The following is a 276,088-nucleotide window of genomic DNA, read 5'->3' as shown; positions in this document are numbered from 1 at the left end:
GCCTAGAATAACAAAATATGATGGAGTCGGGGTCAACCAAAATGATTATGCAATGAAAATCTAAGTAACAAAGCAGGCAGGTAACTATACCTGAATCACAGAATGAGGTCAGCTGCTGAGATGTGAGTCATTGCTGTTTAATAACTTCAATAGGTTCCTCAGGTTCATTTTGTAGCCTGTTAAAAATGAGACATCATTGTGTCATCTCTCTTGTCCCTTAGAAATGAACTGCACAGAGGCAACCTCACACAGCTCATTTAAGAAATTATTAGCTGAATCTGTTAGAAGTTGGCTTTGTTTATTTCAATGGAGGTATGCTGGTTTGTATCAGCTAAGGATATGATGGATATTCCCTTGGATTTTCCACAAATCACTGCAGATGCAATATTTGGGGAATACATACCTGTGAATGTAAATAAAAAATTCTGTGTGATTTTTGAGATGTGTAGAAGGACCCTATGCCCTACCTATTAAGTGTATGTGGGTGCAATCTGCCCAAAACACCTTGGAAATGATGCTGTTCATACCTTTGATTTCAAAGTGGCACATTCACTGAAGTTAGAATGATGCATGTAAAACTGAACGGATCTTCTGCTTCTGATTTTGGGTCTGTTAGGAAAGTTATTTTCCAGTGGGGAAGAAAACCCAGCTTTGCCATTTTATTCAGGCTACAGGAGCTATTAATCCTCTAAAATGGCTGTTTACAAACAGTAAAGTCTGCTGAGTTCTTCCTTACAGCTTTTTTCAGCTGGCCTGCACAGAAATGGTTATAGATGTGCTCATCCCTTACTCTTACAGATGCTGCTCTGGCAAGTGTCACTGCAGCAATGTCCATCAAAAATGTCACTCAAGAGAAACATTTGCCAGATCTGCCTGCCAGCATGAGCTAAATCATCTTACTGTGGATCGAATGGATTTTGCCCTTGCCCCCCCCTCTCTAGAAAGTCATTAGGGAGCCATAGAAAAGCTGTTAACTAGCCATGAGTGACTTATAGCAGATGCTAAATATTGTAACACTGATAACAGTTAGTTTTTTTCTGTGAGGTCTGAAACTCTGGAAACTTCATCCTTTACTGAGGAACGATTGCTCTAATTTTGAGGGACTGAATAGAGGAATTCGTGGGAACCGAACAAGCTAGTAAGTGAATATATGAGCTGATTAATAAACATTGAATACTAGCCCTTGGCCTGGAGTATCCTGAGTTTAAAGCTAGCTCACGATCTCACTTGTTTATGCAATGATGGACCTTGCTGAAACTCTGCATTAGTAGGAGGCTTCCCATGGGCTCACTGAACACTAATTTGGTTCATGTTTCTTGAGAAGAGGTACAAGGCAGCATTAAGTCAGGTACCATAAGTGGGATATGTAGGAGGTGGAGAGCAAAGCAAAACAGAGATAAAAGGAACAAGGACTTTTAAGCTTGTTCTAATTTGCCTAATCCTGTTGAGACAGATGTTTCATGTACTTTATTTCTGATAAGTAGTCTTAACATTCTTCTCCTGCAGATCACTATCTATAACTTGTCAATCTATGCTGAGTTTCAATCTCAAAGGATAGACAGTTGTGTGCTGCAGGACTGACAAGAAAAATTAAAATTAGTTAATTCAGGAAGTCAAAATTGGTTCTTACATTTTCCTGCATAGTACAACTGAAGGGGATGTGCTGTGCAGACCTAAGACCGCACTCCTGCTGCTGCCAATTACTTAGCAGATCACCGCATCCATGTCAGAACTTCCTTGAAGGTAAAAAGTGCCCACTACCAACTGCTGGGTCCAGACCTTGCCATGGGAAAGACCTGACCCCAGAGCAGATGCACAGGAACTCCCTAGGTGACCTTCCAGCCATCAGAGAGGCACTCCCGCGGAGGTGCCTTTGATCCCAAGGAGAGGAAGCATGAACCGATGCATTGCTGTTAAGATAACTAATTTTAGCAGCTGCATCTGTTTAATTTGGACTCTCAGCAGAACATGACTGCAGAGGGAACCTGGAGGAAAGTACAAGATCACTCAGGTACAAATGCCAAATGTTTCAAAGCTTCACCCTCCGCTGGATAAATCCTCCCAGGAGCCGCATTATTTCTGCTGCTGTCATTCCTGGCCAATCTCCTGCACTTGGATGGGAAGTTTCTTCCAGTGCAGGAGAATATTTAATAGAAGTATACAAGAGATCTACCTAATATGTTCCATTTCTCTGTCATACAGCACAACACTAAATATTTTCCAGAGCTACTGGAGATATTTGCACATTTCAAAGGCTATTTTAGACCATTTTTATAATTTTCTGCATAAGTTGAGTGCTAAAAACTCAGACTTTTTGTTGATACCTACCAAAGATCCCTTAATACTAAAAATCTCTTTAAAATGTCCAGAACCTAAGCCACCTTTGAAAATCTGAAGTATTATATAGGAGGCATATCAGTTGCTCTCTGTTTGTGTCTCATGTTACCAGGAACTGTATCTATCATTGTTATCTTTTACCTGTTTATCAGAGCCCGGAATACCACTGATGCTTCCAATAGAGAACTTATCGAGAGGTGCTGCTGAAAATTTAGTACTTAAATATTAAAGGCAAACCTGATGCAGAATTGTATTAGGAGGTTGGCTCTAAATTCACCGTCTTTCTCATATAAAAACTTAACATTATGTAAATATAATGCTAAATTAAAATTAATCTATTTCATTCTTCTGTTGAAGAATGTGACATTGCTGCCTAGTCAAGAACTGGATATAACCTTTTCCATCAATATGTCAAGAGTACTTCAACAACAATGTAGAAACATTGACAACAATATCAATTGTTTCTACATTTAGAAACAGAGTGCCAGAAAGTAAGACTTGAACATGTATCTATCTGCTTTGGGTTAGATTTACAGGCCATCACAGAAACACAAGAAAAGAATAACAAGACATTGCTTACAACCCAGAATAATTTGATTTCAGGTTTTGCATCCAAAACTCTGATTGTTATTCTTTTTTGAAAATAATTAAAGGTTGGCAGCACTCACAGTTATGTGAAAGTGACAGTCACTTGTAGTACAGGATTTCTGGTAGAACATGACATGTAAAACTGATCTTGTTGTTCACTTAGATGATGGATCCCACAGCTGTTAAGTCAGTGATGAGAACCTGAAATATGCTGTGCTGCGCATTCAGGTTAAACTAAATGTTAACTCTGCCAACAGTTTGCATTAAAATACACACAAATACTTTCCAAAGCATTTTATTTATCAGGGGTTTGCTGAATACCTCTTAAACTTCGCAGCGATCTGATGTGTTGCCTTTTCCAGTTGGGTCAAACTGACCACCAGTGCCTGATTTATAGAAAAAGTCATTATTATTAGTGTAAACTGTCAAGAAAATGAACATTGGTGTTTCCTGTACCCTAATGTTTTGCAACACACAGTTGTTGGAAGCTGCATTCCTCTGGGAGAGATGATGGGAAAGTATTGCTGTTGAGAAAAGCTTTGTCTTACCGAGACAGCAAGGGGAAGCCAGCTTTTGAGAACCTGCAAGCTGTGAATTCTTTCCTGAAAAAGAAACAAAGCATTTTGTCCTACTTTTCTAGAGATTAGCTTTTGTTTAATCTTCCAATCTTCTATCATACTGAATCACTGACTACTCTAATAACAACATACTAGTTAATCCATATGAAACATGTAGTGATAATTCAGCCTAAGAAACAATTGTTTTCCTGCTGCCAGCTAAAGCTTATGGTAAAATTACTGCTGTTACAGAAAAAAAAAGAAATGTGGGGTTTTTTTCTCCTCTTTCAGTGAACTCTCTAATCACAGTATTCTCAGTTATTTCAGGCATTCTCATCATAGATAGTCAGTTTTTACTGGTTTTCACTGTATATTCTCTTAGAGCAGACCACAGATCTACCCTTCTGCTTCATCAGCAAATAAGAAAGGAAAACCTGTGAATTAGAGGTGGTGTCTGTGTCTAAAGAACTGACCCAGCTTCACATAAATCGATAATTTTAATTGTCTTAGAAAGAAAACCAGCTGTTTGATAATGAGGAAAACAAATCTGTAAATAGAAAACAATTGCAAAATTACATTCATTTTTTTGTTGATGTGAGAAAAAAATGTTTTTTTAAAAAAGACAGTTTGAGACAAAAATGTCATATCAACAGTTTCTATTACAGACATTTTAGCGGTATTATGCTAGTTCAAAAGATGTGTATTTGTATATATGTTTATTTTATAGATATATATTTTGTATATATATATTTATATATAGTTCAAAATCTGCCACTTTCTGCTAATTTTCTGCATAAAAATCAACCCAAGAATCCAGGTTCCACAGCAGCAATCATACAAGCTCGCAAAAAGATAACTTTAAATAAATTTTAAATCTACCAGGCCAACAGCAAGATGTCTGATCAGACTGAGATGTATACTTTAAGCTACTTGTCATAGACCTACTGTGCTGCTTCATGCTTAGTCTGTGATTCTTAAATAGCTGAGGGACTTTAATATATACGTTAATATATAAGGGACAGAGAAGTAGAGAGTTGGGTCTGGGCTGAGCTTTGTAACTTTGTCAGGTGTCAGCTTTGGTTTTCAGATGGAAAATTTGTGAAAATCTTGTGTGGTGCTCTCCCAGGATTTGAATCGTCACATCAATAACGTAATTAATGATTTTGCACTGTTCTTGAAGTAAGGAAAATGGTTAAATAGTAGTAATGTTAACCTTACTGCGTATTTACTGCTGTCGTGTGGGACGGGAAAATACTGAGTTGGGTGCACGCCACACAACATGCAGGCTTAACTACTTCACAGACAAGTCAGTAGCACAGTGAAAATCAGTGAGACCTGGCGATGACAAGCTTCAGGCCTACAATTAAAGCCACATTTCAAAATGTTCTTTTATGGCAGTGAGACAACTCTCCTAGTTTGCACATGTTCAGGCCCAGTTCCCTGTGCATGGATTTGCCTTCTTGTCCGCTGTGCTTCATTTTTCTCTTTTTAATTTGCCTCCTTCAGATCTTCCCCCTGACTTACCGACTAGCACAGCCTTCTGAGACATTTTAAAAATAGATGGCTGAAGATAAGAACATTACATAAAAATGTGGAACCAGTAAGACACGTGGAAAATGTTCATAATAAATCACTTTCCCTCCTTTACCTTTTGCATTGACTGTGAACTGTTTGAGCATGAGCAGACATCTTAATTCTCTCTACAGGTGATACACTTGGTATGATACTAGGTTGCTAGACCTACAGACAATTTGCCATGAGTAATGCTATGTCAGACTTCAATTCAGTCATTTCAGTGGCTTAATGTGGAGGAAAAGTCTATAGGTCAAGACTGGATGATCAAAATCGTGATTTGGGCTTCCAGCTCAAGGGAACCACATTTGTAGGTGCTTGTCAATTTAACATGGTACAGTAATAGCCACTGTAATTATTAAAACATAATTGTTTTAAGAATTTTATGCTGTACTTCAAATAGCACTGGATATCACACTAAGTGTAAAAACAAACCATTGTCAAAAATATGACAATTATAGACTAAATACATTTAATGTAATATAAAATCATGGAAGGAATTGAATTTTTTTAAACATGGAACTTATTCTTTTGCCAATATAAAGATGTGAGTTCATTTTCAATTATTCCCTGTTTTCCTATTGCTCTTAATTACTAACTTGAATTCTCTTTTGGTTTTGTGGTTAGATTTTTTATTCTGGTTTGCTTGTGTTTAATTTTGACAGAGATTTATCTGCAGAAAGTCCAAAGGTCAATTAATTTTGTTAGGTTTCCTTCCCAACCACCTTTTCAAGTTCCAGAGGGATAGGGCGTAGTTTGTTTGCTTTTCTGTATGCTTAAGCACATTGTATTTGCATTTGTAAATGAGGAAATACTAGTCTGATTTTTAATACTTCTGTAATTTGGTCCACTTGCTCTGATACATTAAAAAAAGAAGTAATTTGTTTCACCAGGAGCTCCCAGGTAGCTTTTGAGCCATTAGTTGGAGCTCCCATTCTGGAAAGGTATACACCAGTAATCAAGTCTTTTACTTCTTTCAGTGTGAATTTATTGTGAAGGAGGGCCGGCCCTGAGACCTCTCTGTGATTGATGGCTCTGAACTGCGAAAGGAGCTAGTACAAAGGCTATGAAAAAGCCTACTGCCTTTTTTAATAGGGGCAAAAAAAGCTGAAAGTGAATATCTCAGAGTGCTCTAACATGGCATTCTTTTGCTGTACTATGTCCTCAGAAACTTATTGTGTCGGTTTTCCTTCCTAAGGATATTAACTTCCACATAAAGATATACATTTGGATGGGGGCCAGGTAAAGCTTTTTTCTTTCTCTTCTTCCTTTTTGGTTGCCTTGCAGAACTTTACAAAGAGACATGAGCCACAGCAAAGGGAGAAACATCTCTGTGTAATTAATCAGGCTGGGGGATGAGGGCCAGTTGGGGACCATTATAAATTGCTGGGAAAAGCAACAGTTTGGGCTTTGTGGAAAGTTCAGGTGCCTGGGTCTGAGTGGTCAGCATGCTGGCAGGCAGAAGGAAGAGTATCTTCTATTCTGTGGGGAATTCAGGTTGGAGAAAATAAGGGGCAGGGGGGAGGAATGACGTTCTCTGTCAATCTTTAAAAGTTAGGACTCATTTATCTTATGTTATTTATTGGTTGTAGGGTTTTATGTATCCCTTCTGAGTGCTGGAGAGAAGCATGGCATACAAGTTCTCTACAAGGCACCTCTGCTGAGATAAGCTGAGGGGTTTAATTAAGTTAGGGCTTGAAGTTAGTGTTAAAGGTAGAGGAAAAGCGAGAGGAAAATCTGCCAAGATTCTTATCTTTGTAGTTGACCAGAACTTGTGTTCCTTCGAATCCTATCCACAACATTTCTTTCTAGTAGGAATCCTGGGCTGAGTAATCTGCCAGGCACCAGTTAGGTGGTAGTTTGTCTAGCTACTGTATTCTGGGGCCAAATCAAGCTTTCAGCAATGAGGTGTTCCCCTACTGTACAGCTAAAGGCAAACACTGCAGGTGGGTGGTTTCCTTTGGGGTTGCCTGTAGTATATGGAATAATCATACCTGAGTGAATGCTTCTGCTGACTCTTTTAATCTTTCTTCCCCCCACCCCCCCACCCCCCGCCCCATTTTTTTCTTCCTTTAATATTAGAATACATTCCTGCCTTCTGGGTAAACCTGAATAAAACTTAACATTAATTTGCAATCTTCTTGCCTTCATGCTAAGCTGCCTAAGATATTTTACTGTTAATTTCACAGTTCTCAGAACCTCAAGGCAATGCAGCACCTGTGAAGTCTCAAGCCTAGTGAATGATGTCTATAGTTAGGAATGTGTACAATGGTCTACTGAGCTTAGAAATGTGCTCAGCCTTACTTTAGTTTCTGTTACTCTGTCACGCAAAGTATTTCATACATTTGTTCTAGTTTTCATTGCTTCTGCTGGGAACAGTGCAGAACGAGGCTCAGGTAGAAGGGGATATGTGAAGACAAAAGCATGACAAAGATCATTAGGTGATTCTGGGCATATGGTGTAAATCCGAGCATTTAGAATACAAAAGATGTAGTTAGTAACTGAGGAAGAAACTAGAAAAGCTCAGGTTGTAAGTGTTACAGTGGGCAGGTTTAAGTCAACTGGAAATTACTGTAGCAAGGAGCTTAGTCTGCAGAAGGAATCTGACAGCTTTTAGTTGAGTTGCACCAGATGCATGCTTGAAAGCAGGGGAGGGATAAGAGGGGCACCAAGGAGTGTGCAGCAGCTAAAGGCGGCAGTAAGAATCACTGCAGTATGTGTTTCATAATGAAAGCCTTTCAGCAAGACTTTTGGACTCTTCAGTGTCTGTGCCCATGGTTGAACCACTTGTATACCTTGTATATGCCCTGGAGCAATCATCCATGGGGCAGCAGTGCAGGAAGAAAGCAGGAACACCCTGTGCTTAATTTCCCCCTAGAGAGGAAGAGAAGCCTGGTGGCAGGAGGGGGGTGGTCTTGCACCACCATTTCTTTGAAGGAAGAAGCAGTGCTAGCCCTGTTACCTGTTATCTCATCTCAGAGGCAAGATGCATCAGAGAGTGCAGCTGGCATCGTTGATCTATTTAATGTACAGAAATACATAGTAATTTTTAATAGGATAATGGCAAATAAATAAAGTGATGTAAATATATAGTATAAATTCCATCCTCCCAGAGCTCCTTCTAGCTCTAAAAGAAGACACATCTGACTGAGCCCTGAGTTAGTGGCTCCTTTACCTTGTGAAGCAGTGCAGGTACCACTAGATGGCTGTCAGACAGAAGGTGTGAGGACCTCTGGGAGAGCAGAGCAGAGCAGGATTCAATGCAGGGCCTTTACAAAGTGTTTTTGAGGTGGGGTCTTAACTGTCAGAAAGTTTCGTGGTGGGGAGGTAGATTCAGTCATGATGAGTTGTCTTTGTATGATGCGAATCATCACTGTTAATTAAAAATGGACTGATGTTTTGACTTGGAAAGCAACGTGCAGCAACGAGGGGGGGTGGCTTTAAACTGAAAGAGGGTAGATTTAGGTTAGATATAAGGAAGAAATTCCTCACTATAAGGGTGGTGAGTCACTGAAACAGGTTTCCCAGAGCAGCTGTGGCAGCCCCATCCCTGGCAATGTCCCAGGCCAGGCTGGATGGGGCTTGGAGCAACATGGGCGAGTAGCAGGTGTCCCTGCCCGTGGCAGGGGGGTGGAACTAGATGGTCTTTAAGGTCCCTTCCAACCCAAACCGTTCTGTGATTCAGAGACAGGGTTTTGTAGGCTGGAGGCATCTCTCTGAGCCATTGGTGTCAGGTTAAGTGAACTTTGGTTTGGTAATTCTTATGTTGAAGAGACAGAGGTCCCAGAGAGAGAAAGAGCTAAATCACTGGATCATTTTCCGTTTCTACAACTTAGTGTTATAATTTGTATAACAGCATTAGAAGTGTAGCTTAAAGCTGCCTTGTGATAATACAAAGTGTTTGTCTCACAAGGCAGTAACAAAATAGAGAAGATGTTAAATAAGAAGGGGACCAGCAGAGTCACTTGACTGTGGGGGTCCTGTTTGACCACTAGTAGGCTCAGATCTGCTGGAACAGAGCTGGACTGCAGCCCCTGAAAGAGCATGTCATCCGTCCATGTGTGCATCACTTCCCTGATGGGCTGGAAGAGTGGGAGAAAATCCTGAACACTGATGTCTTAATATTGGCTCAGCACCAAAGCATTTTTCCTGCAGAATCTGTTACATTCATGTGGACATTTGGTGCATATGCTGATAAGATGCTGCTTCAATAATTTTCTTCAGTCAGTAAAAGTACACAGAGTGACTGTATTGGGAGGGAGGCCAATGCAGTGGTACAAAGATACACTTTGCTCCTCAGATGTGCAACTGAAGGCCACCGCTGGGGAGATGTTAGCTTAAAAACTGTCTGCCATGGCACAGGGTGTTTAGTGATCCTCCTAAAGCCTATGAATTAAAAATGGATTACCCCATCCAGCACAAAAGGCATGAATGGAAAGAAAGAAAGAGGAAACTGTATCTGTGGTAACCAGTGAGGTATGGAAATTGGAGTAATTTCTTATGGACAGTCACAGGTTTCCTGAGGAAAAACCTGCATTAGTACTTGTTCCTCTAGGTCTGCTTCCCTGCTACCTCATGGGACCCAGTCGTGCAAATACAGTTCCTTGGGACAAGGCATAAATTTTGGCAGGGTTAAGCTCTGTGTGGAGTCTTCAGCTTAGAAGCCACTTGACTTACCCACCACATTTTGGAAGAGGAAAACTTCCAAAACTAATATAAGCTTTATTATTCAGCAGCTAAGAGAAATGAGTGCTATTGCTGTCTTGGTACATTCAGGGTGCTCCAAGACTTTTTGGCTGGTTTTTCTTGCTCCCTGAATAAAATGAGAGAGTCGCATAAATATTGGCAGTCCTCAGTGCTGCTTTTTAGCCAGAGTTGAGCAAGCAAATAGCTATGACTATGCCAGCTTTTATCTCAAACGAGCATGCCCTTAAGGAGCAGGTTCAGCACATCCTTCTAGTTATAGCTGGAATGTATTATCTCCCCTACACAGGAACACAGCCATTGTCTGGTAGTGGTTTGCAGGTTGGGATATTCCTTGCTATTAGAGACCTTTTGGTGGCCCCTCTTCTCTCTGCTAGAAACAGGATGAATCAAGAATTGCATCCCTGTTCTTCCAGTTTCCCACCCAGATTCAGCCACACTGGAAATCTTTGAAGGTCTGATGAAGCACCTTCCCTTTTGGAAATGCAGGTGTTTGGGAGTGTTTGGTGTAGCTTTCTCAGGGAGTGCATGGTCAGTGATTTAGGAAGATCAACTTTTATATAAAACTACAGCACGCAGTGGTAGGAGTGCTAGATAAGAATGGAAATAAAAAGATGTGTGTGCGTGTGTGTCTGGGTTTGCAGTTCCTGTCAACAGGTTGCAAGGATCACAGTCCAATAAAACTTGTGAAGCCTGAAGTGTCAATCACAGTTGGTGGTAAAAGGAAGGTTGATCTTTCTCTTCAGCTTTCTGATTGACTTTTTCACATTTCAGAATCACTTGAAGGAAGAGAATGACAGTGAACATATTGCAGCAATGTGGACATGCTTACAGCCTTATTCTTAACCAAGACTGTGGTAAGTTGGATTAAGTTTGTGAATTCTAAAAGTGATGCTGGTTTACACCACATCTAAGCTGCTTTTCTTATCTTTTTGCATCTCAAGCTGAGATGTAGAAGCAGGCAGTGTGAAACAGAGGGCTTTTCTAAAACCAGTTTGAACTTGTGTTACTTCAATGAAGTACAGTCAATTTTAAAATGTAACTACTTTATTGTAATATTTAGTTGCAATTCTTAAGAGTTTTCAGTATACTGGGAAATTCAAGCTCTCTAAACTTTCACAAAGCCAGAGGCACTTAGCAGCTCACAGGAATTATGTGACAACCTGCAAAAATGGGCCTTTAATTTGCTTTTATTTCAACACACAGTGATTAAAGACCAGTGAACCCATACTGCTGACATATTTTGGTCTTTTGGGAGATAATTTGAAACACATTTATCTTTTGTTCTGTGTAGTGTTCCCTCTGATATTCTTGCTCTTCAAATGCATTTCTGTGGTTTTTGGTTTGTTTCGTGGGTTTTTTATGCCACTTGTATAGTAACTCTGAGGAATGGACCCTTGGTTACAGTTTTATTGAGAAAGGCAAAATTCTGTAGAAAAAAATGCAGTTTTAAATTCTGTTAGAACATTTCACAGTCTCTGAATCAGTTATGGCATAAATCTTTGACCTTCAATTTCCCTTTGGTATCTTTTTATCAGTATGAAATTAGTTTAATTTAAGCATGCATACTTACACCTTAATGAGTTGATAGGATTATTTTTATCAACTCTGTAAGTGACTACTAAATCTAGCAAGCACCGTTCAAAGTATAAACCTATGTATCACACTTGGAATTACAGATAGAGCTGGCTTCAACCTATATGGTTTCACCTTCCCTTTCCTAAAAATACCCTGCAAAAAACATAGTAATTGTGGTGTATGAGTCTATTCATGTATCTTTGCTGAACTGTGTAATATTTTTTTTTTCCTGTAATCATGAGTAGCTCATAGTTCTTTCATCTCTCTAAAGCTTTAAAATTTCCTGGAGTTTGTTGTCTTTGAGCTGCGATGATTTTTGTGAAATTCTCATATAAAAGTGTCTCAGAGGTAGAACAGCTCGAACTAATTTGGTGTGGAACTAGGCAGTTAGGAAAGCTTCAGGACAGCTAGTTAAAACTAAAACATCAGACTAATGAAAATTTACATAATTTGGAGAAGTAGACCCTCAAGGCGTAAAGTTTTATGATTGTTACCTGCTTTGTTGTTCTGGTGAACATGTTGCAAGAGCAGTGATTTGCAAGTGAAATTTTAATTAGAAATTTTAACGGGTATTTTCTTAAAAGAAAGTGTAAGACACTTAAAGGACAGTGCAAGACCTGTTAATTGAAGGACATAAAAGCACCTCCTTTGTTTTGTTAGTTTTTTCTATTCATAAGTGCAATCCAATTATCTTTAGTGTTTGCCACACAGTACCTTTAAGGTTCTAAATTTTAATAAGAAAATTCTTTAACCAGATGGCTTTTTGTATAGCAAAGGAACAATTCCTGATGTGGGGTTCCAGACTGGGCAGGTGAAAACAAAAGAAGCCACGGAACTAGGAAGGTCTGCGTCCTGTCTGTGTGGAAAGTGATATAGAGCTGGATGCGGAGTTAAAGGCAAACAGGGGAACATCACCTAATGATCGTGCTTGTTGTCTGAAATAAAGTGAAACATTATTGGATTCTCACAGAGGCATTCTGCGGCCTTCATTGCCCTGCAAGTTCATGTACCACATCTGCTTTAACTTTGGGGAGACAAAAATTCTGTATCACTCCATATGTTCTTGCCGTGAATAATGACAGTTTCTTGAAAGCTGCTGAAAAGAAATTATTTTGAAGAAGCAAAGATAAAGTCTGTTGACTTGTACTTACTGTCTAACTGACTAATATTTGGCTGCGTGCTCAAACTGGCAAGCAAAAAAATTTGAAATATATTATGACTTTATTGTATGCATGTGTGGAGATCTATGCTGATACATTAAGTTCTGAAAGATTTTGTTAAAAAAAATTGCTCAGTATGAAGCAGTAGACCTTTTCATCTAAGATTTAAAATTTAAAATGTTGTTTCAGGATGATTATGTTTTATTACTTAGTTATGGTACTTATTACTGATGATATCACAGACTATAACTTTCAGAAGAGAAACACCCAAAGGGTCTTCTACAACCCTTCCCTTTTAGACATATGCTTGATTTTTACAACTCGTGTAGTTATGGCAAGAATCAAGTATAGAAATAATGAAATCTGAGTTGACTTTTTATCCCTCTTACTGAATCCACTTTAACATTCTGCTAAGCTGCTCCTCAAGCATGTCTGCTTGGTGCTGATGATCCAGGCCTGTTTTTTTACCTGAGTTTCCTTGGTAGTATTCTGAATGCAGAGCTCTCTTATAGTGAGATCGTTTTGAGTTAGGTTTTTTCCCCTCTGTGTGAGCTTTTCATGGAGATCTGATACTGGCATACAGGAACATACATACTAAACTTTGGGGAAGATAAGTTCTTGTGAACTAGCTTCTATTGGAAGTAAAATGGCAAAGACAGGAGCACAGGGGGAAGTGAAACACCTTAGTTTTTTCTCTTCATCATCTTTTTCTTGTACCATTTTAGTCATCCAGAAAAATGAAAATTAGAGTAACCTAGTGTATTAGGTTTCATTCTCCTATTGCGAATTAAGAACCGAAGCTTCCTAACAAGATCTGCAGCCCATATGCAACCATCAGTTTGTCCAGAGTAGTCAGGGAGTTCTGCAGACCTCGGCTGAGCTGGATGCTGGTGTCCCCTAAGGAGAGAGGAGTGTTCCCTCAGTCTCTGTGCTTTGCCTGCTGGGAAAATCCGGTTTAATGCCCCATGTCAGAGGCCAGCAGAGAACCCAGTGTTGAGCTATTGAGTACCTGATATATTCACAACCTCATCCCGTTTCTTAGGGCTTTGCCAGGTATTGTGTCATGTCTAGGACTCAGGGAAGTGGTGAAAGCCCCATTTAGCTCAGATAAGCCATTGCTACAGAAGCAAAATAGTTCACGGGAAGGAATTTAATACTTTAAGTAAAATGTGCTGTAATATCTAGCTTTTTACCATGCAGAAACCAGACTCCATTTAGGAAACATGAGTATTATATCAGCCTTTTATCTTTGTAAAGTTTTAGCTTTAACATGTGGCTAATAATTTATTACTTGTAGAAGTAAAGCTTTCTAATGCTCCTTCAGGGAATGTGCTGTACTTTTCATTCCCTTGACCTTCTAGGTTTTCTTCATTATTTATAGATTACTGCAATGTATTAAAATAATTTTCTGAACAAAAAAAAGGGGGGAAAAGTCTTTCATTAGGAATACAATCAGAGGGGGCATGCTGAGTGTAATTTCTATTAGCAGATGTGCTTAATTGTTCAAAATAACTGCAGAATACTGTTTCAGTATGCTTGAAATAAAACTGTTGACCAGTACAAGTTTTAGATAGTTCTGCTATACTTTATGCATAGAATATGCAGTACGCTTAGTGAATTCTTTTGCAATTTACCCATAACATAATGTACTATTCCATCCAATGAATTTTTGTGACTTAAATAATAAATCTGGTGATTTTGATTATATTATGAATATTAGTGACTGGATGCAAACTTCAGATTGCCAAAGACAGATGAAAAGCAAATTTCAGGGCATCTTAACAGTAGGTTGGAATAATAAAATAATGACCCTATGAAACTAACAGGAGTTCATTGCTGAAATAGTAATATGTCCACCTTATGTAATGCTTCTTTACCAGAGGACAGTCAAAGAGGAGAAACAGCTGGAGAATAGCCAGGAGGTACAAGGGCTGCAGTGAGAATTTGAAACAATCTGCAGAATCCCTGAAGCAATGAGAGTAAGGTCAAAGCAAAGGTCTTAACCCCTTGGTGCAACTGCAACATCATCAGAAATTTGCATTTAGTCTGTAATCAAAACCCATCCACTGTGTTTTGGTTCCAAGTCAGACCAGTTATTGGAAGGATCCTGTACTTCATTTTCATGTGAGACTGTCGCACTCTGTCTGCTGTCCATAGACCAGAAATCTATCAACTTCCCTAAATAAAGCAGCATGGTGGGGAGTTTTGTGGGTCCCTTCATTATACAGTAGGAGTTGTTGCCTTATCAGAGTGGAAATTAGAAGCTTGAAAAGAGGTGTAATGCATTGGTGAGGGCTGAACAATGTGGTTTCCCCTGGATGATGGGTGCTATGCCTCTGCTTCTTCTGGGATTTAGATTCAGGGAATAGGCTTTGAAATGAGAGAAGCTGCATGCCAGGCACCTAAACTGCTCTTTTAATTAAGTCTGGTTATGAAATTATATGATCTTGGCAACAACAATATCTGTTAATTGTAACTGCTTGTTCTGAATTTGTTACTCAGTTGAGTTACACAGGCACTAAATGTTCCTCTCAACATATTTTTTTTCCCGACTAGTAACACAATGAGTCATGAAGGACATTTTCTGTCAAAGCTGGTGCAGCCCAGACCCAGCTATAGGAGGGGATAAAGTCAGAAACAGAAATACATGTTATGATCCCGATTCTGCTGAAAGTACAAGTACTTACTTCACTGTTAAACACCGGTGAATTTTTGTGTGTGTGTGTTTTTTTTACCTCCGTGTTTCAGCACATTATTGCACTGTGTTTTGGAAGAACTTACACAAGCTTAAATGCTTGACTGAGTCAAGGTTTGGAATTCTTTGTGAATTTGGATGCATGTTATGTCCACAACCCCACCTACTTGACAGAACCTGTTGGAGTTTCAAGTACTTGGGCAGTAAAAGTCCCAATATTTTTCCAGCTATCTAAGTGTTTAGAACAATGTGGCTGAGCTAATTTTCTGTGGGACCATGTTGAAATAACTCCTGAACTAGCAAGAAAACTGTTAATTAGAAAAAGCAAATCAGTTGCACTACCAATTGTTTGTATTTCCAAAGTGTGTGTCAGGGAGGAGATATGTCTTTTAAAAGATGTGGCTATTCTGCATCAGGATACATGTTCTAGTAGGTATCAGTCAGCAGGGAGCAAGCGCTGTCTTTGGCTCTGCAGGACCAGAGGGGCAGGAGTAGACTGTGCTGGGTATTGTGGCAGTATGAAATTGGTTTCCTAAGTAATCCTTACTGGAATAACTGTAAAGAAATACAGACTCTCCCAGAGAAGTGCAGGTGGTATCACCATGCATAGAACCCTGGGGAGATGTGGGTCATAGTCCAGATCAGGGTTGGATTTTGTCTGGTTTGCCATCTAGATAGTCCTACTGTAGAGAACAGTAGAAAAATCAGGTGGACCTGTGCATAAACCAGCAGGAATTCCACCCTTTATATGGCAAATATAAATGCTTGTTGTCTGGTGTCGATTCCTTCCAGTTGTATCGTAACATCCCATCTATAATCTGCCACAGTTTCTCTGGGTTAAATCATATGGTCAATACAAGATAACTCAAAGAGATTTAATCGGAGTCATGTGATCCAAATCGTGCCAACAACTGTGCTTTTCTGTACTTAAGCTATGCAGTGCAGTGAGGATAGCATCTAAAAGCTGAAACTCCCAAATGCCTGCATGAAGTTGCGTAATTCTGCAAGTGCCTGTGTTTGGACATCCACGTGGGAGATGGGTCACAATGCCTGGAAGTGCACCTGGGGCTCCAGCCTGCACCACGCTGTGCAAGAATGGTGCCTGCTGGAAACTGGAACCAAGTGGTCACTTCACTGAGCTTTGCTCCATCACAAGGTCATGGGGACCTTGGTAAGGCTTAAGAAATGGAACAATGAAAGCTGAAATACTGATTTTAAAATAGTTTAGGCCTTGATTCATCTCAGTACTTAAATACCAACACTCAGCATGTCAAAGTTCTGTGGGTATCAGCAGGACTGCTTACAAACTGAGGACCTGTGAGCTGATGCAGACCCTAAACCACACAGGTGTTTGCACAGACCTGGCCTTTATGTCTTGGTGTCGCTCTCACTAACTGCATTCACAGCATCTGAATGGCTGAATTGTGAAAGATCATCTAGACTCTCCCATGAAGTACCATTGTTGACTTCTGTGTAGTCCTATTGCTCTCTTCTGGCTATGCTTGGATAGCCCAAAAGGGATGTCTCCCGTGTGCATTAGGAATGGCTCCCTTTCTGGCAGTCATTCACCTCATTCCTTCCTATTTATAGCCTTGGATACTTCTGAGCTATCATCTCATTTTCAGTACGTCTATTTTTCATCTTTCTTCCAGACAAGCCATCACCATTCAGTGAAAAAGATAACACCAACTCTTTTTAGTATGGTCAATAAGCTTTTTTAATTCCTCATTATTTTTATTCTTCATTATTATTTTAAACAAGTATATGAAAAGGATGTTTGAAAACTTTTTCTGTCTAGTATGAAATGTTTACAGTTTGCAGACCCCAACTGCATTTCAAGCAAATTCTCTTGCAAATATTAGGTGTTTTATACAGTAGCAGTGCAAGTTGTTGTTTATAGGTTGATCATCTGGCTACAGGCAAATTTTGAAAGCTTTCATATACAGTGCTTTTATTTCAAGCTTATTAGTGGCTTTAGATACAGAATTCAGATTTGTACTGAGGCTTCTTCTGTATGCCTGGTGATGAGCATTGTATAAAGAACACTGGTGCATAGCCCTGAAAGAACGCATTCTAATGCTTGGCTTGAGATGTGTTAATTTTAAGAACATCGGAGACTGAAAGGCAAATAAAATAACAAGTGTATTTGTGCCAACAGAAGCTGTTTTGTTTTGTTACTTGTTCAGTATTAGGTGTTCAGCAAGATACATCACTGGCAGTGACAACGTTTATTCTTATTAGTCATAGAGAAGAATGAATATTTATTATTGAATAAACTCTGCCTTTTGATATTCTCAGAACCTCCAGCTCCATAATGATGTGTTGGAGCTAGCTGCATTGGCTTGACTGCTTATTATACCTATGCTGGCAGAGAAGAATAGCGTTGTAACCTATGCTGTTGCTTTGCTTTGTATATTGTGTTGATGTACATTTGTGTATACTTCTATTCAAGTTCTTGGGAGTGCTTCACAACCAGGCTTAGTTCCCTCTGTAAATGTATTTAATTGGTGATGCTTGGTCCTCCAGGATCAAGCTGTCTGTCTCATTGAAGGTGTCACTTTCACCAGAGTGATTGGCATTTTTTACTCTGTTTAGCCGAGACTGCAGTCGTTCATGTTCCTTTCTCAACTCCGAGTAGGAATGGGAGAAAGTGTGGAATATTGATGTTGCAGGGAAAGACATGATGAGAATCCCACTGAGGATGCTGCTGAGAGCCACCATCTGGCCTGGGACACTCCGTGGTACCATATCTCCATACCCCACAGTGGTCATTGAAATGATAGCCCACCAGTAAGAAGCAGGTATGCTTGTAAATTCAAGCACCTTCCCAGATTCATTCTCAGCGAGATAGACCAAGGGAGAGAACAGAGTGACAGCCACGCATAAGAAGAGTATAAGCAGACCAAATTCCCGTGTGCATCTCCGAACTGTGAGGCCCAAAGTTTGCAAACCCAAGGAGTGTCGGGCAAGGCGCATTACATACAAGATCCTCAAGGCACGTAAAACCCGTAGCACCAAACCAACCTTCTCAAAATATGTGTTGCTGCTTGGCCTGTCGTCCTCCTCATTTGAGTCATCCTCTGAGAAGATGAGGGAAGCGTAATAGGGTGAAATAGCCAAGAAGTCAATTATATTTAGGGGTCCCTTGAAGAACTGACACTTGCTCCTTGCCTGAATGAAGCGGAGGCAGAACTCCAGCGAAAACCAAGCCACACAAACGGTCTCTATGACGAAGATGTAATAGCACTTCTGCGAACACTCGCCCTGACACAAAACAAAAAGAGAATTAAGTAAAAAAACAGCCTCTGAACCAGCATCTAAAACCATGAAAGAAGCAGCAATGTGGATCTGCTTGAGTCACTGGTATCAGAAATAAACAAATACCAACTAGCAGGTAATTGTATGGCAGCCATCTTTCAAATGTGTATAGACAATAATGAGCATGTGAAATATCTGAATGAACAGATATATCTGCGTGCCTATTCTTATTATGTTTCTTCTTCCAGTCTAAAGGAATGAAACTCGTCTCTGTATGAAGTCTTGGCATGCGGCCTGTAAGACCCAAAGAAATCCCACTTTCTGCTCTCAAACAGAGATTAATTTAAACACGACTGGTTTATAAACCTGTACAAAAATCAGCTTCTCTTCAACAGAAAGATTGATGTTTGAATGTCTCTGTAAACTTCTGGTGCTATTCAATGCATGACGCTTTCAGAAATGCTGTGTTCTCTGGTGCAATTAAAAGTGGTTCAGAGATATTCATTAAGGCATCTGGATCTTTGGCTCAGTTATGCCATATATAAATCTTGTTTCTTTCTGTGCATGCAAATGTTTTAATCTAAAGGAAAATAAATATCCACCCAGTAGGTGAAACTAGCCTTGAAGAATCCTCTCCCAGTACTGAGGCCACATGCTACAAGCAATATTTTCTTGGCTTTATCAAAGGAATTCTTTAGTTGAACTACTTTGGATTCACTTTTTATTTTCCTGAGCTGAGCTTAAAAAATGAAACTTCTTTTGGCCTATTCCAGTGAAACAAAGAGGCAAATATAAATTGACTTGCAATTATTTGAGTAAGTAAGGGACTACATTGAGCTTTGTCCTTCAGTGATGGGCAGCCACTAGGTTACATCCATCCAAAGAGCGAGCTAACAGGTGCATCAGTTACAGGGGCAGGTGTACGTGCTGCCTCCTTCATATGCACAAGTATCTGCTTACTGTATTCCAACTGGCAGAAAACAAACCAGGTCCTGCCACCATTTTTTGCCTTATAGAAGATAAGAAATAATGATGAAAGTAGCATGTACTGCTTAGCAGCGGGACACCTCCCTCTGAAAATTTAAAAACAATATTTTTTTTTAAATACTGGTGTCACTGCTTTCTTATACCCCCTATCTATCCTATTGATAAATACATTTCTGTACCTAGACAGAGAATTAATATGTTCTTAAGAAACCTGGTCTTGTGATTGGACTGATGCTGCTTTCTTGCTTTTAAGCATTGTGAATTAGTTTATTGAAGACTTCCACCAATGGCATGTTGCTATTTACATTAAGTTCTTGCATCGGTGCAAACATTTGGATTACAGTTCTAACCCCAAACCAGTTCAAGTATTTCATGGACTTTGGCTAATTTTGAAGCAGTCTTGTGCGCTCTTCTTTGCTGAGCACATTATCAAAACACTGGCATATGAAATGTATGGGGTTTGAATTTTTGGTGATGAGAAATCTCAGCTGTAACTGGGAACCAGAGGAAGGGATCAACCAGTGTCTCAACCCTTTGAAATTTCAGGCTGGACTCAGAATATGGGTTATCACTGCATGTTCCAGAAAACCCAAATGTTCATTTTAGATTTCTAAGCTGATTGAAAAATCAATGTTTAGCGAATAGCTCTTTCCAGCTCCAACTTCGGTGTGTGAAGGCTTAACAAAGTTAAAGTTGTCTTGTATTCGTGCTGAACAGGGAGTTGCACCTCTGTGATGTTCACAGAAGATCAAGCAGAATGAGGGAGAAGGAAGGAGGATCCATGAAGAACAAGTGGCTCCTTTTGGGAGAGCAGAGTGGCCATGTGGTGTTTGGGAATAACTGCAAACCCTTGGTTTGTGAGAGGTGTTTTTGTAACCTCTGTAGAATGAAGTCGGGGCTGCTGTATGCATCTTTCCTGATAGCTTTTCTCTGAAATTAAGTAATTTAGAGGAACAGTTCCTCATATAGTCTTATCCATTCTCAGCCAAATTTCATGACCAATATTGAGTAAAAACACCGTGGGAAACACATACCCCTACTACTAATTAAACTTTTAACCAATGTTCAGTTACCCTCTGCATTGCAATGTGGTGTTGGTTTTTTAGTGTCCCTTGTGATAGAATTACTGCTGCTCTTGGGAGTAACAAGTCCTTTTGTTCAGGCAGTTTTTATATCATTTTCTATCTGAGGTACCACAGGTAACATACCCCTTATGTATATGTTTTACCCTGTCTAACCCTCAACAATTTAGCTCTGTAGCACCATTTGGGAATTTTTCTTCTTTCTGTACAATAGACTGTCGAGATTATAATTTATCTCTGAAGTTAAATTTCACAAAGGTAATGAAGGCTTGGCCCTGCTAGAGTTACGCGTACAGGATCAGGTTATAGCTCCATTTGAAGGCATTGCCATGGCAGTGCCTGGAGTGCATCGATGTTTGTAGAGCTGCTGACTTGGCTTGATGAGATTGCTTGCAATCAGCAGTTGTGTTATGCAGTGTTCTCTTTTTCTGAGTTGTAAATTATTTGTACGGTGCAGCCTTGGACTTGCACAGACCTGCCTGTGGTCACTCTATAGTGATGTGGCCTATGAATTATTCATTGTTCCCATCAAGATTTATTTTTTGTTAACTGGGCTGAATTTCCAGTACATCTGTTACTTATTTACCCTGTACATTTACAGGTGACATTGCTCTCAGATAGCCATGTAGCTTTCACTATTCCTTCCTTGGAAAATACGAGAAAATAAATTTTGTTTGCTGGAAATTTTAACCATTAAGATCTAGGGTGTCTTTTGAACTAAGTGTGACGTTTCAAGGTGAAGCACTGTAAGGACTGGTTGGGAGATTTTCTTCTTCTTGCCATCCTCTGTTGCCACAGGATTCCCCATGGAAACTTATATATATTTAGAAAAAAGCAATTTGTGCAGCCAGCTTTCTAAATGTGTATTTCATTTTTCAAAAGTGTCCTTCTCAGGAATGTTACTGTGTGTTTTATTTTTCCTTTGTGCATAGGTGTGGATGTAAACGATGATGAGTTCTTCCTAGTTAGCACACTTTTTCTTTATGTAGTTTGCAAAACACATTTCAGAAATGTTTGCATACAATTCAAACCAAAGTCCCTTTTTCTGCTGTAGCAAACAAAAGAATGACAATGTCACAGTCTCTGACACTGTGACTAATGCAGAGAATTCTGTGCTTCGTTTTTTTCAAAAGAGACAGTAAAAGAAGGATGTGGTTGCTTCAGACATACCTACGTTACGTGAAGGCAGGCAGCAAACCCGACCCTATTTCTTCCGGAGGGAACTGTTTTATCCATGCAGTACGGTAGTTCTGTATGGAGGGGACTAACTCAAGCCCTAGCAGTAATGCAGCTGGGCGACCATCTCACAGCAGGGCCGTTTCACTCCATTACATAGTGCAGATGTACCATGATTTACTCAGTCTGTATACAACATCTGCCAGGAACTTCCATGCCTTTTTCTCTACCTATTTCTCTGTCACCAGTGCCTGGAAAGAGAGTGTAAGACCCTGCCTCTATGGTATTTAATGTAGAATGTGCTCATTGATTTCACACTGGGAGATAGATTTCATCCAGTGAAATTGTCTGTGAATGTTTTATATATTAGGTATATTTGTATTTATTATGTAATACACGTCATATGGTTTATATAGAATAACCCTCTCTAATGTCAGTCTCTTTGAAGATTCTTGATCCTTTCAAACATCCTGTTCAGAAGCAACAAACATTGGACTAAAAGGGAAAAAGAGGAAATACTATGTACCAAAGGCAATTTCTGTTTCTCCCAGTATTTGTGATGATTTTTAGACTTCAGGGGGATTTATGTTCTACTTACAACTGTTGTCCAAAGAGCAGGCAGAATAACATACTGACTTCAGTACTATGTTCTTAATAAAATACGGATGCCTCTGTCAGTGGTAGATTTCAAATTTGCTGTTGTCACTAAATTCCCATTAGGTGTTAGTTACTTTCAGTGAACTGCCAAATTATGGCCCAGATACTCTGATCTGTGAAAAGATTTTTTTTGCATAAATGGCCAGTTACAGAATTTCTGTGCCACAATGACTTCTATGTGGTTCTTCTTTCTGAAAAAAGCAAACATGTTTGGGAAATTCTAGTGATTAGTGCCTGCCAACACAGAACACAACAAACAACTCCCTCACTTGACCTTGCCATTAACTAGAGCAGAATTCTGAGCTTTTATTTTCGTATCTTTGAGTCAAATTTGTCCTGACTTCTTTCTCCTTCTCTCTGTATTTTTGCACCTGAAGTACCATGGTGTAGTGGAACCTATAAAACCTACAAGCTGGTATGGTGTTGACTGTGAACATGAGAGGAAGGTGAGGTTTTATTTATAACAGACTACAACACATTTTGGGTGGGATTTTTCAACAAAACCCTCTGACATGTTTTAGATTACCATAATGTCTATCAGTATGCAAGCTATCATTGACTGAGAGAAGTTACCACAAAGCCAGTAGTGAGTAAATATCTATTTATACTTTATTCATCCTGCAGATTTACTTTTGAACAATGCAAGAATTTACCAAGAGTTATGTCTCTACTTGAAATTCTACAATGTATGATATATATGTAATAAAATGAGTGCCTGGTATTGATCTTGCATATGAATAGAACATTTGGCTCAGCAATGAAGGAAACAATACTTTGTATGTAAAAAGATATATGCTAAGCCTGAAATACTGAGTGATTTCTTGGATTTATAAACCACCTCAAAGAAGCAAAGTGGTTGTTTCAAACTACTGTAACACTAGAAATGATAAGCAATTCGTACTTCCTTTTCATTATTACCTTCCTCTGTATAAGGCAATGGCTCATTTTCTGGGTTCTCTTACACATTGGAAAGTTTATAGTGTTACAGTAAAATTACTCATTTTAGGATATTTCTAGTAACTTATCTTTAGATAGGAAAAAATAGACTCATAATAAAATATAAGAACAGCAGTACTGAGGCCAGTTAGCACAGTGTCCCATTCTAACAGCCTGAGAAAACAAATGCCCAAGGCAAATTTTCCAGCTTCTGTTTTCCACTGCAGAGCTTCCTGAGCTGAAGCTGGCGTTCATGTAAGCAAACTGAATTGTTCTTCTATAAAGTTTGGCCATTCTTTTGTCTGCTGCCTATTGCATGGAGACTCACCTCTTTGCTTTGAACTAGGTTCCCTTTAGTTTCATCTGAGGCCTATAAGCACTGTCACTGGAAGGAAGGCTGGCTGCTCAGTTGACATTTACTCATTTCCTGCCTTTTGTGATTTTGTACACCTCTGTTGCAGCTGCTGTTGTTGCTTGTTCCCATCTTGAGGGATTCTGTCCGCCTTAGTCCTTGTGAGAAGTTGTTTCATCCTTGTTGCCTTTCTCTGGCCCTTTTCCTTTTCAAGGTGGAAAGGACCAAGTCTACATTTTTAAAGTGTAGGTGAGCTGTAGGTTATATAGTCAAATTTATATACAGTTTATGATCAAGAACTTGATAAACTTTGCTTTTTTTGCGTGCAGTCTTTAAAAAAGTTTAAACAGGTTGGATCTATGCAGGATTAATGCTTGGAATTTAATATTTCTAATAGTGAGAAATTGTGTGACTCTGGTAAGCATTACTGCAGCTTTCCTGGAGTACCATTTTTGGAAGGGGTTTGAGGTTCAGGAATTCAGCACCTCCAAGGCCAGGACTGCCCAGGGTAATGTGTGGCAGCTAAATCTCAGACCTCAATTGCACAGGTGGGTTTACAGAAAATAGATTTATTCACTAACAGTGAATTCAAGCTAAATTAACTTGAGATATGTACCGCTCACAAAATAAATAAGATAACTTTCCTAGCCAAGTGCCGTCTTAGTTTACCAGGAAACATTAGTCAAAGTTTAATGACATCTAGGATAATAAACAAAATCAGATCTCAGAGTTATGCTGCACTAACCTATCTTACAAGAGATATAAATCTCATCTAGTGAAAATAATATCTTTACGTGCATCAATAATTGTAGCAATGCCCAGAGAGACTGAATCAGAATTTCCCCTGCGTAATGTATATCTTTGCCCATCCACCTTGGTTTTCAGATGCAACTTACTTTGTTACAATTTCTAGACAAGAAAAAAATTATTGTCTATAGATAACTGGATGAGAACACCAAGGAACTATTCTTCAGCCTTCAGGGTCTGCTCTGTGCTGACCATTTGTGTCCCCCTTGGTTGCACTCTAAGATACTTTATGATTAAAATGTCCTCTGGAAAACCTGTTCTGAATCGTTACCCGATTTGCCAATTACTTTCCTACTGCCAAAGATCTACCCCAATACCTTTTGTAGTGGATATTTACCCTTTAGTCCATTGTAAGGCATTTTTCCAAAAATGCTGAAGCAAATGTAAAACAGTGATAATCTATATTTTGAAAATCACACACTTCAGTATGCTTCTCTTATAAAACTGAGGATTCTGAGCATTTGAACCCGAGCCTGTCTGGCCTGTTGGCAGCTGAAGGCTGTGTTGCACGTTGATAGAAAGGGTGTCAGGTTTTACCTCTGGTCCCATCACCAGTATCTACTGGAACACATCTGTTCTTTCTCATCCTCTGCAGAGCACCCTGAGAATCAGTGGCACAGTTTTGATGGCAAGGAAGTGGCTGGCTACTTAGCAGCAGGCTAGCAAAGTTTGGCCCTTTTCTGAAAAGGGGTGTTACGTCCCCACCTACTCCGTATTGTGGCCATGGGCTCTTCATGTGGTGTTATTGATTCATAACAAAACCCAAAACTCCAAATGAATCCTTTCAAAGTGATTTCTCGAGTCTAAAAAAGGGAACTGAAACTATCTGAACATATCAGAGGAGGCATGTGAAGTTCCTCTTAACCTGAGGAAAAATGGGGAAAGAAATCCTGTTATTCCCATTACGTTGGAAATGCAGTGGTGCAGCTGTATTGGAATAGGAATTGGATAAGTACGAACTTTCTGCCCCTGGTGTGCCTGACTCTAAGTGGAAGTTCATTGGCAGCAATCCGAACCCATTCCCGTGGTGTGTAATTTGGGTTTTCCCACAATCTGTAGATAGGGTGGAGTCTGAGATGTAAGACAGGCAAACCTGCAGTATTTCTCGTGACCTTTCTGTGCCTCCTGGTTAATACCGTTTGTGATGACGTTGGTTATTTTAAGTGTTTGTGTCAAATAGATTATGTGTTTCCTGGTTAAATGGCAAAAGTTGCACCAAGGCTTGTAGAACACTTTGGTAATAAGTACTGATCGATCAGTATTTGGATTACTTCAGAATCATGTCACCTCTACAGAGATTAATATTTTCAAAGCTTTAGAGTGGAAATCAACATGTACGTCTGCAAGCGTATGTGTTGCTTATACAGCGTACCTATGAGAAAGGCAACTGATGGTATTTATGAAGCCAAGTTGACAGCTCTTGAACCCAGCTGGAAGTCATGATTGAACCACTGTATGCAAAGACTGTTGTTCCCAGGGTACATTTATGGAAACCAGCTGGCTCATTGCCATAAAGGAGTGATGCACAGGAAGGGTCTGAAACCTCTTCCCAGCTAGATCCACCTTTGATGCAGTAGTGATTGCTTCCAAGTAAAGGCCGTTTTGGTGTTCAGTCACATATTACTGAACAGTCTCAAAACAAAGCGGGGAAGGAACTCCTAAAGGACTATGTTTGACTGCTCTTGATTCAGACTCCTGTTGGAGCCCAAGGAGTTTCCTTAAATGCAGGACCTGGACCTGCTTAACACTGCAGTCAAAAGATAGGCTGCCAGAACATCGTCTTTCACACCAGAAACGTGCCTGGCTCCGTGGCTGATGCAAGGTCACAATTTGCATCTGCTAAACCTACCCTGGCAGGTCCAGGTTTTGTTTGGCACATGGTAGTATGGCCAGTAACTGCTCAGATCCTTCCCTCTGATCCACACGCTGTTTTGTGGACAGAGGCTGGTGTCTACCGAAGTGGTAGCAGATGGGATCAGTCTGTACGGTGGCCGACTACCTGCCTTCTGCCTGCTTGTGCTATCCAACACTTAGTAGAGAGGCTTATCTCAGCAAGACTGCTCTTCTTGCAGTCTGGCCTTTTGGCCCACTCACAGGAAAAACATTTAGCCCTCTATGTGGAGGATTTAGAAGCAAAACTCACAGGAATTTTCCTCTCTAAGCCCAAGGTTGACATTTCCTGGGCAGGGAGCTGTTTTCCAGCCTTTTGCACTTCTCAAGGTTACTACACGGGCAGTGCATCCTGGTCTACAGCTTCTCCCTCCCCTCTGTGGGGGAAAAAAAAATAATCTGCTCATGTAATAGTGCAAAAACAAGCTTTGGTTCTTGCTCTTGCCTGCCACAAACCCAAGGCGGTAGGTCTGCAGGGTGAGGCTAGAAGCCTAGAGAGTGGTTAGGTAGGAGCAGGGGCAGACCAAGACCTCGGGGTAGGGAACAGAGATCCCTAACCAGCTCCAGGCTGTTCTTATCCCAGTCTGCAGCAGGAGGTGAACAGGTATGGGGGAGAAATCCTTTTTGGCTGTAAAATGATGACTGTTAGGAAGTGCTGTGCCAGTCTGTGTTCCCTGCATACCTGGAGCTGTGGGATCCAGCTGCAGTGCTGCAGGTACTGCTGAATCACTGTGACTGCATTGCCGCTATTATTTGAATAATTAAACCATGCTCCGGTGAATCAAATGATGGTTGGGGAGAACTTGAAAACCCTGTGTTATGGATCACTTCAGAACCTGGATTTATGGTCACAGACTGATGCAATAAAGTCAAAAGGTTTACAGCCTGCTGAGAAAGAGACTGGAACCTGATTTACAGAATGATGAGCTTGTTACAGGAGTGCTGCCTATTCTGATCACAGAACGATTTCCCACTCACTTTGCTTTATGGGAAAGTCTGGACTTATGAAAACAATTACTACAACTAGTACATTTGAGGAAACTAAGCTAATACTGGGATTATATTAACGTGGACATTAGAAAGAACACAGAAAGAAATTATGATCTCTGTATAAAACACATAATTATATCCTCTGGGGCAGAAGTGTAACTAAAATATTTCAATTAATTTTTAAGCTTGGGTCCTTATTCTGCAAACACCATGAGAATCAGTCTGAAGAATCTGAATTTGATTTAAACCAATTGGTGACCCTGGAGTGTTTGTGTTAGGAGAAAGATATGGAAGTTTTATCTTTTTCTTTTCTTGTTTTTCTAGTAAGAAATTAAACAGACTTCATTTTGTAACTGTGAAGAAAAATATAGTCAAAATGACAAGGTATTTATCCAGGATTTAGGAGGATGACCTTAAATTTCCAGTTTTGTTGCTGGTCAAATCATTTGCCCAGTTACTGTTTCTTTGCTGCTGCTTTCCTCACTGCATTGTAAGTTCCTTACAGAACAGAGAAGTCACAACTTGCTATTGTACCTGTGTAGTACAGGTTGAATCTGTTATAAGGGAAAATACTAGCGCTAATAGGAGGTGCTGACACTGGGAATAAACACAACATATGTAGTTCATACCCTTGATGCTGCAATGAAATTAGCAATTAGATTTGCTTAGAATTAGAATACCAGATTGTGAATTTGTCTGCAGCAGTAGACTGAAGAGTCCCCAAAGATTTCAGTTCAGAGAGGAATTTCTAAAGCATATATGAATTTGGGTGGTTATATATTTTTAATACTTGTTGCATTATTGCTGTGAAGTTGGAGGATGCATAGATTTCAAATAGCATTTTCCAAAGACAGAGTGCCTCTCTCAGAGGAAATACCCACCTTGCCAAAGAAGGCATTTATTAAGCAATCCTCTGTGCTGAACCCCTTGAGATGGTTCAAATGAGGAAAGAGAACAGGATTTTTTCCCTATTGTAAGTATTACAAACTTGTAAGAAGCAAAAAGGAAAAGAAAGCATGATTCCCAGTGAGGAACACATGTGCTGGCACACTGAGTAGCAGCTGCTTGACTGCCCATTGCAGAGCAACCAGAACAGCTGGGTGTCCCCCCAGGGTGGCGTGCAAAGCCAGGAGACTTAGTGCGGTTGGAATGCAGCCCAAACTGGATGAACATAAGGCAAACTAATAATGTCTAATTGTGCTTTCTGAACATTGGACCTTGTACTGGCGGAGCCAGCTTTTAAAAACCATGCAGAATCCATTTACTTGCTGGAGTGTCCTGACTTGCTGAAGAAAATTGTTTTCTGTGGCAGTGAGGGTAAGCTGAGGCACAGATGGTCAGCAGCATCTACCCCAGCTGGTGCCCTTCGACGGTTATGTAGAGCAGGGCTTAAGTAATGTGAACTTCATCAGTATTGTGCATGTTGCATTTAATGCTGAAATATGTAATTCTGTTTGCGGATACTTGGAAGACAGTTACTTATAATGTGGAACTATGAAATCAGAGTCTCAACATAATGGTACAATTTCAAGGTCAAAGCTTTTGATGTTATTGAAAGTATATGCAAACCTCAAAAAAAGGCAGATCCCATAAAACAATTATTTTATATATATATATATACATATATATATATATATATATATATCTCAAAGTCCCAGGCTTGCATATTCTGATTTCTGTGTAAGCACATTTACCACAGACGTTTTGCCAAGCTTTAACTCAGAAATGGATAAACCTCAGGATAGGGCATCTTTGAATTCAGATGTGGAATTACAGGTTGTTCAGAAACTTTATTGAAGGAATTTGACTATTTTCTGACACTGAGCAAAGAGATATTACATGATCTTTATGTTCAGCCCATGAAGTAAAAATTTCAGATTCTGCATGCCTGTGCCAGGATGCTGGTAAATGTGACCCCATCTTGGGGTTGATCTGTAAGTCAAAATTGTCCACTGGCTAACCTCTGAAATTGATTCCAGTCTGGCTTCTTATTTCATATGTTTCTTCAATTGTTATCAATTTAACTAACTCAATCCATGGAACAAATAAATTAGCTGGGTTCTACTGTGCCAGGTATACCCTAGTAGAAGGGAGTTTTTTGATGCTTCAGTGAAGCACAGTTTCCTACTTTAAAATGCTGCAATACTTCTATTGCTAATTGAAATGGTTAGAAGAAATCAGAATTTTTCTAGATGACTAAATAGTTTAGGAGAGTGAGTATCCACAGTAAATGTCCTGATAAGAACCCAGAAAAATGTACTGAGCAGATGCAATAAAACCAAAGCACATCCAGCTTTATTTTGTTCCAAGTAATTTCAAGTCATATGTATATACCAATGTATTTATAGATATGCATGTACACATACGCCTTTATAGTCTTGCACTTTTAAACGAGCATTAGAACTGTTTCTGAAAGTCAGGATTTCATTAATATCTTTGCAATAGAGCAAGTCATTCTGGGCCATGCTTTGTGTGACGTATGCTTGTGTTAGAAGGTAAGTTTGAACACTGAGTTACTGTAAAACACCACTGCTTTTCAGGTCTATTCTGCATAGTGCCCCAGTTTGTTAGTAGTACTCTGTAACAGTCATTGATAAAAGATATTTTTCAGCAGGAATCATTTTGCCCTGAGTAATCAGCTAGAAAATTATTTTTTGATCATTATTTAGACCCCCTTATTTAAAAGCTATACAAATGGTAGCCAGCAGTATCTGTCAAAATCTGGCTGTCATATTCAATTTACTGAAGGTGATTGCTTCTAACAGTTGGCTGAATTACACTTTGATGAGGAGTCTTATCTTTGCAGACTACATGAGCAACAGAACTAGGGTTACAGTCCTCTCACTGACACTCTCTGTATGGGTTATTATCTCCTCCAGCGACTCCCAAGTTCTTTGGATTTTCCTCTGATAAGTGTATTAGAGATATTTAATGTTATCTGCAGGTTATGGGCAGGCTTGGGGCTTTAAGTTCTAAAGCTTTTGTAATGCATTTAATAGCTTGAATACTGAGGATATACCTCTTGCAAGCATATCTTCACGTACTGAACTGGCTAGATACAAGTCAATGTGAATTTGTATAAGCAATGCATTTAGCTGCAGCAATGGTAACCCAATGAAACAAATACCTTGTCTGATTTTCTTTCTCTTCACAGTAAGACCAATAAATTGGGGTTTTTCCCCTTTAATGTAAAATTACTCCACTTTTAAAGAAACTATGTTTCTCGGCAATTTCCTCTAGTGTACAAGCCAAATATGCTGGATTTAGTATCACACGGACAACATCAGTGACATCAAACATTGAAAATGTAAGTCAAGCCTCCAGAATAATGGTGTAGAATGAAAAAATAATTTTAAAATGGTTATATTAGGTATTGGGTGCTTTCCCTCTGTTTTCTGGATTCTCAGTGTAACCACAGAGTAAAAACTTACTCTTTTATAAGAAATCAGATTTTCACATAATCAAATGGCTCCAGGAATGAAAGCTTTAAAAAAATGAATATTCTAAGTTTAAAGATAAAATCATTAGATCTGACAAAACTGGTTGCAGCTTATGTCGGTTATGTTTCATTAGGTTATATGCAGTACATAAAGCAATTACAAGCTTCTCAAGGTCAGTTAAGAGCAAATACAAAAATTAGTAGTAATGAGATCTGACCTGTCACTGATCACCAGGGAGAAGAAAGAACAGACATTTCCTTCTCTCTTAAACCACACTTTCATACAACATCACGTAATGTGATTTTTTGGGAGCCATCTACACTGGAAGAAAATGATTTGGTTGTTACCAGTGCTAAGGGACAGGGAATCAAAATGTCTGAGGTTTCTTTTTCTCCTTTCCCCCCTGACCTTAATGTGCTTTCCTTCCTGAAGAAAAGACCTTGCTATATCCTTTCTGCTGAGTCATTTCTTTCGAGGATGCCAGTTTTAGGGACCCATTAAAAGAAAAATCTCTTCCTAAGGAAAGTCGCAAGAGTGCTTCAAAGCAGTCCCCTGCCCAGGCTTTTCTGCAGTGGTTTTATTCTGTAGTTCTCTGATGTAATGATGTTTTTTGCCTTTGGGTTAAATGTGCTGAGCAGTAACTATTTCAGCTACACCTCTTGGATCCTGGTTATAACTTTTAAGTGGGACTGGGACTTTGATGGAACTTTTGCCTTGTCTCTAGTGGGATGATTTTAATTCCTTTGTTTGAAAGAAATACTGGTAAATGTTGTCACTTCAGCTTTCCTATCCTACCTGTGTGGTCTGTGCTTCAGATTTGTGGTTCTTTCAGGCTACCCATTCAGATCCATAATAAACAGAGTTCCTCACTTCCAAATGTACCTTTTTTTCTATCTCTGCATACACCTGTGCCTTGATTACTACATTTTGGTGATACTAATTTGCTTCCTTACTGAAGACAGCTTGGTGTCCATAAAGAACAGCTCCAAATATCCCAGATAAGCATGTATTGTCATTAAAGAATGTGACATTTCAGTTGTTTTATGCCCAAATAACATAATTTGTTACTAATAAGTCCTGTTTCCTTAGCATCATGTATGATAAATCCTTTTGTATATCTCTTTCGTGGTCAGACTTGAACTTGAGATCACTAGAGCTATATATTTACTGCTCTAGAGTTTTCCCTAACTTTTCACCTCCTTCTCCTGGAGCTGTTTGCTCTGGGTTGGAATTCATGGTGGTTGCTTATGAGAGATATAGTTACAGAATTGTTTACCCATCTCTCTGCTTTTTCATATCTCTAACGAGGAGGCTCCTAAATGTCATTTGACATATTCTGAAGCGTGTGCATGCTATCAATTATAATAACTTGTTCTTGCTTTTACTTTTGGCTGTATTCCTATCTTTAAGCTAACCCTCCCCTCCCTTTTCTGCTGCCCATGGAGATGGCTCCTTCCCTCCCCTCTGGTTGCCAGGGTGACTGGGCTTCCCTGATGTGGTTGCTCTTGCCTTGGCTCCTTGCCATCCCTCTCCTGGAGACCCGAGACCGGAGTTTTCACTTTCCCTCAGATGGTGAGGACTCCTGTTTGCTCTTCTGCCTGCCCAGGCAGCTGTTCTCCCTCCTAAGCAGACCTGCTTTAGCAGCTAATAAAAGGACAAGTGATTTCATGTGCCTGCAGGGTGGGATCAGCCAAGACTCTGAGTGAAGTGGAAGTCACCTTGTATTATTTTTCCTTTTCTTTTTTTTTTTTTTTTTTTTTGTTTGATCCTTCTTGAGCTGGAATCCAGCCAGTTCTCACTCTTTTAATGTGGCTGTGATGATGAGAAAAAGGACCCTAGAGTGGTACATATACAGCAGAGGTAAAGTCTTTTTTATTTGTATTTCAGAATAGGTAAGTTTGATTTCCAGTGTTAGTGACACTGGAAAATGGATCCTTGCAGTACTTGTAAGCACATTTACCTCAGAGGTTTTGCCAAGCTTTAACTCAGAAATGGATAAACCTCAGGATAGGGCATCTTTGAATTCAGATGTGGAATTACAGGTTGTTCAGAAACTTTATTGAAGGAATTTGACTATTTTCTGACACTGAGCAAAGAGATATTACATGATCTTTATGTTCAGCCCATGAAGTAAAAATTTCAGATTCTGCATGCCTGTGCCAGGATGCTGGTAAATGTGACCCCATCTTGGAATCACTTTCAGAGGTCAGCCAGTGGACAATTTTGACTTACAGATCAACATAGAGTTGCACTTTGTGTGGGTATGACTTAGCCACAACCAAGTAATAGTATTTTTAGTCAGTTAATTTCTCTGAGTTATTTGTCCAGTTCTAGCTAAAATACTCCTTTGAGATGCCAGTAAGAAAATCCCTAGGGATGGAAAAACTACTGTTCAGTAGCTCATATTCTCTACTTTTCCACAAGAGTATGAGTATTTTGTCTCGTATTTTCCCCTATATTGTCTTTGGCATAATTTTAAACAATTAAAATAATAGCACTTTTAATACTCTGTTCTGTGCTTCTTGGACACAATGACAAAGTGCTTTAGACTGGTGCTGTAAATGTAAATTATGTAATGTTTCCAAATGTTTGGATGAATGTGGTCCTTTGCTGAAGTTCATCCTTCATCCTCTCCTCTGCGCTTTAAACATTCCATCTTTTGAGCTTGTTTCAGTCTAGTTTGCTTGCTTTTAAAGTAGTGATATCTATGCAAATCTAAATCTCTAAGTAGTAATGTCATCTGTGTTTTATAGGAAATCCAGGAACAGCAGCTACACTGCAGCTACCAAATATAACCCTCAACATGCTTCCCTTTCTAACATATGGTTAATTATTTTTAAAACACACAACATATTACACCTAACTGAGCTCTGAAACATTGTGCTTGTTCTTTTGCATGAAAAGTATTTATAAAAGCTTTTTCTGCAGTGATTGGGAAATTAAGTTAAAATGCATCAGGCTACTTGCATTAACAAAGTTAGTAGGAAGCACTTGCTGGAGCAGAGTTTGTAATGTTTTTACATCTAGCTGTAAGAAGGATGTTCTATATTTAAAGCACTGCCTTGAAAGAAGCATTGGAACAGTTACAGTTTTTCCTGCCAAGGAAAGGCTGCAAGAGCACCAGACTTATTACTGAAAGGTAATAGTCTTCCTATGCAAATGTAAGTTAATATTCAAGGGGTTAAATGAAACAGGGAATGATCTTAAATTTCAGCCTTCTGTCAAGTTTTTAGTTTTATTCAAAGACATCAAGTATCATGATATACCTTTACCATGACTGTGCTGCTTTGACTTACTGTTTGAGCAATAAAATACATACAGATTTTTGTATCGTGCACACCATGCTGTGCTATAAAGGTAAAAATGCCTTTATTCATCAATACACAATACTCTGAGGAGCGCCTTATCTTATAGCAGTGGTTGGGGCAGGGAGTTTACCTGACCTGGATTTCCTCAACACTTTTGGAAGGGCAGTTTGCAAATTAAGTGCAGGATTCATTAAAGAGGTTAGTCAAAGTTAATTGATGAATTTGGATATTTCTACATCTGAAATAACTTTGGATTGTTACTTTCCTCTTTTATTGTTAGAATAACAAATCTTTAAAGTGCTGAAATACAACAATGTAATAGAGAAGATCCCTCATATATGATGCAGGCTTGGTTTATTTGCCTTGAATTAATGTGGATGACTTACATGAAAAAGGTTGAAATGCAGTTAGTAGTTCAGCTAGTATTTGGCATTACTCCTACAATATGTACATATATATGTGGGCAAATACAGAATTCTGTTAGCTTGGAATTATGATTTTTGGAGGCACAGCTTTTAAGTATCAGTATCTGTGAAAATATTTCATCTGTCTCATCCTTTAATCTTTATGCAACATCATAACATTATAAACATTAATGAATATTTCTTCCTCTTTATTAAGATTTGACTGTATTATCACAAGGGAAGATACCCAGTTATTTTAAAAGTAAAGATGTCAGAGGGAAATATTTCTTTAGCTGATGTGTCCAAACAAGAGATTGCTGGTAACTAGAGAGTAAAGCATGTTGAAGAGAAAACTCCACAATGTCAGTTTGAGAGTCTCGGTGCTAACAAGTTAATGTAACTAACACTAGCAACTGCTTCTTGAGAAGGAAAAATAATGCTATGTTAGAGAGCTGCAGTATCTCTTCTGTCCAGAAGCTCCTTTCTGTATTTTAGCTAACAATTAGTAAAATACTTTTTTAACATTATTCTTAATTGAATATCACTTTGAAAATAACAGAACTAATTTAAGCCATTGTTGGATTTTCTGTTATAGACTGTTAAATTACCATCGACAATTTTGAACCTCATTGCTGTGGATTTTCTGTATCTTTTTAATCTTTTTAATGAGTTATGCCTAGTAAGACAGACAAATTTATTCTAGTTCTATAGTTAGACCAGTTAAAAAGGACTGACTTACCCTGTCTTCTTCAGCTCTTAAGTCCGGCATTGTGCTAACACAAAGGCTTACAGCTGTGGTGGCCACAAAGAGAATGGAGAGACAAGCAAAGACTTTGCCTGGGAGTCCTGACTGGGGATTTTCTACCATATCTCTGAGTCTGTTCATAAACTGTCCAAATTTGGTTTTCTCATCCAAGACACATGTAGCTTCTTTGCTCCTCCGAAGCTCCTCTTCCTTGCGTATCTCAGCCAAGTCCTGCAGTTTTTGAAATAGTTTTCGAAAGCAGCAGTTCTCCAAGTTGGATTCCTCAATCCCCCAGTATCTCAGCTCCTCCTGAAAAGACAAGGCACACATGTCGCTTAAGAGCATCAGCTTCCCTGCTGCTAGAAAGCTGACAATCATCCCAAAAGCATTGGGGTTCCTGTCAAAGAAGAACTCATGGGTGTCTTCATCGTAATCATCGCACAGCTGAATTATTTCTTCATAGCTGCTGCAAAACTTAAGTTTGCTCAGTCTGGTCAGGGGAAATTCATCTAAAGTACTCCAAGGTAGCAGGTACTTGATGCCTCCAACATTAATCATGATCTCTGTCTTTAGATCAACTGCAGAGACTTGATCAGGATGGTAAATCCTCCTGGCCCTTTGGTAATGGACCCCTTTGACAGAAGGGGTTTCAACGGAGACAGGAAGGAAGTGGCTCAAGGAATTACAAGAAGTGTAGCTAATGTTACTGTAGTCTTGGTCACTGCCTCTGGAGAGAATAGGCATCTCTAAGAGTTCTCACTGGGACATCCAAAATGGCATCGGAGCAGGGTTATCTGTCAGCCAAAAGATACAGGAAGGAGGAGAAAACATAGTATAGGTTATTTCAAGAGAAAAGGTGCCTCAGGCTACTTTCCTAAATCACAAAATTAATAAGTGCCTGTTTTGGAAGTAAAAGTCACCTCTCTGCTTCTTCCTGAAATCTGCAGCCTGTGAATGCGATTTGCTTTGCAGCCTCATTGGTTGTCTGGCAACACACAGACAGAGGAGAGCTAAAGCCTCATTCATAATTATCGCGAAGGGTTGGGTGCTTGCAAATCCAAATGTGAACAGATTGGTCTCTTCTCTGAGCAGATCTTGGTCATCGTTAGAGCGCTGTGTTTTCCACAGGTTATCATTTTGCTTTCTTATTTCTATAAACCCTTAAATACACACCAACTCAACTAAGCTGCTTAATTAGAGTGGTCAATTACCTGCCATCAGCTGGATGCAAAGTTCCTAATTGCTGTAACTTGAATGCTCAGATTGCAGTTCCTCTTCCTTTCACTTGCATGCTTGTTTTGCCTGTCTCTCAGGGGCATGGCACGGATTAGCTAGTAGATGTTTCTAAAATGCCTTGAGAGGTTAAGTGCTGTATAAATGATGACTCTTCTTATCAACTCGGTCTCATGTCACTGCAAATTACTGAGAAGACGTAGGAAACATTTGCCCACCCTGCAGAAAACTTTGTTACACAGACAGAAAGCAAAGTATTTTATCAGCTGGGGGGTGGGGGGGAAAGCAACTGAAAGATGCCCCCCTTTTACTTCCCCCTTTCAGGAACAAACCCCTGTTTTCATTCAAAATCTCTAACGATTCAAAGGCATTTATTACCCCAAGTCAGTGAACTGCAAAAATTGCAAGGGAAGTTCCCTGAAGTTACTTACCACCGTGCCACGGGCTTCTGCCTGGCGCCTGGCTTCCCCGCAGGTAAAGTACACATGCCGCAAACTGATCAGCTGTCCTCTGAGTTACAATCCAGCAGAAAGAACTGGGGATATTTTACAGTATTGATTACATGAAAAATCGCTATAGTACTCTGGAGATCTCTCTCTCTTTCCTTTTTCTCTTTCTCTCCTTTCCTGGAAGGGGACAACATTCATATGTGTTCATGTAATATATGTTGTGCTAATAGATCCTTTGCAAAGGAGACAGTGTCCTAAGTGGCAGCTCCTCTTCTGGACTCCTGGGGCTTGCTGGTGAAATATGCTGAGCGAGAGCTGGTGGATCCTGCCCTCTCCTTGTCTCTCCTCTGTTTCCCTTGGGACTGTCAATATGGTCCTGGAAGAGGAGGGGAGAGGGAAGGGGGAAGGGCTTAGAAATAATCTCTCCAGCATCCCTCGTCTATTCAGCAGGCAGCAGGCAGCAACTGGGTAAGAACATGGAGTACAAGGACAGTCTCCGACTAATGAGGTTTAATAAGTAAATTCTGGCAAACCTATTTAATAAAACAATTTCAGTTTCTGTTAACTCCTTCCATTGTAGTCATATCACAGTCGCTTGTTCTGGAGACACCAGTCAAATTCCTCAGGAGCAATTTCCTTGTCCTGCCTCCCTCTTGGAACTGGGTTTTGCTCTTAAATATCCCTAGATGAAGAGGGACGTTTGTTGGGTCCATAGATGCTGGGCCTCAGCATTCCTTTGGTTATTAGGGAAGTGGTTTCCTCCTGTAAAAGAAAGGGTCTCTGGCTTGCAAAGAATGGGTGCTCAGCACACGCTTTTCCAGATATGCAGTGCTTTTCCAACAGCCAAGAACATTTTCCATTCTTTACAGATGGAGGGAAATCAAACATAATCTTTTTCTTGCTTTTCTTATATGTGGCTATGGGGAGGTGAGCTTGCTGTAATGCTTTTGGGTTCTGTACTGCCAGTAGGTCTTGGGCTGCCTCAGTCTGTAATTGGGATGACATGGATTTGACCCATATTCTGCTTGCTTGACCTCAGTCAGAGGGTTTGAGAAAGCTACAGTCAGATCCTATTGACAAGTGCCCTCTGTGGTACTCCCAAATGCAGTAAAAAGTGCCTTAGCTTATGTCTATACCATGTGGCTGAAAGCACAGAAGCTGAATCTTATTACTAGAGAGGTGTGTGAATCTGTAGGATTTATATGCCCCACTGTGAGTATGAAGGTCTCACGGAGAAGTGTTATGAGCTTGGAGCGCAGAGCTGCTTTTCTGAAATTTGCACAGTGGGTGCGAGGTGCAGGTGGTGCCCTTTGCTTGCACTGTGCTACTTCCCCTTGTAATGTATGTGGGACCTGTGCACTGCTGAACTGATGCACCTCGGAAGCAGACGCGGTGGCTGTTCATCAGTGCCACGCAATGCTATGACACAGCCTAGCATGAGAAGCCTTTGCTAATTGAACTTTCTGGTACATCTCTCTTGCCCCACGTGGTGCCCAGAAGATTAACTTCTTATCAGGCTTCACCACTGGGGTTTTCACTCAAGTCCTAATTATGCCATCCACAGAGAAAGACCAGACAGATGCCTGAAGGCAACTGAGTTCTGGGAGCATAGCTCAAAATCACTTAAATCCTACCACCTTTGTGCAAGATGCAGTTTGCTCTGCCTATCAGTCTTTCTTTTGGATTATTTTTGCAAAGAAAAAGCAAACCTATTCTAATTAACTTTGGATGGATTGTTTCACAAAAGGATAAAACCAATTAGCATTTCCTCCTTACCTTGTGAAGTTCTTGTATGGTGGTTTTAAAGGTTAGATTTCTGAAATCAGCTGACAAGAAGGTGAATAAATCCTCTTTCTAGGGAAGGGGACACAAGCAATTGGAAAAGGGGCACAAGTCCTCAACCTCTGGAGGTGACTCCTGTCAGGTGTGAGCGAAAGGTATCCCTTCACGGAAGATGTTATATGTCACCCAGGCAAGTGGACCACCATGGAGAAAGGTATCCCATACCTGAGGGACTTAGTTGTGCTGGAGGTGATTTATGCTGACCTGGACAGCAAGCAGTTATCCAAAGATCCAAATGAAGTCACGTGCATGCAACCCGTGTGGTGCAAGTTTGTACAGAGTGCACCATCGTCATATGCCAACTCATTGGCACGAATGACCTGGAAAGATGGACGGGGACAATTAATGGATGAATTGACTGGCGAACTCCAGCAATACAAAGAAAGTCTCTGTTCTTCCCTCGTCTCGGCTGGGGAGAAACTGTTCTAGCAACTCAAAGAGGACAGGTCCTACTCCCCACCTGTATGGACAATTATCTCTGCCATTAGGAGTAAGTGTTCCTCTGCTCAAGAGAGAAGATATGGTGGTACACACCATGGGCCACCCTGTAGTTTTACCTGCAGGACTATGGAGAAGACATGAGGAAGTGGGAAAAACAATCACAAAAGCTGGTTCATCCAGGAAAACTGCTGCTCCAGTCTTCAGTGGGCAGTTCCCCAGATGGAGCAGAAGGGCTGATCTTACTTCTGGTCTTGATGAAGAGACTTCTGATTCATATTTACAAGTGAGTAGCAAACACTGTGACCAGGGCTAGAGGGGCCCTGCCTCCAGCCAGGTGGAGGAAAGGGACAACTGTCTTTCTTGACTGTGTGGATTTGATGGTGTGGCACATCAGACCGACAGGAGTGTAAGGCTCTAGCAGATACTGATGCACAGCGTATCCTAATGCCATCAAGCTATAACGGCACAGAACCCATCTGTTTTTCTGGAGCGACAGGGGGATCCCAACAGCTAACTGTTGGAGGCTGGAGTGAGCCTGACCGGGAATGAGTGGCAAAAGGTCCAGAGGCACCCTTGGTATAGGATATCTCAGGAGAGAGTATTTCAAGGACCCAAAAGGGTACCGGTGGGCTTTGGGTATAGCTGCCCTGGAGACAGAGGAAATCAAGCAGCTGTCTGACTTGCCCAGTCTCTCAGAGGTCCCTTCTGTTGTGAGGTTGCTGAAGGTCAAAGAAACTTTGCTGGTCACTACCAGAATGGTGCACTGGTGGCAATATTGCACCGAGAATCCCTGATTCCTATCCGTAAGCTGATTCATAAACTGGAGAGCTAAGGAGTGATCAGCGGGACTCACTCACCCTTTAATGGTCCCATATGGCCAGTGCAAAAGTCTAATGGAGAATGGAGGGTAACAGTAGACTGTCATGTCCTGAGTGAAGTCGTGCTGCCATGCCAGACATGCTAGAGCTTCAGTATGAACTGGAGTCAAAGGCAGGCAAGCGGTATGCCACAACAGATACGCTAATCTGTTTTTCTCAGTCCCTTTGGCAGCAGAGGGCAGGCCACAATTTGCTTTCCCTCGGAGGGGCATCCAGTACATCTGGAATTGACTGCCCCAGGGGTGGAGGCACAGCCCTACCGTTTGCCATGGGCTGTGCCAGACTGCACTGGAAAAAGACGGAGCTCCAGGAGACCTGCAATATATTGATGATATCATCATTTTGGGTAATACAGCAGAAGCTTTTGAGAAGGGAAAGAAAATAGTCTGAATCCTTCAGAAAGTCAGTTTTGTCATAAAACAAAGGTCAAGTGACCCACACAGGAGATCTAGTTTTTAGGAATAAACTTGCAAGATGAATGTTGTCAGATGTCAATGGATGTGATCAACGAAATAACAGCAACATCTCCACCAACTACCAAAAAGGAAACACAAGCTTTCTGAGGTGGTGTGGGTTTTTGGAGAGTGCATATTCCAAATTACAGTCTGATTGTAAGCCCTCTCTTAAGTGAATGCATGAAGAAGAATGATTTCAAATGGGGCCCTGAACGATGACAAGTCTTTGAACAAATTATACAGAAGATAGTTCCAGCAGTAGCCCTTGGGCCTGTCCAGGCAGGACAAGATGTTAAAAATGTGCTTTACACCACAGCCAGGGAGAATGTCCCTACCTGGAGCCTCTGGTGGAAAGCATTAGGGGAGACTTGAGGTCAACCCTTAGGGTGTTGGGGATACACAGGATCCAAGGCCAGCTATACTCCAACTGAAAAAGGTATTGGCAGCATGTGAAAGGGTTCGAGCTGCCTTGGAAGATATTTGTGCTGAAGCACAGCTCCTCCTGGCACCCCGGCTGCCGGCACTGGACTGTATGTTCAAAGGGAGGGTCTCCTCTACACATCATGCAGCTGATGCTGTGGAGTAAGTGGGTTGCACTGATCACACAATAAGCTCGACTAGGACACCCCAGTCGCCCAGGAATTTTGATAGTGATCACAGACTGGTCAGAAGGCAAAGATTTCAGAATATCACCAGAGGCGGAGGTGATGCACGCTGAAGGGGCCCCACTGTACAATGAACTACCAGAAAATGCAAAGCAACGTGCCCTGTTCACTGATGGGTCCTGTCACGCTGCAGGAAAACATTGCAGGTGGGAAGCTGCTGTGTGGAGTCCCATGCAATGAGTCGCAGCAACTGCTGAGGGACAAGGTGGATCAGGTCAGTTTGCAGAGGTGAAAGCTATTCAGCTGGCTTTAGATATTGTTGAACAAGAAAAATGGCCAATTCTTTATCTCTGTACTGACTCATGGATGGTGGCAAATGCTCTGTGTGGGTGGCTACAGCAATGGAAGCAGACCAGCCGGCAGCGCAGAGGTAAACCCATCTGGGCTGCTGAATTATGGCAAGATATTGCTGCTCAGGTAGAGTACCTGGTTGTAAGTGTGCGTCACATAGATGCTCGTGTACTGAATAGTCAGGCCTGTGAAGAGTATCAGGCTGCTAAAATTAAAGTGGCTGAAGTGGATCTGGGTTGGCAATGTAAGGGTGAATTATTTATAGCCTGATGGGCCCATGACATCCCAGGCCATCAAGGAAGAGATGCAACATATAGAGGGGCTCATGATGAATGTGTGGATTTAACCATGGGCACTATTGCACAGATTATCCATGAATGTGAAACATGCGCTGCAGTCAAGCAGTTAAAGCCTTTCTGGTGTGGAGGATGATGGCTGAAATATAAATATGGGGAGGCCTGGCAGGTTGATTATATCACAGACCCCTCAAGGCAAGTGCTGTGTGCTTACAGTGGTGGAAGCAAGCACCGGATGGCTGGAAATATATCCCGCAGCCCCTGCCACCTCTCGGAACACTATCCTGGGCCTTGAAAAGATTTTTCTCGCATAGTTCAATAATGAAATCATTTGCAGACCAGTAGTTAGGCACTGATAATAGTTAAATGCTGTAGAAGATGGGAAAGCCAGTGATGTTCACTGTCCCTGGCTTACCTGTGATTTCATCTCCTATATTTTGTTCTCCGCAGTTATGCCAGAATCCTGTATCAAGCAGCAGATACATACAGAATATAGACATACAGAAGCAAGCACTTCTTTCACAAAGCACATAATAAAACTGTAGAATTTATTGGCACATGATGTTGTGGTAGCCAAAAGTTTAAAGTATTCAGAAAAGGACTGAGCATTTATGCAAGGAAGGTCCACCAGCTAGATCCAGTGCCTGGCACGGAAAGTCAGTGACCCAGGTATTGCTGGGCAGCAGGGAGGTATTTTACCACAATATATATGCTTGCCCTGTTCTGTGTTTTCCTAGATTTTTGATAGATGATGTACCTGGGGGCTGCACAGAGCCTGGTGCAACCCTGTGGAGATGTTCTTATGCTGAGAAACCTTAGGAGGGTGGCCTGGGCTCTGCGAGTTTGGTCATGCATTTCCAGGTTGATCATGCACTACTTAGCTGACAGCATTCCTCTGTCAGAACAGAAAAAAAACCCACCTGAAGACAAAACTCTGATTATATATGTATGTGCACACACATATATATATATTCAAGACTAACAATGTCTTTATATAATGGGCAATCTCACAAGATAGACTGTACACTCTGCAATTGTTTGTGCTTGCAGGTCTTGCAATCATTCTGCAGGGAGCAGGCATGTAATTTAATAAAAGCACTGTTGTCAATCTTCCTTCCTTCCCAACTGGGCTTTTTGTAACAAATATAGTACAAAGATAATTGCTTTGCCTGGCATCTATAACAGAAGATACATTTCGGACTTTTAAAGTCAGAAAGAAAATAGAAGTGTAAATCAAAATAATTATTTAAGGAAATACGAATGCACTGAAAAAGAGGAGAAAAAATAAGAAAGAAAGAATTTTTTTTTAAAAAAAAACTGTGCTGTCTTCATTCATTGGCTTAGAAATTAGCCCGGTTCTGAATCTTCAGTTGGTGCAATTTCATCACAGAATTATTGGATGTTATTTCTTTTATCAATTGAGTATACAGCCTTTTGTCTGTGAGGGCTAATTCTTCTCTAAGCCTCACCCAGTGTAAGACCTGGCCTTTCCCAGATTCTTTATGCTTGTGCCATGTGAAATCTTATGATAAATAAAATAATTTTTCATTTATTTGCAAAATAATTGACATGGGATTGAAAAGAGCATTTTAACACTCAAAAATTAGTTTAAATGCTTCCATTGTGTTCACAGGAGGTTAATAATTCTGGAAGTAATTAGATATAGATAGCCGTGTGACATGGAAATTCAACATCTTTTCAGATCCTTGTATTACTCATTGGCCGTAAAGAATGGCTTAGCCTTCTTTTCTGAGTTTAATTATGACATTACACATTGCAAGGTAAACTTTCAGGATTTTTGCCAACATTTTATTCAGTCCAGCAATGTTAGCTTCATATTCCTGTTTAGTTCCCCATAATTTGTCTTTATGGAGCAATAGAAATACCCTTTCTTGCCAAATGCCTAGTTTGTGTGGGTAATTAAATTGACAGTGAAGGTCTGGATCCACCTCTTCGTTATTCAAGCCTTTACCGAGTTGCAGCACTATTGATTCCAGTAGAATAATGCTGCAATTGCCCCGGAATATGTGGTAAATCAGGCAATTTGTTGATTTGTTAAGCACTCTTATAATATATTGCTAGTTCATCCCAGCCCTTAGAAGCCCCAGTTGTGACCCATGCTCCTGTCGTGCCACAAACTGTCTTGGAAGACTGAGTCACTTATTGTTGGCAGTGGTTTATTCCTTATTTCCAGCCTTCTCTTTGTAAAAGTTGGGGTTTTTTTTCTCTGTCGAGTGTGATGAAAGCCAAAAGGGCCACTTCTCATTAAGCAAAATACCAGTAAAGCAAATGAACTATTTTGAGCATTTCTTTGCTATGTAAATGTAAAATAAAATTTGTGATCCGTAACACACAAATTACTGTATCCTTTCACTCTTCTCTATGCAAAAGACTGAACCGAGGAATTAATTCAGCTGTTTCCCAAAGTTTTCTGTACTCGTCTCCTCTGGGCTGTCTAGAAAATTATACCTGTTAATGGACAGCACCCAAGGAAACTGATTTCAAATGGATAATCATTCCTGTGTCAACCCCAATGAATCTTGTATAAGTGCTGAATCACTCACTTAGGTTTAAAAGGTTTTAGGGAATTAAAATGTTGTGTGGCACGGGCAGAGGAAACAGAGCTAAATGCTGTGGCTTAAAGCTGAGTGCTATTATCTCTCCACATAGCAAGACACTGATGAAGTGAGATGTGCCCAGGTAATGTGAGAGTCATGCTTTAGAAGGGAATCTCGAGTCTTTCATAACCTGATCTGGAGCATAATTCCCTCCCGATCGCAGTCCCAGTGATCAGTCTCACCCTGAGCACCACACGCAAGGTGAACAGTTGAGGAAGAAACTTTCCCACCATCTCTGAGCCCTGGTCTGTTAGGAGGTGCCAAAACTTTTTATGGGAAATGCATGCAACCTTCCATTCGTGGAGTCCAAACAAAAGAGCACATCTGTCTGTATGCACATCAGGAAAAAAAAAAAAAAAATGGTCTGTATTTTTGACCTCACTGAGAACCTAGCAACTGAGGGAATTAAAAGGGAGTCCGTGGTGATAATCAGCATGAGGCTGTTGCTGATAAATAGAAGTTTTCTTCAAGAGTACAGACTTCCATTTTCTCTCTTGCTCGGCAGGCTGATTTGGACGGTGCATTTTGATGTATCTAGCAAAGTTGAAAACATCTTGACAATGTAAGACATTGAGTGAGATAAAAATTGGAAGCAATATAAATATTTTTCTTACCAAGTGCTTTTCCTTTCAAAATTCCAAAGCATTTATGAATCCCACTATTTTCATGGCAGATATTAAAGAATCAGTGATCCACCCCAGGATCATTGAAATACCACAAATACTGAATGTATACTACAGAATACAGCTGTATGGATGTAATTTCTACTATTTCCAGAGACGCTTTAAAACCTCGTACTCAAGTGCCACTTGAGTATTGAGGTCGTGTTTTTTTTACCATTTTCATGCATTTCTACAGTTGGTAACAAGAGACATGATTAAGGAAGAGAAAGCTTTGCTTCAAAGAGAAGTTATGTGAGAGATATCTTCACAGGAGTTAGGTAACAGAGAAACTGTATCTGTGCCACCGTGCGTTAGGGAAAAATAACACCCATTTCGAATTTGAAGAGGGAAATGTGCAGGAGAAGGTGTTGCAAATTCGCTAGTAAGAAAAACTGAAGAAACACTTAACCAGATGTTTCAAGTGTTGTTGAATAGTGTTGTTATGTGCTGAGGAGAATGTGCACTTGGAGGATACGTATGTTTATAAGTACCATTGATTTTGGAGCTCACAGGATCGCGCCTATCTATCTGTGAACATAGGCACACACCTGACTTACCGTGCAGCGATGTCTCCGTTGGGCGATGCAGTATTGAAAGAGAAAAGGCAATATTATGGTTACAATCCAGAAGTTCACTGTTTATCTCTTGCCGCTGTAAAATTCTTTCTTTGTCATCCCAGGTTTATCCATATCTCTGTGCCTTGGTTTCCCAGCCACAGATCAAATAACTATAACTACCGTGGTCTTGTAAGGAGGACTCTGTTGATAATACTAAGATAGGAGAGCAAATGCTTATTCAGGGACAAGGACAGGAGGTAATAAAAAAATTATCTTCAACTAACTATGCTGGAGAAGACCTTTTTAATAGGTGGATAAGTTACTAGTGAGCCTGATTATCTAAAGCTAAAGCTCAATAATAAAATATGGCAATGCTTTTAGTTTTCAAATAGAAAGCAGAAGCAGTGTTAAAATTACATTAGCTACTGTGACGAACTGCCAGATTAAAATGTGAATTACTAAGCAGGTGAGGTGGGTTTGAATACTAAATGTTGTTAGGGTTTTTTTCTCCTCTTCTGTTGTGATTTACTTTTTGAATCATTTAAAACTAGGGAAGGAAGATCTTAGAATTTTTTTTTATGGTTGTTACTGGTGAGATTGATTACTTCATCTTGTTTGTCTAATACCATACTGCTCAAACAAATTGCCATACAAATCCAGTTCTCCATTTATGATGCGTTAAGTGTAAAAAAAAAAATAAAATAAATAATTCCAATTATATTTCTTCCCAAGTCTTGAGACCTTGTATTAAAAAGTATGTACATAAAGGATGTTATGCATATAGTACCACCCAGTTGTCAAAAAGTACCCTTAAGTTTTTCGTAAGAGCTTAGCTTGTTCCTCATGGAGATCTTTATCTATTTTAATCAATGAAATGTTAGCCTTATTCAGGCTAAAATACAAAGATATGAGGATTTGGTCATGCTAATATAAAACTAGTAGAAAGACTATGTGTTTGCATTGCAGTCTCTGTAAAACCATGGGAAGTTCTGCGTCCAGTGAGCTCTGAGTAACTGTTTCACTTTTCCCTTTGAGAAGAAACGACAGAATTTTTCCTCGTTGTGCTGGTTCTGGGAGTTCTACCATCTGCACTGGGGGCAACTTTATTAGGCTGACACTGAATGTTTTTTAAAAGCCCTTCAAGTGAGAAACCGAGCTCTTCTCTCACCCCCCTTGTCAGACCCATCTTTCAATCCAGCTGACTACACCTACTTTTTGTAGGTTTGTATTTCAAAATTGAATTAAGAGCTGCAGAGACATCTTCAAAGTAAGCCTTTGGTTTGCACTCTCCTCCCTACAAACTCTTTCCCCATTTGTTTGGAAATTTGCATTAGCAACCCAGGGACAGACCCTTTATTGCTCAATTCCTGCCCTGCTGTCAGTAGTGAGCATTTTCTACTTTTCCCTGATCTCTGGCTGCTTCATCAGCCCTTCATGTAGAGAAACTTATGGATTGATTTAAAGTACACTAGAGAGCTGGCACGGTATGCAATGGCACAAGGATCAGGAAGGCATGAGTGCCCCTTGTGAGCTTCCCTGCCCAAAGCTGACATTCTGGGCCATTACCCCTTGCAAACTGCTCACTCTGTTTTCAGTCCATTTTCCCTATCTCCTCCTACCCTACAAAGTCAGGAGAAATTATCAGCTGCAAGTGCTGCAGGGGAAAAAATAATCAGAAAGTGTTTCATTCATTATAATCTTAAAATTATCAGCATACTGATTCAGAAAAGGTGTGGCTCTGAGTGGCTGGGCAATCAATAGATATGTGGTTCACATTTATAACCCAGCTTTTGTTGTGAACACTAAAAAGATGCATTAATTAATGATAAAATTAAGGGAAATGTCTGGCAGGATAGGGAGACAGAGATGGAGCTAGAAAGATTAGAGAAAATGGTAGACATTAATAACATCAGGCTGAACCTGAGGAAAACCAGACTAATATGTCCACTATGGGAGACTAATCTAAAGCAAAACAGCCATGAAGTAGGAAGAGAGATGAATGCAATGAAAAGCAAGTGTCTGGAAAGCAGAAATGCTGTTTGGTTTTGTAATATGATGGGGTAGCATAAAACAAAACATAAAATTACTCCGTTGATGTAGTACATCCACCAAAGTAATCAAAAGATGCTCGTAGAGATATTTAAAAAGATGATGCTATGGATCATGGATTAAATGGAAGTAGTGGTAAGTCTTCAGTTCCTTTGGCTATGGATTTCATTGTTGGAAAAAGATTTGCAGAATTTGAAAGGAATGGGGTTGGCAAAGTCATTTAAAGACATAGAAGTTTTGTCTTATATAAAAAAGGAAAAAGAAAAAAAGTCATTTGAAAAGTTATCGGTGACATGAAAACCATCCAGAGTTGTTGAATGGGTGTTAACATGAAGTGAAAGGAATTACTGCTTTGATTCAGGTAAAGACACAAAATTTCAGTCTGAATACTCGGGCTAGACAATAGAAAATGTCTTAAATGGAAAGGTCGCTTAGGCTCCTGAAGGAAAGGGAGCTTTTCCAGTGAAGCTGCTCCTTCTGCCCAGAAGTTTTGTCCTGCCAAGTGTTAGCAGCCAGCAGCTGGTCTGGATGACTGCAAACCCTTGGTATAAGCAGGAGAGGATGTTGTTTGAGAGAATGGTTTTTATCCTTGGGTCAAGTAAGGGCAAGATGCACTGCTGTAAACTGTAAAAGTAATGGTCATGAAGGGCTGGTTGGAGAGGGAGGAGGAGCTGGAAAATGCCAGTATCCCCCAGTCCTTCCCTGAGGGGCCTTCTGAAGCTGTGACGCAGGAGGTAGCCATGTAGAAGCTGACTGCACATGTCGGGTAGCTGGGTGTTCCCCCAGCATTGGACCTCCCCATGCTGCAGAGAGGTGAGCTGTGTGGGAGCTCGAACCCCCCCTACTCTCTCTTAAGCAGGACAAACAGCACTCAGGGCATTTTCACATTCGATTCTCTCATTTGTGCTTTAAAACCTCTTCCGTGGAGCTTAAATGACAGATACTCCTGTTTCTGCAGTGCTTTCTTCCTAGTCCCTTTCAATAATTCATATTCATCTACACCTCATTCCTGTGCTCCTTTTCATTGCTCCTTTGATAATTAAACAACAGGACGTGAAAGGTATGTGAGATGCTGAGATATCACTGTGGCTCAAAATAGACCTGACGTTTGACTGAGGTAACTTAATTACCACTTGGTCTTTTATTTCTTTCTTGGGAAATAACAAGGCAGTTGTGTTACCTATAAATGTATGGCAGCAAGCAAGAGAGAAAAGAGAATTTGAAGGCTAGTTGTGGCTGTAATATTTCTTCATGTATTGATGTCAGAATTTGTGTAGTTTGTTTTAAACATTTCACATAGAAAAACACAATAAACATGTCACCATGCACCCCTTTTCTTGAGATAAGCAAAAATTATCATTATATTTAGTTGAAGTGTTTTTACCCTCAGTAAAAATTCCTTGGTGTAGACATGGGCTGCAGAAACTTTAAGTCCCTGGTAATTTTAAATTAGTTCACACATTTTGTTCACAGACTGTGTCCAGGATGAATTCTGTCTCTAGGATGCTGCTGTTTGGAACTTCCCTTTTTAACAGTGTTGTAGAAGGACTTAAGTAAACAGCAGCACTTGGCATGGATCCATCTCACTTAACAAAGTCATTTGAAATGTATTCATTCCAGACTATTTGGATACCAGAAAACAAGAAACTGCTTAGAGGGTGACAGAGATCTTAGGCTGACTCTCCTGTTGCTTGTTCTTCTCTACTGGGTATAAAGGTGGCTAAAAGGGACTCTTTTTCAACCTTAATGACCTCAAATAGATAACTAAACTCAATGGATGAGTCCAGGCTTTGTGCGTGGGAGTCAGTTTTCCTTTTAGCAATATTGAATCTGCTGAAGGGATTAGAAATAGGAAAAAAAATTATTAGAATGAAATAACCAAAATTCTCATGAGTTCTTAAAGTAATGCAGACAGTAGAACTATCAGTAAACTTTCCCTGATACCATTCTTGATGGGCTCTTTCAACTCTCTGGTTCCTACTCATTTACCTAATGACTCTTCATAACCCTCCACACTCTGACTGCTGCTGTGGTTTGTTGGTGCTGCTGTTTTGTACTGCTCCTGCAGTAACTGTCCTTTTCAGAGGAACTTTCACCAGCCTGTTTTCCTCTCAGGAGTTATCTCAATGCATCAGTCCATGTTGATGGAACCAGGAAATACAGTGCATCTTTTTATTCATTAGGTGACAGCGTAGTGTACTCTTGCTTGTGTTCTCCTTTGAGCCCCACTGATCACATGCTGCTGCAAAAGCTTGTAAAATCAATGCTGATGCTTACTTCGTTCATCTGTAAGTGTATCAGCAAATAAAACCCAGCAGAATGCTTGAGGTGATGTGATCTAAACACAAGATCAGTGGAGGGCATCAGCTGAAAGCTCAGTCAGCTCTGAACAACAACTAAGGGAAAAATCGTACTGCTTTACTCAGCACCTCTGATTCCGTTGAACTCAGAGGCAGAACTGCTGCTGGTACTGATGATGCTGCTCTCCCAGCTTTGAGGAAGTAATCCTGCTATCAGAAAAGCAGCTAAATTGTCTTCCTTTTTGTGCAATGTCAACATTGGTCACTAAGTTCAGGCAGAGTTCAGTGATAATCGAGAGCTAAAAGGGAGCCAAGGGCACAGAAAGCATAGCTTGGACTGTAAGTTCTTCACTACAGATGATGGAGAAGGAAAGAACTAAAGCTGGTTGGAAAAAACAGAAGTGCTGTAATGTTTTCCTGGGTTTAGAATGAGATCTTTATTTTAAGGCACAGCTTTGTGAAGCTTCATATTCTACTGTATTTTGGCTGGCTTCAGGGCTTTGGAAGGGCTAGTAGAGTCCAGATTCGCATTCTGGTAGTCCTCATAATTATTTTACTGTTACAGAAGCATTATTATTCTTATATATATGTATATATATGTATATATGTATATGTATGTATATATATATAAATATAATAAACCAATATTATATCATAATTTATATTGCAACTCAAAGGAAGAACTGTTTCAGAGTATTGGAATACAACCACTTCTGTAGTGCATCTACATTGCCATGTACTTTCTGTGATGTGTTTGCTATATTATGGCTCAATGATTTCCAGCAAAAACCAATGCTTTGTTACACAAATATTGCCTAGAAATCAATGCTGGCTCCGGTATCTGAGACGAGATTGGTTTTGCTGTTACTTGGCCATTAGTGGTGTTGCAGCAGAGCTTAAGAATCCACGGAATAGACTTGAACACGCTCTTGTTTGGTAAAAACACAGGACAAACAGATGGTTTTTGTCTCAGAAAGCTTCATCTTGAAATAGATGCATCTAAGGCAGGCACTGTGTGTTTGTTTGGATCTCTGTATCTTATGAAAACATTTACCAGTTTCAAGGCAGAATTGGGTCTCCGGTTTCACTGAGAGACTCTGGAGTGAATTCCCATAATTGTCATTAACTGGCCAGTTGCCTGATCCATATAATTTAAGGGCCAACTCCTGTTCTCCTCTGTCCCAGGATTATTCTGTTCATTTCAGTCATGCTGGCTGCTGTCCTGTTAACTGTGAGTAGAAAACGTTCATATGGACATGACAAGCAATATCTGTCAGCACTTGTTTGAGAAAAAGAAGGACCATATGTTTTCAGGCCAAGGCCAAAGCGGAGTGGTTTAGACTCCAGTAAAGTAATGCTGAGCAGTAGATTGTAGGCAGAAAAGTCTGTAGAGAAGTGTTGGTAACATTCCTTTCTTCAGCCTTACATTCACTTCAGGCAGTGAAAGAGTCTTTGGCTGCTATTAGCACATCTTAAGCTAATGAGTCCTTTGAATTGTAGTCCCTTCCAGAATCTATGTGCAATGGACTTAACTGGCTAATGGTGATATGTTTGACCTTCATCCTTTAATAATAAATTCCACTGATAATTCTTTGCTTTTCTGAAGCTTTGTCCTGTTAGATTCACACCACGCTTCTCTCCCAGAGTATCTTTATAGCAAGAACAGATTGCAGTTATGTAGTCAGGAGCTACACACCTTAATAAAAGATTCAGTAGTCTTCAAAACACCTTGTTTTAAAAAAGATTATAATTTCATTGCATTTATAACTCTAATAAAAAGTTATGTGCAACACTTCATGTTTGTTAGATAAGGTGTTTTGATTTTATGTGCCAGTATATGGAAGCTGGAGGGAATTTGTTATAAAGGGCAAACTCTGGTTGGAGATGCAATGTGGAGATACAAGCATTCCCATATACTTGTATTTCCATTAAATTCAAGTTTTAAAAAATCAGTTTTTAATTACTGACCCCAAGCATGCCCAGAATACAGAATGCTGATTTACTAGTGGCCCTTTTAGTGTTGGTGGCGTAGCAAAGTGCTTGTGACCATCTCGCCCAGCCCCACTGCCCTGCATGGTCCTGAGCTCGAGATTGTCCTTTGTCACGCCCTTCATAGGATGAGGCTGTGGGGAGCGTGTTTGGTATCAGCAAACATTTTCCTTGTTTTCTCCAGGTACATACACTTGGCTACAATTAAGTTTGTTTAGGCTGACTTAAGACAAAAATAGAACCTATCTGTCCTTTTGATTTTATTAAGTTATATCATCTTTTAGTATGAATGTGGACTCTTCAAAAATACAGCCTTATGACTAATTCATTCAAGGTGCTATATTCATAAGAAAGGCCCAAAAAGTGCCAGCTGGCTTATTATTAACATTTTCAGGATATTATTCAGAAAAATATTCCAAAGCAGTTCTTTTATTATTGTGTTTCATCATTTTTATGCAGAAATCATAACCCCCTCAGTTGCCTCACAGTCCAACACGTAATTGACAGGAAAGTGATTTTATTGGTATTCCTTGTAGCATTTGCTTCAAATAAAGACAAAAGGAAAAAAAAAAAAAAAAAAAAGCCAGATTCATTTGTAGATAGATTAGCTTTGAGGATACATGAGACCATTCCATAGTTTTATCTTTTCAAGGCAGTTACATGCCATGCTGTTTATTTGTCCTGTTGGGAGGGTTCAAGGAAACCTAATTTTAATCCTTGAGTGCTTGATCTATGCCATAGCTTTCCTCTGTAACCTGAGGATATCAAATAATGTGTTTGGACTTAACTTCATTTTTGCTTCCTGAGGCTCCTGCTCCCCAGACATGCACAAATGAAGATCCGACCCTTTGTGCTTTGGTTTCCCATCTGGAGACTGATGATGTTTCTTCTCTCTTTAGATTTAAATCCTTTGGGCTATGACCTATCTCTCCGTATGTGTCTGCACAAGACCTAGTACATAAGGGGGTAGTTCTACTAGGAAGCTTTAGGAGCTGCTCAACAAAGAAACGGAGGAAACTAACATTTATGAAATGAGGGGGACTTCTGAACTTGTCCAAGACAGCAGTACCAATTAAAGCAATATACAGTGTCTCTGATCCAAACGACCCGAACCAATCAGGTATTAGGGAGGTTTGCTTTTGATATATCTAGAAAAATGCATGATAAAATTTGGTGCAGAAGCACTCACCCTGCAGTCCAACATTGTTTGATTGTGTAAATTGTACTTTACTTCTCCCACATCAAACTCTGTCCATAGTGGAGCAGGAAATACTGGGTTTACACCAGTGAAACCAGTATTTTTTTTTTTACACTCGTGTTCGCTGCTGAATCTTTCCTTCTCTGTGCTGGTAGGTAGTGTGCTCATTTTAAGGAATTCATTCATACTGCATGAATAGACCAACTGCAGTCTGATCAGAGACTGAATTCCCATGCAAACTAACTGCAGAATTACAATTAACATTCTTCATCTAAGAAAGCCAGTTTCATGAGTCTTGTAAAAAGGTGATTTTTCTACAGTCCTGGTATTTCTTCCTTGAACTGTATATTTCATATTGTTCTTCCAGATCAGTGTTTGTGTTGTAATAATGCTGGATCTGGAAACAAGAGGGATTAAAAATATTCTCTTTTTTCTCAGCCTGCTTCAGTGAATAAACTTTCAGTGCCTTTGATATCCTCACATTTAGAATTTAGTTTTTTAAAGGACATCAATGCTTTAATACCTATATGAGTAAGGAATAAGTCCACTCATGTATTTGAAGTTGCAGAGTCTGGAATGTCTGGCCCACACTGGAGGTAAAATGAAGGCACTTATTGAAAGGTATTTCTGGATTTTAGATATTAATTTATTGGCCACTTCTGTCTTGGAGTATTTCAGATGGTGTTGTCTAATGCTGATTAACATGATGTTTATTTTTTGCCTATTCATGTGTCTTCTTACCTAGACAAAAATACAGACACATGATTTCTGCCAGTTTCTGACTTTGTCTGACACCTTGCACAGGGGAGCAAGTTATGTTCTGACTTTTTGGAATAATTTCCAGTTGTAACTTCATTTCTGCATCTGATTTTATCCCCTCAAAACCCAAGAACAAAGCTATCATATTCCATGGGTTTATACCAGCTAAGAGAGATTTAATTGAGTAGAAAATCAGGCCGGGGATGTTGAAATGCATTTGTCGCATTGGCACATTTTGATTAAACTGTATGTTTAATTTCTTTTTAAAACTGTTCACTTATGCAAAATAATGTTATTGCAAAACAAATGGAATCATCACATTTGTGAGTGAACCTCTATCACCCCTGTTTCTTCTTTTAATGCGGTCATTGGTAGCATCTAAAGAGGATGCTACTGTCAATATTAATATTTTTCATTGCTTCATCCTTTTGCAGTTTGTTCCACTGTTATTAATCTTAATGTCTTTGAGGAAAAATCAGTTCTTACTTACCTGTTATTGAAGTTGATTCTGGGTCATTTTGACCCATGAGAGACACCCCACTCTTTCAGAGGGCAAAGCTGGACTCCTAAAATTACCTTATCCCGTGAATTATCCAGCAGGATCCAAGTGGGGATGTTTCCAAAGCATTTGGGAAGCAATCAGCTACTGAGCCACATCAGCCATCCACCCTTGGGTTATGCCAGCGGTGGATAGATACCGGCTGTGGTAAGAGACAGCCTTCATCTCCTTGGCAAAAAGTTAGAGGAGAGGTCAGAAATGTGAGGTCACCTCAAACACCTGTTAAAAAGTCCTATTCTGTGAATTTATCATTTTTCTTTGGAATCAGTAGTGCTACCATGGCAGGAATAGCTCTGTGCATTGGCAAGTCTTGGCTCTGCTCAGTTTTTGGAACTGTTCTCTGACATTTAATGAAGGAAAGTACCACTCTTCCCAAAGGCTGTTTATCCTCCTTTTAATATACAGTCCTGTTGTTGTCAAATATCTTATTATTGGTTTCTTCAAACAGCAATGGCTTGATTAAGGTCTTCTTTTGGGTCATGAGCAAGGAGAGATCATCGCTAAAACTAGTGACTCAGTCATGCAATGAATCATTCCAGGAGGGGAGGTTTAGAAGTCTGTCATCAAAGAGCCCATCCCTTCAGTGGTATTGTGTTTGTTTTGGCATCAGCCGGCTTGGTGTTGTTTGCTGAGCAGATGATCTTGCTCCTCTGCCTTGGCCTTGCATCACTCCTGCCTGCCTTTGTGCCCCCTAACAATGCTGAAACCTGAGGCTGGGGCTCCCTTCGCACCCTGCCAGCGCAACAGCACCGGGAGGTGTCAGATCGCAGCCACTTGGTTTGCAGGAGAGGAGCACTGGGGTTTGGTAACAGTCACAATATATATACAAAGAAAACATGTAAAGAAGCATTTTTTTAAAGAATGAGAGTATTTTTCCTGTGTTGTCAAGGATCAGCTATTTACTGAGAAAGGAATATGACAAATACTTATATTTATGTCATTTCAAAAGCATTTTATTTTCATGCAGTGTATATGCAGAAGATGATGTATAAAGAGCATTCCTCGCAGCCATTTTTGTATGGATCACTTTCATGCATGTTTTATAAGAATTTTTGTTTACCTCTACTGTATAATGCTGCATAACTTTATTTTCTTAATTCCTATTACCTGTGTTGAGCGTATTTGTGTTTGTAAAGAAATACACTTATGCATACCCACCGTAGGCTCTAGCTATGTCACAAATGATGAATGATATATCATACCTGGTTTTGAGAAATGCAGAGGGCAAAATCACTGCTGTGGCTCCTTTAAGAAATCTTTGGGCTCTCACTAGGCAGGAATGGGGTGTTTTCTCATTGACATTTCTGCTTGACTGATTTGCAAAATGCAGAAATCATTTTCTGCATAACATTTCAGTGTTGTAATTTCCTGTAAAGAGATTTAACATACTCCACAACATTTTCTATTTCAATACAATTATTTTGAGAGCTTTAATGCTCTTTTATTAGCTAGAGAAATCAGGGGGAAGTTATTTAAATGGCTGATGGATTATTCAAACCAGCTTGTCTGGTGCTAACAATCAAAAGGGTTGTACTGACTGTGGACTCGCAGCTCACAAGCAGCAGATTTTAGGCTCAGCCCTAATTTTGTACTTTCAACTTCCATGTTCAATGAAGAGTTCAAAGTTTCCTGCAAAATTATGTCTGACCTTGACTAGTTTAGATGTGCAAGCAAAACACCAGCCACCACAACCGGTAAGGCTATGGCTTATGGCTAATATTAATGTCTCATTCAGTAATTATCTTATGAAACAGGCAGATTAAGCAATCATATGGCCACACAGATGCAGCGCGCTGTCGTGTGGGTGACATTGGCAGATTGTGCTCATATTAAGCATTTCATCTGAGGAAAGGTGAGGAAAGAGAGTTGTGTAATGTGGGTCCTCACCCCTTTTCCTTTCCTATGTTAAGTATCTCGGGGGCAGAGTGTGGAAAGGTTTGGAAAATTGCATAGAAACACTAGTGAATGAATTGAGTGCATAAAAGCTAAAGCTTGTCTTTAGTAGAAAAGGAAGTAAAGAGGAATTGCTGTCTAGAAATGACATTCTTCCAGTCTAAGTTGCTTGTATCCATTATCACAGGATCTGAGTATCTTGCCTACTTTAATGCAAGTACTTTTGCAATCTCGGGAAGAGTGAGGAACTCACGTCCTCATATTTTTTCTATAGCGGCCAGAGGAGCAGTGATGACACCTTTCCTTGCCTACTGGAGTGACCTATGGTGCACTCCAGGATCCTCATCCACTCACTATCCAGACCATGAACTCTTCATGGAACGCGTTGTACCTCCTGCACATGCAAGTTTCCTTCCCCAGGAGCCATGGTGTGAGGAGGAGCCCCCTGTGTTGCCAGATCTTGTTGCAGGGTAGGATTACGGCACAGCCAGAGGGAATACCTGGTCAAGGAAGGTGGAAATGCTCCTGCAGTCTGTACAATAGGCAAAGGCAGAGTAAGAAATTATGAAAACGGTACTGAAAATGAGACTGAGGTGGGGAGGATGGATTACAATCCTAAAAACCCACAGTCGCTTTCCATCCCCGTTTGGAGGTAGCTGTCCCCTGTAGCTACTTGAATTCTTAAGTCTCCTGAGGAGCCCGGTGCTTTGTTTCTGCTTCTTCCCCTGTGACCAAGTCCAACAAGGACCCAGAAATGAGATGTACCTTCCACATGCCTCTCTGCAGAGCATTTCTGGGTTCAAAACATGCAGATGACTCATCCCGTTCAAACCACTCCCCAAGTGTGAGAGTGGGAATCACTTCCCTCTGCCTCCACCCCCCCAGGTTTTTTTGGTGCTGTTTATGCTACCTAGCTGTGTTGAGACCCAAAGCCATGGCCAGTGGTTCAGGTTCCTGCCATCATGTTTCGGTAGGGTCAGAGCTGAATGTGTGGTTGCTTTTCAGGATACTACCTATCCCATAAGCTTTCTCAAAGATCAGTCTGTTGTTCGGCAAAAGCTGATTTTCTGCCTACATCCTACTGGTCAGAGCAAAACCAGTTCCAGCAGACCAAATTAAGCAAAAGAAGAAAAAGCTTCATGGAGGCATAAAGAGTGTTCGCTCTGGTGCAGAGGTCAGTCCTCCCTCCCAGTCACAGCTCTTTGGTCACACCAGGTGCATGGGTGCTCTGATACAATATGGGTGCAAATGTGAAGCACATGGCATCACAGGACTGTGCAGAGAAAAAAAAAAAACAAACCACTGTATTCAAAGTAACTGCATCTGTATTTTATACATTTCATAATGTATTAATTTTGCACTCTAAAGATTTCAAAATATACCTAGGTTTTAACATTGCTGAATATTTAGATGTAAAAGCTTGTAATGAAAATTCCAAGAACCACATATTGGGTTCATATAAAAACCTAAAAATGAAATGATCTTTGAAATTTCATAACTTGAGGCCATTTTCTCTCAGTGAGTTCAAATTCTAGGAACTGCATTTCTAAACCGTTCTGGAAAATGGTTTACTCTTGATTACTTGTTCCCTACAAGCTCTGAATTCTTGTTGCCATTCACAGCATAATGAGTAATAGTACAAATTTTTGATATTGCAATAAAGTGACCTGGTACTGCAGTGGCAGCGTTTCAAGGTGAATGAAACCTTGACAATCTAAAGGATTAAAGTACCTCATATACCCCAGGATTGTAGAAAAGAGAATGGGAGAAAGAAGTAAGAAACAAAAAATAGCATTCAAAGGCCTAATGTTGGAGGAAAGCCTTTCAAATACGACCTACGCTCCATTTGTTTTGAATGTTTTGTGTTTGCATTTGAAAGTAAAACTGCCAAGGTTAAACTAGCCTTTTATTTGCTTGGCTTTTTTGTGTCCGTGTTTTCAGAGTCAGCTAGACTTTATTACTTTAGTTTTAATAACATATCTGGAAGACATTTGCTCATGTGTTTTCTATATTCAGCATACCAACATCAACATTTCTTCATGGATTTGTGATTTTTTCTGGCTCACATGTTTCTGGAAAGCATCAAGGCTGACCAGTAAAAAGCAAGTGTGAGAGGAGATCTGGATGTCGTAGTTAATAAGCACCTAAGGAGAAGAGGTGATTTTGGGCTCAATGTAGTGGTTCTTAAAATGTATTTCATAGTGTTCCCTGTTAGCCCATCAAAACTTGAGAATAACCTTCTTTGTTGAGAGAGGGGCAGCTCCCTTGATAAGCGAGTACTCCCACATCTGAAACCTTGCAAGTTATCTGAAGTCTGGTTTGAAGCCTGCTCCTGGGACTTATTAATCACCAGTGCCTGGCTCGGAAATTCCCATCAAGGAGGGCTTTCTATAACTGAGTTCTCCAGTAGTATCTGGTTTTAATGCCTTGTCTCACACCTCTCTCTTCCCTCTTCACTTTCTGTTAATAAGTTGTTAAAAAGGAGGAGAAACTCTCTCACCTGAGGATCTGTAGCTTTTTATTTGCAATAGGTCTGCCCTGTAGTCAAACCCAAATGTGACTGGCCCATTGCCTGTCTGTGAGTTTAACTAATGCCTTCCATTCCCACGTTCGGACATTCCAAGAAAGAAAAGTATGTGTTGTTAATAAAATACAGCAGGCCTTTGTCATAAGACTATGACCCTGAAGTTTGAAGAGCTCTAGAATCAAATCTGGGTCTAAATTTAAAATCTAAACCTTAAGATCTGTAAAATGAGCTGACCCTGACCCTTAGTTTTCTGTGTGCCACCGTCCAGTGAGAAAGATACTTTCTTATTGTCATGCCTTTGTAATATATTAATCTCTATTTTGTTAGGGAATGCTTTATCACCATGCAACTGAAGCTGTTATTTCCCAAATACCTGTGTTTGCTGAACACACATTTTTTTTCTGTTTAGCTTTTTATGTTTTTTGCATACGTTAGAACTCTCTTTTTTTCCTCTTTTTTGGTGAATGTAGAAGTATCCAGGCCAGCAAGGCAGAAGAATTTAAATATTTAGTATCATGAATATTTTAATATCTTCAGGATTATATTTGTGTCTGAAAAGAATGAAACGGAACATGTACTTCTGCCCATCTCTCAGCCTGTCATGAGCCTGGTTCCAGCAGCTACAGACTTGCTTAGCAAAATAATCACAATATTTCAGAAATTATACTATTAGGTGATGTTTGTTTAACTGTAAGGTGTTTTAGTCATGCAAGCCTTAGTGTTGTGTGTCTGATGTATGTCATAGGTATGACACACATGGGTACGTCACATATGTGAATGTGTTATGTCTATGTGTATTTTTTTAAAGTGTAAGACCAGTAAATCCAATGGAAAACTTTTATTGACTTCAGGACCACTGAGATACTGGAGGTGACTTTTTGGTGCTGTTTGGATGGGGTTTCTTGACCAGGACACAGTCTTGCTTTGTATTTGTGTTCTTGCCGTTTTTCACCCTGTTGCCCAAAATGTGTAGAAGAAGATATTTCACTTTCCGGACCTCACCACCAGCACAGTTAGCAGTAACCTAGGGTTTCACTAGGTGAAGATATGCTTTTTGGTGTGCTCTTCTTGCTCTTTCCCCAACAGGGACCTCTGTGGAGATGCTCTGAGCACATTGTGGTCACCGCAGGTGTGAGCCAGCACCTCCAGGACCCTGTGCTGCACCCACATTATCCAGCACTGGTCAAAACAAAAAATATTTTGAGGAATTTTAAAACATTCCCAGTGGTTTTCTTTATTATGAAGCTTTTGTAGCTGTCTCTCTTTGACACTCAGGACAAATTGGCCACAGGTTGTAAAGTTTAAAACAAATTCAATAACATATGATTAAAAAAAGTGTCATCTGGTATATTATCATTTTGAGGGCTAGAAGCAAGTTCATTGCTCTGTCATCCACTACAAAATCTCAGTTCATCTAAAGCTGTTGTTCAACCCAAGAAGGACTGCAATAGTGAGGCACGCAGGGACAGGTTGGTGTTCCAAGTGTGGATATCAGTCAAGATGCCACCCTCCTCTTCAGTGGGGTTTTCTAAGTGTTCAGAGGAGCAGCAAACTTTAGTGGTGCATTCATTCCGATTTATAGTGCTCAGAGATTTCCAGTGATGCTAGCAGTCTCAGGAACAGCAGAATGAGTGAGCAAGGTGGAAGTTAATTAAATTACTCTGTCTGACAGGTTCAGCAAACTGGTACAACTGTCATCTCTCTCTTACACTAAGGGACATAATGAAACCCAGTTTCTGGTCTGAATTCAGAGTTCTGAGCAGCATTGCAGTCCATTTCTGTGGTAGCTATAATTCTCAGCCTTTGCAATAACTTAAGAATATGATTTATTTCTCAGTGATATTTTTTGTTTGAAATCAAGGGAAGTGGTTATATTTTTAGCCATTGTTGTCTGCTTAAGAAAAGATCTGTAAAGGGAAAAGGAAAAGCAGATGTACAAGCTAACTCTAGCTATTTAAGCAGGGAACAAAGACAGCCAGTGATTGCACTGTGAAATACTAAAACTACTCGGTTACAGCCTGTCTTTACAGGGCAGTGAGCTGTCTTCAGGTTACTTCCAAACTTCTGGTGCCCTGGATTGTATGTGGAGCTGATCTCTAGATTGGCTTTCTGTATAATTCACACAGTCCACAGAGTGCTCATTAAGCAAAAAGAAACTAATTCTTACCTTTCTCTAACATGTTCTTCTGACAATTCTTTGCCATAATTAAATACAAAAGCATTTGTTTCAATGACAAGGAATAATAAGGGTGGCCAGGCATTCATTTGCAGATCAGTATATCCACAGGCAGCACTTACTGTAGTTTCTGAATGAAGGAGTTGTGTGACTACAGCTTACTCTAATTATAATTACACCTGATACCTGACTATGCCACTGTTACCTGTCATCAGGCTTCTGCAGAGCATGATCCAGCCAACACTTTCCCTCCCAAACACACGGTATTGCAGCACACTGGAATTTAATTACTCACAATACGGAGTGCATGGCTGTCTCCCAGCATTGGTACTATTTCAAGCATCCATCCTGCTCTGTCCTTAATAACTCTCTATTCTGAAACACCAGCTGAGAAACTTCATCTTGCTCCATTAACAGAACTGTGAAATACCTGTCCCTATACTTCTGCATGTATGTGAATACTGGAGAGAGTTTTATAACCGAAGTGATCTATAGCATCTATTCTGATCTGTGTAACAGGGTCACGAAACTGATTCCATTGGTCTTGTGTCCTTCCCACTAGCTTGTGACCATCCAAAGCACTCACTCCTTTCACTGCAAGTTTGCTCAGTGCTTAGTTTTCTCACTGCTGTAAATCTCCCATTGGATTTTGTTGTGTCTATTCATGTCTTTTATCAAAAGTAAAGAATGAAGTTTGTAAAACAGAAGGAAAGAAGCAGGTTGATCAAGAAGACATTGTCTGCTCCAGTGGTGTGCTCCAAAAAAAAAAAAAGGTATTATCCCTCCCACCCACCCCACCCCCCCTTCACATCTCCAGGCATTCTTTGGATGTCTGTTTAACATAAGTGACATGATGGAGCAAAAGGAAATACTTAGGTTACCATTTCAGCCGTACGTAAGTACCTCAGAGAGACAGAACAAGGGGAATGTGATAAATTTTGAAACGCTAGGAGTCCAGCAAGAACCCAGATCATAAGCTACACACCGGCAAAAGATACACATGCTGGAGAAAAATACACATGACTAGTTGTTTTCATTAGAGTGGAGCACAGTGTGACTGTGGAGGTTTATAAACCTCAGGTGGGACTGAAAATTATTTGTGATTGGAATAAGTAGGAGATAAGTCTAATTATAAAGCATTTTAGTTTTAGACTGTCCCACAGACCTCTGAGTACCTAGCAGTTTGCTTTTACCACAACCATTTTTTTTTAAGAAACCAAGAGAAGAGGTACTTAATGCTGCACTTCACATGAATTATTTCCTCTAGGAACACAAGAACAGTTAACACAACCCATCTATCCTCTGTTGCTGGGTGAGATTCTCCTTGGGAGAAATACTGTTGCCTTTGAGCAGTCGCAGAATCATCTGTGCCTAGAGGGACTGCAGAAATCTTCCAGCTATACTTAACAGAGTAATAAAAAATAGCAAGGGAAAGAATTTCTAAAGGCCACATAAGCCTGAACTCAAAGCAGGCTTAAACTATTTCTATCCCATTTCTAACAGATACTTGCCTAGGTTGATGCCCTTGCTGTCTTTTCCATCTTTTTTGCCATAATGGCAAATCAAGAGTGTTGCATGTTGATCCATGGCTGTGCTGCCAGTGCTGAACATTAACAGCAGCAGAAAGACAGTTGGATTTTTTTTCTGGTTTTCAAACTCCCTTCTGCAATTCAAGGCCACTCTTTCTTGCCCATTGCCAGTGGATATGGAGAACTGCAAAGAGAAAAGCAGCCAACAAAATCGTCTCTTGTAGCTTAAGGCTGTTATAACTTCTTTTAGTGTCTGGACCAAACATTCCCCATTTCACTCTTTCCTTGTAAGTGAAGTTTTCCAGCTTCCCATCAGCTTTACTGTTTTCCTCTTACTTCAAGAGACATGCTATAATATTCTTTACACCCCTGGGCTACAGATACCAAAATAGTTGAGGCTGTAAAGATGGGAACTTGTGTTGTGCAGCACCTTGCATAGCAGTCTGATTGGGAGCCTACAACCACAAATCTGGAGCTTTATTGTACATTTTAGAAATAATGGAACTTTTCTAACAACTTAGGAAAGAATCAAACCCTTGAGGATGTGTGCATAATGTTTGCAACAGTTCAGGCAACCCAGTAATATGCTGAGTCTGCAAAGCAGAGATTGGTTTGCATTATGTATTATTGCAGTTAGAAACAGAGGTAATAATTTTGTAACGCAAAATAGTGGCAGGAAAACACCTGGACTGTAAATGATCTTTATAAAATTAACTGACCCCAGTCCTATTGAGAATGTGTGTTATAACTATGTGGAAGCACTCTCGGGGGTACTACTTCTTACTTTCCCAGCACTGAAGACACTAACCTGTATATTGTTGCCAAGTATCGTATATGGAAGACAACAAGCATCATTCATTCAGTTCATACGTTAACACAACTTTAATGTGAGCACTGGAGGAAGATTTAGAGTCATCCTATCTGGAAATATAGCAGAGGAACTTCTAAAGCTTTTCGTTTAAAGTGTACAATTTTTAGAGAGAATATGAATTAAAACTAGCAGAAGACTTCAGAAATTAGAACCCGGAGTTTCATGCATATAACTTGTGTAGCTCTCACTCTGCATCAAGGTAATTTAACACACGTTTTAGTCCCATTAGATTATTAAAGGAAATTGGACTAACATGACAGGTAGGAATGTTACTATGGAGTTACTGTTACTTTGTCACCCTGCTGTACTACTTTGGATTATCAATGCAACATATTTTTGAGGAATAAGATAAATATCATAATACCTTTGTATCGTTTGCAGAAAAAAAATATTATTCTTTCCACATACAAACATTATACTGCCTCCAGCAGTGCATGGTGAGACCAGTTCACATGTAGAATAAGACGTGGTTTCCCAGGGAAAGCAAATACTTTGGTGAGCTGAAGATGTAAGTTAAATGCAAGGTGAAAGGAAGCAATAAGGAGTATCAACAACAAAAACAGTCCTGCCTTGCAAAGCTGAGCCACCTCATGAGACGGCTGCTTTTACTCCTGTAGCTCAGCATCTTTGCAAAGATCCCAATTGACCCCTATGTGGACAGAAGGACAGAAATACCATAGCAGCAATATTTTACCTAATTCTTGTTTGGGGTTTGAAAGTTACCCAAATGTGTGTGTGTGCAGTAATAGATCAGAGAATAGATTATTCTTGTAGTATAACTGTTGGAAATAGAGACATTTTTACTTAATCGTAAGCAGTGCAATCACAATTTTAGGTTTTCTTTCTACAGGCATGTTGAAAGGTTTTGTGGAAAACCTGTTGCTGGGCAGCGCTAATAAATCATAAATCTAAGGCAGGGCTGAATTTATTTTTCTGTCATTTTTATTTCAATAATAGGAGAGTTAGAAGAAAATTTGGCTCTAGGCCTGCATTTAATGAGAGGTACCAAGGCACTAAAATTTTGACAGCTGATTGACTGTCTAGATATTATTTCTTTATATGTATACCTATCTACCAGCTTTTCATCTACACATGTAGATGCAAGAAGCCCGTAATATCTCTTTATACCTTTACTAACAACCTTTGCTACATTTATACCACTTTGTATAGAACCAATTGGTTATTTTGTCATGGATCAGGATGTGTCCACTCATTGCCAATGCTGATAGAAATGTCTCTCAATATTAAATTAAAAATATGTGATTCTATCATAATCTGTCTAGAACAGTGACTTTCATCCTTCTGTTGTCTGCTGCATCATGACAGTTTTCACTTCTTTCCACAATTTCATCTCCAATTTAGGTATAAGCAGCAGCACACATGGCAACCAGAAATAGCTGGACTGTCTTCCAGCAAAATGTCAGTCACCCGATACAGCTAATAAAATGCCCAGTACCTTGCTTGTCCTGCGCTGCAGTTTCCATCTCACACGTCAGAGCATACGTCCAAGGCTGTAGTACTGGCCATCTGTTCTGCTTACACAGTGCTAGTACTTGGGAGTACTGCATTCCTCAGATGCTCCAAGTTTTATAGACATCTGGAACTGGTGGTCATCTATTAAAAAAACAAATGCAACAGCTTAGGGAAAAAAAAAAAGAAATTGTGCTGAGTGCCCTCCCTATGGGATCAGGAGAAACTGCAGGGCCAGCATTTCCTGGTGTCATCCATCTGCCTGATGATGTAATAAACATGTGGCGTAGTCACGGTGGCAGTTTTTTATAACAAAACTTTTGTCCCATAGTTTGCCTCAAGGCATCTTCTCAACATTTCAAAGAAATGAGACATTGTATTTAATTCTAGGGAAATTAAATGTAAAGCCAGAGGGGATGACATTAAAGTTAGCAGATCTTACTAGTTTGTTTTCTTAATGGCACCACAAAGCACATCAAGAGACTGATGAGTGCAGAAAGTTAAAAGGTCAAACTGGGTGACCTAAGTTATATACAAACAGGTCAGGTTGTCAAATCCTTTATAATTATATGTATTTTATCATTATAGTATTAATTGGCACTGAGGAATCCCAAAGATGTCCTGATGCATAAGGCAGTTCTGTATTTCATGTGGCTTTATTGGCGAGCCAAGGGGACTTTGTCCCATCCCAGCAGCCAAAGGAAGATTTCATGGGTTGCATGACATGAGAATTCAGCTGCCAGCCCTCCTGTGCACGTCTGCTGGGATCAGTCAGCCCTCAGCTGGAGCAGAAACAGACGTTTGCAAACAGGGAGATCTCTGCTTGCAGTGAAGAGCTCTTCCCTTGTGAGGAGTGAAGGAGCAGGCACCTGGGGCAGAGGCTGTGGAACATCCCTCGGCAGTCATCAGGGCAGCGCTGCAGCGGGGCATGGCAGAGAGGGGGCCTCGGGTCAGGGGCTTTGTAATGAGAGTGCCAAGTCAGGACGGCAGAAGTAGGTACAGCAGCAAGGTGACTAATAACTCTTCACTAATTGCAGCTACAGCAGACACAGAACACGGAGCACACACAGACGCTCACGCAATGAGCAGTCAGTGCAGTCCCTTGTCCCATCTCACATGATGTCACGGTTTCTGGGGGAATCGAGCGTCTGCCACGGGCACCTACTGGACAAGATTGTTATCCTCTTACACGTCTGTGCCATGTCACATTTGCATTCTCACAGGGCATTTACACTAGGCAACACTTGATTTTAGAAGTAGAATGTTCACACTAACAATATAAAGAACAATTTTTCACTATTGAAACTACTGGAATTGTTTGCAATTCCCTCTTCAGTGCTTGAAATGATCACAACCATCTGCAAATGCTTTTCTTTCTAATAAGAAATTGTTTCAGTTTGACTGTGTAAGCCAGTGGAGCAGGGAATTTTGTTGGAGGAGTCTGGAGATCAGTTACCTTAAAATTCAGTCTTGTGGGGAAATTCCCTGCCAGCAGCTCTTGTTTAGGAACATAGTTGTTCATGTACTTAAATTTAAGTGAGCAAGTCAAATGAACCAACAGGATTTCATACAGATGGAGCAGGTGTGTAACAATAGTGTTGCCAATACCTGCTATTAACTCACAAATTAAGCTTCCTAAATTATTAGTGGTTTATAAAAAAGTGAAGATATTCTCTTACTTGTACATCCTGTTTGATTCTGAAAGGGATGTTTAGACTACATTTTTTATATTTTCATAGCTATCATGAAGTCTTAATGTTTAATTTCTTTTTTTTTTTATTTTATTTTTTATTTAATATGGGCTAAAACTTTCAGAACCACCAACTTGCTGGACCTGAAGCTTAAAGGAAGAGGGGAAAGCACCAAAGAGTGGAAAATAAAGTTGGAAGTATTGGCTACATAGCTTAATCTTGTGTATTGCTGCTGTGAAACCCAAAAGCATATATTCTATAGAATGATGCTGCAATGAAAATGCTACCTGCAGGCTGGGTGGGCAGTTTACACCTGTGGAGCTAGCGATTTCTGCCTTTTCCCTTTATTTGGCAGCAATGGCTTTAGCTGAGACATTTTCACAGCAAGTTACCTCCAGTGGAGAGAACTTGAACAGCTGGGTCATAACCTGTGAGACCTCAGGAAGTGGAATTTTGTGTTTCAGAACCGACGTTTCTTCAACCACAGAGAAAATGTTTACACAGGAGCTTGCGAACCTCAGAAGCATGAGATCACCCTTTACAAAAAACATTGCTTGTGGGGTCTGCTAAAATAATCGTATTACAAATTCATATCCAATCTTTTCTTGAATTACCACAATTTTATTGCTTCAGGTTTAAATATTAACTGTTGTAAAGTAATACAGGCTATCTGTATCTACTGCAGGATATTATTACTAATAGCGCAAATTTGAAGTGACTCATCACTTGCGTTACTTAAGGAGGTACTTGTTCGCATATATATTAAATGTTCATATACATATTAAAGCTCAGTTGAATTTTCTGCCTTTATTGTAGCAAGATAGTTAAATACAGGCTTAACGTTCATTCTGTGAGTTGTTTCTTGGGCTTCACTGATATACACGTGTTCAGAACTAACCACTCGCTCACATGCTTTGCTGGATCTGGGCTAAGGCGCTCAGTGCCTTCAGAGATTGAACCCTCAGTGAACAAGACACAGATGGTGATTTGTGCCAGAATACATGGGTTTATTATTTAACATCTCAGATGGCTATTTAATTTGTTACCACTTTTGGCTGGAAATCTAGCTGTTAATGTAATCAAACGCCTGCTTTCTGTCAGGCCTGAGGCATTTATTTTCATTACTGTGGTTGCCTCAAACAAACTAGAGGACGGGTGTTGGAATTAACATCATTGGAGATCTGTATGTCCATCTGGCGTGTCAGGAATAAATAATTTCTTCATCGGGGAAACAGGGCCTGATGCATCCTTCAGGAGGTGAGCAAGCAGGATACTTAAAAATAGTCAGTGGGAAGGTTGCCTGTCTAAGGACCACAAGATTTAACTCAATTTGAAAGGATCTTAAGGAATTGAGGAGTCCAGAAAGCATTGAAATTAAATGGAAATTTTCACCCTCAGCCCCTCAGTTTCTCTGGTTATAATTTTTAGCTATGTTTTTGAATTACATTCACAGTATGTTCATTTCTCAAGGCTGTTGTCCCTCATGGTCCTCAGTCGGGTTGCCCAGCTCTGGCACCTGGCTTCCCTCTTGCTTCCCAGCACGTGACTGCAGGACTCTCATTCCTCCTGCTTTCTTCCTAGTTGCGGCTGCAGGAATTTGAAAAGCAAAAGCTGCTGGAAGGACTGGGGGTACTGCAGGGCACCTGTAGGTCGAGACAAAGGAGAAAGCTAAAAAAGACAGAAAATCAAAGGAAGCAGAATAAAATGAGAGAAGGAGGGGAAAAAAATCACATGGTACAGGGGAAAATACGGGGGGGAATAACACTGAAATTGTCTGAGGGATGCAGTAACCTTCCTGCAACTTCTTTTCCTTAAGGCACTGAGCAAGGTACTGCTGATCAGGGAATGAAAATCAAGACAAGGGAGACAATATCTCTTAATAAATGTGTTATTTCTTAGCCAAAAAGGTAGTTGTGTGACATTATGTTTAATAACCCAATTAAAAAGTATTAAATTAGTTTGGATAGAAACAAGGGAGAGATCTGCTAATGTTTGTCTAAGGCTGCAAAAGCCTACAGCCATCCAGGTTCAACAAGGCAACGTCAAAAAATAAAGAGCAGGTAGGACATGGGGAGGAAGGTAGATGTTAACACAAAGTCAGTGGTGGCCAGAAGAAAAAAAACTGTAATTAATTTCTTTAGAGAACAGTGTCTATCAGGTGCCAAGTATCTGCTGCACAGGCACTGACCTCCCTCTCATTCCCTGGAGGACAGCTGGAGCCCATGATTTGTCACAAGATATTAAGGATCACACCTGTATCAGCATGTCCTGAGCCCTTGCACTGAAGACTGGCTTGGTAGCCTTTTTTTTTTTTAATTTTGTCCTTCCTTCCATCCCAATGTGCTGGAGGCTTTGGGCAGATTAATGTGCTTTTCTACACGTAGAGCAGTGACTGTAAGGCAGGGGCGGACAGCATGAAGAATGCCAGTCTGTTTGTAAATGTGAACAGCAGAAGTATCTGCTCATCTATTATTTTACACTCTTATCTAGAAGAGAGGGAAAGTTACCTAGGCATGTCCAGTCTTAGCTCTAATGGCTAAATGTTTTATCTCTGGGAAACTGTCTCATTTACAGCTATCACAGACAACTGTAACAGCCCTGGACTTGGACAACAGTGAACTGAGATGAGATTTGGCTTCATTAAGCTCTTGAGAGCTTTGGTACCTATTTCAGCAAAGTGAAGACTTCAGAGTTCTGGGCTGAAACGCTCAGGATGGATCAGTCTGCTAAGATCAGCTTCAATTCGTTTCTTGTATGCGTGGTGGGGAGGAGAGGCAGCTTCTCTAGGGGTGGCCCATGACTTCTGGGGAGGAGGCTGAATTGCACAACGTATTTAATCATCTACAGGAGACAGATGTCTTCCACAGGGTTTGGGAAGCCTGTGCTAACACAGAGAGGCTTTCTGTAAGGTGACATTTGAAACATAGAAACGTTGTGGTCTGGGTTTCACTGTAATTAAAAGAAAGTATATAGCAGGGAGCAGAGTCCCGTCTCTGTGACTGCCTCTGTGGGAAGGGAGAGCAAGTTTGGTATCAGGGCACTGCAGCAGCCTTTCCCAGCATGGAGCTGCTGGCCCTGCTTGTGCTATGGATGTGCTAACTTGTGTGCGGTCAAGGAGCTGGAACATACATAAACAGACCTTATTTTTAAAAGAATCAGCCTTATTTTTAAAAGAATCAGAATAGAAAACTAGAAGGAAAAATGTCTTCCTTCCACAACTGATCCCACTTAACTACCAAAGAGATATACAATGAGAGGTGAAACAGAGATGAAACACTTCTCTGTTGCCCCCAACATCTTTCTGCAAGGCTCACGCCAACTTTTCGCTTCCTTTTTCTCTGACCACAAAGATGAAAGATTAGACCCGAGCTGAACAGGCCGAGCACTGTGTGAGCACAGGGATCAAGCCATTGCGTACCATCGTTCACTACAGCATTGCTGTTTGTCGACATGTTCTGTGTCATTGAAGAAATCTGCGTTTCTCTGGCAGTACAGTCGTATGGGGGGCTGGGAATTTCTGCCATGTACTTGATTATTTCTTCCATCTACAGGGTAAGAGCCCAATCTGTCATGGGTTATGTAAATTTACTTAGCAGAGAGATTTTAAGACTGAAACAACTGTGTGAGAACTGTCTGCTGACATCCCAAGGCCCTTAGGTCCATAAAAGTGAAATGTATATAATATACTCTGAATATTATATTCAATATATCTTGCATAATATACTCTGTACTACACAGCCAATACACAAAAAGCCAAACAGCAAAGGCAAGTTACTTGTTCCTTTCTCTACCATGTATGTGTTTTATTTTTAATTCAATGTATAGATAACAGAGTTTTTTCAGAAGACAGTTTGCCAAGGAGTTTCTCTGGGTCATTCTCCTTTTTCACAATGTAATGCCCTGATGCCTTTTTGAGGTCTGTCATTGGCAAAAGTCACTGGAAAATGGAAACACTGGGATCCAGAATAAATGACTGAGGCTGAACTAAAATGCTGGGTAAAATCTTTGACCAGTCAGGGCAAATTGTCTTCCATAACCCCAAAAGTGGTCTATGTTGCTACTCACTGCTCTCACCTCTGAGTTGCACTGGGGTTGGAGCCTGACTGGGAAGTTCAGGAAATATTATGCATTCTCCAAGTCCCTGCTGTTTACAACAACATAACTGGAAGCAGTGAGAAAAAGCTAGTGATGTATCTTTAATAGTTTGTTTTCTTTCACAGTACAAAAATAAACAAGAAGATGAAATGAACATGCTGATATATACAGCAGCTGGGGTTGCTTTTATTCCTATTTCATAGTATGGATTCACAGTCTTCTGTCATTCCTCTCTTAGCTCAGGAAAGTCAGTTAGCTTCCTCCAAATATGACCCATATCACCATGATCCTTTGGAGGAGGAAGTGTAGCAAATACCACAGATGTTTGTGCAATGACTACACAGCCAGAGCTTCTCCAAGTACACTCATGTATTTACGTGGGAGTGTGTGGGTAGCTGTGAGTGACTGCATGGATGTTTTGACCCACCATGCAAAGCGACATCTTCCACTGAGCTCTGGTCTTGTTCTGCTCTACCTCTGAGTCCTTCTACGTCTTTTGTTGCTCGTGGAGGTTATTAGTAGAGGCACAGAAGATGGAAAGGGTAAGACCTTGGCAACAGATGGTGGCTTCTTCATTGCAATACACCCAGGAGTTTAGTAAAGCCAAACTGGACAGTGATGCAGCAGATGTTTATGGCTATTTCTCATTTTAAATCAGATTACAGTGATGTAGTGATTCAGTCCATTAGGGATTGTCCTAAAGTAACAAAGGATATTGTATGTGATAGCTCATTCAGACAGCACCGTAACAACAAGCTTGGTGGTGTCTGCTTCCAGCTCTTCCCAAGCCAGACTTGCTAAGCAGGCACTGATTGCACACACATAATCTCTTGCTGCATCTCATAATTGTTTGTTCCAGCCTTTGGTCAAATGACATTAAATGCAAAGCACAGGGAAACATTTTACATGACCTTTCAAAATGAACTAAATTTTTAACAAAAAGCATGAGTTACAAAAATCTCCAACTCTGTAATGTAGAGACGATCAAACACAAAGCACACAGAGCAATCTCATTGCATTTGGCTGTGTGACTAATTTGTGGTAGCTGGTATGTGCATGCCATAGATTTGAAATCCCTTGCAGTCATTAAAACATGATAACGATAAAGCCTGAACCTTCAAACAGGACCACAGATTTTATTTTTAAAAAATATCTTAAATTAATCATCTAAAGAAAGCTTGAAGTGCCGGTCTAGATGGTCAAGAGAACAAATGTCAGTCTTCAGTCCTGCCAGCAACCTTTGTCGTATCTTTGCCCAAGTCCTATGAACTATCTCTGATGTAGTTTAAAAAACGTGGATAAAAGTAAAATGAGGGTTTTTTTCTACTTAAAGAATCAGTTTTTTTTTAAAAAAAAAATCATCATTGAGACCAAATTAAATCTGGAGGAAGTAGTTAAATCACTGAATGAACTCTTTTCATCAAGCAATATTGCATTTTCAGTATTTTCTTGTTTCCTAGGAAACCCGTTTTTGCAGTGGCCCAGCCTGTCGACGTCCCTCGGCTGGCTGAGTGAACCCATGGGTGACCCACAGAGCTTCCACAGCACCTCGGGGTGGCCAGGGCACGGGTCGCACTTCTGCAGGCTTTTTTCCATGGCTGGCATCAGCGATGTGCAGGTCACTGCAGAAATAATGGGTAGGACAGAATGGGAAGGAATGTGTGAAGGAAAGATGTAGTATAGGTGTAGTCAAGAAATCACAGAAATGGTTTCTGTTTTCAATTACGAAAGTCAAACCCAGACACATATATTTCATTAATGCTTTTGTTTGTGAAATCCCTTGATTCTTACACTTCTGACTGTCTATTGAGTGGGTGTTTTAAAAAATAATATTTTCTTTTAGAAAGATTGTAAAGAAAAGATCCCACTTTTTTTTTATGTTGACATTTTAGAGAGTAACAGGAAAAGCCAAAAAAAATTACAATCACAACGGGGACACCTTTTGTGTCTGTAAACTTCCAATTTCCACAAAATAAAATAATGTAGCAGCATTTTCCTTAATTAAACCATGAGGAATATTTAATACTTGTAAGATTCCTGGGTAGAAACATATGTCTACTTCACTAAACAGATAACCCAGCCAGCTGCCCTCCACTGTTCCCTGTCTTTCCCTGGATATTGCATGGCAATACAATGCCAAGGAATGGTAATTTTCTCTGGCTCTTATTCAAGTTGACTATTTTAATTCAGATGCTATAAACCATGTAACTGAGTCCACAGACCCTGAGGAATTCTCACTTGAAATTAATAGAATTTTTCCTTTGGTAAGTGACAAATTTTTGAAGGAATTTCTTGGCTTATTTTTAAATGATTATGAAAATAATTTTCAAAATAAGAAAATTGGTGGTTTTCTAGAAGGCATTATTTTTTTAATTTTGATATTTTAGGTATCATCTCCAGCTCAAAAGATGTAAATTCTTCAAATCAGAACAAAATGTTTTCACGTTACAGCAACGAAACTTCTTGTCTGCACAGAACTGGTGACAAGGAATCTGATTTCTGTTCCTTGAAGATTTTCAGGGTGTTGATAGATTGTCCTGATGCGCAACATGAAACATTTCCAAAAAAGCTTACAGTTTTTCAGGGAACAGGAAAAATCTTCCCACTCAGTTCTTGTTGCGACGGAGGTGTTTCGTATTGAACTTTAAAAACATTGACAGATTTCTTCCTCTAGTCAAAGGAAGGCAGTGTGAGTTTATGTGTTTCAAAGAAAATTGATATTCTGGCAGACAACATTCTTGTCTATGTGTGTATCTTTCAAAATCCAGTTGTCATCCGATGCAATTGTACTGTGAATCATATCCTGAAGAGTTATATAAGGTTTGGGCTATGATTAAAATTTGGGTTTTTTTCCAGGGAAAATTCAAATCTACTGAAAAGTTAAATATATTCTTTTTTGAGAGTTAATTGTAACAATTACTGAAAAGATGGAAGCCCTAAGATTAGGAGCCTAGTTAGCTGGGTATCAGTATGTTTTATTTATAAATGGATAAAAATCAGTGTATAGTGGGTGAGTTTAGAGAAGAGCACTTCTGGCCTGAATTTAGGAAACACTCAGTTCTAATGATAAGTAAGAAAGGTCCCCTTGGTTATGTAAAAAGAAGAGGGAAGCATCTCACTGAGTAATCCTGATGGATTATACAGCCCCAGTGAAAGCCCAGTATTAGCCACCAGCCAATAGCTTCACATCTGGAATCGGGAGCCGAAAGTCAGATAGTGGGTGGCACTCATTAAAAATAGATCTGCTGAACAGTTGAGACGATTATTGGTCCTGATTTGCAGGATTAGACACAGGGAGCAGTCTGTCAGGCTATTTCTTCACACAAAAAGCTTCTCCAGGACTCAGACAAAAATCAATTATATGGCCAGGGAGGGGAGAGGGCAGGGGGCAGCCTTTGGGAGGAGAGGAAGGACACCTTCCCTCTGCTCATCTGACTTTATGCTCCCTTGCACAGCACTGTTTGAAGCCAGAGCTGAGCACATAATCCGTCCTGCAGAGATTTATATGGCTTAAACACTGTAGATGTAAATTATTAACATGATCTCCCTGCCTGATGCTGTGAAAACTTTGCAGCTGGATTTATATTGAGTTTATTGAAATTGCGGGGTAACAGGGAATCTGCAGGTTTGTTTCTTTGACAGTGAGGAGGACTGAAGGGAAGAACAATCTGGATGCATGAAATAGACAGGGAGTAGTGGATGCAAGTTATACTTTGAAATTAAACATGCCAGCAGGACTACCCACTGTAGCGGCTAGCTGAACAGCAGTGAAAGTGTGCAATAATCTGACTGGGAAACCCTTGTTTTGCATGTTACTGTTTCTTCTTTACGCTTATTTGCAAAGTGTTCTGTTTTGCAAGAAAGCACTTGGCAAATATTGCAGAGAAACTACAGGGTTCTATTCAGGAACACATCATCATGCACTTTTTGTGACTAAACATACAGATTGAATAACCACAGGTATTTATTTCCTAACCATCCATTTCCCTTCATTTGCTGAGACAATGATAGAACAAACAATTTAAAATAATAAGCACATTCAGAAAAATTACAGTGTGTGCTCTCTGCCAAGGAGGAAAACTTTCATTCATCAAAGAAATTATTATAGGTAGTTTGCCCAGGTCTTGTTAATTTCAATAGGTGCAAGGAATTTCTCATCCAGCTCATCTTGTATGTGCTTACTGATGGCAAATGAATGTTCTGTTGAACCATCTCAGCACTGAGCTTTCAACTCGCCGTTAATTTAACTGCCAATCAGACCTGTACCTCAGAAGTGCAGATTCAGGTGGTTTGTTTGGTAATTGTTTCCTCAACAGTTCCTGCTGAATTGCTACATGAATTTTGTTTTACCTGGGGTTGTTTCGTCCATACTTATAGTTCAGACTAACCTACCTTTCAGCTCAAGTGAGAATAAAACATGTACTTTTCTAACTGGGTTTTTAATGCTTCTGTCTGTGGCTTGGACAAAATAGTTAAAGATGCTAAGATGCTTTTCCACCTTCATTCAGACACTTTCTCCTGACAGGTGAGTGTTGCTCAAAAAAAACCTCCCTAGCCATCAACAGCAGTCAAATCCCACGTCACAGAACCAGGTGGATGTGAGTGGGATCCCCATCTCAGCAGCACTGATAATAAAAGCGAGCCCTGCAGACCCCGTTATTGAAGCTATTACAGGCAACAGCGCTTCCTAAGCCTAATGGCTGCACACAGCGTCTGATCTGGAGACAATCTCACTCGGTGCTTTCCCTGTAAATAATAACAAGGTACAATGGATCTGTAGGAATTAAGTTCTTAGGAGGTGGTGATGTCATCTCCGCAGATTCAGGGCACTATTCACTTGCTTTTGGGGAACATTTTATAGTTATATAATATTTCTCAATCCATGTTCTGGATCAGCTTTGTTCCATCAGGCTTTTCCCATTACTCTAATAACTTCTGTCCCTGGCTTCACAAGTTTATTTGAAATATGCAAATGGATTTAAAAAAAAACCAAACCAAAACAAACAACAAACACCAAAAAACCACAAGCCAGGGAAGCCAACATCTTCTAAATCATAATCATTGCTCACATGGATATAAATAATAGGGGCTGTTTAACTGAGGGCAGCTTATTCTTATCTGCAGAAATATTAATGCCCTCCCTGTTATCTAATTCAGCATAATGTAAGGGGATTTGGTGGAGATTAAGAGAGAAAGTGAGAGAAGGATTTATATTCTTTTGGGCCATCCTTGTGCTCCCAGGAGTTTTGGCATCACTTCCATTAGAAAGGTGATTGCTCTTGGAGGAGTTAAAAAGAATTGGAAAGAGAGGCATGCTTTTACACAGAAATGAAAAAGTCCTGCAGAAAAAAAGAAGGAATTGTTCAAATTTCAAACTCCCTACCCTGCTGCTGGAGGGAAATATCTTTGTTCTCAGCCCTGGATCCTGAGAAGAGACTGGTACACCACCAGCACTTAATTTTTAACAGCTCTGTTCCTCTGCTGGGAACAGAAGTAGGCTCTGCAGAGATTCTTTCCCTCTGGATCATACAGCCTGGCCAGACAGTGACAGAGTACAATTCTATAGTATAATATTATTGATTCAATAAAATTATATATACAGCTCCTTGGGGTGCTCCAGGTTCTGGGAAAGAGAAAGGCTGTAATACATGCAGGCTATATATTCAACATTCCCCGACTGAATGGATTCAGGTTTATGAATATGTATCAGTTTTCGACAGGCAGAAACTTTATATGTATATCTATATCTATATGGGGGAGCTTTCTCAGAAGTATGTTTCTATTTGTCCTGAACAGTTTGATGTGATTTGTGGTGTATCTAAGGATCAAGTCCCCAAATTTACCATTGCAGTCAAGAATTCAAGGAATTCTGCATGCCAGAGTGCCTCTTTCTAGTAACAACATGAAATATTAGAATAACATTTGCTTAGCTGCTCATCAGTCTCAGAGCATAAAGGATCACCTTGTTTCCTGAAGGTTGTATATTTCTGGAAGCATTTTAGAGAAGTGAGATGAGTCTTTTTGTTGCAAACTTACTCTTGATAAATACGTCCTAAGCAGAAAACAGCTTGTGCAAGGTCAACCCCTATTCTGTGGTTTTAGTGAGGTTTCAGCTGATGCCAGTAACAGACTCATGTAAATTGTATGGGAGCCTGCTTGTGTTAAATAGCCTGCACAGCGACAGAAGTTTTCTTTAGCATCCCTGACAACATCTCAGATTCTGTGTAAAATGCAAAGTTGTTGTGGATGTGACATTGGTAGATATGCACAATTATGCCTTGAGGAGAATGAAAATACGATACGTTCAGGGAAGAATTAAGGCACTGGGCTATTTATGACATTTGATCTTACAATTATGCTGAATGTCATTGCTCATTTTGGTTTTAACTGAGCAAAAGCAGGTTGGAAACTCAATATTTCTTGTTCTCAGCTGTGTAGTGAAACAAATACCACCTTTCCACACCCCCACAGATATAGCAAAGGATGTTTGAAGGGCAGGAACGGTTTTAAAATATGAATTTTCACTGAGGAATACTACCTATACAGTCATCCTTCTGCGTCCTGCGAGTGTGGAAGTCTGAACATCTGTCCTTCCTGGGACTGCAGACGACTTCTGGCCATGGTCTGTTGTCACTGTCATTCATGACCAGGAATCATGAACATTAGCTATTTTGAAGCAGGTTGGGGGTAAATCCATCCAGATCACTGGGGTTTACAGCCTACTCATTTTTATTGCTTATTATTCTAAGCAAAAGTAGTAATCCTCTGGGAAGTAAAAGAGAAAAAGTCCTAGATAAAATAATATAGCTGTAACTGCGCTGTTCACTCTTTTGCATTCACAAATGGAAACTATTGTATTTTGAGAAAGTGAAGGTTGTAGCCATTCTCTGGTCAGCTTAATCCAGACAGTGATCCCATAATCCATGTTACATTTACTGGCTTCCCCCTCTAATCGGTTTGGAGTCGGCATGATTTCTTCCAAATGTTAATGAAAACCAGGGAGCATTTACTCAGGAAATCAAATGGAAATAAACCCCACATTTCCAGCCATTATTACAGCTAGTGTCTGACTTTGTTATTATGTCGAGTTCGGCTTCCAGTCTTTGTTCTTTTCTGACCTAGAATATTAGAGGAATTTAACATGACCAAGAAAATTCTTTCTTACGAAATCAAAGAAACAGCTTCCTATGGAATCCTTAAAAACAAACAAACACATTTTGTTTGTATTTTCTTTCTAAGAAATATGAAAATTATGTGCTAGATTTCTGAACTTCCTCTGTTTATCACCCTATTTTCCCTCTTCAAATGCATGCAATCTTCTTGTTTGGCTTATCTCACGATCATCTTTTGCACCAGCCATGCCACCCCACCCTACATTATTTATCCCTTCCCCAGTGCATGGACATCCCTGCACAAGCCTGTGAAGCCACCAGGTGGATTGGCCACGAACATGATCCGAGGGCTGGCGCACCTTTCCTGTGAAGACATGCTGGGAGAGCTGGGCTGTTCAGCCCGGGGAAGAGGAGGCTCCGGGGAGACCTTAGAGCAGCTTCCAGCACCTACAGGGGCCGCCAGGAAACCTGGGGAGGGGCTTTGTACGAGGGCCTGTGGTGACAGGACAAGGGGGGTGGCTTTGAGCTGGAAGAGGGTGGATTTAGATTAGAGATGAGGAAGAAATTCTTCCCCGTGAGGGCAGCGAGGCGCTGGCCCAGGCTGCCCGGAGCAGCTGTGGGTGCCCCATCCCTGGCAGTGTCCCAGGCCAGGCTGGACGGGGCTGGGGGCAACCTGGGCTATGGCAGGTGTCCCTGCCCCTGGCGGGGGGGGTGGAACTGGGGGGGCTTTAAGGTTCCTTCCAACCCAAACCATTCTACGATTCTATGGTTCTCACCAGAATCCCTTCCCTGCTGTAACTCCAATGCAACATCTACTGCTGGGTGTGGATTCATACATTTTTATTGCAGCTTAGTGTCAGAAAATGTCAGATGCTGTCCTCTGTTCAGTTTCTAATACCTAGAGGTCCTCAGAGGAGGCGTCTGGCAGACTCAGTAAATCAGATGGGAATTCAGTGTTGTGATAAATGAATATAAGGCTCAACTAGCCTTGCTACTAGGACTAAGCCAGTCCATGACTTGGACTGAGCAGACAGTGGTATGGCGTGGCATTGCAGAGTGTGTGTCACCACCTTGGCTTCTGTGGGTCCTATCTTAAGACCAGAGATGCATTTCTGGTGTAGAAATTTTCTGAGGGGTGCTCTTTTCCCAGGAGCATGGCCTCATTTGATTCAGCTGAGGACACTGTCGGCAAGAAAAATTATCTGTGTTCATTAACCTGATGGAAGAGAAGATGTGTTTACTTTTTGACTAATTTCCTCTTTATTTATTTTCCATCTGAAGGCATGTTCTTGCATGACTTGTGGTTACTTTGTAATCTTCTGTAAAGTACCATATGTGAAGTAATCTGACATAATCCTCAAACCTGACACAGGAACCCTAAATCAGGCCTCCATTTCAGTGGGCTGCAGCAGGTTTCTTCAATACCACCTTACTTTAGTCATTCCTGACTGAATTATGTGTGGAGACGCTGAGTTTAATTGTGTTATTCCTGGCAAAGAAGGGGAAAAAAGCAGAAGAAAACTACTTCTAACAATCCAATTTGTGAATTATAACTGTACACTCTAATCTAATCATGTTTCTCTTTCCCCAGATGTGGAGAATTTAAGAGTGCCTCATTACCGACCACTAATTAAATCTAATGTGAAAGAAACGTTGGATGAAATCCTGCCAATGTTGAAATTTCTGGCAAAGCTCCCATTGTCTTCAGCGGAACTCATAATTTGCTTTTTTGGGTTTTAGACTCTTCTGAAGGTGATCATTATAATTATTTACTGTCTGGTAGCATCTGGGGTCTCCATTTAAAGCTCAGGCCTCATGGCACTGGGCAAGTGAAGAGACTATTTATTTTTTGGATCGTTACACTCAACGTGACAAGCAGAAGAAACAAGTGAATGAAACAGCTAGGCAAGGTGGAAAGAGGTGGGGAGAGGGAGCTGACCTTGAGACTAACAAAGTTTGTCATAGCAGTGAATGGTTTATTAGAAAACATAACATAGTGCTTTCCTTTCACCATGGGTAAAATGTTCAGAAGTGCCTGCCTCTAACCAAAGGATTTATTCCTGGGGCCAGACAGACCTCTCTTTGAAGACAGAATCTTTTAGGAATGAGTGTTTGGGTCTCGAATAATTATCAGTCCCAAATGAGGTCTCAGTGGTTCACATGAAAGCCAGACATCCTGGGCAATCCTGGCTGGAGTTGCATGTGTAGGTGTTATGCACACATACAGATGTTGTGACAGGAGCAGGGACTCATGCAAGAGGGATCTGTAATAACATCCATAACACACAGGCAAAAGAAGTAAAGAATGTGGGGTCTGGCTTGAGAGGGGTAACCTGCACAAGGATCTGTGAGAGCTGCTGCAAGCCCTATGCGTGAAAATCCACTACGCTGTTGTGCTCAGGTCTGTGATATTTACAAGTGTCCTAGCTTGATTGCGACTTTCCTAATTCCTTCCTAAGACTCGTTTAAATTCCTCCCATTTGTTTTTCTCTTCCCTGTGGCACTCCTTGATCTATGTAGTTCAATTAAAAGGCAGCATGAGGGCAGTATCTACAAGAAGTTGTTTATTTCTGCACTTTGTTGCGAACAGTTCTCTAAATGCTCAGCTTCTAAAGCAACATATTTCCAATGTTTTCTATTTCTCTCTCCCCTAAGCTGCTAAAACTTTGCTTTAGAACGGCAGTGTGGATTAACAAATGTGTACCCAAATGCGTGCCTGTTGGGTATAAACTGAATTTTCCATTAGTGACAACTCACATGATGTGTCAAGCTAATAGGGCAGATACAGAGCATATCAAATTTAGTTTCTTGATTTTCCACTTTGCTCACGGTAGCACTGCAATGAAGAAGATTTTTCTAGCTGTGCCTTACCTTTCTCTTTCATCAGTGCTTTTGGAGTAGATACCTTCTTGTTTCATCTGTAAGGTTAATTGCAGGTATAAAAGGACATAAGTAGGTCTCTTGCATGGCATCACAGTGTGTTTGCTGCCTTTGTTGGGTTTTTATATGAAGGTTTCAATGTGTCCCTGCCTGCTGCTCCCATGTTGTACTTGGAGGTGAAGGTCTCAGCCAGAGTCTCCTTGCTGGCTGCGTAGGGCAGTGAGGGAACTTGGCAGAAGCCGAGGAGCATTAGTTTGAAGAGCAGATGAGTTGGGCTTTAAGAATATTCTTGGGAATGCCCCACCAGTTCCAAACTGCTTGTAAGAGGGTATTTCTTTGGTGATGCTGGAAGTCAGGCATCTCCCACCAGTAGGTTTCTCTGAGGCTTAGTAAATATTTTGGTTTCTATGAGCTCTTTCTGAAGTGCTTTTCCTGTGTTTAGTGTACATCATGAGGTTTTCCCAATTATGCTTTAAATATAATTTAATGCTTGTTTACCATCAGTTGAAGGGGTATGCGTGCCCTTAACCTGTGGTGCTAAGTCTGGCTAGTTACAAACCTGTTCAGTAATTCCCTTTCATTTGTACCGCCTCTATATCTCTGAAGAAAAAATGCTTAGCATGATGGTGCTTGTAACACTGAACTGTGGAACATCACCGTGTGGTCATCAGAAGAACAGTCCTTTCATTGCAGCTGTAGTGTGGCTGCTTCGTGAGGGAGGGTAATGGCTGTTGTAGAAATTTATACTAAGTAGTTTTTAATGATACTGTGTTAATGCAGTGGCTGTAACTGCTATAGGCATACTGCTTTGGGTTATCATTGAAATATGAATCGTTGTTTCTTTTAATGTAGGGGAGGCCATACAGGCTTCTAGGAGAAAGTCCTTTGTCTTAAGCAGTTCATATCCAGCTAATGATAAGAGGTCTCCTAATGCCTGTGTAGTGTCTTCTTTTCTTAGGTGGATATTCAGCGGTAAAAATGGTGGTGCACCAGTATCAGGTCATACATTTAGAAAAACCAGTATGCAATAGGAAAAATAAAACTCCCATTAGTTTTTATCTGTCCTATTTTCTTCTGTAGAACATGCAGTTTGTGTCTGTGGAGACAAATCTGAATCAGAGATTGTCATCGGGATGTGAAAGTCAGTGCAAAGCTCTTAGCCGACATTAATCGATGCTGTAAAAGGCAAAAAAATAGATGGTGTCCCAGGTACCTCACAGTGTCTACACTAGCAAGTAGTGCAGCAAAACAGGAACGATCTGTAGAGCTGAGTAGTGGCAAAGGACCCAGATGTTGCTGAGGACACAGTCTCCACACCATGGGACTTTATGTATCAATTGCCACCTGGAAGCAAGGGTTCTCAGATAGCTCCTTAATCTCAACTTGCATATCCAGATGTTTTCACAAGTCATTACACGGACAGCTATATTCAGTCAGCAAAGACTGTACATCATCTTCCTTGTATTAAGAAAGCATCATATGCATGAACATTGCAATATCTTTGTTTAAAAAAACTCTTTACTTTGGTTGGGACAGTTGTGTTCTTAAAAAAATGACTAAGACACTCAAACATCTCTGCAAAGACATGTACCAGTCTAATTCTAAAGTGGGTCTGAGCCAGTTCCAGTTTGCAGTGCTGTGCCATGTTTTCAGAAAGCACAGGATCCCTGTATTCTAGAGCAAGGCTGTTTCTTTTGTGACATTTTCTGCACAATAAAAACACTTATCCTTTCAAGTTAAATCAACAGTTGTAGCAGAATGGCTAACAAAATTGCAGTCAGATCCTCAATGGCCTTTCAAAGAAGAGAAAATGCTATCACATCTGAGGATGACAGCATCACTAAAATAAATTAAATGAACGTTATCTCTTTTTCCGAGCAGCTTTTAGAGTTTTTAGAATGCTTTTGGGATTGTTACTGCTGAGTAGTATTAACAAAGTACCAAACACCTATTTCCATGTAATTCATCTTTTGCAATATTTGATAGTCCTGAAGTAATGGAAGAGTCAATTGTAACTGGAAAAGGAAGAAAAGCAACATCAGAGGAGAGGGGATGCATCAAATAAGAAAGCAAACAAGTTTCTGAAATTAGAAAACATGAGTTTGCAGCTTCCAGTAGCTTACGCAAACAGGTGTGATAATGCTTTGTGGGGTTACAAGAGGTTTAACCGTAGCTGTTAAGCTGCAAAGAGCTTGTGTAAATAGATTTAATTTGCAAACAAAATCAGCAAACAAAATCAGACCTCACTCAAAGTGAAGCTTCTCTGTATGTTCATCCTCAAATGGCAAACTTTGTAAGGAAGTTTGAGCCCTGACTTCTCGGCCCCCGTTACAGAAGCTTACAGTTTCCACTTGCACAAAGCAAGCCTGGGTTTGAGTTTAAAGCTAGAATCTCAGAGCAGGTGGATTTCAGGGAATTTAAGGATTTATAGTGAATATTGTCTAACAATCCATGGTACTCCAAAAATAAAAGAGAAAAATATGTATTTTGATTTATGAAAAGGATTAAAAGCTAAAGATGACATAAATCATGGATAATTGTTTTGAGGAAGAGTTCAGTTCTCCAGATGTGCTGTTCTCAATCTGCCACGGCAGAGAGTTAAAGAATTTCGGTGATCACCTTTGACGAAAAAGGATACACAAGCCCTTGCCCTCATTCGTTTGTCACACCACGACACCGTGGAGGCACTGCGGCATCCCTGGGAAGGCGTAGGCCACGTTTGTGTCTGCCTGGATGTGTGCCCTTCGTGTGTTCACCAGCAGTATGATGACGAGCTCAAGCAAACAGAACCTGATGCTAAGATCCTGTCTCAGCTCACTAATCCAAACTGCGGGGGTCATTCTTGCCCTGTTTTATATATGACAGTATAATGCAATACTTTGCTGCTTTTGATGAGGTCTCAGAAGTCGCTGAATAAAGTCCCAGTGAAGGACCCGTTCTAGCCCTTATGATCAAGGCACAAGAGTCCCCCAAATGAACCTGTTTGTGGGATTCCTGCATTACAATTTGCTCAGCACAATCCTTCCATGAGGAAGCACGAGACCTTATTTGCAGCATTTGTTGAAATAATTGCACCTCTCTGATTTTTATCCCTCTATTCCTTGTTTTATGTATACTCATTAATTAAATGGCTCAGCTTATTTCAACGTGGCCCTGAACTGAAATGGGCAATACATTATACTCATTATCCTCTAAGCATATTGCTTTGAACTCACACAAATTAAAAGGCTTTCTGTCTGCTCATCCTCTTTTTTTTTTTTTTTTTTTTTTTTTCTACCTTTTCCATTTCTTTGCTTGTTTTTGTTACGGAGACGATCTAGCCAGTTGAAAGGCTGACTGTTGCCTGTTGAGCTGTAGGTGACAGGAAAGCACCAGCACACCAGAGGTCAGAATTGCAGGGGTGTGGGCACACTGTGCCCAGAGGATTGGGTTTTGGAAATCGGTGCAGTTTTCCTTCTGGAGACAGAGGAATGGGACAGAAGGGCAAGTTAGGGAGCGTAGGTGTGCTGGTTTTGACAGTGATAGAGTAAATTTTCTTCTTAGTAGCTAGTATGGGCTCATGTTTTGGATTTGTGCTGGAAATAGCGTTAGTGTTGGTAATTCGGGGGTGTGTTAGTTGTTGCTAAGTGGTGTTTACACTAAGTCAAGGGCTTTTCAGCTTCTCCTACCACCCCAGCAGCGAGGAGGCTGGAGGGGCACAAGGAGGCTGGGGGGGGCACAGCCAGGACAGCTGACCCCAACTGACCCAAGGGACATCCCAGTACCATGTGGTGTCGTGCCCAGCATATAAAGCTGGGGACAGAAGAAGGAAGGGGGGGGACATTTGGAGTCATGGTGTTTGTCTTCCTAAGGAAGTGTTACACATGATGGAGCCCGGCTTTCCTGGAGGTGGCTGAACACCCGCCTGCTGATGGGAAGTGGTGCATGAATTCCTGGGTTTGCTTTGCTTACGTGTCCGGTTATCGCTTTGCTTGTTAAACTGTTTTTATCTCAACCCACAAATTTTCTCACTTTTACTCTTCTGTTTCTCTCCCCCATCCCACCAGGAGGGAGGGAGGGAGCGGCTGTGTGGGGCTCAGCTGCCGGCTGGGGTTAAACCATGACAGTAGCACTGGGGAGCTGAGGTACTACATGGAAGTTTTAGGCAAGGAGGGATGGAGGGAGCATGGAGTGACAGTCCTGGTTGGAAGGGGTGGTATGAGGAGGGCCAGGATGGGAAGGGTGCAGGGCTGTTGGCCCAGGAGATGTGGGCACACGTGGCTGGACTGTAGGACCTGCAAACGGCACTTCTCTGGTGCAGAAGTTCATCCTGTGCTGCTGCTCCTCAAGCACCTCTCCTGAAAACACTCAACAGGAAAAGGCAGATGAACAAAATTGAAATAGTCTGCAAAGAAGCAGTAATTGAGGGATATTTCAATGCAGTAGTTTTAATGGCCTCCCATTTCCTGCTAGGGAAATGTGTAACTAATTATGCCTATGACAACCGTTTAACTCAAACAATAAAAAGTGCTTCATGTCATCAGAGGTATTTACTAAACTTAAATTTTCTTGGTGGGGGCAGGGTGGGAGTTTGTGAATGAAACATGAAAATATCTTGTTTATCAGCTGCGTGAATTCCAGATAAAGCTGTTGTTGACACCGATTAGGACTAGTGACATTAGTTAGTATTACCGTCTGCAGTAGGACTTCTCTGAGACTAGGAAATAATGCTTTTTTAGAGGTGAGGACTCATGTTTAAAGCTAGTCAGAGGAATAAGCCTTGTATGTCCAATACCAGACATTGGATAAGTGTGCGCTTACTTGCTCTGTTGCTCACTTGTGCCATGAGAAGAGACCTCAACGTCCTGCAGGACTGAGTAGGAGGATACTTGGGATTGCCCAATGCTGTTAAGGCAAGTAATCTGTTATTTATTCCTACCGTGACATTTTATGTGAGGGCTGAATACAAACCACAGAAAAAAAAACCAACCAAAAACCAACCTGTAGTATGAACTCCTGGAAGTCTCAGAATGAACAGCCTCAGCTGGTAATCTGAAAATTACAGCAGAGTCTAGGATTAAGTGGGAGTTGTCCCAATTAAACACTCAGAACAGAAAGGTCCTGCACAGTTCTGCAGACCAGCCTCAGTTACAGATGCTTCACCCCTCCCTGCGCACAGCAAGCCCTGCTTTGAAGCCCCTTAGCAGCCAGAATAACTCACAGCATCATTTCTGTGCAGAGGAGCTGCTGACCTTCAGATCTTGCTTTGCTTTGAACAAGATGTTTCTGTGCCACTTGGTTCCACCTAGCACTGATAATGCCAGCATCTCACCCAGGCAAGGAAATCGTTGTGACTTTGCAGGAGGAGGCAGCTCTTTTCCATGGAGCCAGCGGACAGCCGGGCACTGCTGGTGTTTGCCCTTAAGACAGTCACTGCCTTTGTACAAAGCTGAGGAATTTGCTTGGTGTCTCCTCTCATTGCAAGGCAAGTGTGCCAAGAATTTGACACCTACACTTCACTGCTGGCCCACATCACATACCTCCCAGGAAATCTCATCATGTCTAGTCATGCAGAGTGGCAGGGGACCCTTGAGCATGTGTTTTGCTTAGTCTGCCCTTTTAGCTTCGGTGCTTGGCACTACTTGATTTATGTCTGGTTTCCCAGCAGAATCTGTTGTGTCTAATTGGAGATTATTCCAAGTGTCACAACAGAGACCAAATCTGACAGTTCAGCTGAGCACTGAAGTAATGAGTTAAATAATGCACCTTGGAAAAGTTAATCCTTAAAAATCCGTTAGACATATCTTGTTTTCCAGGTCAAAGCAGAACTATATTTAACCTTTTAGAGGAATTCAAGAATTTGGGGATGGGGGACAAACAGAGGGCAGAATAGTTATTCTGTGGTGTGTACAATCTCATGGTGCAAAACAGATTTGCTCCTACTGTGGAAGACGCAATAAAAGTTGGATCTTTTTTCACTTCTCCCAGATCTTGTTCCAGCAGATGACAGCCAGACTGAGAAATAAAAAAAAGTACCATACTGAAGAGATATTAAATCCTGCTGCCAACAATTGGCTTCATTTTTCTAGTTATTGATTGTTCTCAAGATCCTGTCTGGGGAGGGATACAGCATCCTGCTTTATGACAGCTCACAGAAACACCGAATCTTCACATTCTTGCTCTGAGCACATTTCTATTTTGTCACTTAAATTCTCCCACAAACGTGGTTACTTTTTTCCCTAGATCAGGGGGTCCAGGCAGGCACAAAGTTATACCCTGTCTCCCTCTCCTGGGGCAAGAGGAGAGGCCGATGGAAGCACCCTGCTGGGCAGCTACTGAGAGCATGTGGCTGTGACTCCCTTCTGTGAGGAGCAACGCAGCGTGTCACAGGCCTGCAGCAGAGACACTCCAAACAGGTCAGAAGCCTCAAAGCCAGCTTTTTTCTGTACTCTCTGGTTTCAACAGCAACCTCAGAGAACCACACAACGTGTCACCTAATTCCCTAAGCCCTTTGGATTGCCCTATGCCATGTAAGCCGTATAGATGTGAATACAAAAGCCATGCCGTCCTCTCCCATCTGGAATCACTTCTGTCTAACCCTTTCTCCCAGGAGGCTAAAAGAACCCATTTTGTCCAGGGAGGTGAAAGAAGCTGGCAGCAAACCATTCAGGCCAATAGTTGCAGCAGTTTTGCGGGGTTGTCTGAAGCAGTCGCAAGACAGAAACAAAATTCCTGCATTTCCCAGTCCTAGCTATTAGCCAACAGGCAGAGTCTCTTTACCAAATGTAGAGAATCTTTCATAGATTGAAATCCCATTCATGTTTTCTAACATTTGATCCATTTTCCTCCATCTATTTCAAACATGGAGACACATTCTATCCAAGTGTACAACTCTTTCTTTGATCTGTGCACCAGAAAATCTGTATCAAGTCAGCCGCACGTTTCTAAGGAGATTAAATTTGCCCTTGTGGTTCATCTGAGGTCTGGCAGATCTCTTTTGTGTGCTTTGTGTCATCCAAGATCTCAAACCAGCAAAACCCTAGAGCCCATCTGTAAATTTAAGCATATGAGCCCTCCTTCTATGGGACATACTCATTTAAGGTTAGGCATATGCTTAAAGCCTTCGGCAAACAAAATGCTCTGCTTTTATACACTTATGAGTGACCTTCGCCTGATAATTACTGAAATGCTCTGGGCTTGCAATTTGGCTTTTTGGGGGAGACTGCTTTAGAAAAGTGAAAAAAGCCTACAGTCTTCACATGAAGAGCTGGAGGTCCTTTGGCAATTAGTGTGTGATGGAGACATAAGGAGCTAAGGTAAGACATTAGTTCAGAAAGCGAGGCAAGGACATAGCTGAGAGTTTTTGAGGAAGTTGTAAGAAATTGTGTGTGACAGGGTATCTCCTCTTGGGCAGATTCATTTTATCTTTCCATGGCTCAACCTAAGTTCACAGGAAGATATGTAGCCGAGAGAGGGGCCTAAGGTACAGGAAAGTGCGAAAACTTGAGAGAGGATATTGCCAAGGGTTGAAGTGATGTGAGACTTGTGGCTGCAAGCAAAACAGATTGCTTTTCCCAACAGTAATTGGGGGAGGTCCATTTTGGGGATCTAACATCTACCCACAGGTTCCAGGAAGCAATTCTACCACAAAAACAACTTTTGGCAGAGGTTCTGAACCAACTCTAGGTCTACTATGTTCATCTCCCTCCCATAATTAGCAATAGAAATGCAGTGTTCTCTTCCAGATCTCAGCTATTTGCCCACATGAGAGATCATGTAACATTACCATCCGGTGGTCAACTTCATGTGTTGGTCAACTAATTTGTCCAAAGTTTTTCTTGATTGCAAAATGAAGCTGAAAGGCTGTCATGCCTGGTGAAATTGATGTCTTGGTACATTTTTATACAATGCCTTTTTTGCTTTGGGTTGCTATAATTAGCCAGGCATATCCTCCAAGCTATATTTGAGTGTCATTCACAGTGGAAAATAGTCTTCTGAGGTCAGCAGCCAAAGACGGAAAGGAACCACTCTCGAAAGTATTCTTCTGGACTGTGCACATCCTCTCTCATCAATGATGAGATCAAAAATATTCCAATTTTGGTGAAAATCATTTATCTAGTAAATGACAAGTGCCAAGGTCAAATACTATGAAAGGAGCAGGAGCGAGAGGAAACTGTACCTAGTTTCCTTCTGCTTTTACACCATTTTGTTAGAAATCTGAAAGTTTTTCCAAAATGTGTTTCTACTGAATAAACTGCGTGTTTATTTATGGTTTCTGATGAGAATCTAAGCCATTGATAGCTTTGATTTGCATATTTATTTGTTTTTTTGCAAGAAAAATAGAGAGCAGTTGTTTGTGTGCATCTGAAATCTATTGCAAGCGTCTCAGTCCTTGACTAGGGGGTGTTCAGTGGAACACTTTGAAAAATGAATTGCTCCTTTTAATCTTTTCAACCTGTCAGGAAAGAAACGAAGGAAAAAAATTGTAATGAAATGAAAAGCAACAAAGCAGTTTTTGATTCAAATGGGACTGAGGAAAATCTAAAGTTATGGGGGGAAAATCCTGGCTGGTGTTATTTGTGGGATCTGCAACCTGGGAAAGCTGGGGGAGATAACGGGACATCTTTGATGTAGGTTCTAGGGCTGAGGGGATAAAGGGCTCTCTCTGCTAACATAAAGCTAGGAATGAGCTGGGATTCTGTATCATTCTGATGATACCGATAAAGCCATTTTGACTTCTTGTGCCAGTGACTTTAATTGCTGGGGTAAGACAGCCCAGAGTGCTGTGCTAATGCAATGCCTTCAGCATCGATTGATTCAACCCTGATGCTTCAAAACTCAAGCCTAACCTCCTCGTCATCTCCTGTGTCTGCGTTGCCGTATTTATTCACTGCACAGAAGTAAATGGCACCGTAGCTCTGAGGAATCAGGAAATTTGTGCTTGCTGCCATTGAGACGACACTTGGTATTTAATCTTCAGCCCATAAAAGTTGCAACCCGTACTTCTAAAATACACTCACAGAAGCTGAACCGATTGAGCGATCGCTGCTGCACGTAGCTAGAAAGGAAGAGAGGCAAGTGGCCATGTTTCTTCAACCCGTCCTCATAAATAGCCTTTGCTTTGATGTTTCAGATGGCCTTAACATCGATCAACAGTTACAGCCCTCAATAGCTTATTCGGTAAGCTGGTGTTTGTAAATAAAGCAGAGATTTTAATCCACCGTAGCAAAAGGTCAGTCTGAAAGGAGGAATGATTTACACGTGGATCCTGTCTCTGCTCTCACAGAACTGGGCAGGCCCTCAGGCTGTAAAAGTCACAGATTTTTTTGCACAACATCAGAAAAAATTGTGTTTAATTAGATTGTGACATATTGCCATGATATCAAGGAAGCAGCGGTGAGGAAGAATTTCTGGCAATTTGTGTTCTCTGTTTTAGTGAAGCATCTTTTGTAAACCACTCCCATGGTCTTTATTCACAAACCTTTGAAACTCTGGGAGCCCTCCTCACCCCCAAACACCTCTGCCATTGCTCTCGCTGACCTCCACGTGGGAGCTGGCTCGTGCCCTGAAATACCGTTCTTCCTCAATGATTCCTGCCAGAGGTGGAGGTCACAGCAGGGGCCCTGCAGGGAGAGGTGCTCCCAGCAGCTGCCTTTTCTTTCCCAGAGCCACAAGCTCTTTGCTGACAGTTTTCTAGCTTTTGTGATCTCTGGAATTCATCACTTCTAGCAAAAACCCAGCATCTGTGCAGGAAGCATGTCCTTGGTAGCTCAGCCTCGAAGGGCTGCATACACATAAACCACAGATAACCGCAATAAGCAACCCAGAGCTTTCTTCCAGGTCTAGCACCGATGACGGAAAAGGGAAATACCCCATAAATTACAGTTGTGCTTTTAAAAGTTTGTAAGCAAACAGCCATGAATCTCCTTTGTTCTTCTTGCGCAGTGTGCCGGATAGCTGCCGTGTGGGGAGGGCAGCCCTTGCAGAGGATGCCCGTGTTCAAGGTCTTCCCTGAGTGCCACAGCTGTGGGACAAACAGGCGTCTCCTCAAAAATAAATATTGTGAGGAAAAGGGAAATGGCAAGCTTTCTTAAACCAGATCATTTAAGAAGGAAGCCTGGAGTTTGCAAGAAGCTGGTTTGTGAGGATGAGCAGTGAGCCTGGTGTTTTGCTGGCAAGTTCAGAAAGGTTTGCGTTGGTTTGTAACGCAGCACGGGCCAGCTGAAGGAGCACCAGGCTCCCTGCATGCCAGCGGCGTCTGCCGGTACATCTGGCCTCACTACCGAAAGTTTTATGCCAGTTATGTCCCCTCCACCTCCGAACGGCCCAAATGTCCCCAGAGCCCACGCAGCTGCTGATGCAACAGGTATCCAGCACTGCCCCATTGTTTCTTTCCTCTTGTACATCTGTCAGCAACCGTTTCACTGCTGGCTGTGAGCGGCGAGGAGCAGCACGGAGCTGCCTTGCTCTCACAGACTCCTGCAACACGGTTTAGCCAGCTCTGAAGCATGGGAACTGAAGGGACATGCCCACGCTGCCTGCGTGGATGTTACAACAATCCCTGTAGCTCTGTTTGCTGTCCAAGGGGAAAATCCTCTAGCGCTGGCTGTAAAGCCCATTCTTTTAAAAAAAAGATCATTATTTTAAGCAGTGGTTATTTCATTACTCTCATAAAAGAGATTGTGGTCATTTACAGGATCATGATAAAGTCTGTAATATAATTAGATGATCCTGAAAAAGCAATCCTGGAATTCAATCACTCTGAGCCATCCACATGTGCTTCCTGAAGGTAATCAATCCCTGTGTCAAAGGAAGCCTATTGTTCTCCGTCCCCGAGGGTCTCCTTCTCCTACAATGTACAAAGGGCTTTTTTGTCAAGACCAACAGATACACTTCCCCAGCTTAGCTAAAGATAAGAAAATGATGTCTGAACCATCCAAACAATTTGTCTTTCTTTAGGCACTTTGCTTTTCTCTTTCTAGGTTTCTCTCTTTCCATTTTGGCGATTACTGACGCACAATTGATAATATTTTCCCCAGAGTAAGACTCTGCTGATCTTTACAGCAGTGTAAAAATGAAATTTACTGAAAATCATGCGGCGTTTGGAACAGGGTACTGAAGGGCAGTATTCACATCCCTAACTCCGTGGCTCATAATAGAATTGGTAAGAAGTTATTAAAAATACAAGCCAGCGTCTAAGCTTCTCCTTTGGTGGCCCTAATTTAGAATTAGACTTTTTATTGTCCCTTCCCACCTGTGTACTGTGAGATTTGATTTGTAAACACTGGTCCAGGACTCAGCATTCATTCATTAATTCTACCAAGAATGTTCTGTTTTGTAACCAGAAAATTGAATTACCTCCTCTACTTAAGGTTAGTACTTTCCACCTTTTGGCTAGGAAATTGAATTATCCTCGTTCATTTTCTTTTTCCACTGTGTAATAATACACAACTCTTCTCTGTTCAAAGATATACACCATGTCCTTCCAGCAGGTAAAATTCCATCTAATTCATACCTGTCTGACCTTGTGGAGGGTAATAGACGTTACATAGTGAAGCTGAAGCCAGAATTGAGTCACTATCTGTCTTCTGCGGAAGGCCTCCAGGGCTCAGACAACCTGAAAGAAGTAAAATGAAGTGTCTGACTCAATGAAGCTACCATTAGCTAATGGTTCTCGATTGCAGTTGATGCAGTTTTTCTAAAGGGAAAACTTTTCCTAAGAATCACATCTCCCTGGCAGCAGTGAGAGCCCCAGTAGGCACCCTCCATAAATATGCACTGCCGCAGCAGTCAGGAGAGATTAACGGCATTTCCCCAAGGCTTCCCAGTGGAATCAATGCTTGCTAATCTTTAGAAAATTACACTAACAAGCTCCAGGCATGAACTGCAGGAGTTTGGCACACCAGTCTCTGAAATCACGCACAGACCATTAATGTATCAAGGCTTTAATGAACCAGAAAATCTCTACTAAGCAGAGACCAGAAGGATGCTTTGAGGCTCCCACCTCTCCTAAGCTGGCCTCATGACAGACAGTCAACTCTGGCAAAAATGCTGCTTTTGTGACTGATCCAGTCTGGGGAGCAGCCACAGGTCCTCACAGGTGCTTAGGCTTTGAAGTCCATGCAAGTGATGATCAGCAACTCTTGAAAAATTCTGAGCTCAGAAATCCTTGAACGGCAAGTTCAGGAAAAGACTGCTGGGCTTTGTGCTATAAATGCTGCAGGTAGTTTCAGGAAAAAAACTTCCTTCTCTTTCAAACCATCAGGCAGAACTAGAAGGTGTAGCTCGCCAAAATAGGCTTGCTAGAGAGGCTGACAACTTGAAAATGAAAGAAATCTTGCTATAGCCTGCATTAAAAAAAAAACAAACAAAAAAACTTTATTTTTCTATCAGTCATAAATTCTACTTATTTCCTGAGCACTGTTCTAATTTGCTTGATGCTTACGAGATATATTGCCTGTTTTCTACTCTGTTTCCTATTGGGCAGTCTGCAAGGTTGTCTAATCTCTAAAAGAAATAAGCATCTGTTTCCTTCATGGTCAATGTCTAATTTAAGGTAATTATACTTCTATTATACTCCTACGCAATATATCCTAGAGAAAATAAGAACAACCAGTGTGTGGGGTTTTTTCTCGAAAGATATTTTAACTTGCAATCCAAGAAGAATGCACATTGGGTCATTCTTTAAAAGAAACAGCCTGCAAACTTTTGTCCCCTGTCTGGGTGAGAGTTTATTGTGCCAAACAATGTTATTTCCACAGAATGTGATATTGCCATGAAACAGGGACTGGTGTCTTTGCGGAATCGGTACCCAAGGGGCTCCTGCCTTTAGAGTTCTCATGACTCATCCTGGTCTCTCCTGATGCACCAGCAAATCAAGCAGCCCAGGGCTGTGAAGGTAGAAATAAGAAAGCCTTTTTATTTATTTTCTTTTAAGGGAGAGGAGAAAGAGTGACGAAAAAACAGAAGAAAAAAGGAAAACGCTGGGAAAAGGACAGAGTGCAGGAGGCAAAGTCTTTGAGCTAGTCACATCACCCTGTGGAGGCAGGCAAGGTATTTTCTCTCACTCCTCTGTAGTATTTTGTAACACCTTGACTACAGTTCCCTGCGTGTGTTGGCACTGACAGTGAATGGCCCATCAGAGGTTTTTGCAGAGCATTAATAATCAGACTGCTGTGTTTCCTCATCAAGAAAGCCACGTGAATCTTCATCTTGATGTGTGGTCCTTATATTTGCAGTAATTAGAAAAAAATAACACAACATCTTTATGTTTTTTCTTTGGGGTCAAGTATTTGACTTTTGAAGCCCTAGGGGTCAGCTTCTCCAAAATAAAAGGCACCCGATATCTCCGGTGCCCTGAGGTGGGGTCTCAGTTCCAATTTTGTTCTCAGATGTGGGGCTTTTCTTCTCCTCTATCAGCAGCCAGTTTCCATTCTGCAAACCCTGTCACTTAAAAGGCTCAAACAAAACAACTTTCCCATTCAGACAAAAACAACCAGACATGTGTCTTAAGGATTTCTGTTTTCCAGAGCTCCTTAACCCTGTGACCTCACTTCTCAGGTTTTAATAGGAAAACTTTTGTCATTTGTCTTCCATATTGCTGATTCTGACATGGGGAAAGGGTAAGTATTAACTTAAATTTGGCTCCGAATTAAAAATATTGCAGAACCAGCATTTCTTTAATGTAGCCTCTGAACAATTGGAATGTTTCCTTGCATAAAATCCTCAATGAAAACTGCATCTGAAGCCAATATTTTCCCCCCCTGCAGAGTGTGAAACCCACATATTTCAGCACAGATGCTGCAATCCCTGTGTTATGAGAATCAATAGCAATTTCACTTGCAATGGGAAAAGCATTTCATCCTAAAATACGGTGGTCCCAGAGCAGCTTACCCCAGCTGAAGATCTGCTACTGAGTGGGAAATTTAAAGCAGGAGGGGCATAACTTGAAACCTTGCCACTGGAAAAAAAACAAATTAGAAATAGTTTCAGGTTCTTCTCTCCCTGTTGTCAGTTTTCTGACTTTACACTCCCCACATTGCTACTTTATAGGGTCGGGAGTTTACTTTTCTCTGTTGTTTTCTGTGACATACACCCAAGCAGCAGGGGCAGTCAGTCATAAATGAGAATCAATCCCAAAATATTCCCCACGTACAAAGGAAGCCAAGCACAGACAGATGAACGTAGAGCCCTCTGATGAAGTTTGGTTTCTATAAACTAGATTTTCACTCAAACTCTGCTGTAAACTCTTACTCCCTATCCTGGGTGGGATGGGGTGGGATTGTATTACATCTCTCAGACTGCCCTGACCCAGAGCAGCCCTCAGAGCCTGTAATCACAACCCCTGCTCATCCCTGCCTCTTGGAAACACTCATCTGCTGTCAACACTGGTCTGCTGTCAACCATCACTCCTCTTCTAGCCTTTCACTGCTCCTTTTCTACCAGCCCATGACCCCACAAGGGGTCAAAACTTGCAGACAGGGGACCCAGTATAATTGCAATTTGAAATGTTCACTGCGCTTTGGGGTGGGGACCATCATTGTGTTCGTTTTGTACAGTAGCTGGAACAACAAAGTCTTGCTTTGCAATGAGACCTCCCTAGTATTACAGTCATATTTGCAACGTCAGCAGATAAAGCATTTTCACAGGGACACATTTTGGGGTGTATCTTGGCAGTGCCATCCATTAACTTCTCAAAGTGCAGGCTGACTGAAACATAAAAACCGTTTGCTTTGATTTTAATTGTTCGCATTAATGTTTTTCCTTGCCTCATTCTGGTCCTAGTTGTAAAACTGTCACTCGGTTTTTCTTCTTTCCTTAAATAGGAGGTCATCCCCTCTGAGGAACAGCCATGGCTTCTAGGATGTGCCCTCATCTCCCGACCTTGGGCTCCCAGTGCCTCCTGGCACGGTGGGAGGGAGGCAGTGTGCACCGTACAAGGACAAAAAGCAGCAGCAATGGGGCCGATCCATCCCCCGTTCGCTCAGTGGAAAGGCTCCAGCTGGCTCCAGTGGGAGCTGGATCAGTCCCATACTGGGAAGGGTAATGATCTAGCCATTTAGCCTGGCATTTGTTAGACCAGAGCAGCAGCAGAAGTGCAGACATTACTCATGTCCCGAGATATGCATGGCTAAGGCCAAGATTCCTTGTGGATCTGCAGGCTCAGTGGGGCTTCTGGGGGCCCTTGTCTCAGTGGTTTTGCCAGTAACCCCTCGTTTTCTGGGCGGTGCATCAGGGCACTTGCTCATTTTGATCAGCAAGCCCCTTTTTCCATGGTGGCCCCAAACCTCCAATTTGGAAAGAACTAATTTACAAAGCCCTCAATCAAAAATATGCTGCTTGCATTTCAGAGAAACCAGAACTATTCCCTACATCTGTTCTCCACTGAGTATGGAAAATAAACCACTTTGAGCTAGTATATGATGAGGGGAAGGTGAAACCAACTGAAATGTCTCTCGTTGAAACTGGTTGGCACACTCTCAGCCTTTCTACTTGAAATTCCCATTCCAGGCAAACTGAGTTGGAGTCCATAGGATTATTTTTTTTCTGAATATTAGGAAACTGATGAAATTTATTGGCATTTCAGTTTGTGATATACCTGGCAAAAAGATTTTTATGAGTGAGCATTACTGCCTAAAGGGTACATGTTTAGGTGGACACTTTATAAGTAGTGACAACTCACAGTAATTACTCCCCTTTTAGGGGGAAAAGCCATTAGTTATTCCTGTGTTGAACATGTTATTTCCATGTTTCCAGAAGCTGCTTTGTTTAATGAATCACTGCTCCAGTAGATGTATTGTGTCTAATGCGTTTGCTTATGCATTCCTGAGACTTCACATTTGTCCCAGCAGCCGCTCAGAAATTGCTGACTGTAGCTGTCACTAACGGGCCAATCTTGCAATCAGCCACTTGCTTATATTCTCAGTTATTATCTGCTCTAATATCTTAGCAGACAATTACTTGCACAGCAATCAGGATGATACCGTGTTATATGTAATTACAAGCCTAAGCTGGTGTAGAGGAGGGAGAGCAGCACATTTTCTTCCTGAAAGAGAGAGGAATACTGCAGGAACGTGGCTGCTGTGCCAGGTCATGTGTGACCTGTGTGTAAGTCATGGAATTTCTGACCTAAATTCCAGTGTTTTCTCATGGATATAATGGTGTCTTCCTGTAGCATAGACTGCTGGTTTATTAGTCTGCATTCTCCCTGATTTTGAGTAACTTCCTTCTATTGATTGAAACAATGTTTGAATCTGTTTTCCTTGATAGTTCTTTGAGAATGAGGAGTTGCTTTGTAATAATTCACAATTCTTGTATATAAGCTGATTATTGAGATATTTAAATATGCCAGTTTAAGTTGATAACAGCAGTGTGAAAAACTGCCTGTATGGGAATTCAAGACCACAGCTCCAAACCAAACCTCTCCTTCAGGCAGCTCAGTGATGAATTCTAAGGTGTTAGTTGGGAAAAGCCTGCTTCAGCCAAGTTTTGCAGCTTGCTTTGTTAGCATTGACACAGGGCTGGCTACGGAGAATGAAGGGTTGTCTGCTCATGCAATTGTTAGGAAGATGTTTGAAGGAGGTAGAGAGTTTCTACAAGCAGAACTATCCAGTGATCCAGCTGGTAATTGTCCAATAAATAGCTACGCAGAGGGTGCTAATTGTTAGTCACTCTTTGGAACCTGATGTTCAAATTAAATGATACTTTGATTTGCAAAGGCTACACCAAACTTATGACTGGCAGCAAGTTCCCAAAGGAAAGAGCTAGAGGAACGGGAACCTAGCTTGAGCTAGTTAGGTTTTCTACAAAGCTAATTTGGGAGGTGTGATTCCACCCTCGAGGCAGACAGAAAGCCTGACATCTGAGGGACATGCATCCAGAGATGAAGAGACACAACCAACATTTCTGCTATGACATTTCAGTTAAGATTCTGGAAAAGCTCAACTGTAAATGCCATAACTTTTCAGTCACAGTCTGAAACAGCTGTTTAAGTCTGCAGCTGTTTAAGTCTGCACAGAAAAGTAAATCTGCCCTGCTGCAAACAGCATGTCCTGGGTTTCTTTGGCAGAAGTGTTGAGTTAATTGAGACAGAAAGTTAGTAATAACTGCAGTTTCTGCTGAAATGAAGCCCCAGATGAAAGAGGTTGTACAGCATTTGTCTCCGTTACTTTGTCATGTGAAGGATTTTCCCTTTGCATATGCATACATGCTCAGCAAAATATGGATGTGGGGCTTGCAAGCCTTAGTGCCCAAAAAACTTCAGGCAGACTCATTGCTCCAACACTGACTTTCAGCATTGCAATACATCCTCCTCACAAGGACCCTTCTGTGCCTACAGCTGCTCCAAGGAGCCGTGAGAGGTGTCCTTCAGCCGTCACTGAATTAGCCTTGCCATTTTGTCTCTGAAGGACTCAATGGTATATAACATGCTTTGAATCCTCTATTCCACCTACTGAATCTCCACTTACTCCCAACACATGGACTTTAGTCTGCATCACTCTTTTGGCGTAAAGTCTGAAGGGAAAAAATGGACAGAGGAACAGGCATTCACTCTGGGTAGAAGCAATGAAGTTCAGAGCACCCAAATATATGTGGACAATAAAGGAGTTGGTGTTTAACCACACAAGAAGCTATGATTAAATTAATCCACCATTCTTTTTGTAGCTCTTTGGGGGAATTAGATCAAGAAAGTAACAAAGGAATGCCACAGTCTGCCAATAATGTAATTAAGAAGTCAAGCCTCATCTGAGCTTTCTCTTGCCAAAGAGCTTGCTGATGTAAGTTGGAAAAAAAAATCAAATTAAAGACTTTAAAGAGAAGATGGAGAGATATTGTGAAGAAGTATTTGAATATTCAGCTATTTACTCCCTCCGGTTCCCTTAACATTCTCAGAATGCAGAAAACATGAATGGTGAAATAATGCAGCTACTTTGGGAAGTCTAGGCAGAAAAAAGTGGTTTTTTAGGGCTGGTTACATTCAAGAAGAGGTTAATGGCTTTGAAAGACAGGTAGACTTGGAAAGGGATCTGAAACTCATGCCAAAGCAACTGCAAATCTTTATCCCATGCTATGAAAACTTGCTGAAAGAATGGTCCAAACAAACCAGGTGTTCTTGTTTGGCCTGGAGTGTCCTGATAATAATTTGGAGGGTCTTGGGATTTCCCTCTCTTTTGCCTAGGATACAGCATTTTCCCTTGCTCCCCATTTTGAGGCACAACAGTGGGAACTTCAGTAAACAGGGAGCAAGGAGAGACCTTGTCCTGTTTGGCACCTGAATGGAGATGCGTCCCCATGTGTAGACATGTCTCATAGCCTAAGGCAAGGGGCAGCCTCCTCACCTTGATGCCTGTGTCAGACCATTCAATGTAGACTGGCAAAACATTTATGATTCCACTGACAAAACCAACACAAAGTTCACCAAAACCTAATTAGCCCACGAGACTAGTGTGTTCAGAGGTCTCTACGACACTTTAAGAGTGTTCTCTTCCTACTACTCATCAGATACCTAGTCACAGAGGACAGGTTGCCATGTTTCAGGCCGGGCAAAATATCCAGCTACTTGCTCTGTAGAAATGATTTGCATTGGAACATGTCCAGAATTGCTGGGCACTGGAAATCTCAGGGAAATTAACCCTAAAGAAGCAAAAAACCTACAATGTTGGGCAAAACTTGCATGTAAATCTGAACTCAAACCCTGCAAGCCCTGCGCCCACCCAGGGGGTACAAAGTCAGAGCTGTAACGTGCCAAGCAGAGAGATCTGATGACGTTGCTCCGTTACTTTTGGAGGGGGCAGGCTAGAGGGGCATGGACAAACAAGAAATGGGCTGGAGATTAACGTTTATGTATAAGTAAACATATATAATTCTGTCGAAATGTATAAAAAATTATCTGTATATATAACATAAATAGTTATATAATATATAATATTTAACTAGTACATTGAACCAAAGAGGAAATAAACATTTTCCAGCATATAAAATTCACATGGTGAATGGCAAAAGCAGCTGTGTCATGCAGAGCTGGGAGTGTACTCTCATGAGAGTTAGAGATGTGACCATCTTCTGCAGCCACATTCAGTGCTAAGTAATGACAGAACCCGGGTCTGTAATACAGCCTGGGTTTTAGCGCTGCTTTTAATCTCTGCCTGGTGCTAATTGGGTGTTTAGAGAGTTTCTGCTTGGTGCTTAGCTAACAGCGTCCAGATTGTTTCGCTGCAGAAGGAGGGACACCCATTGCCGAAGTCTCCGTGCAATATTCCAGACATTGACTTTGTAACAGAGATGTCACCATTTCTCATGCTGCTGTTCTCCCATAATATAAAGATCCTTCTCTGTTCTCCTCTCTCTGCCTTACCCAAATGGTTTGCTGCAGCTGCACGACAGCGGAGCGCAGAAGCAAACTGAACATGGCAGCGAATGCAAAACATCGATGGACCGTGGCTGAGGCACAGCGCACCCGAAGTACCTTCATGTTCCCCTTTATGTCAGGAATGGAAAACGTTGTAATAGGCAACATCTGTGGCAAAATGCAAGTTACTGTCATCCTAAAAATGAGTGGCTCGCTGGAGGACAATAACTTTCTCATTAAAGAGACTCTCTTCAGTTGGAAATTTTTGTGCTGAGATAAAAGGTGGAAACTCTCCATGTGTCCCTCCCAGCCTGCTGAATGATTCAGAAGGAATTGAGCCGGAATACTAAACCTTGCTGTTCAGGACCTCACACAGAGACACAAGGGGAGGAAACCCCTTCTATTATACTTCTTCCAGCACCTTAAAAAGATTAAGCAATGTCTGACTGCTGAAAGAAATTCCTTGCTGAGCTGAGGAATGAAATTGGCCAAGACATAAACTATGAGACGCATCCTTTTTATTGGGGGTACGTACATCAAAAAAAGACACTACCTGAGGTCTCTTGTGTTCTCATGCCACATCAAAGCTTGCAAAAGCCCAGGGACCTTTTGGAGAGGACTTGTCCTCAGGTGTTCAAGGGCATGTGTGAATGTAAGCAAGCAGGTTTTGGAACGTTCTTACAGGAAGTTTTTGCTTTGCAACGCAAGTGATGATTCTCCTGCTTTCTGATTTTGAAATAACATGTAGTTGTATTTAATGCACAAGCCAAGAGGGGATTCAAAACAGTGCCTAGGGAGAGTGCAGGGATGGAAGCCAGAGTCTGAGTTCCATCTGGGCACCAGGAGTCAGTGGTGAATGAGATCCAGCCCACTTGGCAGGGTGGTTGGATAGGGGCTTACATGTCCCCTTTAGACCAAGTAGATGATGGAAATATATGTACTGACTTCCAGACACTGCTGAAGGACATAAAAGGGAACACTCCCAGATAAACCCAGTCTGCAACAGCTCAAAATACTGCTGCCTATCTTCAACCAGCTTTAGATAAGACTTTTATCAAGAGGTCAAAGGCAAGTGGGATTTTTTATAGCTTGTTTAACCCTGCTCCTCAGATAAGAGAAGACAAGAAAAACTATCTGTCTTCTCATAGCAAACTCCTTAAGAGCAAGGAGATGATACAGCAGATGTGACTCTCAGGCTCCAAAATCCTTGAATCTCTTCTAAGAAATTCTGAAACAACATTACTGACTGCAAGTCTTAATAACCCCATACAGCTGATGAGCTGCAGTGGTACTCCCTGCCCTGCCAGGTCCGTGCATGGCTGCTGGTTCCTGCGGAGAGCTGGGGCTGTGCTGTGGTGGAAGCGCAGCTCAAGGTGCACATCACCAGCTCTTCTGGAGAGCATTGACATCCTCAGAGCTGATGTAAGGAAACATAGTTTTTTCAGAACTCTTAAGACATTTGTGTTGTGGTTGGATCTGGGAAATCAGTGTCCTCGCCAAAGCACTCCTTGCCTCAGAGCAGCCACAGCAAAGAGTGAGGGAGTTCACTTTTAATAGTATGTGGGAAGTGGAGGTTAAAGTTTTCACAAAGGAAATCATATGCAAACACAATGCTGATACATATCTGGCCCTTCATCTGCCTTGTGCAGTGTTTGCAGGTGCCACTGACAGGCACTTCCATCTATTAGGCTGCTGTTTCTGGATGTAGGCAGGATACTTTTGTTATGGGAAACCATCTGTCTCTGGGACTACGGGCAGGCAGATTTTAAGCTCACAGAAACGCAGCGCCAAAACCAAACTGCTTGGCCCTGGCCAAGTCTTCGTGGGTCAGTGCAAGGAATCAGCCACCAAGTAACCCCTGTTTCAATGTCATGGGTAAAATTGTGACTATGCTAATGGCACGTGCCTTTTACATGGCTTTACTAGTGTCCCTGCTGACATGGCTGCATGGTCCCTGGCTCTGACTTGTGCCTTATGGTGGTCCAAGCAAAATAGCATGTGCCCCATGCTGCTTTGGACCCCCCAGAGCACAGCTCTGCTTTTTTAGGGCCAGGGGTCCCTGAGTGCAGTCTTGGTACCGTCAGGGAATTTAATTTGGCTGCTGTAAAGTGCTGTGGATTTTCTGTAAAATCCATGTGAATCCACAAACTAACTCCCCATGTTTTCCATTTTAGGGTGAAATTTGTCCTCCAGGGAGATTTCTCTGAGGTTTCCAGTCCATGGCTCAGCTTCTCTTGGTAGCTGCAGTGTGAGGGCTTCATGGTATGTCCCCCACGCGCATCCAAAACATGCAGCAGTCCCCACTGGCCTGAGTGAGAGGGAAAGGGTCCCTACTCCCCCCAGCCCCTCTAGCCTCCTCTCCCGCCTCCCTGCAGGGACACTAAATGCTTACAGAGGTCTCTTTGGAAACAAAAGACTTTGGGACAACAGTGCCCCAGAGGGAACTGGCACAAGGAAGCATGTGGGCAAGAACCACAGCTCTGGCAGTCCCACCCAGAGGAATTGTTCAGGACTGGCAGCGGTCTCCATGGGGCACACAGCATCCCAGCAGAGGCACGGCCACATGCAGCACCCCAAAGGTGAGTCTCTCCCACAGACTGAGTACCTTTCCACCTCATAATTAATATGATGTTTTGATCATATATTTGAAGACTTCCTGGTAATTTTGTTAGTGGGATGCAGTACTCACAAGAGTGCTTCTCTAATAGCATTCATCTGCTTAATTTATATCTCATATGCAATAAAGCTAGTTAAAAATAGAGACACTTTATATTCTTCTTTATAGGCCTTTCCAAATGGTCAGGGGCCACTTAACATTGACCTCTGCCAGGCTTTGCAAGGGCTTGAGGCCAGATGCTTAAAGAGAATCACCTGTCTGTGTTTTGAATGGCTTTTGATCTTTTATATCGTCCTATAAATTCCCGATGGAGTTCGCTAGTAGCAAACATCTGGCACAGACACAATAGCCAGCTTTTCCTGCTCAAAGAAATGAATCCATACTGAAACCCAGTTTGGTGTCTGCCTGTGGAGCTGGCCATAAAATAACTCCCTGGGTGAGAGGGTGTATCATCTGGATTCAGTGCCACCCCTCAAGAGATGCTGCAGTTTCTTTTTTTGTTGATTATCGCATTCAGCCACGTGGGTGGGCACAGGTAAGGGACTGCTAGTCTGTGCAGTGAGCAATCCCAAATGCCGGCTGGGCTCTTAGGCAAGAAAAAAAAAGGTAACAATTATAATACTGCTGCTCTAGAATATCTTACACATAGCACAGGGTGTAGGAGCGACCCTACAGATAAAAGCGATGCCATCTGTCATTGCTGGGGAGCCCAGCACTTCCTATGGGTTTCCCTGAATTTCATGTGGCAGGTTTAGCTGAGGGAAGCTGAATCAGGGCTATGGTTTTCCTGTGCTTATATTCACAACAAAAACACTCTGGGTTTACTTGATCTTGCTGATTTCCTAAAACTGTGTGGAAGTCTGACTGGTAAACCCCCAGGGCTTAGCCTTCTCAAGGCAGCCAGGAGCAGCAGGAGCAGCATTCGCTTAGTTTTTTGTCACTGTGATCAGTGTTTTCCTGATGTATCTGACCCATAAGAAGCCCTGGGACCCTTTGCTGATCCCAGCACACACCTGCAGGTCTCCTCCAGGCCACATAAACCCCGTTCCCAAGTGATAGGTCAGACAGGACCCCCCAGGCTGGCCACCAGCACCTGGGTATGCAGGAGGAGGAGGAGGAGGGGGGAGGCAGAGCAGCTGTAACCTTGCCTTCCCACGGATCAGGTAATAGCAACAGTCTCTGACCTGCTTAACCCCCAGAGAACCATTGCCCTTTGCTGTTGGCAACAGAACCTGTACAGAGCTGGGGAGGAAACTGCAGGCCTGTAAGCATCACAGATAAGGAACCTGTAAGCATCACGGACAATTGCAGCAACCCCTGGCATAAAGATATTGTGATTATATCAGGCTAAAATGAGTCACCTCATGCTGCTGGAGTTGTGTGCTCTGAGGAAACTCTCTCTTTGACATAATCTTTCCTTAAAAGTCAGATCTTTCCTCTGGGAAAGGGGAAATCTTGGCTTAGGCTGACCTACCTCATTTGTTTTTGGCGGGAGAAAGACATTTTTCCATGGCTGCACAAACACCCTGTGACTTTCACTCAGAACCTCCCTGAGAACATTTTAAAAAAACATTATTTAATTCATTCTAATTGGGCAGCATGAGTCCTTCTTCCAAAAGTGATTTTATTCTCCCAGCCTGATAAAATGCCCATCCTTTTGTTCAGATACATCTTCCTTGCTGTAACAAATGATGCTGAAAGTTTCAGAGGTCCTGGGGAGATGCTCAAGTCTCAGCCACGTTCTCCCACCATCGTCTGACAGCAATTTATGTTACTGCAGGGTTTGGCTTATTGAAACCATTTGTGGAATGGAAATCTGCACAGATTGATGCACAGAAGATGACTTTGCTTAGTGGTGATGTATGACGCGGTCTCATTTAACATCCTCAAAGGCAGTAGGAATTTTGTGTGAGGAAACGCACCACAGATCTTGAAGCAGAGAAATCTTGACTTAGTGTGTTCTGCGTATTCCCTGGACAAGCACGTATAAAAAAGTCATTTTATTATGAATGACACAACCAAGCGCAGTGTAAACTTTCACTAGTAGAAAATCTGCTTACTGCTTGGTTCACACATGTTTTGCACCTGGCCAGGTGTGCTGGTTAGTGTGTGGCTTTTCACTTTAATGCTTTCCCTGGGCTAATTGCTCAGTGTGGGTACCTATGCATTACTGTACTTGTCGCTTTCCTTCAGCTGTCAGTATAGCTGCCCGCCTGCTGAATGCCCAGGATTTCAGACAAGCAGGAGCCAAATCTAGCCAAGACATTATATTAATACAAGGGTGGTTTATACCAGCATCACTTATTCCACTTTGCATAGGATAGCCATACAGCAACCTCACATGGGTGTAACCAACACCGGAGGGAGTTGCTCCACGTAGAGTAAATGACTGTGCCCGACTGTTGTTTGTAGATAAGATGTAGTCTAAGAGAAAATGGCGGTTAATTTTCTCTCTTTCTTGTAATAATAGTTTTTACAACATCATATATTATCAAATACCTAGCATTTAAAGTAACACAACTCAGAAATCTGCTTAGCAGTAAATTTTAAATTTCTAATTATTGCCAGTGGCTGTGTTTGCTAAGGATTTGTGCCCGATTCCTATAATTACTTCACAAGCTGCTAAGAATGCTTTATACTAATAGTTTGAGCCACAAACCTGCAGAGAGCTGCTTTGTTAAACAAGAAACTCTTCAGAAAGTCAAAGCTGCTTCTTTTTTTTTTTCCTTTTGCTTTCTCTTTTTTTCTTTTTTGTTTTCTGAATGGGCCATTCAAAAGCAAACTTGATAAGACATAAACTACTCTGTAGCAGGAGCAAGGAGCCTCCATAACTGTGCAAACTAAAGCTTCTCTTGCTTTAGGTGTGCACTGGGCTCCTAATAGGAGGGCAACGTAGATATGAAATGGGTAAAGCTGTCCTCCAGTTGTCCTGTGATGACACATCCCTGCCAGGGGATATCTGGAAAAGGTGAGAAGTATATCCTTGCCAGCTAAAGAAGTGTCTTAGGCCTGTAAAAAATGTAAAATCCCTTACTTAGTTTCTAGGACAGATTGAAGGCAGAACCACATGAGGAATGGAAAAGGGTGGCATGAAGAATTCCCTCTTCAGTGTGAATATAGAGCACTGAAGCACAGAGCCCTGGCCCAGGCTGAGCTTTTATAACTCTAGCAGACTGGTGGTGCAGATGGAAGAAGGTCTAATTTCAGCAAATCACCCACCCCGTGCCTCAGTTTCCCCAGTTGCTAGTAGGGGTAATCCAGTCCAGGCACTGCATGCAGTACTTTGGGAAGTTAAGGTGAAATGGTTGTGTGCAGGAGGCCTAAGTTCATTTTTATGTGAAGACCATGACCAGCTGTTGCAGTTTGGTCCTGCAGGAGAATTCTCACTTTGGTATACAGTCCTTGAACTGTAATGCACAGAGCCCAGTTTCTCCTGGGTAAATGTCAAAGCTTATATCTGCCAAAAGAAAGGCCAGTAAATAGTGTCCAAAGTAGCTATTAATCTTTAGAATTAATTGCTCCAAGTCGAGATTGCAAATATATGGATCAAACAACAAAAAAATAATTTAAATTAGGGAGATTTATCGTGAACAGTTGTTGTTTCATGCTGGTTTGGGTTTCAGCAAGAATAGACAAGTGAAATATCAGCACAAAGACATAATTGAAGCAGGAATACTCTAAGAAAAAAATCTTGTTTATTCTGTGCAACCAGCCGTATCATTTGTCACCTTACAATACAGGAGTCAGGACACTGGTGGGAGCTCCTGGTTGTGCCTGAAAGGTGCTTTATCAAGGTACAGCTATTAATATTGCAACAAACAGGAGAGATTTGTTTTTAAAAGGAATTGGAGGCATCCTGTTGTGTCAGACAAAGTTCTCTGAGCAATAAAAAACCAAGCTGAAGTCTTATGGCAGTGATATATTCCTCTCTGGATGCACTGAAGATGTCTGAATGTGCCTTTCACTAACTCCTGTACTGATTTTGGATGATATTTGGATGACATCTGGGTGCAGATGACAGTGACTTGTAGGTGCTGAGCTCAGCCTTATCTGGAGGTACCACTTCGGTCATTAGGGAGTCACTTCCGCAACCACAGACTGACCTGTGGACATGGGTTGTCCCCAGTCGCCCTTATCAAATGCAGAAGAGAAGACAGCCTGAGGGAATTGACCTGTTTAAAGGCAAACTGGGATAAATACTGTTTTAAATGGGTGGCTACAGGTTTGGAAGAGAGGAGAACCAGCAGGATTGTGCAAAGCAGGTGACAAGGACCTGGAGTCATGCTTTCTGCTGAGAGTCTTCTCAGCAGCCTGGTGGAGGGTGATGAAGCCTCTGTACCATGAAAGGCTCTCCAACCCAAATGCACGCTCCCTGTCCTCATCTGTCCCAGAAGCAACTGTGCCATGGGGTCCCCCCAAAGCCCGTCATCCCCAAAAAACCCTGTTCATGCCTTAGGGAGTGACTGTCATACCATTGCAGGAACAACCTGTGGATCAAGCAGTGATGAGGATTATACAAACACAGCAATATGCGGTCATTGCATCTCCACAGGGATCCCCTCCCAGACACTTGCCATCAGAGCTCCTTTGCGAGTCCATAGACTCCAGCAGAGGCAGGGCAGCTTGCTCTGCCTGTCCCAGGAGGACCTCCTTACACTGCTGCAGCTGTGAGGGGGGTTGACCCTGCCAGTTTAACTCTTCATTCTCTTTCTCCACCCTTCTTTCTCTACTTTCCTCCCATAACAGTAGTATCTGCTTGGCTTCTCTTACCAACTAAATTCCCCGGCATGAAGTGAACAGCTTTTGTGGCTAAGAAGATTTCTGTGACAGTAGAGATATGGAAAGGTCTGTCCCAAAGCTCGTAACTGCTAGAAACCCTGTAAACGCCCAATCTCTAAATAAATCAAATATGTTCCATTAAATACAGAGGTTTTAAAACCCACACTTCACTCGCTCTTCAGATTCCTATCACCATATTCTGGCAAGCTTGGAGGTAAAATCCCTCGGCTACCACCTACATGCAGCTGTTGACGCTTGGGCATGGATCAAAGTGACTTGCCACAGCTTTCAGGTATAAGGAAGAATTGGAAGATTTTTTTTGTATTTGTCCACAGGGTCTAACGCTCCTGTGCAGACCCATTTTACAGCAGATATAAAATAAATTCATTGCATCCACTCTGCTCTGCCTAGGCTATAGAGCAGGGCTGCAGTCAGGCTAAACTGAAGGCAAGCAGGTCTTAGTGCTCGTATCTCGACTACCTTTGTTGTTCTATTTCTTCCTTCATTCCAGGTGGAGGCTGGACAAGCTGCTGGAGGAGAAATTCGTGAGGGATTATAAAAAATCCAGCCCCCACATTTGGCTCAGGAAGCCCTGAACAGCATTACTGAAGGCTGTGAAAGTATGTGCGTGCACACATATACATATGTATCTGTACTCATGTATATGTAACAGTTGCCCTGTGCTCATACTTTTTCTTTGGCACCTGCCTCTGCCTCTGTCCCAGGCAGGATGCTGGGATGCTTTCATCCTGACTTCATAAGTACATTCTTGTCCTTCAGGCACCTGGGTGCCTGAATGTCCACGTAGCTCTCTAATACCCCACGTCCAGTCTCTCTGTCACTCCCATTGTCAGCACAGCCTGACTCACGTCCCCTTCCTTGCTTTCCATTTGGTCATGTCATTTCTAAATCACCTTCCTTCCCTATTCCCCACCCATGCATATGGATTTATTTTTCCCCAATGGCCATGCCTTCCCCTTCTTTGAAATCATTTGCAGAAAGCTAACGTCAACTTGGTTTAATTAAAGCCCCTGCATGTTTATCATGTCTTTAAATCATTTCCTTCAAGCAATCTTCACATGAAGTTATCACTTTGTCAGAACATGATCCAAAACCAGAGCTCAGGGCACAATGGGAAGCACACAAAGGGAGAGCTGAGTAGCTTGGAAAGTTTGGGTGAGCTGTTTGTTAGAAGCTGCCGAGCCCACCCCTCCAAGACCTTTATTTCCCCCTGCGGCAGCTGTCATCTGATCCCACGCTTTGGCTTTGAATGGGGCTCTCTGAGGATGCCAGATGTTGGGAACAAAGGTCTAAAAATAATCTTTCCAAATAATCTTCCCATCTATCATTCAAGGAGAGCATGTGCTTTGTGCAAACATGTGAGCCGAGAACCTGATCTAACTTTGAGTAAAGAAGTTCAACAGCAGCTCCTGCCTTCTGCTTGTGGGCTCCTTTATTTTTTTTTTTTCCCCTTTCCCTTCCCAGAATCTGCGCAGCGAGAAGCAGCTCTCACCAGCGATCAGCCCTCGCTCTGCCTCCCACCCTGCCTCCCTCCCTCCTTGCCAAGACTGTATCGTCTGGATCCCGAAAGCCGGGCTCCTTATTCGATCTCTCCCTGGGAAAATGGATTCCAGGGTGCTGTCAGAGATGCATTTCTGTAAAAAGATCTTCACTGCAGCCTTGTGTGTCTTAGTTTTGCTGCTCGATACGGGCTGTGCAAGGAATCTCTGGAAGCGTGCTCTACATCTGAAAATGACAGAGAAATATGATGTGAGTAAACTGCGGTGGGTGATTTAGGGGGAGCCGGGTATGCTCACCGTGAAATGGGAGTTTTCTTTATCTGTCTGTATCATTTTAGAATAAGACGTATTTGAATCCGCAGGCTGTCTCCTTATAACAGGGTTGCACTGAGTTTCCCAAACTTTTGCCACCTAGCTGCTGCAATGGGAAGCTTGTAAAGCACACTCGGAACAGTGAGGTGTTGGTACGGCAGCGACACTGCTTCTCCTAGAAACTTCATCGGGCAGCAAGGGAAGCCAGAATGGGGAGAAGGGGAATGCAAGCCCTGCCTGCCTGGGAATAGATTTAGTGAAAAGAAGATGTGATTTATTGCTTAGAGCAGGAAGAAGGGTCCCCTGCCCAGTTCCTCCGCTGCCTTTTGGGGTAACGTTGGGCAAGTGTCTGGCTCCTGGGGACAGTGTGTACTAGAGGGATGGTGGCATTGCCTAGGTTTTTGTAAATCACCAGAGCACAGAGACCTCCAGATCCACAGTGTCAGAGTAACATACCAATCACCTTAATGGGCATTGGGGGCTGATCAGAGAAATCCGCTCTCCTGGGGGTGCTTTGCCTGGCACGTTCACAGGGAGCAGAGCTGCCCACACCCTGGCAGCCGCTCCGTGGCACCGTCTGTCCCCGCTCACTTTTGGCAGACTTGCGTGGGGTACTGGGCGCATCCACCGTTTCCAGATCTGCAATGGTACTTAGAGCAGTAGTGCCAGAACTGAAACTAAAGCAGCAACAAGTTACTGTGAGTGGAGGAGACAATGGTGCTGGGTCTTGTTCTGGTGTGTCTGGGCCAAAAGACTGTTAGAAGTGGCCATGGAGGAAATTGGGAGGGAAAAAAAAAAAAAAAAAAGAAGATAATTTGATAGCTTGACTTTCAGGACCTGCTGTTTAGGAAGAAAAAAAAAAAATTGAATCTGAAATTTTGACTTACTCCATTAAAGTCCCCTGAGGAGCCAGCACTGACCCAAGGCTTCTGCCCCTTGAATCACTTAAGTGGAAGCCCCAGCCAGTCTGTTTTCTCGTGCCCAGGTTTCATAGCATCTTCCAGCCATTGCATGTGCATAAACAGCTCCTCGGTGTCACATGGGGATTCCTCCACTTGTTTTCTGCAGCCACGTATAAGAGCTTTTAATTTAAAAAGGATGCTTTTTTGACCATGACATCTAGAGTGATGTTTGGGGACAGTTATATTTGGTTTGTGTGATTGCTGACTCAAAAGTGTGACACATGTCTTTCACTCGTGCTGAATGGACCAAAATACTGTGCTCTTGTCTCCTTGAAATTTTGCAGAAAATTTTGTGCTGATATTTGAAAGGCACCCCAGTATTTCACAAAAAGAAATTTTGTTCATTGTAGCCTCCCCTGGGACAGAGTATCATCTGGTTTGCACTTTAATTGGGAAACAGTGACATGAAGTGCTGTGTTTCCTGCAAAAATCACTCACTGGAAAGTGCATTTATTATGATGTTCTTGTGTCATATTTCAATGCGAAGCTCAAATTTAATAGGACCTACGAAGTGAATGACCCAGAGAGATAGGACAGAGGTAGAACAGGAATTTACATGTTGATCTTCAGATAATGGGCTCTGTAGAAGCGCAGAGCTTGCTCCCCTGAGGATATATCCTCCTCTTTCAATCTGCAGTTCTTCAAAGGACTGTTTTTTCTGGCAGTCGTGAATCCAGGTGCTACTGATCTGGCAAGCTCAGCTAGAATTGCTCACAGTGACAGAGACAGCTTATCTAGGGAAAACAGAAAATGCTTTTCTTTTTCCTTCTCCTCAAAGCCTTGTAAGGAGGAAGGCGTTCACTCTCCATCCTCCTATCCACCAACAGTCAGTTTTGGCAGCCCCTCTTGTTTCTCAAAAGATGCTTTCTTTTCTACCAAACGCTGTATGTTCTCTACAGTTCAGAAATCAGAGGCTGTGGGTGGAACAACTGATCTGTGAGTCACTTGGACAGAGGGATAACAGATGGAGGTACTTATGGCAACATGCAGCCATACAGGAGTTGGGCCATAGACATCCCTGTGGGACCCCCAGAAGGGCATGGGCAAGGTCTGTAGGGGAAGGAGGTGGTGGGGGTAGGGAGCTGACTGAGAGTTATGTTATCTGAGTCCAAAAAATGGACTGCAGCAGGAGGAATGCATCCAGCAAACTGCTGGCGGCAGAATGATGAGCAGGTGCTATGATGAGGACCTGCCTGGAGGTCTGGCCAGGAGTGTTTCGTTAAGGTGTCTGAGGAAGGGTGTTGGTTGGCAAGGAGGGCTCGGTTCGGAATGGAGAAGGGTGAAAGAGGAGAGGGAATGCAGTGAGAAGATAAAACTGGCAGTCACAGTGGGATAGAGGAGCTGGGCTTCCAGTTTGTAGCAAATCCAAGTATTTTACAGCCAGGGGGACACTTGTCAAGTTCAGTGATTTGCAGCTGGTGTTCTGCAGCCCCCGCAGTCTGTGGACTGTTTCCAAAGGGCAGAGGGAGGGAGCTACCTGTGAGTGGTCTTCAGTTCGTTATCAAGACATCCCCATGTCTACTGGGAAAACCTGAGGCAGTCTTGATTTTATTCCAGTGTCAATTGCATCAAGTGTTTCAGAAAAAAGGTCCGGTCTTCTTTTAAAGATTTCCAAAAATGAAGAATTCCTCACAGCTGCTGTAATGTTCTTCCAACAATTTATTTACCCTCCAGCTCGCTATCATAAATCAACCCTGAGATAGCCTCTTTCTCTACCAGATTATCACACCTCCCGTAAGATTTCTGTCTTGCGTATGCCTTGGAGTAACGTATGAGCAGGGCAGTCCTCGGCCTCCCCTTTGAAACCTGCATGCACACACCAAAGTCTTGCACTGTATTCCCTGCTTTCCAGTCCTCTAATTGCTATCGTGCATCTTCTTTGAGCCCACCCTACTTTTTCAACAATCTTCTAGTACTGCAGACACCAGAACCAAAAGTGCTAATCCAGAGTCAATAGCAGGAGAATATTATTCCTATTGTTTTGGTCTTGTCCTTCAGACAATTTAACCCTCCTTCAGTCTGGTATTTGCAACTTTGATCCCCAATGATCTGTGTGTTTCCAGGTCTTTGACTGAAATGTTGGAGGGCTCTAAATTCCTCCCAACCCTGTATTGTTTCACAGAAAAAATGGTTTATGGCCAGTGTTTGGAAATACCTGCCAGGGGCAGAACCGGTGACCACAGCCTGGGAATAAACCTCACGCATGGTCTCAGGGGTGGCCGTGCAGAAGATGAATTAGCAGGGAATTGTGCTTCCACACAAGCCCAGGGTCCAGTTTCAGGCACAAATAATAGAACAGACCCGGAATTCTTTGGAGGTAGACTGCATCCCACGGTTACTATTGAAAATACAGGTTGAGAGTGAGCGATTGCGGTCAGGTTTTTCTGAGACATCTTTCCTGACCTCCAGGGTTGCTCAGCTGAACTCTGAACTTTTCTCATTTGTTTCTGGATATCTCTAAGGCAGATATTCTCATTAAAAGGTTTTAGTAAGTGGCCATGGGAAACAGCAGTTTGACTCGGGCATTGAAAAATATTCTTAAAGGAAGAGGTCCTGACTGTCGTCACGATCTGTAAAAATAATAAATCCGAGCTATGCTCAGAGCCACACTGTGAATCCTGGGAGAGCTTTTAAAAAGACCTTGCAACCCACACCTGGAGATACCCTAACCAGATTATTTTGGGAATGAGGGAATCCTGTTTCCCACTAGGGTTTTATGTATAAATAAGCCAGCGGCAATGATTTTATTAGACTGAGTGCGTAACGTATTTTTTGACCCTGAAGTTTTGAAAGAAAGGGGTTCAGGGCAATAGGTGAACAGAGAAAATGGGCGGGGAGGTCATAAGGTACAAAGTTATTTGGCTAAAAACGTTATATTGTTCCCAAACGGAAATCTCATTCATTGAGCCAGCTGTTCATTGCAATTTTGGCTTCTTAGTTTCTGAATCATCTGTGAAGCAACTGCAGTAATTGTTTGGGGGTTGGGTGGGTTTTTTCTTGTATCCATTATTGGCCAATTTTGGTCACATTTCAGCCTGCAGCTGACATTTCAAGTAACAGAGTAGTAAATGGTGACCTTCCAGGATGAATGCTCTCTCCAACAAGACCGGTTAAATGTTTGGAACTGCATAGATATACTCTTAAATGCTCTCTTATATCCCAAAATTATACTTGGTCCAAGCATTTCCTCTATTTAAAATCCAACAACAGCAAAAAAAAAGTTGAACTTTCAGTATCTTCAATTCAAAAGCATGTCATTTGAAAGCTGGAGTGTTTTCAGCTTTTGAGAAATGGGGTGATGTGATAGCTTACACTTTGTTTTATACTTTAACATTGAAAATATCAAAATTAGGAAATTTTATTTTTCAAACCTATTTTGTAGTTCAAACAGCCTACCAGTTCATGGGAAAGCAACCTCACAGAAGGAGTTTTGAGCAGTTTCTTGTTCACTGTATAGAAACAACAAAGGAAAAAGGATAAAAAAATCGTTTATTGATATTGGGAACAAGTCAGGCTGATAATGGGAATGGGGCAGGAGCCTGTCATTTGTGGAAATATTAGGAATCCCCTGTCTCACCCACACAGACACACTTAACCAGTTAGAGATCTAACAATGATATGGATTTTTTAAAACATAGATCTAGTGAAAGAAATTAAAACTTTTAATCATCCTGGCTTGTCTCTACACTTCCACACTGGCTGACACTCGATTGCTGTGCAACCAGGCAGCAGAGAACCTTTGCTGCGCTCCGTTTCCCCCAGCTATGGCTCAAAGAACCGAGGTCAGCTTTGGTGTAAAAGCCACCCACCACCCTACCAGCACCATGCTGCACCGTGTGCAGTGTGCAAGTCAAATTTCTCACATCAATACCACAAACAATGCACATCGATATTTCTTGTGCTGTTCCTTGGGACTGCCTTTATGCTCTGCATTACAAATTATCCCAGGGGAGGGAAGATGATGTAGTTTTCACGATTGCTGCTCGGTCACATGCAGCAGCAGAGGCTGTGCGGGCCAGTGGTCGGTCCCCAGGCCAAGGAACCTCCTGGGGCCTCTCCTGGGACATTTTTTGGCCAGTAGATGTCAGGACATGCTGTTTCGCAAAGGCACACATGCTCCACAGAAGCCATTGGGAGGTTTCCAAAAAAAGAGGATGTGGCAGTGTGTAGATAAAGAGGGATATGAGTCTCACCTCGTATTTCTCCATAGCCTGATGGTGAAATTTCCTAGAGACCCCCTCAGGGACAGTTGCACCACGTTGTTTCTTGGAATATCAACCCCAGTTATTTGTCACTGATTTCACAACACGGCAGCGATCGGGCCAAGTACCTATAGACTCATAAACGCAACAGCCTGCTAGCGAGTGCATGGCAGCGCTCACGTCAGACCGCTGGCTAGATGCTGATCTCTTTTAAAAGCACAAATCCTGAATCCATCTTTTAATTTGATTAGAGCTTATTGTTTCTTAATAGACCTGAGAATGTTTGCCCTTTCTGAGTACTTTGTGCTGCTGTGGGGAGCTGAGCCCCAGCCCAGAGGTGAGTGGTTTAGCCACAGGTGAGAAAGGAGTGGGCTTGGGTGATTCATTCACCTCTGTCGGAGGGAGTTGGCTTCTTGCTGAAATCCTGCCAGTGTGAATAACATCTGAATGCTGCCTCTTAAAAATGTTCCTGGTAAAATCCGGTGCCTGTTAATCCACTTTAAATCTTCCTTGTCCTTTTGGTGTGCAGTGAGCAGCAGCTGGGCTCCTTTCTGCTGTAGTCAACTGTGGCTTCATTTTCTTTGGGATTAAACTGACAGATCTCACCCAGATCGTTTCATGTTTTAGAAATGGTCTCCAATTTAACAACCCAGGACCCCACAGGGGATAAGCTTGAAAGACACCCCGATAAATTCTGGTCCAGGAGAAGGTGATGAAGGTAGAAGAAGCCTATTGAGGAGACAGGTGCTACTTGGGACATTATAGTTCCAGGTCCCATTGGGGACATAACCTCAAAACAATCCAGTGTCATCATTTCCACTGATTTACTATTAAAGTGTTTGGGCATGCTTGTCATGAGGATGCCTGGAGTCTTTCTCTGTGTTTCCCAGACAAGTATAAAAGACTTCAAAAGATATTTTTTCTTCTACCTCCTCATTGTCATTGCAATAACCTTAATTATGAAATGAGTTCCACACAATAATTTGGTGGTTTGGTGTTTCCAAAGCAGTGTGCTAAGGTGACCATATAGCTGTCTCTTCAGTGGGCTAAAGACAGGGCTGGGGAAGCTGAACAGTTAATTCTCCTCTCTAATGAATACTTGAAAACCACTTTGAAAATCCCTCTTCTGTATCAACTGATGGGATGTTTGGTATTCACCTTATGCCAAACCTTTGTTTCCTTTTCTTTTCTTTGCAAGGATTATGAGTACCCTCTTCATTCTCACAGTTCCCACTACCAGAAGAACGACCGCTGCCCCCCACCACCCCAGACTTTGCCTGACCGAGCCTGTGAGGTGCCCAGCTGCCGCTCGGATTCGGAGTGTGAAAGACACAAGCGCTGCTGCTACAATGGGTGCATCTACGCCTGTCTGGAGTCTGTACAGCCACCACCAGGTAGAGTGGACCCAGCGATCAAAGTGGTAGAGAGAAGCATGCAGAAATGATGGTAGTCACCCCCCTGTGCGTTGGGTGTCGGGTGGGAGGCACGGTTTGAATGTGAATTGAGGATAAAGCTTCAGTTCCACACTTCTGATTTCTGGATTGAAAAATTAATCTAAGGCAAGCTGGCGCTGCAAAATTTCCACCAGCACAAACTGTAGAAATCACTTGAAGCCAGTTCTTTTCCAGAGATTATATATTCAGGGAAAGAAGTAATCCCAATCTGAATTAGTGCTCACATAAGCGAGGCAGCTGTCTCATCTGATGTGTGCCATCGGAATGGAGGATGGGCAACAAGAGCTGCTTTGGCCTTGGGTAACATCTGTGGTTCTCTTGCCACTGGGACAAGAAGAGCATGAATATTAATATGTTGCTGAAAACTTCATCCTTCAGGAGCCTGCAGCCTCGCCACTGGCTGTTAGAGGAAATCTATGACTTTCCCATAGCTGTGTGCCTTATGGCTGCTCTGCCTTGACTCTGTCATTTCTTGTTTCTGTCTTTCACAGTTTTAGACTGGTTGGTTCAGCCCAAACCCCGCTGGCTGGGAGGAAATGGGTGGCTTTTGGATGGCCCAGAGGAAGTCTTACAAGGTACAGTACATTTCACTGTCTTCTCTGCAATATTGGTAATTATACAAAGGCACTAAATAATACATTCATCACACACAGGGCTTGCCAGGGATGTAGGGAGGCTGGGGCTGCTGGAGTTATCTGGAGTTTCCATGGGAATAACTCTGTGTGGTGCTGTGGGCTAGTTTCTGGTGCAGTAAACCAGTTGCTTTTTATGGATATGGCTTATCCAACAGAGCACTAGGAATAATCCAGGGAACTGGCTCTGTATCCATTCTTGACATAAGTAGAAATATATCTTTTTTTTTAGAAAAAGGCTTTATCAGCATACATATATTTTCTGCCAGCTTCCTGATAGGCTGTGGGCGGACTTGGATTAGATCTTTTAATCCAGAGTGGCCTCATCACACAGATGCTTGGGGCTGGGGCTGGGGCTCTTGGGTCTGAAGGCTGCTTTGAACAAGAGCCTTGGCAAACTGCTGCAGAGTTGTGTAAAGCTGACATGGAGCTGGGAGCATCTAAGCTTGGAGATTGCTAATGAGATTGGGCTCCTCAGGTTAATTTCACAGGGAAAAGTCTTTTAATTAATTTTTTCCAATACCTCAAATAGAAACAAGGAGGGAGCTGGGGAGGTGGGAAGAGAAGTTTTCTTCTACAAGACATTCCCAGATACATGTATGCCTGAAGTTCTTAATTTCTTCATGGAAAAGCTATTCCAGCTTTTGATTAGCGTTAGTCAGACACAGGTAAATAAATCACCTTCTCTGGTCTTACACAGATGGTATCAGACTTGCCAAACCTTGACTTTCATCTATTATGGAAGCTCCTAGTTCTTCAAGGGACAATTCTGCCTCCAGCTCATTGGAGTTGCACTGCTAGAAATAACATAAAATAGGTTCCTTCTCATCCATCCTTGTCATGATTATATTATTTGTTCTTATCATAACACCTTCATCTCAGCTTAAGGGAGTAATTAGTGAAATAAGAACCATCAGTCATGGCACGAGGATTATAGCAGAGGTCCTTGAAATTAAAATCCTGGCAAATGAAGGGGTGGAGTGTCCCTGCATAATCTGTACCTTTAATGAACACAAAAAGTGCCTGTGACTCCTGCTTTACTTTCTTATTCTGCTCTGCACTTGCTGGATACCCACAGTCAAGGCGGTTAAAGCCTCCATTTGCAGCAGGGGGTGGTACTGCCTTTTTCCATAGTGAGTCACATCTGAGGTTTAAATTCATCAGTAAGTTAATGGGTGTGGAGCAAAGAACAAAGCAGCAAACTGCCAGCTTCCTGGTCGCGTTTCCCTGATTCCTCACCCAGCCCGAAACACTGGCTGGAACAGACTTAGGGCTGCTTGGAGGGGCTCGTGGAGGGACCACCCATCAGTGGTGGGCAGTGGTGGGCTGTCTTCACCGCTGTCCAGCCCGCACACAGACCCTGCAGAACAGGCTGTGGGGTGGCTGTCATTACAGGCGATCAGGCTGACCCCCGCTCCCCATGTCAGGCTAGGCACCTCAGTTCTCCCGTAAGGTGTGAGCTGCAGCACCTGCTCTGCCAGGCTGCTTTGGAGGTGGTCACCCCTCGGTACCCTTGCATGGGAAGTGGTCTGAGATCTCATCTGGGAGGTGATACAGAAGAAGGTGGCCATACTGTCAGATTTTGGATACCGGTGGGTGTTAAAGCCATGATTTATGACCTGCTGGCTTCTTTTGCAGCTGAGGCCTGCAGTACCACGGAGGATGGAGATGAGCCGCTGCATTGCCCCACAGGCTATGAATGCCATATCATCAACCCGGGCAACACGGCTGAAGGAATTCCTAACAGGGGCCAGTGCATCAAGCTCCGTGGAAATCCAGGTCAGCTGACTGGAAATCTCCTGTCCTTTCCTGCTCTGTCATGCAAACACCAGTAAGGGACGATGTGCTCTTACTGGCTTTGAGGGAGATCTGGTGGTGCATCTGGTCTCATGGCCTCCCTGTGTTTCCTGGTCAGCCCGAGGCCCCAGGGCAGTGTGTGACAGCCGGGCTGGGAGACAGTCCCATCTGCAGCAATCTGAGGTCTCTAATGCCCTTGATGTTGGCTGAGCTCTGTGAAGTACCCAACGCAGGGGACGTGCTTCTTGTTTGCTCTGTATGCCTGTGTCCTTTGGGATTGTGTAAACTGAACAGGGAGTAACCTGCACATGCCATTATTACACAGCACAAAAAATCGAAATAATTATATATTACTACACACTTAACTAAGAAACATGAGTTTCAAATTCCAGTTTTGACTTCTGATTTTGCTTTCCGCATCCAAAACATTATTCCCTTTATTCTGCTAACACATTTGCCCAATAAAGGACCTTTTACAGGCCAAGCTGTTTTCCAGGAAAGCTCATAGCGTGTCTAGGTATGTGTAACTTCATTGCGTGGCAGGGTATGTGTTTGCACTGGGCTACAAATCACCTCAGTGGAGAGAGCGGAGACACCAGTTTTGCCATTCGGTCCCTGTGAAAGCCAGGGGAAGCATCAAACCAGATCTCTGAACTGCTTCCATAAAAGACTAAGATTTTCTTCCAGGGGTTTTTGATCATCTCTTTCATTATTTTATAACTTTTTCTTTAATAACATCCATAGTAGCTAATGTAATGTATAGCTATATGGCTCTTAGACATGAGGTATATTCCTAAGAACTTAAATAATTATATAATTATTTATATAAACAGAAAAACCTAGCTGGAACTTGAATTATGTAAAAACTAGTAGATGGTCTGAAATTTTACCCAAATTTTCTTTTGTTTAAAAAAGTCTGTGATTCCTTGACTCTGTAAAGAACATAACATGCTAGTGGCCAACAGTTAAACACTCTCAGGGAGAGTTGTGTCCACATAGTTCAATAATCTAAACAGTTTTATAAGGGGTTTATAACAGCCTACAGTACATCAGCTACCGAGATCTTTTATTTTCCTGTTTTTGAGGTTACTATTTCCATATCTATAATTTCTCTGTGCCGTACATAGAAGGCCAGAGTTTAACACAAAGGATGAAGTCTAACTGGATATGTTCTTATTATGTACCTTCTTTTGCAGATGGACGCAACCTGAGGCATAAGTATTACAAGGAATATTTTGGTAAGCTGCTGGCGTGAAGTGTTTGCTTTTATTAAGCTTTATAGTTATTGCATTGCTCACAAGGAATTTGCTACTTATAAAATGAAGGTTTGTACGTAGCAAAAAGAGATGCTTTAGTCTCCACTCTCTCTGCCTTAGTCAAAAGATCCTATTTTAAGGTCTGCAAGTCCCTGACTGTGGACTCTGAAGAATCAGTATCTCCAGCACTCACATTAACACAATGTGTTAAATGGTGCAGCCTTCTGCCAGGGGTTCCCACCCAAGGGGTGAGAAACACTCAATCCAATAACCTTTTGTTATGTTTAAATATATTTTTGGAGCTTTGCTCATGGCCCAGAACTCCTTGCAGACCAGCACAAACCTCTGTCAAATGAAGGGTCTTTTGCCAAGAGCTTGTACAGTGGTACGTGATAAGAGATGGCTGGAGCCCAGTGAATCAGTCGTTGTTATCTGCAGCCACCAGAGGTGTCAGGTCCCTTGCACAAATTGATAGATATGTGTCTCAAAGAAAGCAGAAGAATCTTCCAGAAGATCTCTCTTCTCGTGGCTTCAAAGCTCCTGGTTCCTGCTAACTCCTGGATCTAGAGGGGTACAGTCAGATCAGATTGGAAGTGTTGTTCAGATATAACTAGATAACATCTTTGATACAATAAGATTTACAAACTGCCAAATGTGGCCAGCTTAGCTGATATAACCATGAAAGGATTTCCTTTCCTCTGTCCGGTGGGCTGTTGCAGCTCTCCCAGAGAACTGCTGAATAATAAGACCAATAAAACCGGAATGCTTAGGGAACCTGGAGAAAACATTTGCCGCAGACTAACATAAAAGCTGACTTTGCTGTTATTTGTCTTACAGGGAGCAATTCCAACAATGTGGTTGGCTATGTGAAAAACCAGCAGAAGATTTAGGCTAATCAAAGTGTGCCTGGGTAAGTCTCCTGTGAATAAAGGTGAAAATAATTGATGCTTATTATGCCATCATTTAAAGAAATGGGGGTTTTTGAGGGTAAAGTTACCTCTCATCAAAACACCAGTGTAAGGACAGCACCTTAAAACTATGTACAGGGGAATACCTCAGGCTCCGTCCAACACCTATGCTGACAGATGGTGCTGCAAAAGTATCCTGAGAACCTGCAGCCTGGGAGACCGAGCTCTGCAAACTGTCCATGGAGAAGTTAATGCCTTTCACAACTGTTACTCTCCCCTTCCCACTTTTTATTCTAATTTCACAAGATGCACCTGATTTGTTTGAAGAACCTTTGCCTCGTGGGTGTTCAGAGGATGGAGTGATTTTCAGGATGAAAAACAAGTACTGCAAAAATTTGTGTGCCTTAAGACTTTGAACTTTCTGTTTAGGGGCTTCTTCTAATGCAGGTATAACTGCTCCTGCAAGAGAAATTTAAAAGCTCTTTATGCTGGACTGATCACAATAAGGGCCAGTCTTGCAAATACTCAGGCACGTGTGATTTTGTGGGATAACTTTATGTGTGGGAGCAGTTGCATTGAACATTGTGACCCACTCGTATGTGTATCTGGCCAGAGTGAAGCCAACTTGAAAAGCAGATCATTTCATCAGTCTTTGAATTAGACAAGAAGGCAAATATTTATTATACCAAAGTTTCTGTCCCAAGATGGTTTTCTCAACACTTTCAGCTTCACTTTAAAACTAACTTGAGCTTAACTGGCAGTTACGAAAACAAAGCAGTTCAGTGTTTCTTTTATGTGCCTACATTAGGCTGACTGTTAAGATTAAACAGCTACATAAGGACAAGTTCTGTGCAAACATCCCAGGATGGATAAATATTTGAATTCCTCTTTCTTGTTTGATTTTCACCCAGCTGGACCACTCTGTTAAGCAGCTGTCAAGGAACGCTTTACCCAACAGTTTTCTGTTTTGGAAGAACGCTGATCCCAAATCTCCATGAGCACATTTCCAGCATTACCCCGATCCCTGCCCATCAGTGATAAAAAGACTTCACTATTCAAGGAACGGGATGAGTCTAGATCTTAAGCCTAACAGGAGGGGGAGAAATGTGATCCCCTGAAAGAAACCACACCGTTTATGAGCTGCCCTTCTAGAAATGAAATGCAAATACCTCCCAGCCGATCCCTATAAGCCACAGTGCCATTATCAGGCTGCTGGAACAGAGCCTGCCCTTTATGTGCGTATTATGTGACGGATTCAGATTTAACGACCATGAACATAACACAGTATTATAAAAATGAAGTGACGTCAGAATTGTACCTAATTATCCTATCTAAGTTACATTAAAATAGGCAAGACTGTAAGACTAAAGGGGCTCTCTGGATCAAATCCAATGCCTGTCTATCTCGAACAACTACTTTAAATAAGCCTTTTCATAAGCTTAAAGTTTGAAGAAACCTGCAGGTTTTCTTCTTTTCCTATTTATACCTAGGGTTCACCAGGTTTGACACCCAGTTTACAAGCCTAAACCTGAAGTCTTAAGAATTTGAGGCACTCTAAGCTAGAAGCAAAACCGGTTTTATATGTTTTCTTTTTAAGTTGCTTTCCTTTAGCTTCTCAGTCTGGTAAGCTGCAAATTGAGGGCTAATGATGGAATAGATTTCTTTCTACAATATCTAAGCAGACACACTTGTGTGCCAGTCTTTTTAAGTTGTTGGGTTTAGCCAGCAAAGTCAATAATACTCACAAAATATACAGCTGTGGTTTTGTACTTGCAAAACCTCAGGAAGAGGGCCGAAATCTGGATTATTTGTTGCACATATTAGGGAAGCAAATTCAGGATAAATTTGTGTGATTAAAAGGACTGTCTGGCAGATGGGCAACTGCTCTTTAGAAGTCCTGTACTTTTATGTTGACTTCCATAAATCCTTACAGTCAAGTTATTAGTATTTGGGGCTTACAGCTTCTTTTAGCTGTTTAGCATTATGAAATGGAAAACACATTTTCTGTGGATGTTTTCCTTTTCTGTGGCAGTTCTAAAGGGACAGTTGCATTTAATTTTGACAAATCTGACAGAACTGCTAGGCAAAAGAAACTAAGTTTGCTTCCTCGTTTAGTACGTGTCCCCATCTGCATGCATAAAATTAGCATTTTAATATGCAGATTAGTAGCAGTGTATATAAATACCCAATCCACAAACACAAATGTCTGCTTCAACCCACAAACTATGGGATTTTTTTTTCCACTCAAATGATTTAAGCCAAAGCTAAGACGCCTATGAAACACTTGATACTTTGCATATGACATTTGCAGCTGGAGAGATGAAAGATGCCAAACTGCTCTTCTGTTTCCTATTGTAAACAGGCACACCCCTGGATGCTTTGCAGAGCAAAGGAACAGATGAAGGGCTCCACATTTACCTAAATATCTTCGTTTGTTGAACTCCATTCACTTCTTGTGCCTTTTTTCCAGGTTCTAGGTATTAAATGCAACACCATATTTGGACAGCTCTATATTTAGAATTTTATCATATTCGATTTCATGCAATGATACCTTAATTCCTGCTGGGAGACAGTTATCGTTCAGTCTCACTGTAGGCCAGAAACTTTCTGCTTTGCCACGGACATTTCTTGACAACTTAAAGCAACACAGCTGGTCATGAAAGTCTTAATACAGCCTTGTTCCTAAGGTGTTGCTCAGTGAAACAGATGGATTTTTTTTTTCAGCATTACTTTTTGCAGAAAAATCAAATTCTGAATAAAGGAGCAAAGGCCTTCAGTGGTTACTGCTAAGCCCCAAAGATTAAGTGCCAAGCTGTTCTATTTAAAATTCAATGCCTAAAAACCTGTCAGGATCTAGTTAAAAAACTTGTGTTGAACATTAACAAATTTGCAAGATTAAAACTTCAGATCTCAACCTAATCTTGCAAAGCATCCAAAAACGTGCTTAATCCAAGTGGACACATTCACCTCAGTGGCTGGTTTTTTTGCAGCTACAAAAGCATGTACCCGACTGCCTTCCTGGATGGGGTGGTAACGATACTTTCTACTTGCAAAAAGATTTAAAAAAAAAATAATTACAAATTAATAATTTGTTGTTGGATTTCTGTTTACTGGGTGTTATCGAAGACATCACCCTTCCTTATGGTGCTATAATGCTTGGGGTTTTTTTGAAGTTAATTCTTTTCAAGTTATTAATTGTCAAAGTCAGAAGCAAAAGCCACAGACACTTGTCTAACTGCTGTGTTTTCAACACCGACATCCAACACACGTTGAAACGAAACACAGGCCAAATGAGTTGTCCTCAGCTTGTCTTCTCTCCAAAGACACTTGGCTTAACAACAGTCTTGTGAAGCGCAGTAGGAAATCGCTAGTGTAGGATGTTTCTAATGTTTCCATGTACACTTTAAAGCATGTCTGGTGCTATAATAAACTTTAAGTGTATCACTGTGTGCTAGCCATGCTCATGGCCTTCCAGATCCTCCAGCGCTGCTGGCACTGCCAGGGGAGCACCTCTGCCTTCCAGCAGCCAAGGACCTGTGGCAGCCACCGGCAGACCCTTCCCAGTTTGTGCCCATGGTGCTTAGATATGTGCAGGTTCTGCCACTTCGGTGCTCAATAAAAAGTGACCAGTATATTTTTCAACTCTGCCTAGTTCCAGTTGTGTGTTCTTGGCATATTGTTTGGCTTTGAATGATGAAAAAAGAACAAACCTTTTAAATTTTCGTTGTTGGAAGAGCTCAGAAAACATAGGCACAGGGATACAAAAGTCATTTTGTCCACTGGAAGGGAGGTGACAGACCCCCGAAGCACATCTACCACGTGTGTCCCCTTTCAGAGGGACCACCTTTGTGGGTCAGATGCTCCTTCAGTTCTTGGCACCTTCATTTCTATTGCCCAAAGAGAAGCTGATGGACAGTGCTCTAAGGAGGACAGTGATGGTGTCCTGAGTAGAAGGTGACCCTTTTATTTGACCAGGCATTTTCCTTGTTGATTCAGAGCTGTTGTTTGCTGCCTGCTGGGTTTCAGCTGCCAGCTCAGGCAGTTTGCCCTGCAGAAGCAGCTGCTCAGACAGCTTTGCAGGAGGCCAAGGCTTGCTCGAAGGGTGGAAAAGCAAACGAAGTCAGAGGCCAGCGCTGGGCTGGTGCCCGCTGCAGGATGCCGGAGCTGAAAGAGGAGCCTGGTGCTGAGAGGCTGGGCTGCTGAGCACTGCATTTCCAGGAGCATGTAAGATTTCACCATCCCACCAGCTCCACCCACACCGGTCCTGCTCTACCTGCTTGTCAGGAGTGGGCAGGAGTCCTTCTGCATTGCTTCCCTCCTGCCCTGACAGCGTACCAGGGGACCCCAGAGAGGAACTGCCCGTAGTTCAGCCAAGGAGGGACCAGCAGTGGGCTTCTTGGTCCGTCTTCAGTGGGTTTTGAGAAGATGCCAGCCAGCACTAGCTGTCAGGGTAGCTCTTCAGTCTGGCAGTGAAGTTATCGTTGGGATCACCTGAACTTCTGATGGCAATGGTCATGTGGCCTGCTTGGATGGGGAGATTATGGGATGTGTGTACATTACTCATGCCTCCTGCTGTGAAGCGTAATGTACACTTGGCTTTCAAGAGAAAGTTCTATTTGTTGAACACTGTAAAATTATGGTTTGCTTTCAACTCATTTCCACGTTAATGCAAGGAAATACAGTTTCTCTTGAGGTAGCTGGCTAACGGTCTTTGTGGAAAAAACCATTGTGTGATCGAAGGCATCATCTGCAGGTGACACTGAAGTGCCATGGGTGCATCCAGCTGGAACCAACAGCTGGAATCAACAGGACAATTATAATAGAACCTCGTGAAGTCAGGGGTCTGCATTAATACCACAGCGTGCTTCTCTAGGTCAGCAATCTGCAGAAGTTGTAAATATGAGAATAATAAAAGATAACTGCTATAATTTTGGCATGCCTAGCTCAGAGCTCCATTAAGCTTTATGGTGCAGAAGTATTTTGGTTACCTTCAGGAAACTATTCCGTAGCTTCATGAGCAATGAAGAAGCCTACGAGGTGCAGACAATCCATAGAAGAGTCCTTAGAGGCTGACAGTTTCTCTTTGCCCACTACGTAGCAGGGATTTGTTCATGCAGGGGGTCCTTTACTTCTCCCACCTCACACTATCTACGCGGGCGAGATTCTCCTCTGGAGATCGTGTTGGGTGAGCATCAATTGTCTATGCATGGTGAAAGGATTTACAGTGTCATTTAGCATACTCTGAAGTTAAATAAAAAGGACACCTTTTTCTGGGGAGTCTACAGAGGTAAGTCCTATTTCTTGCCATTATTTTCTCCTTCTTGTTACATTTCTATGTAGAAAAAGTAGCAAGAAACACGAGGGAAGCTGTGCAAAACAAAAGAGACCTTTTGATGGTTTCCAAGGTGGAGATTTGAATGGTGGGGCACATGTCACCCAGTCTGAGCTGCCCCACCAGATGCATTCCCCAATTTAAGCAGTGGAGGCTGAGCAAACAGAAACCAAGAGATTTAATTTAATCCCCACTTCCCACCTGGTGGCACACCAGGGGACAGACCTAAGGATTTTACCAAGACTTTATCAGTAGCATTGGCAGGACAGAAAGGAACTGTGGCCCAAAACTTTGTTCTTTGCTTTTATAACCAGGAGCAGCAGATGTTCTGCCCAGGGGCCTGGGGAAAACTCGACCTGAGAGGAGAGTATTTGGATTTTTGGGTAGCAGCAAACTCAGTAAATTCAGCCCATGCACCAGAGTTTTTTCCCTCAAGGTGGCACAAGAGGAACAAAAGTGTGACAAGCCCGGGTTACCCCGAGGGGAGCAGGTGAAGTAACTGTGTTTGGAACTGAAAGCAGCACCCTGCCTTCACAGCTGCAACCTTTGGGGCTCAGGTCATCTCAGAATACAGATGCTTTGCTGTATGCATCTTCATAATAGATATTTTCTATTTAAAATATAAGAAAAGTTTCCTAAATAACCTGCTTAGAACTGGAGTCTGACCCTGAGCTTTGTTATCCAATTAAATAGGAAACACTATAAAGGTGCTGCAATTGGGCTGTATGCTATATTTTTATAGTGTGAAAATTATGTCTTATACCAGGATGAAGAAATATAACTTGTATTAGTGTTGTTTTCTATATATTATAGTCTTGATTCAGTGTATTCCTGGCATTTTCTGAACCATGAGATAGCACCATACTTGAATTTTCTATTAGATTTCCTAACAGGCAGAAATCGAAAGCAGCAACAAGCTGAAACTTCAGTCCATTCAGCAATTTTGTGGAATGCGCGGCAAATTATCAGCAACAGCTATGTGTTCTTTCTGCATTTATTCAGATTCATTGGTGCTAAAATGTAGTTTCACATTACAAAACTGAAGGTTCATAAGGCTGACGGACAGGGCCACGGTCCCGAGCCCAAACCATAGTGTTTGTCCTGAGCTGCAGGTCTGCTGGATAACAAACCACAGCACAGCAATTATGATGGTGCGTTATTACGCTCATCAGCTTGTGTTTCTCAGTTTCTGTGTCCTGTCTGGGTACCTTGGTCATGCCCCTCACTGTACCATCCCCCCGCTAACCCAGGCTGGGAGGGAGTGCCCCCCGCCACCCGGGATGTGGTGCCTTGGCCCCATGCCCGCCTCACATAGGTTCTGGATTTTGTTCTTCAAACTGTGTACACAGCACCGAGCTACATGCGTTTCCACCAGCAGCAGCTTTTTGCCAAGAGGACAAAGTTAAATAAGGAAAGTGCCAGCAAGAGCCTGTTGCTTAATTAGCCGTATTGTCAGCAGTGCTGGGCTAACAAGAGCTGCGCACGGTGCTGTGCAGTCCACAAACCCACGGCACACACCCAGGAGGACACCCGGGCTCCTCGTGGGCGGCAGCTCCTCTTGCCATATGCCAGCTTCAGGGATGATGGGCGAGGTTTTGGGGTGAGAAAAGCAAGAACAAAAGGAAGGAAAGCTTTTTTTCCTACTTGCCTTGAGAGGGGGAAAGATGTTTTTCACCACTTTTCTATCAGAGGCACGAGGAAGGATTCAGCAAGACCCCAAGGCTTTGCCTACTGCAAACACACTCAGATGAACCAAAGAATGCGATTCCTGGCCAGGCAGCGTCTCCTCGGCCTTATCAGGACCACATCAGAGCTGGCTGTGCTCCAGATCCTTGCAAAAACTGCAGGAGGAGGGGACAGGGTTGAAAGCATACGTGACCTCAGAGATGTTTTGCCACCGGATTCCCATACAATAAGGTCTAAGTCTCTGTCTGCCTCTGGGAGCCTGGGCTGCCGTCGAGCCCTTGGCTAAGTACCTTCCCTAAAGCCTGGGCAGGGCCAGGATGTGAGCTGCCCAAAAACCAGTGCCCAGCATTATCCCTGGATATTTTCCCATGGGAAGGAGGGCTGTTGCAGTGATGAAGAAACTTCCTTCACCTGCCTGACACATCCAGTTCGGGTCATTAAGAAGGCATTTCTCAATCAGGAGCTGAGGGAGTTAAGGAGCCCCAGCTGTGTTTTATGAGAACCCAGCTGTTTGCAGGGTGTTTCCCAATTGCTTAATTTTCTCCTCAGCCTGAGAACAAGCCCTCCCTCCACACCACTTTGGTGGGACATGCTGTGTTACCTATAGCTACCAGCTACCTCGCTGGTGGGGTGTCCTACAGGGCTCCTCAGCTTTTGGCTGGAACTGGTAGGACCTGGGAAATGCAAACAGGCCACACTGAAATGCATCACAGCAAAACACCCGTCTGATGGAAGTTGGCCAGGTTTTGGATACTGTGAGATGTCACACAGGTGAGGGAGCCTGGGGTCTTGGCCCCATCGCGGTCCAGGTGTCACCATCTCCAATGATTCAGAGCTCTGAAGCTGGCACCTGGATGTCCTAAGAGAAAACTGTTCTCCTGCAGAAAATTGCACAAATGTTTTTCTCTGGCTGGGAATGGCAGTTATTCCCTCAATGCAGCCTTTACTGTCAAAGGAGGATCTTAATCTCGCAGTCTGCACCTTAGAGACAATTTAAGCTTAAGTGAATCCTGTAGTCACAAGGCCTGGGGGAGGGTGTAGGTGTCCTGGTGCAAACCAAAGCGCCACGCTCCCTGGCACGTGGCTACAGACCTTCAGAAAGGCTGGGACTGGTTAACTTTAAGTGGAGAACCACAATGAAAGTGCTTCCCTCTACTGAATGAAAGCTTTTTTTTTTTTTTTTTTTAGCTATATATGACCATCACAAATTCACCCATCATGCATTTATGCCCTCTCCCTAATGTAAATACTTATAAATACCGGCATTATGCTGACGAGCATTTCTCAAGGAGGATTTCCCCAGCCTGGAAGTTTACAAACAGGCTCGGCAGAGTGTGTAACCTGTCTTGCCTCTGTGGCGCGGCGGCCTTGGCAGAACACCCTCCCTATCTGCTTGCCTGAGATGTGGCACCTGCCGCCACAATTTTTCAGACCCGTGACAATTTTTCAGAGGGCGGAGGAAAAAAACCCCAGAGCTGCGAGACCTCAACCTGCTCTTTGGGTGCCGGGGCCACCTCGCTCCCGTAGCAGCCAGGGTGTTAAAGACAGGCAGGCTTTCCCTGGCAGGGTTTTATGGGCGAAGCACCCTGCCTGGCTGCTGGAAGGTGCGCAGCCTCCCTCCCTCCCTCCCTCCGGCACCTGCGGCCGAAGGCGTGACTTGGCAGGTGAGGCTGCCCGTCCCTGCCCTAACCACAGCCCCGTGCTCGGGGGAACCGGAGCCAGCGCCGCCGGCTGCCGGTGGCACCCAACTGGTGGCCCCCACAGCGCTTCCCACCCTGCGAAGATGGGAGAAGGAGGTTTCGCCAGACTCTTCCAGAAAAGGTCGTTTTTCCGCTTTGTGCAGAAATACCAGCCCCTTGGAAGCGGCGAGCCGGAAGAGGAGGTGAGGATTGCCTGCGCCTCTCGCCGGGACCTGCTGAAAGAGTTTGTGTAACTGGGGTTAATTTTGTCTGCTTTGTCCCACCGGTAACTTGATATTATTGCTGCCCCTGTGCTCCCCTCTCTGTGGAGTGGTTCCCTGTGCAAGAAGGGATGGGACTGGCGGTGTTTGCCAGGCAGTGGGGTGAGATGGGGGTACCTGTTTCTCTGCAATACTCCCAGGACGTATAGCTCAGGCCAGAGTCCCGGCCAGGAGCATCGCTCTCCACGCCGAGGAGCTTCAAAATTAAGGAAAGCAATTGCCGTGCTTTCCCTGGGCACCCTGCAAGGCTCTCTGGAGTGCTTGCACAAAGTCTCAGCGGAAGGGTAAATGAAGAGCGAGGCTAACCCTGTCCCCGGGGGTACACCTGCCACCTAACCCTGTCCCCAGGTCAGGGGTACACCTGCCACTGGTGCAGGTCACTGGTGGATGGGCTGTGACCCCTCGGGCTGTCCTCTGTGCTGTTGCTGCAGTCATTACTCTTATTGAATGGCTGAGAGGAACGTTAGCTCAGACCTGCAGAGTCCACCTCAAGATAACACTTTCTTTTCTTGAAAAATGCTGGTGGGTGAACATTGATTCCCCCTCCCTGTTTTCACTACCCCTTCTCGGTGCAGATGGACCGAAGAGTGGCCAGGAGTGGTTTAGGTGACACATTTGCTGTTCTCCTTGGGTTTTCACAGCAAAACCTTCAGGTCTGGGATTACTTTATTATCACATTTGCTCAACACAGGGATTTCCATTGTCAAGCCCCATTTTTTCCTCCCACATTGGTTGGGGTCCTCCCACGTAAACCCCATTTGTCTAATTCCTTCAGCATGCAGGGTTAGCCCTTAGTCCCATCCCAGCAAGCACCATCCACACACTTTAAGATATTAGTGTTCTTTTCCCTGTCTGTCTGACAGAGGTATTTTCTCAGATGTCATTTCAGCTAATCCTCTGCTCTCTTCTGAGTCTCGTCTTTCCAGTATGGGGGTTGGTCAGGCTACAGGGAGAAGAAAAAGAGACATTGAACTCTTCCCCTATGCACCACACAGCGCATTGTGCGATGCTGCTCTACACTACTCAAACATAGCTCAAAGTCCCAGGAAAAGAAGATACTGATGAGGTTACAGAAAGTATCTGTAATCTTGCTTTGAGGGAAGCTGAGATTTCTGATTGTACATAGGCAGGAGGACACCAACAATCGGTCTGGCTTGCTCTTTGGTGGTACCATTTCACAGAAACACGGTCATCGTTTATTTCTGTTGCACCAAAATAAATAACGATACATTTTTTCTTCCAAACATAAACCCTTCTTGAATTTTAGCTCTAGTTCATGCAGGGTGTGATGCATTTATAACAGGACAGGGAATTGAGCAGCATTTTGGCACAGGTGTAGGAAGTAGGCAGCAATGCAGTATGACAGTAGGAACTTGATAAATGAAGAACATCTTCGCAGGCTATGATTTAGGCTGCTAAATGACTCACATTTCCTCTAATGATGGTATTTTGCTTCTTTGCTTGAAAATAGTTGCAGAGCACTTTCCGTCTTGCAGATCTTAAGTAGTTTGGTCGAAGGGTTGTCCTGGGCCTCAAAGGTGTGAGTCCAGGTGATCTCATGGGATTCAAACCAGGATAAATGCACAAATTGTGGATTGTGAAGGAAAAGCCCCAGTGCTGGTGTCTGTGAGGTGATGGCCAGCTCGCGGGCTCTGGCGATGGTGTTATCTGGAGATGGCAGAACAGTTAACTTTCCCATCAAGGCACAAGCACAGCCTGTGTCTAGGTTCTGCGGTATGTGGTTTCAACTCCTTTTCTACTGTTCAGAACCTGCTCAGAGTCACAGGGAATTTGTGTGGTGCCGATTTAGTTTATGAGAACCATGTGTTTCCTGTAGAAATCTGAAGAACATCCAAAGATTTTCCTTCTCAGCATCCAAGCATGTGTGCACATGCACAAGCACACGTACCTGTGTGTATGTGTGTTTGAAAGTGAGAGAAAAACCTGTGCACTGCATGGGTCACATCGCCTTTTCCCTTTGATCGGGTACCAGTGTCACCCCGTAGCACCCAGGGAACCCAGTGGATACAGTCAAGGGCAGTTTTCCCGAGGGGCTGCAACCCTCCGCTCCCAAGAGTTTTTAACCTGGTGAGATGCCTGGGTTTTGCAGTCCCATCCAGGACAATCTGTCTGTCTTCACACCGTGGGGTGGCCTTCTGGTACCACTGGGAGAAGAGTTCATCATGGAGATCTACTGCAAACCCACCAGGGACCTGCTGTGGTTTAGGGGCTTTTTCTTTTTCTCTTGTTAGTTTTAGAAAGAGCTAGCGCCTAGGAACATCTGGATAGTAGATTTTATGGCATTAAGCTCTTCCTCAGAGTTTCTTTGGAGCTGCTAGGGGCTTTTCCTTTGCAATTGTTCCATTTTTCCTCACCAAACCCCTTCTGATCCTTTCCCCCACAACGCTGATCCATTTGAGATTCAGTAGCCATGAGATGGAGTGCAGATATTTCCCAGCCCTGTCCTACATTCATGGTTAAATTATTGTTGCAGTTTGGGTTGAGGCTTTTTTGCCTTTTCAGGTTTCACACCAATGAACATTTATGTCCCAGAGACTTTCACAGGCTCCAAATCCTCCTGGATATGCAGAGCATCCTTACCAGAATAGGTATATTACCATGCAGATACCTTTTTTTTTTTTTTTTTTTTTTTTTTTTTATATGCCCTCAAAATCAACTAAATAGTGCAGCTTTCCTTCCAGGTGAAAAAAAGAAGACCATGGGATTGCCTCTGCACAGCAGCGATGCAGATTTCACTTAAACACATGGGTGTTTTCAGCCCCTTGGAGGTATCAAGCCCAATTTCTTGCACCTGAAAACTTTCCAACAGGCAAGGAGTTAACTGCTTCCCTCCATGCCCACAGGTGCTTGGGCTGAGGGCTGCATCCCTCCCTCCCTCCCTCCCAGGAGACCTTCTATAGGAAGTTGCCTCCAGCTCTTGGATTTTGGGGTTGGTTTTCTTGGCCTGAGTGGGGCTGGCTTGGGTGGGTGAGGAGGTTCCCCAACAGGGATCTGTGGAACTGCAGTGACTGGGTTTTCCTGCAGTGGTGGCAATGCCATCTTTTCAGCTCAAGGGGCTTTGCTGTAGATTAAAGGGAGCTGGAAGATATTTTTGTTATTATTATTTAAATAAGACAAGGGGGGGAGCCAGGTTTGAACAGGAGCAAGAGAGTGGTGGGGGTGAGGGGAGTGGGATGTGCAGCTGGGGGTAATGAACCCAAGGTTTGGGCACTGCACATCCAGCCCAAGTCAGCCCTCCAATGCCCCTGGGGGCAATCTAAAATCCAGGGAATAGTTTTAAAGTCACTTTCCTGGAAAACCATTGGCTTTTTGAACAATTGAAGCATCTATGTTGAGACTTACGTCTGCAAGCAGGGAGACCAGAGGCTTTATTTCATTTAAAAACGCTGTATTTCTGTGATGGGTGTGCAACGGAGGGATGAGAAATGGTGCAAGAGGAGTTGAAACCATGGTGGTGGGTGGGAAGCAGCTGGGGGCTGGGATAAGGCAGCCCAACAAGGCAGCCCCCTGCTTGAAGGGCTGGGCTTTGCTCCGGGTCGGTTTCTGCGTTCTGCCGGCACCCCTGTCCTTTGCCTGCCATGCACACAAAAAAACCACAATGCAAAGGGCTTTAAAGGGAATGATTTGTTTATTTATTTATTTATTTATTTATTTTTAGTAAGGATAAAGAATATACAAGAAAAGGATTTCTGTTTAATGTTTTCAGGGGCTTCTTTTTAGACTGAATAACTCAGCCCACTTTTGACCAGCTTCCAATACATTAGCTGGTCCAAAGTCATCTAAGATGTGGGGGGAAAAGGATATGCAAAACCTCAGTAAAGGCAGAGATGGGGGGGAAAACGCCGAGAACTGATCTTTTGGGCCGTTTGCCAGAGTATACAAAAAGGACTATGTGCTCTTCAGAAAGCCCCACGCTTCCTTCCCTCGGTCCCGCATGGGCTGCTCTGCGGACAATTGATGGATTGTTTCGGTGCCCGGGATGGTGGGATGCGGAGGCAGCGGTGCAGGTACCAGCAGCGCCGGGCATGCCCTGAGGTGGGCTGGGGCAGGGTGCTGCGTGGCTCCCAGCCACCACCAGCTGCTCTTTACAGCCTACAGCATCTCCTGATCTTGCAAAGCAATAGATGAACGAATAATTATTCTTTTTTTACTTCTTTCTGCCCTCTGTAGAGAGTTGTGAACTCTTGAGCTTGTCTAAAGGATAGAGGTTAAAAATGTAAATGGATAATGTTGACAGGCCACATCTGGTTTACCATGTAAATAGAAAAGAAAGTAATGCACAAGGAGAGGTTAGTTTATGAAGCAATTTGCTCGGGATACTGCCCAGTGCCTAACGGATGTGAGGTGGGATGTGTCTAGGGGCAAAGGGGCTCTGCACCAGCAGCACTTTGCAGGGATAGAGGGAGATGGGGCTCGCTGCTTCATTTCCAACTTGTGCATGGCTGGAGCTGTTCAGCTGGGAGGAAAAGCTCTGCCACGTTCGTCCGATCGCTTACGGGTGTAAGCTAATCAATGCAAGCTAACTCATCCCAATAAAGCTGTTCATTTCACAACAGCCGCCGGCCACGAGGAGCACGGAGCTGCCAGCATTCCTATTGATCCCCGGGCAGTGCTGGCTGTGCGCAGCTCAGGTGCATCCATACGCTTTTGTCATTCATTTCCTCCACACCTTTTTGAAGGTAAATATTGGTGATGGAGCTGGGCCCTGGCTTCCCTGCCGGCCCCGGGGGACTGTAGGCATCTTACCCTCATGCCCTGGTCTCTCCCTGCCCTCCAGCTCCTTTAATTAAAACTTAAACTCCTTTGAGGCAAGGCTGTACCTTGACAGCTGCATGTGTCACCAGCAGCACAGAGGAGTCTGTACAAACCGTATTAATCAAAGCAGCGTGGCAACGAAGGCAAGGTGTGTGTCTGTACGTGACAGCCCTGGGTTTTCTTCCCAGCAAGTCCTTCCATCTCCTTAGATCCATGGGTGGCTTTCAGTCTTGCAGCATCTGGGTGTCAACAGAGTTACAGAGAACTGATGAATTTGCACAAGTGGGACACAGAAGTAGGAGTAAATCATCGGTTTTAAACACAGAAGGATGGGTTTTGTCCCTTCTAGGGAGCGTCTGTTAAGGAAAGGTTGAAGTAAGGGTAATGTCTGGTGCTAGCATGCTTCAAAATAGTGGAGAAATGCTGTAGCTTCTTTGGGCAAAAGGTGGTCACAAGCATGAGGGAGACATGGAAGCAAGAAAATCCTTGGAAATCTTGGGCAAATTGCTGGGGCTTTGCAAAGGCAGGTTGCTGTGGGGCAAAAAGGCTTCTAAGTGAGCACTGCACAGAGCAGGGGATCGCAGCAAACTCCTGCGTTTCTGCCGGGAGCAGCTCGGTGCCAGTATCGCCTGTGTTTGCAGCTGTGCTGTGGGTCAGTGAGCAACAGTAAAAAGGGGCTGCAACATATGGAAGTGGCAAAAGCCTTTTTAAAGAGCAGGGCTTAGAGATGCTCCTATCTCATCTGCTACGAGCTCTCCAGAAACCACAAGACAGGAACCAATTCTGTGTACCAGCAGGAGCCAACAACCAAAGAGACTTTCTGCGCTTATCTCGGCCTTTAGATTGCAAAACATGGGATGTTCCTAGAAACCTCCTGAATATTCATATAAGGGCTGATTCTCCACATACCGCTTCAGACACCTCTGAAGTCCTCCAAACCCTCACTCGGTGCTGATGAGCCAGACCTGAATGTTTCTCCCAACAGACACCCCAGGGTGCTGGGAGTGGGTGCCCGTCCCTTCCACCCTGCCAGGCCAGAGCTGGCCGTGGGACGGAGCTGTGCCTGGGGCTGCGCATCATGCTCCCTCGGGATCCCTCTCTTAATCAACATGCACGCTTGTGCTTTATGAATGAAGGAAAATGCAAATGGATTCTTCTGTCCCTCAGTCAGGGTGAGATTTCTCCCTCGCAGTACTTACCCTGCACAGCTGCCATCAGGTGTCTGGCTGAGATTTTGGGGCATGCTGCCGCTTTGGAAAGAGGATTTTGGAAAAGGAGATGGGAATCTGAAAAGGAAGAGAGGTGGGGGTGCTGAGGCCCTGGGTGCTGGCAGCTCAGCACAGCCCTTGGGCTGCTTGGGAGGGACAGGAAGGGTTTGTCCTGCTCGGAGGTGTTTGCAGAGCTGGAGGCGGAGGGAAGCAGCCATGGAGACAGGAGAGGAGACTGTTACTTTCTCCCACTGGCTCAGAGATTTTTCTAGCTTATGGTTTCTGTTCATTTGTTATGTCTTTCACAAGGGAGAAGGGTTTTTTCTTTGCTCTGAACATGCAGTGGGCTGTGAGACACTGGCATGGAAAAATGCTCGTCTCGGGCAGGATACCTGCAAACAGCAGAGCCCGGCACGCTTTTCTGACCGTGGCAGTGGCATGTGCTTCTCTTTTTGGTAACCCAGCCCCTAATAGCCTTTCTTCCAGTATAAAAATACGCACCTGGCTTTGAGGCTGTAATAGAGATTAATTAGTGACCAGTATAAAGCACTGTGATTTAGGACGTGTTTTAGCTAACTGCGAAGTCACACAGCTGGCAAGGTGAGGGAAGGGGAGGAAGGGAAGAAGCAGAGATGCTGAAATGCCTTTATTAACTGTTCTCTCACCTAACGATCGCTTTATCTCGTTTACTCAGACCCATGCGGAGTGTGAGCTGAAAATAATTGAGCAGGAGAAGGAGGTGACAGTTCTGCCCCCAAAAGATGCGTGTAAATGCCATAAAGAAGACTTGGCAAAAGCTTTAAACGTAAGGGTTTGTACAGGTCTTTGTGAACGTAGCAACACAGTTTGTGTAATCTGATTGTGGGAAGAGGCTGAGCAGCAAAACTGGTCTCTGGTTTCACATGCAAACTCCTGGAGTGCCCAGTTCCTCTGCCTTTATGTGGGATGAATCCTCGTGCTGGCAGCGTTCAGGGCTCAGCATCGGGCATTTGTGCTCCACTTTGTCCTGGGGAAGGATTTCACTGAAGTGAGTGGCTCTGTGAGCTGCGGGTGAAAGAATCCAATTGTCCAGCCTGGAAAATGGAGTGCTCTCGGTGCTCTGCCCCGGGTGCAGGCTGCACAGCTCATCCACTTCAATTAGCAGCAGCTCCTCAGAAAATGTTGTGCAAATGCACGCAGCACTCTTCCCCTGCTTTTCCCTAGCAAATTTCTTTTCGGAGGCAAAACTCATCACATTTATTTTCCTAGATGACTTCTCAAAGACTTTCTCACAGCTGGAATTGTTAGATATAAATTCACCTCACCATCCCTACCCCCAAGCAAGCAGCGGAGCTTCTGCTGGTGCTGAGCCCCGTTTGCCCAGGCGGAGCAGGGGGAGCAGCCCTGGCCAGGGATGTTGGCTGTGGCTGCTCTGCCCTGGCCCCACTCGAGCTTCCCGGCAGCCACACATGGATGTAGCCAGAGGGATGGAGGGACACTGGGGCTTGGGAAGGAACCGCCAGTTACTTGGTCTGCACTGGAGTTTGCCCTTGGGAAAAGAAACAATCTGGTGTTATAACTCACGCTGAACCCCATGTATGAAAAATAGCTGGAAATTCAGAAAGGCTGAATCCCCGTGACCAGGGAAAGCTATAGTGCTTAGCAATATGTTGATGTATGACCTTGCTATTTTTTAAAATCTGGGCAAAATAGATCTTATTCTTTCTTTATTTGTTCCCTTTGAATTTTTTCAGCTTTTTTTAATATTTTCTTTAAATGTCCAGTGAAACCACAAATCAGTTCTCTCCTTTACTGTTTTAAATTCCTGATTTGTGATCTGTTATATAGTTTCTCACTTGTGGCATTATGATATTTTTTTCATTAACTTGTGCTTACTTTACAGGTTTCTGTGATTGTTGATGGTAAAGATTTATAGTTTAACAAAAATAAACACCTAAACAGAAAAACAGTGGATAGATTTATTTTATGTGGTGGACTGAACCATGAACATCTTGTCCAGTCTACTTACAGGTTTTTAACATAACTTTGCCTTAAGAAGTTTTCTGTAATTATTCTTCAATATGTAATGTTTGATTTGTTTGTTTTAAAATTCCACCTAGGTTGAATTACAAACTGGACTCTCTGAGTTTTCCGTGCTGCAGCGCAGGTTAAAACATGGCTGGAATGAATTTTCAGTAGAGAATACAGAGCCGATATGGAAGAAATATCTAGACCAGGTAAGGATTTTCTGCACAAATTCTCATTTCCTTGTGAAAATCCCTAGCTGGGTTGGCCTGAGTGTGTGTCTACGTTGGAATAGTCAGGGTTTCTACTGCAGATTCAGCCTTGGAATAGGCTGTGCTCCAGATATAGAAACTGTCTGTTCCCCTGGGAAAGCCGCTGTGAGGTTCAGATGCGGGGTCATTCAGCATGGAGATAACATCTTAAAATAAAAATAACCCTTTTTATCTCCATGCAGCCCACAAATCATAAGCTTTAGATCAGTGGCCTGATTTCTGGAGCATATTTATTCCTTTTAAGGCAAGTGGCAAAATTATGAAAAGTTTGAGGAATACCAGTAGTAGCTGAAAGCCACTCTGATTCCAGTTACCCCAGGGAAGGAAAACCCTAAACCTCCAGCCAAAGCAGGGGCAGCTGTAGGGCTCAGGTGAGTGTCAGTGTCTCTGGTAGCAGTGTCAGTAACTCCCACATTCATACATGCTGCTATACCCTGTGAACATCCATGATTTCAAACCAGCTGCCCCAAAAAGCTAGGCAGAAGGTGGGATTTGCTATCTTGGTTTTCCCCCAGCTGAGTTTACCTTCAGCTTTGCTTTAATTAACTGTTCATCATCAGTATTTAATGCATCTTTCACCTCCCTTTTAGGCTTTTAGCCAAACCAGAAGGGTCTGTCTTCATTTATCTATTTATTTTTAACCAGCAATTTGACTGATTTTTCTTCTTGCTTACCTGGATCATGAAGATTTTAGTTGCTATGAAAGACTATCTTTATTTCATGGATTATCCCTTTTTTCCTATGTGATCAATGTCATTTAAGCACTTTGTAATCATTACTATATCTCTTCATTCTTTTATTCTTGATACCAAGTGAGGTGGTGCCTTTTTCTGCTCATCCTTAACAAGCTGTTTCTCCTCTGGGGACACCAAGCAAATTCCTTAGTGCATCTCTCATCCTTCTGCAGGCAGCTGGTCTCTGGAAGAGCTGCTTGCAGTCCCCACACCATTCACACCTCTGCACTTGAGCATCACCCCTCAGCAGACACTTGATGTGGCTTCTTCCAGCTGCGATTTTTGTAAAACAACCCTTCAGCTCAGCCTTTCTAAAGAGAAATGAAGGGACTTTCACCTTTGGCTTCAGCAAGGAATACACCTGAACCTTGGTTTTCCTACTGTGCATTGCCACACATCTCTTACCCAAAGCAGGCAGTCTTATCTCTGCCTGACTTAATTCCCTTACAGCAATTCCCATGTTAACTAAACAGCACTGTAACATTCTCAGGTAGAAGAAAGTTCTTTACAATCTGTGTTTGAAAGTGAAAAAAGTGAGGATCTGACTCCCACAGCCCTGGGTCCAGTGCAGAGTTTAGCGGATTAATTAAAGAAAAGAAAAAAAGAGGATTTCTGGTTTCAAATTCTAAAAAGACAATACAGGTTTTGTTTGTACCTATTGTGCCTCCAAGGAGCTTTTCGAGTCAGCCATGCACTGTGTGTCTGCAAGGGTGAGCCTTGCCTGTGCAAGCAGAGGAAAAGAGAAGAAAATTGCGTCTTTTGGTGTGAGCCTTATCCTGCTGGTCCCTGGTGCTGTCCATCTCCTCTGCCGGGGGCAGGATCCAGCACCAGCCCAGCTGCAGGTGCTGTACCATCTCTGTCCGGGCAGAGTGATGCTGCTGTCACGAGCAAGGAGGGTCCCTGCAGCAAAACCACGTCTCATCCTTTCCGATGAGATCTGAGGCCAGCTCAGCTTCAGCCACTCCACGTTTAATTTTACATTGTGGTCTGTTTTGATTTTTCAGTTTAAAAATCCCCTCATTCTCTTGTTGCTGGCTTCTGCTCTGGTAAGCGTCATCACAAAAGAATACGAGGACGCCGCAAGCATCACCATGGTAGGTGGTACCTCTCCCTCAGCCCGACCCTTGGCTCCCTGGAGCTGGTGTGCCCACCCAGCAATGCCTCTTTGTTCGCAGGCGGTGCTCATCGTGGTCACCGTGGCCTTCATCCAGGTACGTTAGGCAGAGCTCGGCTCCGCAGCCAGGGCTGTCGTGAGCAAGCCCTCTCGTGTAACTTGGCTTTCTTCTCCTTTCTCATTTAAAAGGAATATCGCTCGGAAAAATCTCTGGAAGAACTTAACAAGCTGGTGCCTCCCGAGTGCAACTGGTGAGGCATGCCTGCTTTGGGGGGGTCTAGCAGGGCTTGGGTTATGAGGGCAGAACAGACCGGTGGAGAAAATTACTTCAGGCTGTGGTGCACGTAATGAGAACCTGATGTCTGGAGGGGTGGCACCACATGTGGATGCAGCTGTAAGTCATAGTGAAAGGGGATGAAGTAACTGATTTTTAAAGTAGGCACCTAGTGGAACTGGGTAAATGCTGAGAGGCAGGAGGGTCCCAGAAATGTCCTGCTCCACACCCTGCAGAGGATCCCTGCAGCCTCTGGCATGTTGCTGACTCCCCCTTGCAGGAAAAACCTCACCTGTGTCTTTTTTTTTTGGCTTTCGGGTTAGTTTTGTCCCCACGAGATTGGCACAAAACTGCTTATGAGCGGCGGTGCAGGGGGGCTGGGTCCCTCGTCCATGCCTGCCCATTGACGTACGTACGTGGCAGGCACGGGCGCAGCAGGCGATCCGGTGCACGGTGATGCCATTGCCTGCGGAGCAGCCGGAGGCCGTCTCAGATCCCGCTTCCCCGACTGCTTTGGTCTGTGGTAGCAGTGCTTTAGGTGACAGGAAACACGTTTCCTATTTATGTTTTTGCAAATCAGTTTTGTCACGGCCGACACAAACAAGCCGCGAGGCTCAGAGAAACCTTGCGCCGCAGAAGTGTGGGCTTCTCTCCTGGTCCAAAGTTCACCCGGGCTCAGATCTTACAAATGCCGCTGTTCTTTATTTATTTATCATATGCACCATAAGCATCTAACCATCTGAAAGGCTGAAAGGCTGTACTTTTAATACAATAGCAATATGCCAGTGGTAATTCTAGCTTTAAAAAGCTTCTTTTCAGGTTAAAGAATCTGCATGTCATTATTTACAGCGTGAGCCACGGGATAGCGTACCTTCTTGTCACTCTTATCTACTAAGTCGCTTATTGCTAAAATATTAAGTCTTCCATAACCTGCCCATCTGTTTAGAAATTAGAACTGAGCCAAAATGAACATATTCATCTCTCATCGTTATTAAGATTTTATATTCTTATTTACATTGGAAGCCTTTTGGGGGAAGGCTTTTGCTTTCTCGCCAGTCACATTCCCAAGCCTGCAGGAGGAATAAAACCCTCACGGCCTGGTTTCCTTTCTTCTTTTCCATTTGTCTCCTGTAGCCTAAGGGAAGGAAAACTGCAGCATCTTCTAGCACGAGAGCTTGTGCCTGGAGATATCATATACCTGTCTGTTGGTGACAGGGTTCCTGCAGACCTCAGGCTGATAGAGGTAAATACCACTATATGTACAAGAGCCTGTTTTGGAAATTTCTTGCCTTAGCAGTGCCAGAAATGTGTCTTTTTAATTAGGTTACAGACCTGCTGGTGGATGAATCCAGTTTTACTGGAGAAGCTGAGCCTTGCAATAAGACTGACAGTGTATTACTGGAAGCTGGAGACATAACTACTCTGAGCAATGTTGTTTTCATGGGGACCCTGGTGCGGTACGGGAAGGGAAAAGTGAGTCCTGTCATCTTTGATCTTTTCCTTGACATTAGTTACAGAATCTCTAGATTTCTTCATCTCCATCTCTTTCCCTTTTTTTCAGGGTGTAGTTATTGGGACTGGTGAAAATTCACAGTTTGGAGAGGTGTTCAAAATGATGCAAGCTGAAGAGGTAAAGAGCTGTATGTCTGTGGAAATTATGGATCTCCTGGAGGAAAGTTTGTGAGCAGAAGCAGTCCCAGGAGTTAATGCATTGGGTTCATTTCTGTTTCTGCTGCAAAATGCCTGTGTGACTGAAGGCCACCAAAGGGCTGTATCCAAAAAAGAAGCTTATAAGCAAGATTTAGGCTTCTAACTCCAGACTTGTGATATTTAACTTGTATCTAACCTTGTAGTCACGTAAACCTCATGGTTTCTTTTTTTTACTTCATACATGCTCACACTTTCCACTAGTATATAACTTTTTTACTTCTACATGTGCCAAAATCTCATGGGTCAGATCTCTGATCTGACACAGATGAGGGTCTTGAAGCTAGTTAACCCTTGATCTATTAACACAACAAATCACAGGAAAGCAGAAGCCACCATGCAAGATGCTGTGATGCACCTGCAGTGCTGGTGCAGGTCTGTGATGCTCTGCAGTGCCTGAACGTGCTGCTGCAGAACAGGGGCTGGGGGCTGGTACCCTCCTTGGCCTGAAACTCAGACCTCCCAAACCCTGCACCTCCCAGGGTCCATCCTACGTGTCATCTTGGGGTTGCCCTGAGCTGGCTCGGTGGAGGAGAAGGGGCTGCTCAGGCCTGCCCGGTCACGGTCAGACTGTGGCCCTGGCCTGGAGAGCGGGACACAGGTCACGGGGATGGAGAGCCAGACCTTTTATCCCTGTCCCACAGGCTTTGCACACATATTATCCCGTTCTGGACTCCATCACTAAGGTCCTTTCCAAATTTAGCCCTTAGTCTGTCTCTGTCTTGGCTCCCTAGCCGTAAACAAACATAATTTGTCTCTTTTCCCACTTTTTTGCCTGTCTGGAGTGCATTGGGGCAAAGACTCCCTGCGGGACAGCCCCTGCCCAGCAGGCCCTGTTGGGGAGGGAGGGGGATGGGCAGGCACCAGGGTGCATCAGGCAGCTGCAGGAGCCACGGTAACGATAACCAGGACTGTGTGGGTCCATTGCTCTAGGCTGACCATCATCTTCTCATCTCATGTAACATGCAAAGAAACCCAGGTATTCTTTAACATTTCCAGACTCCCAAAACACCTCTCCAGAAAAGCATGGACAGACTGGGGAAGCAACTCACTCTCTTCTCCTTTGGCATAATCGGTGAGTCGGACGCAATGCTCGTACTTGCATGCTCAGCTGCGATCAGTGCTCCAGGGCCACCTTCTCCAAAAGTACTTGTTGATGTGGGTTACCCGGACTTTGGGCGTTCAAGCAGAGACACCTCTGAAGGAGAGATCTGGGGGCCTCATTTCATGCTCAGTTCTCCAAAAACAGCTAAAGCAGGTTAGAGATTTATTAATTTCCTGAAGTTTTTAATCAGATGGTTTTCTCCCACCAGGTTTAATAATGTTCATTGGCTGGTTACAAGGGAAGCACCTCCTCAGCATGTTCACAATTGGAGTTAGGTGAGGACTGGAGAGCACCTTTCTCTTTGATTTCTAACGAAATGCATCCCAGGGAATTCCCTGTTCAAAACAATGGGCATTTCACAAAAGAGAACTTGAGTAAGACCCTCCATAAATACATCTTGATCTTGCACTGGTGAAATTCTGAGCTTTACAACAGAGTTTAGGAGAAAAAAAACCACCAAGTTTTGAGGGTTTATTTAATTTTGGAAATCAGTATTTTGAAAATTTTCACTGGCATTTCCACCTCATCCTGCTGTGAGTGTCCTTTCCTACCTGTACTATGAATTTACTGGGAGCGTAGCAATGGCAAATACTACTCTTTGCTGTTCTTTCTGGATTTATGTCTAAAGACAGGAATGCATAACGCGGCATAAAAAGCGTGCACAAGCTCTTGATCAAACATCATAAACCATGTGTTTTAGTAGAACCCATAAACCCCCTTGTTTGGTGTTGTCATGGCTTTAAAAGCAAGCCTTTGAAAAAAAAAAATATGGAAATAAAAACAAGATCCCAGATGAGGAGACAACAGAGAAGCCACAGTGGCTCACTGCCCACCCTGCTGTCTCCTGGGGGGATGTGGGGGCAGAGAAGAGTGGTTAAGCCTGAGTTTTGGAGAGCAGCGTATGGTTTCATAAGTCTTCCTTGATTACTTTTTGCACATACTTGGAAGTGTTCAGAGTTACCCAAGGAATAACTAAGGGACAGATAGAGACTGTATCTGGATGTTTCTAGCATGTCAGGTGTTGCAAGTTTTGCTGTTGCCCCGGTTCAGTGTGTGCAGCATGGGGACGTCTGGGGAGCTGGTTCTGTCCCACCATAGCTTGTACCCACGTGTGAGAGAGGAGATGAGGGGCTGCGTGTGGCCAGGAGCCAGTAGCTAACGTGTCGGTCATGATGCCAAGGAATATTCAACTTCCATCCTCAGAAAGTTAAATAAACGAAATTAAATCCAACCCCTAAATCCCTACTTCACCAGAAATTAATGCTCTTTGGCAACGTAAAGAAGGAAAGTAATTGCTCTGTCAAAATCATCCAGCAGAAGGATGAAGGGTTGGATGAATATCCTGCTTTTGTATTTACAGTGCGCCAGCAGTCCCAGTGGTTAGCACTGCGCGCTTCTATTCAGACATACACGTATAAGCAAGAAAACTCACCCCAGGGAAATGTCCCTGTGGCACGTTATGGCTGGTACTTGTAGTTTGACCTCTGTGTTGAAGCTGTTGTGTCTCTGCTGTCCCCAGCCTGGCAGTGGCCGCCATCCCAGAGGGCCTTCCCATCGTGGTCACCGTTACGCTGGTGCTGGGTGTTCTCCGGATGGCCAAGAAAAGGGTGATTGTGAAGAAGCTGCCCATAGTAGAAACCTTAGGTAAGGCTGCCGAGGGGCCACACAGCTTGGTCATTTGCCAGGCTTCAAAATCTGAACAGAATAGCAACGGGCTGGCCAAGGGAGCCCTGGTCTGATGATATTTTTTTTTTTAATAATATTGAATATGTTTATTGGGCCAGAGCAAGATGATCTTTCGACCTTTCGACCCCAACCATTCTATGATTCCACCCTGTGCTTCTCATCCTTATCCCTTCTTTTAGCAATCGTAGCACAGGCAGGTGCCAGGAATGGTGCAACCCCAGCCCTGGCACCGGCCCACGGGGAGCAGAGCCCCCCCGCAGACATGCATGCCTTGCCTGGGCTGAGAGGCTTTGTTTCTCCGCATCATCCTGCAGGTCCATCTTGTCCACTTCTTCAGTGCCTGGCTAAAAAACCTTGCAGCCCCTTATGTCGAGCCTGGTGACATAAAAAAACCTCATTTATCCTTCTGCAGCCTGTGTGGCCATCTGCCTGATATCCAAAGGGTCATAGAAAACAGGGACGGAGAAGACCCTGAGAAGGCGTCCAGCCCATCCTGACAACTGCAGGGCAGAAAGAACTGTAATGAAGTTATTCCTTCACCTCCCTTTATCTTCAAACTGGCCCTTATTCCCAAGTCACTGAATTCCAGGCTTTGCTGCTCCGACCTTGGTCAGTATGGCAGTTATATGAAGGAGAAGACGTGTTGTGTATTTAGTGCCACTCATTTAAAAGCACACTCAGTGCCAAGCCTGGCCCATGCAGTCCCAGATATCTGCTGCACAGCCTGATCCTTCAGCTAAAATCTTTTTTCATTGGAAATGCTGCTATTGTTTGAACTGCCCTTGTTTGTTCTGCAGCTAAGGAATCTTATCACCCTCATTTTATTGTATTTGCCCTGACCCAGGACATCTGAAACAGCCTTATCTCAGGAAGAATTTTGTTCTGGTAGGGCTGTGCCTAAATAGGCGTAACTGCCAGATGCCCAGGTACCCTGCAGGACAGCCCCAGCAGGGCAGAACCTGTGCTCTCCCACACATCAGTTGTGCCACGTCTGTGCAACTGCTGGAAGGGAAAAAAATAGTCCTCCTTCTTTATCTGATTCTTTGTCAAAAAAAAAAAAAAATGAAGATGATAGCTTTGCTCTGTGCTAATCCTTAATTATTTTTTTTTAATTACCTTAAAATGCAATTAACTTAACTGCACTCCAATCTGCTTTATTCTCTGCAGGCTTTTACCTGGTGGTTACCATGCTCATGGGGTCTGTGCCTAAGCACTGCGGTCATCTCCACAGCCAGGGAAGACATTCAGGCTTAGAAGGGAGCTGGAGTCTGATTGTTTTTTGCATTACAGTCATTTTTTCCCCTTCTCGGGAGTGGAAAGTAGCCCGAACGTAGTGACTCTGCTCATTCACTCTGCTGTATTGTGGTGTAAACGGGCCCTGGAAGGAATGTGCTTTAGTGAAGCAGGACTTCAACATAGCAAAGCATGACTGGGGCAGCTTCTGCTCTTAGCTGGGGATTTTGAAGGGTTGTTTTTTGGTTGGGTTTTTTTTTGTAACAGGCTTTAACACATCTGTTCTTGCAGGCACTTGGTGCGGCAGGGAAGGGCTGTTATCCCCGATCTAGAGAAGCACGGGTTAAATGGCCCATCTGAGGAAGCATGTGCCAGAGTGGGAATTTGATATGCCTTTTCAGAATGTAACAGCTGTTCTGTTGTGTGATATTGCAGCTCGGAAACATTGATCAACTCCCTGGAGAGCCGTGCGTTCTCTGATTGCCCACCACGTAATGCTCCATACATTGTGGTCCTCATCAGATGTCTCCTACCACATCTCACTCACAAATTATGTGCACGATACCCTGGCACACACTCAGATCCTTTCCTTACAAGATCCTGTTAGGGAAACTCATCCATTTCTTGGTATTTTCTCCCTTTTCCTCACCGGTGCAGTTTAAGTAACCTTAGGGAAACTTGTTCTCCTTCCTCTGAATCTCCCGTTTGGTTGCATTATTTATTAGTTCTGATTGAAAACTTTCTTGCATCAGGTTGCTGCAATGTCATCTGCTCAGATAAGACAGGCACTCTGACAGCCAACGAGATGACGGTGACTCGGCTGGTGACCTCGGATGGCTTCCAGGCAGAGGTATGGATGAGGCGGCAACACGGACTCTCCTGTTTGAGTTCAACGGGGCTCATTTGCTTTTGCTTCAATTAGTCCCCAATGAGGGAGGCTGATCAGTCCCCAGACAAGCCATTTCTTGCATGTCGCAGGTTCCATGAAAGCAAAGGGACTTTTGCAGTGCTGGAGGCAGGCAGAGGTGGGGCTGTGTACAAAAGCTGCTCAGATACCATAAACAGGCATTTATTGACATCATCTGCCGTTCTCTGTAATTATTGTAAATATTGAAACCTGCCATTGACCCTTGTGGATCCACCTTCTGTAGGAATATTTATTATATGGCTGACCAGATCCTTCTGCTTGGTTCATTTACCTGTGGGCAAAGTGGGTGAAAAATGCAGGCACGGCAAACGTGCGGCAGGCCAGCCATCGGCAGGGAAGGACTTGACCAAAACCAGTGAGCCCACTGCTGCCAAAGGGCCAGGTCTCTCGACTGAGCCTCAAGAGACTTCGGAAATCATGGTGAACAAGCTCTGTACAAGACCAGCTGATTCTTTTTGTTCCTATACAGTTATCATAACATACTTCCACTACCTGCAGCCTTTCGTATCAGCACTGCTTTGAGCTAGAAAGAAAAATCCCAGCGCACCTCCCAAATCAGCAGCTTGCTGGAGTGCTCCCCGCGGCATGCAGCTGCAGCCCAGTCCCGCCTGGCACTGGGAAGTTTGCTCTGTCTGTGTCTCCCTTCCTCAGGTCAGCGGGGTGGGCTACAATGGAGATGGAAACATTTATCTTCTGCCATCAAAGGAGATTCTTAAAGAATTTTCCAACATCTCAGTTGGGAAACTGGTGGAGGTAAGTATAAATTAGGAACCGGCTTGTCCTATTTACATCGGGTTTATTTGCACAGATCACTCCGGGTAATGACTGTGGAAAAAAGCCACTTTTGTAACTCCAAAATGAACTGTCTTGCTAGAGCCTTCTTATGGGCAGGCTCTGAGTAACTGGGATATAATACCTGAAGCTTACGGGTGAAAGGCAGTACTCATAAGACATGGAGGGAGAGACCAGAGTCATCACCTTGAAGTGTCAAGGACATTTTAGATAAAAATACAGTTCTAGCAGACAAGAGATTGGTTAATTTTACCATGTTCAGCTTTTTAATGTGGACAGATTCTAGACTTCTGCTAGCTACATAGTCAATTTACGAATGTACTGTGATGGTCTCTGAGTTTTATGTTTGTATTAAATAAAATCTTGAACATTCAACTGTAGGCAGAAGTGGAGCATTTGGGTAGTGAAATGATCTGAGCTGGAATCTCAGATGGAGATTAGGTCTTATTTTATTCATGCTGTACATCTAATGTAATAGTGGGAGAGGCTGTTTTCATTTGCATGATTTGTCAAGTTCGTTAGATGTATATCATGTTTTGTTTTATGTTAATTTATCCAAATTTATCCAAAACGTAACATTTTACCAAAATACTGCTGTATCCTATGGATTAAGCAGGTTTAGAAATCTCAAGATTGTTCTCAAGAATCTCAGGATCCTGAGATCTCAAGAAATGCTGCTATGGGGACTACCACGTCTTTGGGGATGTGGCTGTTTTCATTCTCCCATCTTTCATTATTTCATTTAAAGAGATGAAGAAGCTATGAATTTAGTTATGAAACACCCACCCCCCATGTAAATATGTCACTTTCTTTAGGCTGGCTGTGTAGCCAATAATGCCGTTATCAGGAACAACAGCGTGATGGGACAGCCCACAGAAGGAGCCCTCATTGCCCTTGCAATGAAGGTAAGGTTGTTAAGATTTAAAATTTTCCAGAAATTTAAAAAAAGAAAAGAAAAAAAAAGCTGGAATTGTTATGTCTGATAGCAGTGATCAGACTTCTTTAAAGTCCCCAGACTGACTTTAGTCTTTCCTTGTCTCTTCTCCCCAAGGTCACAGACGTACACGTCTCCCATGTAAACCTCTTGTCACAGACAAACACCTTCCCTGAGCTTCTGTGCTAGCAGCAATAATTATTGTCCTTGGTTAATCTCTGCAATTACACTGCGTAATGGATTTCTTTCAGGCTCAGACTGGACTGCCTTTTTTATTTTTTCTGCACATGCCGGTTAAGAGTTCAGGAGGAGGACAAGAGAGTGAAAAATGAGCAAGAACAGGCCATAGCAGAAAGCATGGCAGAGGGTCATACTCACTCTGGGTCATCTGCTAGGTTTTACTTTTTTCTAGTCATGAGTATGTAAAACAGGAGTTTTCATGCAGATTGCATCCATGCTGATAGGCAGAGGCTGTGAAATGCCACCAGGTATCATCTCATCGGTGTTCCTCAGCCTGTGGACCGCAAACCTCACGTGGGCTGTAAAGACCAGAAGGTGCCTGATGAAATGATGCACCTGCAAACATCTGTTCTTACCTCCTATTTTTAAAGCTTGTAACTTTAACAGTGAAAATATGTTTGTTTGTTTGTTAGTTTTTGTAAAACAATGACATTGTATTTCCCTAAATGCTAAATTGAAATCTTCCTTCGGCTCCACCATTCCGTAGCCAAACAATAGCAAGATACAAAGGAAGCTGTCAATTCTTTTTTTCTTTTTTTTTTTAGTTTGGTGGGAGCAGGGGGAGAGAGACTGGAAGCTACTTCCGATCCCTGCTTCCCCTAGAGCAGCCACGCATGCTGCCAAAGCAGGCGTGGATTGATTTCGACTGTCGTGCTTCATAGCTGAAGGGTCGTCTTGTGGTGAATTGCTTTTTGAGTTTAATTCATCAGGAAATAATTTGAAACTACATCCACGACTGATCATTCATTTATTTGCAATTTTCCTTTTTCTTCCAAGTAGGGTGGCTGGGAAATAACTGAAGCGAGGGAGGCTGAGCTTGGGCTGGAAGAAATCTGCTCTGCCCATCACTTTGCTGTAGGTTTAGGGAAAAGACTTGAGCCTCCTTTGACCCGAAGCCCCACCAAGGCAGCAGTGCAGCTCTCCAGTTCTTGCAAAAGTCAACAGGAATCAAGCTTCAAATTCCAGTTTAATTTATCTCACATCCAGCACCAAAAGGCAAAGATGGGTTTCACTCTCCCCATGCTTTCTCTTGAGCTCTGTGCTATATGACTGCCTGGAAGTACATGGTCAACACTCAGTGTTGTAATATGGAAAATATTATACAAGTTTGGCATTGTCCAGCATTACAGTGCTCTTTTTGTTTTGCTTTACTTTAGATGGACTTAGCTGACATAAAAGATATTTATGTAAGAAAGAAGGAAATTCCGTTTAGCTCAGAACAGAAGTGGATGGCTGTGAAATGCACACTGAGAAATCAGGTAAAGCAAACAGTGGCGTTGGCTGGTTTTGTGTTTCTGATTGTGCACCTCAACAATGGGCATGAAATGGTATCTCTTCCGCAAATAGCGGGTTTAGAAGTTAACTATGTCGGGAGAAAACCGAACAAACCTCAACATTCCCAGCTTGGGTGTAAGTTCAGCTTGTACAGCAGTGTTTGAATGGGAGAAGATAATACTTTTCATATTGTGTTTGGAGTAGGAAAACAAAAGTTTTCAGAAATAACTGACAGGGGAAGAAAGGTACAATGTTTGGAAGAAAATGTTGCCCATTTTTCCCTTAAGGAGCTCGTTTTGGCTGACATTGTACTCTGGTTTAAAACTTCGCTAACCTTCTCATTGCCGTTCTCTCTGTGATGGCTGAACATGAAAAACGGCTAGAGCAAAATTATCACATCCTATAAATAATACATGCACCTGGGCATTTTACAAAATGGTGAAAGAGAAAACAAAGGATCTTTTTTACCTGGGATGTAAAGCCTTATGCATTATCAGTACTTTTAAAACATGGCGCATGTGTTTGTTTTTTTTTATATATATATATATACATATATATATAAAGTATATTATCTTTTTACTTTAAAGGATCAGGAAGATATTTACTTTATGAAAGGAGCATTTGAAGAAGTTCTTCAGTATTGCACTCTGTATAACAGCAGTGGCATCTCCTTATCACTTACACCCCAGCAGAAAGCCTTCTACCAGCAGGAAGAAAAACGAATGGGCTCCTCAGGTCTACGGGGTCAGTCATGACTCTCTATGTCCCTTAAGCTTACAGGTTATCACGCCCTAATACTTTCCTGCTCTGTTTCAGTTGGGATGGAGGGAGGCTCTGTCCCCAGCATCACTCGCCTGATCTCTTCATAACACTCATCAGAATTTGCCAAGGGCCATGTCTTAGGTCTGCTGGCTGCTTGCTTTCCATCAGTCCTTTTTTTGCTGGGTTTAATTTAGTGAGATTGAAGGGAGCTGAAAATAAGCACTGGAAATGGTGAATGTTTTTCTTCCACGGAGCGTTGCGATTGCCTGGGATACGGTCTGAATGTTGGATTTAAAAGCTTTGTGCTGAACCTGATCTAAGCGCTGCTCTGCCAAGTTTTGCTTTTGGAGAAGCTGTTTCAAGAGCAACAAAAAGCAACTTTGAAAGAGGTTCAAAACATGGATTTGGGCACCAAGATTTTTATTTGAAGTTTGGTTCAATTTTTTATTAGTACCAAATCTAACGGTCTCCTTTTGATCCCGACTCCATGTCAGCACACAGACCACAGAAGTTTTTGTGTGCGTGCCATTTCCTTCATCACTAGAAACATCCTTTCAGAAATGTCTTGGACTTTCACACAGTAACAAAGACACCATCACCTGTGCACGCTCCTGGGTTGTAAGTAGATGAGCACAAGTCTTGACAGCCAGGTCTGGAAGGTGGTATAGTTAATGTATGTATTCTCCAGCCCTGTGTCTTGTGGTTAGCAACTCATGTACAGAGCTTGCTTTACAATATCTGAATCATCTGCTGTTGTGAATGGCAAATTACTGCTCTGAAGAAAAGTGATTAGCTCAGGCAGCTGCTGCGAGCTTATGATTCAATCATCAAAGCAACACTGACATGAACCCCTGGCACATCCTCGAGTGATTTAAGAATGATTGAATGATATGGTTAGGCACCAAGAACAGAAACAAAATGTTCAGAGCCTTGATGTTTACACAATGGAAGTTTCACTCATTTAACTGAATTCACATTTCACATTTTTAGATTAAAAATAGAAGTTTAAGTTTTTACAGGAGCGCTGTTATCTAACATGGTAGTTGAACTGTATCTGGTCTAACATTACATTGTCCCAATTTAATCCACCTGCATTCAGGGAAGACTTGGTAGACAGCTTTAAATTGGAAAGAAATAAATCCGAAGCAAAACCTGTGAAACAGAAGTGTTCTGATTCAGATAAACTGCCATTATTTGAGTGGACCAATTTTTTCCATCCATCCATAGATCTGGTTTTAATTACTTTTTTATGCTGGAAAACTGGCAATTTAACATCTCCTCTAAATGCTTGTTTTAATGTGTGGAACCACATTATTAATAATTCTGTTTTGTCTTCCTTTTTCTCCCTCTGTTTCTAGTACTTGCTTTGGCTTCAGGTCCAGAACTTGGCAACCTAACATTTTTAGGTCTGGTTGGAATAATTGATCCTCCAAGGGCTGGAGTGAGAGAAGCTGTTCAGGTCCTCCTTGAGTCCGGTGTATCGGTAAAGATGATAACTGGAGATGCCCTGGAAACTGCTGCGGCTATAGGTAGCAAACTTCAGCTTCTTTCCTGTGGGCCTATATTATGTCTGTCAGATCAGTCTAATATTCTGTCACGTAACAATTCACTTTTTCATTCTTTCTGTGTCTGCAATAGAGGTTTTAAATGCCACTGAGTTTTTGCTTTTCCATTCAAACAAATAATATTAAATGCAGTCGTGAGCAGCTCTATTGGGCAAAATTCCAGTGACTTAATTCCACTCTTTTAGTGCCAGAAATGGCAAAATCTCAGTGTCGGGCCCTTCAGTGAGACAGATGGCATTGCTGGGATTATAGACTCCACTGATGTTCAGTGTGGGTATCTCTGCATTTCCCATTTTTGCATTTTGCCATTACAAATATGCAGAGCAAGCAGCAGAGAAGGGAGTGACAGATTTAGTATCAGCTCCAGTTCTGGGTATCGTGTGGCTCCCAGGACTCCAGCTGAGCAAGGACAGGGTGACTGGCCCAGCTGAGAGCCAGAGAGCTGTGTGCCCTGTCAGATGCCCCAGGTTCAGATGTGTTTCCCAGTAAGTTCTTTAATTGCTGCCTCTATTATTTGAGTCAGGAAATAGTTGGCTTTTTCCAGAGGTGATGGGCAGGCCTCATTTTGGGCTTTTCTTTGCAGGACAGAATATTGGTCTCTGCAATGGGAAGCTGAAAGCCATGTCTGGGGAAGAGCTGGACCAATTGGCAGAGGCAGAGCTGTCATCCACTGTCAAAAATGTAATGGTTTTGATCACAAAAATAAGGCCTATTTCCAATAGCATCCATCTAACACAAGATTGTATTTTTTGTTTTTCAGGTTTCCGTTTTCTTCAGAACAAGTCCAAAGCACAAAGTAAAAATAATAAAGGTACTAAGAGCCACTCAGACCCATTGTATGCCTCACAAAAACAAGATATAAGCTGGGAGGGGAGAGCAGTTCTCTAGACCATCTGGTGTTCCAAGGCAGGATCAGCTCAAACTAAAGGACTGTAAGACCCAAGCTGGAGCTTTGGCAGTATTTACACTGGAAGTATTGGCATTTCTCTTGCAGATCTGGCCTGGGTTATTTGAAAGGCACTAGGGAGTTATTAGCAAGCATAGTATCAGGAGACTAATTTCTGAGGACTTTACTTTCCTCTTCTAACTCCTGCTGGAGTTGTTAAGACTCTCTGCTCTCCTGAAAATCCACTCTCTTAATGCTCAGTCTGAGCTTTGTCCTCAGTGGGCTGCCGAGTCTGCTTTATCCTGTGTCACACAGCACTTCGGCTCTTTCGATGCTACGTGCAAATCCTGGGACTGCCAACAGGACTTACTTGCCTTCTCCTGCTTCAGAGCCTCTCCTCTCTCCACTCTCACAGGCTCTGCAGAGGGCTGGTGCTGTTGTGTCAATGACAGGAGATGGGGTTAACGACGCCGTGGCCCTTAAGTCTGCTGATATCGGGATTGCGATGGGACAAGCCGGTACAGACGTCAGCAAAGAGGCTGCCAACATGATTCTCGTGGACGACGACTTCTCAACAGTCATGTAGGTTTAGCAACTTTCTTACTATCAGACACTTTCTCGCTTCAGACACCTTCTGGCTCTCCATTGCAACAAGTCTGTTGCGTGACTAGCCCTGGAAATAATGCAAGACGCAGGACATGTAAGTCCACGAGTGGAGATACCTAGTGTGGGTATGGCTCATTTTCAGCTGCGTACATGGCAATGACAATGGTTTCAGTCACATACACGTCAATGATTCCAGCAGTGGTGACAAAGCTACCTTTCATCTGAAAGCCCTGGTTTCTCATTGCTGTAGCTAACCGGGGATTTGAAAGCACCTAAAAGTCTGGGTAGGTCAGAACTTGTGCTCCCTGCCTCATCCAGGAAGCTCAGGGGGAAGACATGATTTGCAATGCTCTGTTGGTTCAGAACAAGAGTCGGCAGAGTAGAGTGAGGCTATAAATAGGTCACAGCCCCGCTTTATGAACTGCAGACCTGACCACATGAACCAGGTTTTCAGATCTACTAGTTCTGATATAGTAATTTTAATTTTAACTGAGAAGCTGCACTGACATCCTCCTCCTGAGCCGGGGTCTGAATTTCAACTGAAATACATGCTAGAGAAGACAACTTGTATTTTGAGTGTCACAGGGAGCTCAGTGTAAAATAGTGTGATCCCTAGTTATTTAATAAACTCTCTCCCTTCCAGGAATGCAATAGAAGAGGGAAAGGGAATATTTTACAACATAAAAAATTTTGTCCGGTTCCAGTTGAGCACGTAAGTTTCTGTTTCCTTCAGTTCTAGTGAAAGCACCTTTGGGGTGAAGCCATGCAGAATAATGATGTTCTGTGCTTTGCAGGAGTATTTCAGCTTTAAGCCTAATTACTCTGTCAACAGTGCTCAACCTACCAAATCCACTCAATGCTATGCAGATCTTATGGATCAACATCATCATGGATGGACCACCCGCCCAGAGGTATGGAAGAGTCAAGATATCATTTGATATTTTATCAAAATATTCTTGGGTTTAATATGTCTGAATGTGGCTTAGGAACACAAGCTGTTATGATTTCTTATCAATGCACTAATCATTTGGCAGTTAGATAAGACAAGTTGTACTTTTGTTCCCTCCTGGTCTCTCCAAAAGCATTTACTTCACATTTACTTGAGGTTTTACACATTCCCATTTTGTGGTGGAACCCCTTAACTATTCCAGTTTTTGACTAGGCACAGTCTGTTATCCTGAGTGCACCGCCTGCTGATAGCTCTGCAGGTCTGACTGCCAAGGGAATACCGGGTATGTGCGGGTGCATATGCCCCAAAATCCCAAGACTTGGGAACCTCAGCCAACAGCTAATTACAACTACTGCTAATGACAGTTGCTATTTTGACATGGAAGAGATGTTGGCCACTGTCTCACTGCTGTCTGCGATGGGATACTGATACGATGCACTGCCTTGGCCTGATATGTCACTTTAACTCCTCAATATGCAAAAAAGACCTTTGGTGTAGGTGCTGCAGACAAATCTGGGGCCTCACGTAACCCTGCCAGAATAGTCACTCTGCATTTCAAAGAACTGCACCTTCCAGATCCATCCTGTTTTATCAGCAGTACTGTTTCAGGACAATCTGCACTAACTAAACACGCCCCTCTGCTTCTCTTTGAGGCAGCTTGGGAGTTGAGCCTGTTGATAGGGATACCATCAAACAGCCACCCCGATGTATCACGGACACGATACTCAGCAAATCATTGATCCTGAAAATCTTCATGTCAGCTATAATTATCATCAGTGGAACCCTCTTTGTCTTCTGGAAGGAGGTGAGGAAATTCTGCAATTATATCTTGTTTCCATGAGGGTGGAGAGCAAAGTGAAGGGCAGTTTCTGAAGTACATGCGAAGGATCTTCTGAAAGACATCCCATGGGGAAGGGACAGTATGGGCAGAGGGTTAGGAAACCAGGTCTCCCAGCCCTGCTTCTGCCTTCCCATGTTGCCTCCAATTTGGAGCTTCCTATCTAGAATGAGAAAATTATGACAACATGATATCAATCTTTTAAGGTACTTCTCACCTCTAGTTTTCCATGGAAGTAGAAAATGCCAGGTACATAAGTACTACGGATTGCTGTTAGTAAATGGTGTCTGTTACTGTAACAATTTAAGTCATTTCATTTAGAACATTCTTTACTCAAATTCCACATCGGTTTAAGAATTGTTTAAGAAACATGGTTGATAAGATCATAAAGTCAACAATTAGCAGGGAGCAATTAATGCTGCCTAAATAGCCAGCACTAGATTTATTCTTTTGGTTTACTACCCCTTGATTTGACTGGGATCAATAAAGGGAATATTTAATTCATCTATTAAATTTACGTATTTTTGTAGGGCTTAACTAACCCCTGAATTTTTACATGTGCTTTCAGAATCCAAAAAGTGGCATAACTCCTCGAACCACAACAATGACTTTCACCTGTTTTGTTTTTTTTGACCTCTTCAATGCCCTGACATGCCGCTCTCAGGTGAGCTCGCTTTATCAGCAATAATTCCTTGTCTCAAAACACTAACATAAATACTAGGATACTAGTATTTTGCATAGGAAGGGGTTTTAAAGTAATTTAAAGCAGTATGATTTTTATCATCTTTAAAGTTATCCATCATAGCTCAACTACAACTATGCTTTCAAGTACGTAGCTCTGCCAAAGTCAGTGTCTATGTAACTTCAAAAAGTAATGGAGTTTACACGCAAAGAAACAGTGTGACGTTCACGTACCAACAGGGGACTGGGAAATGTTATATATCCTTTTTTTTTTCTTTTTTCTTTTTTTTTTTTTTTCTCCTAGACGAAGCTGATATATGAAATAGGCTTTTTTCGAAACCGCATGTTCTTATATTCTGTGCTTGGGTCATTTTTGGGACAGTTGGCTGTTATATACATCCCTCCATTACAAAAGATCTTCCAGACAGAAATTTTAGGAGCATTAGGTAAGTTGCAAAATAAATAATGTATTTTTTTCATTAAAGCTACTTTAAAAAGCAGATGCCATTGCCAAATTGTTACAATAGCTCCCAACAGATTGCTGATAGGGGTAATCAATCAACAGCTCCTATAGCTATATACATAAACATAGCCATACGCAAATAGTAGCAGTGTTTAATGGTATTATCCCAGCCTAGGTTTTTAATTCTGACTTACTGCACATAAATACATATAAATGGAGACACGCCAAGATTTTGCAGGAGCTCTGTATGATAATGTTTCTCCATATAAATCCATCTAGGATCATTATGCAGCCACTCCGTTTTGAAGAAGCAGGGTGAATGTTTCCTAGCGGAAATGCAATGCATATTTTACCATTTGAATCAGCCTAAGCAAGCTATACCATACTCCACTGTACTGCGCCTACATTAGGTGTGTAGTTAGAAGCAGGGTTCAATGATCCCAAATGATTAACATAGAGGCTTCCACCCATGATGTGGACTATACCAACTACGGCTACTCCTTGGCTACTACAGTCATTTCTCTTAGTTCAACAGCTAGCAAAAGCATAGCTAGGCCGTACATCTGTGGAGTTACGCCCAAGTACCTATGGCAGTAAGGCCCTTCTCTGGGACTCCTGCCCAGCACAAAATCCAGCTGTTCGCAGTGTTCACCTCTGCTCTGTCTCCTCTCGGCAGACTTGCTGTTTCTCACTGGACTGGCTTCCTCGGTTTTCTTCGTGTCCGAGTTTGTCAAACTCTGCGAAAAAAGCTGCTGCCAACCAAAGCACACAAAGGGATGTCATGACTGATGCAAACCTCCTCTAAAGATATGCTTGGAATGGAGCTGTCATGGTAGATTATTCAACTGCACCATTTTCCGACACCACACATTCTTCATCTATGAAGATACTCAAGTGAATCCGTACTGACAGTCCTCCTTACGCCAGAGTCTGTTCCTTCTACACGCCTTACCTAAGCTGTGTGAGCTGTCTACAGAAACATCCAGAGTGGCTCCTGCTTTAAGCCAAGATCAGGTATATTTTTGTAACATTGATCTCTATGTCAAGAATGCTGTGATAGTCCCAGACAAAATAAGTTTCACACCTGTACAGAAAAATCTGTTGTGCATAAACTAAAATTTTATTTATTTAAATCAAAATGATTTTTATTAATAAAATCTACATTTAAAAATGTTAGTAACAAGTATCTGAATGAGATTCTTGATTTAGACCCGTCCTTTTATATTAAACAGAAGAATGGAAAAGACCTGCCTTCACTAGCACTTCTTATAGTCAACGTATAGTGTTTCTAGGTTCCCAGATATCTAGCCTGGATTCAGCAGGACACTCAAGGAAGCTGTGGGGAGATGTCAAACAAAGAGTAGAGGGCTCTAAGCGCCCACCCTCGGCTGTCAGCTTCTGCCAAACACTGCAGTGATTTTTCTGTACCTATGTGACTAACAGGAGCAAAGTGGAAGGCTGGCGTGATCTGATGCACGGTGGTGAGTGGATTTAATGGGGAAGGGACACACTTTCACAAGCGCATGAGAATAAAGATGACTCATGCACATAGCAGGGAAGTTAAGCTTTGCAGTTGGATCAACAGCTGCATAAAAGCGATTGAGAGATGTTTAGATCATAGCTAAGCCCACTGCTGACAAATGCTTTCTGGGCATTTTTAGATGCATGAACACTAAGCACAGATTGCTTAATCATTAGGTTCAGGAAAAAAAAGAAAGTTGAGTCTCTTCCAAGCCAATCTTTTACATTTAAAGAACAATGCTGAATAATCCCATCTGGTGGTTGGATCAGTAGTGTCCTAGTAAATAATGCTTCACTGATACACTTGCTAAAAGCGTCATGGTGTCAGTTTTCTTCTTGCCCCAGCTTAACATCTTCACTTCAAAATGAAGATGAAGAGTCTCCAAGACAAACCTCTCAAAAGACGCAATTTCAGAGCTCAAAATGCTATGCTGATCTTCACAAGACTATGGTTAAACTGAATTACATTTCAGATTCACAGTCTAGAAAGAACTAGCTATACTGATACTTACTTTAAATCAAATAAAAGCTGGCCACTGAAATATTTCTGGTGAAGAGTAGCTTTGTGCAATTCACCCTCCCCAGATACAGTCTGCAAAGGGGTCTGCTCGCTATTTTTATAAAATCCTTGAAAATGGTTTCAGTCCTCAAAGAAAAGTCTCTGCCTTGTAATGGAAGGAAAGGGAAGTCTAGCTGTTTATTTTATGTGTAACTGCAGAAATTCAGCTATGTCTCAATCCTGTATGCCATCCACTTCAAGTATCTAGTATGTTTAGTCAGTACTGAAGCGGAGAATTTCTCTGAGACTTACGGTGGGAGTTTGACAATGTTAAAACAAAAGCCAGCATCACCATGCTTACAGAGAGCATCATGTACTGACTTGCTGTCTATATAGCACTCCCTACTTTGTACCATTTAAAATCCTTATTAAAATATACAGAGAAGAAAATTATATAAAAGTATCAGTGTAATTGTTTTAATGCTTACATTTTTTTCTGTGTGTTACAAACTTGGCAGACTATCTGGTTTATTTAAGCAAATGCAAGATAAAAGGACGTTAGCTCAGGCTTTTCACAGCATACTCGGTACTGGAACAGATAGCATAAATGCCCCAATTACTAGCTCAGGTAGCACACAAAACGCACAGTTGGGTGCTAGGATGTCTGGCTGGAGCAATTGCTTCATGCTCTCCTTTCAAGGCTAAATTCAGATTGTTTAATATTTTTTTTTAAAAATGGGATCTACATTAAGGCACAAGTGCAGATTATTCAGAGTATTCAAATCTGGCTTCCTATGAAAAACAATCGGGTGGGGGGAAAAAAAAGGCACCATACAAGAAAACATTAATGGAAAGAAGTTGAAGGAAGGTCACATGATCAGGAATCACAGTAATTTTACAGACCTACAACACATTTTTTTCTCTAAGCTGCACAGAAGACAAACCTATGCTAAGACAAAGGAGATTTGATACAGTCCTTTCCCTTAGGAAGAGAAAGGCTGACAATCATACACACTAATAACCAAACACAATTTGCTGAGTTAGAAATCCAAGTCCCTGGTAGAAATTAGGATAACTTTTGGCAAGTTAATGACATGTAGAATTAGCAAGGTTAAACTAATAATTACTGATAAATGTGAACAGATTCAAGTAGAAAAAGCCCTGAGTATAAGAGACCTGACAAAACTGGTCCTGATTGACAAACAGCCAACAAAACAGAGCAAAAACCCCAACTGACTACATTTCACATTGCGGGCATTTTTTTTCCCTATAATATAGTAATGATTAATTACGTGGAAATAAAGTGTACAGCAGTTGTCTTTAAACGTGTTACAGGCATAACCCTGATTTTTTTTTTTTTTTTTTTACAAGGTATCTGCAGATACGATTCCCAATTAACTGTGGATGCTTCTTACTTAATCCTTTTTACAGCCCTATCTTTTACTCCAGTCTCAAGTGAGGCTACTAAAGAAGGCAAGTTCCCTAAGGAATTTCTGCCGGAGGTATTGCCCATTCTTAGGATAAATATGGCTAAATGATTCCAATGGTTCTGCTCTACTAAATTTAAAAAGCAATAGGCAAATTTCTGCAGAAACATCTTAAGTAAAATGCACTAAAGTGTAGTGTAGTATTATAAAACTGGATGCTGTATACGTAGTGTTCTGATCATCTTACAGCCCGTATAGAGTTACTTGCTAAAAATCTGACAGAAAACATGACATTTAATGCTTAACTGGAGCAATGCAAATTAATAGCATCCTACATTTGGAATCACGTGGACTACTCTATGTTTACCAATGTAAGACATCATTACAATTTGCAGACTTCATAGACTAATTTCATTGCATGCAAATAAATATGCGCAGCTGAGGTATAAGAGCCTTAATCAGTGTTTCGAGCACTCTTTATATAAATATATATAAATTCTCCAAGCCTTACTGTCAGTAACTTCTGTTGTTTTTAATTTTGTATGCAGAGAGGATCTATCAGGAATGCTGGCAAATTCATATTCAGCTAGAACTTAGAGATGTCTAATGATAAAGTACCTAGTTAATTTTTCTGTCCTCCCCAAACAAAACCCTTCAGGCAGGCTATTGCATTGGACCTAAATATTACGTAAGTATGAGGCTTAAGCTTCATCCCAGATAATTAGGTAAAGGTAAGGTACAAAAGTAAAGAAAACATATCCTGTCCAAGGAACATTAACACTGAGGAGCAAAAAATAAAAAGGTTTTTCATGTTACTTTGAATCCTTAATTATTGTCATCCTCATCCTCTTCAATGGGTTCTCGTAGACCTTCGCTGTGACGACTTTTTCCAGCCATTTCTAATAAGGCCTGAGTCTCAGGATCTACATCCAGAATACTCTTCTTACCTTTGGCCTTCAAAACAAAATTAAATATAGTTAATTTATAATGTCATTGTGAACGAATCAATATCAGGCTGCAAGAAAGAGACATACTTAAAACTCCACAGGTAATCTGGTTTGCGAGCTTGTCACACGGAAGCCTGCATACTTTCCAAGTAAGGCATTTAAGAGTCACTGGGATACATTAAAAGATTTTTATTGCTGCAGTTACACAAAATAGCCGTAAAGTTTTCCTAAGATGACAGTGAACTATCTCAAGTTTATTCAGGTGACAAGCCAGCCAGAACATCCTGGTTAACCTGACCTCAGTCTGAACTGCAGACGTGAACTTTTTTTAGAGAAGAGATTCAAGTACAACTCAACATTTTTTGTAAACCATTTGTTCTGTTTCTATTTAGAGCTACGTATCCAGTGAATAGGCAGAGCACATGAATTTAATATGAAAAGAAATAAAAATAAGAAAAAAAAAAAAAGAAAACCAACAGCAAACTGTGCAGACCAAACAGTTCAATAGGAGAAAAAATTACAGGCGCAGAGAGACCGGAAAGAGGTCTCCTACTCATTCCCAGAAATAAACCAAATGCAGTAAGACTAGCATAAATGTATTCACATAAATTTACTGTAAAACAATAAATAGCAAATTTAAAGTCCCTGGTAAAGAAATCTTTTGGGTTCTTTTCCTGAACTATAGATTGGGCTTTACTTGTGAGCTTCCAGTGCTTTCTGGCTGTTTTACAAACACTGGGTTTTATTAAACCCCTCTAAGGAGTTTCCTCCTGGAGACCATTCCTCAATATCAGAAAGGCCTTCTGAAATTCAGAATACAGTACTGTTCTTCTGACTCTTATCACCTCATGGCTCCTGACGTTCGTTCTTGTTGGCACCCTCAATAATTCCACTGCTGTTTTGCCACTTGCTTGCTACAAAATACATAGCACCACAGGGCCAGTTACAAGAAAACATTCTTCATTGCAATGGAGAGTGTTTAATCCAAAACCTGCAACTGTTAAGTTTTGCATTTCATCTTCCATTCCCATCAGGACGCAATTTCACAGGTTCACCTACCCCTGCGCTTTCAGGGAGGTCTCCCACTGCCCAGACTTCCATGGCATCCAGCGCAAAATCCTCTTTTGCTGACAGCTGGGGACTGTTGTAGGTGGTACATCGAGGTTTTGCTTTACTGTGTCCCTTCCCATAGTCACTGTCTATCCAGAGTCCAAAGTATCCGTGTTGTCCACCCATACCCTGGGAACCAAAGCAGCACACTAAACACCTGCTGCACACACAAAACACGCTGGGCAAGTTATGAAACCTGGAGTGCAAATTGCTGTTTCCAGTATTTATGCCACACTCCTACGGGTAGGTGAAAAAGGGCATTCTGAGTGAACCTGGGCTTCTGTACCCAAACACAGTATTCCTGAAGACAAACAAGAATTTACCTGAGTAATGCTGCCCTCCCTGTATGCTTTACAGAATACCAGCACCTGCAAGCACTTCAGCTGCATACTGTGCTAGAAATTTAGCTCACTAGTTTTTGTTTATTGACTAACAGTTCCATTTTAAACAGGGTGAAAGTGCTCGGTTTTGCTGCCTCTTTCCCATGTAGAAGTATCTACAGAAACAAATAATGTAATTTGATGTTGTTTGCTTTCTTTAGAGCAAATTTACTCCAAAGTGCTGCAATTCCCAAAGTTATGGGCACATAATGCTACAAAACTGTGAAGCACTTTTCAAAACAAGTGGTGTGTTGTAACTCTGTTGAAACTCCTTTGCCTCTGGAGAACTCATTGGTGAACCTGAGTAAAAGGAGCTTCTGCTACTGTAATCACCCAACTGCAGCAGCCTACATGCAACTCTTGGATTCTAATTCTGTCTGATTTTCTCAGCCTTCCATAATTTAAAAAGCAGTTAGTGTGGCAGTGAGAGCAGCCAGCGGAAGGATCCTCAATTACACAGATCAGCTAGCTTGTGCTGCTTCAGTGATGTGGATACATGCAGTCAATTCTTCCAGACAACAGGGAGGACTGCTAGAAGGGCTTCTGTGATAACCAAACTTAGCAAAAAGATTTATTCCCAGAACCCCCATAAATCTAACCCACATAAAGCCCACCAACTTGGGTCAGACAGAAATAAATTCCATTTTAGTTGATTCAGTACTTCAATATACATATCAACTGTAAAGTATAGACTCTATCAGTACTGCACGTGGTTCTCCATCGTTATCCATAGTTCACACTTTACACTGATGCTTTCACAGAAAAAAAATTTTAAAAATCCTCCTACTAAAAGTGTGGCACAAATAGCAGCAAAGGGATGAAAACTTCCTCAGAGAATAAATAAGTGAAATAAATCTGCTCACAGTAACAGAAGCAAAACCCACAAAACACTTCCAAACACCAGCCATGAATCCAATTTCCAAATTGTCATTTCTTAATACTTACAAGTCCATTCGGCATTGTTTGTTGGCCATGGTTCAAATACATGTAGTGGTCATTGTACCCTGTGTATGTGTATACAGCAAGAGAGGGGAAAACAGAAAACAGAAAGCATCTGTTGTCACCTGTAAACAGAAAAGAATCTGAGGTCAGACAACCAACCAAGCAGTAACTTGCCTACAAACAGGATAGGAAAAAAATACTGAAGAAGCACATGTGAATAAATCAGAGAGCAGCTGCAATCTCAGAAAGCCAATACCTGTCTCTCATCAAGATCTAGACCTATTGTTTATTCTCAGTTAACACTGTGCAGGGTCACAGAAATCAACGTGATTACAAGGCTGTGACCAAGGGCAGAGTCAGAGGCATGAGAAGTACATTACATTACTATGTAAGGGTACACCTACCACAGGCTTGCACAGGATCACCTAAAACTGGCCAACTGCTAGACCCATACAAACTGATGTGAGTGCAGACACCATTAGTTCTGACTAGACTGATCTATAGATGAGTTAGGATCAATGATTTAGAGTACAATTTTCATTATGCCCAGTCTGGTGTTCAGAGGGACCTGTGGTATGATGGTCTAGTATGCTGCATGTGTTAGTCTGCCAGGAAAAAAATACAAGAGAAGTGTTGTGTAATGAATGTAACACAACATTATATTAGCTGACTGAATGGTAATTATCAAATACTAGTTAAGTGTAGGAATTGAGTTTTTAATGTGGCAAAAGTAAGGATTCCTAGTAGGACACATTATCCAGAGTCCGTAGGTGGTTGGTTTTTTATGGAAAGCCACCACAAAAGCTCTTTCCAAAGAGTTACAAAAAAAACCCCTTTCCTCTCCCCAGAGGTTTCAAGGGAACAAAAATTTTAGCTTGTCCGAACAACCCTTTTGCTGCTGGATTTTAAAAAAAAGAAACTCAGACAGTGCACAACTGGCACCAGGAGGCTTAACCTGCCTGCTGCTTGGCTCGGCTGTTCTGAGATGGAAGATTGCCATCTGCCGGACATCTTCTTGAAACTCTAATTCACTGTATGTCCTTCATTTTCATTTCATTTTCAGTCTATGCAACTACAGGGGTTGATAGATTTCACTGGAAAGAAAACCTACTCCATGATCAATAAGCTCTGCAAATTTAAAAGTCTTATCAAATAACAAACTATAAACATTAATCAGTAATATGCCTGGCTGGGTACAAAGCAAAAACAACTTCACGTGCATTTTATATTTTTCAGAACTTTGTGTTATTGTTGCCACAGGAAAATACACTTGGAAGTATATGAAATACTGCATGTTGTGAAAGTAAAATGACCGTATCTATTAGGTAGACAGAATTCTTGTGCCTGTACAGAATAGGCAATGCTTACCAGGGCCATGAGATACTAGAAAAAGAAAAGTGAGTTTTACCTTGGAACTGTGGCTTCACCTCCCAGGAGTGAGACGCAAACCCACCAAAGATATAACCATCTAAGTCCTTTAAGATCACTATGCAAGGTCCTTTGTTCACTATATGCCCACATAACTGTGAAAAGCTTTCTCCATGAAGCTTAGAAGAAAATATAAGCTGCCACTTGTGCTGTAGCTCTGCAGGTAGATGGGAGTTGATGTATATGACGGCTGGAATGTCAAAGAGACTGACAAGTCCTCTTCCTTTGATGCCTCTGCAGCCTGGAACCAGGTTGACTATGTCTTTGGTTTGGTCTGGGACAGAATGCAGAACATGGAGGCCTTGCCTGATAACAACACTGAGGAAAATGGAGATCTGTGGAATTCGGTAAACCCAGTCCTCAATGACACTTTGATCAAAACTTGTCTCCATCAGCTGAAGACCCACAGGTTTTGTCCCATCTAAATAATAAGACACACAGGAACAGTAATAAGCCTCCGAGGCTGGAAAATAATCAGTTGATTTTTTAAGTGTAAACAAAATATTCCATTATTTTAATGGACATGAAATCACATATGAGAGGGGCTGGTGACAGTAAAGCGTCAGCTACATTAAGCAGATGCACACACAGAACTGAGAAACATTTGCCCATGATATCCACTGGTTGGGCTGTAATGATTAAGAAACACAGACTCCTAGTTACAACTTATGAGATGTTCTTTGCAAGACAGCAAAATCTGTTGTTAACACAGTGCAAAGATAAACCTATGCCTTGTAAAAGCACATACAGTCATAAATCTAAATGCCCATCACCTGCAAGTCAGGCATTTGTAAAACAGACACGTTCCATGACAAATAGTTTTGCATGTCCACTTAAACTGGGACTTCAAATCAAAGCTCTCCTGAATTTAGGGGAGAAAGATGGTAAGGTAAAATTAATAAAATTCCCAAGTCATTTGCAAAACACTAGGTTTGAAATACTGGTTTCACCATTTAAATTCAAAGATGTGACCTGATGAGAAAAATTCGTGTGAGACCAGTGATCACATGAGCTCTGTGCCATTGTGGGATATACTACATCCGTCCTGCTTACCTGCAAGCTTCAATTCTGATATCAGCTGAGAAGCCAGAGCCTTTACGCCACTTGCAGATTCCCTAGTATTCTCCAAACTCCAACCTTTCAGTTCTTTCCTGTAGCTCAGTACATGGACTACAGATGCGATCAGATCCTCTGTGAACTTAAAAGGTTAAAACATCACCATTTTGGCATTTCTTAAATAAAATTGCCAAGAGTTTCAAAAGACTTTCTGAAAATAAAGTCACACAGTACTGATGCTGTAATACCAATGGCACAAACACCTCTTCTCATGATGAGTCAGAAATAACAGAATGCTATTTCAGTGTCATAGGTCTTAAAAAGTATCCTTTTTCAAGATTTTCAACATTTTGTATATGTTACTTCACAAAGCATCACAACAAAATATGGCATGAAAGAGGGAGGGGAAGTCCAAATTTTCCAGTGGTAGGAGCTGCTAGTGAATTACTGTTTTGTGAGACCCCAGTCTTCCACCTTGCAAGCTATGTATTTGATTCACGCATCTATCCTGCAACTAAAGCTCTAGAAAGCATTTCTAGAAGCACCAGCCACACCACAACCCTTGCTGGCTCTTAGATATAGCCGGTCTCTGCACCCTTCAGAGTGAGCCTGTGAACCATCAGACAAAACAGTCAGCCCGCTCCACAAAATCCAGATCCTGGTTCCCAAAGTAGGCAAGCCAGCACGGAAAAGCCCACAGCTGAAACGGTCACCCCATATAAACCGCTTTGCCCACACTGTTTGTCCCAGATCAGCAAATTGGTGGTAGAGAGATTAAAAAAATATAAAAGTCAAGAATCCCTGTTCTGAATCTTGTGCTGTAAAGATTACCTTCGAATTACCTTTGTCTCTGTTCTGTTACTCTGCCCCCAACACACATTTCACTGCCTGTTTACCTCTTGGATTTGTTTGCCCTTCACAGGCCCTTCTGTCTTGGAAATCATTCTCATTATTATGGTAATCTTCTCATCTGCATTCCCTTTTAAGAGGTTTGACATAAAAATTACAAACTGCTGCTTAGCAATCGGTTCACTCAGCCCAGACGATTTCCCAGTCAGGTCAATACTTTTCATTCCGTTGTATAACCGAACAGTCATTTGCTCTGGTAATGGCTCCCGCATATACGCCTACAATGAGAAAAGCAGGAAAAAACACATTTTACAAATGCAGAATAACTAATATATTCCAGCTAATCTGTGCTGGCATATACTACTATGAATGAAGGATTTCAATACCAAGTGTCTACTATCAGCAACAAACTTTTGTTGAAAGGCTGGTTTTCCAAGAGGAAAAAAAAAATCTCTATTTGTATAGTATTTCCTTTCCAATACTCTTTAGTGATCTAAGTTGATACTGTTTTTCTACAAATGCCATGGACTTTAAAGAATACAAAACTAAAGTGTTAATAGGGTATTAGCAAAGGATTTCTGTAAGATAACTCTGTTGTAATGGTTTACAACTCTGCCAGTCCAACATTTAAAATTATGGTTTAACTCTGCTTTTGATAGCGGAGCTCACAGATACTTAAAAAAGAACCAGATTGTAAAGTTTTTTCCATATCTCAGTTTTGGACTCAAGACAATACAGGCAAGGTGTTTAACCCTACATGCACACATAGAACAATTTGAGAATTTTCTTCCTGCAGAGCAATGTCTAATTCAGGCACAGAACAAAACTGAGACCACCTGACTTTTATAAGACATCCCTGATGTTAAGACAGTTGAAATCAAAACTTATTCATCTAAATTGCATGACTGGCTTCTGAAATTGAAATCTAACTGCTATACATCACCATACATCACAACACTGCGGGAAAGATCTGACTCTGGATTCAAGAAACTTTCACAGTGTTCAAGATAATTACACGGTTTATAAATAAATCATCTAAAATACATCCATACACCAGGACATGATTACACAGTGTCTTCAGTGCGCGTAGCTCTGTGCATGACATGCTGAAGAGATGACTTGACTGTTATGCACAGGGGTGTAGCCCAACGGGGACTATGCTGCAATCAATGGAGCTCCACCTGCGTAAAGCACTCCAGCTCTATTCCGTGGAGCTGCTATTACCAATCCATCGTTGGCTCAATACCAGTCCTACTGAAGCCACCAGGGCCGTTCCCATTTGATGTTAATGGCTGTTGCTGTGCATATAGGGTGAGATCCAATGCGTCCCTGCCAGTGGTAACACTCCCATTGATTTCAGTAGAAGCAGAATTAGCAGCCACCATCTTGCACATTAGAGTGCTTTCTATTGAGGGAGAGAGGTCACAGCGATTACAGCTGTCTTTCAGAAGCCTTCTAAAAGTGCTACACAAACCTGACGTGGGACAAGCAGCAGGGAGCGTCATTAAAACCACTATATTCAAGGGCTTTTTACTTCACACTGCAGTATTACTTTCCCACTCCCTACCCTTTCCCACCCACCGCTTAGTTGCGCTGTTTTGCTACACTTAAGCTACTCCAATGAATAGACAGGGGGTGCAAAAAAGGAGGACTCTAAAAAGGGAATCCAAACATCGAACAAACTCACATCTCTGACAGTTTAGAACCCTTGTCTTAAACGGCTTCAAGAAAGTATCTAGAGATACCTGCTCTACCTGCTTTCCAAGCTGTGCAGCGCAGCCTGCTCTGCTCCAGAAGCCATGTGGCTTCCTTTTTGTAAAGCAGAGCCCAAGCAGAGAACATGAGGCAATGCTTGGGTCAACCTTACCAGCCTGTTCTTAGATAAAATCTGCCACATAACACTCTAGCTCAGGCACAAGCATAGACACCTACGAGGCAGGCACGCCAGTTGCAATAGTCCCTGCAATAAGGAATTAGGCACCTACAGGCAGTCTTTCAAAAGATTTTAATTTTAAGTTGGCAAACGAAATGACCCGAAAAGACAAACGTCCATCAAACATCACACAGATCTAGGGGCAAAGCCAAAAGGAGAACTTCTTCCAGGTGCCAGTCAAGTAACAGATGCCAAGGATCAGGTTCTTGGACATATTAGGGTTGAAAAGGTGGGCAGCAGCACCACTGTTTCCAAACTGGTGATAGCTCATAAGCAGCCAGGCTGGAGGAAGGCTAAAGCTGGTCTGTATGCAGCTATATTACTAAATATCTTAAAATAACCTGCTTCTTTTGCTGAGCTTTAATTCCATTAACCTGTGTAACATATATAAAAATGCACTTTTAATACTACATTCATTTGGCCACTTGGTTCCTGCCTAACTGAAGTTATCAAGTATTGAAACTAATCATTTTCCTCTTCTTCCTTGATTAGAAAATAAATGCAAAGTTAATCAGGAAGCGTAATGTATGTTAATTAGCTAGAACAAGGAGCCACAGCTTAATCAGTCAAAATTGAATTCGCTCCTTTTAATGCAACTGGAAAGATTAGAGACAGCGATGCAACTGAGGGAGAAAGATATAACCAAATACAAACTGACTTTGTCACAGCTTTGCAAGAAAATCTGTAAGTAATCACAAACTATAATCTCCAGGGGGAAGAATATTCTTCCCATTTTTCAGTTTTCTGTAAAAATCTTTTTGTAGGTCCCAACTTTACTTCAGAATCAGGAAGGCTGCAAATTGACCCAACAGTGCAATTTAAGAGATAAATACAAACCTGAAAGTCACTACTCCTGTTAAACTGTAAGAAAAATTTACATATCTACCCTGCCCCAAAACATATACATATTAAATTGAGACGAGCAATCCTTAAAAAGTAACTATTGCCACGTCTTTAGTTTCTTTCTGAAATTATGTTCAATGGACTACATCCCAGATATATCAGGAATAATGAATTGTCTTGCCTGTAGTGCTGCCAGAGTCACAGTTTTCTTTGTAGCTTTGCCATTTTTCGCTCCAGCTGAGCCACTCCATCCTGATAAAGTATCAAATACTCCATCAATGTCAGACTGCTCCTCAGGAAGAAATCTGGAAAGATGATTCTGATAGGTATTGCTTTCTGCATTTCCCATCTTTTCAACCTGAAGCAAAGGAAAAGGAGTAAAAAAACCCAGTAAACACAGAAAGATATCACAATGTCCATGAAAGACGTATCAGACTAACATACCAGTGCAAGTTTACAAGAAGAGCAAATTACTAGCCTTCTATATTAAAAGTACTGTTTAGTCTCTATTCACTGAGAAGCAATGAACTTAAACAACATTCTGAACAGTAACTGTACTTTAAAAAATGACTAACAGCTCTTTGCTAAAACCACCGTCTACCAATTCAAACCTCATTCAAGTCTATCAAATGGAAAAACCAATATGATCCAATGATTAAATTAGCTTGTACAAAGTGACCACAAGTCTGTCAGCCAGAATACATCAGTAACATGAAGGGAATAGCCTGATTATGGATTATTTATGACAGATTATGCTACATCTTCCCAATGCATTAATGGACTGAAGCTAAGTCTGCCAATAACATGTGACACTAAAACACCATCACTGTAAAGTCTCTGAAGGTGACATGAGAATGTTTTTTCTAAGGACGCAATACAAAAATTATTTTAAAAGCTGCCAAGAAACACAGCAACAAAAACATTTAGGAAGATGACTCCAGACCCGTCACAAACACAGCTTCCTACAAAGTCAAGAAATGGTTGAGAGCTGGTAGCTACAGAATTAAGGTTGGCGGGGGGTGGGGTGGTTTGGGGTTGGTTTGTTTGTTTTATACACTTAATGACACAACTATGACTTCTCTCACTGGCCCAGGATTCACCTGCATTACAAAGACTAATTTTTTAATGTTGTCTGGGCCACATGCTCTGCCCTTCTCCCTGGAGCAGCACAGCATGGACCTAAATTTACTTCTCAGCTTGCAAAGTGCCATGATTTTGCCAGCCAGGAGATAGAAGTTTAACCTAGTCATTGAGAAGTTTCTTTGTGTTTTCTCTCCCTTCCCCATTGTTGTGGAAATTCACCGGACCCTGACCTTTATACCTTGAAAATTACATATATATGTGTGTATTTATACATTACACACAGGCCCACACATCTTTTTCCTTCCCCAAAGAGCTAGAAGGTCAACCTGTTCATTGAGAAGTTTCTGTGTTTTCTCTCCACTCCCTGTCCCCACGGGAATTGACCAGAGCCCACCTGTGTACCTTGAAAATGACACATACCTGCGTGGGCACATGTACTACAGACACACACATCTCCCTTCCCGAGAGCTGTTTCCAGCACAGGCCAGGGCCAGCAACACCTTCACCACCGACCCCTCTGGGCCCTGCAAAACCGCCTGAGCGCCGGGCACGGCAGCTCTGACAAGGGGCCGCCGGGTGCAGCCGGCCTGCCCCAGCTACAGCTCCAGATGCTCTCCTCATGGTTTTGAGCCAGGGTTTGGGGCCGGCCCCCCACAGCGAGCAGAGACCCCCTCAAGGAGGAGAGCCCTTCCTGAAAAATGAGCCTCCTCCCTGGGGGGGGGGCAATCCTTCCTGAGGGGGGCCCTGGCCCTGGGGGGGGCTCCTCCAGTGCCACAGGAGGGCCTGAAATGCCAAATTCCACCATGCCTGCAATGAGTCGCCACTGTAAACAGCCTTCCCGTCTACCTGGGGTAGACACACTCTTGGGGTGACAACATAAAAAATACGAGAAGCGGAATAAAACATCCTTTCGTGGTTCCCTTTCCACAAATTCCACATCCTTTCTGGCACCTCACTTGTAGCTCAGGATTCCCAGTTCGACAGAAACCTCTTTATGCGACAAGCCCGTCTGCAGCCCCTCAGCAGGACTCTTGTTTAGCTTGCTCCAACCTTGGGGGCTGGCTTGTGCTGCACTGCCCGCCTGAGCCATGCAGGCCCGCCAGCCGTGGCTGCCCGTGAGGTGGCTACCACCGGGGGGTGAGCACCGCGGGGCGACTGGCCACCTCTGTAAGCTGGAGGCCAAACCGTGAAGACACGAGCAATTTCAGCAGCGAACCGCTGGAGCAAGGGGGTCCCCGGGCCCTCAGGCCGGGAGGCTCCCGCCGGCACGAGACAGAACAGGCGCCTCCGGGAGAGCCCGCCCTGGGCCGGGCCCCGCCGCTGACACACCGCCCGCCCGCACCGGCGGGACCGCGCCAGGGCCCGGCCCAGCGCTCGCCCTTGCCGTTCCGGCAGTTCATCTCCCGGTGTGCTCGGCCCAGCCCTCCCCACCCGGCTGGCAACACTCCCGGCGGGTCCCCCCTCCCTCCATCCCGGCGACGGAGCGCGGCGTGAGGCAAGCAACCGCGCTCCGGGACGGGGCGGCAAGGGCGGGCCTGCCCCTCTGCTTACCGGCAGGGCCCCCCGGCCCCAATCCGCCCCCCGGATCGGCCCCTGCGCTGTTGCACGGTCCCCGGCAGGCAGGGCCGGCGCCTGCAGGCCGCCCGGCGGGGGCGGAGCGCGGCGGGGGCGGGCGCTGAGCCGCGGCGGGGGATGGCGGCGGCGGGGACGGACCGGCGGCCTTGGCCCCGCGGTGCTGAGGCGGGAGCGGGCCGGGAGGAGCCCGCTGTGCCAAGCCGTGAGGCCTGCGAGCGCCGGAGCCGAGCGCGGCCGCGGGGGCTCTCCTCCCTGTGGGGGGCAATGCTTGCTGAGGGGGGACTCGGAAATCCTTCCTGAGGGGGGGGCTCGTCCCTGAGGGGGGGGCTCTCCTCCCTGGACAAGGACAGACGGGGGGCTTCCTCCCTGAGATGGGGCCCCTCCTCGCTGTGCGGGTTGCCCACCTCCCTGAGATGGTCCCTCCTCCTTGGGGGGGGCAATCCTCCCGGGGGGGAGGGGGGCTCTCCTCCCTGAGGGGGTCTCTGCTCGCTGTGGGGGGCCGGCCCCAAACCCTGGCTCAAAACCATGAGGAGAACATCTGGAGCTGTAGCTGGGGCAGGCCGGCTGCACCCGGCGGCCCCTTGTCAGAGCTGCCGTGCCCGGCGCTCAGGCGGTTTTGCAGGGCCCAGAGGGGTCGGTGGTGAAGGTGTTGCTGGCCCTGGCCTGTGCTGGAAACAGCTCTCGGGAAGGGAGATGTGTGTGTCTGTAGTACATGTGCCCACGCAGGTATGTGTCATTTTCAAGGTACACAGGTGGGCTCTGGTCAATTCCCGTGGGGACAGGGAGTGGAGAGAAAACACAGAAACTTCTCAATGAACAGGTTGACCTTCTAGCTCTTTGGGGAAGGAAAAAGATGTGTGGGCCTGTGTGTAATGTATAAATACACACATATATATGTAATTTTCAAGGTATAAAGGTCAGGGTCCGGTGAATTTCCACAACAATGGGGAAGGGAGAGAAAACACAAAGAAACTTCTCAACGACTAGGTTAAACTTCTATCTCCTGGCTGGCAAAATCATGGCACTTTGCAAGCTGAGAAGTAAAAATGCTGTATGCAGGCTGAGGGGCAAAAGCAAGGTTACAGGGGCAGTGCTTAGGGACTGGTGATGCCATCATTCAGAGATGCAAATACTTTTGAGAAAAATTGTAGCCCCTGTGGTTGCAAAACTGGTCCCAGAACCCACTTTTTTCAGATCAACAGCTTTCCATCTCAGTTACATTGCCTCAGCAGCACTCCCCTTGTACTTCCAGCCATAGGGTTTGGCTCCTGTAATATATCAAGGCCTTTGCGTTCGTAGCAGTGATGCCTCGTTTGTCCGTGGTTCGTCTGACTCTGGGTTTGTTTGCAGGCAGAGTTCAGCGTGAAGCCTCCCTCCAGCCACGGCGAACATGTGCAGATTCCCACAAAGCTGGCACTGTTGGTGTTCCTGCAACCAGATACCGTGGAACAGGTTAGCAGTTCTGACATTTAACTTTCAGTTATAGTCTGAGCAGTGTGTTTTCAACAGAAAGCATCTATGTTCCTTTATATGTTTAGAAGAAAGAAAATGACCTGTATTCATCGTAGCAGAGCTCACATTGTTTTGTTCTTTTTGCACCAAGTAAAAATCCTGATAAAGTTAAGTTGCAGAGATACTCATGGTTTTGATGTGCGTGTTTTTTTATCTCTATGGCATGTAGTACTCCATCAAACCCTGTAGAATATTCTTGTTGCCAGCTCAGAGTTAGAAATACATTGACCAGAATTCTAAGATGGTCACGTTTAAATGAATGGATACGGATTTAGATCTGTTATAGTCGTCACTAGAGTCACAGAAGGTAACCAGCTTGTATCAGCAGGATCAGGACCTAGTAAGTAAAACCTGAGGAAATGAATGAGGTGTTCATGTAGCATGAGTACAAACTCAGAAAAGCTCACCTGGAAGCTGCTTGAGAGTGATTTGTCCACACGGTGGCACTTTATGTTCAGAAAGTGAGCTGTCTAGCCCACACTGACTGCTTCAACACTTGGAAAGTGTGTTTAGATTCCCAATTTTATATGCTGCACGTGTGTAGGAGTAAAAGCTCTTATAAGGAATTAGCTTCATCCCTTTCCCATTAACTGCAAGCATAATCATGAGGACAAACTTCCATTCTTGGTGAAGCTCCCTCCCTGGGCTACATAAGCAGGTCCTGGAAAAAGTCTGCTGTGATGGTTTGGTTTCGATCAGCATTAATGAATTTCTAGTTGATACCTAAGGGGGGGAAAAAAATGAAATTTAAAGAATAAGAAAAACAAAGCTTTTGAATTCAGGTTAGCTTTTTCTTCTTTTCTTTCATTTATTTTTAAAAGCTAGTATTACTGTGGACGTATTGTTTCAAGTCAACTGGATGATTTTTTAAATTTATTTTTTTAAGGGTTGTGTTTCATATTGTAGCTCTGTCTGTAGGATATCATTTCAGTCTGGAAATACAGGACTGGAGATTCTAGTCTAACTGACCTTCTGCTAGACTGACTGTGAGCCAGCCAGCTAAGACTGACCGGCAGACTGACTGACCAGTAACATCTTCACAAACATATGGTGACTTCATGACCTCTCTTCTCCAACCGTTGAGCTCAGAATCAGTCAAAAGCTACTGAAGGATGCCTGGCCTTCCTTAGCTCCAATCGGCCACTTTCGCAAGGATGTGTGCTATTTCACCCTCTTTTGTTCAAGTCTTGCCCATTTGTAACAGGGGTGACTCTACAAACTGTGAATTTATTTGCCCTGCCTCTCAATCTAAACAGAGCTTCTGGCTCCTACCGGATGGCATTTTGTGGCTTGCCTGTAACTCTAGGCTGTAATCTACAGGGTGGAAATACTTTAGAAGTCGTAAAATACTAGCACTATGTTGCATAGATTACACTCCTTATGTGGGGATATTTCCAGGTCAGAGGCTAGCACCCTTTCATAGCCTTTTTGCACCAAGTGCATGAAGTCAAGCTAGAAACCTGGTCCATAAAGGTAATAGTTTGCAACACTTTAAATAACCAGTCACTTCCTCATGTATATGTTCATATATCATCCTCATGTAGATGCTCTAGTTAGGTGTTCTGCCAGTAAGAAGGAGAGAATACACTAAGAAGCCTTTTAAGGACATTCAAGGATATACCATTACATAAAAAACAGGAAGAAGACATGAGAGGGTTCTGGAAACAATTGTGGCTGATTTTGTGAACTAATGGTAGACGTGTATTTGTTTGCAGACTGAAAAAACAAACCCCAAAAGCCCCAAACTATTTTATTTTAAACACTATACTTTCGACTTGCGTCAAATGGAATAGGTTTGGGTTTACTAGTTTGCCAAGAGTATAGAAAATTGAAATGGCCGTAGTTCTAGGTAATTCTAATAATAGTTTCTTTCAATTAAGGGAAATTATTGCAAAGTAACAACCTAGAATGTAAGTGATGAGCTGTGCAGCTGTGTTTTTATATCAAGCACATCTGTTTTACCTAGATTATAATTTAGTTTCTTTATTTTTTTTCCTATCTTGAGTTAGAACACAGAGAAATTTTGCTGCTTATCAGTCTCGCACACATACGTTAAAGTTGTTACCCTCTGGGGGTAGCCATGCAGAGAATTGTTCTGATTCGCCTTTGATATGATACATACCTTCCACTGTGTTCTTATTAAAGGTCAGCTGAGAATGGGACCCTGCTGTGCCAAAGACTTTTCAGAGAGATACAGGTGATTTCTGTTCCAAAGATCTTACCATTAGCTGCATTTACACATGCATTGAGCAGAAAACCAACCCTCTCAGGCCACAAGCATCAGAGAATTCTGTGAACTTCAAAGAATGGTGATATCACATCAGTGGCAATTTTCAGCAGGGTATTTTTTGGGGCTATATTCCCCTTTTGGAGTATATACCCATTTTGGGAAGGGGAGATAATTTTAACTTCCCAATTATTACTCAGCATTTTTGTTACACTGTGTTGCAGAACTCTGGCCTTCGCAAAAGACGTCAGATTTGTCCTCTTGAAAACAGTGGAGTTACATTATAAAAGACCCTTGTTCATGTTTTAGGGTCTAGTGAAAACAAAAGTCATTGTACGTCCTTTTAATGCCATTAGGCTCTGTGTTTCCTGTTTTGATGTAGACTTTAATTTTTACAAACCATCTACAGTCACAGTGAGTGAAATCCTGCAAAGATGTTTATATTTGATGAAACTAGTTGTAGGTTAAGCCCACTGATCGTCTTGTAGTGTGATCTCAGCACAAAATTTCTTTGACTTTAAAAGGTATAGTCCAAAGCTACACACTGATGCCCTTTTATATACGTATTATTCAGCTCTCTGTTTAATTGGCTACTGTGACAGCTATAACTTTGCTGTTACTTACCTGATTTGCCCTGTGGTTCTACAGGATGGCCATATAAGGCTAAAAAAAAAGAGTCTGATTGTAATCAGAATTGCGTCCTTAGGTAGTCACGAAGGAAGTTCTGAGTTTTGCAAGTGTTTGTACTTCCCTTTACAAAAACCTCTGCCTGCTAGTAACCAACTCCGTTCTATAAAAGGAGGAAGGGCACAGTGAAGAGGTGAATCTGATTATGGGTAAAGATGGTAATATACAGTATCTTAGAAAATGTGCTTAGAGGTGGGATAAAAGCCTCCTGTCACAGCCTGTTAACTGAGGGGAAACACCGTTGCTAAGATGCATCCACTCTGTCTACAGCAAAACAGCAATGCCTAACCTGACCAAATTAAATTGTAGTATGTCTTGCATGTATATAGATCATAAAGATTACTCTGGGCTGTGGACTTTACAGATTCTGCTGACTGCAAGAAATGCATGAGCCATAGTGAGGGGAGAATATGAGTATGAAGTTCTCCTAAGCTACCCTGGCCTTGTCTTCCCTGAAATACTGTAGCATGTGTTTTGAGTGGGGGTTGCATCCAGAGATCCTTTCCATCCTGTATTATTCTATGATTCAGAGCTCTTTCATTGAAGAGCTAGGTGGGATTATTACATGGCGAAGGTTTGTGATCTGTGTTTAGTAAAAACTGTAGAGCAGAGCAAGTCTGTAACTGAACAAAGAAGTCAAATGGGAGAATTCTGTCTCTCACAGAGTATCAACAGTTCTTGGTTTCATTTCTTTTTTGTTTGGTTTTGGTTTTGTTTGTTTTTTTAAAAGGCTGCTTTACATGAAGGAATTTCAGAATTTGTTCAGGGTATTTCAGAATTTGTTCGGGGTATTTGTTCTAATAAGAAAGTTGTCCATAGAGTCTGACAATTCATAACTTTAGCTGTTTACATATATAGCGCTTCAGGGTGAGAAGCAGAGGGTCCTTTTGCTCTGGATGGAAACAGAAGGTGTCCTTTCCTCAGAGCACAGTCTGCATTTTGTCTATTTCACTTGCAAAGTGGCCCATGCTATGCATAGTAGCGTTGTGGCTCGGATTTTTTGAACTGGTTATGAATGCAGATAGTCTCACAGTGTGTTATCACACTTTTGTTCTTCTGGTCAGACTGTTTGGTCTACTGATCCAAACCCCTTGAAGTGTTAATACCAGCAAAGACAAGAAGGTGGAAATACAGATACAATTTTAGAGCCTCGTGTCTGACAAACAAAAAAGGGTTTGAGTAGGAGGTGGGAAAATCTCAGTAATATTCCTGAACTCATTTTCACCCTTGTTCACCTCTATTACATTCTTTCTCTCCTTCCAAACAGTGGGAGAAAACCCCTTACAAACATCTTAGATTTGTAGTTACTAGTGAAGGAAGTCTTTTCCAGCAGTACAGCTGTGTTTCTTGGCAGTGTACAGTATTTACACCCACCATGTAACAAGAAACCACTGTTTTGTCATCTGCTGTATGGAGAACATACATCTTAGGTTTTGAAAAGAAGTGATGGAAACTTGATCAGGGCTTGTGTGATTTTTAAGAGCTATTAAGTAAACTAATAACTTTCTTGCAATTTTAGGGTGTTCATGCACTGCTTTAATTGTTACCTGCAGCTTCTTTTCCTCTGTCACTAGCTTCTTCCCTACCACCTGGGCTGGATTTTATCTATTAATTTTCTTTCTGTGCAGCACAGTATATTTTTCACTGTAGCTTATCTTTTCAAGTGCTTCTTGTGTTTCTGCCCAGGTTAAGTGCGGTGTGTCTATCAGAGTCTGAAGTCCTTGGCTTACCTTTCACTGAGTAAACAAGTGCCCGTGATGGGATAGTTATGGCCCAAAGCAATACTTGCCAAACCAGTACGGACTGTGGGAGCGCCCAAGTGTTGCTGACTGCTTAGTGCTGGGATCTCTGCTCTGAGAGTACTGGGTAAAAGGTGAGACACTAGATTAAAGTACAAGAGACAAAGCTGTTCCTGCCTCATGTCTTTCCCAGAGGCTGCTGCCTTCATGGCTGCAGCAATAGTATGCAGCCACAGCCCTGTACCTTTCAGCATCGCCAGATTTCTCCCATCAGTTACAGGGGTTTTTCTTTCTCAAAACTTTGGGCTATAAAAGTCTGGTTCTGGAGCAGCTTCCTGTGTGGTCCAGCTGTCCTGCCACTGGAGCCATAAGCTCTGGAAGGAAGGTAGGGCAGTAAATTGCTCCTATCTGTGTCTTTATCCCATGTGTGGGCAGTCCAGTGCCTTCACAAAACAAGATCTGTCTCTCACAGATGCTCTTCACAGCAGAATGTATCAGCTTTCTTTTTATTTTCTGTTTTCAAGTTGCACTTTATTACATTAGAGTGAAACCATCATTAACAACAAATGGTCTTAAACTGTAAATCCAACTATTCTCCACAGTATAACGAGCTGCCTTGAAGGTCAGACTGGCTTTTTACAGCTTGGGTCCTATTATGCATTACACAAGCCAGAGCACAACATTTGCTTTTATACTGAGTAAGGTACGAGTGAGATCAAGATCATAACAGAGAGCTGTGATAGCTTTGAAGGGCTGCCGTGTAACTCATCTGCTGCTGGAGGTGCCTCAGAGCATGTGTGTCCCCAGACGGGGCTCAAGTTGCGGTTTTAAGTAGTGATTTCCAACATTAAACAGGAGACATGTCACAGATCAGAGTCCAAACCAACAAGCTCTGCAGGCCTTTAGGTTGGGCTCTCTGCTGGCAGCTGACATGGGGAAGAGGAGCTTCAAGGGGGGGGGGGAGGAAAGTGAAGCAGAGAAACACTGTGTGAGTGGTTGCAGGGCACTGGGGAAGAAAAATAAGCTCCTGAACTAAGAGGTGGGAAAACTCTTGAGTGAGAAATGAAAAAACTTTTTTTTTTTTTTCAAGGTCTGTTCTTGTCTTGGGCTATGGCCTCAGGCAGGTTAATTGTTCTCTGGTATGTCTCTTTAGCTTGTTGGAGCCGTGCTGCAAGTGTGCTGTAGGAGAGATTGTCTGTACAAGTATTGGGAGTGCAGGGCATAATGGCCCTGATTTGACTCAAGTGCTGTAGCAATATACTTTCTAACATACACAGGGAAAAAAACAGCACTATTGTTATAAGTACCCCTGGAACCGGCTTTTATGCTCATCCTGCAGACCTCCCCCTCCCTTAGATAACTCCTTTCAGAGCCAGTGCACCAGCCAAGCAGTGGAGTTGTGCAGAATAAAACATGCTGGTTCCAGTGGCTTGAGATGCATCAAAACCCTCCTCACACTCAAAAGCAGCCACACGGCTGGCGGGAGCATGAGGTCATCACCAAAACTGTGCGTTGCGTGATATCTTATGCCATTCAGGAAGAGCAGGCTGTTTCTATGGCTACTACTGCCTTTCTCTCAAACACATGTACCATTGATTCTGACGAGATCATATTATATTATAGAAAATAATTACTCACTACTTCACACTGCAGCATTTGTTCAGCTAGGAAATATCTGACTTCCTATAATAAAGACATTTTCCATTTAATGTATTGTTATAAACGGGTAGGATTTTCCTCATCTCTGATTTATAAATGCATCCAGTTTGGCCTTGAAAATCCTTGTTCTGGTTTCCATGACAACAGGTCTGCTTTCTTGAGGCTATTTCTTCCCTTCATCTTGGGTGGGGAAGAGTTGCCATCCCCTTCCAGTAACAGCATGATGGGCAAGCAACGCGATTGCCTTGAAGGAAAATCTGCAGACCTGAAACCAGAAACTTCAGCCAGTTTTTTGAAATACAAGTGAGACATGCATGAGGAGAACAGCACTACAAACCTAGCTTGAGTCAGATTTTTTGTACACAGAAAGTCAAGTGCATATGTAACCCCAGGAAATATAGTCATACACTGCACTGTTACGTACTTAACAAACCAATCCAGTAGCCCTGAATAACAGTGTTGGCACGTAGGACATTAACCAAAGATCTAGACAGTCTGTTCATATTGTAACTTTATAGATTAATTAGTACTGAATGCAGTTGATTGTTTGAAACAGACTCTCAGTTTCTATTTATTTTTTTTCCTCAATAAGTCCCATTTTCAGTAATGGACTGCTAGGACTGTCTCTTTCATAGATCATTCGTGGGTCAACCTTATTCCTTCAATGTGAAACAGTGCATTTGAGATTGTGGCTAGTAAAGGCATCATAAATAATTCATAGCTGCTTTGCAAGGATCTTTCTAGTGGTTTCTTGCAATTTTAACATTTCCAGGAAAAATTAAGATAGCTGCTGGTAAGGCATGGTTGAAATAGTTTAGTAACTGCTGTTCTAAAATGATAAAGAGGTGGGTTTTGCAAATTCCTCAGAAATCTGTGGAGAAGGTCTTGGTTCCCTTTTCCTGCAGAGAAGAATCATGATGTACCTACACCTTTGTAAGTATCTTCAAATATGCAGCCCACTAACGTTGCAGATGACATGTTTTTTCTTCTGCTTTACATAGGGTAGTTCTTAATTTATGTGAGTAAAAGACGTTACAGAACCATAATGTCTAAGGTATCATTGTATTACAGCATTATAATCTCATTTGCATTTGAGCTGGGAGCAGCATCAGCAATCATCTTGCTGTTCCTTAAACTAGGGATTAGTTCCTTAAGCTAGGGTTGTTCCCCTTGTTTAGTCTGAATTCTAGAGTTCCCAGCCCATCTTTTGGAGCAAAAGATCCAAGTGTAGGTTAGGTATTCTCCATTAAGACAGAATGCAGGATTATCTCATTTAGGCATGTTTTATCCATATTATTATAACCTGTACAAAGAGAAAGCATTTCTGTAATTTATGTTGGAGGCTAACCTTTGAGTCCTAAGGAAAGAACACCTAGTTCCAAGCTATGCAATACCTAATGCATCTCATGGTGGGATGAGATTGCCGACCATACATAAGCATCACTGAAAGCCAAGACAGTTAAGAGTGAATCAATATCAGAAACAACACAAAAGTGATTTAGTGATTGCCTTATATAACCATGCACAGGTTTTCCCTTTTGTCATGACTAAAATATGATGATCAGCCTGCCATAACAGCAAGCCCCTTGGTGAGAATGAAGTCATAGCAGTACAATTTCTAGCTGTACAGCCAACTAGAAACAATATGAATGTGCTTGTTTTCTGTGCCCTACTGTTACATGTAGGGGATTAAAAAAGTGAGTCAGTTGCTGGAAAACATACTGACCCTGTGGCAGTGGAATGACTCTTAAGAAAGCTCTCGCATTCTGTAAAGACTAATTAGAAGAGTGATGAGTGATAAATTTTTTCTTTGACTAAAGCAAGGACATAGAAAGGAGACACAACTGAAAGTGGTGAAACCTACACAATTGCATATTGCATTTTCAACTTTTCAGATATCAGCTTTTCCTTCACTAAATTTCTATTACACTTCTAACACTTTTGTGGTTTCATGACCCAGGGCTTTGGAAAAAACATGATTTTTACATGTTTGGGTTGGTTTTCATTTCTTTTGGTACAACTTCATGCGATATTGCATCCTACAGAAGTATTATATTGAATTTCTGAATTTTGTTTATGGCACTGTCTGAAAGTTCCTCCAAACAGTTAACTGATTCCTGCTTTTCGTGTAGCCCAGGGCAAGTTTAAAGGAAATAAATGTAACATGAGTTAGTCATCCTTAAATAGTCTTAAAGCAGGGAGTCCTACATTAACAGCAGGCTGATAATAAGCTCTGCTATGTTATCTCCAGTAAAGCTTTTCTCATGACTCCGAATAAATTTATGAGCTGTCATTTATTTGTTTGTTTGCTTTTTCTCAGCAGGAGAATTTATTGTCTGGTTGCTGAAGTATCAATTATTCTTGTAAAATTGAATAATACTGTCCTAGGATCATGCATACAGAAGTTAACATAATTTGAGACATGATAAAAATTAGTAAGATACCAGCTCTGTTAAGGCATCTGTGATAGGTACTTTTTTGTATGCTAAAGGATAACTTTTATGTTAGAAGAACAGCAAAGAATTGGGTTAAAAAGAGCCAGCAGACTTGATCTAACCCTGTAATTTTTTATTTTTGCAGGCTTCTGCTGTCAGACCATCTGCAGCTGTTGTCAGTGAACCATTGATCTGACCTCTGAGAGGTAGAAACCCATTCTGTTCCCTAGCTGGTCGTTCCAGTATTTTTATTCTAGCATTTAAATTGGATTTTATTCAATTTTATTTAAATCCATTATATCAATACTTAATGAACAGAAGCCCTCCCACTCTGCTCTGTGGTGTCCCATTGTATACCAGCATTTTATTCTTTTTTGTGTCCTATACATATTCATTTCCCTTAATCTTTCATGCTAATGTATGTTTCTCTTTCCCATTCCTTTTCTCCTCTTGATTATTATTAAATGCCTGGATGATACTTAAATGTCAGAAAAGCCCTGAGAAATGTCACATACTGGAGGAGAACACAATAGTTTATGTTTAAAAAGCCCTGAGCATGGTAATATCTGCTTTTCAGGCTGTGGGGCTGTTCTGGCCACCTCTCAGAAAGAATAGATCTCTTGAGAGAAACAGATTTATGTTGCTGATGGTGTTTTGATTTTGAACTTTGATACTGAAATTGGAGTCTCAGAAATGAATCCTACCTTCTCTCTGGTTCATCTCTGCCCTGACATGATAATGGGTCACTTGGAGCAATCAGCTGGTTTCATTAATTATTAATGCTAACACATGGCAAAAGCAATTTGGAGATTCACTGGATGTGTGTGGGTCTGTTGATGGAAATGTAAAGGGGGCAATTATCAATCTGAAAATAAATGAGAGTGGCAAGTGCCAGAGAGGAGGGGGAATCGGCAGAAGGATTAGGCATAGATGGAAGAATAAAAAGGTATTTTATTCTTACAGTCCAATGCATATCTTAAGTTACATTAGAGGGAAAATTCCTAACGCAGGGCATGTAGTTCACATGAGTATTAGATTACTTGGCTGAACTGTGGTCTACGCAAATATGCATTTATAAACCTTTACAAGAATTTTGATACTTGCTGAGTGTATAGAAAAAGCAGTAAGCTATTCACTATTAGGGAACTGTATACCTAGGCAAACAAGAATATAACCCTCATCCATGCATTTTAGTAGCTTTCTTGTGTATTTACGCTGAGGGGAGAACACAGAAGTCTTGAGACCATGGAATAAGGCTGCTATATAACATGAGTGCTGTTTGGAGGTGGCCTTTTATCTACAACAGCTTAGGTAGTCCAATGAGCAACAATACTTACTGCCACTGTAGGAAAGGAACTGTATGAATTTGCCTGAAGAGTGATACAATGGGAGGGGTTATTCCTGCAGTCTCTCCCTCTGCTACATAGGTGCTGTGCCTCATAACAGGAGCTCGTGTCCTGGTAGTTTCAAAATGGCTGAAAAAATCAAGAGCAGGAGGAGCTTTCTGTCTCCCTAAAGAAAAAGATTACATTGACAAGCTTGGTGTACAACAATAACGTCTTATTTGAATATCTTAAAGAATGGTTCCTGAGGGAGCAGTGTGTTCGAAACCTCTACCCTAGCCTCTGATGTATTGCCAGGGTCTGCTGGCCTTCTTTATATGTTGACTGGATTCAGCTTCCAGGAGAGCGTTCCCTGCCGACGGCCACAGGCCCCAGTGACGGCAGAGCCATCTGTGACACAGCTCCAGATATGTCAGCCCAGTTTTATTCTGCGTTACCGAGCCGCAGTGGCACTGGAAGGCAAGGCTAGAAAGGTTAACAGCTTCCCCCTTGCCCCCCAAATTGCTAAGGAGGGTTAGTATAGGGGAGAATAAAAAGAAGCAGCTTTCTTTTGTTTAAGCTGCTGCAGCTCATGCAGTGCCACAGACTAATGAAACTCCAGACTGTCTGATGGAGTTTTTCCCACAAAGCAAAATATTAGCTAAGTCAATTGATCACATCTTCATTTCTTGAGGGAGCGTTCAGCCCACACATCCTATTGTGTGTCTGATCACAAAGACGTGTCTGCTGTAGCAATATTGTGTTATCTCACAAATGCTTTGTGCTACGTCTCAAGCTGTTGCCTCTGATGTAAAAGGAAATGGAAATTCTCACTCAGAAGATGTACCTGACAAATAAATAAATTCTTGTAAATTCAGTGTCCCAAACTTGGGAAATTACAGTAGCTGCTGCTGCAAAATACTGTGATAAATCCCCATCCATCTGGAATGTTTCCATAATCCACTACAGATTGCCAATTAATTGCACACTTAGTTCTATGTAATAAGGACAGATAATAGGCTGGATTATTTTAAGTCCCCCAGAGGCAGTGGAAATGCATCACAATATTCTTAAATAGCATATTTTTATTAAAGCAGTGCCTGCAAGCTTCTGTCTGGGACTGGAAACCTATTGTGCTAGGAACTATACAAGTAATGAAAGGCCAGTTTTACAGCACATAGTCCTATTAAGTGAAGCACTTAATTGCTTACTTCAAGTACCAGTTTAAATAAACCAATCTCATCTATTTTCTAATTAAATGTGGGAAATTATAGTGTGGCTGGTTGGGACACATGGTTTTTAAATCCTCTTCTAGAGCAGAACTGTAAATAGTCTGTTTTATGCTGTTAAGATTAAAATGAGACTTGTGTCACAGAAAGATACCTTTGAACAATGGTGTGTGAAATATTTAGGACTTTGCACACATAAATAAATCACAGATTTTTGGCTAATTTATTGAGAATCTTCCCTGGGCAGTTTGGATTTAGACTAAAATTCTGATTCATTAAAACAGTCACATAATGGGAAGATGTAATTTTAAAAACAGTTACATTTAATTTTATTTGGATTAATCAAGTTTTTCCATGCTCTACTGAGCATAATGTAATTGATGACCTTTTCCTGCTTACAGTAGTTTTAGTATTTTACTGCAGTGTTTCTGGGAAGCAGCTCGGTAAACAGTAATTGTTGTCCAGAGAAAAGAAAAGGGAAAAATCTGTATGTTTTGAATCAAGTCAGTTTGTCACAGGATTGTTGAGGTCCAAAGCAATTATACATCTTCACATTTTATTTCATTTACTGCTACAGTTGTTCCTGCATACCTGTGACAACCACAGGAGACTCATGTAATTTTTTCAGTTTAAAATTTTCCTGAACATTTTGTGTTTGTCTTGTATAACTGGCAACATTTTAGTACATGGAGTCATAATACTAGGTATAGCTCTGTACAACCGTGTGGAAGTCACTAGCGTAGTACCAGAGAAGGTACACTGGTGCAGAGAGAACATTTTAGCTTGAATTGCTCTCAGAAAAGTTTTGGATTAATCTAGAATGCCTTGGAGGGCTCCCACTGAAATGCTGCCACCTGTAACTATAACTTGTCCTGAAAACTAGCAGATTTTTTACTTTCTGAACATGTTGGTCCTGTGTGTGAGTTTTTCAGAAAGGAGAAAGCTGACCACTTAGAACAGTTTGCTGCTATCAAGAACAACGAATTTACTTTGCTGTTTCCTCCCGTCTCTTGAGGTTGCCACATGACTGATGAGGCAAAAATTCTGTCATGCACCACTACGTGTGAGAAAAACCAGACTGAGCCTGGACCTCCCTGCCTCCTCATGTATTATACATCTGAAACTCATGATAATTTCATAGGATATCACTCTCTAAACATAGTGTCTTCATGACCTAGGGCCTCTGGGTCTTCCTAGTAGCAGGCACCACATAAATAAAGCATTCAGCTCCACCTTCACTTTTGTCCTGTAGATTCAGCTTAGCTTAATTCCCAAGGGTGCCAAGCATGCATTTGCCAGTTACAACAAGGGATACTTTATTTATTACCCCTGGAATCACGAAGCTCTTGTGTCCTTTGGGAGAGTCATCTTGCATTTAGCCTCCCGCAAGCCCATATGCAGGAGACATTACAATTTTAGAATAATTTAGCTTTTCTATGTTTATAGCGAGAAGTCACTTCAATAGATTATGACTAGGTGGGTGGGTGTTCCTCTCTCTTAAATGCAAGGGTGTTTGGGTTTTTTTGCTGTTCTCAATTGGTTTTAATACTATAAAACTAGAGAATCTGACTCCTGTTATCCTGTCAAAGATGTTAGTAATGAGAGCAGTGGTTACTAACCAAATAGACAACTGCCACTGTCTCTTTTCAGTTCTGATGAGACTTTTTTCCTTTTAGCTGTCTCTGAAATCCACCAGGCTGGGAAGTGTCTGCATCTCTTGTAGGCATATGAGTGCCCTGATATTAGGTTGTGGGAATGCTGATTAGAGCCATTTGATCTGGATTGGTATTAAAGTGCCTAGACAAACTCATTCTCTCAGCTCAAGATAAAACTATTGGTTCCTCACATGCAACAGATTTCAGGTTTTGCACACCTTAATTACAAGGGGATGGTTTCCTGAATCCAAAACCTTCTGAATGTTAAAACTGAATTCCATTAAAGTTTCTCTGCAATAGAGATAAACTTGATCCTTGCTACGCTTCTTTTTTTTTTTCTTTTTAATTAACAAAAAAAGCCACTTCTGAATATAAGACTGGATTTTCATCTAACTTTAAGACATCTTCTCACTAAGTATGGCAAATTACCAGCACCTTTCTCATGCCCAGCTGCAAAGTATTTTAACATCTGATCATCCTGTCATAGGAACAGGAATGAGTAACAAATGAATGCCTGCTGGCAGAAAAGAAAAAAAGCATGCTATCCAGTTAGCACATGTATGTGCATGTTTCTGTAAAATAAATACACATGTTATGAGCACAAATCTATACACTCGTGCATGCCATTATAGCTGGGTGTATTTACACATTAGATAGAATCTTTTTTGCTTTGCTGTGTTAATGGGTTAATTTCAGAACAGATACACCAACTACTGAGCATATAAATTACTTGAGTCACGTTGAAGTTCTTGTCATTTATACCACCCATATAGTTACAGGGCTGTGTTTTCCTAACTATATAACCAGCTGTTTGTGTTTCTCATGTACATTTGCTGAAATTTGTTGTTCTGAAGTAACTTCTGCTTTGATGCCACAACTGAGTGATAAGAAGTGGCAAATATTTTTGTCTGTGTGTGTATGTAGATCTACTATATATTTAACAAACGGCATTCTTTCTGCCCCCACCTCCACAAACATAGTCTTGTAAATCTAAATCAAAGCCCATTCAGAAATTTTCATTTTAAGTGGTTTCATCTTACTGTAATTACCAAGTCGTGTGAGGAGTAGCTAAACAATTGTCTGCACAACAATGGAGATGAAATAAAGATAGCCTCTAATTAATTCCATCTAGGTTATAATTAATTTTGACTGAGTTGCTCAGGACAATATCCTTAAGTCTCACAGACTTCTATAAAGAAGACTGATCACCAGCTGCTGCTCTTTGATTTTTAAAGCAGATGGGACTATTTCCAGCTATTGCTTAAAAGGAAATGATGAGGGTGAGGGTAGAGAGTGATTGATTGGCTTTGAATAGGCCTTGGGGTAAGACTGCTAGAAGGAATGGTCTGTTGACAAGTTAGTCTGTGACAATGTCTTTTAAAGATTTTAGAGATGTTTTGTTGTAATTTGTCTTTAAATTTGTAAGAACCCCTTTTTGTGTTGCTAGAAAAAAAAGTAAAAATCTGTGATGCAATGCTATGTCAGTAAGTATTTCATCATGTGCTGTGTGTTAAATCTGCTTTGGGTCATAGTAGTGCTAAAGGCAGTGATGAAGGATACAAGCATCAACGTTTCTAGTCTTTGTCATTTTGTAGAAACAAAAGAGGGAAAATATCTGTTAGATCATTTTCCTAGTTCTGTCTGTCAATGTAGAGTTGTACTCTACTTCATTATACAAGAGGCTTTGGTGAATAATTCATTAAAAGTAAATTAACTGAAAAATTCTGTCACTTCTTTTGTTTGCTGATAAATTACAAAATTCTCATATGGATTTGTTGTTAGAAATTATTTATAAATTTATGGAATAAATAAATCCCAGCTTGCTGGTAGGTTGTGCTCATTGGGAGTAATGGATGTATAAACTGATAGTATAGCACTTACTGAAATACCGTTTTATTTTGATTTCTTGATTGGATAGCTTCTAGAACTAGCTAATACCTGGCATGTTCTTAGTTATGCCTTTTAGTGCAAAAGATGGAAATTAAGGTTGGAAATCATCTTTTTTTCACTATCTCTAGTAAAACACTTGTGTAAAAAGAGAGCAGGTATGTGACATCTTTGGGGGTAAAACTTCCACATCTGAGAACGACCACCTGCAACTGTTAGTGAGGAGGAAAAGTCAAAATACTTTCCCCATTATGATATGTATTAGGAATAGATAGAAAGGCTGATGATTTAAATGTTAAATTATGGTATATCAAATATTTTTTCTATGAACTTCTTGTTCAGTCTGCATTTTCCTGTGCTAAATTTTCTGCTTCCTACCATTGTGTTTGGGTGCCTTTTCACTGCTGTAGCATACACACCATCCTAGTAATTCTTAAAGACCCAGTACCATGTGCTTTTGAAGGCAAAATTCTCACTGAAAACTGTTTAAAAGTAAGATCTGTTAATATGTGAGAAAAGAAATTGCCAAAAAAAATTGATGAGCATTCTATGTCTCATACTGGGCTTTGAAACTGGGACAAAATGCATTCACTATTATAACCTTTCTACTGTGCGTGTTATTCAACTCAAGTCCAAATCAATTCTTGTGTCCTGTTTAGTCTGAGGGAGAGAACTTACAGTCCTGTTTTCAGGAAAGCATCAGTGTAATGTGTGGAAACGCTGCTCGTGTCAACTGTTTGCGTTACCTTGAATGTGATAGTTGTGGAATCTGTTTCGTGGGTTGGTTTTCTTCCCCCCACCCCTCCCTCTTTTCTTTTAATTCAGAAGACTATTTTCTCATTTGCCCTACAGGGCTTTAATGTTTTTTAAAGCCAATGAGATCATTACAGTGCTTTAACTTGCCTTTTACATAATGGAAGCCACAAAGTTTCAAGTAGTAATTCTTGCATTGAACCCAAGAATCATGCTCTGTAAATTCCTTCTTTTTCCCCTTAACACATTTTGGTTTTCCCAACTGAGTAGTGTATTTTAGTAATTGTAGGCATTAATCAGTTCTAGGCAGGTTGGCACCCCTGAAGCAACATGCAGCACCCTGAGAAACTGCTGAAGTAAAGGTACAGCTTGTCACCACCTGTGTGACAATGTGCTGAAGACTTCAACAATCTTCAGCTGGCTTCCGTCAGTATCATTGCTGATTTTTTGTAGGGAAGAGGCACGTCCCATCTATTTTATAAAGCTGTCACAATGCTGGGTTATAATCCTGCTGAATATGTGTCTAGGTTTTCAAATACATGAAGACTGGAAGTGGGTTTTCCCCCACTCCCCCCTTTGGTTCTCCCTCTTTAGCAGTGTTGCACTTCCCTTCTTTCCAGTTCTACGTCCTGTAAAGCACTGCACAGGCAGCTTCCCTGCTCTCTAGCAATTTCCAGCCTGCCCGGACAACAAGAATAAGCTGTCTTCTAACATAACTAACATACTGAAGTGGTAGAGTTATGGTTTTCAGCCTAATACCTGTCCCCACTAGAGTGGGTGAGTAATTCTGCTCTTTTAAGAGGAGAGATTAAGTGACTCACACATTTGTCCTTTTCTTCAAAGGATTCTTCCATGCTGGCAAAATTTCCGGTGGCAAGTTCTAGAGAAAATTCAAGGAAGATCTGCAGTTTTGCATTGCTTGCTCCTGGCTTATTCAGGTATGTTGTTAAATTAGCCATGAATCCTTATTATCTACTTTTGGACTGCATGACAGGAGCAGAAATCCCGCTCCATGTACTAACAAACTGGTAGACTTGGCCTGTGACTCATTACTGAATAGGCACAGGAGGTCTGTCCTTTACCAAGACCTCTAAGATTTCCTCATTAAACTCTTTAGGAGAAAGAGGAGGAATTAAAAAAACATAGAACTCTTCTGAAATCCCTGCCTGAGATTTTTCAGAGTTAATGCACATCTTGTGTACCAAGCTGGAATGTAAAAGACTTTGTTAAGGGGCTTTATGTGTGTATGTTAAAATGTTCTAAACGCTGGCTGCATGTGCTTGTTCTGGTTCAAGACTTTCACTAGTTCTTCCAAGTGGGGATTTCTCAGGCTGAAGTCCTCTGAGGCTGAGGGCACAAGCAGCTTTCCATAACTACCTGTCCTCAGTATGAATACCTAATTCTGCCTAAGGCACAGTAATGAGATTTCTCTGGTGATTTTATGACTTGAATGACTTTATTCAGTGGTAATGCAGGATTATTGTATTCCTGCCCTTCTATTTTCTTCTTACATTTCCACTTGGGTCCTGCTTTTGTCCTGCCTTCAGTTTTGTCAAAGGAATTTGTTATACAGCAAAGTGGATCAGGGAACTGATGCAGCTTAAAAATCACCTGATTTTAAAGCCAGATCAGTCTCCTGACAGGTTCACATTGCGGCCTCTTGGGCACCTATGAGTAAGAAAAGGGTGGTATTATCATGAGTTGGTGATGTGATGTGGTTTTTAGCCACATAAATCCAGCCTGAGGGGCATGTTCGTGATGTTGACTGGGCTCTCTGTACTGAACAGGGAAAACATACTGCAGCTCTTCTGAAAGCAGTGCTAACATCTGACCAAGAGGCCAGTCACTCATAAAAATGAAGCTCAACCCTGAGACCAATCTAAGAAGGGTTATTTGGTAGGAAGCTGAAACTCTAGGGAGAGAAGCAATTTCTGTTTTTGTGAAGAGAGTACATGTAAACTCTGTCCACCCACCTTATCTTCATCTAGGTTCCTGTTTTGGGCTGTGACCCTGTTTGTAACCACACCAAGTGTATGTGATGATGGGAGCGGGGTCTGGGAGCATCCCTTCTCAGAAATAGGTTGTATGAATTTATTGTGGGTTGACTTTTGCTTTAAGTTTGGTAAGGAACTGTCAGTTGGGATTGTTGCACTGGGGTATTCATTGAGTCCTGGACTCAGTGGGTTATGGATTTGACTTGGGATTTCTTCGGTACTGCTAACACAGACTTGCTCCCTCAAAGGAAGCGATATCTTGAAAGGTCATAAACCCCTGTCCCAAAACCCTGGGTTTGGGGCAGTGATTTCCTTCTGCAGTCCATTGAGACCAGTTCCTGCACCAAGTTCTTTGTCCAGTAAGAATTCCTCATGTTTCTACACAGTATCTGCTCTTTGTTGCCTACATGTCTATATCTTTAATATCTTACCTGGTAATGTGAAATACTTCTGCTTGTTCTGTACAGCAGAAACTGGGAAAACATAGATATAATTCTGGCTGCTACTACCAACTTTTCTCCTTTCTAGACTTTGATCTGTTCACGGTCAATGGTGGAGCACGATCTCCGAGCTGTAGTACCTAGAGTTAAGTGAGTGTAGTGAGGGACTCAACAGACTTCTGCACCTTGAAGCTGGACCCCATCACAAAAGGCACTGATTTAGACGTGGGAATGGCTTGCTCTAGGATGGTTATGAGTCCCCTCCATCACAAGCTAGCTACCTGTCCTGCTTCTACTTCAAATTCCCACAGAAACTGATTTTGGCCAAAAGGGCTCTTAGGGCCCTTAGTAATTAGTAATTAGTAATAATTAATTAGTAAATAATTAATAAGAAAGAATAAGAATGCTTTAGTTTCTGGTCCTGCCAAGAGTAGTTTCCAGGACTCGGGCCATAATTCTCTAAAGATGATCTTAGTGTGGATAATTGTAAGAGATGATTAGTCTTCTGACTCGTTCTTTTGGTTGGTCACTTGGGGGGTGTGTGTTGGGGTGGGTGGGGGGGTGGGGAAACTGAGGCATACTGAGGTGAACAAGCTTGCTTGAAATGTAGCCAGCTAGGAGCAGACCAGTAGAACTGGGCGATAGGTCTCAGAATATTTTTGCTTAGCATTTCCCCTTCCCCCCCACCCCTTTTTTTTTGGTGGCTCTTAATTAATAAACTTAGGAAGACAATGGGCTTGCTTTTCTTAGTTCCTTTCTTAGTCCCTTCGGAGCAATCTACAGACCTCTAGTGCTTCATGCACTACAGTTTAAAAATGCACCAAGCCATCTCATATCCTGTTCTCTGACTTTCCTCAACTTTTCTTTGAACTAGAACTCAGAAATAATTACAACAGAAATAAGCAAAGTGCATGTGTCTAAAAATACTTTAGTATTTGTGAGAGCATTTTAAAATTACAAGCTATGGAAATGGCCTGATCAGAGAGGATTCTTCTGTAGCAAAGATCTTGACCAACCTGTAGGTTTACTATTTTTTCCTGATGTATTGCTGAGATATGCAGAATAGATTTCTTTTCCTTGTGAATAATTTTTGTTTCAGCTTCCAGTAATTCTTGAAAAGGAACTTAGTCGGATCCTGAGAGAGAAAAGTAGAAAGGAGAACTAGACAGCCGCACCCTGTTTCCACACATCTCTCTTCATGCTTCCTCTGCTCTTTGCAGTCAATGTCTCAATGTTAGTTCCCTCTTGGACACATGAAATGCCAATCCGGTGTCATTTTAAGTTGCAGACACTGAAACCAAAGGCCTTTTTATGGTGTCTCAGTTGTGCCTCCTTTGTCCATTTGCAACAGGCTTTTCAAACTTAAGAAGCTTACTTAACCAAGGGTTTAAAGCTATTTTTATCCAGCACAAAGTGTGCATGGAGGGAAGGCATTCGGAGATGGAGGACAATACTGTTTGGTTTTCCTCAAGGTCTCTTGTATGCTTGAGAGAGGTGACACTATTTTCCAGAAAACCTAAATAATACTCGGTAATCCTGTACACTTACACTGTTTGGCTCAACAGTTTGAGGGACAAAGAGAGGCAAATTAATTTGCAAAATCTCACTGGTGTAGTCAATTCAAATCAATTGTAATTCTATTACTCTGGATGGCACTAATTTGTGCTAAGATTCTGGGCAGAATAATTTAGGTTGGAAAAGACCTTTGAGATCATCAAGTCCAGCCATTAACTCCAGACTGCCAAGTCCACCACTAAACCATGTCACTAAGGATCCTTATCTCTGAGACATTAGAGTCCTATCAAATACATTGGAAATGTCTCCTGCCTAGACCACTGCTCCTGCACTGTTTGTGGTAATAAGCAACAGCCCTCCCATGTTCACCTCGCTGATCAGGTACTAAAATTGCCACTGTTGTAATAATATATCAAAGTGTAAAATCCTTTTGAAACACAGCTCCATCGTACAGCTTGGAGGTTAGCAGACCCCTTTATGCTTCAATTCCCCAGTAGTTACTGGAAGTGTTTATGTAGATGCCAACTTGTGGGAGTGAGCTTCACAGAATTACAAATACTAGTGCAAAGATGACCGATACAGCCTTGCAGGCTTTACAAGAGCAGCCATATCACTATTATAAGACAGTTTCACTCCACCTTAAAGGAAGAGGCATTTTGTTGCCATTGTGAGCTTTTAATCACTCCAATTACAGTGCTTTTCCCATCCTGACAGCTGGCATGCACAGGAGTCCCTTGTTAAAGCTTGCATGAGAGGTGGATTTTTTTATTTTTTTTTTCAGTCGAGTAAATGACCACAGCACTAAGCACAGTCCCAACACCACCCAGCAATTTGCTCAGCTGGAGAGCTTGCTGATTTCACACAGCAGATGTTTAATGCAGTACCCACTATAATATGCACAATAACTGCCCTTCCAGACTATGCAGCAACACAAAGTGTGCTGAATCCAGAGGGTTATTAAAAAGCCACTGTACCAGAGTTAACATTAAAGAGCTCTGTTAAAAAAGCTGTGCTTATTGTAGCTGGAGGTTTAGCAACGCAGGCTATTTGGCTTTTGAATCACAAGTGGGTAAATTCTATGGTAACAGAATAAAAATGCATGTGAGTCTGTAGAAGGAAACATATTCTGTAATCCACGTAAAGTATCGATGTTGTCTCAAGTGTTAGGAGAAGTTTAGTACCCGGCCTTGCTCTCTTGCAGCTTCTGAACGGCCATACTGTGCTGACTTCTCAGGCAAGATTCTGTGGAGCTTTTTGCTAATGGAGGTGAACTCTTTCCCCTTCCTAGCCTTGTGAAAAGTTCTGACGTTTTCACTGAGAATATTGCTTCTCATGCACTTGATGAGCAAAGAGTCCAAATCCAGGCCCAGCTGCACTGCGAGCTTTCACAGCAATTGTAATTTGCCTCTTTAAAGCTCATATCCCAGAATTAGACCCTGTTGCTTGCATACAAATTGAGTACTGAAGCCTGAAGAAGGGCTGTGGGTTTTACCCCCCAGGAGGTCCATCATGACTTATGATGGGTCAAGGATTTAGTAACTAGCCAAAGGCCAGAGAGGAAGTTCAGCATGTGTTTTTGTCTTAGCAGCAATGCCAGCTTATGCAGCTCTCTGGTTGACCTTCCAGTATCCTGAGCTGTGGAACTGATTAGGCTGAAGAGTTATTTATTTTTTTAAAACTGGTTGTGTTTGGGGTTTTTTTTGGTTGTTCCCCTTCCCCCCCCCAATGAAGTCTGCTCTTTTCCTTCACTTGGCTTATCCAAACAGTCAGATACTTCTGGTACAATGAAAGAGATGGTTCTAGATCATGCTTAATTGTTCCTGTAGCCGTATTACCCAACATCTTACTATTACTGCAAAGTCATTAAACTCTCAGGAGTTCCTTAGAGTGTCTTCAGGAATGTATTCTCTGGGAAACCTCTCCAAATAGCACTGAGTTGAGAACCCCCACTTAAAACTTACTGTCTAAATCAGATACAAAAGCCCTATTTGAGAAGAAACAAGTCAATGCATTTGCTACCCTGGCCCATTAACACAAACTAACTTATGCACCAAAATCAGCTGCATTACAGAGTTCACCAAGGGCACTAGGATAACCTGGCTACCTTTTGCCTTCCCATCTCGGCTTTTCTTGGAGTGGGACATACAAGGCTGTGTTAACAAATGCCAGATCTCAGACTAGTAAAGAACCTGCCAGAGGAGAATGGTTCTATACCAGCTCCCTTGTAAATCTTTCCTCTTAATCCCAATGGGCCTCTCAGCTCTCTGTAGCTGGCTGCTTTGACCTTTTTTATTTTTGGTTTAATATACAGCTTCTCTTCAGTGCTGAGCTGGAACTGTAGCTTTTGGTGCCTTTCCTAGCAATCAGAAAGACTTACAAAACTGTTGGCTTCAGCTCCAATACAAATAACAATGAAACCAGGAGCCGAGAAATGTGAGCAAAATACAAATACCCTGGAGAGAGATGTGTCATGGCTGTGGTTTTACACCTGCCTCCCATGCCCTCCTTCTCCCTGCTATAAAAGTTTGTTTGAAAGTTGCAGAATAAAAGTTGCTATGTGATCTCTTTCTCATTTATAACAGTGCAGAGCTACAGGCTTTCTTTTGTCTCTGACCCCAGAGAAACTGCTTGCAGGATTATGTGCTCATCTTCTGTATATCCTGGGAGCTAAAGGTCCCCTTTGGGATCCTAAGCGTGCTCCAGTAAGTAAATGGGTGCTGGTTGTTCTCAGTACCTTGCAGAAATAACCTTAGTGTTGCGGGGCAGGAGGGGGCAGTTTAGGTGTTGGGTATTTTTTTTCTTCTCCCTTCAAGATTCAGTCCTGCTGTTCAAAGGTAACTTCAAACTTTCATTGATTTCACTGTGCGAGGGTCTAGATCCCAGATTTGCTGTAGCCTGAATCTCCCGAGCCAGACCACTCCATGAGATCCTGAAAAACTGCTCTAAAGGTACAGCTTTGCTGACTGCCTGGGCCCAGCAAACTCTACACCTTACTTTCCAAAGTAAGAAGGTGGCTTAGCATGCCTTAGGAACAGGCTTTGAAATATGAAATTATCTTTAAAAGGTGCTTTTTAGTTGTGCTAGCTACTTGTACTAATCCTTACCCAAAATTTGTGATGCAAGCATCTGCTTGGTGATACTACAGGCAGTTGCAGGTGTCCAGGAGCTATAGGAGGGCTGCTCTGAATGTGTGCAGACACCAGAGAGGGCACAAACTGCCCACTTGTATGTTGCTTGCTTCAGATCTGCCTTTATTCAGAAAGGCTCAGGATTGCTATGGCAACCCCAATCACAAACTGTAAAGGATTCATACTAAAACTTAAAATGGCTCATGCTTTAAGGTCTTTTCTCTCTTCCTCGCCCTCTTTCTTATTTTCTTCATCACAGAAATCACGTCTGAGCAGAGTCTATAGCGACTTTATCATGGACCCTTTGTGGACTGGCAGCCCTTTGTTCCCCGGCTTCATGAGGCTGAGCAAATGCAGCTGCTCTTGGAGTCAGTGGGAATATCAGGTGTTGTTTTCCAGTTACTCAGATCAACAGGATCCCTGCAATGAGATCACCCAGTCCAGTGGCTCTTTTCAGTTCCAGAATTTCTTGGTGGGGTGAGGTCTATAACTGCTGGTCTTGCATTGCTCTCTTTGGAAAGGCTCTCCCTTACTACAGCCAGAAAAGCTTTGGTGCATTTTCTGTGTGCCAAAATTTTAGGACTCTGGGAGATGAGCTCTGTAGGAGTGGTGTAAGAGATTATTGCTTCATCTATTCCTTATGCCCTGCTCCAAAAGGTTACTAATTTGATTGCAGAAGCAGCTACTCATTAGCTATATGCACACCTCTGGCCTCAGCTTAGAAGAGTACTGTGAGCTTCCATGGATGGGAATTTATTTGGCTACTTCTTGGACTGTGATAGTTTTGTCTTTCTAGCTGCTTGCTTGGTCCCATCTTGGGTATCTGTTTACAGTGGCAAAATCAAACCTTTCATTTTTCTATCCGTACCCTAATTATGCAAACAACAGTTTTACACAAAGCTCTGCCCATTGCATGAGCTTTGTGTTGGACAGGAGATTTGGGGAATTCCTTCGGTTGCCCACAATGCAGCAGGATAGCTCAGGGGAATTTCTCATTGTATTTTATTCTCTATATGCTGAATGTGCTTCAGAACCATCTTTCCCTCTCAAACTGAAATGTGAAAAGCAATTCTGTTCAAGCCACTGACCTTCACATCCTTACCCCTGGGGGACAGAAGGAATTCCTACACAGCTAACACTTTCTCTACTTATGAGAAAAACTTATCCTCTGTTTGCTCTGAGTCACATTGGATGTTAGCAATGGCTCCATGGTTACCCAGTTCACCCTTCTGCTACCTGCTTAGAATTTACCACAAGATTATCAATTGACAGAAACTGGAGGACCTTTATCGGTATGAACCTGAATTTCCCTGATTTATCTCAGCTGATTCTGACTGTTTGCTGAAACAACTCCCTCCGAGTCCATCCAAGATTTTACACAAATGGATGTGGTGTGCATAACTTACAGATGGAATGACACTTGCATCCTTTGGCTGAAAGGGAAACCAGCTGTATGGGTGGGGGGATTTCCTGCATCACAGCCGCTGAAGCAGGAAATAGGGAAAATTCAGCCAAAAAGACTTTGCCAGTTCTCTAAAGAACATGCCTGAGTAAGCTTCCAGACAAATCTGGCTTTGATTGTCTCTGTCTTACTTGATGTAACGAAAAGAGATCACCATTTTTTTAAATTTTGTTTTTGATGCAAAAGTAGCAGATCAGGCCAAAAGGGAATAGGAACAACCTGAGGAACTGCTAAATACAAAAAGAAAGTAGAGGTGATGTGAGGGATTATATTGTTATTGTCTGATTGAGCTTTAAAGAACAGAATGTATAGTATTTAGTCACATATTCCTATATGATTGCATTTTATGAATGTATTCTTTAAATAGTGACGTAGGTTCTGTAGTGCCCTTGGTGCCCGCTGTGGGTAGATCTCCTTTTTGTTTTCATACCAGGTCTGAGCAGCTGTAGTCTTTCAAATGATATTTCTGACAATGAATAAATCACAGTGCATATGAAATGACTGGTGCAGCATGAAGACTCTCCCACAGAAATCATTCACGAGTGATTACCCCCCTCTATCTCAAACATGCAACACAGCAAATGTTTGCAGAGCATAGCAGTCCAGCAACAATTATAGTATCAATCCTATTACTTCTGAATGAAAATGCGCGAGAGAACTGTATGTACAAAATGCCACAATATTCCGTGGGCATAAAGCCAAAGTGGAATAATTCAACCACATTAAAGTATTTCGTGTTTTGGGTACTTTTTAACATGCTAACACATGAAGATCAATGTGTTCTCAAAGAAAGCAGAGGTTTTGCAGAAAAAATCCTTTGTACCGGCAGAATATTTTGTCGTTGAATTTTGACCCATTTTCCCAAGGGGATCTTGGGCATGATGTTTAAAACTCAGGTACATGTGCAAGTTAGGGGCAAAAGTCTAATTTGCACATGCATTTTCCCTGGCTATATGAACAGAATTCAATTGAATTCCTGTTAGGGGATTAATAATGCTCAACAGAAGTGAAGTGTGAGGGCTTGGGGAGTGGTTCTAATTTCATGATTCCTGCCAGTGTCAATCCTGGCATATGTATGATTGCCTACTTGATTACCATCACAGAATGAAAATATGAATGGGGGAGCTATTCTACTCTGCTAGCCTCTAGGCTGAGGAGCTGGAAGGAGTGGAGAAAGGCTGAGGGGTGGGCAGCGAAGCCTCGCAGAGGTAACAGTTGGTAATGAACTTTTGCTGGCTAGAGGCTTAGCATGACTTCCTTTTCCCCTGGTTATGGCAAAGCTCCGGTCACAGCCTTCTTCCCGATCTGAAGTTGTGGTCTCTCTCCAGGACACAAGGCAGCTTGTACAGTCGTGTTCTCATTGCACGTGTTAAAAGGCATGGAGAAATGACTGCTCTGCCTCTTGACAAGCTGCACAGACATAGATATGTGTTCCCTGGGCCCTTGTGTTAAGTATAAGAGCCCTCCGGAATAAATAACCGCAACAGTCCTTGCTGAATAACACAGTTCACACAAAGGAGGATATATTAGCTGCTTTTTTACTCTCTGCAAGCAAAATAACGAAAGCAATCCATCCCTTCCCCAGAAAGTGGAAGTAGGAATAAGTAGCTGTAGAATCCTACAGGGTAGACGTCCGATAACAAATCCATCCAGTTTAAGTCTCCCTCATGTAAAATAAAGGAATGTAAGAACTCACTATTGCCAGTGCCCCAAGCAGGAGCTTAGCAGCTAGCAGTAGCGACAGCTCAGATTATTAGTGTATTTATAATAAAGTCTTTTAAGTCTGCCACATGGAAGGATTTGTGAGTCAGCAAATATATAGCAAATAGGTCTGCAAGGGACAGGCTAGCACAGAAAGGAAGATTGTCAGGAATTATTCAGCCCTGAACATGCCCAAGTCTGCCTCTGTTTCCTTTAGCAATAACTATTGTTCTGGGAATGAGGGATTCGTTATTTTTAATTTCTTTGAAAGGCAAAGAGCAGTGTTGGTCTGTGACTATAATAAAGCAGGTCAGCCCACCCGAGTTGGCATGAGCACACAGGCAAACTGTGCACAGGGATGTCCTACCAAATCACCTGTTGTGCAAAGACTGCTACCCAGTTTAGCCTCTTAACCTACATTTGGAAATACATTATGCTTTACAGATGCATGCTGTAGTAGGTTTTGGGGAACTGATTGACTTTCTAATAGGTTTAGAGCTAGAGATGCCAATTTAGGGCTCATAGGAAGGAGAGCCCTTAATCCTGTTCAACCTGGAGGTTCCTTGCAGGACTGAGACCACACAGAGCCCCCCCCCCCCCGCAAAAAAATGCAAAAAGAGACGTCTAGCCTCAGTAATGTGTAATTTTTTGCATTTAAACTTTGGAGAAAAATAAATTACATTTACTGCTGTGACTAACCAGAAAGCAGCAACTGAATGCCACAGCATAGAGGAGAGATTTTAATAAAATGAATGCAGAACTCATGTGAAAATTGGTTGGAATAGGATGTTTAATTCATGTTAGTATCTTTAAAAACCTTTGCTAAACACAGATCCTAATCACTTGTGTTAACTCATGGTCCCATTCTGCTTTTTTTAGCAGTAGTAATCCAGGTAACCTGGACAAACTCCAACTTGGGTAATTATGTTCTCCTGACCTAAATTCTTCTTGGTGTTTCAAATGGATACTATTCTTGGTCTGACATCCTAAAAGAGCAATTGCTCTTATGTGCACTCAAAGGCTTTCTGTGTTTCCTCAGAGTTAGCTATGTATCACTGGGTATACACTGTATCTTGGGTATGTTATGGTATGTTCATAAACTTTAAAATCCCTTTAGGAATAAAGCGGGGGAGGAATTAGTAAATTTTATTTACATTTTACAGTGTCTACTTAAAAATATTTTTATACATATATATCAGATATGTATTAGATTAAATCTGATATTTTAGCATACATATGCTCTGTGATGTGGTCATTGTAGGCACTTCAATAGGCAGTCCTACAACTTCAGGTTTTCTTGGCATTTATCACAGGCTTTGGAGAATGGATGCTCATAATTCTGCCAAACAATGTTATGAGGACTTCACCTGGACATTTCCAGCTTGTTCTTCCTGCTTCCAGCTGGTCAGCCAGTACCTGAAATACACCAGTGGTTCCTGGAACTACATGTCCTCCAGGAGCACTTGGCACAGACCAATACACAGAGCACAGGCTAAAAAAAACCATACATAAGATGAACCCTGTTTGGTTTGGGGTGGGGGGGAGTTGTGTGTGTTTGTTTGGTTTGTTTTTTTTTTTTATGAAGACTCCAAGATGAGGCAGTGGCCTGAGGAAACTGTAAAAGGATAAAGCAGATCTAGTGGATCACCCTGGGGATATCAGCTGAATCAACATTAGCTAAATTTGCTAGACTTTCTTCCACATCTGGATTTCTGCTCCAAGTGTGAAATATGCACTTACCTTCACTGTTGTGCTGTCCACTTGGTGGCTTTATCAAAAACATTTTACTAAACCTCATCCTTCAGCTGTTGCTTGGACCTTACCCATCCTTTTTCACATGCTGTGATTTGTTAGATCTTTCATATGACCTGAGCTCCTGGCACATATGTGGGCAGGCTGTCTTCACCAGTCAGGCAAGCACAGGAAAACAACAAGGTGGGACCTGCATTTCAGGATAAGTACAGGAAACAAAGAAATTTGTGTAGGAAGGGAGCAGAAGGGAAATCAGTGTCAAAACCCCGGATTTGAAGGATGGGACAGGAAGTAGGAGGGTCACTAGAGAGGAAGAGAAAAGCTGCTGCTGCTAAAGGATGTAGCAGTAGGGTATGAAAAAGCTCTGCAGTGGAAACGTGTAGTGTCAGTAGGTAAAATAAGAGTAGAGGATGGAGCCATGAGTAGAAAGGACAAGGCCTGGCAGTGGAACCAGGAAATAGCACAAAGCCACTGCCAAGAGGAAGCTGGCAAAAATCTGGTCTCATCATTGCCCCAGCCATGCTGACATTCCCACTGTCACTCCTTTTAGTGTAATACCTAAAGTGAGCTGCAGCCATTCACAGTAAAAACTCACTGGTTTATGGCAGGTCGCAGCCACGAAGCCATTGCATTTTCATTAGTGCAGTAAAATCCATGAATTATAGATGTTTGACTATATAAATCTTGTTCTTCACTTGGATACAGGCACAGTTGCTGTTTTAAACAGTCAAGCAAAGAGATGCACAAAGTGTGCCAGATCACTCCCTGATGCATTAAACATGGATGACGTTCATCCAAAATATTTTAACATCACATTTATTTCTCTCTGTCACTAGCAAGTTGTGCAAGTTGTGAATGCTGGAGCCAGTTGAGGCCACTGATTCCTTGAAACAAGGACATTCTATTCTTACTTACAGTAAGTACAAGAATAATTGCAGTCTGTAGCTAAGTATCTTGAATAAAGCACTCCTGGGATTTTGGAGAGGACTTGGTAGTTACTGTGCTGTGTTACTGCAGCCATTCTCTGAGTGTCTGAACCCAGAGCAGAGTCACTGTGATGTTTTCCAGAGACATTACGAGAACTGAGAAGAGATTATACAATCACTTTCAATTGGCTTCCAAGGTGGTTTTATTGCTGGTTTCAGGATGCAAGTAAATTAAGGAGGTTAATTGGTTTGTATTTCCCTGTAGGAAAGTAGGAATTTCCAAGTAGGAAACCCCCTTGCAAATTAATCTGCCTCGAAGTCGGTCTGTTTCTTAGCATTATCGTTTTTTGCTCCTTTTTGGTTTTGGGTTATATTCATCCTTCAGTCTTGGGAAGCTTTAGAGACAGAAGACCTTTGGTCTCCCAGGGTACATGTGGTGTAAAGCCCCTTACTCTGTGTAAACAGATACTTGAAATGACGCTAGCAGCATGAGAGAGGCAATAGTTTCTGAGAGGCGCTGACAAAGAAGAGAGACTTTCTTTAATGGGAAGTGCATACTGAAGTATGTAACAAAACCATGGTTGAAAGCCCACAGTGTTACTGCCACTACTGAGTCTGATAGAGAAGAAAATTCTCACAGTACCGTTTTCAGGACTACATCATTGATAAATGGCTAATGATAATAACCATTGCCACAATAACGCTGTCTTTCTCCAGCCTTTTATCTTTGATGAGCTGAAAGCTTGTCACACAGATGTTCACTATTAAACTTTGTAGCACTACCCTATGGTACATAAGCGTATAGGGAGAGTAGTTAATGGAATTGGAGCCACTCAGTGCTTACCTCAATTTACCTCACAGTAAAAAAAGCATTTTTATATGCTGAGGCTTGCTTTGTGCTGGAATGTGCTTCAGCCACAGCAAAATGACTGACATTCACAGAGTAAGAAAATAACAAGTTTTTTAGACTGAAGAGATCTTCCTGATCGTTCTGGAGATATCCCAGGTCACGTACTTTGTCTCCAAAAGTTAGACAGAGCCAAAGAGGTTCTTGTCATTCTTAGCAATTTCCTTCCTTTTATCCTTACAGGGATATCTGTATCACCGCCTTTATCTATGATTTTGTTCTCACTCTCTCCCTCCATCTCTGTTAGTCTGAAATCATGTGAAATACCACGCTTGGGTCAGGAAAAAGAGCCAAAGTGCTGAGAAGCTGATATACCTGTTCCCTTAGGGCCAGATCTAGAGGCTATGAAAGTCCAGATGAGTTCCATGAATTTCAGAAAGATCCAGTGAAAGCTCCAATATGAATGCCTGTTTCATGTTCTGTGCTTCCAGAAAAGATGCTTTAAAGGGAGGCTGTCCCATCCACCCCCTCAAAGCTTGTCATGTGGTCCTATCACACTATGCACTCAACCTTACTGAGGAGCTGCAGATATATCTAGCAAAAGGCACTCTGCCTTTGTATACTGCCTGGAAGAAATTGTTGTTCAGAGAAACAAAATCTACACCACCCTCTTACATCTGTGCTTGAGACACAGTGGGCATAGGAAAGAGAAAGACACAGCTCTGGCATAGACAAAAAATAATAATATTCTCCTGCCTACAAAGGTCAAGACTTTCACTGAAGGGAGTATTTCCCTCCCACTCATTACTTTCTCACTGACAAAAAATTGGTTAGTTAAAATAGGGAGTTTGAGCCTGTCTGGCTCTGATATTGACATCTGAAATTACATAATTTAATTCCATTTTTTGCCATCTTCTGATCTTTTGTGTGATTAGTCAATAAAATCAATGTATTCTGGAGTTCATAGAGAAGATATGTGCGTTTCCTGTGCAATGCAAAAAGCAGTGAGCAAATACATGTAGTAAGTGCCCTGTTCGCAGTTACCATAGAGACAGCACATTAAAAGAACTGTTCCCCTTATTCCTTATCACTGATCTAGAATTAAAACCAACGCTTTTTCTATTCTTGTTGAATTCTTTTGCTTCTCTTGCACGTAGACAAGGTGCTGAATTGCTGGTCAGGTCCTTGTGTTTAAGATCAATGGACAACCTGTTTCATGCATACTCCTCCAAGTTGCTGAAAACCAAGAATGTAAACTTAGTCCCACCATCTCTCAGGTTGAGCAAAGTTCAGATCTCAGAGCTCTCTACTTTGTTCCTTAAACTGTGCTCGTGCAATTTCCTGTTTAGATGCAAAAAAGGGGCTAAAGAGATCTTGTTGCTTCCTGTTCTAGGTTCACGGTCGTTTCTTCCACAGCAGCAGCTGACTGTCAGGGTATTTCTCTGAAAGACACTTGAGTTTTTCACATCAGTTCAGAGGGCTCGTTTGTAAGAGCAGTTTCAAAACATGACTTCAAGTGGCCAAAAAAATTCCAATAAAATAGGTTCTTTGGATTGTAAAAGCGTTAGCTGAGCAGACTTGGGTTTGCGTCAGAGAAGCACAAAGCACCCTGGAGACAGTTAATACTGTAGAAAAGCTCTGTGAGCTTTGTGAATGAGGTACAAAATACCTGACTTGAAGTTCTGCAGACATTGCTGTTCCTTTGCTATATTTTCAGCACTTCTCTGGGATTTAGAAAAGGGTCCTGATACTTGTTAGCTCCTACAACTGAAACGTGTGTTGGTTTATTAAGTTCTGAGGTGAATTGACACATTCTGGATGTTGTTGCAATGTGAATTGGGAGATGAACCTGGCACTCCAGTGGCTCTCAGAGATAAACAATTTAGCCACAACCTCACTGCACAGCACTGGAAAACTTTGCAGCTGAGGCCCTTCAGTTGTTGATTTCTCCTTGCTGTTTGGGGAAATTAAAGTGTCACGGTGACCGGGGTCAACAGATTCACTGAAAAGTCAGCAAGACATGTCACATATGAGCAACGAAAAACAGTTCTAATTGAGGCTTCGATGTTTTTCTGGTTGGTTTGACTGAAACCTTACCAAGATGGCTTTTCCAGAATTCTCTTCAGACTTGTCAAGAGGGAGACCTCTAAGAAGAAAAAAAGGTTTTAAAATATACAGGGAGGTCAATACAGTTCAGGTGACTGAGGTTTTGTACTACAGGAGCCCTCAAAGGCCTGGCTGCAAAAGCTGCTGAGTGAAGGCAAGACCCCAGTTCCAGAGTATATTCCTTCCCCCAAGGTTGATTGTATCTGGGAGACAAAAGGACATAAACCAAGTGGCATCACGGTGCACGTTTTCGCCACCTTCAATATCCCCTCCTCAGTTTTAACATCTACCCTGAATCTGTTTTCTGCTCTATATTATTTTTGTCACTAATTGTACAATAATTCTTCAATTACTGTAGACTGGAGAACAGGGAAATCCATCTGTTGGATACTGTCTCCTTATGACTCTTCCTGACCTAAATTTGGAAAGGCTCCACCTTCCACCTCCTTTCCATTCCCTCAGGATGTTGAGTCCCAGGCACTAACATATTAAATTTAAGTACCAAGTGCCAGCAGTCTGCCCTGTCTAGCTCCCAGCAATTAATAGTCTTGCAGAGGGGACAGATGAATGGCATGTGAAGCAGCATCCTGAATCATGCTGTAGGCCATGACACCCTATTCATGAAACCAGAGCTTTTACTTACATATGCAAGGCCAGAAACTGGTGATCTAAAAATCCTTTTCTTCTTCAGGGAAAATAAAGCTTTGGATCCCAGAAAATGTCTTTAGGAATGAAATGAGATCCTGAATTAGATGCTGCCTCTTTTTTTCCTCATCTGGACAACTGGTGCCGTTTGTGCGGTGTGATAAACAGTAGTATGTAATTCAGGGTCAGAAGGACCCAGCATCCAGCAGTGTTGGTGAGGCAGGAGGTGGTGCCTGGGGCTTTTATTTTAAGTACTTGTATGCTGTAACTTTGTAATTCTGTTGACTTCCCAAATACAGTAATAAGCACTTTTACATCTTCAAAGTACTTACAGATACTATCTCACTTATCTCCTAGGGAAGGAAAATAAGAAAATGATCAGTAACAGATAAGTAAATTATTTAATTTTGTAGACGAACTCAAAGCTTAAGGGGAATTAAAGACCTGATGTCAAGCTAAATCAAAGTGATGGAAATGAGCTGGAACTTGGATCTATCCGAGGCTTCTAGTAGGCAAAAGTGAATTTCACCACTCTGCAAATATGGTCTAGCTGCGGAGGCCCTTGTTCGATGAAAGGACAGAACTATACGACGAGCTGAGCTGAGATCCTGGGGAGGAGGGCTCATGCTTTCAGTGCCAGCATGACGGTGGGACTGGCAATAGCTGGTGCAGAGAAAACCACCCTCCCTCCAGCCCCTTGCAGTGGCTATTTGAGTCCCTCCACCAGGGCAGCGGGCTCACAGCTCTCCTTGGTAGCTGCCTACCTTGCCCTGGCCAGACCCAGGGCTGCTGCAGCCCTTCTGTGACTTGCCAGTGTCACTGTGCTGAGAATAAATGTCACATGAAGGAATAAATTAAAGCTAGGAGCACCCGAATCCCAGAGAAGTGCCCAGTTTACAAATTAACACAGTACCTCTCACAAAGATCCTGGCTTATTTTGTTGCAAGAGAGGCCAGCTGGATGAAAATATTTCTTTTTGGATGGTAATTACAGAAGAATAGGAGGACTGGGGTCATAGAAAGCTAAAATCTTTGTAAGAGCCAAGTGCTGGTTTGAATGCACTCCTTTCTTTCAAGATCTTCAGCTATTCCCTGCATGCTTAGAAACACTTTCTGAAGAACCATTTTTTAAGTGGTACAGCACAAGAAAAGCATTCCTCCTTCAGAGAGCACTGAATACTAATTTACTCTTGGCAGGTTGTGGAAAAAGAGGGCAAGAATTTTTTTGCTGTCCTGTTTGAATGTAGTAATGTGTCAAATTAGGATTAAAGTGCTGTTTCCTCAGTTCTACTCTGACTTTGATGCTATACAAGATGTACTCAACAGTGCTTTTCTGTGGCACCACTCAGATATAAGAACGTCCCAAAGGCATTCTGTAAAGCTGCTAGTCAGGCATTGTTAAGCAGTGACGAGTGAAGGGAGTATGTAAACACGGCTGGCATTACATCCACCCCAGTATCCTACATACTGATGTGAACGCTGGCACCAGTTAAGGCATGGTTGGTTTTATGTCTGGCTGGCCAGCACATCCCAGCTGATGCCAGACTGGTTTTGAAAGCCCTATTCTGTCACCAGCTCTTGGATAAATTTTTAGTAGGTGAACTCTGAGATGTCAAACATCTGAGCACTGTCTTGGTAAGGAACCTCAGTGCTTTAGGTTAGAGTCCATATACGCTGGGTAGTTTGCTCTTGCACAGGATTCCTTTAGAAAAAGTTGGATCTTGGAGGGAAAAAAAAAAAAAAAAAAGGAAAGGCTTCTTCTATCCTTGTGGGATACACCAGGGTCCTTATGGAAAGAGCTGATGTCCCACAGTACCACTGCAACTGAAGCAAATAAAAGCCCCCTTGGGCATGCGTTAGTGCGGAGCATGGGCCTGCCCTTCTCCAGCAGGAAAATCTCTCCAAGTTGCCTCAAGCCTGTACCTATGTATCACCTTGCCAACATAGGCACAAGGAAAGTCTAGACTTAGGCGCAAATTGGCAATAATTTCTGAGCCAAGCTAGGTTTTATGTTGTAATGATGGTTCATTAAACTAAATTACACCTTCAACAACATCTTTGAATCATTTTGTTGTTTTCAGAGTATTAATTATGAAGACTTTCCTGATTTGTGAAGCTTAAATAGGCAAATGCATCTACTGGTGTTGTCCATCACTTGGATTATAGGATTATATATTAATCTTTTACAGCCATGAAAACATGTGGAAATTAGTGTTCAGTGGTTCTCTCAGAGCTCATCATTACAAAACACGGGACAGTCCAAATGCATAAAATGCATGCACCTTGGAAAGGCTTTGGGAGTGTTGTGTCTGTGTGGTGATTAGACCATAAACTATGTACTGATTCGCTGAAAAAAAAAAACAAACATAAGTCCACTGCACTCCTAGACCTCCATCCATAAATCTCCAGATACTTACAGGAATGGTTTTGTTTGTTACTTATGATCAAGCAGTGGTTTAGAGTGTGGCTGGCTGATAGGCAGAGAATTCAGGCATGTCCAGACCTGCCATACAGACAATAAAAGTGATGTACTGTGAGAAGCAGGGACTTAAATCCCTTTTTATGTGAGATGCTGAAATGACTCTAAAAAGCTGTCGTTACCACAGATTGTCTGACCTAGAGCTGAAGGTATATTACAAAATGAATCAAACAAAACCGAGCTTTGGAGGAATATCAAATGTGAAGTGGTGCTTGGTTCATATGCTATTCATTTTTCAGATATTGGATAAATGCAAGGTTGAATGAGGGAAGAGCAGTAAGAGAGCGAAGTGCAGGTATCCAACTAGCTCACTCTATCCAATGCTTTTGATAACATAATTATAACTTGTAATGTTATAATTTTCTATCTGTACAAGCAATGTCAGGAAACAGAGATGACAACCTGGTATTCATTATATCGAACTGAATTCATGCACAGATTTTTCAGATCCTGTATCTTTCTTGAGGTGGATTGTATGCTCAAAATTAAAGAGAATGACCTTGAAAATGATTGGACTCTTTGCAAGTATGCATTGTACACATGGCTATGGAAAAGTTATCTTGCAATTTTTATCTTTTCTTCTCTGGATGAATTCCATTAGTGATGCCATGTTTTCAGACCTGAGAGGTCAAGCCTGGGAATACTTTCCAGTTCTGAATGGTCCTGTACTGGAACCAATAGCTCTAATCTGCAGAAAGACTTCTCCAGAGATCTTATTAAAGAGGCTGTTGTCATACTAAAACTGGACCAGAAGGTCTTGTTTTGAATCTCAGTGAGGCCTCTCCCTGGCCTTTGGCATGACATATATTTATATATTCATGACCATGTGTAATTAATGCAATTGCATCTGTGATAAATTTATTTACATAATTAATATTCACATATATAATCTGGAAGGAATCCACAGAGATCAGAATTATATCAGCCTAGTATTTAAAACTAGCTTTTGAAATTATATGTTCTGCATGAAGATTTTCTGAGTTGAAAGCAAGGCTCAGCCTGGTCTGTTCAGGCTTGGCCTTGGTTTTGCCTTGCTCCCAAGCACAATTGCAAGGCAGTCTGTGGTAGCTGCATAGAGTTGTTTTGGTTAAGAACTTCCTTTTCTTGGTATAAATCAGAGCCCAGCTCTGACTTAGTTGCTGCAACTTTAGCAGAAATTCCCTTAAACCAGCAGAGTACTAAGCACAATTCAGTTCTGTCCTCTTCCTTCTTGCATCTCTCGATGTTACCATAGTCCCCCTGGACCCTTTTGAAGAATACAGTAAAAAATACTCATTGTTGTCTTTTAATTTTGCTTAGTATGTTTCTTCTTCTTTTTCTCCCAGTGTCTTCTCAGTGTTGTTTTCTCTTTTACTTCCTCATTTCATCTTAAGCTTTGTTTCATGTTGAATAAAGTACCATCCCCTGTAGCAAGCAATTTAGTTTAAAAAGACAACACCTATTCTTTTTTTTTCTTCTTTTTGTAAAAGTCTCCTTCAAGTCGGCAAAGGTTTTCTACGCTGTATTCTGTAATTAACTTGTCTTTGAGTGAACGAGTACACTCTACTAATGCAAAGCATTTTCTAGCTCAAGATCTTTTATTGGTTGAAAGAAAATCTGTGTTTTAATCAAAGTAACATTAAGAAGTAACTCAGCTGGAAAATTTGCTAAGGATGTTTGTGTTTTTGAAAGCTGTGATTGGATCTGAGTGGGGGTACTTTCCACATTCTGCAGTTATATATAAGCCACATTATATTTTCTCTTCCAAAATATTTCCATTCTGCAGTAAATGGATCTTGGGCTTTTCAAAATGTCTAGGAAAAGAATCTGAGAGACACAGGGGAGAAATGGTTTTTATCCAGCTCAGACTACTTAGTCACTGGCTGGAAAGACATCTATGAGAGATAGCGAGGCTTAAACACCTTCTCCAAAGTAAAGATCATTTTACTGTTCCCTAGCTAATGCTCGAGTCAGGGTAAACATGGAAGCCATAAATTGCAGTAGTGGGGCAGAAATACTGCAGAGTGGCTTTGTCAGTGAAGAAGGTGAGTGGGAAAATGTTTAGGATGCTCAGGATCCCAGTATGAGTCTGCTCCAGCCCCCGTCCCAGATGAAGGGTGGGGTGGGCTCTCCATCACTGAGAGAGCTAAATATTCATCCCCTTGGAGACTCAAGCCAGAAATTCAAGCCACGCTGAACCTGGTCCATATGTTCCTACAGAAAGTTCATGTTTCAGCTATCAAGTGCTTTTGTCCCAAAAAAAGAATACAGAGTTTTACTGTTGACTTCAGTATAGCTAAGATTCTGCTTGTAACTTGCCTTAAAACGTTTGGCACTTGGCTGCAGCTCATTTCTCTTACAAATCCCTGAGGTCATGATTCAACAATACAACAAATCCAGCTTAAGGGCTCCTTGTGTTGGATCAGAAAAGTCATGACACGTAATCACATCACGCAGAGCACTGCTCCAGAGTAAGCAAACTTGCCCATTCAAATGTATTAAAAAATAATAACAGGTTTACGTTGGGCCAGAAGTCTCACTTCTAGATGAGGCATCTTCTGCAGCTACTGCTCCAATGTTTTGACTATCAAAAGTAGTCTGCCCTCTTCTAGGCCGGGGGAAATTAGCATAAACACAGTGTTCAGCACTCCAGCTACTTCACCAGCAATACAATCATGTGCCGGTGTCTGATCCACATCAAATATGTATTTCTGGCAGATCAGCAGCGCAGAGGTCTGGTATTAATGATCACAGAACCAGGGCCCCAGTCCAGAAGCATGGGAAGACACTTGAAAAAAGAAACAGTGCTTTTTCCAGAGGCACCCTGAGAAGATCAGGGCAGCCATTTCTCCTGGTCCTTTCATCAGGGAAGTGAGCAAAGCTGCAGGGGCAAATCACTGCAAAGAATTCTTCCTTAAGCACTGGAAAGGCTTAGGAGTTCAACGAGATATTGCCAGATGAGAAAGCAGCTGTGACACATTCCAGCTGTGGCTGGAAAGGAGAGCTGTTCCTCCCCAGTCCATCACATGAAGATTTCCTAAGCTGGCCCCTGCCGAACATTTGCTGGTAGTAAACGACTGAAGCAGTCAAACCTGAAGTAGTTTAAATACTTTGTTGCAGCAAGGAAAAGCTTAGCAAATCAAGGTGATTAATTTAATAAATTCCTTTGGCTAATAGGACCTGATTTGAAGGAAATAAATTTTACTTTCACGTAAAGCACATAGCCATTCCAAACTGAGTTCCTATTGAGAAAAAGAATTAATACCCAATTGGAAATTTGCTTGAGTTTTTCTGGATTTTTTTTTTCTTTTTTTTTTTTTTTCTTTTTGGCCTAAAGTCATCCATGCATTTCTTTTCAGTATTTCATCAAAACACCTTTTCTCTGTGAGGCGTTATTGTGTAACTAACTTTTATCACCCATTTCCATTTGGGTACTTTGACTCATAGGAGTAAACTTGCTGGTGTGGCACAGGTGCCAGGTGAACATTTCACACTAACTGGGGACATTTCTTTGTGGCCGCTTGACCCTGCTGCTAAATCCTCCTGGTTATAGAAATAATAATTAAGACGTCTGAGGTCACATTCTCAATAGCCAGAATCATCCTGCAGTCTCTTCCAGAAAATAAGGAATTGCAGTAAACAAGGGAGAGGCTTCCCAGAAGGAGTCATTTCACAGTGAGCTCAGTCGGTCGTGAGCCGTAGAGTATCGAAGCAGTTTGTTGTAGCTCTCCTGCAGGTCATCCCCGACAGAGTGCACCGGGATGTTTACAGCGTTACAAATCTGAAGGCTCTGACTGATGTATTTAGGGACAGAGGCCTTTCTGAACTATGGCGTTATTCACCCTTTGGTACAGCTGTTTTGTCTTTATAGCTGTTAAATATAATGTGTGCTGAAAGGGGAAAACGGTCATTAATTCATTAGTGATAATTCTCATTGTTTTCTTGCACGCTTGTATACATAGCGCACAGAATAACACAGCCCCAGGGCCTTACCCTCTGCAACAAACCCACAGAGACAGGACTTTCCCATGTCGGAGCACGGATGCTCTGAACCACGCAGGCTGTTTTGTTCTGCTGCCAGGCAAAGTCTCCAGTCAGATAGTTATTATTGCTCACTCTTTTTTTAATAAAAAAACCTCTCTGAAAGCAAACAGAATGAAAGCGTGTAAGGAAAGATGCTAGTTCCATTTCTTGGGGTCCACAAAAATTGCAGAACTCCTAGAGTGGATGCATTCCTGGTACAAAAGCAAAATCAGAGAGGCAGGGAAAAAAAAAAAAAAAAAAGATAATGCTACCTGGGCATGTAAATAATCCCTATTAAGATTTGTTTCTTTTTTTAAGCAAAACAACTGGATAGGATTATTGTGATAGGAAAGATTACAGAAACGTTCAAGCGGTTAAGATTCTAGTCAGGAGTGAGGCTCTGTTGTGTTAAGCCTTATATAAATACACAATAAGATGCAACCCCCTAGCCTGGAAAAATTATATTGGGAAAGGCAAGACTCAGGGAGGCTGGGGAGGGACAGAGGCACAGAAAAGGGAAGCAACATGCCCCAGGTCAGACAATAGCTTACTGGCAGCAGCAAAAATAGAATAGGAGCTGGCTTCTTCCCACACTGGTGTGACTCCCTCCTTGACTGATTGTTGTGAAATAAATCATTGTTCACAGAAATGAGACATACACTACTCACATACTTAGCTGCAAATCTATTCCATGAAGAGGTTTTCAGCTATTTGTTGAGCTGTAGGATTTCTATTAGCTGTATGGTCCCTGAACCAAGCCTTCAAACAACAAGATTGTTTTTCTTAGTAGTGTTTCATGGATCCCTTAGAAGTAGTCCTTGGAATCTCAGGTGTCTGCAAATTACAATTTCAAAGTCTGTGTTTTATACAGTTTTTATACATTCTTGGTCTTCAGTATTTTTTTTATATATTTACACTAAATACAGCTGCGGGAATTCTGAGCCACCCCATTTCTTGTCATCTTCTTTTGACTAAAGTAAATGGAATAACTGAAATTTTCATGCTGAGTGAAAACAGTGAAAGTGAATTAAACTGAACTTTGAACAACTGCATCCAAGCTAAATCTACTTTCTTTGAAACCCAGGGCCCCTAAGATACACATATTACTGACAAATTCGGGGGTCTCCAGATAAGTCTCTGATCAACAGTGGAAACATTTACCATTGTACCCAGGAACTGGTATTTTAGAAATCTCCATGGAGATAATTGCCATGGCAATTCAACAATGCCTAGTATGTGAAACACATTCATATTAATTCTTCTAATTTGTCCAAAATGCCCTTTTTCCATTCTTGCAATGTGCTAGAAAAAGAAAAATATATTGCATGTTGGATCAGGTTTCCAATTACTAGCAGAATACTCAGTTGTTGACAGACATGTCTTCCTGTTGGAAGTAAATGTAAACCAGCATAGGAAAGCTGAACTGATCAAACTGAGGTCTTTTCAAAGTGAAAAATAGAACAATTACCGGATGCAAGTAGATAATTTTCCTATGGGGCACAAATTCCTTGGAACATGCTGCTTTTGCAAAATGAAAACCTCCAGGAATGCGTCAATTCAATGTAACTCTGAAGAAAAGAAATTTAAAAAAAATTAAAAAATTTTAAAAAAGACAAGCTGAATTGTTTATTTTTTTTAATTTATTACTTTCTAAAGAAATAACAATAAAAGAAATGTGTCACTGTTTAGACACAATTTCTACAGCTTCTTGCACATGTACAAGTCTTGAATCGAAATGAGCACAAAGCAGTTTGTGTTTGTAAAAAAATAATTTGCTTTTCTAGAAGCATCACAACTTTTTGTGTTGGTTTTTTTTTTCACTTCAGAATAAAGCAAATTTGGAATTATGGCCTTATGGAGAAACTGAAGTTAGAAGGGACCTCTGCAGGCCATGCGTTCCACACTCCTGCTCAAAGCAGAGCTAATTTTTGAGTTAGATCAGGTTGTGGAAGACCTTGTCCTCACAGATTTTGAAATTCTGCAAGAACTGAGATTCCACAGCCTCTCTGGATCCCTCTTCTAGTGCTTCACCACTCTTTTTGTGAACATTTGTTTCCCCTTGGATTTGATCAGAATTTCCTTTTTTGTAGCTTGTGACCATCTATTCTCAAACCACAGCATAGCATCATGCCAGGAAGTTGAGTTGGAAAAGGATAAGCATGGAGGATTCTCTTGTCTGGGCATCCTGGAATTCAAATTCATGTTTATGCCCCTGAGGTCAGTCAGCCACAACAGCAGGAGTGGGGAATGCAGGATGTTGTAGTGAAGAGGAAGCTAATTGTGTTGATTTACTTTTTGTCTGTTTCTGTGAAGTATCATCTGAAAAAAATCTAGCTAATACTCATCACACCAAAAAGGTAAAAAGGCAGGGTGACAGACAGCCCAATGCTGGCAGTGTCTCACTTGCCATATCCATGGGTTTTAGTTGCTCCCTTGTATTCTCCCTGCCCAGTGCTTCTTCGTCTTTGCCCTCCTTCATCATTGATGTCTTTCAGGGAGTCAATCTTTATCTCAGCAGCGGTTCATCAGTGCAGATCACTTTAGAGACACATCAAATGCCTCTTGGCCTCATTGTAATGTGCAGAAAAAATACAAACCAAAATGGCTTTCTTACCCTTCTGCCAAGGCTCTAGATCATTTTTAAGTGGATGGTGCAAAATGTTAGGGTTTTTATTTCCTGCAGACCTTGTCCCTGATTTATTAGCACCGAGTGGAACTCTGGAAAACTCTTAACAGATAGGGAAGTGCCTAGTGTCTGAAGATAAAGACACAACTAATGGTTTCCTGTGTGCCTGAGGAAAGGTGACTGCCTACCACAACAAAAGCTGGGGAAGGACCAAGCTCTCGGATTATTTTTCAACTGGTTGAAATGTGAGACCAGAGCACGTCATAAAAGACAACAGCTTGCAGGATCCCGTGAGGGTTTGATGCAAAACAAAAAGTTGCTGCAAGTGCACTTGCAAGGAGAATAAAAAACCAGAATCGGTTGTTTGGTTTGTCCTGTGGCGTAACACAACTTTCATTGAACTTGGAAAAGATATCAGCTGCAGGGTTGGGAAATACAGCAGCCAGAAGTGGCTCACCTTACAATGTGCAAACATAAGGCAGTACCTCTGAACGAAGTATCATGTGCGCGTCGGTGTGTTTACACCCTGCCTGATCAAAGGTTTTGCCTTTTGCTGCACACTTTGAGACAGTAGTGGTAAGTTCATTCAACAACGGGTGTTTTCTGACACTGTGGCTATGTTTAAAAATTTTCATCGTTTGAAATACAGTCAAAACAAAATAGAATGTATGTCCTATTATCCTGTTACCTTGTGGGTGTGTGGGGGAGAGAGAGAGGGATTAATGAATAAACTGAAAAGATTTTCAGTTCCTGTTTTCTGGCAATTTGGGCTGTTGGACAGTACATGAGACCTTGCACATTTTTCACTTTGTTGATTTTCCTGCTTGTAAAGTGACGTCCAAAGCCTGAAGATTTTCTGTTTGAGGATTGCTAATCTGACAGGGGAGTGATGTTTCTCTGTGGTGTAAGTCACAGCTGAAGAAAGGAGGAGAGCGAAAGCAAGTCTCGGGAGACCCTAGCATGCTTGGCTTTCCACAGGCACATACGCACACGAGTGGGATGCTAATGTCACTCAAGGGCCAGAAATACCTGGCCAGAAACACCTGCTGAGGGGAAGTGTCAAAATGTTTCTTCTTGACTTTTAAGAAAAGAAATTCTGAAGGCTGGAGAGAATGTGCTCAGCATATTATAAGATGAAGATAGCAAATAAACAACTCAACTACCAAAATGCCTTACATAGGCAAGGGCAATTCTCCATAGTACAAAATAAAATGCAAACCTATACCAGTACAGACATTGCAAACTGTCTGACACATGCATAGTCCCATTGCTGGTTCAGTTCACAGCAAGATATGGGGCCAGAAAATGCTAACTCAGTCAGCTGGAGAAGTCGAGCACAACTACCATTGCCTGTGGCTGAGCAAAATTAAACTATTTGATTCTGCCAGAACAAGACACAGCCTTCAACCCAGGGGCTTTTCAGGAACCAGCAATAAACTGAACTCTTGTGTCAGATTGGCAAATTATATTACAGTCGGGCCCGCTCAAGAAATAAGTATATTTGGACACATGAGGATACACCAGTAGAGAGGATTTTTTGTTAAACCAGAGCAGACAAAGCAGGTTCCTCTGTTACCTGCCCTTGCTATTACCATCATGAGGTGCAGAAAGGCAAACATAACAGCTGTAACACAAGCCCCAGCTCTTGTTGTGGCCCTTCAACAATGAAAATAACTCGAAACCACCCTCAGACAGATCTGAGTAGGTGCAAGGACATTACAGGGTCAGTGGCAATGATGTGGAACAGAATAATGAAATTCAGGGGTCTCCAGATGAGTCTCAGTGATTGCCATAATCGTATATCACACACCACAGCTGCACCTCTGTCACTTGTGTTCTGGGCAGACAGTCTGGAGTCCTGTATGCTCCAGTAATGAGAGAGGGGCTAGGATGATCAAAAAAGATTTTTCCACATCTAACTTCTCTGATGCTGTTTCTTTTGAAAAAGACTGTAGGGTATTGCCTCATTTCCACCTTTGTAGAAAAGATTTATCTTAAAAAGATTCTTATTAAATAGTCTCCTGCTGCGATTGAGTTACGGAGTTGGGTTATCTGAGCACTCCAGAGTGGTTTGAAAATAGAAGAGGGAAAATACTTCAGTGAGGGAGAAAATGCATGCCTGTTCGTAAATGTTAATGTCAAATTTCCCAGGGTGTTGGACACATAGAGAATTGTGGCTATTGAATTAATTTTCTCACTAATAATATTCTAGTAAATGTCAAATAGTCTCCTCTATGCACCTCTGTTTCCAAAAGCCTTGTGAACGTTTTCTCTTCAAAACCAACCTCCCTTTCACCTTCTGCTTCATCACCTTTGGTGATGCTTTTGGGGTCAGTTATTTTTTCTGAACACATTTCATTCCTTCGTCAGGCTGGCTTATGTGTAACTATTGCTGCGTTTTCCACTGGAAAAGCTTCCATGCATCAGTTGCGGCAGCACCTCAAAGTCCACTCATGAACAAAGGCCGATGTGGTTTAAAGAGTTGTACAGCCATGGAAAAGCAGTCCCTCCACCAAGGAATTTGTGATCTAGCCCCCAGTCAGCAGTTCAGCCCTAGACCTGCTCCACCCAGCCTAATCCCAACCATCTCATTTACAATATAACACGTCAGCTACAAACTCCTAGAGACAAATTTCTGATTATGTAGTCACCATCTTCCTTCAGTGCGGTGTGGGAGCTTCCCTTTAAAATCCAGGCTGCTGTAGATTAGTCATACTAACGATGGAATGCTTGCCTTGGCACTTAGAAGATATTCAAGGTGAGCTGGCAGCAATGTCTGCATATACTGGGCAGCTGGAGTCCCAGGGCAACACTTGTCTGCTACGGTGATGCTGAAGAGGGTGCGCTTCTGAGAGTTTGGCTTGCTTTTATGATCTGTGTGTGTACGGATGCTGCTGCCATCACCCATCTGTATCGTTTTCTCACTGGTTTTGTGCTGTGAAGGGAGAGAACAACTGAGTGAATGGCCACTAAGGACATCCCTGCTAATTGCTCAAAGTTAATCTGGAATTTGGGACAGAAGATAACTCAAGTCTCTGATAAAATTGCGTATTGCTTGTTGCTCCTGAAGGGAATGATTGTTTTATTGTGATGAACTGTGTTGAGAACTTTGGGTTTTATGTGTCTTCAGCAGTTTGGGGAAATTAACTGATCCCTAACCTTATCAATGTCCAAACAGATCATCCCAAGCACTGAAGTTAGAGAAAAGTTAAATGCTAATTTAGATGCCCTGATTGTGTCCTCTGAATCCAGCTACCTCTCTCTGCTGATCCATGGGTGAGCAAAAGGAAATAAAAACTATTTAGGTGATGCAGTCTGTGCCATCATTTGTCCTCTGCTGCACTGTGATGTCCATGTGGGATGGAAGAGCAGGAACTCTGTACGTCTTCTCCCTTATCACTGGGTAGTAAACAAATACAGAAAATATTGCTGCTCTTTAAAGCCTTTCTTATAGGCCTTGCAAAGATTGATGACTAAAAAACAAACAACATCTTTATCACTTGTACATTCTTAAGTTATCCTGAAAAACTGTTTCATTGTGTAGAATACTTTCCAAGGAACTACATCAAAGAGGAGATTACAGCTACTAGAGGAATCACACCAGTGGAGGTGACCCGTTGTCGGTGTTAAGCTGCTCCTTGTAAGTCGGTATGAAGCTGTCACACTGAAAGGAAGGCATAAAAATGCAACCATGCTGCAGCAATGAAGCTGTCAAAGTCAGGGGACTATAATACATTCCTTTTAGTGATTGTTTCTTCCTGAGCTCATAAAGTAGAACATCTTGGCTTGGTGGTCTTGCTGAGAAACACCATTTAAATTTAACAGATACCCAGCATGATGCCCAACCTCCAGCCATCTTTTCTGTAGCACTCACTGCTTGAAAACTAGTCCAGGACACCTGGCCCTGTGCTCTAGATTAATCTGATCTCGTTTTTAACCAGCATAGTGGAGAAGCTCTGCAGCATCGCAGATGTATGCTTGATGCTCTGTGCGATTGATTTAATATGGTGAAACCAAATGTACCTTCTGGTGTGAGAGGAGCTAGAGGAAAGATAATGTTACTTCTGAATCAAATTATCCTTCTTTTTTGTGCTTAATTAAGAACACAGTCTTGCTTGAGGCTGAGAAGCTTTGGCTTCAGTTTACACAGACACATTGTATCTGTTTGTCTGCCTGTCCAAATTTTTCACCCTTCCACGTTACAGCAATATCCCTGTATCTGGCCCTATAAAAACTGATGGCAAACAGCCTACGGATTTCAGCTGAGCAGGAGCCAGTAGATGCTGATTTTACCTGGACAGTGTTCTTTAACAGATGTAGCTCAGTAATAATTCATGTAGTTGAATCCAACATAAAACTATGAATGCACAATTAAAAAAATAATCACAGTTCTGAGCCTGTTTTTTCCTATCCATTTAATCAACGGGAACAGAGAGAAGGACCAGATGACTTGTAACAAAAGGCCTTTTTCATTTCTTCTGTACTTCATTGCTGAAAGGAACATCATCTTCCTCTCTGAAAGAATGAGATGGTAACACAGTACCCTATGACTATTTATAAGACATTTCCTTTGGTGATGCTTTTAGCACACCACGTTTGTGACTTGAAACATAATCTGCTCAGAAAGCCTGGTGAAGTGAAAAGGATTGTTGTTCCGTAGAAGAGGACAGTGAGGTACATATTTCAATTATTGGGTAACAAACAGAGCTTGTGTCAGATGACACAAGGATAGCAGACATTGCTGTAGCTTACTTGCACAAAGGAATTGTGGAAGTACATTCGTTAATCACTGCAGCAACCTACAGGGTGTCCACAGGGAAGCTGGAAGTGCGCGAGCAGACAGATAAGAGTTCACCAGTTCTGTCCTGGAAAATACTGGAGCTCCCTGGGAGAGCTGGAGTACTCTCAGGTCTCTCAAGTATTTTCAGGACTCCATGGAGATTTCTCCTGAATCCATCTCATGCACTGATTGATCTCATATACCAGGCTGCTGAAGCAGGAGCTCTCCGGTCCCCTCTTAACATTCAGTGTTTCTGAATTGGATCTGAAATTGTGGATGTGCCTTCTCCCTTTGCTTGAAATAGAGTGGAAGGTCAAAGCTGGCTGTGGATTCAAATACTGAATTTCAGACCTATCTGTGATTTATATTGGTCTGTCATGCTTGTAAGATGAAAAGTACTCTGTTTAATGAGAAAGTGGACCCTGTTACTATTCCAGCTCCCATATCCCTGATTCAATCTAAACCACATTTCCCTCACAAAGAACCTTTCAAAAGCAAAGAATTTCAAAAATCACTGCTATGAATGGTCCAAGAACCTACATTGTAAAGAAGTCCCCAAATGATCTATCGCCATTGGAGATTTGTTTGTTAGCTTGGATTTCTTGGTCCAGAAATGGGTCCATTTTCACACACATACAAAAAGATCTTTTGTTTTCCCAAGAATGTGTGAATCTTATGGAATCTTTTTAGAAAAAAACTTATCTTTAGTTTCAAAGTGTAACATGCCAGAACCAGTTGCTTCGAAAACATCCTTGCCTCTAACGTGTTTTTCATTAGGAAAATGTATTCCCAAACTGAAATTAGTTCCAGTTTTCAGGAAGGACTCAAGTCTGTTCTTGCTTTGACAGCTCTTGGTATAAATAATGTAGTAAAATGTGAATCCAGAAGAATTATTTGTGTATATTGAGAAGATAACTTGTAACTGGGCAGTAATTCTGACAACCTGCTCGTAAAGGCAGAGCTGTCCTCGATTCAAATACTGAACCCTGCATAACGGAACAATATAATTATTGCTGGATCACACTTGCAGATTGGTTTTACAAGTTGCAACCAAATAAAAGAGAAAAATTGCAAACTGGCATGGAAGTGTCACCAGGGAGCAACCTTGGGAAGAGTTAAGCTTGGAAAGGAAGTTTACAGTGAAAGCTGTTTTGTTGTGTTTTACATTTCCGATAAAGCTAAACCCCAGGAGAATTTTGCCCTGTGTGGGGTGTTTGCAAGCTGGTAAACTCAGAACATGGGTTTTCTTCACTAACCAGATTTTAGAACTTGCCAAAAAAATACCCTTTCAGAATGAAAACCTGTAATCTGTGCATTAATATTAGGCACGGTTGCATTAACAGAGCAAGAATTAATTGGCAGTTGCCCTAACAGGACTCTTCTGACCTTAGTTTAAGATTTAATCATAATAATTTTGCACAGGATTTGTTATGCAAAATAACCAGTGAGCAACCTCCTCCCCTTTCCTCATACGCTGCGTAAGGGATTGGTAAGGGACACTCATTCAGTCTGCAAACAGTGAGATTGACTTACTGGGAGCAGTTTAAATGCTCGAACGGAAAAGACAGAAACTTGAGCACACATTTCACTGCTTTGACTTCAGTTTTTGAGCATTGTGCCCTCCTGTTTTGAGTGAAGGGTCCTACTTTATGGTGTCCATAGCAAGATTATAACCAGAACCTCTGTACCCACGTCCACAGACACTATTTGGGGTTGCTGCTCCGTTTTGCACCTCTGGGTTAAGGGAAGGCTTTTTGTGTTCTTGCTGTTTATTCTGCTCAGAGACTTCTAGTTTCTGCTAATCTGCTGAGAGGAAAACTCATTGATCTGCAAGCAGATTAGCGGCAGTTGTCTGGGGTGGCAGCGTTTGCCAGGAGAGCAGAGCAGGTGGCTGGGGGCCAGTGACCGACTAGTTCCATACCTTGTTTTAATCTGCCCTTACATTTCTATTGGAGCTATTCCCCAGCACATCATGTAGACTCCTTTTTAAATTTCAGGCCAACGTGCACTAAAGCCAAACTTTCTTGGTTTATTGCCTGGTTTACATTTAAGAGGATGAGCTTGTGCTGGTTTAATTTTATTCCACACCAATTCTTAAATTCTTTTCCCACTGGAAGGCTTCAGCTTTTCTGGCTGTGCTGAAAGTAGCGTTTGGCATAAGTCATAAACCCTACTTCAGACAACTTAATCTGTTCAAAATGGTGCCAAAAGGAAAAAAAAGCACTATTGCAAACAAAGGCTTGTGTATCCTTATCTAAGGCTGAGAACCTTATGGCTATGAGAGGCGAGTTTTGTCTTTGGATCCAGCTGTAACACTTTAAGACATGACTATTTCAGCTGTTTTCTCTGTCCATTCGCTCAGTCTAGGGTAGAGCTGGCTCATTTATGCCCTGTGACTGCAAATGCATCTGAGTTCAGAGAAAATGCATTTTGAATCAGCTCTTGTATTACCGTACTTGAGGCAGTAAAGCGCTCGAAGTTCAGAAAAGAGATAAGATCAAATCTAATCATCTGTGCGCAGCAGCAATTGAATTTCCCCTGTTTGTTGAGCCCAATAATTGGTGTTTTCTTCAAACATCTATTCCAGAAAAAGCACATTCTTGCTTTGCGTGGTAGCAAAAATGGTGAATCAATCAATTGCCTTGACTGTCTCTCCCAGAGCTTAATCACCTTCCCTTATAAAAATGCATGTCTAGTTTGCTGTTTCAATTCGTCTGTCTTCAGCCCTGAGCCACTGATTCTTGTTCTGTCATGCTGCACTCAGCTACAAGATACCAGTTCAGCCCCTGGCAAAACGTCAGCTTCTCTCTTCACCCCCAGCACCAGGGAGCATGGTTCACATTTGCATAGTCTGATGCCCCATCGCAGTAGGTTTTGTTATTTGGATAAAATTGTTGAATCTCCTCTGTGTCTCAGGTCCGTGATTTTTGGAATGTGCCATCCCATTCACTGCAATTTTGTCACCAGCTAGGGCAAAAATGTGCTCAATTTATGACTGACTCCTCCGTGCACTCGTGTAATAATCCTTAGATAAACTGATCATGAGATTGTACTGCTTAAAGCCAGTGTTTATCTTTCCAAGCACTTAAGGCATTAAGTATCAGTATGAGAGGAAAATGAAATGTTGGCAGAGAGTTTTCAGAAACAAACATGAACTGGAACATTAAGAGGCTTGATGCAAGGAGAGCCATCTAGCAGATTTATGGTTTCATCTGACAGGTTCTAGCTTTTAAATAAGGAAGATAAAGGTAATAAATTTTGTAGTGTTTCTGATTTACAGCTCTGATACAAGATACACTGCTGTGTGTGGATCGTTGTTGAGATTCTCTATCACATCACTCCATAATTGCATCCATATTAACCCAGTGCAGTGCAATTCTGGAAGCTTAAGGATTCTCCAGAAAGTTTGCCTAAGTGTGTTAAAAGGAAGATACAGCTAGATGCAAAATGCTTCCTGGAAAACAGCTTTAAAGAGAAAGGAAGTGCTTATTTCTGACTTTAAAAATGTTTTGTGATTCTGTCTGAAATATTTCCCATTAACCCTGTAATTACACCTGAACTGAAGTTGTTGGAGGAAAAAAAAAAAGTCAAAACATTTTCAAACAGCGTGTGGTATCTGATGACAGCCAACACAAGGATATTGAAAACAGCTGCTTGTCTAGGTAGTACAGTGAACACCGATACATTAATATGCACACTGAAAGCCTTTCATTGCAAAATAGACAAGAGTCACTTTTCATCTAGAAGAGAGTATAGTGCTTCTCTCCATTCTTACTAGTTATTTTCAAATGCTTTTAATAGGCTACAGATAACAGAATAATTTGTCGCTTTATAACGTTAATACCATTTTACGATAAAGAGTTATGATCCTTTTTCTGAAAAAATGCTAGTAATTTTTGCATAGGACTTCAGGGGGTTTCGCAGGGTTTCTGCTTTCAAGTGTTGTGACAGCTGTTGTTTTTGTTTTGGTTTGGAACTTGGCAACATTGAAACATTGTAATTTTAAGTTAAATACACTTTCCTGCTCCTTGGTATGGTAACACACCCTTCATTGTTACGTTCTAGATGGAAGAGAGCTGAAAATTCAGGCGTTGTCACAGCTTTAAGTCTTTTCTGAGCCCTGTATTCTGTAGTCAGTCAGCTTTTATATAAATTTCCTCACATGAAACTTTTCTTGGTGCATAGTAACTGAGAAATCATCATGAGAAGGCAGCATTCACACCTTCCCATAGGGGTGATCTCACCACAGCTCCTTTGCTCTGAGCTCTGACTCCGCTGCAGACACCCCTGAGACCTGTTTGATTTCTGATTTTGGCAAAACACTTCCCCCCATCAAAACCGACGTCAGAATTAACTTCAGTGCTACAGCTCAACTCTTATTATTTTAAAATCATGTCACTAATACACTTACTGGAGTCTTGCCCTGGGTGTAATAAAACCTAGTTTAAATTGCCGAAGGGTTCAGCTGCTGCCTTGAACAGCTGCATTGCTGTAATTTGCCAATAGGATGTATTACATCCTGATTACAGTTTCTGTTGAGTGATAGGCCAAAATTACAAGGCAAAAATGTGGCTAATCATGATAAAGGAGATAAGTCTATTCATCTGCCTGCATTTAATATTTGCAGAACAGATGCTGTTTGTTTCCCTTCAGCTGCATTTACATGGAAATGCGCTTTCATTCTGAAGATGTCTTAAGGTTAATGAAAAACCTTATTGGACATTTTGATGGGGGAAGGAGGGAGAGAGGTGAAATATCTTATAAGGTTTCTCGTTGTTTCCCAGCCCTGATAAACTTACACAAATCAATCCGTCATTGTAAGATGAGCAAAGTGAGCTACTCTGGGCCAGAAACAGATGTCTGTGAAAGCTGAAGAGACCGTGTTTTTAGCAGATGGATCGCCAGCATAGGTGCAAATCACACTAGGAAAGACTGTACCACTCCAGGGATTAAGGCCTGAGGGGGCTGTGAATGGTCTTTTATTGCGCTTGTTCCCACCCAGCAATACGCAGCACTTAAAGCATCGCCCATAAAGTTTTACCTCACTGGGCCATAAAGCCGAGCCTTAGATGAGGACTGCATTAACACCCTGCCCCCATTATACACCAGAGAGGTCCCAGAAGTGTGAGATTTGGAGGTGGAGGAGGTCTCACTTCATAGCTCAGTACGTGATGTATTCTACTTCCACAAGCCCATGGCTCCAGTCTGGGGAAAATTGTAAGAGATCCCCTGGTTCCCTCCTTCCAGCCCCCCCCCGGCAGCACCAGGACTGTAAGAGATGCAGTGCCAGGAGTAAGCGGAAGCGTGTCCGCCGGGGACGAGGCAAGAAAATGAGCTGCTGTCGTCACGCCTGGAACAGAGTTTATAGCTCATGTATTGACGGCGATTAAACAATGTCCCTTTTTGTGCTGTGGCGTGGAGCACTGAACTGAGCTAGACTCACACTGTAATGCACAAAGTATCTTGCATCTCCCCTTCAACCCTCTCTGCAGCTCCTCCAGTGCCTTGTTACCAAATAACTGCAACAATTCAAGCTGGAGAGATTAGATCACCCCAGGGGTCTGTACAGCAGAGCCTACTTAACACCAGCCAGTAATCTGGCATTATGTACTCTTTGGGACAGCAGTCTATAAAAACACACACAGAAGACGCCGTCGGTTTCCATGGCTGGTTGGTGCAGCCAGGGTTGCCTGGTTCAGCTATTTTCTATTCTGCAAAAGCCCACTCGCTCCTTGGAGTGAGAATTTGCTGTTCACGTGTTGCAGCCTGTGATGACTCAGAGCAGCCTCGCCATCTCTCATGCTCAAGCCACAACTTCGCCCCTGGTACCGAGCATTTTCTCCCTGATGGCTACCATGGCCTCCTAAATAAGTCTTGGGGGGGTCACCCATTCACCCATCCCTTAGCAACCGTCTGACTGCACTGCATAAAAGGCCCCCCGATCTGGGCCTGCTAAAATGAAGTCATCTGCCATCTCTGACTCCCTGTATTAATCAAGAAGATTTTGGAGGATATTTTGCTCAGCTCTGTTGCTCCCTCCCTGCTAAAAGTGGGTGCTGCCTCATATCTGCTGCTCTTGTAATGTAGAGGAATAGAAAATCCTTTGGCGATGCCAAATATAAAGCAGCCATTGAACCGTTTCAATCTGTTCCTTGCCAGACACAGCCCCCAGCGTGCTGTCGCTGCCGCTCACATCTCGCTCTCGCTTTGTCGGAGCGGAGCAGACTCTCCCCGGCCTCAAGCCTCGACATACGGCAAAGTCCCCGCTGAGCTGCAGCACAAGGGACACCGCAGGCTCCTGTAACGCAGCCCACAAGCCTTTGTGCAGCAGCAGGTCTTTAAAGCCTGATGAAAGGGCTGATAAGGCAAAAGCAGGCTTTGAATACTAAATGGACACTAAACAGGGCACCTGGCTATCAAAAAAATACATTAAAAATGAAAAAAAATACCCCATGTGTCATATGGTCATTAGCATCAATCCCAGGATGGAGTGTTATCAGCATTGCTCTGATAAGGTGAGGAATGCACGTGTTAAGAGGCTGACTCCCCGGGGCTGAGCTGCAGGGCCCTGGAATACATAGGCTGCTATTTTTGCTTCAATTCCATGGTAAAAAAAAAACCAAAACCTTTCCTAAACAAGGGTATTGTGCTCCAGGAACAACAGTATGGTCTCATTTATGCTAATCTTTCTGAAACACTCTGAGGCTGCCTGATGAGAAGTGTTACAGAAAAAATAGGGATTCTTAATTCCTTCTTTGTCTCTACCACTCCGGGTGCAAAATACAGTCCCTAACAGAGTCCCTAATATATCTGATCAGAGCATCAGCCACTTGTAGACATTTAGATACACTAATATGCTGTGAAGGATGATACTGAGAAGGCCTGGAGTCTTAAAATAGATACAATTTCCAATTTATGTTGTGTTATTGTGATACGCCAAGCATGAGATCCCAAATGCACCATGAGTAATTGGTCTTATGCTTTTACTCTTCATGTGCCAGTCTTTCTTCTGCTCAGTTTTTGTCAATTGTTTCTTGCATTCTTAATTATTACCAAGGCAGGATAATGCATGTGAACACTGTGGGGTAAATACTTTTCCAGCCAAGCAACAGCAGACCCCAGAGATAAGTTTTAGCCTGCAGAGCAGATTGAGTTACACCAGGCGCATATAGCCCCTGTGACTAGCTGAGCTGCTCCTATTACAAACATAAGGGTTTGACATAACACCAATAAAGTCACTCCCTGGAGGAAAATGAAGACCATTTGGTAATGCCAAAGTATAATCAACATTTTAAAAACAGAGCCATTTAATGTCTAATTCAGATTACTCTTACGGGAGCGATGAATAGAGAGGGAGGGAAGCACTGAATTCTTGAAACACATTTTGCCCCAAACACCTCCTAGGCAGCCACCTGGGATGTACGTTCATCAGCTTGGGCTGGGGCTGGGGCTGGGGTCGGGGCTGGGTGTGTTTCCAAGACATTCTTTGTGACAAAGATAATTGTATAGTTGACTGGGGGTTCGACAAGCAGGGTCTTGATTAACTTGGCTGTTGCAGTGTTGTTAGAGCAACAGGACTGTACAAACAAGAACTCCCCGGTGTGTTTTTGAGAACTGACCAACTGTGCTCTAGTGAGACAGACCAGCAGCAATGTTTTTGTACAGCTCATCCTGTTTTTTTCCCTGCGACGTTCTTCAGAGCATTAGCAAGATGGTATTGCTATGTAGGCTGCCCAAGAAGATGAAATTGAGGCTGGAAACAAAACAAAACCCCACTAATTCTCTGTTACTAGTATAATTCATTAGGCTATTTTTTGCCATAAGGTTTTATGCTGATGTCTTATCACAAATAAGTAATTCCTTCTCTTCCTCATTTTTCTCCTGTGTGTCTAATGTTGCTCATGCAATTGCTGTGCTAGCGACTGCAAGCCTGATAATTCCTGTGCTCAGAATTAGACCACATGTGCCGGTACACCACAGAGGTGATTCAAAGAGGGAATACAGAATCTTACATGTTCTGTAAACTGCACTAAGGGCAAAATGGGATGGTTTGCTTGTATGGGTACTTTGGAGTCCTGCTTCAAACCACTGCAGAAGTCAGGAGAAACTCTAAGGGAGGCACAAGCCCATCCAGCCACTGCTGGTGTCAGCCCCAGATGCAGGGCACTGGGCCCCAACAGTGGCTGTCAAAGAGGGCATGGAACAGACTCACCTGGGGAAGTTACCTGGAGGAGACAATTATCTAGAAAAGATTTAGAAAGTCTTCAGAAAAATACTCTGTAGGAGGCATATGCTGACTGAGAATAGCAAAGCAACCAAAGAGGGGGTGATGCTTTTGCTTCCTCCATCCCTGGAGCCAGCTCACCAAAGGCAGCAGAAGTGCTCTGCTTTGTCTTTGAGATGTCTTCAAGTGGCTGAGAAAGCTGGTTTGCCTCTGTGCTGAGCTCTTGCTTGAGCAGTGCACCAAACCCCACACCACAGCAGGTGCAGATGAATTTCTTGCAACACTGCTGCCAGGCTTCTAGACCAGACTGAGATTGTTGTCTCAGTACCCCCACAAGCTGTCAAATAAAAGTTTGCTGTGGTCACTGAACCAGTAAGGCAAAGCCTCAGATCACTGCAAGCTCTCTGCAAAGCTCTTTCCTGTTAGTTAACGCCTGTCCCTGCTGTCAGTCCTGTAAGAAACTAACCATTTCCCTTCTTCCAGGGCAACTTCTAGTAAGTTCAGTCCAGAATTGTAACACCCCATGTAACCCTGTGAAGGAAGCTGCAAAACTTCACTCTGAAAGTGTCGCTCTTGCTCCCAGATCTGTTCCTGACCTCTCTACATTTATTTTACGTGGGTGTGAAATTCTCTTTGACCTAATTACAATTCCCACTTGGCATTTTGGTGCTGGAAATTTAGATGTAGAGCTGCTGAACAAAAAGTGTGTCATATGCACTGTGGTCACCTCTGCCTTTCAGAGCAGAAATGAGCAGACAAGGGCTGCAGGCACTGAGATCATTTTACATTTAAGCCAGTGTTTAAATCTCCTAATAGCCCCAAGATCACACGAGCTCAAAGCCTTACACCCAGGATTAACAGACCTCCTAAATATAGGCTTGTTGTGGCAGGGAACGTGAAAAAAAAAACAACAGAGCCACCGAGAACTGTTCTTGAAAAACATTTATTTCTGTAATGGGTTTATAGTGCTGACTCCCAAGCCCCAGTACAACACAGTTTCCCCCTACACATAATTCTGGGGACAGTTACCTTTGATGGAAAAAAAAAAAAAGCCATACAGGGAAGCCCCCCCAAACTAACTGTGCCCAGGTTATCTCTGGGCCTCTGCTGCTGAATGTTTCATCCCAGCTGGGACAGAGCTGCCCTGCTCTGTCCTCAGTCACAGCTGCAGGATGGTTCACTGCTTGAAGGCCCCACATAGCTGAAGATGTTGTGTTTAACTGCAAAAAAACCAGGGGGAACATGGGCAGAGAAGGCTGCTAGGATTCAGCGGCTGCTGTTTTTGCAGACATCATTTAAAAAGGAAATCTATGCATTTCGGTTTCACCTCCTGAGCCCCCAGCTTTAGGAAAGTCAAATACAAACCCAGAGACCAATGTACGCAAAATAGTAAACAAGTGTCCAAACATTTCTAAGCCCCTCAGTTTACTGTGTCATGATACCTCCAAAAAAACACAAAACCCCCACATTCGGATCACATTGGATCTTCTTTTTAAGAGGGAGGGATAGAGATGCAGCACACAGAATAGCAACTGTCAAGCAATGTTTAAGGCAAATTTATTCCCACTTATTAAGAGTCAAAGAATTTTTTTGTTTGTTTGCTTTGTTGTTTAAGCTGTTAGGTAACACCTCAGCTGGACATCTAAGCTTAGACAATTTAATCAAAGTTTCAGTGAAGTCAACTCAAGTTGATGTGAGCCTAGAACAGCAAAATATATTATTCGCAAGAATATCAGTCAGAGCAATTTTTTGAAAAATTAAAATAATCGATGTTTAGAACTCCCCCAGAACTTTCTACCCTCAGAGACCAGGTTGAGCCCAACTAAAACACACAGACATGCACGCATACGAAGGACACAATGGCAAGCGTCTACAAACACAATGCTGAATAGGACCAAAGCAGAGCCAAACCTAAATTGCACAGATGTGAGGACACAGACAGTTATGAGTAAAAAAATGAGGAAAAAAGAAAAACAGAACGCCAGAGAGGGATGTTTCATGAGATGGAATGGAAAATAAAAGTCCACTGTATGCAAAGAAAGGGAGTTCTTAGGTGCACACACAGAAAGCTGGGGATTTCAGTTGCCTCATCTCTCAGTTGTGTTAGTTTGCTGTGCCTTTCCCTCCCTTTGAGATCCAGGTGGTGGTGCCAGGAGGTTCATGCATTTACTCAGTCTGTGCATCATAATTAGCCCCCCCTGCTTTCTTCAGCTCGTTCTTGATGTAATCCTCATCCAGTTCTTTGTGGTCACTGATCACAAATTCTTTGGCAAAGTTCTGCAAGAGATAAAGAAAAAGCCTGTTAAAAAAGGGGGATATTCGTCCCAGTACCTGAGTAAAGATGGGTTATCTAGCTTCCATGGCTGTATGAACTGCATATCCTTATATACTATGGGAGGGGTGATAAACAGAAAGCTGTGGATAAGACAGAAGACTAGTCTTCTAGCAAAACCCAAGACTTAACCTGGAAAAATTTTTTGTTTACTTCTACAGTCACCAGCTGCAAGCCCCAATCCCACCCTATGCAACAACTCTACTAGCAGTAAATGCGCAAGCTAGTTTAGGTCAAGTTTCCTAAGTAGTATGCAAACTAAAAATCTCAAAATTGTTGACCTTCAAACTGCCACTGACCCTCAGCATGATTTGGGGCAAGTCACTAATCCTGTCTGTGCCTTTTTGAGGACGCCTTCTCCTAAAGAATGGAGAACAGTGCTACACCATAGCACATTACAGTATCACACCCCACCAGCTGACAGGAGGATGCTTCGATTAAAGACTGAGCAACACACAGATGGTACCAGGAACAAATAAGACAACTTTATTAGATTCACTGACTGCTCTCAACTATCCAATACGTATCATGGCCAAGCAGGCTGCTGGCGTTGTTAATGGACCCCACTATGCTCTGTGGTCTGATGATCCAAAGTGACCTTTACGAACATGCTTTATTAATACACTTGTGTACTGCAGGGCAGCTACCTAGCTGCTTGAATGCTCTTTCCAACTTATGGGAGCCGGGCAAGCCCTAGGCAGCATGCCGTGATGCAAGGTTGTGAACAGATAAAACCTTTTTCAGAACAGATTGCCATGAATGGGATCCCACGGAGTGCCATGGCAGTGTCACTACAGTCAGGGATTTGTTCCTTTGTGGAGACTGTTCCTGCTGCCTCACAGCAAGGGTGGCGTGCATGTGTGTGCACAGGCATTGCAGCAAACAGGCACATTTGCTTCTTGCTTTAGCATTTTCCTTCCCTTCCTAACCACAACTGAAAACACCACATGTGTCCTTCCCTTCCCCACATCCCACAGAGATTTTAGACAGCATGGAAGAGACGAGCATCCATTGCAGTCTGCAGGGCCAGGGACAAACTGACGACAAAAAACGTGAATTAAAATCCCAACAGCCCTGCTGCAATGTCTCAGGAAAACTGCAATGCCTGGCACTCCCTGGGCAGCGAGAGCCCTGAAAGGTGGCAGAGGCTGCCTGGGAGAACGGGGCGATGCTTTGAGAGAGAAGCAATCATCTTGTCCAGGTCTCCCCGACGCTGGAACAGCCCCAGCATAACCGTGGAGGGGGGCTTCTAATTGGTTTCAGACTCCAAGCCATGGGAGAGCTCTTTATTTGGCAGCGTCTCAAGGGTCTCAGTTTGGGATCACAGTCGGGTAAAGGAGGGGGTGGAGAAGGATTCAGCTTGAAAGAGCCTTAGCACCTCTTTCATGCTGTGGAAAAAATGGAAAGGAGAGTAAAACCACTCCCTCCCCTGTGCCAGCCTCCCAGGCTGCAGCTGATCCTGTTTCACAGTGTAGGAAATCCTCACTGCTGAAGAGTTACCTGGGGGGGGGGGGGGGGTGGAAACCCAAACTTTGAGCAGCTACGAGAAGCCTTGTCTGCTCTGCTTGAGTTTATCAGCAGCTAGACAAAGTCCTAAGAAGTAACGACTGCTTCACAGCACCATTTTGCTCCGCACTCCAATAGTTGGCTTTTCTGGTGTGAGGACAGACATTACAGGCACTCATCCATGTCTTAGCAGAGTTCAGGGAAAATGGGAAAGAAATGGTTTATTTAGAGAAAATAATCCTTTTTTTTTTTTTTTTTAGATAGGAAATTAAGTGCCAAACTGCCCAAAACATCAGATTTGGTCATGCTCACAAGCATCCTACTTCCAGACCTCCTGAGATCTCTGCAAAGCTCAGCTCTTGCTAAGACCAAACAAATGATTTTCAACTATTTGATGCTCACTGAGGTGAGATACCTACATGATTTTTTCAGTTTCTTTTCTATACGCTAACAGGTTTAACAAATTTTCCGCTATGCAGATTAGCCAGGACTACCCAACCTGACTGCTAGTCTTTGCCCTAACTTTAGTGAGAACGGAGGCAGGCCCATAAAATCATTTCTGAGAGGGATTCCGTGAGAAGTGTGTGTGTTTTATAAATGCAGGGAGGGTTTCCTTCAATGCCCGCTCTGCAGAATCCAGCTGATTCTCAAACTAAAACTGCAAGTGCACTCATGCATGAACAGAGGGAAAATTAAATTATATGTACCACAAAGTAACTATACTTACTCAAATGTCTTCCCAGCTAGACAGTTACCCGGATGATTCTTGGGTGATGATCTGTGGGCACCAGCCACTACTTCATGTCAATGCCACTGAGACACCTTGCAAGGTTCAACCAATCTCCCCGTAGCAATGGGTTATGTTCCGGGCCACCCTTAAATATCCTCTTAGCTGACTGGGCCACCTCCTGTGTCAGATTTGTACCCTCAGAGTGCAATCTGGGTCATTGCTATTAATAACTCTTTGCTTTGCTCCTTTCTGCTGTCAGGTGCTGTCAGGGGCTTCTTTGGTTCTTCACACTGGTTCTTACCCACCACAATGTCTCATCAAGCCTGGCCCCAAGAGGAGAAGATGCTTCTGGTGAGTTTGCTACCTGGAACTCCTGATTTCAATATAGTGCTTGACCCTTCTTCAGCCATAGCCTCCCTCATCACTGTCAATTCACTGTTTTAGCTCTCTGGGGTTGAGCTTTTGTTCAGGGTGCAAATCATAAGGTGAAGGGAGGCATATACATATTTTAGAGACGGTTGAAACTGCTTCCTGTGTCGCCAGGGCAGGACAACAGGAGGGACTCCGGCTCTCACCTCGGGACATTGGGCACCCATGATCAACAGCAGCACTTTTCAGCCGAGGGCCATCTTATCCAGAGTTCACTCTCTTTTTGTGTTCAATTCCCCATTGAAATGGCCAGAATGTGAAACGACTCCCGACTGATTTAATTGTGTCTCATGTTAGCTACACCAGGCAATGGTCCTTATTTGGCATGACTGTCATTTGCAATTATAAATAACCGACCATAGCAAACCAGCTCCTGCAAAGCACCAGGAAAAATCCTAGCTTCAAGCAGCTAACAGCAATGCCAACAGGCATCCGACTTCAGCCAGAGTTCTAGTCTGCCACCAGATTTTCTTTCTGCTCTTAAGAGACCGGGGTGGGGTAAGTGCCTGCTTTCTCTTCTCTCTCACATGCCAGTATCTAATGCCCTTCAAGAGGATTGCAGAAGTTACAGCCGCCTAAGGCACTGTGCATAACTCTGATGCTTAGACCTCTGCTTTGCTGACCTGCATCTTTATTTCACATCCTCCACTTCCTTTTCTCTTCTCCTCCCCCTATCCCCAAGCTTTTTACAACTGCACAAGCCCTGAGAGTGAATTCTAGTCATTGTATTCACTGCAGAGTCACCAGCAGCCCACAGATAACAAAAACAATGATGCCATTTATCTTTATCACTGTCACGACATGACACTGACCACAGTCTCTTTGCTTTTCCTCTCAAGTCATTGAACACAACATAAAAAGTAAGATTTACTCATGGTTCTTCGATACACCTATCCGGCATGTGCTTCACTTTGTGCCTGAGCAGCACAGGGTCACAATTTTGCAATCCAATCCCCTGTGTCAACCTCCATGTGACACTACAGAGAGAAAGGGCTCCAGCCATGCATGTCAGGTGGCAAAAAGTGAGCCTGCACCCCTCTTCCTGGGAAGCATGAAATCTGTGCAGCAAGCTCAGCCCAGCCTTTCTCTTCCAGTCAACTTTATGGGGGGGAAAAAAGGGTGGAGTAGATTTTCTTCCTATTCCAGGCCCTGAATGTTTAGCATATGGGGCCATAAAACTTCCCGAAGCTGGCCAAGGGAAAATCTGTCTGGTGTAGACACTGTACCAAAAAGGTCTGTAGAGACCCTTATAAATCCCAGCATGGGTGGGCCTGAAGCCAGAAGGAAAATCCTTGTATCATCTACAGGCACTTGGGTTCTTGGCAGCTGGGGACAGTGCCAGGTAGCTGTTGAGCAGCTTCTTGCTGTTTTTATTTACACTGGGGCTTGCAGCAGCCTCCACTGATGTTTGAAGTCCTCAGTTCCACTGTGCTTAATGTCACCCCTCCCACCTACTGGTCACCTCATTTTCAGTGCAGATGCAGTACAGAGGAGATGATATCTCCCCTGTTTCTGTTCCAGCATGGTATGAGTCCTTGACCTGGGGTCATGGAGAAAAAAGGACATGTCCTACAGCAGCGGCAGAGATATGTTCTAGCCTGGCTTCTCTGGGTACAAGGAGAACTATAAAGGGACAAGCGCCTATAACAATACAGCACTGCTGCCCTCCACTCTACTCTGGCTACAGCAAACCTGGTCCTGTGATCAGCTGTCAGAGTCCAAGCTATCAGCAAAACCCCTCTCTTCAAATTTAGTCCTTGCCAATTTTTACATGGACCAGTTCCAGCCACTGGGAGAAGCCAGCCCAAACCTCTGGCAAATGCATCTCTCAGCAATGGGAACTACGTTTCAGCTGATCTGCAAATTCTATCTGTGCTGCATCCCACTGGAAAAGTCACAGGGCTGTATGTCAGATGTGGGGTGATGAGAAGCTGCTTGTTCTGGCCTGAAGAAGTTCCTTAGAAAGTTACCACCTTCCCTAGACTAGGACTAGGAGTTCTTTAAATTCCTTATGTGTTTGGTATGGTCACTGCAATAAACCAGAATAGGAAAACCAGTCAAAACCCCCAGTTCTGTTTGCATTCCCAGCAGGATTTCACTCACCCTTCTGAGAAAGACTCTCAAAGCCACTGCGACATAGCCATTACTGTATGAGTCTAATTTTCTGACTGCCTCTAACAAAGCTATTAAACCATCTTCTGTTTAGGCCACCACTGCACTAGCAGGAGAAACCTAACCTAACCATGGAGTTATACATGTTGTATCTGTCCCAAGACCACAGACAGTAACTCCGTAAGGGGGTCCTCCCTTAGGAGGTACCAGCATCAGTGCAGTGAGGAACCCAGAGGAAAAGAGAAAAGTGAACAAAAAAAAAGATCTGGCCATCAGCTCCAAAGCAGGAACTAAGTAAATTCGTTGACATCACTAAAGCCAGGCAAATTCCTCACCAAAAAATAATAATGAATAAAATGCCGCAAATATTTGCTCACAGAAACAGAGCTGTTTTACCCTGCATATGATTTAGGCAAATAATAGAGCACATGACACTGTGGGGGCAGGAGTGCTGAAGAAAGCAAAGAAGAGTCAAAATTCATGGAAAATAAGATTGGGCAATCCCTTTGCTGAGACAGCCCTGCGGAGGAATTCAGTCCCGTCAGGAAAAAGACCTCCACGCTGCCTAAAGAAAGGTTAAAATCTCCTGATAGGAAATGCAGTCATGAAGGGCAATAAGTTCACAGAGAGGAAGCAACAGTCAGAGGGAAACCAAGTCCTGTTTTCAGTTTTTTGGCATTTACATCAAAACCGGACCATTTCAGCACCGGCTGCCACTCCCAGCCCCACAGCCGTTGTGCCTGAGCTTGCCCTTACTAGAGGAAAAGCACGGTAACATCATCCCTCTGCCCCTCCTCAAAATGAATGGGCCATTCACTGCAAGGCCTGACACTGTATTGAAAACCCACAGCTGCCAAGTTTCACCTTGCAGGAATTTTTATGGCTGAACTGAACCTCATGCTGGCAGCTGCTCCTAGCCATGACAAGCAGCTTACAAGAGCCTTGATTTCCGGGCCTCTGGAATAAAAGTGGTCAAAACAAGAGCCCTCAGAGCCCAGAGAGTCTCCTGGATGGATTTGTATGAAGGCTGAAGGAGCCACAGCTTGTGCATATAAAGGAGGTAAAAGGCAAAACCATCCTTAGTGCCAGGGAGGTAAAACACGAGCTCAAGACCAACTTTGGATGATCTCATTTTTAGCCAAGTAGAAAATACGCCCAGAGCCTTTCCCTTCAGCTGGTATCTACTGGCATCTGGGTACAACCTTGGCACAACAACCAGCGTCTCGCAGCGATCAAAGTGCAGCCGTGCCGGGGGGTCTGCTGCATGCATGGCTCACCGCAAGCATCTGCCAGTTCACCCACATGCACAAGGTAACACTCACTGCTGACAGCAAAATACAGCCTTGTACCTGAAGTCATCCTGCCTTACTGTCTCATAAAGTTCCCCAGCTGTTAAGTTTAGATCATTCTAGATCTAGGTTTAGGCTGTAGCCCAGAAATGAACTACCAAATGCCTTAAGCAACAGTCTGCAAAGCATGGGATGTTGTGTGCTACTACCCCCCACCCCTAGGTCTGTCCTTGGCCTGGGCAGAAGCTCAGTGGAGAAAAGACGGGATGCTGCATCACCTTACTCCATGTCTCCATTTACACAGGAAAGTCTCCACACATTAGTACTTAGCTATACCTTCAAGAAGATACAGATAACTACTTGTTCCCCATCCTGGCCCTACTTCTGACCTGTTCTCAGCTGAACTACTTGGATGAGGTCACAGGCTTGATCCAAGATTTCCAGCTGAAGTAAAGAGGAAAGGATGGAGAATAAACAGCCGTGAAAGAAAGCTACTGAATGTTCCTTAAATACAAAATGTGGTTTTCTACAATCCAAAATAAACACAATAAATGCAAACCCCGTTCTCCAACAACATGAAAGAGGTAATAAAGATAATCCCAAACAAGCCAGAAGATCTGATTCTCAGCTAGTACAGATCAGAACTATGGCGATATGCACCAGATGAGATCCCCTGTAATTTTACAGTTATTACAGTTAAAAGTCAATTGTTCTTTCTTCCTGAGAGATTTTCTGGCAACCACCTCCACTCACTATCAGCATTTCTTCCCAAACCACCTCCCTATAGATTTCACAGCACCTGCTCCCCCTTCCAAGGGAGGAATACAAAAATGAGGGCAACCCAGTTCCTCTCCTTGCTTCATAATATTTCATCCTTTTGTTCACAAGCCCATAATCTACTTTTCAACAGTTAATATCTCTTGTGTTTTCCGTATGGCAGGTTTCTAGGAGACCATGTAATGATCACCATGTGTGAGTACTCTTTATTCTACAGATGCAGCATGGTGGGTTTTGCTTGCTAGGCAGTATTCAAGCTGACTGTCTTTCACTTTGAGTGTCTCGGCGGAAGTACAATGTTCATTGGCATTTGTTCAGCTTTGAGCAGAGCTCAAACGTAGCTCATCAGTGCGTCTACAACACAGAAGAGAATATAAAGCAGGCCTTCCCTCACGCTGGAGCTTTGGTCTAAATAAAGAGCCACAGTTAGCTGTTGCAAATATTACAAGCTAGCGAAAGCCCTTCAAGTTTTACTGAGGGATGTCAGACTGAAGAGCTGCTGTTCTGGAATCCCAACCTATCACTTCTGTAGATCACAAAATAAAAGTTAACCGCTTTACATAAAGCCTCCTTGCGCCATACTTCCTTGGAAGGAGAGACATGTTGCACAGGGTAAGTGTGCCTATGAGCCATGCAATGCCACTAAAGCTGCAGAGACCCCAGCCGCACCAACAGCCGAGATTCCCTTCGGGGTTTGTGAAGAAAAAAAATCCCACTTTAGGGTACTGCTTATTCCAAATGATGAACCAACACTGAGTCAGATTTGTAGTTTTATCATTACAGCAACCAACCAACTGCATTTTTCTATGTATAACTCACATCTCCAATAATCTCTGTAAAAATCGGCAGCAGTGGGGTGACTGGGAACGTACTTGAAGGTCGAGAGAACCAGTAAGAGTGAAATAGCTGTAGGGTAAATTCCCTTCGCTAAATTTCAGTTTGACTTCCTTGTCAGTTTTTGTTTTGACAGATTATCTGCAAGTTTAAATGCATAAAAAGAAGAGTTCTGCTTTCATCCCACTCCACTCAGAGGGATTTAGTTGCACATGTAGAACTATTCAAAATAGTTGTCCAGATAATTTCTTATGGAAAGGAGATCTCCATTGGCATTATGTTCAGAAATCGGTGGGTTATAGACATGGTTGCTCAATAAAATTGCATTAAGCACAAGATGTATTGTTTTCATATTTTAGTATAGATTAATTGGAATACGAAATTCTGACCTGTTCAAATACAAAGTTGGCTTTTAAGTAACAGCCAAGAATGGTTAATATTCCACCAGATTATTAACTTATACAGACTACTAATCAAAGATGAAACAAGTAAAACTCTAAATTATATGTAACAGATCTGGGGGACAGATCTTAGAACAGCATTCAGGAATGCTATTCAACTCAACAGGAATAAATTGTCTAAACATATTTTTTAAAAAATCTTGGGCTTAGTGATTCTTATATGAGTCATTCATTAGTACTCTATAATTTAATCTTCAGCTACAATTACAGTTTCAGCTGCTTCACATGAACAGAAATTTGCTGTCTCTCAGGTGTAATTATGGAAGTTTCTTTTCAGAGTGGACCCCCTTGCATAGCTGTCATTTTGAAACATTTAGCACCAGTGCTTATATTCTGGAAGTATATGAATTTCTTATATTCTTCATGCTTTTTTTTCTAAATATAATCTTCTGTAACGTACAAACTACAAATGAATTGAGGGGGACTTCATTTTCATCCTTCATGTTGTCCTCTTGGGAGATTTCTTTACATAGGCAAGAACACAGTTACTGAGGGAGATGATTTCAGTGCTCAGCCTGTTCTCCAAGCGCATAAGACCATTTCTTTTCATTTCCAGGAGAGCTGGCCCTTGGTTTAGTTTAAAGAGCTAATCTTGCCATCTCCAGAGGAAACATGCTAACTCTTAGCATCCTCTCCATTACAGTCAGCTTTTCAGCAGCAGTTCTTTGCAGCCTTATGCAGTTTTCTTCTCTTGCTGCTGTTCCTTGTTCTCCCTCACTTGGCCTGAGCCTGGAGCCCAGCAGAGCAAGCCCAGCTCAGGTCCCCTCAGAGGCCCTGACAGAGTTAAACGATAAGCTCAGCTGGGGCAGACAAATTCAAGTGAAGCCCTTCCAAGGTACATACTAAGCACATTTCTCTTTTTCCCTGATACATCAGAGGTCTAACAAAAGACTATTCAAATCTAGTTAGCTATTAAGAGCTGTTAGTTAGTTGGTACTGATAGGGACTTCAGACTTTCGTTGATTAGGTCCAGGAATTCATTGTGCAGACACAAAAGGCCTCAAGAGAAGTTTAAACAAGGGTGTGGCTTTTTCTGTTTAATTTTACCTGGCTAAATTAATACTGCCTTGTTCTCTACCATTCAATATTATTTCCACATCAAGGAAGGCGATGTGAAACATCTTAATGGTGACAAGGAGGGGAGTGCATATATTCCCTCCTCGTGAAATAGTTGATAGCCTTAAGCTCAAAGGTGGTGCTTTACACCTGAGCACTCAAAGGGCAGATGTTAAGTCTTCCTAGTAAGAAAACAGGCAATAGGAAACTGTCTTCTTTTCAAAGGATTAACTGCTAAATTGGAGGGTGATCCAATCCTTCCCCCTCTCCCCTCCTGCTGGTGTTTGTAGAGCCAAAAGTGATGAGAACTGGCAGTTAGAAGCAGAAGGAAGAGGTTACCTGTACTACTTCTTTGACCAGAGTCTTGTCGGTGCCAGTTTTGGCTCTCTGCAGGCCACTGACATCCTCTCCAATCCAAGTGATGAGGGCAAACTTGACTCGCTTGCTCATGGCATCGCCGGTGGTGAATCGGACAAAGCCGAACAATCGAACATCATCTGGAAAGACAAAGCAAAAAGGATAAAATTATTAAAACCAGAAACATCCCAAATGCCTTGCCATTTTCTAGGGTGAGACTATTGCTCTCAACTTAAAGACCAAGCCAAGGCACTGCTCCTGTGTTACAATACCGTCATTGCTCAGGGTTAACAGGGCAATCCATACTGGGACGCTGCTTGTATGCCCTTGGCTTGCAAGGTTCACTTTGGCAGGGTTGGGTCTGCCTCTTCCTGGAGTGTGCCGAGTTCCTCGGAGAAAACTGGCTGTGCTGTCACCCCACACCACACAGCGTGCTGCTAATGTTTGGAAATGGCTAAAATGCAGTCAAGGGGCAGTTCCAGAGCACAGAGCTAACCCCAGTTACACATTCAGCCAGATCATTCATCTGCAGGTCACTGGTCAAGAAGGGAAGAAAGTGATTTCCCAGTGTCTCTTTCTTACAGGACAGCAGGATTAGGGTCACATTTTACAACATATACCCAGAAACTGGCCATCGTGCACATTTGATCCTCTCCCCTCCTTCCCTTCAGCAACATTTCTGGCTCACTTGTAGTACGACTTTACAAGGAGAGGAGAAGAAGGAGCAAAAGAAAAATCTGCAATTACTTCCCCAGATGTGCTTTTCTACTCCTTCTGAAGCCCTGTTAGACAAAGGCCTTGGATTTTAGAACTGTTCTGATCTTTGTTTCACAGCTGGCTTCTGCTATATCATGCCAGACTAGAGTTATTTAGTCTGGCCATATGTGTAAAATCCTTGTAAAATCCTTGTCTCGAAGACTTCGTTCCTTCATTGCAGAGTGACTCACCAACCGAGGCAGCTGGACGCCTTCATGATCACAGGCACTTAGAAAGCGTGTGATACCATCCACTCGTATCCCCAGCCACGGTGGCATGCACGATGCCGGAGCCTTCAACCAGGATTGTGCAGAAAAGCAGAGCAGATGGACAGTTGTGCAATCATGGAATATACCTAATCATAGCTACTTCATCTGTTAGAGGTCACCCCAGAGCTCTTAAATGAAATGAGATGACTCAAAATAGAAGAAGAAACTTGCTGTTTGAAAAGAATCATGTTAATCCTGGTTACGCTTGTTGTGACCAGTTCAACATGCTTTATAGTTATTTGCTGTCTTGACTACTGCCAGGTGAAAACGCAGGCTCCAGGTGTACTAACATTTGCCAACATCCCCATCAGTGGATCCGTTACAGCATGCTCCCTGAAGAGTCAGGACAGCCCCAGGAGCTCTGGGGATAGGGGAGAAGCAGCTGTAAATTGCTCATCCCCAGAAAATAATCTGCTAGAAATCAATGCAGAAAAAGTGGGATGTTCTCGGAAAGCTGACAGATCTCACAGCTTCTTTAACGCTTTGTTTTGCCATAGTGGGAGTAGAGACAACTTCCCCTTGGTAAAAGACGTTTTTAAGTCTCAAAAAATCCACCTATGCTCTCCCTGTTTTGTTCTCTATGTAGTTTTTTGCCACTGACAGAGTACTACTGGGGAAAACTGGAAAATACGTGTAGGGGTGTGTGTGAGCCAGTATGGTGTTTAAAACAAACTCACCTGAAGATTTCATGAAACAAAAAAAGCTCATATTCAAAGGAAAAATCCAGATGGATCTTTGGAAGGAGAGTGAGAGTCATGTGTATCAGCAGTGCAGGGAAACAAAACTTCTCTCTGAGATACCCTATTACTGGCAAGTACAAGAAATGCAAGGAGAGACTCCTGGTTCTGCCAGTAAATCCTCTTCCCAAGATTGATTAGAACCATAAATGAACCGACAGCCAGGAAATACCCAAGGTGAAGAGAGACAGTAAATCCCCTAACGTTACTATTAACAGTTCTATGAAAAAACCTCGCTTTCCCAGATCTGACAGTAAAGGAGGCCACACTCCACTAGGAACTGTCCTGTGGTTCCTGTGGGAACACGGTGCTAGAAGGCACTTTAATGTCACCAAGTCCTGGCCTCTACTACACCGTAACCATGTCACGGCCCTTACCATGGACCCGTCACTCTCCACCTTGAGCATGTAGGTTTTTCATCCCTGCCCTTTCTCCCAAAGGCATCCTGAAGACTGCTTTGGAACGTGCCCCTTTACTATTAAGATAATGCAAGAATATGACTGGGAAAAAGCATCATAGCAAGGAAGTCGAAGGAATTCACCTGCCAGCATGAACTTTAACTTGACATGAACCCACAGATCACTGGCAGCAGCAGGATTTGCTTCTCAGCAGAAGAGTTTGAGTGCTGCCCAGCGCTGCCTGAAAGCAGCTGGATCAGCAGCACTGTAGAGGGCCAAACCCAGCAATTCCATGTGGGCTTGTATCTATTAGATCACCTACTACTCAGTGACTGAGCAACTCTTACTTCATCATGCTAAGTCCCAATAAGTTTAATACGCAACTCAGGGGCTCTGAGTCACCATCTGGGCAGAATTTACCTGGGGCTGGTTTACTTGTGGGGGCTTGAAGGGTTACACCCAAGCTGCGTGCCTTCTCCTCCTGTCTCCCCACGGAGGTTGCATCCCCACAGTAGGCAGAACACGCTCTTCAGCCACCACGATTTTCAGTCCAGTGTATTTAATGTAATCTACCAGTATGTGATGCTTTAACTTGATGTGCCAGTTCTGTGAATTGCAGCAGCTGAGGAGCATTTCAGCAGCTACAGATAAAGCCAAGAGGGAATGTGAACTGGAGCCCTTAGCAATTAACATGTCTCTTTTCCTAAAGGGCAACAGGGACAGATGTAGAGGTTTTTAGCACCAGTTCAGCCTGGGTGTGAGTCCCTCCAACTGCAGGTCAAAATCCCTGAGCCAAAGTCGTTCAGTTTCACAATTAGCCTGAAGTATGTTCAGAGCGATAACGGGATCAAAATGCAAGTTCTTTTATGCTCCCAGATTTCCGCTTTCACAGTTAATCAGTTCTACCCTGCCAGATCACCTCGCTACGCTGGAAGTCATCAATGCCATCAGCGCCAACTCCCCTAGAAATCTCACAGCATTAATATACAAACACACCCCACTTTTCACACGAAACCACTTACAGTGGTTTTAGGAATTGAGGGGGGTGGGGGGGGTGGGGGGGAGGGTAATGGGGGAGTCTAACAAATCATAAAGAGTCAGCAGATTTCCTCTGAAAAAGGAAATCCTGCCTGGCTCTACACAACCACCTAGTCACTAAGCCATGAATTTCAGGGCAGAGAGAAGCAAATAATAGATCTGTGTAGAACAGAAATAGCAGCTTTATTTCAGAAGATCTCACGAACAGCAGAAATTAACATTAATTCCTACTAATATCACTACTCCTTTAACTACGGTTGTACAGCATGACAAAAGAGCTAGACAAACAATGAAAAGTACAATGAATGCCTTAATGAGCATCACTTATTATTTTTCTCCAAACACCCTACTTATCAGTAGGCAGGATTTTCCAAATATACTGATTAAGCTGCCCTTGGCTATGAAAGCTTGACGCCGAACCGCAGAGATTTCCTTGATGGTGTTGTCCTCTTTTTCATCCACTCAAACCCTTTGGTTCAGCTGTACTAAAAAATTCCCCATTAGATTAAAATGCACTGACTCATCAGTAAAAGATACTAGCTGCAGAAAAGAAATACACTGTCAAAAGCTTCACGGTTCTTAGTCTTACGGTTCCGAATGGCCAAGCCAGAGACATGCCAAGATGCTCCCAGCTTCACCTGCCTGCTGAATCAAGGTCACTACAGCAAGGCGTCGATGCAATGATCTGCTTTTGCGTTCTGTCCAGCAATGAACTACTGATTGTGCATGAAAGGCCTCCTGAAGAGTTACCTTGTTTGTTTCAATTGGATTAATTTTAGATTAATTTGTCAATTTTCCACCTCTTCAGTCACCCCTATAGCCACACGGCTAGACGTGCAGACAGAAGACTTTCCCTACCTCGTACTACCCTGTTTTTTCCCTCTTTAACCCTGTACTGGAGCTGCCTTGCACCATGCAGACATGTTCATTAAGTCATCTAAGACAAATACAAAATGTTTGACCCCAGGACCACAACCACAGGGCATGCCGCAGCTGGGGCACCAGACCTTCTCCATGTGACCCGGGGTGGGTGACATGAGTACAGGGTACTCGGGACACAGTGCAGGGGGGGGATGGCCCCATGCTGGCTTCTCCGCTTTCTCTGGTCCAGTGAAGCCAGCAGCAGCATTTCATCAGAATGAGTTACTGCTATCCCAGGGACAGTGGTCCTGTACCGCTCTCTCTCCTGACCCGGACATACACTGCAGGGCTGAGTAGGAGGAAACAGGGGATCCAGCTAATCTTTGTTCCCCTTCCCTGAAGGAAGGAGTGGTTGCGTTAGTCAGCCAAAAGTAATGGCCAAGCAGGCCCCAAGACAAAGGGCATGCAAAAGGTACAACCTTTGCCTGCTGTTATGCCTGGCACAGGACGGTAACATGCAGACCCACAGCCACGCTATTTTAATTAGGCATCACAAAACTAAACTGAACGCGGAGTTAGTATTTCAGTGCAGAACTCGACCTGGTGAGTTACTCCCACAAAAATTAATGAGAATATCCTCTAAAACGACCTCCTGTCATTGCAAGGGACAGCCTAATCCACAGCTCCAGCTGGCAGCCAGGAGACAGCTATCAAACACATGTCACTTCAGCTGACCCTCCCAGAGCAGCACTTTCACAGCCAGCAGGGAAGGCACAGGGGCAGGGAAACGCTGCAAAGGCAGGGTGAAATTCCCATAAGCCGCCCATGGCCCCAGGTCTTCCTTTAAATAGATACTAAGGGAAAACAGGCAAGACAACACTAAAGAGGAAAAAACAAAAGCAGTAGGAGACTGATTTACGAAGCCCATTTTAGCAACTTAAGATGTAGCCAAACACAGATAAGTACCTATCTCATTACGAGGCCTCATGCATTTTTACAAATCTTTCCTACAACCTAAGGTGCCAATGTAATCTCGGTGATCTCTCAACTCTTAGCTCCTACATTTTATATGCAGGCCAGGCTTTACAGGACAATTGTCATAAGCCCAGAAGAGCTTGCATTTGTCTTAGGAGCCAATTCCATTTCTATTTTCTTCCTAATATTTTATGTCAACCAGAAATTATTTTATAGGGTATTTATTTCAGACCAAAGATTTTCAGTTCTTCCTCATGCTGAATGCACAGTGTGGTTTTGGTTTGATCTTTTCAGACACATGAATAACTATCCCATTTCATGCTGTCATTGCAATTATTTATCTGGACTGGGGCTTTCCAAATGAAAGGCTCATTATTTCTTTTGTTAGAGATGCATTGAAAAACAACTGTTCACATATAGCATGGGGAGGAAACAGAGTCTTCCGACCTCTTGGTTACTTAATGGCAGAATACACGCGTTAAAAAAACCCTAAAGTAAACCACGGGTGGAGACAATGCAGTGCTCTGCTGCTTTGTAACACGGAAACTGAGGCAAGTTGTCTGGTGCAGTCAGGTATTACTGACACACACAAAAGTTTAAGCGGATGTTTTTGACAAGACTTTTCATTCAGTATCTCAGTCCTACGTCATTCTACTCTTCTCAGCAACAGCATCGCCAGCCCAGCTATGAGACTTTGAATTTAAAAAACAAAGAACAACCCAAGAGCCTTCATATCCTTCCGTACAATAACCTTCAACTCTTATCTGTGTTGCTAGCTTGAAATCCACCAGCTCAGCTGCTTTTTTTGACAGTGTACTGATGGCACGTACTGCTAAACACCAAATTAATGCTACATCTGGATCCATGCCATCTGTACAGGCAAGAGCTGTAACCGTGAAGCAAAATGGATCAAAAGCCTTGAATTAAGTCCCTATTTAATGCAGAGGTAATCTGCGCTGCTAAGTCCAACCAAAAGAGTCCTCAGCTAGAAGACACAGGGGGTGTCTACACTGTGTTTAATGACAGCTGGTGTCCTCAGCTTTGGTCTCCAGACTCTTTGGGTCAGACAAAGACCAATTTGGTCACGTACATTGGTCACGACACAGGACGGCAAGAGGAAGTGTCACCAGCTGCCACCTCCTAAATAAGGACTTTACTGTGTCTGTGGTTTAAACGAACCTCCTTGGCTTTACTTTGGGACGGGCTGGAGGAGTGGCGTTCATACATCTGGGGCTGGTCTTACTGCCTGAGACTAAAGCCAGAGTCTACCACCTCCCAGCCAAAGTGTCTGAGTCACCTTGTGGCCTGACACAGACCTTGACAGCAACAGCATGAAACTGATAAAGTGAAAGTCCAGGGTTCAGCCCGTGTTTCAGCATCATCCTGGGACCCTGAACAAAAGGGCGCTGAAGAAGCTTTTCTTACCATGTTTTCTTCTTTTAAGAGTGGCAATTGCTGCCAACAAACAGTGGGATGGGAAAAGGAGGATTGATTATGTAGTTCCTTAAACTTTTCTGCTAGTACATCAAGCTTAGGAAAAAGCTTAGGAAGAAAAAGCCTGCACCCCAGGCTATGTAACACATAGGTCTGACGTGCAATACGTATCGGACTGCAGAGCGGTGAGAGTAATGAAACCTGCACAAGGTAGACGGGCTGCAGCAGCAGTTCCTGGTTCAGGGCACGGGCCTCACTGCCCCAGGAGCTCAGCACCTCTCTGCTGTGTGTTCCTTCAGTGGCAGCTCACAGAGGGTTGCTCCAGAGCTGGTTTGCAGAGAGCCTGCTACTTCCATTAACAGAAGCAATTTCAGTTTCTTGCTTTTCCCTTTGTCCTCAGCCACTCTTGTTCCCTGAGGAGGTTTGTAGAATCAGTAATGGGTTGGGCCACAGTCTGCATTAAAAGGGTTACATATGGGGGAAGAAAAAGCAAAAATACGACCTTGCTACCAACAAACCCCCCCAGCCCTTCCCAACGTCTGTTGCTGCACAAGGCAGGATATCCACCACAGGCAAACATCTTCCAGACCGGTACAAAAGACCTTCTTGGTCTCGGAGCCACATGAATTAGCACACAGTGACACCGCCTGCTCTGTAATTCAATGCCCTGGAGGGAAGTGACATGTACCACATGCTGAAGGTGCTTTTAATAAGAATGGTTATTAAAGAGAGCGGGGGCGGGGGGGGGGGGGGGGGGGGGGGGGGGGGGGGGGGAGACACGGACGACAGAGATGTTTGCCACTCAGAACAGCACTGAAATAGATGGTGCAGAAACTGGAACAAAGCAAGCTCTGACGGAGGGGCTTGCTGACACTTTGCATGCTGAGGTTTTCAATTTCAGCTCCCGCTCTCACCTTCAACCACCAAATTATACTCAGCTTCTACCAGAAGCAGCTGCAGTACTTTGTTGCTTTCAGGGCAGTGTTTTTCACAAAACAGGAATTCAAAACAAGGAAGGAAGTTTATTCTGATGCCAGGTTTTTTAATCTTTGAATCACATTTTCCAAAGCTGTTCAAACTGATAGTAGCTCTTCTCCCCTCCATCAAAATGTAGAAGGAGATGGGGTGTGGACCAGGAGGGAAGAAATGCAGCAACAGGAAGGAATAATGTTTAGCAGCAATTCCCATCTCTTCCTACTCTTTTTTACTGACTTTGTTTAGTAAAAATATTCCCACCAGCTCTACTTCATAGTAACATTTGGTACCTTTCTTCCAGATGGGAAGGAAAGCTCTAACTTCACTGGATGCACAAGCCTTGATTTCTGACTAAGTCTAGTGGTCCAGGCGAAGGGCTGCTGCACAGATGGAGACATCAAAACTTGCATCCCTTCCTTCCCCAACTGCTGCACCGTAATTCAGGGGTGGAGGAAGATCCTTTCTAGCACTTCACCAAGCACCCGGTACCTGAATTTGCCTCGTTCTTTAAGCCTCCAACAACTGGGCTCCAAAGGTAAGTTTGAGGACAATCTCTTGCCCCTGGTCTGCCAAGGAGCATGCCACGGAAGAGGGAAAGAAGGAAGAGGGAAAGGGAGCAGTGGAGCAGCTCTAACGCTAACCATAGGACACAGTCTACCCCACAGATGCCCTTTATTTAACCCTTACTTTACCGTGCTTATGCCTAAAATACTCAAAATTTCCTTTTTGCTGTAAAAATGCTTTAGTACTGGGGGCAGAGGCCAGCTTGGCACTTTGTAGGTATAAAACAAGATTTCCTTAAACTTAGTCTGTTTTAATGCCCTGTTTATAAATAAGGGTTTGGCACGTGCAAGGGATGGCAAGAAAACAAAACTGGCCACATTCCAAAGTGCAATATGTGCCTCCATTAATTGTTATAAGCATCCTACCCAGCCCAGTCAGTGCCTGCTCTCTGCCAAATCCCCTCTGCCGGCTGCTTAGCCACTCAGTAAGAGTATTCTCTTTGCTACAGAAGGAAAGATAGAAACTGTTCTTGAGAGGGTGCCACTCCAAGCGAAACATTTTAAAAAACAGTTCAGACAAAATAAGACATGGACTCCTTAAATCAAGGAGAGAAAATAAATGGGGAAGGTTCCTCGGCAAGCCCCAGGTGTCTGGAGCCACTCTGTTATCTTGGCGACAAGAAGAGATAGAGAATGTGGCACGCAGATACTGAAGCCGTTGACTTCCTGAGAAAACTGCTAACCCTTCAGATAACGCTGGCATGAACTTCACAAGTGCTGAGCCCTGGGTATGCTGGGTACTTATGTTGCCCATTAAGAAGAGCTGAGCGGGAAGGAGCTCTTGCAGTACGGGATATCAGCTCTTCTGACATCAGCTACAGGACAATCCTTTTCAGTTTTGAGAATTTTCCTGCAAAGGTCTCAGGAACAGCTGGAAATGAGTAGCTGGGTTAATCCTGGTAAGACACCACTGCAAATGTCGTAGCAGAGCAGTCTACACCGTCTTGATTCAGTAGCTGCTTTCAAAGGACTAAAATGTATTTTTCTCCTGTGATATTCATTGACTGATCAGGCCAATCCTGACCTCATTTAAGTTACTGGAAGTTCTCTCCTTCAACTCGGTAAAATACAGCCAAGCCCTAGGACTTGACAGACGGATCTGGACAGGCACTGGCGATTCAACAAGCTGTGGGGCTCTGACTACAGTGCCTCCAGGACTCGCTCCACCTTGAGACAGGAGGGACTGCTCAACACGCAATTCCTTCACAGTACAGACGTGCAATTCTAAAAATACAGGTTAACCATAATACTTGATTGTAGAGTAACTAGGTGAATGAGGAAGACTTTGTTATAGCCCAGTATTAGTTACAACTGCCTCATATCTCATGTCACTTGGTGTCATGGTTAAACAGCAGCCAAGATAGGATGAAAAACTATTCAAGCCTCCCCCTAGAAGGTTTTTTTTTGAGAAAAATCAAAGCCCACTTCTGTAAAACACATCAAAAGTTAAGACGCGATGAAGTTAAATACCCCTCATATCTGCATTTTACCCAGGCTTTATTCCTCCTGTTAATGTTCTACAAGCGACAGTTCAACAATCAACTGCCACGTTTAAACCCCGAACCACAACTGTTGCGGTTGTGCAATGCCACATACACGATTGTTTTCAGCTCTGTATTGTTCGAGCCGGTCTTTGGCATAACCACTCTCTTCTCGGGTTTCATGTTCTTAAAAAATCCCAGCAAGCCTTCTAAGTGCAGTTACTTTTACCACTATGGCTATGATTTACAGAAGGTTTTTATTGCAAAATCATCTGTATGACTGCATCTTCTTAGCCACAAAAATTGACTCTTTTTTTGCTTTTAAACAGCAGCACTAAACAAGGAGACCATTGCTAATCAAGAGTTTTGTCTTGTTTCTATCTGAAAGGCAATGGAAAATTGTGCAGAGTGGGGAAAAAAAGCCCAAAGGACCTCAAGTCTAAGGGTGAGACAAAGGACTGGGTGGACTACGGACCTCAGTGCACTCTGCGGCAGCTGGAAACCCAACCATGCAGGACAGGGCAGGCAACGGGGAAGCAGCAGCACTAATTCCAGTTTACCCAAGTTTTCTCCCATCCTCTGCCCCCTCGCACCAGGGCAACAAGAAACACCAAAAGGTGCCAAAGCAATCAAGATGGAGCTTACCTGTGCACTTCCTTTTAAAGGTTTCATAGTCTACCCCTTGGTCTCCGGGAACGATTGTAGAGCCATTGTATTTAAAAGTCACCCTTGGGGAAGGGGAAAAGAGAAGGGGAATAATACACTTGTAAGTCACTCTTGGGGAACGGGAAAAGAGAAGGGGGAATACTAGACTTAAAAGTCACCCTTGGGGAAGGAGAAAAGAGAAGGGGAATAATACATTCAATAGTCACCCTCTGGGTTGGGGGAAAGGGAAGGGGAATCATATATGTAACAGTCAGCCTTTAGGAAGGGAAAAGAGGAGATGGGGAGGAATATGCTGTAAAAAACCCCCAAGCATCCTTTAGGAAGGCGGGGAGAGGAGAAGGGGAACAAGGGCTGTAAGTCACTCCGTCGGGAGCGGGTAGAGAAGCAGGGGGATCAGAGAGCTGCGGTGCCTGGCCGGGAGATGCCGGCGGCCACCTACCAGTTCACCTCGGTGGCATCGTCCCTGACGAGGTTGTACGCCTCCCTGCACGCCTCCTTGTCGATTTTGGTGGCCATGGGGGCGGCCGCGCCGGGGAGGGGGGGGGAGCGCGGAGCGGCGCGGAGCTGGGGGGGCCGCCGCCACCGCCGCCGCCACCGCCGCTGATGCTGCCGCACCGCACCGCGCAGCGCCGCGCAGCGCCCGGCCCGCCCCGCCCCGCCCCGCCCCGCCCCGCCGCTGCCAATGGCTCGGGGCTGCGCTGGGCCGGCCCCGCCCCGCCCCCGCCCCGCCCCGCCCCGCCCGCCCCGCCCGCCCCGCCGGCCCCCGCCCCGGGGGTGATGCAATAGCCGGGGCCGGGGGCGGGGGGCGCCTGGCGGCCGAGGCGACGCCGGGGCGCTGCCCGGGCAGGGGGGCGCGGGGCTCGGGGCTCGCCCCGCCGCAGCCGCGCGCTGGGAGGCCGCCGGTGTTTTTGCAGCCCCCGATGTGTTTCCAGCCCCTGACGGACGGGAGGAGGAGGGAGCGAGCAGCGATGCGCAAGATGGAGCGGGCGCTGCCGGCGCGGCGGGGCCGGCAGCCGGGCCGGGCGCACGGGAGGTAGCGGAGCAGCGGAGCAGGTAGGCGAGGGGAGGGCGAGGGGCTCCGGGGGGCGGCCCGCGGGCTGTGCCCGGCCCTGGCAGCGCTACCCAGGCAGGGGCGGCGGCGGGGCACGGCGGCCCGCGGCTGGGGGCGCACCGCTGGGGACCGGCCCCGGCCGTGCGGGCTGGCCGCGCCGCCGGCGGGCTCCGTGGGGTGGCTGCGCCGTGCCAGCTCGGGCCGGTGCCCCCGGTGTGTGCAGGCGGTGGGTGCCCGCGCCTGGCGGTGGGTGCCCCTTTCGGATGGAGCGGTCTCCCCCTGCCGGGCTGCGCCGCAGCGCCGCCAGTTCCACGTACGGCACCCGACCCGCGTCCGTCGGCGGCAGCCGCGGCTGCTCGTCGGGCGGAGGCCGAGGGGTGGTCTGTGAGGTGGCACTGCGGCCCTGCGCCCACGGAAATGGGGACAGGTCGTTTGCTTTGCAGAAATCAGCTCGAAATAAATGTCATCAGGTGACGTTGTGCCCAAGGACCAGAGTTTTCAAAACCAGTCGTGATGCATTAGTGGGTTTCTACCCTAAACCTGGGAGCTGGCTATTGCAAATTTAATAAAAACTACATTCCATGATAAAGAGTATCACATTTCATTTCTTTTAAATTCTGCAGTGGGATGTTCGCTATTTATTTCACATCAATATGTTGTAAATGTGAAGTCAGAACAGCAAGAAACCTCATTACCACACAGTTACCGAGTGTTTTCAGGCAGCTCAAGAAGCGGGTTCGCCAGAGCATGTGCTAACCGTAAGATACATAATGTACAGCCATACCAATGCGAAGCCCTAATCCTGCACGTATCTTCTTCTAGAGGGAGTCCTGAATGACGTGAGGTTCCCTGTAGCGTCAGTGCCCAGCACATGAGCGTGCTGCTGCAGTGCATCTCCGTGATGTAGATGAGGTCATAGGGAAGCGAGAAATATTTCTGAAGTCAGTACAAGTGTAGGACAACAGCAGCTGAGTGAATCACTCAGTATCTGTAGGCCGCAGGCTCTGGATGATAACATAATCACACATTAATCGTTCTGAATTTCTATTGATTTTCTTTTGGAACTGTCTTTAGGAACGCTTTTTCTTTTTTAAAAGCCTTTATGCTGACCATTATCTTCTCATAAACATATTTTTTTTCATAGTCGGCATTTCTCATCTTTTGGCACTACCTTGCTGCTCTTTATACCTGCAACAACTACTGGTTGTTCCTGTCTCCTCAGGCTTGCTCCTCAGCTCCTGATGTTTCCTAGGGCAGAGGTGGGTGACTGAAATGTCATTCCCTTTAGAAGGAGAAAACCTCATCATTGCTTAGGTCTCTGCAACCTGGAGCTGGAGTGTTCAAATTATATTCATTAGGAGCTTCATGCCTCACACTTTCAAGTGTCAGATTCAAACCTCAGAAATACATGCCTTCCTCAGGGGACCGAACCTCTTCTCTTTGCTTATCTTCCTTGTCTTTAACACATTTTCATGGATTGTTTATTTTAATGCATGAAGGAGTAAATATTGTGCTCAGTTTCATTAGGCCGTGACTGAGGAGAGAAAAATACCTACTTTTCTGGCTTCAGTGAGCTCTGATTTGCTTTTCATATGGGACTTCCAAGACCTCCATCTTCCACACATGGGTCTATTCATCCTGTGCGGGAAGATGTCCCTGGCCTGGCAGGAGCATCTGTCCACCTGACGGGGGTCCTCAGGGAGGAAGCACAGACAACTGAGAAGGCGAAAGGACTTAAAGAGTACTTATGAACTTCCTCAAAATAATGTCTCCAGTCAGCACGGAGTCTTGGATATGTGGACTGACCTTCAGCTGTCTGGACTGTACTAATGAAGTTCAGGATGGGTCTTGGAATATGTGGGGGGCACTGAGCAAACAGGATGGTTCTGCACAGCCGTTGCCCCCCAGGAAGCTTAGCTGTTCTGAAATACGCTGCTCGTGCCTTGTTCCTGTGGCTCTTCGCCATCACACCTTTTTGCTTCCTTTCTGATTTTTCTGTGTGGCTGGCCCCAGTCCCACTTCTCCATCTGTGTCCTTTCTGTGTAGGAGCAAAGAAAATAATGGAGAGAAGAATACCTTTTTTTCAGGAAGAGGCTGCTGTGAATTTACAAATCACAGTTAGCATTAGGGTTGTCAGCAAAGTAGCTTTTTTACTCAGACAGTCCAGGAATTGAGGGTCTTTACCCTGGGTCCCCACAGTCACAAGGGCTGCAGGAGGGACCAGAGCTAGCAAAAATGTTTCTCATCTTCAGACCTGATAATCGATTAGATTAGTAGAAACTCATTATCATCTCCAGCTCCTCTGGGGTGGCTGAAGAACAGACACAGCCGGCTGGATGCTACTGCCCCAGCACCGGAGCTGCTGCTGGCAGCGGAGGTTGGGTGATGGCTGGGTTGGGCGAGGGCTGTCCCATCCCGGCTGTCCCATCCCGGCTGTCCCATCCCGGCTGTCCCATCCCGGCTGCCCTGGCACATGCCCCATGCTGGAACGTGGCTGCTCCATGCCGTATGCATCGTCTGCCTGCGACCACTGCCCCGGCACCACATGGGATGTGCTTGACGCTGGGCTGTCCTGGGTGAGAGCAGATGGAGCCTGGATGCCCAGACGATCTTGCCGGCTTCTGCTGTCCTGAGCCACCCCCGGAGGACATCCAGGAGCGCTGGGTTAGCAGAGCTGGGCTTTTTCACTTGATGGTTTTAGTGAAGGCCGTTGCCCTGCAGTGGGACTGGGCGGTGGCTGCGTACAAAGCCTTCGCTCTGCGTCCCTGGAGGAGGTGCACGGTCAGCCCCACTGCTCACCGAGGTGGTTTTTATTATTTTTATTAACTTTTAAGCCCCCTGGGCCCTGAGCCACGAGGACAAGCCCTGCAGCAGTGGGCAGGCAGGTGTGGGGTCAGATGGTTTCACGCCCAGGCAGGCACGACGAGGCGGTGACCGGGCTGCCAGCACCTTCACGGACACGCACCCGCGCAGCTTGTCACCCCCTGACAAGCCACCGCGGCCCGGTGTCCCCTCGCTGCGTCAAGCGCCGGGCACCGCCACGGGCCTCGGCACGGCACGGAGCGCCCCGAGCCCGCCGGGGGTCCCGGCCCCGGGGTGCGGGGCCCCCATCCAGCCCCGCGGGCCGCGCCCGCCGTTTGCTCCCGGCGGGGGCCCGAAGGCGGCGTGGCCCGGCCCTGCGGCACCTCCCCCGGCCCCGGCCCCGCGGGCGGCCCGGGCCGCTCCCCGCCCCGCCTCGGTCCCTCCCCGCCCGCCAGCCGGCATTTCCTGGGCCGGCCATGGCCGCCGCGGGCCCTGAGGCGAGGCCGCCCGCCGCCCGCCGGGACGCTGAGCCCTGGTAGCTGCCGGTGGCCGGGCCCCGCCGCCTCCCGGTATTTGCTACAGCTTTGTTGTTGTTCCCCCTCCCCCCGCCCTTTTTATTTTTTATTTATTTATTTTTTCGCCTGAACAAGCGCTGCGGGAGGCCGGGCCGCGGGGGCCGCCCCGGTGCTCGGTGCCCGCCGGGGGCCCAGGGGCCGCGGCCCGGGTAGCGCCGCGCCCGCTGCAGCCGTTGCGGGAGCCGGCGGTGAGCACCGGTACCGCCCGCCTGCCCCCGACTCGTTGACACAGCCCGGCGTCAGTCACACCAGAAAACACCGCCAGCGAGCGACAAAAAATACTTTTTTTTTTTTAAACTCGAACCGCTTTCCAGCCGCAGATGAGCGTGTGCGGGCGGCCTGGGCCGTGTGATGTGCGGGGCGCGGTGCGGGGGCGGCGCGGCTGACGGCTCCTTCTGTTCCAGAGCCCTGGGGACACCGGCCCGGCATGGAGGGGACCAGGCAGACCAGGATCTGTCGCCCACACAAGATAAGTGAATCCTCAAAGGTCTGTACTGTTTGTGTTGCCTGCCGAAAAAAACCAAGTCAGAAATAACAAGAAGCGGGGGGGGGGGGGGGGGGCAGAAAAGGCTGTCCTTTGGATGGGCTGCTTGGGGGGGGACTATGAATATGCTGAGCTTTTAAAAAGAGAGATGAAAATGGCCTACCTGCTCAAATATTTTTGATAAAGAAGTTACTACCTAGTGATTAAAAAAAAACCCCACACACAAAAAACCAGCAGCAAATGGGCATCTGTTCATCATGACTCATAACTTAAAAAAGAAAACCACATCGTTGCAGCAGAGTTACATGCACTGTGTTTATTTTGGGAATTTTTCCTACTGATCCATCTCTTAAAATCCAAGCTAGTTACAGAAGCAAAGCTGGGATTACTCTTTAGATTTAGTCTTTGTTTTGTACGAGACGGGAGTCCTGGTCCTGCAGGCAGTGGTTATTCGGGTGAACTCGAGATGTTTTCTTTGGTTTTGAGGTTAATTTTCTTTGTATGGAATCTCTGTCTGCACAAATCCACTGTTTTTTAGTTGGAGATCCATCTTGGGTAGCTCTTTAGCAGGTCATCAGGATGGTGGCCAGAGATCTGTAAGACATTATTGTCAGCTGTAATTATTACGTTCACTTTGTTTCATACCCGTGAAAACAGCTTTTCTGTTCTAGTGCGAGCACTAGGTTATAGAAGCTGCAGAGCAAGTACCTTGTACTACCGACAACAGCTAGAAAAGAGAAACTTTTCAGTGCCTGTATCTGTCTTTAAAAAGTTGAATGAGGCAGATCTCATTTTCCTGCACATCACTGACGAGTAGTGGGACTGCATTAATGATCTGAAAGGAATTAGATCTTTGAATCAGAAAGAAGTTAAAATACTGCTGTAATACAATTGATAAAAGATAACTAGGACTAATTTTTAAGTGCATCCCTACCAATATAATCCTTCCCTGAGTGCTGATCCTGTCTACCATTTAAATGGTTTAGTCTGAATGTAATAATAATTCATCACATTGAAAATTAATTAACTTGACAGCATTGTTTTATTTTCTTGCTTAAGCAGCAGCTGTCACTATCTGTTAAATTTAGAATTACTAGATAATGCTAAAGCTGTTCTACAAAATATAAATAGCTTGAGAAAGATGTTCGTGTTTAGTATGAAATTAGTCTTGGCTTTGAAACGTGCAGCTATCAGCTTCTGATATTTGCTCACTGAACAGATGAACTTGCTAAGTGGCTGAAATATGTTAATATATTCTGAGTCCACCCAGTGCCATACGTAATGATTTTATGCTTGATTCCTGAAGTAGCAGCAGTTCTACGTGACTACAAGGATTTGAGGAGTACAAGTTGTCAGGCATATTTGCAGTCAGGATTATGCTGCTGACTCGACAACCAGCTAAGTAAATAAGGATCTCTGGCAAATCTTATATTCTGGTGTAATCTTGTTATGCACGATGGTGGTATTAGAGAATATTAGAGAGAAATGATCAGCCAATTTACAGAGATGAGAGAGAATATGTTTTTGGTTTAATCCAGTAATTGTCCCCCATGAGTCCCCATGAGATTCAGAAGAGGGTGCTGTAAGAGGTTATTGTCTGTTCATCCACGATTTTTTTATCACAGTTGCCTCAAATGCGTGGTTTGTACTTTGCCACCTGCTCCATCCCCTGGTCTCTGCTTGGGCTCCTGTATGAGATCAGCATTTCTCAACCTCAGAAAAATTAAGATAAAGAACTGTACAGTCCTTAAAGCCCATATTTTCTTGTATTACAGGTCTCTGGCAGTTTTACTCCTCAGTGGAAGTTACTTTGTCTATGCCATAGATCTCTTTTTTAAGTTCTGAGGTAGGATGAGGCGATGAGTATAAGGCAAATTAAAGAGTTTTGGTCCAGAAGACTTAGAATTATTGAAGCCTCTTCACTTAGATTGGTTTAACTCTGTACACTTGCACGTACAAAGTTACTCCAACAGAAGGCTTTTTGGCAGCTGCGTCTCCATTGTTTAGAAAAGAGCGTAAGCAAAACTAAAGAGAAACCACTGGGATATCACGCTAAGAGCAGCACATTTGGTTATTAATTTGGGTTTGATCTTTGGCGGACTGCCTGTCGCTATTCCACGGACTGCTGAAAGGCAGTTGTGGGAGGTCAGGCTCCCGAGGTTGGAATTAGCTGAGGATGATTGGCTGCCATCATGTCTGGACAGTGGTGAGCCGCGTACCTTAATCCTGGTTATCTCATCGTATAAAAGTACAATTACCAAATGATGTACACAGAGTGCATATGTAGAGTGAGGGTTGTGTGCAGAGGAAAAAAAACCATGGCTCTAGGACTTGAACCTTTCCCATCCAGGTGTTTAGAGAGATTGTCTCACCATGGTTTAACCAACCCATTAATGGTTTAGCCAGACAGCAGCAATCATGTGCTTTCTGTTTGGGAAACCAGGAAAGCCACAGATAGGATTTCTAGGAGAAGCAACAGTTTGGTGAAGGAAAGGTTGAATGCCCGAGAGGCTTGAAGAGACCTCAGGTCATCTGTGTGACCGTTTTCAGTGTCGAAACGGACTGAGAGACCTTTTCAGGGTGTCACTTCTGGGAACGCGCTCTGACAGCGTAGAGCTGGGCAAGACCCAGGGTCCTACAGCCAGAACTGTTCACAGCTGACTTAGGTGCGATACAAAGATGTGCTGCCTTCTCTTACATGTTCCTACAGGCTCTGCAACTCTGCTTGTTTTAGATTTGGTAATCAAAGTTATGTATTTGCATTTAACTTAACCTGGCTTTTATTAAGAGAGAGCACAAGGTAACTGACTGTATCATCGAGCTTTCCATCCCTCCGGAAGGGTAGTCCTTCAAGCTGTGTTGCTTCACATACAGGGGTGACCAGCCCCTTCAGCTGCGTGTTCTGCAGGACACTCAAGGGGTGACAAAACATTTCCATTTTGTCTTTTCTTAGGACTGGTAACGTCAGGCTGTGAGAAAGAGGCAAGCAGTGGTTGCCTCAAAAGCTCTGTGGCACGTACAGAGCTGATGGGAAGAGTGTCTGGACCAGAGGGATCCCAGAAGGGCACTTAACGGACATGTTCTGAGGGCGTTTTCCCCTTTCTTTAAAAGAAAAATATTTAGTCATATTCATGAAAACAAAAACTACCTCAGCTTCTGGAAGCAAGTAGAAATCTCGTGGGAATAAGTTATCCACATGTGTGGCTTTGCACATAAATAAACAGCTATTATTTTTGAATGCAGTGTGTGTGCCTGGAATAATGTGGAAAGAAAGAGAGGGATTTTACCCTAACGAGCTTAGAAATGCAGACTTCTGAAAAGATTTAAGAAGGGGTAGCTGTCAAGTAAGCAGTAACCCAAACAATACATGGGCTGAATGAAAATTTGGCATAATGCTGCCTGTGTGTCTCCAGCTCCAAATACTGAGCAAGTAGCTTAGTTGAGAAGAACTCTGTAAGGAGTCGTTTGGGGGACAAGTAAGAAAGGAACTGTCAGTAAGATGTCCTGAAGACAATGAGTGGCAGAGTTTCAGAAAATTGTGCCTGTATAAATCATCAGGGAGGAGGTTTGGATGCAGCATTGTGGAGGAGGTAGGAGTAAATGATAAAAAACAGGGAGTAAGAAGCAGCAAAAGCCTACGTATCGGCCTTTCAAAGTGAAGGTGAGGAGCTGGGGCTCATACTGTGTTGCTTGCCAGCTGTCTCAAGTCAGCATTTAGTATAAATGTGCAGCACGAGTAAGCTTTCTCTGTCTCGTCTATGACTACATCTAATGGGAAAATTCTTTGTGCACACTGAAATTTATCTCGGTGAAGATGACATCTGCCTGATAACTGTGTGTTTATTGCAGGTGTACAGGTGGGATGACCACTCTAGCCTAGTTCTTCAGAGCCTGAATGAGCAGAGGCACCGAGGCCTCTTCTGTGACATTGTCCTCGTGGTGGATGAGCAGCGGGTCCCAGCCCATCGGAACCTCCTTGCTGTTTGCAGTGACTACTTCAACTCTATGTTCACCATTGGTATGCGAGAAGCCCACCAAAAAGAGGTTGAACTTTTTGGAGCCTCTTACATTGGTCTCAAGGCTGTGGTGGATTTCCTTTATGGCAGCGAGCTGTCTTTAGATGGAGGCAATATCGACTACGTGCTCGAAACGGCTCACCTGCTGCAGATCTGGAAGGTGGTCGACTTCTGTTGTGAGTATCTGGAGAATGAAGTGAGCGAGGAGAACTATTTGTACCTGCAAGAGCTAGCCTCTATTTACAACCTGAAGCGCCTTGACTCCTACATTGATTCTTTCATCCTGCAGAACTTTGGCACGCTGTCCTTCACCCCAGACTTCCTGCAGAACATTTCCTTGCAGAAGTTGTGCCAATACCTGGACAGCAGCAACGTGCAGCAGGAGTGTGAGCACGACTTGCTGCAGGCTGCATTGCAGTGGCTCACCCAGTACCCGGAAAGGGAGAACGAGGCTTACCAGGTTCTGGATAACATTCACTTTCCCTTGATACCTAAAAGCGATCTCCTCCATCGAGTCAAGCCTGCTGTCTGCTCTCTTCTTCCCAAAGAAGCAAACTGTGAGGGGTTTATAGAGGAGGCGGTGAACTATCATAACAACGTCACGGCTCAGCCAGTGCTGCAAAACAAGCGGACGGCCCTGCGGACCTGCGAGGAGAGGCTCCTCTTTGTGGGAGGGGAGGTTTCCGAACGGTGCCTGGAACTGAGCGATGATACCTGCTTCTTGGACACCAGGAAGGGGCAGTGGGTAGCAGAGACCCCTCTCCCAGCCAGACGAAGTCACCACTGTGTTGCAGTCTTGGGAGGCTTCATCTTCATAGCCGGAGGCAGCTTTTCAAGAGACAATGGAGGGGATGCAGCTTCAAATCTCCTATATAGGTATGATCCCCGCTGTAACCAGTGGATAAAGGTGAGACTTAAGCTGTATTATTTCTCTGTTTGAAGTCCTTAATGTTTAGAGTGTTTTCTTCTTTTTGGTGGAAGGACAGGGCTCATTAGGGTAGCCAACATAGCAACACTTGCAAATGGAAATTCAAGTTAAGTTGAACAAGCAGCTACTTGAATCCTTTGTGGGAATGCTTAAGTTACAGTGAAAGGGTTTGGGGCAGATTTTCAACTTCACTTGGGATCTGGGCATTTCATCCGTGAAATTCCTGGTCAGCACCCACCTGCGACTTTTTAGATTACTTGCGGGAATAATGCTAGAATGGACGTACAGAGGTGACTGCTTAGTTCATCTTTGTCAAGCAACAGCTAAACCAAAAACGGGTCTAATGTAAAAAGAAAATGTCTCTGACGCTTGTCAAATGTCTCTGCGCTAAGTGTCTCTTAGAAGCAGCTGTTCACTTCCAGTCCCGCTGTAAAACCCTGCGGACAGCACAGGTTCCTATACGAACCAGTCGTCCTGTGTGGTTCATTTGTGGGTTTGAGTGAATCCAATATATGCTTCTTGCAGAGTTTTGGAGGGAGGCCCATGTAACACAAAACCACTTAGAGTTACCTCTCCCATAGATGCTTCCTGTTGTCCCCTTTCTTGAAAATGAGTGCTATGTGACATGCTACTGCAGAAAACCAAAAGTATTTTATGAATATAATGGTCAAGCCCAGTAGCTCACCTTTCCAAATAAATGGGAAGAAGCAACTATCCTGTCCGCAGACATGAATATACCTGAACTCAGCTTGCTTACCAGATGCTTGAAGATGTCAGCGTGTTATTTTGGTGGGTTTTTTTGACAGGTTGCCTCCATGAGACAACGCCGTGTAGATTTCTACCTGGGAGCTATTACCGACATGCTGGTAGCTGTTGGTGGCAGGAATGAAAATGGGGCTCTTTCTTCAGTTGAGACCTACAGTCCTCAGAAAGATTCATGGTCCTATATCGCAGGCTTGCCCAGGTAACAGATGTTTGGAAAGTTTTCCTGTGTTTGAAGAATGGTTGTAAAGGGAGCTTGTGTGTCTTTAGGTGATGAATGGGTGTTTCTAGAAGGGAAGCAAGGGAATATATAACCAACACAGTATCGGCAAGTAACAAACCATATCAACATTTAGTGTTTGAGCAACCAGCTCTTTCAGTCGGGGTGCCTCATATCAGCTTGATTGGTTTTAGTTGTTGTCCTTGTCCTGAGGTATGTCTGAAGGATGGGGGGGAGAGTTCTTGTAATTTCTTTCTACTACCCTTAAGATGTTTTTCTCGAGTTAAATGCTTTCAGAGGCACTGTTTAGATCTTGATCAAAGACTTTTATGATTTATTTGGCCTTTGCCACATTGGTGTGATTGTTTGCCATGTAAGGTGTTTCTCTCAGTTTGACTGCTCAGGTTGGCTGTTGCAGATAAACCCTCTTTACCTGTATTGCAGATAGGTAATCCCAGTAAATGTGACCTCTCTTTCTTTCAGTCTGAGTTAAAACTTAGCTGCTCCGCTGTTGAGAGACTTTAGTACTGCGGTGCATCTTGTAACAGCAGCACAGGACATTGCTGGTGTTTTGAGTCAGCATTTGAGTGGTGACTTTGTAAGCATGGTACAATAGCATTTCATTTTCAAACAGCTGTTTAGATTTAGTGATATTTCACATTCATGGAAATTACAGGAGTATTGGCTATACAGATGGTGTTTTCGTGATGTCTGAAACATCCAGCTTCAGCAGCGGTGCTTGCTTTCTTAGTGGCATCATGAACCAGATACTTGTAATTTGATTTTAGAGTTCAGGGTTTTTTTTCCCCTTATTCCCTTAGCTGCAGCGCAGCAGCGCCGTAGGCAGCCAGTGAAGGCACAGAAGCCTGTTGCCCAGTTCTATTTTGGGCAGGTGCTGCAATGCGAGTCTGATCCAGGCTAACAGCTGGGCTCGAGTGCTCTTCAGAAGCAGGATGTTTTTCTTCTATTTTATTTCTGCCCACATAGGCAGATCTAGCAGTTGAGGCTAAACACCACAGTCTTCCCTGGGAAGTTGTGCATGAGAGTATCTTCGGCTGCTAAGCCCTTCTGTTAATTGTGGTGACCTGTGAGATTTCAGTAACACCTCCTAGAAATTGTAGCACAGCTTTGCTTTTCTTTTCTTTTATGTAGATGTGACCTGACAACTCTGTTGTTAGAAAAACACTCACCTTAGAACAGGTATAGATGTTTTTACTCATAAATGATTCTGGGGGAACTTGCCTAGTTGGCTTAAGCCAACCAGACTGTAAGCTGCCTGAGAAGCAGCTGTTTGTCTGCATGTCCCTACTGCTGCCTGTGTGTTGGCTTTGGGAATTTTGCAGCTGCAGCATTTAAAAGTGAATTTTGATGTGGGGGGTGTTAATTTTTTATGAAGTTGCCTAGTTGATCTGCTTGGACTAGGCAAAAGTCCCCCCTTATGGCATAACCCCACTTGCACTGCCTTAGCTGGCTGCTGAGCTGCAGGGTTAGGCTTGTAGTACAGTGACTATTTTAAGTTATTGCTGCATCCCCCAAAAAATAGTTCTGCATCCTTTCTTCCTGCCTGCTCTGTCCTCAGCCCATGCGAGCTGTCCCTTGAGCCAGGTCAGGTGTTTGTGCAGCTGTGTAGTGAACTAGATAGTTTCCCACTTTTCCACTTAGCTGCTGTCCTGCGCGTTCATGTGTCTTTAGATCTTGATGGACACTTAGTACCTTCAGATTTTCTGTCTTCGGCCCTCTCTCCTTGTGGAGAACACTTGCCTCGGTTGTTAGCAACAACCGTTTTTCTGCATGGAAGGAATAAAGCAAAAAAACTTCATGCGGGTTGCAAAAGGCAAAAATCAGCATAGTGGTGGACAACAGGACGGAACCTTTCTGCGTGCAGGTACAAGCGAATGCTGCTTGAGCCCAGGGGGAGAGGGGTGGCTCTGGCCGGTGTGGGGGGCTGCTGAAGGGGATCTGGGCAGTCATTTCCTGATGTACTTCAGATGGGTCTGCGTACAGTGGAGAAAGGATGAGAGAGGATTTTGGGATCTACTCAAGACTGGAAGAAAGCATGCTAGCTACAGTTCCTTCTGCCTACTCCTGTCTTCCCTTCAGCATATTCTTGATGTGATCTCTGTTTCCTCCCCACCACAGTTTTTTGTTGCTCAAACTGATTGTAGTTACTGTTTTTACCCAAATAACATCTTCCCCAGCCCTATTCTAGCAGCAAATCTTTTCTCCTCACGTAGAGGAAATCAGAAGCTCCAGTCGTCTGCTTCCTAATTGCCCGATCGGGCAGCACGTCCCAGCGTAGCTGCCTTGCTTCCTGCATTTTTCTCTCTTCTTCTCTCTGAAGAGAACACACGCAGATTTTTTTGTCCTCTTAGGTGCATGGCCACCAGAAGCAGGGTCCCTGCCCGCACCTCTGGTGTTGTTTCTGACTGCTCCAAGCCAGCAGTCCGAGAGCCTGGGAGACGATTCCCTGGAGTGATAGGCACGTTGAGGTCGTTCTAGGGTGTAGGCTTGCATAGTTCAGGTTTGAGCTGTGTGGTGTTGGACTCTCAGGGGTTATTTGTTAAAGCTTCAGCTCGGAACATCCAGAAAATAGTTTTAGTTTTTTTCCTTCCCAAGGTTTATAGTTTGCCATGTGTGCAGATTTTCAGGAGAAGAGCAATGGATGTGTCCCTGAATACACATGCATCCTGTCTGCTGCCAAGTCCTGTGTCCGTGTTGCTGTACACAGGCACAGTCATGCTTGTCTAAGGAACCGCTTTGCAAGCTCTTTTTTATCTCTTCTTCACCCCCCTCACCCCACCCCTTCGCACCCAGCGTGGTCAAAGCAACACACCGTTTTCCCTAACCACTTTCTTGGAAGGAGCTGAGCTGTTTTGATGGAAATAATGGTGTCTTACTGGAGAAGAAAACACAGCTTCTTGAGGCAGATGCTTAACGGGGAAAACTTCAGCCAAGCTATCCAAGGGGGGGACCTGATCCAAGTCTGCAACAAGTGCATTTTGCCTGACTCTCATTAGGGTCCCTTGGTTGTAGGATACCTTTCCCATTCTTCAGAGAGGTCCTATATATATATATATTATTTTTTTTCCCCACTGTTTTCCCAGGCTCTTTGGGAGCAGTTGCTGCCATAGTTTCTAGCCCAGAAGGGAGCAGCAGTGGCTGACAAGCTTGGCACAGCAGAAGTCGGTGCAGTGTGTCCTCATCCATGAAAAAGTCTGCTGCAGACATCAGTGAAGTTAATTGAGTGGCCCTAGGTTAAAGTTTGGCAAAACAACTGAAAAAAGTTGTATGAGAAAATGTGTTGGAACAGGTTAAGGAATGATGGCATCTGCTGTGCTAGTCATGAATAATCTCGCAGGGTTGCAACTGGTGGACACTGAGATTCAAAGCAACCACAGCTTGTCTGGACTTTGGTTGGAGTAGGGGATTCCCAAAGCTTTATCGAGTTAGGCCAAGTGTTCTTCTGTTTAAGAAAACAAATGGTAGATTTTTCAGCATTTACTGAATGGTGTTACTGGGTCAGAAACTGAATTTTTGCAGCATTGTATCTGGGTAAGTCATTCAAAATCAGTGACTGGCTCTAGCAGATGTTATGAATCAAAACTTCTTTCTCCTTAAGGCCTCTTTATCTTTTGCTGGCCACTCTTACATATAATACTGCCAAAATGCTTGATGCTTTCTGTTGGAGGATGTCTGGCCCCACTGTATTGAAGTGTCCTGTTCTGTTGCATGTTTAGAAATGCCTCTGTTTAAACCGTAGGGCTTGCAGAAAGGATTTCTATTGATTGTTTTCAATTTGTGCATTAAGTTTCACGCAGTTCTTTATTAATGGGAAGCCGAGTATGTGCAATTTTGGATGAGGTTTTTAGGAGTCAGGCAAAGTGAAACACTTCTAGCGTATTTCAATGGGTAATCTCCCTATATTGGAAAATAACCATCTGAGGATTGATTTGATGTTTCAGATACGATTGCCTCTTTCAAATTACTCTTGTAGCTATTGCTGTTCACTAGCTATAGCCATTGATTGAGGCAAAGAGAAAAGCATCAGTGCTTTTTCTGTAGCTGTCTATGCTAGACTGCACACGTGTGCTTGAGAGAAAGTGCCTATTGCTTGCTTACCCGTACAGAATTCCACTTTCCAGTTAGTGTAGGAAAACATTTAACCTGCTTCTGCAAAGGTCACTCACGTTTTTCTTAACTTACAGGTTTTTTTGTTGGTTCCCCCCCCCCTCCCCAAATGCTAGATGTAGTGTGATTGCTATCAGCAGTACCATAACCCTGGGCTTTGTGTTGAATTCCGTGCCATTGCGCTTTTCTCCTTCTGACTCCTCATAACTATCTGTTATCTGATGCAACCTCTGCAGTGGAGTGCGCTGCACGTCCCCTGGGCAGCTTGCTGGTTAGATGTAGGTTTAAAATCTAATGCAGTTTGAGAAAAGGAGTGAATTTAAGTTTCCCATCCCACCTCCCAGACAGGTAGTCTACTTTCTGAGACCTGTTCCAGTGTATATAGAGAAGCAAAGACTGTAGCAACCAGACTGAGTGCCACTAGAGACTTACGCTACCAGTTCTTGTCTAAGAGACCACAAACAAGGCAGAGCAGCATCTATGTATGCTCTACCTGCTGTAGCGTTTCTGGCAGGTGTGAAAGCTGGAGTGCGCGTGCTCATGATATTTCATGTCAAAATGAAGCACCGAGCACGAGTTACGTGCTTCCATGGTTAGGCAGATCATGAGCTGTGGAATTTTTTGAGTTGCCGTTTTGGATAAAGTCTCATAACTATGCCTTAGTCCTCTCTCTCTCTTTTTTTTTTTTTTCCTTTTTCTTTTTTTTTTCTTTCTTTCTTTCTTTCTTTCTTTTTTTCTGAGTGGCTAAGAAGCAGTACAGGTCTGAAGCCACCTGTGCAAGGTGTCCAGGGATGGTGCTCCAGCCTCTGTAGTCGGAAGGTTTGTCCTGGTCACTCAGCATTAGGCCAAGAGTGTCCAGGATTTTTCTGTTTTTTATAGCAGGAGCCTGTTAAAATATCTGATTCAGACAGTGGTCAGGGATCAGAAGCTTTGGTAGGCATCTAGAATAATAAACATCTTTTAGCTTTTCTCAGAAGTGTTGTGCTTCCAGGGTAAATATGGGTTTTCTTTTCTATTCCCCCTTTTCCCTTGGCACACAAGTGCTTGGCACTTAAGTGTGTGGAAGAAGCTATGATACTGTCTGTGTAGCTGAGAGAGACTATTACCACGTGAAATAAAAACAGCTCAAGGTTCTATCCACATTGAGGTTTGAGCGTGTTCAGGCATGGTTCAAAAGCATTCCAGGCTAAAGTAATGCTGGCGTAGGTTTGTCTGCCGTAGAGATTGAGTTGTCTTGAGTCCTACTACAAAGGAGGGTAGCAGAGGCTCGTGAGTGCAGCATGATGAGTATATTGCTCTGCAGCCCTATGGGTATTAAATTGTTTGGGATTTTTGTGTCGGTGTGAGAGACGTTTTGCTGTGGCTGGTGCTGCAGCTACATCTTTTAGCACACACACACCCCCCTCAAAAAAAAAAAAAAAAAAAGTGTGTGCAGGAAAGGTATGTTCAAAGAAACTGGGGCTGTCCCTCACCTTAGCATTCCACTTCTAAGAGCTCAAAGGGATTTGGTCAGGTATATCCTAGCGTGTGAAGTTAAGAGCAGCTTCCAGAACTAGGTTTTTAGTGGCTTTATTATAGCTGATCAAAGGGGGTTTCTCTCTGCCCTGTGGAAACAGCATGCGTGACGTTGGTTCTGCCATCTCATTCTGCCTTACTTCAAACGTGGACTCTGACCTGTGATGGACTGAGGTCTGTTGTCGTGTCCTGGGGCGACCAAAGGAGTTACCACCTGTGTGGCAGAAGTGGTAGAGCAGATGGATAGCGCATGAAAAGTACGCTGCATGTATCATGACTGCAAATAAACTGGGCTGTGAACACTAGTGGGTAAGAAACGTGATTCATAATCCTGAAACTGTGGAAGGGGAAGGCAGCAGCAGTTTTCTTGTTGGTTTTTCTTGGTTAATTGCTACTGGTAAGTCTGAGAGGTATCATGATTATTTCCTCTTTCTGTCATAGAAACCCTTGCTGAGATGTGGATTTTTTCCTCTCTGGCCCTCTCAGACTGATCCAACCCAAGCACTGGAACAGGAAAATGGGAGTGAAGGCCATGCCAACTAGAGCAGGATGGGTTACTTCTGTTGTATGACACACTGTAGAGGATGCCTTAAAAAGTGATTGTCATACCTTAGTGCTCGGTAGCGACCAGGTATGAAAAGGATGCCTTAAAAAGTGATTGTCGTACCTTATCGCTCTGCAGTGCAGGGTGAAGCGGTACGAATAAGAATAGTTACTGGGTAACTAACAGGATTAGGGAGTCTTCTGTCTTTAGTTACTGTTTATTTTCTTCTCTAGTACCAGTCCTTGTTGAATGCTTTGTGTATCTTGATAAAATTCCTAAGTCCTAAGTCGGCTCGCTTTTGTTTGCCTGTCCTAGGTTCACCTATGGCCATGCTGGAACAGTCTACAAGGAATTTGTGTACATTTCAGGAGGCCACGATTACCAAATTGGCCCCTATAGAAAAAACCTGCTGTGTTATGATTACCGCACAGATGTCTGGGAGGAGAAGAGGCCGATGATCACTGCTCGAGGGTGGCACAGCATGTGCACCTTACAGGACAGTATCTACTCCATCGGTGGCAGCGATGACAACATAGAAACCATGGCTCGTTTTGACATTCTGAGTGTGGAGTCGTACAGCCCTCAGTGTAACCAGTGGACCAGAGTTGCTCCTCTGTTGCAAGCAAACAGTGAGTCAGGGGTGGCAGTTTGGGAAGGCAAGATTTATATCCTCGGAGGCTACAGCTGGGAGGAAACGGTCTTCTCCAAAACAGTCCAGGTTTATGATAAGGAGAAAAATAAGTGGTACAAAGGAACTGACTTACCCAAAGCAATTGCCGGTGTGTCTGCATGTGTCTGTGCATTGAAACCCAAAACAGAGGACAAAAAGAAAAAAACAAAAACAAAAAAACATCAGGATAGAGGAAGATGACTACTTCTGGATAACCACCCTTTAATCATTTCTATCTACCCTTGATTCTTTTTCTTTTTAAATGGGGACACACACACACGTCTTCTGAAGCCTCAGAGAACATACAGTTGAATGTGTTTTTTTGATTAAGCTCATGTTTAAGGTAAAAACAACAAAAGAAACCAAAAAAACCCCCAACCTCCTACCATATAGGGGGGTGATATAGCAAGAGAGGTTATGCTGCTCTCCTGGATGTTAAGGCTTAGTCTTTTACTTCTGTGGTACATGGCATTTCCACATACATAGTATTCTGTCAACGTTTTTTAAGTAAGGTTGAATCTGTGGCTGAGATGATAATGTCGGGGGGGAGGGAGGCAGGGGAGTAAGTGAAGTTACAGGGCAGTTCAAAGGAGTTCAGAAGCAACTGCTTAAAAAAACCCCAAAGAACCAGGTCTTTGATTTTGTAAATCTTGAATTTTTGTAACATTGAATATAATTTACAATACATTCTTGAGTTGTTAGTATCAGATTTCTGGAACACCAGTGTTCAAAGAGAATACTGGTTTTGGTGAATGCAGGTCCGGATCAGCTCAAAGAGCAAATAACTCCACTGTACTCTTAAGACGAAGAAGACTTTACTGTGTGGCTAAATAATCGATGGGGTTTACTCGGGCTTGGATTGATACCATTGTGAACTTTGAAATCTGGGAAGTGCGATGACTTTTGCAGCCCTTGTTGTGGCACTTTGCATATCTAAACACAACAAGTTTTCTTGGGCTTTAAAACATGTCAGAGAATGAGGGGGGAAAAAAAATTGGTCGAAGAACTTGAAGGAAGATTCGAGGATTTGGAGGGAAACTGCACGATTTGCCTTGGGTTTCAAAGCAGGTGAAACTGATAGAGCTCACTGCGAGTTTGGGGTTTGCTGAATAGCGTAATGTTGGGGAGAAATGGCAGGGATCCTTCAGGTGAACTTGAAGCAAGATGAAGTCCCTTCCCAGCCCTACCAGGCTGTAGAACCTGGGATCCACTTCATTTAACTCAAGCCTCACCATGGTCATGGCCCATACTAGATTTGTCTGCTGTCAAAAACAGAGGATGATTAACTGGGGTTCGGTAAACCTCAAGAACACAACTTGTTTTTTTGCCTGAGCTAATAGCTCACATCTTCTTTTTTTTTTTGTTAGTATTTTTTTCCCCCAAGTTCAAAATGTCTTTGCATGAGCGTAGCCTTTTCTGATGGGTTTGGGTGAGGACTTAAAGCCGTGGCTCATCAGGCATGCAACCAAACACCTTCCCCAGCAAGACAGGCCCAAAATACGCTGAGGGACTGTGTCTGGGATCCAGACAGTGGGACTGAACTGAAAATCGTCTGTTAGATCCTCTGTGTCACGCTCTCCTATGCATACCAAGTAAAGAGATTTCCAGCCCAAGTGTTAGTCCACCCTCTACAAACACAGCTGATTCTGGTGCAGATATTAAAATTCCCCGACTGTCTGGCCAGCTTTCAGGCATTCACCCTGGGGCATTTTACAAATGCACCTCTGATTTGCAAGAAGTCGATCACCAGCAATCTGATACAACCATTTCAGTTATTGTAGTAATGCCAGGCCACAGATTAATATTCCTCCTTCCCAAAAGAAGAAATTTTTAGAAAGTTTTTAAAAACAACTTTTATACTTTTTTATAACATATTTTGCTAACTCAGTCTCTTGTTTGCCATGTATTATTTACTGTAGATGCTACTGCTCTGTAATCGTGACCCGTTGTTGCTGTCAGGGGCTCACGATCTGGTGGATCTTTTCGTCTCTGTGTGGTTGGTGGGGATGCGCTGCAGCTGTTGGGGCAGCATTTACGTTGCCAGCATTGTCAGGCAGGCAGCTATCATTGTGACTATTGTACGGCCGCTTGGCCGGCTCGCCAGACATGCTACTAAACACGCTTTATTTTCAGCTATTGGTGATCTGCTGAGTGGATTTCAAGGGCTTTGGTGTAAAGTTCTGCTGGGGAACTGTTGGTTGTTGCTGTTATTTCTTCCTCAGTCCTTCTTTAACATCTCCCTTGTGCACCGTAACCGTCTATTTCAGATTTGCCTTTTTTTTTTTTTTTTTCCTGTCTGGTGTACGTACAGTTGATACCCAGCTACCCTTTTTTTTTTTTTTTTTTTTTTTTTTTTTCATTTTTATTCCCCAACTATTTACGTCAGTAATTAGCAAACACTAAGAAAACATTTTCGCACTTAATTTCATTTGAAGCTCTTGCAAATTAAAGAATGCTTAGATATATTGTAAGAACATATTTGTATTGAAAGAGGTACCTCTGAATAAATTTCTGGAGTGCAAGAAAGTTACAGGTTTCTTCTTTAGTCCCAAGAAGGGATTCAAGAAACTAGTTGAAATTAATTTTGTTAAGCTCCTTGAGGTTTTTTTGGTTGTTTTGTTTTTTGTTTTTTGTTTTTTTAAAAAAAAAAAAGCCCCAGGAGTAAGTCTTTCATTTGCATTAACAGATTTATTTTAAAGCCTTTGTACACTGCATGAAGTAATGGTTATTCTTTTTTTTATCCTAAAAATAAATTAAAAAAAAAAAAACAAACACTACAAAACAAAACCAAAACAATCATTTTGGTTATGGCAAACTCATTAATGAGATGTTTGGGGGGTTTTTATATCTGAAATCCTTGCTATATTGACTAACAACTACTTAACTTTCTGGGACATTTTCATGTGTAAGTATAGGACAAAGATTTCAAAGACTTGCTTTGTTTCTGTTAATGGGTTGCCTGTTACTATATCCCTCTTTTAATGTGTTTATGTATTACATTAATGTCTGGAAAAAATAAATCCAGTTTAGAATATTGTATTCATCACCATCTGCCTTGTGTTTTGATTTCATTGAGGTTTTCCTTTTCTATAAGTTGGAGGGAAGCAATTTTGTGATTATTTTTAGGTGGCACTGATAATGGTGGAAACATTTTAATAGGCAGAAGGTAAATATAAAAATAGGAAGCAGAAATATAAGTTATTTGGCTAATCCACCTTTTCTGCATAATTTGCCAAGGCAGGCAGTCAGAAACTACTTTTCACATTTTTTGCAGCTGTGACAAAAGACCCAGGCCGGTCTATATAGTGGTTTCAAAGATAGTATTTAATGGGGAGTAGATAAAACACAGTTAGGACTTCATAACATTAAACTTAATTGCACAGGCAAAATACAACCTCAGCACTCATCAAAGGAAGCTTTACTGTTCCCAATCCGTAATAGTCCCTTCAAAAACAGAGGGTATAAGCGAGTTTGGGGCATCTTGTGTGTTACTAGATGTCACTGGGGTATCGTACCTGCTGTTGCCGTAAGCACGTTTCCATTATTACAGGAACAAATGAATAAATACCATTGGCACCTACGAGGCCCACGGCAGTAAGCGCTGCTAAAAGCAGCGTCTGGCAGAGTGCCCCTGGATTGTGGATGTTGTGTACCCAGACACGGCTTATCATCGTGTGGGAAGCGTTAGCAGATAGCACACAATACTTGAAAATAAATCAAGCTCCCAGGTGCTGAACTGCTTTGTGAAATCGGTGCGCTGGCGTTCTGCAGGAGTGAAAGGGAGAATGTGGATGGCACAAGCGGATTTGTGCTTTGCTTGTCGAGGTCTGAGCAGCTCTCTCAGTGAGTAATTAAGAGTGGTAGAGAAAAGGCGTATCCTGCTGGTCCGTGCTCCTAGGGAATCAGCCTGGCTCCCGCCCCTGTACACACCGCTGCCTTCACCTGTAAGCTTTGTAAAACATTTTACTTCTTGTCAGGAAGCACAGCTCGCTCTTCCTGCCCTGGGGAAAAATAACTACTGCTCTACCTCATTTTTAAAAAGGCTTCTGTTGCTGCATTCTGAGGAAAGCTCATTTTACCTGACACGAAACAGCTACCAAAAACGTCAGGTTTTCTCTTTCCACACTCCCATGCCTGTATCTTGGCATCAGCACGTCAAGGAGCTGCTGCCTGTAACACTGACATTAGATAACATAAATCCCTCAAGATACCCTGCGGAAAAATTACACTGTGGTGTGAGATGCAGTTTTGAAGGCTTGAGAAAGAAGCTGGAAATATTTTTGTTCTTGAGTTGAAATCTTAAACCGAGAAAAACATGCCTGAGTGTCTGTCTTTCTCCGTAAGAGATTAGACATCTTGCTTCCAAATACTGGTGAATTTTCCATGTGCTGTTTAGGATTCAGTATTCTTAAGTGACAGCAAAAAGTGTCTTATGTCTAGGGAATTTAAAGAAATAATTTAACCTTTAGTACTCTTTCCAAGAAGCAGTTTAACTTGCAGAAAAAATGTTCTGATTCTTATCTTGCTGGTATGTCTTAATGAAGCTTTAACCAGTAGGAAGTTCCTATGGAGAAAAAACCCCCAACCCTAGCGTGACAAGCTTTATGTATTATTTTATTTCAGTTTCTTGTCGTGTTTTCAGTTCTCATGAATGGACTAATGAATGAGAATCTAATTACCCCTTCATGAACTTGCTGCGCTGTGTTGTCTTACAGGCCGGGTCAGGGCAGATGCATCCCCAGCCGGGCTGGAGATGAGCGTGAGTAAGAGCATCGACCAGGGCCAGCTGCTTACCATTTCCTTCTCCCTTCTGATAACGCCACTGTGTGAGGGGGGGGACAGCCCAGCAGCTGGTTTGTGATACCACACGTGGTTTTTAGCATTATATAGGTTTTTTTTCTGGAACTCTGAGTAGCTTGGGGAAAAAAATGTTTGGTTTTTTTTTATCATGCTGGGTTCAGTGACAGAATACGACATAGAGATGTGCAGGTTCTTTTGAGACTGCAGCCCTAGAAAAGACGATTGCATGAGAAGAGAGAAGGCTCGTGTTTAAGGTAGGGGTGGATGTCACAAATAATTCAGCCAAAAGGTCTGCATAGGTAACCGAAACACATATTGAGTCAAACATCCATATGATCTACTAAAAGGCTTGTCCCATGCTTAAGTTCTTTACGTCGACAAATTAAATCTATTTGTTCCAAATTCTCAGCAAATCTAGGAATACCGAGTTAGAAGTCAGGTTTGCATTTATGCATTTTTCAAATGAAACACCTCGTATTGGTGTCCTGTGCTCCTCTGCTCGTTGCTTCTACCTGCATAACCATCCTTGCGCTGCTGCTGTCTTGGCTTCCCTTTGTGAACACCGGGATGCCTGTTGCCGGCCTGTGCAATTTAGGCCACCGAAAATTCAAAACTTATTCTGCAAGCTTGTTTCTGTACTCTGAAGTGGGGCTTTGGGAAAACCTCAGGAGTGACTATCCAGCGCAAACAGCTGTCCGAAAAAGAGGTTCAACAAGAAGGACCTAAGTAAGTTCTGTAAAGGAAGGAGAAGCGCTTTAAGGGGGTTGTAAAAATCTTTCATGACAACCATGAGCAGCAAAGGGACCTCCTTCAGCAGCGACTTCTGTTCCTTGGCCACAGGCACCACACGTGTAACAGCTGTTGTGCCCCCGTGCCCACTGCGAGAACTGCTGGGTGTAGCTCTGGCCGATCCACGGTGTCGCTGTGGCCCCGACGCTGCCGCATTGCCTTTGATGGGCCATGCCAGTGGCGCCTCCGTGGACACTGACCCAGAGCAGGCTGATTTTCTATTGAAAGCGGGAAATTTGAGAGGCCAACTGACCACGAGCAGAAGTCCCCCGCTGAGATCCAACCAGGGCAGATGACTGCTGCTTGGAAATACTTCACGGTAGGCAATTGTGCAGGTAAAGTGTAAACAGCTTCTGCCCGAACACTATTTTTGTGCTGTTACAGGCGTGAGGCTGGTACTGCTTCAGTCCCTTAGGCTCCTGGTGCTTTAAATATTTTTTTTTTTTTTCTCTACACAGGAGGCACCTTAGCTTTCCGTGTCTTGGTCCCCCCAAAACACAGTACAGTGCTGACTGTTGGGGTTTTTTTTTCCTCCCCAGCTGAATCTCATTACTGCAATGACTGGAGAAGTAGCAAAGCCCCTATTGCACCCAGAAAACCATTGGGATAAAAGTTATGCATCTCTGAAGAAATAGTCTTCAGAGCTCCTAAAGCTCTGGGCACTAGGAGGAAGCTTTATGTGGACAGCAGTGATCAACCCGTTCTTGCAACACTACAGGAAGATACTCCGTCCCTTCTGCTCCTGAAAGAATGGATGTGTGTGTCCTGGTTGCTTCAGTCATATGTATAAATCTTCACCTCCTGGGCGCTGTCATGAGCAAAGGTCTTATGGTATAGTGAAATCAGGAGGAGCACGGTATGGTACAGAAGGGTGAGCCATTCCCAAGCACTTTGCAAATGCAGCGGAGTAAGAACAATTACAGTAGTTACTGGGAGGCAGCTAACTTGGGAGCAGTTTATTCAGCTTACTAGCTAATGTCGGACAATCCTTTATTTCCATAGCCACAGACCTCATATGTCATTGATAATTCACAAAACAATTAAGTCAGTACCATGTTGTTAGGATCATTACTCCATGCATCTTAAGAACATGGATCCACAGGAAGGCACCATGTTTTTGAAGTCAGAAAAGCAACATGCTGTTTGGGAGCTATAATTCATGGCCGCTGGTGTAAAGGGTAGAAGAAAATGGAACCAATTTGTGGAACGCAGTAAGCAGTAATGCAATAACAGACCACTAAAAATGGCAAAACCGAAGGATAAAACAGAAGTGAGGTGTAAACTTTCCAGCAGGTTTCCTCAAAGCATGCTATTACAATAAAACCTACAAAATGTATATTACTACAAAACATCGTGGTAAAATGTGAACAGACTTTCCAGTAAAGTAAGGGATAAAATTGAAGGCGTTTTAAATGCCGTTGAAGTACAGGACAGTGTCATCCCTTCTGCCCACATCATTTTTCACCATCAGCTATGGCTTTTAACAGCATTGGTATTTGAACAAACTGGTTTTCAGTCGGGAGGCACTGTGCTCATTTGTATTTTCAGCCATTTGAAGGGGCAGCCTTCCCGGCAAACACAGTCTGTACTTAGGCAGTATCGTGGGCAGAAGAGAATTTTGCCTTGAACCAGATGAGCTACGTTAAGGGTTTTCACTCCATTATTTACCTTGTAAATTAGACTCCCGAGGGGAGAGGGGGTTTCAGATGTTTGAAATGCTGTATGCAAAAAGTCTATACATGCATCTCCCTTCCCCCCCCCCCTCTTTTTTAATACTAAAGAGCCATTTTCACTGCTAGCTCTCTGCCTTAGGACAGAAGGGCAGCGCTTGCAACAAAAGGAAGGGAGCGGCAGCCGGGTGTGTCAGCTGGAGGGACAGATGCTGATACAGAACATCATTTATTGTCGTGAGCACACACCAAGCGTTGCACTTCATAGGACCAGAGAGAAACGTCCTGACCGTCGAGGGATGGATGGATCTTCTTTCCGCTTCCAGCAAACCTCCCTTCTGAACACCCAAAGACACAACGTTCTGGCTTTCTTCAACCTCCCCAGTAACGCTAAGCTTTCTCTAAGACCCGCTTCCCAACCGAAGCGGACTTTTGCAGGATTTGGTTGTTTTAAGGAAAAAAATACGAAGTAAATTAGCGATTAATTTAACGGATTCTTGCCTGGGGGTTTCAGTATTCAGTTATGACTCAGTCCTCTCAAAATCATGAGATTGGCTTAGTCACTTCAGGTTTTTTGCCCTCAGACACGAACACTGAAGCCACCCCTGGCTGGGGGGCAGCCCTCCCAGGCGGCTCTGCCGCGCCCAGGTGGGCCCACCATGGTCCCGGCCTGCTGCGGCCACTCTTGCGGGCTTTTCCCAGCTGCCTTTCCGCCGCACGGCCCCGCCGGGCTCCACGGCACAGGGCCGGGCTCCACGGCACAGGGCCGGGCTCCACGGCACAGGGCCGGGCTCCACGGCACAGGGCCGGGCTCCACGGCACAGGGCCGGGCTCCACGGCACAGGGCCGGGCTCCACGGCACAGGGCCGGGCTCCACGGCACAGGGCCGGGCTCCACGGCACAGGGCCGGGCTCCACGGCACAGGGCCGGGCTCCACGGCACAGGGCCGGGCTCCACGGCACAGGGCCGGGCTCCACGGCACAGGGCCGGGCTCCACGGCACAGGGCCGGGCTCCACGGCACAGGGCCGGGCTCCACGGCACAGGGCCGGGCTCCACGGCACAGGGCCGGGCTCCACGGCACAGGGCCGGGCTCCACGGCACAGGGCCGGGCTCCACGGCACAGGGCCGGGCTCCACGGCACAGGGCCGGGCTCCACGGCACAGGGCCGGGCTCCACGGCACAGGGCCGGGCTCCACGGCACAGGGCCGGGCTCCACGGCACAGGGCCGGGCTCCACGGCACAGGGCCGGGCTCCACGGCACAGGGCCGGGCTCCACGGCACAGGGCCGG

At 42.9% G+C, this 276,088-nt stretch overlaps 6 protein-coding genes across 27 annotated transcripts; 3 read left to right on the top strand and 3 right to left on the bottom strand.

Moving 5' to 3' along the window:
- Positions 1–16,869: 16,869 nt before the first annotated feature.
- On the bottom strand, positions 16,870–37,255 carry KCNG4 (potassium voltage-gated channel modifier subfamily G member 4). 3 transcript variants are annotated; one of them, XM_027779404.2, is made up of 4 exons: positions 36,888–37,255; positions 36,435–36,685; positions 35,218–36,017; positions 16,870–18,455 (listed from the first exon to the last, which is right to left on the bottom strand). In XM_027779404.2, the coding sequence occupies exons 3-4, from the start codon at positions 35,965–35,967 to the stop codon at positions 17,670–17,672; spliced, it is 1,536 nt and encodes a 511-aa protein (XP_027635205.1). In that variant the 5' UTR covers positions 35,968–36,017; positions 36,435–36,685; positions 36,888–37,255; the 3' UTR covers positions 16,870–17,669. The 3 variants fall into 3 exon arrangements, with proteins under 3 accessions (XP_027635205.1, XP_027635206.1, XP_005232246.1); XM_027779405.2 differs by having other exon boundaries at positions 36,435–36,645; XM_005232189.3 differs by lacking the exon at positions 36,435–36,685.
- A 70,691-nt stretch (positions 37,256–107,946) lies between these two features.
- On the top strand, positions 107,947–124,116 carry WFDC1 (WAP four-disulfide core domain 1). 3 transcript variants are annotated; one of them, XM_027779403.2, is made up of 8 exons: positions 107,947–108,051; positions 108,917–109,201; positions 115,626–115,821; positions 116,373–116,456; positions 118,152–118,292; positions 119,507–119,548; positions 120,404–120,476; positions 121,386–124,116. In XM_027779403.2, the coding sequence occupies exons 2-7, from the start codon at positions 109,055–109,057 to the stop codon at positions 120,454–120,456; spliced, it is 663 nt and encodes a 220-aa protein (XP_027635204.1). In that variant the 5' UTR covers positions 107,947–108,051; positions 108,917–109,054; the 3' UTR covers positions 120,457–120,476; positions 121,386–124,116. The 3 variants fall into 3 exon arrangements, with proteins under 3 accessions (XP_027635204.1, XP_055675018.1, XP_005232244.1); XM_055819043.1 differs by lacking the exon at positions 107,947–108,051 and having other exon boundaries at positions 108,768–109,201; positions 122,837–124,116; XM_005232187.3 differs by lacking the exon at positions 107,947–108,051 and having other exon boundaries at positions 108,773–109,201.
- Positions 124,117–129,178: 5,062 nt separating this feature from the next.
- Positions 129,179–157,447, top strand: ATP2C2 (ATPase secretory pathway Ca2+ transporting 2). Of its 2 annotated transcripts, none has more exons than XM_005232186.3 (27): positions 129,179–129,374; positions 136,131–136,241; positions 137,536–137,652; positions 139,451–139,540; positions 139,622–139,657; positions 139,750–139,811; positions 140,969–141,077; positions 141,158–141,307; positions 141,396–141,464; positions 142,541–142,616; positions 142,855–142,921; positions 144,166–144,290; positions 146,318–146,415; positions 147,145–147,246; positions 148,101–148,190; positions 149,617–149,718; positions 150,322–150,478; positions 151,855–152,025; positions 152,645–152,742; positions 152,822–152,872; positions 153,363–153,529; positions 154,197–154,265; positions 154,348–154,464; positions 155,160–155,307; positions 155,909–156,004; positions 156,326–156,467; positions 157,161–157,447. In XM_005232186.3, exons 1-27 carry the CDS (start codon positions 129,276–129,278, stop codon positions 157,271–157,273), a joined length of 2,832 nt encoding a protein of 943 aa, XP_005232243.1. In that variant the 5' UTR covers positions 129,179–129,275; the 3' UTR covers positions 157,274–157,447. The 2 variants fall into 2 exon arrangements, with proteins under 2 accessions (XP_005232243.1, XP_055674777.1); XM_055818802.1 differs by having other exon boundaries at positions 156,326–156,471; positions 157,083–157,285.
- Positions 157,448–157,583: 136 nt separating this feature from the next.
- MEAK7 (MTOR associated protein, eak-7 homolog) lies at positions 157,584–172,184 on the bottom strand. 2 transcript variants are annotated; one of them, XM_055818803.1, is made up of 8 exons: positions 172,054–172,184; positions 169,601–169,777; positions 166,691–166,921; positions 165,792–165,936; positions 164,719–165,159; positions 163,314–163,432; positions 161,938–162,117; positions 157,584–160,885 (listed from the first exon to the last, which is right to left on the bottom strand). In XM_055818803.1, exons 2-8 carry the CDS (start codon positions 169,766–169,768, stop codon positions 160,757–160,759), a joined length of 1,413 nt encoding a protein of 470 aa, XP_055674778.1. In that variant the 5' UTR covers positions 169,769–169,777; positions 172,054–172,184; the 3' UTR covers positions 157,584–160,756. The 2 variants fall into 2 exon arrangements, with proteins under 2 accessions (XP_055674778.1, XP_005232242.1); XM_005232185.3 differs by lacking the exon at positions 172,054–172,184 and adding an exon at positions 169,864–169,974.
- A 463-nt stretch (positions 172,185–172,647) lies between these two features.
- On the top strand, positions 172,648–270,578 carry KLHL36 (kelch like family member 36). Of its 16 annotated transcripts, XM_055819058.1 has the most exons (13): positions 172,648–172,803; positions 173,428–173,529; positions 182,482–182,542; positions 190,026–190,120; positions 231,907–232,052; positions 232,636–232,727; positions 247,436–247,669; positions 248,147–249,795; positions 250,777–250,897; positions 254,677–254,759; positions 258,606–259,679; positions 260,507–260,664; positions 267,185–270,578. In XM_055819058.1, exons 10-13 carry the CDS (start codon positions 254,700–254,702, stop codon positions 267,738–267,740), a joined length of 1,848 nt encoding a protein of 615 aa, XP_055675033.1. In that variant the 5' UTR covers positions 172,648–172,803; positions 173,428–173,529; positions 182,482–182,542; positions 190,026–190,120; positions 231,907–232,052; positions 232,636–232,727; positions 247,436–247,669; positions 248,147–249,795; positions 250,777–250,897; positions 254,677–254,699; the 3' UTR covers positions 267,741–270,578. The 16 variants fall into 16 exon arrangements, with proteins under 16 accessions (XP_055675033.1, XP_055675039.1, XP_055675029.1 ...); XM_055819054.1 differs by lacking the exons at positions 172,648–172,803; positions 173,428–173,529; positions 182,482–182,542 and adding exons at positions 189,768–189,914; positions 202,011–202,090; XM_055819063.1 differs by lacking the exons at positions 172,648–172,803; positions 173,428–173,529; positions 182,482–182,542 and adding exons at positions 189,799–189,959; positions 202,011–202,090.
- On the bottom strand, positions 228,733–250,486 carry COTL1 (coactosin like F-actin binding protein 1). Its single transcript, XM_005232184.4, has 4 exons — positions 250,284–250,486; positions 249,824–249,906; positions 239,674–239,831; positions 228,733–230,085 (listed from the first exon to the last, which is right to left on the bottom strand). Exons 1-4 carry the CDS (start codon positions 250,358–250,360, stop codon positions 229,975–229,977), a joined length of 429 nt encoding a protein of 142 aa, XP_005232241.1. The 5' UTR covers positions 250,361–250,486; the 3' UTR covers positions 228,733–229,974.
- Positions 270,579–276,088: the final 5,510 nt, after the last annotated feature.

This window comes from Falco peregrinus, chromosome 14, assembly GCF_023634155.1.
Source record: "Falco peregrinus isolate bFalPer1 chromosome 14, bFalPer1.pri, whole genome shotgun sequence".
NCBI classification, from domain to species: Eukaryota; Metazoa; Chordata; class Aves; order Falconiformes; family Falconidae; genus Falco; species Falco peregrinus.
The sequence above is the reverse complement of the archived record's forward strand: the minus strand, read 5'-3'. Positions and strand labels throughout refer to the sequence as shown.

Coding starts and splice junctions, on each gene's coding strand:
- KCNG4 (XM_027779404.2), bottom strand. CDS start 35,967: ATGCCTATTCTCTCCAGAGGCAGTGACCAAGACTACAGTAACATTAGC. Junction 18,456..35,217: donor TAAGAGCTGAAGAAGACAGG/GTAAGTCAGTCC, acceptor GTTTTGTGTCAG/GGCGAGTGTTCGCAGAAGTG.
- WFDC1 (XM_027779403.2), top strand. CDS start 109,055: ATGGATTCCAGGGTGCTGTCAGAGATGCATTTCTGTAAAAAGATCTTC. Junction 109,202..115,625: donor AAATGACAGAGAAATATGAT/GTGAGTAAACTG, acceptor TTTCTTTGCAAG/GATTATGAGTACCCTCTTCA. Junction 118,293..119,506: donor CAAGCTCCGTGGAAATCCAG/GTCAGCTGACTG, acceptor CTTCTTTTGCAG/ATGGACGCAACCTGAGGCAT.
- ATP2C2 (XM_055818802.1), top strand. CDS start 129,276: ATGGGAGAAGGAGGTTTCGCCAGACTCTTCCAGAAAAGGTCGTTTTTC. Junction 139,541..139,621: donor ACGCCGCAAGCATCACCATG/GTAGGTGGTACC, acceptor CTTTGTTCGCAG/GCGGTGCTCATCGTGGTCAC. Junction 154,266..154,347: donor GTCCGGTTCCAGTTGAGCAC/GTAAGTTTCTGT, acceptor TGTGCTTTGCAG/GAGTATTTCAGCTTTAAGCC.
- MEAK7 (XM_055818803.1), bottom strand. CDS start 169,768: ATGGGAAATGCAGAAAGCAATACCTATCAGAATCATCTTTCCAGATTT. Junction 166,922..169,600: donor TGACTCTGGCAGCACTACAG/GCAAGACAATTC, acceptor TTCTCATTGTAG/GCGTATATGCGGGAGCCATT. Junction 165,160..165,791: donor ATCAGAATTGAAGCTTGCAG/GTAAGCAGGACG, acceptor CTTATTATTTAG/ATGGGACAAAACCTGTGGGT.
- COTL1 (XM_005232184.4), bottom strand. CDS start 250,360: ATGGCCACCAAAATCGACAAGGAGGCGTGCAGGGAGGCGTACAACCTC. Junction 249,907..250,283: donor GATGCCACCGAGGTGAACTG/GTAGGTGGCCGC, acceptor CCCTTCCCCAAG/GGTGACTTTTAAATACAATG. Junction 239,832..249,823: donor CTTTAAAAGGAAGTGCACAG/GTAAGCTCCATC, acceptor TTGTCTTTCCAG/ATGATGTTCGATTGTTCGGC.
- KLHL36 (XM_027779401.2), top strand. CDS start 258,528: ATGGGAAAATTCTTTGTGCACACTGAAATTTATCTCGGTGAAGATGAC. Junction 259,680..260,506: donor GCTGTAACCAGTGGATAAAG/GTGAGACTTAAG, acceptor TTTTTTTGACAG/GTTGCCTCCATGAGACAACG. Junction 260,665..267,184: donor TATATCGCAGGCTTGCCCAG/GTAACAGATGTT, acceptor TGCCTGTCCTAG/GTTCACCTATGGCCATGCTG.